Source organism: Gymnodraco acuticeps, unplaced genomic scaffold, assembly GCF_902827175.1.
Source record: "Gymnodraco acuticeps unplaced genomic scaffold, fGymAcu1.1, whole genome shotgun sequence".
NCBI classification, from domain to species: Eukaryota; Metazoa; Chordata; class Actinopteri; order Perciformes; family Bathydraconidae; genus Gymnodraco; species Gymnodraco acuticeps.
The window spans coordinates 1066251-1354608 of NW_022989867.1; the positions used below are offsets into that span (position 1 = coordinate 1066251).

A 288358-nucleotide genomic window follows, 5' to 3' on the forward strand; every position below is an offset into this window, starting at 1 on the left:
TGGCAGCAGTCAGGGAGGGTCATTAGGCTAATGTGGGACACCTGTGATGGTCTCCACAGAAGATATCAATACCAGTCAATGCTCACTGTCTGTCCTGCCTCCAGGTTCCATATGTTGCTTGCTTTTAAAACGTACACACACCTTTTACTCACCCATACATTACACTCACCACTCTTCACATGTCACATGATTTTTATAAACTACATATTTACCAATTTACCTTACTTTTCTCATCTCTTTGACACATTCTATGAGCTGGTATTTGACTTTTAAAAGCTTTGTAAGGCTTGGCCCTAAGTTTTCTTCTGACCCCTCTTTCTATTGCCCTATGTCTCATCCCACACCCTGAGATCCTCTGATGCATCACTCATGGTTCTACCAAAGGTCCAGATCCAAACACAAAAGGGAAACAGCCTTTGCTTTTAGGGCTTCTGGACTTTGAAAAACTGTTTTTCATGTAACAGAAAAACTGTTTCTGGTCTGGACTGTGTCACTTTTAAAATATTGAATATATTGAATATCTGTGGGTTTTTTGGGGGGGTGTTAAAGGGAAAGTACTAGAGAACAAGGTCGCTCTCTATGAACTATACAGTTCATGTGAATTAACGATACGCCTTGCTAACCAAGCTAGCTAGCTAGTTATAGCACTAGCTGTTGACTCTTTTGTTGGTTTGCTATGCTAACATAACCTACCCAACACCACACCACACCACACAGAATGACAGTGTTGGATCGGAAAAACCACAAACTGGTGGGTTTGATATTCTCGAAGGCTGAAACACAACGATCTGTCTGAGGAGGATTTTAAGGATTTAGCGCACAAATGTGCTTAGCATATGACATCTGGCTTTCATGTAACTAGATTGCTTTTGTGCTAAGTTGCAAATTTGAGCTGAAAGTAGTGGTAAAAACAAAGCTTGTGTCGAAAATAGTGTTCCAAGGCAAACATATTATACTCTGCTATTACAACTTTAATATTGTTTTCTAAGATTGCTCTATCATTCCTATCAATCGAATTGTATGTCACTGTGTTCTCATTTCTTTAGAAAGACAGCCGAGATATAAGAACATGGTGACAGTACTGAAAGGGTTATGTGCCGTGTAAGTGAAGTGCATTACACAGTTTTTTCTCTAAAAGGAAACTTTGGACTTGCACATCCTCTGTCAGGCTTTGAAGGCGGCACATTGACCGTGAGATTCTCACAATGAAACTTTTACAAACCACATGTATTCTTTAACGCAGGAAAAAACTAATTTATATCTGATAACATAAACCTGCATCAAGCTTAAGCCACTGCTGAAAAATGCTTGACAAGTCGATGAAAGGTTGTTGTTGTAGACATGGAATAGACACCTGCTGCTTTTAGATGGCTGCATATCATGAAATGCATTGAGTTATCCGGTACCAAAGTTGGCTGCACTTTGTCTTGGTGTTTGCCCGTTAATCCACATCTTAATAGTTTGCTCTCTGTCTGCGTATCTGCCTCTGCTCCATTTTCTCTTTTTCGGAGGTGGGAGAAGTACTCAGATCTTGTACTTGAGTAAAAGTAGAAGTACATAGTGTAGGAATACTCTGATAGTAGTCCAGCATTCAAAATGTTACTCAAGTAAAAGTACAAACGTATTAGCATCCAAATATACTTCAAGTACCAAAAGTAAAAGTAGTCATTGTGCAGATTGGCCCATTTCAGAATATTGTATGTTTTATAATGATTGATCATGAAAGTGTTCTCAAAGCTGGTAAAGGTGCAGCTAGTTTGAATGACTTTGTATACTGCAAGGCAAGGCAAGGCAAGTTTATTTATATAGCACCTTTCAACACAAGGCAATTCAAAGTGCTTTACAAAAAACGAAAGACATTAAGAAAATGGCATTTAAAATCAGTCATTAAAAATAAAAGATAATAAAATAAACATTAAAAGAAAAAATACATGGATAAAAGTTACAGTGCAGTTTAAGATGTAAATAGTTCAATTAAAAGCAGCGGCAAAAAGAAAAGTCTTTAGTCTGGATTTAAAAGTAGTCAGAGTTGCAGCGGATCTGCAGGTTTCTGGGAGTTTGTTCCAGATATTTGGAGCATCATAATAACTAAACGCTGCTTTACCATGTTTAGTTCTGACTCTGGGGACAGAAAGCTGACCTGTCCCTGAATACCTGAGAGATCTGGATGGTTCATAATTTAGCAGGAGATCAGAAATGTATTTTGGGCCTAAACCATTCAAAGCTTTATAAACCAGCAGCAGTATTTTTGAAATATATTCTTTGACACACAGGAAGCCAGTGTAAAGACTTCAGAACAGGAGTGATGTGATCCACTTTCTTAGTGTTAGTGAGGACTCGAGCAGCAGCGTTCTGAATTAGCTGCAGCTTTCTAATATATTTTTTAGTGAGACCTGTAAAGACACCATTGCAGTAGTCCAGTCTACTGAAGATAAAAGCATGGACAAGTTTTTCCAAATCCTGCTGTGACATTAGTCTTTTAATCCTAGATATATTCTTTAGGTGATAGTAGACTGATTTAGTAACTGTTTTAATGTGACTGTTGAAACTCAGGTCAGAGTCCATGACTACACCTAGAATTCTGGCTTTATCTGTTGTTTTGAACATTGCAGACTGAAGCTCAGCGCTAACTTTTATACGTTCTGCCTTGGCTCCAAAAACCATTACCTCAGTTTTATCTTTGTTTAATTGGAGAAAGTTCTGACACATCCAGTCATTGATTTGTTCAATGCACTTACTCAGTGTTTGAATTGGAGCATAGTCTCCTGGTGAAATTGTTATGTAAATGTGTGTGTCATCCGCATAGCTATGGTAACTTATTTTGTTGTTTTTCATTATCTGAGCCAGCATGTAGATGTTAAAGAGAAGAGGCCCCAAGATGGAGCCTTGAGGTACCCCACATGTCATATTTGTCAACTCAGATGTGTATTTACCTATAGAAACAACGTTTTTTCTGTCCTTTAAGTAGGATTCAAACCAATTTAGAACTGTTTCCGAAAGTCCCACCCAGTTTTCTAGTCGGTCGAGTAATATGTTGTGGTCAACAGTGTCAAACGCAGCACTGAGATCTAATAATACTAACACTGAAGTTCTGCCACTGTCTGTGTTTAAGTGGATGTCATTGAAGACCTTTACAAGAGCAGTCTCAGTGCTGTGGTTTGGACGAAAGCCTGACTGGAACACATCGAAACAACTATTTAAATGCAAGAAATTACTCAACTGTTGAAAAACAACTTTTTCAATGTTTTTACCTAGAAATGGCAGGTTTGATATGGGCCTGTAATTGTTCATTACTGAAGCATCTAGATTATTCTTTTTTAAGAGCGGTTTAATGACTGCAGTTTTCAGGGCCTGTGGAAAAATACCTGAGTGAAGAGATTTGTTTACTATATGAAGTAGATCTGAGGCCATGCAACGAAAAACATCTTTGAAAAAAAATCCTGTTGGAATAATATCAAGGCAGCAGGAGGAGGATTTCAGAAGTTGAATAATGTCCTCTAGGTTGTTATCATTAATCTGATGGAATTGTGTCATGGTGTTTGAATTGATATTAGGTGGACATAGGGACAACACATTTGCTGTACCTGATGCAGAGGCACTGACTGCTTGTCTGATTTTCTGAATTTTGTCAGTGCAGGGTAGCTTGTGAATTTACTCCAGGTGTAACTAAAGTCTGATTTAAGTGTGATTATATTTCACATCATTAATCCAGATCTGTAAAGTAACTAAAGGTATTAAATAAATGTAGTGGAGTAGAAGTACAAGATTTAGCTCTGAATTGTAGTGGGATAGAAGTACAACGTAGCATACATTGGCAATACTCAAGTAAAGTACAAGTATCTCAACATTGTCCTTAAGTACAGCACTTGAGTAAATGTACTTAGTTACTTCCCACCTTTGCTATTTTAAAGTTGTTAGAGCCTATAGCCACATAGATAGAATCTTTAGTTACTTTTGAGGGACGCTATTACCCTTAGTACAATCCATTTTGCCTCAACCCAAGGTTTATTAAAAAAACACAAATAAGAACAATCTTGAACCAGTATTGATAAAATACACTTTTAGAGGATTAACATTTCCTTTTTGTACACTGGGAAGAAGTGTCCCTCAGTCCTTAGACAATTACACCCATGGACATCAGGAGGACACGAACAACACTCCAAGTGAATGGTAATGTTGCTGTGTTAGCTGGATGCGTGAAAAGACAACAGTTTACTAACACAATCACACTAACAATATGTCAACATCACAATGTGTTAATTATCTCTTTACAGCTTATTCTGCAGACCCCTATAGGCCAACAAAATCCATTAGTGCATCTTTGGAATTTATCCTCTTGGCACCAAGAATATTAATAGTAGTTCAGCGTTCAGTTATTATGCTCCAAATATTTGGAACACACTCCCAGAAACCTGCAGGTCCGCTGCAACTCTCACTACTTTTAAATCCAGGCTGAAGACTTTTATTTTTGCCGCTGCTTTTAATTTGTTTGTGATCGTGATGTGATGTAATGGTTGTGTTTCGTTTTTGGTTAATGAACATTTGGGGCTAGTAACCCCAGGAAATCAGTGTCTGGGGACTCTGTCCTGGCTGATTTTCTCTGTGTATGCTGCTCGGGACGTATGTGCCATACAAGCGTACACAGCTCATGTTCGGAGAAACCTTAAAGAAAGGCATCAGTAAAATGGAACTTCTGTGTGAACTATTCATATCTTAAACTGCACTGTAACTTTTTATTAATGTACTTTTTATTAATGTACTTTTTATTAATGTATTTTTTATTATCTTTTCTTTTTAATAACTGTTTATAAATGCCTTTGTCTGAATGTCTTTCACTTTTGTAAAGCACCTTGAATTGCCTTGTGTACCTTTTAGGTGCTATATAAATTGCCTTACCTTGCCTTGCTTTTTTTTTCTTTTTTTTTTTAATATTGGGAGGGATGAAACCCTCTTTAATGGTCTCACATGCAGAGCACACAGCACACACAGTGAAATGTGTTCTCTGCAAAGTTTTAACCCATCCTAGTACCAGGAGTCTAGTACTAGGAGCAGTGGGCAGCTATTGTACAGCGCCCGGGGAGCAATGGGAGTGAGGGGGGAGTCCGGTACCTTGCTCAAGGGCACCACGGCAGGGCAGGAGGTGAACTGGGACCTCTCCAAGTAGCAGTCCACACTCCATTTTTAGGTCTGGTCGGGGACTTGAACCCCTTGTCACGGGAACGCGCATTTCTAAATGACACGTTTACCCCCAGTTTCCACCGGTTACGGCTGCGCCGCGGCGATCGTATGGATCGCGGCCACTCTAGTCAATGGGTGCTATTCCACCACACATGCCGCGTTACGGCTCAGAAGCGGCCCAGAAGCGGCTCGGCGCAGCGCTTCTCTAAAATTAGGATGAATCTTATTTTTGCCACGGCGCAGCCGTAACATAAGGTCGGGCAGGCAGCCCCCCCTTGCAGGAAGTGGAAAGGTGAGCATATATACTAATTTATAGACCCCCTCCTTCATCACAACACCTCCACTACGATACGCACAATGGACGACGAGGTTTTCATCATGGAAGTGGACTGTGTCTGTAGACTACAACACAACAAAATAGGAAATTTATAACAACAATAAACACAATTTAAACAGACACAAAAATAAAACATTTAACTAGTCTACTTACTTTCTTGTAGAAGTACAAATGTCCAGGATGCCCAAATCAATAACAAAACTGCGAGCCTGCACGCACGACGCTACGCTTCTGAAACGCTTCTGGGACGCGTCTGGTGGGTTATGGCGCTAGAGATTTTCGCAGCCGTGACGCGGCGCAGCGCGGCACAGACGAACCCAGTGGAAACTGGGGGTTACACCTTAAAACGATGTTTAAAACGAAAAGTAAATGTTCAGGATTTTTATTAATGGTAATTTTCAGACTGTGAGTTGTTTAGTGGTAGCTCATAGACTTGATTCTTCTGGTTTAACTTTTCACTCCGCATTTGATGTGTCGAAATTCATTCGTCACTTCCTTTTCAGTTTTTTATTTTTTTTATCTTTTTTTTTTATCATTATTGTTACGTCCTGTCTGTATAAACGTGCTTTAAAATGTATTGTTTAATTTTACATAGTTGTCATCTAATAATCAAAATATATGTTTACAAATGTTACATAGTCTTTGTCAGCATATTATTATATATACGCTATGCGTACAAAATAAAAGTGTCACATTCATGAAACTTGCTCCATTTATTGGTAACAGTCCTAGAACCATACCCTAAAAAATGCTTGAGGGTGGGATTAATAACCTCTTTTTGGGGGGGGGGGGGCATTTTATGACAGGCCTGGCCCTCACAATATGCCCCCCCCTTGCTATCTTACAAAATAAAAGTGTCACATTCATGGAACTTGCTCCATTTATTTTTATTGGTACCAGTCCTAGAACCATACCCTGAAAGATGCTTGACGGTGGGATTCATAGAAACATCTTTTGCGGGGGGGCATTTTATGACAGGCCTGGTTTATCATCCGAGTCAGAAATAAAACCAATATGGAGTGAGTGCTAGTCCTGCAATTGTCCAACACATTTACATACACACAGTAATTAATAATACATGTTGAATTAAATAAAGAAATAAAGTGATATCCATACTAAAATCGTGTACATTATCCAATTGGGGTTGTTTGCGTGGTGCAGACTCGTGAATGTAACAAAGTTAGTGACTCCACCACGCAATGCGGTGTTAAGGAGTCGTGGTGGAGTCACGCATTCTGGTGAGATCAGGTTGACATTATCACACATAAAATAAACATTTATTTTGAAGATTTATTAGATTTTTATAGGCAAAGTTTAATATAAGAAACCTTGCAGTCTCCCTGTAGCGGCCAAAATCATATAGAAATAAAACAGATAATTAACTTAAAATAATACAGCCGCTGAGGCACTAGTTAGCGGATCTTACGCAGGGCAATGATCATCCAAATCCAGACAAGAACCTCCATTTGTGCATTTTATTCCATTAACAAAGTACAATGAACAGGTTTCCTATATATCTCTTCCTTAAGCCTTTCCTATGGCTTTACTTTGTGTGGCTTGAAACACCCTGCTAAAAAAACGTTTGCCTACTAGTGCTCTGGCTCCCACCACCCACCTGGCTGTCTCCAATATATACAATTACACCAGGTGCTCTAATCACCCAGTGCCCAAACATGCCTTCAAAATAAAAGCATAGAAACTACTTTGACTTATGAGACTAACTAAGAATACATTTACAATAACACTATAAACAGCAAGAAAATAAATGTTAAACTATTAAATAATATTAAGAGATATAAAGCTCCCAGATCAAGAAAGAATGTAATGCAGGTAATTGCTCCTGTGGGGATTGTCCTGAATGTATGTAAGTCGCTTTGGATAAAAGCGTCTAACAAATGACATGTAATGTAATAATTATCTTATATATGCGCACATGTCTGTCTACTGGATTAATTTTGCGCATTACCAACACAAGCAACTTGCACACGCACACCCCACTCGTTCCCGCGTCCCACAGTCATTAGTGACGGCGCGAAAACCAATTTGCGGTACAGCCGACAGTTTCTCAGATTTGCTGTGACATTTGTCAGCGGTGGTACCACCACCAACGTGTACAAAGGCCTCCAGTGGATCAACCGTACTTGTGCCCTGGATGCACATAATGCCCCGAAGGAACCATCATTAACTGTCCACTGTCATTTCAACCAATGCAACTATTGTTTGGCTTGTCATAAAATGCCCCCACCCCAAAAGATGTTTCTATGAATCCCACCGTCAAGCATTTTTCAGGGTATGGTTCTAGGACTGTCACCAATAAATGGAGCAAGTTTCATGAATGTGACGCTTTTATTTTGTAAGATAGCATGGGGGGGCATATTGTGATGGCCAGGCCTGTCATAAAATGCCCCATCCCCCCCAAAAAGAGGTTTCTATTAATCCCACCCTCAAGCATTTTTCAGGGTATGGTTCAAGGACTGTTACCAATAAATGGAGCAAGTTTCATGAATGTGACACTTTTATTTTGTAAGATAGCAAGGGGGGGCATATTGTGAGGGCCAGGCCTGTCATAAAATGCCCCCCCCCCCAAAAAAGAGGTTTCTATTAATCCCACCCTCAATAATTTTTCAGGGTATGGTTCTAGGTCTGGTACCAATAAATGGAGCAAGTTTCATGAATGTGACACTTTTATTTTGTACGCATAGCGTATATATAATAATATGCTGACAAAGACTATGTAACATTTGTAAACATATATTTTGATTATTAGATGACAACTATGTAAAATTAAACAATACATTTTAAAGCACGTTTATACAGACAGGACGTAACAATAATGATAAAAAAAAGATTAAAAAAAACAAAAACTGAAAAGGAAGTGACGAATGAATTTCGACACCTCAAATACGGAGCGAAAAGTTAAACCAGAAGAATCAAGAAGACTATAGCTACCACTAAACAACTCACAGTCTGAAAATTACCATTAATAAAAACCCTGAACGTTTACTTTTCGTTTTAAACATCGTTTTAAGGTCTAAACGTGTCATTTAGAGGTGTAAACGTGTCATTTAGAAATGCGCGTTCCCGTGACAACGGGGGCATTTCATGAAGGGGAGGCATAATGTGACACAACACCTGAACGCAGTTCCAGCTCTTCACAAATTGCAGTACCCAAAAAAACTTTTGGATTAAGAGGTTGCTTTTTCTTTGCACAGCATGAAAGAAAGGCGAAATCAATGGGCTGTGATTTTTTTTTTTTAGCAGAGGTTGATTTCAATAATTTGTAGGGCCCTTGGCGGATGTTGTAACATTTGAAATGGCCCTTGAGAGGAAAAAGGTTCCCCACCCCTGATCTACATCAATGTGTGAGCATTTTATCAGAGGTGTGTGATAATGATGTACCTTGCTCAAGACTTCAGATAAAACACATGGAGCTTAATTGTTGTTCGTATTGTTCCTAGCAATTTGCATGGCTACGATATTTTTACAATGTATCACTGCTGTTTTATGAATGAATAGAATGACCATCTTGTCTTTTTTAATATCGAATATATATATATATTTTTTACCATTACAATCCACCAAAAGAATCTTGCTTAGTATAAAGGAGCTTTTCAATGCTCAGTCTCAGAGACGGAGAGCGAGGAAAAGGATCCCTGTACGACGATAAAAGTCTCACTGGCAGCAACATTCAGTGTCCAGCCTGCTGATACAATTATTCGCTTTTCTGTCTTTTTAATGCTAGCTTCTGTCTCAAAGAAATGGTCAAAAACAAGCTTCTCCAATTTCTACAGCGACGTCACCGGCCCTCTTGAGCGAAGTTGAGATTATTTCAACTCAAAATGTGCTGCACTTTAAAAAACAATGCAAATAAAAAAACACAATTGGCCCATGCAAATGAAGAAACATCTTCACCAAAACGTAATGAAACATGCGCAGCATGTACTAAAAGTGCTGAATAACCCCCCCCCCCCCCCCTGCAATAAGCTCAAAACAAAACGGGCAGGGGCCGCTAAAAAGTGACGCACACAGCTGGGACCGGAGGGGAACAAAGATTGCCAACTGTCACATACTGTAAAATGTACCTAAAATGTTCAAACGTTTTGTTGGCTTATTCTGATATCTGATCGCATGATTTCTTCCAAAAGTTAATTGAACTATTAGCAGCGTTTCGTTTAGGCAGCGCTTTTAGTAAATCCTGTGCATGTTTTGTCAATTTGGTGAAGATGTTTCTTCATTTGCATGTGTTTTGGCACATTTGTGTTATTATATTTGCATGGCTTCTCCTAATGGATATGTCTTAGGCCATGGTTATTTGCTTGCCCCTGTTGACCACCGTAGAAAACAACTGAAAAAAAATAAGCTGGCCTCCAGAAAAAGGCACTGTGTGGACACAGGCCCTCAGGGGCTCTGTCCAGCTGCTATGTTCATACACTGACAGGATGTATGGTGCTGGATGTGGGATGGCAGCAGACACAACTGAAAAGTGTGTGTAGGGGGAGGGGGTAAACGTACATTATTTTCTGTGGGGTCACTCACATACCAACAAAAGCGCGTGTGCGTCCCTCTGTGTGCGCGCGTCCGTGTCAGTTTTCCACTCCGTCCGGTAGGTGGGACTTAAAGCTCGGAGGATGGAGTCTAGCTCTGTCTCTCACATCCCTATCTCTCTCTATGTCTCTCCACCATCCCCCCAGCCAGAGAGAGAGAGAGAGAGAGAGAGAGAGAGAGAGAGAGAGAGGAGCAGAGAGAGAGAGAGAGAGAGAGAGAGAGAAGAGAGAGAGAGAGAAGAGAGAGAGCGGAGACGCGAGAGAAGAGAATAGGAGTGCGCGTAGAAAGAGAGAGAGAGAGAGAGAGAGAGAGAGAGAGAGAGAGAGATGGAGGGATGACATAAAGCGATGCAGAGAGAAGAGGAGAGGAGAAGAGGAAAAAAGGGAATGCGCTCAGATCTCTTCATGTCATGGACCTGGAATATATTCGGGATTTCTCCGTTTTCCTGCTCCGCGGTGAATTTTCTTAACGCGCAGGAGAGCCGTGACTGGCATCATCAAAACCTCTGACATACCCACACACACACACATTCACACACACACAGTCCCCCACACATGGATACGCACGGACTCAAAAGGAGATATGATTTTTATGTTATTTAACAATCAATTGAGCGAAATAGGATCAGAACACCGGTTACGCATTCACACACCCACGTACGCGCTATGATCAGGAGGATTTGAGGCATTTTTTCCTTTGCTGCAAAGTTGCGAAGAAATCTGGGTACTTGAATCGTGACAGCATGGATGGATTTGGCGCGTTGTTTGGCGCATTCGGCGTCCGTCGCCCTCCCAGGATATTGTGCAGCTGGAAGGTCTTTTTTCTGCTCAGCGTCTTTTTTCACAACTACCTGAGCTCCTTGCTGGACTGTCCGCCCACCTGCACCTGCTCGCCCACGGAGATCTTCTGCAATAAGTCCGACAACAGCAGGTTCTTCCCGCTACTGTCCTTCCAGGGCACCGGCAGCGGGGGGAACAGCACCGGGAGCATCGAGGACCTTTTCCAGAACATCACCTCCATGTAAGTGCCTCTGCTGCTGCTGCGTTAAAATGTCTGCAGATGATGTCCTACAGCTGTGTGTCGGCGGGTTTAATTAGCTGCTTGTGGACATTTACAGAATTTCTTTAAATCACTAGCATTCAGGAGTAGAAAAACTACCCATAATTATCTGTGGATTAGAGAAAATACCTAATGGGATTATGATCCATAGCATATGGGCCAGAATTAACATGATGTCAGTGATGAGGAAGGTCCCATATATGGGCAATAAGGAGAAAATACATGCTTTAAGATGTGCACATTTTTGTGGAATTGTGGTGGGAAATTCCTCCAAAAATAATTTAAATGTTCACTATATTCTATGCTCATTATTTGTGGAATGAACTGGTGTCAATCAGGGTCTCATTTAAAATCTCAAACTTTATCAGTGATACATTGAGCCATGAACATGAAAAAACATTTGCTAAATCAAGAACATTTTATAACAGGTCAAACTAGACCATTATGTTTGTAGTCTGCGATCAAACATGTAGGTTTAGAACAAAGTTTATTCAATTCAATTTATAATGAGAAAGTCACAGTAAACCCTTCTTCGTTCTTTAATTTTGTCTATATCCATATGTTTTTTGTACCTGTTTACAGTTCACATGGTCTATATTCTGTATGACCGGCTCAACAAGCCCTGTACATTGCCCTGAGCCATAATGCACCCACCGTTTACCCTTACTAAAAGTTTAAAATACCTTAACATTATCTTATTTTTGCATTTAACTTCAATGTAAAGTAAGGCTTCTTCAAACTGAGAAGCTTTATCATTAACGACAATTAAGTTAGTAATCTTCTCATTCCACATACATTTCATGTGAATTGTTTAAGTAGAATATAATGGTCAGAAATGGTTTCCCATGTCATGGTAGAACATTCAATGAGTTGATATTTATGCAAAGGTGGCAATAAGCTCGGCGACATCCTAAAGCCGGTCAAAGATCTGAAGTAGTGCGAGCGGGCTCAGAAGTTAGAGTAGTAGAAACCCACATTTTTGCTTTGCATTTCTATTCATGTGTTACTATGGAGAGCAATGGAGAATAGATTTAGTAATAATGACAAACAAAGGGGCATTAAGTTGAATGGTGCCACTGTGCTAAGAACTAAGGCTTGACACATGGTCTCTAACAAGAAACTGCGAGAAATCGTATTTTACTTTCCAAAGGATATTTCTCTCCTTCAAAATAATTGCAATTTATACAATATGAGTTTCTTTAAATACAATTACATTCTTAAGTAACCTGAAGAGGGTTAGCCTTCTACCTAAAACGAGTTACGGGAAGATGATTTGACAGGCCCACTTCTTAAGTAAAGCGCCCCAGAAAAACATATCCCTATATTGTTCCTTTAAACATCATTGTAACTCTTCCCCGTCCCTTGCCGCAGTGTCTCCCTAATACCTTTATTTTCTCCTTTGATGACAGAGAACATTTCAGCCTGAGAGGTAATAAGCCCAGATATCTCCAAATAGCTTTTTCATTGGATGATAAAAGCAGTCATGACTCAGCTGCTCATAAGCACATCTCTAAGTCTAAATGCCAGTTTTCTTTTCTGGGATGAACCGCTAACCAGTCATTGAAATAGCCGCGAAGATTCCTCGGTGGGCTCTGAATACAAACCCCCGCAGACCCAAGTCACTTTAGATATCCTTTTTACTTTGAGAGACCCAGCAGGCGGAACTTCTCACAAGAAATTGTCTTTTCTTCAGATGGGAATAGACCAGAAAGACAACAAAACTGTTAAATATCGGGGATTTTTAAGGATATTTTTAGTGGCGTTGAGATACATTTGTGTCAAGATATCTTTATGAACAATCCGGCGGTGTCTATAAAGGTTGATCGAGTCCATCTGACATGTCACATCTCCTCGTATGTGTGTGTGTGTGTGCGCCCTCCTGTGGGATATTCCTCATCCATCATGTGTCACCTGACTAGGAAGTGATCAGCGTTCAAGATCAGAAGTTGTGTCAGAACTGAATTCATTAAGTAACACTGAATAATACATTTGGCCTTCACTTGTGGTTGATATATCAGGCATTTCCATAAAGTCACTCAGTTACAAAACAAGGTAACCAATGAAATGCAGCAGTAAATACAACACAAGGCATCCAGACTTGGACAAAGTGCTTAACAACCAAACAAATGAGGTTTCCATTGAAAAACTGGAAATAAAATCGTCTCTGAGGCAGCTTTAGGGGAACTTTGACTGAATATACGGCCATATGAGGAGGGACTTATCATCAAGTTGTTATATCCGATTGAAGAAATCCGTTAAAAGACATATTACTTATAACACCAGTGTTAGAACGTCTGCTAAGTTACAATCATTTTGGACGTTTCTGTGGTTTTACTATCCTGTGCGCAGTTTTGCAAGAAGAGCTGGTGTTTAAAATCATAACTGCTAAATTGGTTCATCTCGTAAACCTAGAATTGGAGTGGTCACATTAATCTGGACATCAGAGCCATTTTGACATTAACATTATGAGTGGAAAAACCGTCACTTTTAACAGACGATCCCAAATCATAATGGCGTATTATCCCAAAATGTGCCGGTGTCACATCTGTTGAATGCAAGCTGAAATAAGGTTTAAGAAGTGTGACTTAGACGAATGAAGTGAACATCTCCGTCGTCTTTGCTGTCTTAAATCATTGCAGATGTTTTGTCCCCCCGCCACACCTCAGCAATGAAACACTTCAGCAGGACATCGGTACAAAGACTAGATCGTGATCTTTTACAGCGATCCATTACTCTTCGGGCATACATAACTTGTGAGACTCCCCACATAAGTCATTTAGTAGAGCTGATGGTCCATGATCGTGGGTTCAAATCCGGCCAGCAGTGCCTTTACGCAAGTCCTAATATTCTCTAGTTTCCAATACATTGAACTAATGTAACTACGACCCACAAAAAAACAAATAGAGCTTTGGGGCATATCTTTAGTATCAGACACAGCTTAATTTCACTGTAGGGACATTGAAAACCCTACCAAAAGGAATGATTGATTACCCATGACTTTCCAGGAGGTCATTAATAATTTAGTTCATACTAATCAGGAGTTAGTAGCAGTTAGACTGCTCATTTGTACCTTACCCTACTAACAATGTTGGAAATTGGAAGTCTGAAAGCAAGGTATACCTTTCCAGTGACATAAGCTAATGGGCAAAAATGGCTTTATTGCGTCATGGTAACGTCTGTGTGAAATGAGGGACTGTATCACTCCGGCTTCACCTCACCGAGTGTGCTTTGGTTGCGTGAAAGTAGAAAAGGAGGTTGAAAGGGTGTCGAGATTGAAGATGACATTTCTTTTTTCTGCACCTTGTAGTCATGTGTGTGCATGAATGTCTTTTTCTGCTCGGAGGGAAATTCCAACAACATTTCAGCCAGCTCTCAGAGTCTATAGTCCATCAGTATTCTCTTTCCAATTCTCTTAGTTAGTCTGCAAAACACACACTCGCACACACACTGTTTCTAAATGTCAGTTTTCCATCTCCCGCTGCATCCTGCATCTCAACAACACCCGCGGTCGGAGTGCTTTAGATGTCAGCTGTTGCTTCCTTGAAAAGCAGAACCCCCCCCTCTTCCCCTTTTTTCTGTCTGTGTGAATTCAAGCTTGTTGCTGTTCACAGTGAAATGAACCCGATCTTTATTCTCACACGCAGTGACTCATAAGAGAGGGAAACGCAGGGTCTGCAGAGTGCATGGGGATGTGCATTGCCTAAACTGACTGTATATCACATAGACCGTACTGTGGGACAGCGTTTCAGTAGAAACAGTCAACTTGCACGGGAAGATTTCAGTGTACCGGATTGGGAGAGCATTCGGCAAATATTACTCAGGACTTCTAGAGGTTTTTAGGGTCAAGTAAATACCTGCTAACGGAAATACTGCTAGTGTGTTTACTTGAACTTAGTGCTGACTGTTTACTCCTCTCATTATGGATGTTTGAGTTGGATTTTCACCTTCAAGTTTGCCATTGATTTACATGTATTTTACTACAGTTGTCAAAATCGATCTGTGTGCTGATGTAGAAACGGCATGGTCTTATTTTTATCTTGGTTTTATGGAGATCATTGATAGACATGCACCCCTGCGTACATTTAGAGTAAAGGGACGAGACAATCCTTGGTTTTCTGCTGAACTGTCTAGTCTCCTGCATGAGAGAAACAAGGCCTGGGCAAAGGCTAGGCAATCAGGCTCAGAGGTAGAGTGGCTGCGTTTTAGGCAGCTAAGGAATAGCTTCACTTCACATATCAAAAGTGCTAAGTCGAAGTACTATTTGTCAGTAACCACAGAACACCTAAATAATCCTAGGACATTTTGGAAAGCCATAAAATCGATATCCACCGGTGAGATCCGTAATGAGCTACCTCCTTGCCTTACCACAGCATCTGGCTCTATATCGGACAGGGCCACTATGTTAAATTGCTTTAATAAGCATTTTGTGTCCTGCGGTTCTCTTTTTGATTCTGTCACTAACTCTGCTTCTGTGAACACCCCAATCCGTGACTCTGAACAATGTGGTCTGGAAAACCCTTTCAGTTTTACCCCTTTTACTGTTGATGTTGTTCGTGAAGCTTTAACCAAGCTAGATCCTAAGAAACCGGCTGGCCCGGACAACGTAGAACCTTTCTTTTTAAAGATAGCTGCAGATTTTATTGCTCCACCTCTCACTACTCTTTTTAACCTCTCCCTCAGCACAAATGCAATTCCAAAAGTATGGAAGTCAGCGTATGTCCTGCCTTTGCAACTATTTTAAATAACTATAGGCCCATCTCTAAATGGTCAGTTCTGGCGAAGGTGCTCGAACGCCTAGTGAGTGAACAAGTAAAGGAGTTTTTATGTAAGAATGACATCCTGTCTAAACATCAGTCAGGTTTCAGAAAGCAACATAGCACCTTCACTGCGACAATGAAAGTGGTGAATGACATTACGAGTATCTTAGATAATAAGCAGAGTTGTGCAGCTCTATTTATTGACCTTTCCAAAGCGTTTGACACCGTCGATCATTGCATCTTAAAGCAGAGGCTACTCAGTATCGGCATATCCAGCCATGCAGTGGGTTGGTTTGTGAACTCTCTGAAAGGTCCCAATGTGTTCATTTTGATGGGCTGTCATCTGAGTGGTTAAACATTGCTAATGGTGTTCCTCAAGGTTCTGTTTTAGGTCCACTTTTATTCTCCATATATATCAACAGTTTAGGTGAAAATGTGGATGAAGCTACTTTACATTTTTATGCTGATGATACCGTGATGTACTGTGCAGGTCCCTCCATTAAGGAGGCTGGTGTTAAATTACAGGATGTTTTTAACATTATTCAGACTCAGCTCGCTGAACTTAAGCTTATTTTAAATGTTGATAAAACCAAGGTAATGCTCTTTTCTAAAGCTAAAAAGACTACAGACACTGCTTTGGATATTGTTACTATGCAAGGACAAGTACTTGAAGTGGTTACCTGTTATAAATACCTAGGTATCTGGCTTAATGATTGTCTTACTTTTAAACTTCAGGTCAATAATCTGCTTAAAAATCTGAGGGTTAGACTATGTTTCTTTTTCAGAAACAAGTCCTGTTTCTCGCTTGAGGCCAGGAAAAGGCTAGTCACTGTGACCTTTTGACCTGTGCTGGACTATGGTGATTTGATCTATATGAATGCACCTGCCCATTGCCTGGAAAAGTTAGATGCCGCCTATCACAGTGCCCTGAGATTTGTTACTAACTGTAAAGCACTTACTCATCACTGTACCCTGTATGCCAAGGCAGGTCTGCCTTCACTAACTGTACGGAGGCTCAGTCATTGGTACATGTTCATATATAAAGCCATGTTGGGTAAACTACCTTTTTATATCTGCTCTCTGATCTCTCGACGAATTGAAAGTACGTATTGCCTGAGATCTCATGATGTTGTTTTATTAAATGTGCCAAGTGCTAGGACTGTCTTAGGGAAGAAAGCTTTTAGTTGTGCAGCTCCACTAAATTGGAACAGTCTGCAAACATGTTTAAAACTGAGCACTTTGGTTCCCCTGCATCATTTTAAAACTCGGCTGGGTGACGTGCTGTTTGATACTGGGTTTTGGGACGGGTGGCGCAGTGGTCTGTGCATCCGATCATCAGATCAAGGGGGAGTGCTGGGGAACTCCAGTTCGAAACCCGCTCCTGCCGCCACTGCGTCAGGCCGTTGTGTCCTTGGGCAAGACACTTCACCCGGATTTGCTCCTGTGGGTATTGTCCACAGTACATGTATAATACAAATGTGTACTTGTAAAAGCGCCTCGATGACCTCGAGGCGTGAAGATGGACGGTGTGGTGCAGTGCGCTGTGCAAATGATCATCAGATCAAGGGGTGAAACCCGCCGCTGCTGCGTCTGTAAAGCCGGTGTGTCCTTGGGCAAGACACTTCACCTGAACTTGCTCCTGTGGGTATTGTCCACAGTATTTGACCATTGCATGTATGATATATGTGTAATGTGTGTATATGTAAAGCGCTTTGAGTCATTGAAAAAGCGCTATAATAAATGTAAGGAATTATTATTTATTATTATACTCATGGTACCTGTCTCTGTAAATAGAGTTTGTAAACTGTACCCTGTACATTATGTTGTTTGTCATCCTTATTGTTGTTCTGTTGTTTTTATGTTACATGTGTAACTAATGTCCTGCAGGTCACCCTTGAAAAATAGATATTTTGATCTCAAGGGGCTTCACCTGGTTAAATAAAGGCTACAAACAAAGAAACTAGTAAGGACTAGAAACTGTCTTTAAAAATGAAACCTGCTGAATTGTCATCAAACCCACTTCACTTTGATCCTAAATTACAATTGGTGCTAAAGGAATATGACGGATTAATGAAAACGTTAACAGATCAATCAAGTCTTGGCAATAACAACAAACATTTGCCAATTATAGTTTCTCCAATGGGAGGAAGGCTGTTTTTATATCTGTAGAGTACATATATTTTTGGACATGTATGGACTGCTTGTCTTTCATAACAACTACTTTAAAGGTGTCTGGCTCTCTGTCTTGTAAACTATGGCTATACAGTATTATTTCAATCAGGATAGACTTCATTTTTTGTTTAAACAACATTTATTGACATGTGCAGGATATGATAGAAATGTAAATAGTCTTTGGTGATAAGATCCCGATCCTGATATCATATATCTTAAGGGGGAAGTGAAGCCGTAAGTACAAAAGGAAACTGTGGGTCTAGACACTGGTGGTGAGAGATCCTGATTTGATGAGGTAGTGGGATGAAGAGGATGCTGAAGACATGGATTTGATGAGGAGTGGTCTTTGGATTCAATATGATGACTGCAGGTGGATGGGGAGGAGGTGGGCCACAGCATAAACGCCTGAAATCACAGCTGACTGCTGGAGAGAGGGGAACGATTTTGAAGTTTGACTGCAGCGCGATGATTGGCTGCTGGAGATCATGGAAACATGTAGTTGGTTAAAAGAAGACGCCCATAGTGTGCTGATTAGATGCAGCTGAATGGTGAATGAATGTCTTCAGCCTGTCTTCCTGACTGAACGTACGCTTTAGCTTCAGTCAGGCCAAGTTGTGGGGGGGGGGGCAGTAGCTCGGTCCACCGGGCTTGGTTTGTAACCGGATGGTCAACAGATGGTCCATGGTTTGAATTATGGTATAAACCAGGGGTGCCCAACCAGTCGATCGCGATCGACCGGTCGATCGCGGGGAGATTCCCAGTCGATCGCGAGAGGTGTCTAAAAATAGAACAACAACATTCTGTTTTATCGTTAATGTCCTATAACATAATCTTCCCGTGCCAGAATAATGCACTTGAACGCATCAAAGCTTCGTGATTGGCCGGCGTGACCCCATGTGTCGGGGCGTGGCTGGTGAGCAGTGGGCACTATTTCGCTGACGTTGTCCGTGTCAACAGGAGTGACAGTCCGCACACACACAAGACCGCAATTATGGCAGAAGCAAAAAAGCCCAAAATATATCATTTTCACTCCGAGTGGGAGGATGATTATTTTTGTATCTATTCCAATTCAAAGTCCATCTGTCTCATCTGCAATGCGAGCGTGGCTTTATCGAAGAAGGGTCATTTAGGAGCGGCATTTCAAAACAGTGCACAAACGCTACGAGACGGAATTCCCTCCTAATTCTGCTCTACGCTCCCAAAAGGGGAGGGGCCTGAAAGGACAGCTAAATGCACAGCAGTCCATTTTCACCAGGCCCAACAACAAGAGCAAGGCTGCTACCATAGCATCTTATCGGGTCAGTCACGTTCTTGAGAAACACATGAAGTCTTTCAAAGACGGCGAAGTTGTGAAAGAAGCTTTCCTGGAGGCTGCCGACGCGCTTTTGGGGGACAGTCAAAATAACAGCATTTCAACAGGTTTTTGATATAATAAAAACTCAAGTTAGATATCGTTATTAATCAACTGTAAGTTTTAGTTTGTTTGAAAGTATTCATTATAATTATTGTACAAAATGGTATAAGAATGCAAACATTAAGATCTGTTCTGTTTAAATTGATTATAGTCTATTATCAATTCAGGTTAAGAAACTAGTGTTGCTAGCATCCTATTTTAAAGGCATTTATTTTTATATTCTACTAAAATGCAACAAAAAAAGGATTTGATTCTATTAATTTTGTCTTTTTTATTGCACGTTGGCAGCAGATTCCTGTGTAGCTTCAGATCTGAGTTGTCTTGTTAGTAAGCCTCATTTATACTTTTGTAGCAACACTATTTTTATATCATGGCAAAGAAAGGGTTCAGAGTATTTTCTTTTTTCCTGTGTCACATGTGGCAGCACTGTTCAATGTTTCTTGAAAACATTACCCACTGTAGTATGTGACGTGTGAATAAACTCCAACTCTGTATCAACAACACTGTTGTGTAACTTCAGTTAAATACTTGTATGTGTGTAGATTAGAAAGAGGTAAGATAAAGGATCTGCAGTATGGAGTATTCATCGAACAAAGGTCAGTTTTATTCAAGTAGAAGTGTGTATTTACCTGGTAGTAGGCTGTCAGTAACTACGCCTCTCTATTTGGACTGGTAGATCTCGGCAGACTGGCAACTTTAAAAGTAGCTCTCGGTTAAAAAAAGGTTGGGCACCCCTGGTATAAACCAAAGAAACCACGGACTGGTAGTTAGAGAGTTGCCAGTTTACCTCCTAGGCAGGGTTGGGAGGGTTACTATTAAAATGTAATCCCTTACAATCACTAGTTACCTGTAAACTATTTAATCAGTAACCCTATGCAGGCAGAACGTCCACCAATAATATATTCATCTTTATTTTAAAATGTATGGTAACACTGTAACCCTGCCAGTTATACCCCATTTTTTTAGAAATTGAACAGTAATCTCATTACCTATTTGTTTTGTATCTAAGGGAATACAGTTACCTTTTTTTTGTATCCTGATAACGTGATCCCGTTACATGTAATCTGTTACACCCCAAGCCTGCTCCTAGGGAACTGCTGAAGTGTCCTTGAGCAAGGCCCTAAACCCCCAACTGATTCCTGGGTGATAAAACAAGCCAGCCCCTCCCTGACACCCCTCCATAAAATACACGTGTATGTGTTGGATGTGTATCCGTACTGTCCCCTTGTGGGATAATCAAAGTGTGTCTTCTTCCATTATAAGGACAAAGATAAAGTCCTTTGATGGAGAACAGTTAAAGGAATATTTGCAATTTTGAATTACTGGGTTTTGTTTGTTGGACGTTTTTCACCGTCCTTCTTAAGTTATTGAAGTGTACAAATGGAGTGTTTCTTCTTCTTTTTTCTGGAGCGAGGATCCACTCCCCCTGCCCTGCTCATGGCTCTCCCTCTGATTCTGTGTGAAGCCTTTCAGCTGGCAGCAGTCATCACATCACACCACATTAGGATCATACAGCACAGCAACCATTGGAAATAAAATGGGAAAAAACTAGAGCTGAAACTTCTACATTTCCGCCTGCAGGAAACCATCTGTTAGATTATCTTCAAAATATAATAGAAAGAGAAAGAAGAAAGAGATTCGTAATAGGATAGACACCGATTATTTAGAGAGAACAAAACCTCATTTCACTATTAATCCATTTTGCTGCAAGAATGTTTGTAGAAAAAAAGACTGCTGCAGTGATTCCTGTTTCCACCCACCTCTGTGTGGAGGAGAGTACACACTGAGTGCTTGTTTTTCACGCTAGTCACAGCGAATTTAGTGAAATGAGCAGAGAACCCAGAAAATGAGAGGCACTGCGTGATAAAGACGCTTTGTTTTTACTTAATGCTTCGAGAAGGAGAATTGGGAGAGCAGCGTGAAAGAGAGAAATGGAGAAAAAGAAAGGTGGTGGAACATAAGAGAAAAGAGATCAAATAAAAAAGGAGAAATGGAAACGCTAGGACTGTCAGCACCACAGACATGGACAGCTCCACACACACACACACACACACACACACACACACACACACACACACACACACACACACACACACACACACACACACACACACGTTTTTTCTTTTCACATTCTTAAACAATCTTTTCTTTTTTGTACTTCCATAAGGAATTGATATTTTGCAGTCAGAATGTTCAGTGTTACCCCTCTATAACCTTACGGCTTGATGAAAAAACAACTTAAGTTTGTTTCTTTATTATCCACACACAATATTTACGCCTCCCACAGCTATTTAATACAGCATTGAAGTCAATAAGATGTCTCTTCATGCTTCATTCCTTCCAGGTTTTTTTGGTCTTTTGCTTGGAGCCTGACGGATATATCGTTATGGCTGGTATAGAGTGTGCAGGAATGAGTCCTACAATGTGGAAATAAGTCAGCATTTCACAACGTTCAGTTCCCTTGTCTCAAAGTCAACGTTTTTTGGAACATGTTTTTGGTTGAATGCCTGTAATGTGTTCTGCTGTTAACACAAGCTTAAGAGATGTTCACGTTTTGTTCTTCGACATCATTTTGTTGTAAATACTCCAATCATAAAAGTCTGAAGTTTATATGCCTTCAAATTGTTGATGGCTATCAAGTAGCTAAATAAGACTACTAAACATCATGCTGAACATTATCCGCCTTTAGCTTAACGGTGTAACCGGGTCACTCAACCGCACAATTAGTCTTTAAACAGGAAGTTCAACTGTCCTAACAATGTTTTGTGAAAAAAGGTCTCTGTACCTGTAAACTTAATATCACTGGGATTTAGACTTTTGTGTTAAAAAAAAAACGTGACGCAAAGACATTTGAGGGCTATTTTTCACTATTATAATATATTTTTGAGATGTAATGATCAAAAACGTGCAGCGGGCCCATGCCATACCAGTTTAATCTAGCTGTGAAAATAAGTAACGTTCCCCTGCCCCTTAATGATACTTTTATCGTTGACTAATGTTGTGGTCATAAAAGTGGGCTCAAAAGGATGCTCATATTACCTTGTGTTAACATGTTATTTATTTGATGAGAAAACTATAAAACACTTGAGTGCAGATGCTGCCTTAAATCCCCCCCCCCCCCCCCCAATATAGTCAGCTTACGTGATAATGGGATCCTGGCAAAGCTTCATAAACATAATTCAGGAGGAGTGTGTTTATAACTCATGCATTTTTAAACAGCAGAATGCTATAAACTGTGACATTTAACAGTTGAGTGTTCCTTGTTGTGACCTAGCCAGTCACCTTGGCAACATTGTTAAAAAATCAACAACTTCACGCTCCTGTGCCCGATGTGCATGTTATGATAACATATTCAATAACATTAGCAGCCATTATGTAGGATGCAACATGTCAGCTACAGAGTGTGTGTGTGTGTGTGTGTGTGTGTGTGTGTGTGTGTGTGTGTGTGTGTGTGTGTGTGTGTGTGTGTGTGTGTGTGTGTGTGTGTGTGTGTGTGTGTGTGTGTGTGTGTGAGGCAAGGTTTAACAGTAAGGTCTGCACATTTGCAAGTCAGCAACATCTGAATGAAGATGTTGACAGTCATTGTGTTTGATAAAGTCAAAGTCTACCTAGTGTGAACACTTACTTTTATTTTATACAAATGTAAATTAATAGTGATTGAGCCACACAGTCTTCATCAAGCAAATGTTCAATGTTTAATAATCAGGGATATTTATGTCTTTGAAGGCTTTGAAGTTACGACAAATATGTCACATAATGATTCATCTGCCATATGTATTCAACCTTATTTCAGCATGGCACAATATTATTTGGGGTTTTCACTTGTAATACCTTTTTTAAATATTGTTGTATATACTTTATAATAAATCTTAGGAATATAAGATGTCATTGAGGGGACAAAGGTGGAACTTTATTTGCTGACCTGACATTAAAATCCATAATCCGTGATAAATAAAAATATAAATTAGGGCTTCACAAATCATCACAATTTTGTCAAAACCCCAATATGGACTAGTGAAATATTTAATATTATGCAGTAAATGGCCTACAGATGTTATTCTACAGACTAAAGATCCTCTTAAAAATCACATTATGATCATTTTAACCCTCTGGAGTCTAAGGGTATTTTCTCGATTTGTAGATGTTTTCTTAAACCACCTTTTAAATGTATTTCTTCTAACATGGCACCCATGTGTTACATATCAAAATGGTCAGGACAATCTCTAGTATTGCTTATATGCAAATTACTCACCTTAGAGCACTGTTTGATGAGATAAGTAGCTCAAAAGCTTAAAATTTGACATCCGATTTTCGGAAAATCTTCAAAACTTTTGTGAAAACACAAATTTACTCACGTGATCGAATTGTTTTGGTGTTTTAGATTTGGTTACCAAAGTCTTAGGATCACAAAAGCAGTGAAATATTTGAATTACACTGTATATAAATGTGTTATTCATGTCTAAAATGAAAAAAATTAAATTCGAATTTTGAGTAAAACAGGTGTTTATCACTCAACTTTCACCACAGCAGGGACTGAGATACATTAGGACTGAATAATGACTTCATAATACATAACAAGGTTCATGTGATGTGTACAAATACAAATTGAGCATTCAACCTTTTTTTTCAACCAACAATTTATTATAAATGTTTTTTTCAACCAACTATTTATATAAATATAAGAAACTGGAAAATCTAACTATTTACAATATTGAACATCAGAACTTTCAACCAACTATTCATTATAAATGTCAAGACAGTGTCAAGGTCTTTGTCTGTCTTCCAAGACAGTTGGTCTGGCTGCTGTGAAGATGGGGGTGATGGTGCATGGGCTGCTGTGTAGGTGGGGTGTACAAGTGCTATACGAGACCTCCACGAGACCTCCTTGCTGGCTCGGTTGAAGGTGATGGCTGTGGTGGAGCCTTTGTGCTGAGGTGTATCTTGACCTGGTGGCAGCCGCAGATGGAGGTGGAGGCAGCTGTAGTGATGCTGGTCCTTGGTGGTGATGGCTCTGGTGAAGGCCCTTGAGCCACGGTAGATCTTGACCTGGGGGCAGGCATAGATGGATGTTCTGGCTGCTGGATAAACGCCGCCTGTGGGCCGCTAGGCCCAGGCAGCTGTGATACATCTCTGTAAAACAAATTAAAACGTAGGACAATAATTACAACTAATGTAATTGAAATAAAGTTCAAGTAAAATGTTGCTCAAGCACAAATAACAATGCACACATAAAAATAAAGTTTGGGAGGTTGGAGAAGGAGTGACACACACACACACACACACACACACACACACACACACACACACACACACACACACACACACACACACAGACACACACACACACACACACACACACACACACACACACACACACACACACACACACACACATTTCCAGTTACTTTACATTCAGTATAAAATCACAGACACACATAGGCTACATCTGATTACAATGTCTCATCTGTACAGGACGGTATGATAAAATAATCGATGGCAAAAACATGTCACTGTAAATGTCTCCGTTGTGGGACGAATACATGATTAATTTAATCCTCTACACATGTAATCTCACGTTTACACACCAAAATAACGTTAACACAGAGTAAACGTTTGCTAATGGAGAGTCTATTTTGTCCAATAAAAAGTTCATGACTATCGATAAAAAATATATATCAATAAACCTATTGTTCATTTTCGCGGTATTCCCCACACATTGCCAGTACACTATTACTGTAATATTTACACTTACCCATGCCCAAATGGATCCATTGTTGTTGTCTTTGTATTCTTCTTCTTCAGAAGAGTCGAAGACTTCAGGTTCTGAGGCTCTATCTTCACTGCTGCTAGCGAAATAAATCTCTAGCGAAGTCGGCAACTGTAAAGTTTTTTTTTAGCCATTTTCTCATGCATTTTCTCTGTCTCTGTCTCTCTCCTCAAAGACGTAAACTGATGGGAGACACGTGGTTTATGTTTTGTTTACTTGATGGGTAGGTCCTTAGTGATTTCTCAATGTCCATTGGTCATTTCAGACCATGATGGCTGCCGGCCGAGATTTCCTTGACGGACACACGAATCCACCAATCCCACACAGTGTAAAGTCAAGCTGCTTTGAGCGGCCATATTGGCTGCTGTGCCCTGGTTACAGTCTCACAGGAGATACCGCTGGAAAGCTACTCTTCCAGCGATTCCGCGGATATCTGAATCATATTTCTACTCCTTATAATCGAAAATATATGATTAATTACGTAAAATTATGCGCAGCGACTCCAGAGGTTTGTTTTATATATTTTTCCTCATTCCCTCTAATATCACAAATACGTATATGACAATGGCAATATCAGTAAAAAAAAGTCCCAATTAGATATTATTTTCTAAATCGTGCAGCCCTACAAACGTGCTTCTAATGTGAAATGTGTCATTGTTTGTGTGTCAAACATTTAAAAACGTGCACACAATTATCAGACTGTATGAGGCTATCAAATAACCAAAATGATATCTAACAGTTTTCTGTTGCAGTGCACAATATGTACCTTCATCACCTGTTGAACAGGCACTAACACCAACATGAACGCTGGCCTGTTTTTCACCTGTGTGTATCTAACAGAGCTGTTTATGAGACGCATTATGACAGAACGTCAATGCATGAGGATCGATGCAGCGCTCACATCAATATTAAAATGCTGTCAATTATGAAAATGAAAAAGAGTCAATATTTCCTTCAGTAATGCACTAATGCTGTCTGACAATGTCAATCATTTCCGGGATTATGGATCACAAACAGGTCATGAGGATGTGACATGTCAGTGTTCACCAGGCCAAGGTGGACTTTTACTGGAATATCTCTGGTTTGATGTCTAGTTTAAAACAACAACTATAACAACCTCTTTGTGGTTTTTCGCCCCGTGGGACTTCATTCTAGCAATGTTACCAGATTGTGGGCCAAACACTGGACTGTGTGTGTAGGTCCAGCGTTCCATTCAAATAATCGGCAGTTACACTGAGTTATTGTGCAGAAGGTGATGATTTGTGGTTTATTGTGTGTGTGTGTGTGTGTGTGTCTGTTTGTAGGTTGCACTGATGTATGAATCCTTGCGGTTCATGGCAATGAGTCATTTCCCATTGCAGCCCACACATAAAAAGCTCAAAACACACACACACACACACACACACACACACACACACCGTGCGTCTCTATCGCTGCAGTGCAGAGACATTGATTACAGTGTCCCAGTCGGTATCAGCTCAGTGTTAATAATGGAGGATAGTGACACGGATGTAATGTAAAGTCAACCATAAAGCTTACATTAGCCGCTGCATGGGTCAATTATTTGTGTTTTGTTCCACATGGTTAATATATAAAGATGTTAGGTGAGGGGAAGTGAAGGACAGCGCCCCCTGCTGGCTGAGTGTATTCCATCCTTTGTGTTGTTGGAAGTTAATTCGCCATCATAATGGATGTGGATAGAACTGTGACCACATGTTGTGTCTCATCAAGCTGTGCTCCTGGGAAATAATCAAACACACAATGAGTGTTCATCCAATTTGCGTCAACCTCAAATTACAATGTGAACAGATCAGACAACATGGCAAGGTCTTAATAGAATATATTTGTCAGGATTCTTATGATATGTCATGTTTTTAGTTTTGTATGTTCTTGGTTTGGGTTTATTTTGCTGTTCGGTTCTCCCTGTCATGTTTTCCTCCTTGTTTATTGTCTGGTCCCTCTCTCTGTGTTTTTCCTCCTGTCGTTAGTTTCCCTGGTTTGTCTGATTGTGTTCACCTGTGGCCCTTGTGTTTCTCCTCCCCTGCCCGGCTGTTTCTCGTATTGTGATTACCCCTCCCTGTATTTAGTCTGGTCTCGTCCTGTGTTCAGTGTTGGTTTGTCTTTTGTTTGTGATTGAGTTCACCGGTGAGAGTTCTGTTTTGTCAGTTATTTTTATTTTATCCTTGAAATAAAGGCATTTTTCAGCGTTATCTGCATTTGGGTCCTGCTTGCTTCACTCACCGTAACAGTACGAACCAACCAAGGATGGGCCCAGCAGATCCATTTGAGCAGGAATTATTGGATTTTTCCTTTGCTCTGATCGATGGAGGGGAGCGTCCGGAGTTCAGCAGCGAGAGGCTGCTCTGGCTGAGGCGCACCAGAGGGCTATGGAGAAACCAGGTTTAGTTCAATTCTTACCTGGCTCGATTTTGGACTTCCTCTCGGTGTGTGATTCCCGGCCTGCTAGCCCCAGGCATGCTAGCTCCCTGCCTCCCAATTCCCAACCTGACACCATACGCCTCGGTGTGTTCCGTCTGGAGTCAACCCTTGCTTCTGCCCCAGTTCCTGCTCCTATCCAAGAGCTGTCTTCTGGAACTCGTCTGGCTTTTGGAGGTCCACGGAGCCTCCAAAAGCCTCCTAAGAGAAGGAGTCGCAGGTCCAGGCTAGCAGCCCTAGCCACAGAAGCCATGCTTTGGGCTCCAGTACAGGACCCAGCAGCCATGGTTCCGGCCCCAGTTCTGGCCCCAGCAGCCATGGTTCCGGCTCCAGTACAGGCCCCACCAGCCATGGTTCCAGCCCCAGTTCTGGCCCCAGCAGCCATGGTTTCGACTCCAGCCCCTCGTCTCCGGCCGACGCCAGCCCCCCGTGCCCTGTCGGCATTCCGGCCGACTCCAGCCCCCCGTGTTCTGTTGGCAAACCGACCGTCTCAAGTCTCCTCTCAAGTTCCTTCTCAAGTCCCCTCTCAAGCCACATCTCCAGCTCCCTCTCGAGTCCCCTCTCAAGTTCCCTCTCGAATCCCCTCTCAAGTTCCCTCTCGAGTCCCCTCTCAAGTTCCCTCTCGAGTCTCCTCTCAAGTCCCCCCTCGAGTCCCCTCTGAAGTCACCTCTCGAGTTCCCTCTCGAGTTCCCTCTCGAGTCCACTCTCGAGTTCCCTCTCGAGTCCACTCTCGAGTTCCCTCTCGAGTCCACTCTCGAGTCCCCTCTCGAGTCCACTCTCGAGTCACCTCTCGAGTTCCCTCTCGAGTCCACTCTCGAGTCCACTCTCGAGTCCACTCTCGAGTCCACTCAAGTCACCTCTCGAGTCCACTCTCAAGCCTCCTCTCGAGTCCACTCTCGAGTTCCCTCTCGAGTCCACTCTCAAGTCACCTCTCGAGTTCCCTCTCGAGTCCACTCTCGAGTCCACTCAAGTCACCTCTCGAGTCCACTCTCAAGCCTCCTTTCAAGTCACCTCTCGAGTTCCCTCTCGAGTCACCTCTCGAGTCTCCTCTCGAGTGTTCTCTCGAGTCCCCTCTCGAGTCCCCTCTCAAGTTACCCCTCCAGCTCCCTCTCGAGTCCCCTCTCGAGTTCCCTCTCGAGTCACCTATCGAGTCACCTCTTGAGTTCCATCTCTAGTCCCTTCTCAAGTCCCTCCTCTAGTCACTTCTCTAGTCCCCTCTCTGGTCCCTTCCCGAGTCCCTTCTCTAGTCCCTTCTCAATTCCCTTCTCTAGTCCCTACTCAATTCCCTTCTCAAGTCCCTCCTCTAGTCACTTCTCTAGTCCCATCTCAAGTTCCCTCTCGAGTCCCCTCTCCAGTTTATTCTCAAGTCCCCTCTCGAGTCACCTCTCAAGGTCCCTCCTCGAGTCCCCTCTCTAGTTCCCCCTTGGTTCCCCTCTCGAGTCTCCTCTCGAGTCCCCTCTCTAGTTCCCCCTTGGTTCCCCTCTCGAGTCTCCTCTTGAGTCCCCTCTCTAGTTCCCCCTTGGTTCCCCTCTCGAGTCTCCTCTCAAGTCCCCTCTCGAGTCATGTCTCAAGTCCCTACCCAATGTCCTGGTCCGTTGGAGGTTCTGCTGGGGGTCCTGCCAACTCCATGTCCTGTCCCGTTGGAGGCCCCGCCGACTACTCCTCTGCCGGGGGTCTTGCCAACCCTATGTCCTGTGTCGTTGGAGGCCCCGCCGACTACTCCTCTGCCGGGGGTCCTGCCAATCCTATGTCCGTGCCGTTGGAGGTTCCACTGGAGGTCCTGCCAACCCTATGTCCTTTGCCGTTGGAGGTTCCGCTGGGGGTCCTGCCAACTCTATGTTCTGTCCCGTTGGAGGTCCCGCCGACTACTATCCTGCCGGGGGTCCTGCCAACCCTGTGTCCTGTCCCGTTGGGGGTCCCGCCGACGACTCTTCTGCCGGGGGTCCTGCCAACCCTATGTCCTGTGCCGTTGGAGGTTCCGCTGGGTTTCCTGCCAGCTCCATGTCCTGTCCCGTTGGGGGTCCCGCCAACTACTCTCCTGCCGGGGGTCCTGCCAACCCTGTGTCCTGTCCCGTTGGGGGTCCCGCCGACGAATCTTCTGCCGGGGGTCCTGCCAACCCTATGTCCTGTGCCGTTGGAGGTTCCACTGGGGTTCCTACCAGCTCCATGTCCTGTCCCGTTGGGGGTCCCGCCGACTACTCTCCTGCCGGGGGTCCTGCCAACCCTGTGTCCTGTCCCGTTGGGGGTCCCGCCGACGACTCTTCTGCCGGGGGTCCTGCCAATCCTAAGTCTTGTTCCGTTGGAGGTCCCGCTGTCACCTGTCTCGCCGGGGGTCCTGCCAACTCCTGGTCCTCTTCGGTGGGGGATCCTGCCGAAGCCTGTCCCTCCGCTTCCTGTCCGGCCGACACCGGGTCTTGCCCGGCCTTCGGAGCTGTCCCGTCAGCGCTTTCCTGCCCGGCCTCCAGAGCTGTCTGGTCTTCGCCCTTGAGCCTGGCCCCCTGACAGCCTGGCCCCCTGAGAGCAGCGGTCTTCGCCCTCGAGCCCGGCCCCCTGACTCTTCCTGCCGCCGCCTTCGCCCTCATGCTCGGCCTCCTGAGTTCGCCCGCTGTGGCCTTCGCCCCACCATGGACTCTGCCTTTCCCCCGGGCCATCCGCCCCCGAGACCCCCACCTTGGACTCTGCCTTGGACTATTAGTATGAAACACTTATATTCCTATTTTTCCCTGTTTTTTAAATGCTTTTTTCACACATGTTTTTATTATTTAGAAATGAAGCTGAGGTGAATTATTGCATAGCTGTGTTTGAATTGTACAGCTTATTCTTACAGTTTTCTTCAGTTTGAATGGAGGAGTGTGTTTGTTTCCGGGAGTAGGGTTAGGTTTGTTGAACAGATCTATAAGGTCAGCTCGTTGCAATATTATTCAACATTGTAATGTGTGAGCGAGCAGAGGTCAGGAGCAGCAGCTCCTGCTGGCTAACTATCAGCAGTAGTGAGCTGAACTCTGATCTGAGACGTCTGTAAACGAGATGGTTCCTCTCCACTGCAGTGCTGAAATGTGTCCAATAGGCTCACTTACAAATCAAGGGTTATACAGGTATACTGGAACATAGTATTGGCATAGTGTGTTTGTGTGGAGGAGGGTCTGTGGTATTCAGAGATAAGCCACTGTGTTGTTACTGGGAAAACTGCTCCATCCTTAAAAAATACACGTTGGAGCTCAGAAGGTCAAGTCTGGGCCAGAAAGTTAATTTTGGACATCCTAACCAACATGTTTATCTTCAGTACAGTTGAGTAGCAATTCTAGCCATTAGGTTCAAAATAATGAACTCAAGACAATCAGAGTTTGATGCTATAGATTTGTATTCTCTAAAAACGAAAACCTTACTCGGCTACGGAAACCAAAGTAAAGATAAAAACTGTGCTTGTTCTTTTTGTAGTTTGAATGTCTCGGCCCCCACTGTTTTATCTCCACCTTCCTCTATTTTATTCTGACAGCTTTTACTATATAATGGTATCCCACCTGGGGGGATCTCACCCTCTTGGCTTTTTTGCTGAATCATGTGCTTTAGAACACGGTTGCTTTCCTTTGCATACACTGGTCGACTCTCAGCACCCAGCATCCTGCAGCAGCTGCCCTCTGTATAACCCCCCCGCAAACTCACACACATTGCATTACTCAATTGCACGATTGTATAACTTAACATTAAACTTGTTCTACTGAACACATTGAATATTTTGTTATTAATGTATACAAATATAAATCGTGTCAATCACAATTATAATCTCTGGTTAATCACAATTAATAAAGTTTCTATAATAATGGTGAGCGTTAACGCGTTATTAATTATACGCTTCTTAAAATTGTTGTAGAGATGCCTTAGTGTTGTGCGTTACTGAGGACCTGTAGTGGACCAAAACATATTAACTTATCCGGTTTGAATTTCTATCGACACCTCGGCTTTGTAACAGCATATTTAGTTTGTTGGCCCCCCACTTTGATACAGACTGCAATATCTTAAGAACTTTACTGAAGTGCTAACACATTTAAACAGACAATTATGGATCTGTAAGGCTCCGTCCTATTGACCCTCTCCCTTTTCATCTAAACTACAATCCCATCATCCTCAGCTATACTTTGTTTTTAGTAAGCAAATGTTAGCATGCTAACACACAAAAATAAGATGGTGAAACATTACCTTAAACTGTACAGCTGCTGTATGTTAGCATTGTCGTTGTTAGCATTCGGACGCTAGCATTTGGCTCATACACTCCCCTAAAAACTAAACATGTTAATATACAATCAAATGTATACAAGAGAATAACTTAAGGACAAGAATAAACACAATGTTATGATTCCGTTTTCAAAGTTCTCATAGGTGTTACTGTAATCTGCACAATATCTAAAGTGTATTTGATGGCAATTTAAGTCCCAGGCTTTTCCATCAGTGCAGGTGTAGAAATATAAAACAGAATCTAAAATGAAACACTTCACTGGGTTACAAATCAAACTTCCTTCATAGCAGGACATCCCAGTTTTTGGATAAAAGAGAAATAGAAAATGACAACTTTAGAATTCAACCATACAGTAGGTAATGTATTACTCATTATACTAGAAAATAATTCACTTCAAGCCCAACTCTGTATAAACTGCAATGTGTCCCGACAGATATTTGTGAAGCTGTCGCACTTTGTGCTCGGCTATAAAAACCTCAGAGAAAGGAAGTCCTCCAGCAGCACTTCCTGTCTGCAGCAAAGCCTGATGTCCATCTCAGTGCAGGGTTGGGAATGAGAGCTCATTCGACTCAGAGCCTGCATCATGTTTGCTACGACACGCCGCTGTAACGCATCACCATCCGCAGCCCCGAGAAATGGGTCGTTTAACTCTCGTGGAATTATTTTATTCAAAGTCACACCTACCTGTAGCAGTCCACTGCAGAATGAGAGGAAATTGAGCCTGGCCTCATGCATACAAACATAATTTCTTCAAGAGAGAAAGGAAGAGTAAGAGTGTATGTAGAGTGAGGCCTCTCCTCCCCTTCACTTCAAATCCCATCAGATGTTTGCTCTTCAACTTTACTTACTGCTTTTATCCTTGAGCAGAACATTGTTCTCGAACACACACAGGCTGCAGTTGATCGATGATTGGACACAAGCTGTTGTCAGAGCAACACGTTCGGAGCCCACAGCTGCATCACAGAGACACTTCAAGGTGAACAATATTCATGATTTCATTTACTTTTCATTGAAAGACATGTTGGAATTTAATATAAGTTGGGAACACGTGAGTTATTGAGGAATAATTATTAATAGATGATGACAATGGTTCGAATGATAGAACTAAAGGGAGACATAACCTCCAATAAACAATCAACTACAAGCAGTTTATTTTAGCTAGTAATAGATACATTTGAGTATTAGCGAATGTCTGTCATCACACCAATAGACCGAGAAAACATATGTTTATTGCAAACCAACTAACTAGCCTACAATTGGAACAAAACATCTCTCGTCTGTTTAATCAATTACAGATATGATGTAAATCAGATTGTTTATCAAACTCAGATGACTGGAAAGTAGTCATACAAATGTATCTCTATAGCTTTAGTGCATTTAATCAGTTGAATTTTGTGTGAATATTCCAAAATGCTGACGGCAAATTGTCATGAGATGATGACATAGTGTGTGTGTGTGTGTGTGTGTGTGTGTGTGTGTGTGTGTGTGTGTGTGTGTGTGTGTGTGTGTGTGTGTGTGTGTGTGTGTGTTAGTTGCAGTCTAATAACAGTGAACAGAGAAGGCAATTTGTTCAGCTCGAGCCCCTGTTGTGTTGATAAGCCGGTCACACAAACCTCTGTCTGCCACCTCTCCTTCTCTCTCTGGCTCCCAGCCTACCTTAGCTTCCAGTGTGTTCAGATGTAAGCGAACCTGGCTGTAAAACAGCTGAGCCAGCCTGGGCTCACCAGCAGCCTGAAGCAGGCCTGCAGCTTATAAATACATCCATCATTAATGCTCACTGAATCTGGAGAACATCCATTTTTTTTGCTATGCTACATTTCAGATGGTATTAAAACATGATTTCAATACTGGCTGATAACTGAGTAGTGTGTCATTAAATCTCAAAAGGTTTCGCCTTACACATGCTGTTGTCATGACAACATGGTCTTGTGATTGCCTACAGGTCCAATAATACATTCAAACTGCCACTTAACATAACAACCTGAAAGGCTCTTTCTAGAGGTTATTTTATAACCCTAGTTCTAGGATAAAACAATGCCATTTTGCCATTGTGCTTCAACTTCAGCCAAAGCTTTCCAATGTGGTTCCTCTATGACGTTCCATACTGACATGGGGGGCTCTGTTTAAAAAATTGTTTTCGACTTTGCTTGTGCCCCACAAAGCAATAAGCAATGGGTTGTAAAATGTTCTTTTTTAACTTGTAGTTAAATGCGTTATTTGGTCTCATTAGGGATGTATTCACTTTGCTCTGAGCTCTAGCGTGTCCCAATTGGTTGGTTCATCCTGGAGTTTCTCATCTGGGCCAGGACTTGGTTTGTTTGAACACATTCAATTATTCATCTTGAGGAAATTCATACAAACTCCTCAAAACATTCCCAAATAAAATACAAAAGTCCAGCTCAGAATTGTTAAAAAACGTGTAATTTCCTCTCCATTACAGGGGAAATACAAGAGCAATGGTTATCCATTGACATCAGTGTCTTAAATGGGTAAGTCTATCATTTCAGGTTTGAGGACAGCTAATGCTTTGAAAACATACTTTTGAAAAACACCTAAAGACTGAGATTCTGCATTCATGTGCAATATATGCAATTCCAACGTTGTTTAGAAACGCTGGCATGCAGATTTAGTCAAATACAATTTTTGTTGAATATGCATAAATAAAACATTTATACGTATGCAAAAAATGACACATTTCTGTCGAAAGCTGTATTGGTTTAGCATAAGGTGGGTATTTATTTAATGGTAAGATGTGTAAGTATCCAAAGAATCCATTTTCATGCGGAACTTTAACCAGGCAGAAGTGTAGTGCATATTCAACAGTGGATATTATTATTCACCATAAATGCTTTGAAGGTACTTGTTGCCACAACAATGATTGCAAACCGGAAGAAGAAAGAAAAAGCTTTCTGCAACTGGTTCGCCATTCTTCATTATACATTTATAACAATTCACAGCATGAAGTCTCTTCTCTTTGTAAGTCATAAACTGTAACATGATGTTTCAACAATAAATCTTCTTCGTGGCTATAAGCAGGTTAGATATGAACTAGTCTCTGTATACGAGTGGAATTATGTCTCGGGACAAGATATACAGCCCAGGAATTTGAGCTGCTGAGAGAAATAACACACCGAGCCACATTAACAATTCAAAAGCATGTCCTCCATCGTTAACTGAACGTCATGTCAGGTGTCTTTTTTTGGACTCCTTGGAACATTTATCACCCAGTGAGAGTGACGGATGATCATGATGAAGTATAGCCCCCACAATGCCCTCATCACATATTCTGTGTTTTCAGCCTTAGTCCTATTCTTATATTACCTCTGCTTTCACAGACTTGGTTTGTAATAGACAACTAGAGAATTAACACTATTACACAGGATCACCATTTGAGCCCATGTGTTCTGTTTTGTGATTAAATGTTGTTCATATTATGGGAATTTACATGTCCCAGTGTCCTATTTTGTGGTTGCCATCATTACACAGGTAGTTGGTGAGAGTGATGGTACGCACATAAAAAAGACTTTTCAGTCTTAGCAGTTTAGTTGGAGGGTTATTTAAGTAGTTTTACAATTACAGGTTTCCAATTCTGTCATGGTTGTAGCTCTGTAGCTCTGTGTTTGGGTCTAGAAGCGTCTGGGTCTGTTGTCATCTCTTGGTCTGTAACCTACTTGATCTGTTTGCGTCTGTTAGTGCTTGTTGGTATGTTAGCATCTAGCTCTGTTAGCGCCTGTTGGTCTGTTAGCGTCTGGGTCTGTTTGCGTCTCCATATGTTGGTCGTCTTTTAGCTTGTGATGGTCTGTTATAGTGTCTCGGTCTTTTAGCCTCACCGTCTGTTGGCGTCTTTTAGCTCTTGTTGGTCTGTTAACATCTGGGACTGTTAGCATCTGTAAGTGTCTATTAGTTATCTGTTAGTATCTGGGTCTGTTAGTATCTGTAACCCCTAGTTTCCACTGGGTCCGTCTGCGGCGCGTTACGGGCGCGTTGCGGCTGTGCCGCGGCGTCCGCAAGGATCGCGGCCACTCTAGTCAATGGGTGCTATTCCACCAGACGTGCCGCATTACGGCTCAGAAGCGTCCCAGAAGCGTCTCGCCGCTGGGCTCCGCTCTAAATAGGATTGAAGTCTATTTTTCGATGCGACGCAGCCATAAGGTAATGTCGGGCAGGAAGTGGAACGGTGACAGCATCCGGCCCACCCCCCAAAACCGGTTCCTTCTCCTCCCCCCATCCCTCCTCTGTAGTCTTTCCAGTAGGAGAATAAAGGCCAGCGTTCTCCTTCGGTTTACAGGCACTGTGTGTAAATTACTGGACTATTACAATTATTATTAATTATGTCTGTAGTCTACAACACAACAAAATAGGAAATAACAACAATAAACACGATTTAAACAGACACAAAAATAAACCACAAATGTCCAGGAAATATGCCCAAATCAACAAGAACAGCGAGCCGGCATGCACGACGCTCCGCTTCCGTAATGCTTCTGAAACGCTCGTGAAACGCGCCCGGTAGGGTATGACGCCGGAGGAGGCCGGACCAAAACCGCGGCGCAGCCGTAACGCGCCGCAGACGGACCCAGTGGAAACTAGGGGTAAGCGTCTGTTGGTCTGTTAGTATCTGGGTCTGTTAGCATCTGTTATCATTTACTTGTGTATTAGCGTCAGGGTCTGTTAGCATCTGTTAACATCAATTGGTGTGTGCCCACCCTTTCTTGTTATGTACATCACCGACCCTAAGTCTCAAATAATATTACAAGATATATCTATAGAAAAATAAAATAACATGCCAACAATACAGACAAAAGTACAATTCAAACCTTTCATAAGACGTCATATCCAGTGTTCCAGCATCTTCATTTTATTTCCAGTTAATGCAGAAAAAAAAAAGAATATCACAGATACCATAAACCATGCGTACTGTATGTATCAAGGTTGGAAGAAACATTGAATAAGATAAGTAGTATTACTTTTTCTATGAAAGTTTAGTGTTTGTGTTCATATAATCTGCAATAATAAGGCAAAATAACAGTTCAATTAAAGAGGTAAATTCTGGAAATAAATATAATTTAATTCCTAGGAACACTGGTTTGGAAATAGGGTAGAGAACATACTCTTTTGTTTAGAGCTAATATGTTTGTTTCTAAGATTTTGTTCTTTAGTCCGTCCTTCCCAGCCTTCTGCTTCTTTTGTTCTTGATTTGTTATTTCGCAGCGGAATCCCTGAGGGACTGTCATTTTTTATTTCAGTTTTTATCCCCCACTTCCCTCCACCAGCTTTTGCAAGATAAATGAGTTGCACTTAAAAGTCCTTTCCTTGTGATTAAGGTTTTGGGAGCCTATACTTATGCAGCAAGTAAAATTCATCACTGGAATAGCAGCACTGTAACCAGTTAATTTATAATTATACTAATGGAAATAATCCTTTAAAATGTACAAACTTACTGGAAAAGAACAGAAATGGATGGAGGAAGAGACACTTAAAGCTAAGAAAGAATGCTGGGAGATGTACAGATGTGAGTTAGGGTGAGGCGGGGGTGAGGAGGTGGGAGGGTGAGAGAGATAAAGGTGACAGGGAGGGGAAGCGAGGTAAGTGAGCCCTTAAATTGGATTGTAACTTTAAATGACTGATTTTAAATGTTTCAAAAGCCCCCAAATGGAGTTGAAATATGCTGCTATTACACTGAAGACTGCAGTAATTATGATTTTAGAGCCACAGTGATTATAGTGCCTCGCACCCCCGAGCAAATCTGGTGGAGGGCCATGGACATTTGATAGTTTATGAACTTGGAAAGGTATCATATCAGTGTTTTCCTGACCATTAACCTATTGAATACTGCTCAGAAATACAGTGACATTTGTAATGCATTTAAAAATGACCAAGCTGAAGGTTCAATGGGTTTCAACCCTCCAGACCCTCACATTGGGTGATATCATCTTTAAATGATATACAGGCATGGGGTTCTTGCTTTATGACACTGGCCAGAATCAACAATATATTCAGTAAAATACGGATGTGTGCTCCTTTTATACTGACTCCTGTGGTTATTATGTTTGAACTGAAAATCCACTCGTTCACATGTAAGGGATCATGCAACAGATGGTCATTATAGCAAAAGGAACCCTGGCAGGGTGATCAGGAACTCAACATGAAGCAGAGGGGTCTTGAATCACCCTGAATGGGTACTGGTTAGCAGCCACTGCACCACAACCTCTCCTCCCTCGACCATGACCGTGGAGGAGTCGGGGCCTCAGTTTATAGGCTGATAGAGCACACTTAGACACGCTTACCTCGTGAAGAGTGTGCATGGAAAAAGGTGAGGAAGGCTCCCCCTGCCTGCCCTTAAGGAGACGGGGGGAGTCCTCCAGCCCTGTATGGGGCTCACTGCGCACCATGTTTCCCGGGTCCCTAAGGAGCATGGGAAACCATAAGTGCATTATGTCCGGGGGGGGGGGGGGGGGGTCAGATACCTACTGACCCACAGCCCGCCTCCCCCCCTCACCAGTCCTGTGTTGCCCCAGCAAGCACAGACGATGAGAAGGAGCCAGACATGTCCAAGAGATGGCCCCAGACACTCGAAACACAGGCGGTGGGGATCGGCACCTGCGATTAGGCCGCTGCACGTAGAGCAAGGTCGGTGCTCAGGGACTGGTGAGTTTTCTATTCGCTCAATTTTCTTCTCTCTCTTTCGCTCTCTCAGTTGTTTATCCTGCTCGCTGAAGAGAAAAAGATGACAGGCGGGAGGCGAGGCTGCCTTATATACTGTGGGCCTGCGTGCGCACTCAGGTAGGCCAGCCCCCGGGGGCCGGCTACGTTTATAGATTTCTCAGTAGGTGAACGCTCGCATAGGGAGGTCTAGGGCAGTACCCATAGAGTCCAGAGGGCTCTGCCTTTGAGATATAACTGTTTCCCTTTTAGTAACTCATATTAAACAGTCAATCTTAAAATCTACTAAATATAGATGTATACAGAAAATGCTTAGCACCTTCATGCTCTGCAGAGGTTGAACCTCTTTAACACCTTAAATATATGAGGGCCCACCCTGTGGAGAAGCTCTAAGAATAGCTAAATCCTCAGCATGTTGTTTGTTCCACATCATTCGGTGTGTGTGAGGCAACGTGTTAGGAATTATTAGACTCATAATACATTTACAGATTCCTCACAAAGACTAAGCTCCAGATGGCCAATGAGCGTAATTAAAATCACAAGAGTATCAGAAGCTCTGTCAGCCAATAAATATGGAAGTGTTATTGTGTAAGACTGCAGGAATATTCTCTATATATTATAGTCTCATCAATGATGAAGCCTGTGCTTCTCACACTTGATTGTTAAATATTAGGGATGTAACGATATATAGAATATCGAATATCGCGGTAAATAAATGTCTCAATACCGTCGTGAGACTGACAAAATCTATCGCGACTTAACACATTTTAATTAAACTTTTTTTTTAAAAAACCTTTATTCAACCAGATGATCCCATTGAGATCATCAATCTCTTTTTCAAGGGAGACCTGTCCAACATGGCAGCAAGTAGGTTACAACATGAACATAAAACAACAGATAACACAAAAGGACATGGTATTTACAGGCCTACATGTACATACCTAGAGACATTGACAAGTACCAACAGTATATTTATATCTCGCCCTGTCAATAAGCCTCACCTTCTTGACAAAAACTGTATTGTTTTTTGAAGTGGTGGAGAGACAATGCACAGTTTGACCCACTGCTGTCACCCATGGCCAAAGCATATCTCTCTGTCCCAGCAACATCAGTACCAAGCAAGAGAGTTGTTTCCACAGCAGGGGATATTGTAAACGCCCAAACATCCCAGCTTCTACCTGGAAATGTGGACATGCTCATATTCCTAAAAGATAACCTTGATGATGCTGAGTGAGTGAGTGAGTGAGTTAGAGTTGAGTTACTTGAAAAACTAAAGTGAAACTTGATTTATTCTATTGCAGGGTCTGATTATTATATTGTTGACACTTTAAAATACTACTATCCTACTAAAATGCTGTACAAATCCGATTTATTATTTAATAAAGAAAAAAAAATTCAAGTAAAAAAAATAAAAAAATAAAAATTGTTTTTCTTTATTTTTCAATATCGCGATAAATATCGTATCGTGGACTTTTTAATCGCGATATTATCGTACCGTGAGTTTTTGGTATCGTTACATCCCTTAAATATATAGAGGATTATATCGTGTAATACAAGTTGATCCCTTGATGTGTGTGGTCTGATAATGTTAGGTGGTAGGAAGGTGTTAGCTTGGAAATCCCTAAAATCAACCTTATGTTTATATGCAGAACCTAGGAGTGAGGAACAAAAGGGGTGGCTGTGGCGCAGGGAGTAGATGATACTCCAATTGAAAGTTCAATGGTCCGTTCCCCAGCCTCTGCAGTCAACTTGTCGATTTGTCCTTGGGCACTTACCCAAAATTGCTTCCAAAGGCATGTCCACCGCTGTGTGTATCCCTGAGCTGGTGGATGGGTGAATGCTGACTTATTTATGTATATACAGGTGTGTAATGCACACGTTGTGTTTTTATCTGCAAAACAAAGAATGCCCATGCCCACATACATTGTCCTGCTGCTCACAAGAATGCCAAATGTAGATTAATCCGTTGCTAAAAATAGTCCCAAACAAATGCACTCTTTTCTCCTGTTTTAGTAACGTTTGAAAGCAACAATGACCAGCCGTTTTATGAAATAAGTGTGCCTTTATTAAATCAAAGGGAACCATATATTTGTGAGTTTTTTAAGACTTGTGTTTTCAGTGGGAACCAATGGGCTTGGAGCTGAAAGCCACATGGTAGAGCGGTCAGAAAGGGTTGAGAGACGGACGAACATGATGCTGGTTTTGGTTTGATGAGATTTGTTGTTTAGAGTATAACACCAGCCCTATTTGGTGAGCAAACAAGTTGTAGGGTTAGGGTTCACAATAGATTGGTGAATATCAAGCCCTAAAACCTGGAAATTAATTAGCATTCATCCACTTCTGGTTCCCTTGTCTGCAAGTCAACGGTTTTCTGAATGCTTTTTTAGTTAGAGGTCGGAAATTATTCTGTGGCTAACACAAACTGAAGAGATTTTCACTTTTGTTCTCCAACATAAAAATATGTCAGTAAATACCCCAATGTCTGAAACTCCTATGTGTATTATAACGGTGTATATGCTAACAAGCGGCTTAAAGTCATCATGCAGAACATTACCCATTTAAGCAGACATTGCCTTCAAGTTATGGGATTTTTTTCCGATGCTTACTTCTACATCAGCCTTCAAAAATACGTCATCACAGCACCACTCGATATGAAAGGCCAAAGGTTCAGCTCACCTGCAGGGTGCTAATCCCTTTGAAAATATGTTTAACTGAAAGTTAAAGAACTGAAACAAGTCTTTATCATGAAGCTGCCTGAAAGAGTTAGAACAAAGCCAATAATTAAAGAGTATTCTGATTCATTATAGCATTAAAGCAGAGTCACTGACACCTCTTGGTCTGCCGTGTTTCACTACTATACTGGTAAAAGTCTGACAATAAAAACGATGACGCTTTGATATACTTCAGTTTATATGGCGTTTAGTCTCAGTGAAGGGCTCTTGGGTGTCTACACCCAGTGTCAGCTCCCCAAGTGTACATCTATATTTCCTGTTGCAATGCAGGGGTTTGGTTACTGCTGCTTTTTTAATCACATGATGATTACATTCAGGAATTCCCTGATTTCCTCCAGCTGAAATGGGTAGAGGCTAGCTGAGCTCTGGACAGCTCCCCTGAGTGTGTCCTGCTGCTGAATACAAAGTAACTGTGGAGGACGGCTAAAGGCAGTGCTTACGTGGGTGCGTAGTGGTTGTCATGGTTACCTAGGTTTTAGCCCTTGCATTTGTCCAGCTCTACTCCACACTGAAGAAACCTGGATCATTTCAAATAAAAGTATGGATTGAGCACCTGCATGACCTTTACATTGACCTTTAAGCCAGAACACACCCCCTTTAATGCAACAATATACCATGTTCTGGGTTCTTTGTCTTTTTCTCTCTCTTAGTTCTTGCACTAATTCTACAGTAGGATTTGAACGGACTGACATTCGGTTTAAAAAGTGCCAGCAGTTTTCGATGTCTTCTTTTAGACAGAAAGCCGTTTAGCCACACAGAAAAAGACCCAGAGAGAGAAGAGATCAAATCACAGCGCTGCACTGCTGAGTGTCTGTCCTCATTCTCTCCCTCTCAGTGTTACACACACTTTTCCCGAGCTCGCTTTTATGTGGAAATGCCCTGCAGAACCATCTCACCTCCATGCTGCTAAAGGAACATATCCTGTGTGTGTGTGTGTGTGTGTGTGTGTGTGTGTGTGTGTGTGTGTGTGTGTGTGTGTGTGTGTGTGTGTGTGTGTGTGTGTGTGTGTGTGTGTGTGTGTGTGTGTGTGTGTGTGTGTGTGTGTGTGTGTGTGTGACTGAAGCATGAGAGAATTGCAGTTGTTCTTTGAGAAAATATGAAAGTCACATTTTGCCTCCAACCCATTCTTCTCCTCCCAAGTCATCCGCTTTTTATAATTCAAAGCTTTTCATTATTATTTGAGATTATTGCTTCAAGCAATCAAACTCCCTGTTGTTTTAAATATGTTCCCATTTTTCCCGAAATCTTTTGAACATTTAATGTTTTTAATCACCAATAACTTGCAGAGTCCATCCCAGTGTGGTTGGGTTGTGTACATGTGTGTGTGTTTACTCCTATTCCTATTTATAGGTGTGCACTATTTATGAATGAAAAAACATATTCAGTTGTTCTCTGCACAGGTTTGAAGAGGGTAAGGGCTTTGAACGATGAAAGCAGGGCTGGATGAATTGCCACTCACTGCTGTAGGACTGTATAATGTCGAGGAAAGAAGGAAAGAGGGAGGATAGAGAAAGGCCAGATTAATATAGGAAGGCACCGTAATCAGGGGCGTAATTATGTTCTTCTTTCCCGGAGACCTTTGTCCATCATGAAGTTTGTATATTGTGGAATAGATCTCTTTGTTGTATAATAGAACACATATAGAGAAACACATCTTAGATTCAGCTTGAGTTGAAGAATATCAATGAGTCTCAACAGAAAAAATGTAAAGCAGAATATAATCACTTATGTTCACTTCTATAGATCTGCAGCCTGCTTGAAGCACATTCACCAGAGTCTGAACATGAAAACATACAGCGAAGTCTTCATCTTTGTGGCAATGCATCGTCTTTCTGTTCTGAAATACTTTTACTCAATCAAAGCCAATAGTCCTCTTATCTTCATGAATATCTTGCTATCTCATCAATGATGGCCTCTTTACGAGCTGTGGGAGACCTGGGCAGTGAGGGGAGGTCATTGGTGGTGCCTCTGCAGCAGACTGGTCGTGGATGTAGAGTAATGACCCCGATAAAGGCCATCAGCCCCAACTCTTCAGTCTTACAACAATGTTTTTCTGTTGTTCTCAGCACCTCTAAATATGTGACAACGGTTCTCAGCAGGAAAAAACAAAGTCTTCTTCAAGCAGGGATTGAGTCCTTACCCCAAGTGAAGGAGTTCAAGTATCTCAGGGTGTTGTTCTAGTTTTAGGGGACAAAAGAGCTTGAGATGGACTGGAGAATTGGAGCAGCGGGAGCCGTATCGCAGTTTAGACATCTTGTAGGTGTCAGAAGAGACATTTTGTAGCTTGTATTTGAGTAATGTTCCACTCTATTTCTTGCTGTCTACAGTACTTAAAAATGCTAATTTAGGCAAAGAGTAGATACATATATAGCTGAATTGTGCTATGTGTCCTTCTGTTGCACTGCTCTCCTTAGAAACATAACTGTAACGTCCTCGCGGAGCCGTTTTACCGCTGGTAAGTGGACCTCAGAATGAATGTAGCCTCTTAATCAGATTCAACTGAAAGTGAATTCATCATCTTAAAATGGTTGGTTCTGTAACACAAAGCCTGTGGGGGCCTCCAGGGGCGCATCAGAGTATCTGAAAGAACAAAATGAGCAGATTAACACATTGCTCTAACAACAGTTCTAAGATAACACATTTCACCCGAGGCTAGCTGCAATGTAAATAACTAGCTCGCTAATTGAGGCTTGCATCAGGTCAACAGATCTGACTGAGGCAATGCTGTAAAAGCATCCTCTTATTTTCTCTACATGTGGCCATGAAGCAATGGAGCAATGGGAAATCACGTACTGTCAACTTTTACACAAACAAAAACACACACACACACACACACACACACACACACACACATATCAAAGACAGTTTAATACTCAAATGCGCCTGCGTCTGTTTCGATGTCAGCACACCATCCACAACCTCCCTCACACACACACACACACACACACACACACACACACACACACACACACACACACACACACACACACACACACACACACACACACACACACACACACACACACACACACACACACACACACACACACACACACACACACATGTTTCAACCCTCACACCTTACACACTCAAACACACACACACCATTTAAAGACAGGCGAAATCACAAGCAATTCTTTAAGCCATCTCTCTTCTTATCTCGTTTCTTCCATCTTTGATCCTTTCACTCTTTCTCCGGCTGCTGTAAATAGTGTATGATAGCTGGAGATGATGGTAGCAGCTTGTTGGCCCCAGGAGACCTTTCTTTATTTTAATGACAGGTTGCCTTTCAGAAGGCATGAATACATTAGTGGAGAGAGGAGGAGGCACTAGAGAGACACAGAAAGAAAAGGAAGGAGGAAGGAATCCTGAAGGACATACACAGAACCTGCAGGTGAGCCTGAGTAATCCTGTGTAACAGAAAAGCTTCAGGTGCTGGTTCTCTTTAAAAATGCTGGTATGCAGCTCAAATCCACCTGCCATCTCCTCTCGGTTCTATTTTTCGCTCAGCCAGCATCATTGCTCCCCCTCTCCTCACCTCCATCTCTGTGGCTCTCACACTTTGGAGGCAGAGAGCGTAGGAGGCTGCTGTAATGTTGCAGATCCTTCTGTGTCCTGGCAGGCAAACATTGAGGGTTTGTGTGTGGGGGGGGGAAGAGAGGTCTGACTCTTCACAAATTGCCAAGATGTGGAAGGGAAAGGGGGGGGGGGTTGTCAGTGTTGGCATCAAAAACATATTTAAATTGTAACTTATTCTATATAATACTGGGGATTTATTAAGAGTTTTACAGTGAAACGAAAACGTTCTTGAGTCCATAAAGTGAAAAAGCAGTTCCTAAAAAAGCAGCTTCTTGTGTTTTAACAAATACTAATAGACACTCATATCAGCCATGTTTTCAGACTCTCTAAACTCGTAGGGAAGGGTATCGAGAACCGGTACTAAATTGTTACCGGTACCTGATTGGTCATAACCGAAACACCAATAACAGACGCTGTTATCAATATATATATATATTTTGTGACCAACTCACGGAGGGACTTTTTTTTAAGCTGAACTAAAGTTACTCACTCCTTCATGGGCTTGAGTTCAGACCAATCTCTTCAGGTCACACACATATGATATGTTCTGAGTAGAAGAAGGCTGTGGCTCAGTGGATAGTGTGCTGGACTTCAAATCAGGGGATAGCTAGTTTGAGTCCCACTGCAGTCTGCATGTTGTTGTGTCCCTGGGCAAGACACTTCACCTCAAATTGCTCTTGTGGGGATTGTCCACAGTATTGCATGTAAGTAAGTTGCTTTGGATAAAAGCATCTAACAAATGTAATGTAATGTAAAAGAAGCCAAGACATTTCAAGAGAAAAGGTTTCTGCACATTTTGATTTCTCTTATATATTGAATATTGAGCCTAATAAAGGTACAGAGAAAAGGTCATCCTCTAGACGCAGTGAATATCCACAGTCAATTCCAAGAGAATACTGGTTGGTACTTAAGACTTTGATACACAAAGGACCAACAGCCCCACCATTGTAGCTTGGTAAAACAAATCTATTTGTTATTGATTCATTGATTCTCAAGCAAGTTTTTCTTCACTCGCGTGGCATTGTAGTCCTCGCTGTTATTTAAAACCAGTAGTGGTGTTTCCAAAGACAGCATGTTGTCAGTTCAAAGTCTCTTCTCAGTACGCGTTTGATTTGCTCCAGCTCTAGTGTGAGCTGCATTTAAAAAAGGCTGCAGTGTGTTCAGTCCATTCTGTAATCTATGCAAAAAAGGCAACTTTGTGTGTGTGTGTGTGTGTGTGTGTGTGTGTGTGTGTGTGTGTGTGTGTGTGTGTGTGTGTGTGTGTGTGTGTGTGTGTGTGTGTGCTCACAGTGGCACCAGTGACTGCTGTGTTTAGACAGTGAAATGGATAATGGATTTCCCTTTCAATAAGTCAATCAGCAGGCCCTCGGGGGGGGGCAGATGCTGCTAACAGCTAAAAATGAACTCAGCCAATCAATATGCAACGCCCACTGGAATGACAGTTTGAGTCTATCCCATCATGCACCAGTCTGTGGGTTAAGGCAAGTCTTTGGACACTGTTCGTCTTTTGTGTGATGAATAAAATAAAGCCACATTTGTTGGCAGTGCTGTACGTAATTATGGCCATGCCAATAAAGCTATTTCAATTTGATAGAGTAAATATGCAGAGGTGTTTAACTGAATCAATTCCAGGAAGCCAGATGGACAAACAGAACCTCTAACTGATCTTTGCATGCATACCTTTGTAAGGACACACACACACACACACACACACACACACACACACACACACACACACACACACACACACACACACACACACACACACACACACACACACACACACACACACACACACACACACACACACACACACACACACACACTCAGAGAGTCAGAGCCAGGAGGGGGTCTCTGGGGTAAACAGATGTTCAGTGTGATGTGATTTGCGTGTTTTGATTTGTTGCCATCTGCTGCTGGGTGTAAAATGGGCCACGATGCTGCTTCTGCTGCTGGACTCCCACACGGCCATGTTACAAACTTTCACGGCCAACAAACCAAAGCAGTGAGTGAAATCAGACCAGTATACATGAGCACTGTGACTATGGAGGAACCACATTAGGCGCATTCACACCGCAGTACTTTTCCCACAAAGGTTCATGAGAACTTAGTTCATGAGAACTCTTTAGTTCTGATGAACTAAAGAGCAGATCGTGTTCACACTGGAAAAAGTCCCTGGGGGTGGATTAGGCAAATGAAGCCGCTGACGTCACTTCTTCTTCTTCTGCTTTGGGTTTACTGGCAGGCCGCAAACCACTTCACGGCGTATACTGCCGCCCAAAGTCCCCGGCCGGAAGTCCCCGGAGTTGGGGACTTGCTTCAGTAGAAGCTGCTGGGAGTCCCAGCAGCTTCTACTGAAGCCTTCCGAGTAAATCGCCAGAACGCCGACACCTCCTCATCTCCACCGCTCCCATGTTTTATTTTGTGTTGCCATAAATTAGTCTCTCTGCGTTTCTGCGCTGGGCTAATGCTAATAATGCTAACGCGAGGATAATAAAATGGCGGCTTCACAAAACTTTTTGGGAGTTTTACGGGGCGTGGTTTGCAATCCGCCCAGCCAATCAGAAATATAGCTCTTTTCTCACAAGAGAGCCGCAAAAAGGTTCTCATGAACTAATTTTAGTACCGGCTCTTTTTGGTGTGAACGCGACAAAAGAGTTCTCATGAACTAAGTTCTCATGAACCTTTGTGGGAAAAGTACTGCGGTGTGAATGCGCCTATTGGGTTTGATTAATCAGTTAGAATGGTTTGTATTAAACCTGTGTGTATATTACAAAGCTTCTGCCAGTACGTACCTGTGTCCACTGAGCACCTTTTCTTTGGTCAAAAAAGCACTGGCAGGGCATTGGAGAGAGTCTCCTACTCGCGTTTTATCAGAGAAAACGTCCCAGCGGGGTTTTTTTTTTTTCTATGACAACAATAACACAACACCTTTATAAGTCAGAAGAGCTTTGCTCCATTTGCCCTTTTGAGGTACTGTAGAGTTCTGTGTGCAGGTGAACTGGCTGATCTATCCCATTTCAACAATGTTAGTAATGACAATCTCAATTCTGATTGGCCTTCGCAAGGCAGCGTGATTTCACGACATACACACACTTCACATTCACATAATTTGCATCACCTTGCCTGAATGTGCATCTTTGCCTTTATATAGAAACGCACCACCAAAAAAATCAGCTTTGCATCGGATGTGAGCCCACCTGTGAAATATGACCATGAAAAACTCACAAACGCAGTAAATCATTTTTCAATCATTTTTTAATTAGATTAAAATCAAGTTATTTGGAAGATTACAATACAAGTTCAAAAAAACATTCTCTGGTCTCTCCGTGGTGTGGGTATTTGCCACGTATCTTTGTTTTTCAGGAGAGACTCACTGTCTTAGTGTGTTTCCCCCTAATCTTCCCTTCCCCTCCTCCCTTGTGTATTTAGTCTTTGCTGCTCTGTTTCTCTTCTCTGTCGTTCAAGGTATTCCACTTTGTTATTTCTTAACGTTTTGATGCCTTTTGCTTTACCCCAACTCAATCAGTAGGGTGGTTTTTGTTACTTTGCTCTATCTTTTTTTTTAAGTCTATCACTTATCCTTCTTGCCCTTAGCATGTTTTTGAATTCCCTTTTCTGATGATACAATGGTAACACTGTGATAATCACAATTGTCTGATGTTTAATCGATTTAGCCATAATGAATAACATAATTCACTGTAACATTACTAATATGTCTTGTCTGTCGTTTTTCCAGACACATTGAGAACTGGACTGGCCTGCAGACGCTGAGGGATGTGGACATGGAGCTCTACACCGGCTTACAGAGGCTGTGAGTTTAAAATGTTCTTCTGTATCTCTGAATATTTCCCAAATGCTTCTACAGGGTGAAATGTCACATGAAATAATAGTTCTCGTTAATAAACCAATCGAGACATTATGAAACATTTCCCATCTAGTTTGTCCATTGGTGTGATTGTCTCCTCTCATTTTATAATAACAGTACTGTCCACTTTGCCTTCAATCAGGCCAGGTTGGTTCAAATAAGCAGGAACATCACCACTCAGCAGGGTTGTTACAATCAGGGGAGCTGATGGTGTCAGTTACTCAGGCGCTGTATCTCAATTTGGACACATCCCTTAGTACAAAGAGTGTTGTACACTATAAACACATTCGCTGTGTGTGAATTGAGACCATGTAGTCTTGTTTTAAACGCAGACAATGGCTGTGCCCTCACAAAAAAGGATGTTGGCTAGCTAGCTTTATTATAGCAACGTCATCGTTCATGGTAGCAAATTGTTACAGATCGCTCAATTAACCCATACAATTAATGTTGGCTTCTTGTCAATACCAGCATACATTTGTAGAATACTAAGGAAAACCACAGTCTTTTATTTATATAGTGCTGTGTTGCACTATACAAATAAGTAGTACTGAAGCAACCACAATCACAGCTCGTCCCACAACTTCCAATTCATAGCCAGGATGGCGATCATTCAGCAAAAGAAGTATGCAGTGTTTAACACTCCACTTGTGGCAGTTTTTAGTGCAACAGTTGCTCATACTGCACGACATTTTTCCATATGTTGCATTGGGAAGCACTTATGCACTAAACATTGCAAATGTTAGTACAGGAGTACACAACTGAGAGACAGCTAAAGTCAGGTGTTTGGCACTGCTTCCAGATTAGTATAATCCCAGAAGTCGAGTGTTTTCTAACAAAAGTTTTCCAAAAGTAGCACTTAAGAGTGAGTGCACATGCACACTGTTAAGAGCTTCTTAACATTGGCTGCCTGTTGCTCTGAAGAGGATGCACTTCAAAGTAACTTAGTGAATTCAACACATCCTGTGCACTTGCTTCAAGCACAAAACTGTAAACGTTTCAATGTAGTTGGAGTTTAATGTTGGTGTCATGTCTACCAGAAAAGATGAATACATTAAGTGGTAGGTAAAGATCCTTTACTTTGATCATTTTTTAAGTTGAAAGAAAGTGTTTTTTTTTTACCCAAATTTGGAAAAAAACATTATAAACCAATAATCTAATAACTAGGCCTATACAAGAGAGAAAATAACTCTTATAAGAAAATAGAAAAGAAGGGGTAATTGAGATTGACAGAATACAAAAGAAACACTGACAAAACGCATACCCCTCTTTTACATGGAAGCATGTGGTTTATCCCAATTTGGCCCGATCGGCTGCTTGCAGTATTTATCCCTCATCAGCCCTCAGCCACGCCTTTTGCTGAACCAGGAAGTAACCTCCCCCAATGACCACGGTAACTCAAAGACAAAGAAAGTCGTTAATAAAAACAAATACTTGCGTTAGCTGTGCTAAAATGTGTGAAAATGAATTAAATAATGTCAAGTTACAAGCAAATATAAAGTTTACCATTTGAATCAAATGTGTGTTGTTAATTACGGTTGTGATTTAGTGCAATTAAAATGAGGTAAACTAGTGGAGGTGAGGGGGAAGTGTAATTGCTTTATGTGGCTGTGGCCCTCACAAAAACAATAGAGACAACAAGTAAAATCATTATGGAACCTTAAAGTTCATCAGGCAATTCAATGATCAAAACCATAATGTGAGTCCAAAGCCATGCTAACAGCTCTGTGAGGCTGCACATAGACCAAGTGGTGCTTTAAAGGTCCCATGTCATGCTTTTCTGGTTATTACCCATTCCCTTGTGTGTTATGAAGGTTTTTCTGCATGTAAACGGTCTGCAGAGTCACAAACCCTCAAAGTACACCCTGTAGCGAGTAAAACTCTAACACAGAAAATACCTGTCTGTGCTGCCCCAGAACGCCTCGTTGGAGATTTCTCTTTTTCTTCCTGGTACTAAGTGAGGTGCCCATACCCAAATGGACCAATCCGTGGTGCCGTTACGTTAAGTCCGTGGAGCCGTTACGTTAAGTCCGTGGATTGGTCCAAATTGACCAATCCGCGGACTTCCTCACACACACACACTCAATCTCAGTGAGACTCCCAGCCAGGCTGCGGGTGTGTGTGTGTGTGTTCCGGCTGGGTTTCGCTGTGTCTCGCTGTCTCGCAGACGGCCACTGGGTTCACAGGGAGGGGGGGGGGGGGGCAGGAGCTCCAACAAGCCGTTTAGGACAGAGAGTGAATACAGATACTTTACAGAGATGCTGTATGAGAAACCAATGCGAGTTTGGAAAATTGCACAATATAAATCTATTTTAGTAGACCTCAACAATGGAATTATGATCAGTAGAAATGGCCAAGACATGGGACCTTTAAGCTAAATGCTTCTGCTTAAGCTATGATGGCTACATGCTCAAATTGACAATGCTAACATTGGTGATATTTAGCAGGTATAGTGCTTTCAATATCTTATGTTAGCATATACATGCTAAAATGTGCTTAATTTAACTTGACACAAAGCACAGCGGAGGCTGAATGTCTTAGGGTTAGAATATTTTTTGAATATTCTCCATATTCTTTTCTTTAAGCAGTCTTTTACAAGTAGCACAATAACATGAAAAATGATTGGAGAAGTAAAGAATATGTACTTTTTGAAAGGTTTTTGAAAGTGTTCCAATGACAGCTTAAAAGGCAAATAATAGAGGAACAGAAAGTGGAAGAAACAGAAGATGTATGTTGGGTTGATTCTGAGAGGAGTGATGTAGCTGTGGAACAGCTACAAACCTCCAGCTGGCTCTCCCACTTACAACAGGCTTATTACTCTGCAGCTTTACTTTCATATCCGAAAGAGCTATTGTGGGAGATACACAGTGCACCAGTTGGCAACTGTCTGTCAGGCACATTTAAGTCTTCTTTCTTGACACATTTAAAATGTAGCTTAGTTATTTGAACGCTTTGTGTTGGATCCTGATCAGCCTGTCAGGTTTCTTCCACTACAAGGACTCGCTGCACAATATCCAGCCTAGCCTGCTACTTACTAATTAAATCAATAATTTGATACAACATATTGATTTTAACATGGTTTTACAGATTAAAAAAAGGTATGAATTAAGTCTATTTACTGGGAGCAACTGATGGAAGTGCCATGGAACGCTCCGTAAGATGGCGCACCAGAACAACTTGTGTTTTGAGCGAGGAGGGAGGAAATGACAAATAAGCAGCTTGGCATCAACCCCCTGTCTGTCTTCTGCTGTACTCTTTAGTGTTTACTCCCTGCCTCTCTTCTGCTACTGTTCCTGTTAGTGTTTACTTCCTGTCTGTCTTTTCCTGCTGTTCCCTTTAGTGTTTACTTCCTGTCTGTCTTCTTCTGCTGTTCCCTTTAGTGTTTACTTCCTGCCTGTCTTCTGCTACTGTTCCTGTTAGTGTTTACTTCCTGTCTGTCTTTTCCTGCTGTTCCCTTTAGTGTTTACTTCCTGTCTGTCTTCTTCTGCTGTTCCCTTTAGTGTTTACTTCCTGCCTGTCTTCTGCTACTGTTCCTGTTATTGTTTACTTCCTGTCTGTCTTCTTCTGCTGTTCCCTTTAGTGTTTACTTCCCGTCTGTCTTCTGCTGCTGCTGTCCCCTTTAGTGTTTACTTCCCGTCTGTCTTCTGCTGCTGCTGTTCCCTTTAGTGTTTACTTCCCGTCTGTCTTCTGCTGCTGCTGTCCCCTTTAGTGTTTACTTCCACATAGTCCCTTAATCTGAGCATTCCTTAGCAACAGTCTGCTCTGAAAAAAGGAGAGGCCGCTGAATGTCCAAATTGACCATTCAGAATCGATTATTTTTCTAAGACATGTAAACAATGGGTACAATGGTGTGATGCAGTTGTAAACCCAGTTAAATCTTGTGGTATGACCTTTTTCTCTCTTTCTTTAACCAGCCCTCCCTTTGTCCTCACCAGCTCATTATTATTGAACAGCTCGCTAGAGGAGAAAATGTCCACCTATCCTTCAGCTACATCCCGCTGTGATTAGATTGGAAAGCAGAAAATAAATTGAATTAGAGATGATAGTGTAAAGATTTAGGCCCCGTCCACACGGAGACGAAACGGATTTCGAACCGAAGTTGATTACAAAAAAGTCGATTTCTTCCGTCCACACGAAACCGCTCGAAACCGCTGGAGACGCTGTAGTACATATTCCGGGCCTGTAAGTGGTGCTGTACTTCCACCACAAAATAAACCAAAAGCAGCGAATAAGAGCGATGACGATTATTATTAGGGCCCGAGCACGAGAGCACTAAGACCCAACGGCGTCCTAGCACGAAGTGCGAGGAACCTATTGTTATCCTAGGAATTATTATTCTTCCAGTTCTTAGAACCCTGTTTTGAGGGCTTTAGGACGCTTCAAAAGTTTTATAATTTTGCACGGATGCCAGGACCGATGAAGAATTTGATATTCTGGAGTCAATGGGTTCAAATTGTTCAACATGATCGCTAACGCCACCTATATGTAAATCATTTTGGAAACATTTACCTAGTCGCACCGTAAGTTAATTTGACCTGAAATGTTGCACACTTATCCGGGTGGACCTGCTCTACATTTGGTCCTATTGAACCTCTAAACTCCCTTTAATTAGCATAATGTTCCAAACAGTGAAATATTCACTTAAATTTAATTTTTTTGTTTTTCGACACCAAACTTAGTATACAGCATTGGTGGAGGGTCAGAGACATTACCCTAGGAAATGAGCATGTTCAGTCGATAAATATGGCCGCCATTAATCAAAACGTATATGCAAAAAGGCGGGGCTTAGAAATAAATGCTCATAACTCATCAACAATGTATCCAAATATCACAGATTTTGGTGGATAGGTTCAGTTTGTCTTGGGGAATAGGCACACCAAAGCATTTTCATTTTGGACTATAGGGGGCGCCAAAAACACCACAAATGTATAACTCAAGAACGGATGGACGAAATAAATTGTACTCTGGGGTGAGTATGAACTGAGATTTAAAGTGTCGCAACGAATGACGAATGTGGGCGTGGCCTATACTTAATTTTTTTATTGCGATGCGCTAAAATGAGCTTCGGACGCAAAACTAGGGACACACGTCACAGCCCACGACCTTTTCGAGAATGTGAAAAAAACGAATCGTAATTTTTTGTTAAAACAGCTCAGTAGTGCCCCCTATTGTGTGGTAGTCAAATATAGTTTCTCCAAACTTCACGAATCTTGGCACAGATATACCTGATGGAATTGCGGACATATTTCACATTGCCTTCCATAGCCCCGCCCCCCAGGAAGTCAGCCATTTTGAATAATGTGCATTTTTCATGCATTTTAAGCACATTTTTGCAAACACCTCCTAGGGAAATTATCGGAAAAATTCCAATCAAGGACAAGTTCAGCCCATATCCAATGTGATGTTCAATTGCGAAGGAATAGTCGATCGCTCAACCCTGTGATCCGCCATTGTTGTTGTTATTGTTGGCGAAACGCATCAGCAATGACGCAGGGGTGAGCCGGAGAGGTGGGGCTATGGCGTCATCGATTCAGGAAATGATCGTATAGGGCGTACACACGAAGCCGCAAGCGTTTCGTCTCCAGACTTACCCACTTTGGGAGCCGTTTTCAAAGTGTATCGGTTTCGGGCTCCGAAGTCGCGGCTCCGTTTCGGCTTCGTGTGGACGAACCGTCTATACGATAAAGAACTTTAGCGGATACAACTGAAATCGCCTCCGTGTGGACGGGGCCTTAAACTGCAGAGTTGAAGGCAAATAAATTGTGAGATGGAATAGATGGTACTCAGAGAGAGTCCCAAAGTGTTTTAACAACTGATATGTCTTCAGAAACTTTCTTCTATAATGTAGTATTGCATTTTCAAAGAGTTTGGGGACTCAATTATGATAAATACAATTATGGACTTAACAACGCAACTAACCATATTGAACAGGTTTTTTAAATATTTCCTTTTAAAATGTAATTGAAATGATAAACAGACTGTATTCTGTTCAATTAACTGTTTTGTCTTTTTGACTCTTTTGACTAAATCAAAGTGAGCAGCATAATGTCCCTGCAGATTGTGTCTTATTCAAGTTTCTATTTTTGTGTGTTAATAGAACGATTACAAGGAGCAATCTGTATTCGATCCAGGCTCGTGTCTTCTCCAAGAACCCCCACCTGCGTTACATGTGAGTACAGTAAAGGAAAAAAAAACACACACACACACACACACACACACACACACACACACACACACACACACACACACACACACACACACACACACACACACACACACACACACACACACACACACACACACACACACACACACACACACACACACACACACACACAACCCCATCATTTTAGACCTTGCTAAATACTATATTGGTCTGAATATTAGATTATATTTTGGAAATGGGGTCATACTATATTTCAAGACTATGCAGGACAGAGAATAGAGAGGACTGGTATATCTACCTTCTAGTGAGTGTTGCATTAATGGTTGTTAGCAGCCTTCATGTAGCTAGGCTAGCATGTTTCTAACGACCCATGCTGTTGTGAAGAAAATGATTAAAAAATCATCTTTTAATGATATTACTGAAAAAAGTCAAGAACCAAGTCGACTCTCAATAGAACCAATACTTATTAGTTTCACAATGGAAATGGCACTACTGTGAGGCTTGGGGTCATCTTGTGATATGCATGGTGTTATATTACCCAACATGGTTATAACATTTTGTAGGATGTTAGAAAGTCAATATTGGCAAAATGAAGTCAGACTGCAGCTTTAGTCCTAAATCTATTAAAATAACTAATATATTTCTTCATATGAAGATAAAAGGACTTTTTGGTGGCGGTGAGGCTGGGAGTTGGTGATTAACCACCTTGGAAATGAACGATTTTCACATTGAGAGGAAATGGGTTTAGTTGAGCTGTGTGTAGAGGAGAGGATCCTTCCAATGGGCTACAAGAAAAGCTTTCTGCCAAAAGTTTCACTTATTTTCAGTAGTGTTAGGTGTGTTAAGAGCTTAAGAGTCCCAAACTTTCATCTGCTACTAGAGACAGTGTTATACTGCATTTAATTCACATTGTCCCATGTGAACAGGGTTTTCAAGCTCAGCTGGGCTTTTTTAAACGTTCAGAGTTCCAGATTTGTGTGAATGAAGCATGTTGTGTTTTCGCTGCTGATTGTAACCAACAGTCGATAGATGAGCACACACTCTAGTTTCGTAACATGGATCTACAGTTTAACTCCCTTACTTCTTGATAATTGACCACCATTGACTCATATGTGTTTTTATGGTTAATCATAGTATCAAAGTATACAATAAATTAAATGCATGTATACATTTTATATAAATAACTTGTATTGCTTAAGAACACATTTATAGCACGTGACACAAGCCAACATAAACACAAACGCGTAACTTGCAGCTTTATAAACTCACTTGAAATTAAATAATCATCGTTAAAAAACATGTGGGTTGCTTATTACAAAGTGTGAGGAATCCTCAATAGTGTATCTTGGCTTCTGCAACACTAATTTCCATCTTAAACTTCGTCAATTATTTTTAACATGTGAAATGATACACACAGATTTGTTCCGCCTCTATTAATGCTACGCTACTAATGGGAAATAGACATGAACATTTAAGGTAGTTAATGTTAACAAGACATTTACAGCTGTCTTAACACACACATATGTACTGTATAACGACCAACTCAATATGCTATCACATCTCAAGCCACAGAGCTGTTGTGGGTTTACCTCTGCAAAGCTCACATTAAACTGTCACAGATAGTCTTCAACCATGTGAACAGAGCATCACTGTAGGACGCTTTGTACCATTTCCTTTGTGTTTCCATGCGCTCCAGATTAATGTTCCTCTCCACTTACCTACACTGCAGGCAGAGGTAACATTTGTCACGGCTGCCCTTGCGTATTACTAAGTAAGCCGTGTTCAAGGTGAGGTGGCCCATAAAGCAGGACTTAATCAGCTGCTCCAGCGTAGCAGCTTTAATGGAGCACTGCAGCCAGCAGGAACTTGGACTGGAGCTGCCTTCATATGACCAGTGGAAACATGGCTCTCTATGGGGGTTATTCCCTATCTTTATTCAAGAGCGTGGTCTTTAAATTTGAGAGCATAATTGATTGATTTCACGTTCAGATTATGTATTTCTTTCACTCAAACCTGTCCTCGCACTCAAATAGCACCTGCTTGCGCTTAGATTTGCTCTGCTTCTGCTCAAACTGTACGCTTGCACTCAGATATACAGTATTGCTGCTTGCACAGATTTCCAGTGTTCCAGTTTAAAACCTTCTCCTCGCACTCAGGCTGTTTCTGTGCTTTCGTCAAATGTCTGATCTCAGATTTCTGATGTGCGCTTGGATTTTTTGTGCAACAACCCTGTAAAAATCCCTCAACCAATAGGAGGCCAGGTGTCCTTACGGGTGCATTCGCTTTACTTATAGAGAACCGCAGTGACGCGTCCTAAAACCCGGAAGTAAGTTAGCATTTTTACCACGTCCGGTTCCTTCGATAAAAAGCAATGCAATTTCTCCATAGGATTTTGGAAAATAGCTCCAAATAAGGTCTGTGTTTGACACAAATTGAAGAGACAGATCACGTTTTGTTCTACGACATTAAATACATCAGCAGTGTCCCACTGGTGATTTCTGAAGAGTTGACGTGTCTGAAAAACAATGGTTGTTACCAAGTGGCTGAATAGGACTACAGAAGTTGTCCAGGCCGTTTTACGTCATTACACCGAACACGTAAAACACTCCCGCTAAGTTTGTTTGCCCTGTTCTGCTTGAAAGCAAGTTCCTGCCTCCTGCAAACTGTTCAAACAAACACTTCAACTTGTACCATTTACAATCTGTATGTTTGAATATGGATCTTAAGTTGGCGTGACGTTGAAGCAGCGACCCTGCTGTAGTTCCTTTATAGCATAACGTTAGCATTTTGCTTCTTGCGACTAGATTTATGATTCGAAAATTATTAAAGTAGGGATAGACATGTGGATATTATCCGGCTGAACAAAACGTGATCCGTCTCTTAAATGTGTGTCAACCACAGACCTTATTTCCAGCTATTTTCCAAAATCCTATGGAGAAATTGCATTGCGTTTTTGACAAAGGAACCGGAAGGAGTTTACATCCGGGTTTTAGGATGCGTCACTGCGGTTCTCTATTAGAGCGTCCCGTAAGGGCGGTTACTCTTTGGTTTATAAGTTCCCGCTCTCCACAGCTTTATTACATATACTTCACTTGTTTCATTTCCAACTTTTGGGGGGGAAAAAGCACAGTTAATATATATTTATATACCAGCACCTTACTATAATAGCTACGTTAATAGTAGCCGTAGCACACCGATACGAGGCCGTGTGCTGGAGCAGAAAAACAGTCTGGAGGATCGCTGTTCAACATGTAGCAAAGTCAAGGACCACAAGTAAGTATTTTATTTTAATGGTTAAATGTTAACGTTACTTCCTTCAAATGAATTTGGTAGTCATATTTGCGGCACATCTATGATAATAATTGGCTTTCAAGTGTTTTACGTTACGTGAACACTGTTGCTAGGCAACTGACAACAAAATGTGTTTCTTTTTTTCTTATTTCATTGTTTAGGGATAGGGAAATATACAGTTTTCTTCATGTAATTTTTAATGTAAGATCCAGTGGCGTTTTTATATGTACAAAAGTGGTGGGGCACGAAAAACTTAGATGTGTATATATAAGCTTCTGGTGCTTCTTTAAACACGTAAACAAATAGCTGGCTATCCATGGTTCCGATAGGATAGAGAGGGGGGGGGGGTGTCGCTCTATGCAAGTCAATGGGACTCCCTCTTAGTTAAAAATCGATGCTATGGCCCCCCACTGCGTTGATAGTGACGCCAAGGGATCCTGACATTTAGGACAAGTTTGAGATTATATAAAGCTTGCATCAGCTTGTGTCAAGCTTTCAACCTTTCTGCCAGTGTACCCTACCCAAGATGTACTAAGAAATCTACTGTTAAGGCCCCACAGCTGCTGATATGCAGAAGTGGAAAAAGTATTCCCTACAGGTTATGGATTGGATTGATCCAAGATGCCCTAGTAGTCTCTGGAAGTTACTGCTATTTCCTACTGCTAAGGTATAAAGTGTTTAACTGGTTGTACGGTGTCACTTTAATAGTTTCAGTAATACGTATATATATATATATTAGGGCTGTCAAGTTAACGCGTTAATAACGCGTTAACGCAAAAAAAAATTAACGCCACTAATTATTTTAACGCGATTAACCTATGTGTATTTTTTTTCCTCGGCCGCCCCGTAGTTTCAGAGCGCATCGAGTTTAAAATACCATCTACAAGCTGATGCTGACAGCCCCGCTCCTGCCGCCCGCTTGTGGCAGACCACACTTCCACGCTCACCGGCAGGCACCGACTGGCTGTTGGGAGGACCGGGAGGGTGTGTGTATGTGTGGCCCGAGCGAGCCAGAGAGAGACCTTGCGTGCATTGTTGTTGTTAGCATCTGGTGCTAGCTAGCTGCGCTAACGGATCTAAGGAGCTATTTAAATGAAAACAGAGGAGCGACATTTCGCCACAACTGCACCGAGCACTTGACTTTATGCAGGCAGCCAGACAGTGGGACATTGTACGAAAAGTCAGCACACTCAGCACGGATAGTGCGCAACATGATTGCAGCGTCCAGGCAGCTCCCGTTCGAGCATATGCCTTGAGTTGCACATAGCTCCAACGCACACACACACACACACACACACACACACACACACACACACACACACACACACACACACACACACACACACACACACACACACACACACACACACACACACACACACACACACACACACACACACAATTTGTATTGTATGAGAGAGGTTCCAGGTTGAATTGAGGCGAATATTTGTAATGTTCAGAGGTTGTTGTGTTTAATATTCATGAGAATATTTGTCATTGTTCAAATGATAATAAACATTAGCATAAAGCATATTTGTCCACTCATATGTTGATAAGAGTATTAAAAACTTGAAAAATATTCCTCTAAGGTACATTTAGAACAGATAAAAAATGTGCGATTAATTTGCGATTAATCGCGATTAACTATGGACAATCTTGCGATTAATCGCGATTAAATATTTTAATCGACAGACAGCCATAATATATATATATATATATAAGTATATATAAGTCTGTGTTTGGAGTATATTGCTGTCTCAACATAGTTTTCTGAAGACCTAGAGTAAACGAGGACATTTGCATGATCTTTATTGAGCCATTGGCAACTCCCAGAAGTAATTCTCACTTTCCGAGAGGATGTTGAAAACAACCCTGAACAAGAAAACAGAATAGAGAATTTCGTGTACACATAATGCAAGCAATAAAATGAGAGAGTAAACAGACAGTTTATCTCAGAACTGTCATCATGAAGATAAATAGTGTTGAGTTTGTTATATTGGAGTTGCGGGACAAGACAATTGCATGGAGAAAAAATAACAGCTTTCAATATGAGGCAGTCTTCCAAAATTAAACAGTTCAGATTCAACGTGCGAGTTAAAGACATTTGCCCATAAAACCTGATTCAGATGCCGAATGTATAAACACAGTATTCAAGGTAATGGGTGACAACTATGTTAGACAAAACATCAAAAACTGAAGACATGCCTACGGGAGTTTGGGGTCCCGCCTGCAACGCCTTCATTGGATTCCTTAGTTTACTACCATGACATAGTGACATCACTATGTAACACCCATACAGCGCTCCAACACAATGTGAAAGGCTAAGGGGCGGGACATCTCTAAGCAGTTGACCAATCACAACAGAGCCGGCCAGCTAACCAATCAGAGCAGACTGGGCTCTGGTTTCAGACTGAGGGTGAAAAGAGGTGCTGCAGCACAGGCAGTATGAGGAAAATAAAGAGCTTTTTGAACATTAAAGCATGGAGACATGTCACAGTAGAGACACTAAATACAAATATGAACCTGACAATGAGCAGAATATGTCCTCTATAACATTGAAGAGAATGCTGTGTGGTAGAAAATCAAAGTCCAAGCAATAACAGTAATGCTTTGTCACTTCTCATTAGAGCAGCTGTCATACATGCAGCCTGCAGACAAACAGACATGATTAATCATTTAACACCCTGTTACATCTAATAACCTCCACTACAATGCATGTGCTGTATAAGATGCATCACTCTGTGCTTTCCATAGAGAGATGGTTGTAAAATAGCTTTTTATGACTGCAACCAATATTAATGCCTCTAATAACCAACTGAATACAAATAATTGTCATTCCTTTATTAAATGGTAAGAACACCCAGAAATAATAATAATAATAATACATCAGACTTGTATAGCACTTTTCAGGAAACTCAAAGACGCAAAAACAAACAAAGAAAAATACAAAAAGAGATAAACAAAACAGAAAATAGGGGGGGGGGGGGGTGGTCAGTGGTTGAATGTAGTGTTGAAGTTTTGAAGTTTTCCTAAGCCCTCTCTCCCATCACACACAGAATGCAGATTAATATCCCTGCAGACACAAACAAGCTAAAAAACTAGCTAAAAAACGTATAATGTGTTTGTTGGAAAGAATAATGTTAGAGCAATTTATGGCTCACCAACCTTAAATGTTAACACAGAGAGAGATCAATAAAACACAAACACAGACATGGTTGAGATTCATTATTATTCAGTTGTGCAACAACAAATAACAATGGGGAAACATTTATCTTGCTTCTCAGCAACCAATCGCAGAAATGCCCCCCAACAAAGTAGAAGTTTCACACAGCCTATATAGCAACTGTAATGACCACACACTCATTTTCCCTAATCATCTTTAACTAGCACACGAACATCATGTTCTCCAAATGTACGCACAAACATCAGAGCAACATGTATGTTCAAGATGTCGAAAGGTTTACTTAACATGGGTACATCTGCTGATAATTGCGGAAAAGGCAATGGAGCCTCTGACCTATGTTACCTTAATAAATAAGCCAGAAATACGCTGTAATAAGGTATCTGCCATAACAATAACATGTATTAATTTAATGTGCAAATAAAGATCCATCTCATTAATTATGCAAAACAAATGCAATGTAAAGGTTTTCTTTAAGTGGTCTTCAAGGAGCACTTCCTCTCAGTTAGAGGTTAAACCTTTATTAAAGCAGAATGCTAAACTGTCGTCATCGTGAATGCAAAACACTACATTTCTTTAGCACATAGCGGATGCATTTGCTCTACTTCATCTTGACATCCTGTTTCTTCTGGCATAGCGACCGTCTCCAAGGAACAGTGTCCAATCAGGGCTTGAGCCGGCTCTACATGGGGGCGGCCATCTTAGTACTTCCGAGACTTCCTGAACAGCAGGAAGTGGGCAGATGGTGTTTGTTTCTCTCTGTGTGTAGGGGTATGTGGATTTGTGTGTTTCTGCTTGTTGCTTAGAAACTTGGATGTTCCCAAGCCTCTACAGCCCTCTTCAAACAGACCATTGCTTATTGAATTAATTAAAATGTTGTGATGGATATAAAAGATGGCCAAACAAATGTTCCCCTTTTCAAAATGTTGAAATTTTAATATGTTTTTGTGTTTCAATACACATTCTAAGTAGGGATGCTCCGATCGCCAATTTTGGGGCCGGTCGCCGGAATCAGTATCGGCCAATACCAATCGCCGATCCGATCGAGTGGGCGGGGCCTATGGGGATCTTCCATTTAAAGTGATAACTTTACAACTCAGTTAATGGAGCTCATTCACTGATCCAGTAATGAGTGACCCGACAGTGAAGCATAAATATATGTATAACTAGTTTAGCTTGTTCCAGAGGTAGATAAAATAGCTAAGTGTGTTAGGTCTAACTCTTAGTGTGTGTTTTGCTCCGCTCACCGGTCCATCACAGCGGGTGGAGCTGCAGGATTTCTGCTTCACACACGTTGCCGATATTTTACTGTCATTTTCGGACACCTTAAAATACTGCCAGACTGGTGAAGCCATTTTGGCGAGCCTGTTTTGCCGTGCACAGAGAAAAGTGTCATGTATTTTACGTCATCATTTTACGTCATGCGATCGGCTCTCGCGATCGGCATTTTTAGAGAGCAGCGATCGATCGGCAGAGAGTGAGTATCGGCCGATATCGATCGGCGGCCGATCGATCGGAGCATCCCTAATTCTAAGACAGCCAATTTGCTTAAAGGGGCCCTATTTTGCTCATTTTCAGGTACCGTATTTAACTGGACTATAAGTCGCACCTGAGTATAAGTCGCTCTTATAAAAAAACGTGTTGTTAAGAGAAAAAAACACATAAGTCGCTTCGCTTCGGTGCATTTATCTGTTTTCGCTGTTAAATACTTCCGCCAACTCCGGTGGAAGTGACACAGGGGTTTCGATGAAGCAGCATATCCTGCTCCGGGCTGTCCTCAGACTCTCCATCAGAATCAGCTCCGATTAGACCTTTCTGAATCCAGACAGGATGGTGTCGGTCGTCACTGAAGCCCATGCTGTGTCGATTCATCCCACAACATCCTGGAAAGTTACATGACGCATCCTCCCCGTTCTTATTATACATCCATGATCCTCCCGGTTGCCTTGACTTTTTTCTTCTCCGGTGGTACAGCAGTTTTCAGTTGTCACGATTGTATACAGTGCCATATCTATTGGCCAGATTTTGAACACAGTCAGACAAAATTCAATATATGAATCGCTTTGGAGTATAAGTCGCAGGACCAGCCAGAAAAAACGGGATTTATAGTCTGGAAAATACGGTACATATTTGTATTTTTCCCTCTACTGTGACATGTTTCAATGCTTTAAGGTTCTACAAGGTCTTTATCTCTTTGCTGCAGCCAAGTCTGCTCTGACTGGGTAACTGGCCCGCTCTGTAGCGATTGGTCAACGGCTTAAAGAGGAGTCGGAAATGTCCTGCCCCTTAGCCTATTAGGTACAATGTGTTAAAGTGCTTGCCAACAGAAGCAACAGTGTTAGATAATGATGCAACTTTTTTCAGAAGTAAAGTCAAAGAGTAAAATAGAGGTGTTTCAGGCAGGGGGAGAGAAACTCCCTCTGGAGGTAACACAGGGATTTTAGCCTTTGTAGACCCACATGCATTGAAACCTATATAACATACTACATGAAAGGGAAAACCCCCCAAAGCATAATAGGGACTCTTTAAACATACAGTGCAGTATTTTTTTACTTTCTACTTACACACACAGTTTAGTCTATTTTTATTTTTATATTAAAAATATCCATACAGCACCTAGGGAATAATGTTTGGTTCTGAACAGGGGCAACTTGGCAGTTCCCAAGAGGCAAACTAGCACCCCTTAAAATACCAGTCCACTTTCCTCACTTGGTCTTTGTCAGGACTTGAACCGGCAACCCTTGGGTATCCAAGCTAAGTCCATACAGACTGAGCCATAATCAACATGTTGAATATTTTCATATTAACGATAGAATGCTAATCAAAGGAGTTGTTCATAGTAACAACATTATCACCAACTCTGCGATTTTATTCTTTTGGTTTTCCTACGGACAAATGTACCCTTTTTGTTCAGACTTGTCTTGTACGGTAGCAGTAGTTATTTCCAGTGAAAAAGCTCTAAAACCAAACCCCACTGTACACTCCCTGTTCATCAACCACAGCACAAACACAATAAGTAAGCTAGTAAAATAAAATAGTGAAGCATTTACTGTAAGCCAAATGCTTCCTAAATCCCAGCTTCTGGGATTCTCAAACACATAAACCTGCTTAGGTGAACTTTGGGAACATTTGTCTTTGTTTAGGCCATGGTTCACGCAGTATGTGTGGGGGAAACTTCTGAAGCAATTGGAGTCAGGACACAGAGAGACATGAGGAGAGCTGGAGCTTTGATGGCAAACACTGACGGTTTATTTGGAGCTTCGGCCGGAGAATTCACAAGACATGTTACGGGCCACGAGTTGACCACACGGTTGAGATGCCACAATCAATTCTGAAGAATTCTACCCCAGACCCGCGTATTTAGCTAGTTCTGCGAGAATAATCAACATTGAGCATAACAAGATAAAATAATAACACCTCTATCAGCTGACGCCAACAGGCAGGAACAGGGAGACAAAACACTGAGAGCACAGCAGCCAAGGTTGCAGGTGCCTGTGCTCAGTCAGGACAGTATGAACTGATAAACTGGGTCAAAGTTATGGGCCTTGGAAAATATTTCCCCAACAGTATGTTTCGTAACATACAGTAGTCGCTGGAACTTATTAATGTTTGCGGCTCCTCAGTTGTCAATAGTTATAATATATATATTAGTAACAATATTTGCCCGGATCTTTTTAGTGGTGGAACGTAGCAAAGTACACTTATCATTTGTACTCTAAGATGCAATTTGTTGTCTTTTGTGATTGTTCTTTGTAAAGTTATTAAATAAGCTTTGGTTTTTATCTAAGTGAACAAATAAGTATACATATGGAAACAAAAAATGTTGTCATTTAAAGTTTCTATGTAGGCCTTTTTCATAGTCACAATTTAATTTTTTACAAAAGAAGAGCTTTGTCGATAACAACACCCCTTTGAGTTTGATGGTGAGGACAACACATGACAAGTGTTCATTTGATTGACAAGTGGAACAATCCCAGACTGCAATGCGTCACACAGACAGAATGACTGACAGTTTTAATTACCGTGGCAACACCTGTCATTTCACAGCCCAGTCAGCGGCTCTGAAAATAGCCTATGCTAATCAAATGTGTGTGTGTACTGTACTAAGTGAGTTTCATCTGTAACACTCATTACAGATAATTGATGAAGATGATGAGGATGATCGTGGGAAGATATACATAGAAATATAGGGGAATTAAAGAAAAGAGTAGTGGTTCATACATTATGTATGTATTATTCATACACTGTATAGTTAGTTTAATAGGTTTATTTTTCCGCTACTTCCCCCACCCCCTTAACCTGTCTGCCTTTTTTCCCCTACTCCCCCCCCCCCCCCTACCCGACTTGTAAAGCGACCTTGGGTTTCCTGAAAGGCGCTATAAAAATATTATTTATTATTATTATTATTATTATTATGCCATGTGTTACACAAAGTATCGCTAGCTAGCTAGGTAGCGTATCTACAACCGTAAGGTCGGTAGTTCAATCCTGGCCCATGCGATCAAAGTTTCCTGGGTCAAGATTCTGAACCCCAAATTCTCCCGATGGCATGGTCAACGGTGTGAATGTGTGTGAATCTTGATCTCTCCTAATGAGGAAGTGGCACCTTGTAGGACAGCCTTGGCCTATGTATGGGCAGCTATGGCTAAGAGTTGGTGGTTCAATCCCAAGCCTCCGCATTCAACATGTCGTTGGTGACCTTGGGCAAGATACTGATCCCCAAATTGCTCTGGAAGGCATGGTCAAGAGTATTGCAGTGTATGTAGGTTGCTTTGAAAATGCAAATGAAATGTAATGTGTGTGAACGCAGACTTTATTCAGAAACGGGTTTATTACCAGGTAGGTTGACACATACGAGGAATTTGATTTGGTGTTGTGGAGCATACATAAAAGTAAAACAAAAATGTAAAACATAGATAGAGAACTATTTTAAGAAAACTATAATAACATTACAAATTAAAGAAACTAGATAGAAACTAGATAGAAACCATCATTCAGCACTGTGAGGCTTTAAAATCACCATAAAGTGAGTCCCCTACTTTGGGGCAGGAATTAAATATCTCAGCCCCTAACCGATGCATTGCCATGACGTTGTACCGACGCTCATTGTCCCCTGAGATTGGACCAAAATTATTTTTAACGATCTCTTGACCCTTCCTGTTCAATTCCTCACATATTGTCAAAAGTAGTTTAAAGGTCCCATGTCATGCTTTTCCGGTTATTACCCGTCCCCTTGTGTGTTATGTAGCTTTTTCGTCATGTAAACGGTCTGCAGAGTCACAAACCCTCAAAGTACACCCTGTAGCGAGAAAAACTCTAACACAGAAAAGACCTGTCTATGCTGCCCCAGAACGCCTCGTTGGACATTTCTCTTTTTCCATTTTTTCCTTCCGGGGCATGTTGACGTAACGACCAATTGGTCCAAATGGACCAATCCGCGGGACTCCGCACACACACACACACTCACTCAGCCTTATCTTTTCTCAGCCGCGGTGCTGCGCGGAGCTCCGTACCAGAGGTCGCATTAACCGAATATTTTTTTTAACAATGACGGAAAAATTTGAAAGCAATCCGTCATTTTGACGGATTAGAACAAACTCGGAACAGCGCCAAAGTTTCCCCGCAGCGAAGCACCGGTGTTATGCATGCCTGCCAAAAAGGAAATTATACCGTTTCCAAACCCCACTTTGCCGTACAAATCATTGAACTGTCTGTGAGTTTTGGCTTTACGCTGTGCGCACTCCTGCGAGGTGCAGTGCATAACACGCCGCTAACAGTTCACGAGCGTGCGCCCCGCCCCCCGTTGACAGTTCACGACTGTGCTTTCCCCCAAGGGGATTGCCTTACTTTCTACATTCTGGTTTGTTCTGCATCGGTTGTCATCTAAATTGTAATTTTTAAGTAATTTTCAGAGTTATTGAGAACATCCAGGCTGTGTTTGTGTTTGTTGGCACATTCAAAATGGTAGATAGCAGACATCCTTTCCAACATGGCAGGTTAAAAGGCTGAGCGAGAAGCAGAGGAGTTCATATGAAAATATTTTCAAATGAAAATATTTAAGGTGCATGATTGCACTACAGTTTGAGCTCAGTGCCCGGTGCTCTTCAGGCATGGAGGGGTAATCAGAGACAAAACAGAGATAGAAATAGAAATGTGTCTTTCTAGCTGTCTCTTCCCTTCCCTCCTGTCCTGAGAGGAATACTGATGAGGGCCATAATCTCAGCAGCCATGAATAATAAACATTGTTACATCACCAGCTAAGAGAAGGGGGGGGGGGCACAGATGGAACAGGTTCACTACAGGAAGAGTCACTGTCACTACCGACACTACTGCTACTATCACTGCTACAAATACTTCTACTACCACTTCTCAGTATTAAGACGTTTAGCGAAGTTCTTGCTTGACTTTTTTACAATTCTCTACTGAAATCTTTCATACTAGCTACGTACTAACTCGTTACGTAATATAAATATGTAATCAGATTACTGGTACATTTATGGGGATTATTGGAATTATAATATTACTTACAATACATTAACAAATTCAAATATTATAGGTAGACGTACTGCCTGTATTTTTGGATTTTCATTTAGGCAACTTTAATTCTTCTTTATTTTACATATATATATTTTTAATGTATTAGTTGGTTGTCTTACATACTGTAATACACTTAACTAAAAAAACATTGTATTCATATTTATTTTCTCTTATATTTAATCAAACTTCATTTGATATTGAGGTATTCCAAAATTGACCAAAAGTAATCAGGTTACTGTTATATTTTGACACTAAGATTAGATTTTATATTTTGACAAATACCTATCCGTAACGGAATACATTTTGGAAGTAACCCTCCCTGGTTATAATTCATATTCAATGTTTAGTTGTGTCCTTAACCTACAGTAATGGCAGAAGATGCTGCAGGATCTTTAAAAATAAGTTGCGGTTACAGTGTCTATCGATAAGGATCTTTTTGAATGATTGTCGTTCAAGGAGTTGGCCCTTGGTTCCTATACAATCACAAGCATGTATGACAGTTGGGTTTGGGTAAAACCTGATAACAAGTTACTTTGAGTTGATCTTTGTTGTTTTTCTTTCCCAATTTCATAATCTGTGTTATGTATCATTCTAAATATTCTTCAAAAAAGACATTTGACTCCCTTATAATTAAAATCCAATCAGATTTTCCAGGATCATTTATAATCTACATGAGAATATTTATACCATCATACAGTTTGAATACAGCTGAGTATGGACAGCCTGTGGCTCCAGCAGATGTTTAAAACCTGCTGTACTCTGCTTACAGCTAACAGTACATGTGCTGCTGTTAATAATAATGGAACCAGATAATGTTCAGTTACCTGTGTGTTGCATAATAATAGAGTCACACACCATTAATGCTATTCCCATTGAGTAGTGAGTCTACAGGCACATGAAACCTGGGGCATGCACAGAGGTAATGAAAATATGAGATTAAAGGAGAAAAGAGATGAAAAGACGAGATGAAAGAAACAATGGAGAGGCTCTGCTGTGGATCCAAAGAGCTTTTTGAAGGATTTGGTGGGATTCACTCAAGAAACATATACATTGAAGTCCTGCTAGCTGTAATGCTATACTGAAAGCTTCTACTGGGCGCACTACAATGATTTCTCGCTTCCTGGTCTTCTTATTCTACTTCTTCTTCTTGGCTAAGTTTCAATTACCCGAACAGTACTTCGACAGGTGCCAATTCGCTACCTCAGAACTTGTGCAAGGCCCAATACTGCTCACTGCTCCTTATACTAGGATGGGTTCAAGGCAGAGACTAAATGTCGCTGGTGAATCTTCCATTTTACACATCCTCACCTTTCATCTAGCAAAAATAATCAGGTATTCTACATCAATCTACCATGATACTGCATATTTCCAGGAACATTTATATGGATCAGAATCAGAAACAAGTTTATTACCAGGTAGGTTGACACATACTAGGAATTTGACTTGGTGTTGTGGTGCATACATAAAAGTAAAAGTAAAATTAAAAACACAGATTTTCATGCTGTGAGATGGGATACTAAGAAACATTTAAGGTCAAATGATTGATGATAACCTGCATGGAAAGATTACAGACAAGACAAAGATGAGGCTCGAGACCATGGGCACTTATCCACAGTGTCCCCCACATAATGAATTCACTGATCAGCGGTCCGAAACACATCCAGTCTCTCTGTGATGCATGACGTGGCCTCCTGAGAAAGGGATCAACATATCTGATTATGTCTTGAACAGATAACCATGATGGTGGTTACAAGTTGATACTGCTTGTTGTCTTATTGACCAGCATGATCTGAGCAACTTTCAGGCCCAACATTGCCTTTCAGAGACAACTTTACTAAATCTAGCTCCAGAACAGGCGAACAAAGCACAAAAGGGAATGGCTGGACAACCCTACAGCTTCAGTGATATTACAAACTGATGGATAATTGAATTAATGAAGGCGTGTGGCGCTTGGTGTTCGGATCAGGTTCAAACCCCACTGCAGTCAGCATGTCGTTGTGTCCCTGGGCAAGACACTTCACCCCAAATTGCTCCTTTTGGGATTGTCCACAGTATTGAGTATGTCATGTAATGTTAATATAGTCCCTACACTCAATCATCAATCAATGTTTATTTATATAGCCCAATATCACAAATGTTACATTTGTCTCAGTGGACTTCACAGTTTGTACAGAATATCCATCCATCCATCTTCTCTCGCTTATCCGTAGTCGGGTCGCGGGGGTAGCAGTTCCAGCAGAGAGCCCCAAACTTTATTTTCCCTGGCGACATCAACCAGCTCTGACTGGGGGATCCCAAGGCGCTCCCAGGCCAGCGAAGAGATATAATCCCTCCACCTGGTCCTAGGTCTACCCCTTGGTCTCTTCCCAGCTGGACGTGCCTGGAACACCTCCCTAGGGAGGCGCCCAGGTGGCATCCTAACTAGGTGCCCGAACCACCTCAACTGGCTCCTTTCGACGCGAAGGAGGAGCGGCTCAACTCCGAGTCCCTCCCGGATGACCAAACTTCTCACCTTATCCCTAAGGGAGACACCAGCCACCCTGCGGAGAAAACCCATCTCGGCCGCTTGTATCCGCGATCTCGTTATTTCGGTCATGACCCTTCCTTCATGACCATAGGTGAGGGTAGGACCATGACCATTTTCGTTCCTACCCTCACCTATGGTCATGAAGGATGGGTCATGACCGAAAGAACGAGATCGCGGATACAAGCGGCCGAGATGGGTTTTCTCCGCAGGGTGTACAGAATATCAGTATGACAATACGACATCCTCTGTCCTTAGACCCTCACATCGTACAAGGAAAAACTTCCAGAGAAAACCCACAGTTTAAAGGGGAACATGGGAGAAACCTCAGGGAGAGCAACAGAGGAGGGATCCCTCTCCCAGGACGGACAGACGTGCAATAGATGCCGTGTGTAAATCGAAAAGATAATACATTTACAACATAGGTAGACCAAATGTTAGGAAATGCATGTGTCTATAATAAGAAGATGAATCCACGAGGATGTCAGCAATCTTGTGGGAGCCATCAGGGAAGTATTATGGTGAGTCTGGCAGGACCGCAGAGACAGGTTCAGGCCCGACTCGAAGTCCAGGACTCAGATCCAGTACTCAGGATAGAGGATCCAGGACACACGACCACAGCAACAGGATTAGCCTCGACTCAGGATCCCGGCGTATATATGGACACAAAAAAGAGATTTGGGGGAAACTGGGTTAATCGGAACATGAGAGTACACAGGTACAAACAGCCAGAGTAAGGTGCCCCTCCTCAACAGTCCAAGCCTATAGCAGCTAAACTAACGTGTCTAGTCTACATACATGCACTCCCTTAGGATAGGTTGAGGGAAAAGGGTAGCAAGTAAGAAGTAGGAAACAGAGGTGGAGAGGCACACAGGGAGAAAGGTCCCCACTGGAACCTGAATTGGTTAGAGGTAAGGAGTAGGTCTGTGGCTACGTTCCACACTCCCGGGCCGGGCTAGGCCTTCTCTGCAACCTGTTACCCTATATTAGAACCTCGAGAGGTCATAGAGGGGAAAGGTTTGGATAAAGTTATAAATATAAGATCTAAGTTTTTAGGATTTAAGTGAAAGAGTAAGAACTAAAATGTATAGGTGAAGAGGCACAACATATCTACTTCAATGCACTCTTATTAGATTATTTTATTTTATCACTATAAGCTTTATCAAACAGGAAGGTCTTAAGCGTACTCTTAAAAACGGATAGGCTGTCTGCCGCCCGAACACAAACTGGAAGCTGATTCCACAAATGTGGAGCTTGATAAGAAAAGGCTCTGGCTCCCATTGTACTTTTAGAGACTCTAGGAACAACCAACAACCTTGGATCTTGGAACGCAATGCCTTAGTAGGACAGTAGGGTATAATGAGTTCTTTAAGGTAAGATGGCGCCTGCCCATTAAGGGCTTTGTAGGCGAGAAGAATAATTTTTATTTATATCCTGTGTTCGTAAGGCAGCGAGAACAGGAGTAATGTGGTCCCTTTTCCTAACTCTGGTTAGTACACGAGCTGCAGCATTTTGAATCAGCTGAAGCGACTTGACTGACTTCTTGGTACACCCTGATAATAAGAAGTTACAATAATCCAGCCTTGAAGTAACAAATGCATGGACTAGTTTCTCTGCATCGTTTTGAGGCAAGATATGCCTGATTTTTGCAATGTTACATAGATGGAAGTAGGCGGTCCTTGAAATTGATTTTATGTGGGCGTTAAAGGATAAATCCTGATCAAATATAACACCAAGATTCCTTACAGTCTCACTGGAGGCCAAATTAATGCCATCCATAGTTAGTATATCTTTAGATACACAAATTCACAACACAAACCAGGGCACTTGTCCTGAAAAATCTCAAAAGGTGTCACAGACAGAACTACAGAGAGGTTTGGAGACCAAGGACAGACAGCTGGAGACGTTGTAAACAGGCATGGTGTGATGGATGGGCCTGTCAGCATAGAGGCATCTTAGGACAAAGATATGTACAGCACACACTGTTACACAAAACAAACCAGATACATCATTAAATTAAATGGTCCTGAACTAATTTGAGGAGGAATTTGAGGGAGAAAATCACTATAAAACAAAACATGAAATTACAAAATAGCTGACTTCCTGTTGGGTTTACTGTCAACTCTACGAGGCTTTTTGTCGTCTCTCCGTGCTATATTTGCCTTCCAAATTTCAAACATCTACTTGAATGTTAAAGGCGGAGGCTTTTACTTGAGTTTTTGGATATCGCGAGAATCCCAAAAATCTTGTTAAGCTAGCAGATAAAGAAATACAATAATAATTCTACCAGTTTCAACAGGTTCTCTGCTGTGTTTTTTTTAATGTAAAAGCACTTTTAGGGGTTGCTACGATCGGAAATGTCCAATATAAATGCAGTCCACTAGAAGGTGGGGTAGGTAAGTTTCAGAAACCGGCTCGAGTGCACTAAAATTTGAAAGTACACAGCCGAAAAGAATCCGCCCCTTCCTTCAGACTTCCTTACAGAGCACCTCCTCCAACACACATGAACGCGCACATGACGTCAGCAGACTGGTGAAAGTGGCCGCCTGTTGCTGGCGAGTCATTGAAGTACTGCTGCAATGCACGCCCAATGAGGGCACGCCCAATGAGGGCACGAGATACATTTGTGCATGCACGAGATGGAAGGCTGACAGACAGGGCGGCAATCCAATCCGTTTAGCCGATTGGTTGTACTTTTTACAGCACCACGGCTTCCACAGATTACATTTTTTTATGGATTTTTGGTCAAAGCACTTAAGATATTCATTGCTATCGGGATGTTAAGAGCATTCCATGGAATATAACAAAAAGTGTATCTCGAGCCGGTTTCTCAAACTTACCTACCCCACCTTTAACATTAATCATTGAAACGGGAGATCCATTTTATTTATTTATGCCAACATTTGCAACCAACCAGAGCACACTCCTTTACAGACACAGCCACTTCAATACCAAGAGTGCAGAACACAGGATGGATGTGTTGTGTGTAAAAAACACGGTTATTAGTTCCCTAAGATCTCAGATTTTCACTTCAACATCTTCCCACTCATAACCTTCCTCTCTGAGTACTTTCAAGCTTCGTAGAACGAAAGTGCACTCACACACCAGCACCAATAGTGCAGAGTGGAATACAAACAGAATTATAAATCTGACTTTTATGAGGTAAGGCAGTGGTTCTCAAACTTTTTTCAATAATGTACCCCCTTTGAAAAGAAAATTCAGCCAAGTACCCCCCGATCAGCACAAAAACAATTTGTTAAGGAAAAAATGCCTATTTAAAGAGGTACAGTACAGTGCTGCACCATCAGTGTCTGATTTATTAAAACAACAACATTGTAACTGAGAAACACTTAAATGCTACATTTCAAATGTTTACAATCCATCACTAAATTCATGGCAAACCAATTTTAACATCATGCAATAACACTATGACGACATTGAACTGATCTTTTTAATAAGTTGTACTTACAATGTAGTGAGAAACATGGGCTTGTGCTTCACTGAGGATCTTTGTCATTCTGACAGGGAGGCCACTGCAGTTATTACACTTCGTGTTTTGAAATATGTTTAACTCTGTTCATATAAAACCCACACTGCTCAAACTTCCTTACTTTTCCTAAAATTGGTATATGTATTTATTTTGGGGCGTGGGGAATGAAAAGAAAAAAAGATGAGCATTTTATGAGCATGGGATTTTGACCCCTCATATAAACATAATGCATAATGCTGCGCTATACTTTGCGGCCACACACCGTTGCCAAGCAACGCTTATTGTTTTGGTGTCCTTTGATAAGCAAGCAGTTTTATAATTAACTAGAACTAGCTAGATCTGATAGATTTGGACATAAACGGGAGTGAAGTATAACGGGACGCGAGACAGAGATCAGATCAGCTGCTGCTGACGGAGAACACGCAGCTCTGCATGATCACAGCTCGTCCGCTGTGACGGACCGTTGAGTGGAGCAAAATTAAATACACTAAGAGTTAAACCTAACACACTTAGCTTGTTTATCTACTCTGGAACTAGCTAAACTAGTTATAAATATATGTATTCTTTACTGTCGGGTCACTTATTACAGGTTCAGCGAGCTGCACGAGACTGACGGGCTGTCAGGAGAGGGAGAGGAAAAGAGAGCACCCCGTTTATTTTCCCCATTTTATTATCCAGAGTTTCTGTAAACCTTTGAATAAAGTGGTTACTATTAGTAGTTTGTTTAAATGCATTACTTATGTTTTTTTTTTCATTAACATAAAAATAAATCTCACGTACCCCCTGCAGTACTGTAACGTACCCCTAGGGGTCCGCGTACCCCCATTTGGGAACCACTGAGGTAAGGGATACACAGGGTACAGTGAGCTTTTGATAAATAAATGGTTGAATCTCTTCTGCTAAGAAAACATCCTGTCTGTCTTCTTCTGATGATTTCTCTGACGTCTATCGCTCTGTCTTTTAAAAAAATGTAAAATGCCTGCCAGTCTAAAGGCAACGTCGCAACAGTGTGTGTGTGTGTGTGTGTGTGTGTGTGTGTGTGTGTGTGTGTGTGTGTGTGTGTGTGTGTGTGTGTGTGTGTGTGTGTGTGTGTGTGTGTGTGTGTGTGTGTGTTTGAGATAGTGAGTGATGGCTTCTTGAGCTGCTCTCATTAAGTTACAATGAAAGTCATCTCTTTGGCCTTGCACTAATAGCCTGACTGTCACCATGGTCTGACACAGGTTGACTCGATGGAGGGACAAGTGAAGTGAAGCATCTATTAATACTTTGTGTGATGAGTCTCTGTTGTGCAGTCCACTAATACCACTATTACACCGTTGTTACACTAGAGAATAATACAATAAAAATAAATATAGATACTTAGCTGCAGTACAGGTTAATGACGGATACACATTTTTATTAGGCTTATTCTCTGCAATATAGGTCACATTCTGCATTAACCCTTAGATGCACGAGTGACTGGACCCTACTCTCTTCCATAAGTGGGTCAAAAAGGACCCATATTAGAATAATATGTGTTTTTATGCCATTTTTGTCATTTTGGTTAAGAACAATCACTTGTATAATATTTAGTATTATATTTTGGCCCACTTATGGAAGCTTGGGGTAGTAATACAAAAACTACAATTTCTTAAAATTTAAAATTTGAATGGCATGATATCCAAAACATGTTTTTGGAGGAATAGCTGGAATATGAAATGATAAAAAAAATGTAATTACAAAGATACTCTAAGAAAACCACCTCACCGGGTCAACAAAGACCCACTTATGCATCTAAGGGTTAAAGAGCCCTATTATGCTAATTGTCAGATGTATATCAGTATGTAGTGTCTCTCCTGGGACATGTCTCCATGCTTTAATGTTCAAAAAACTCTTTATTTTTTATCATACTGCTCTGATTGGTTAGCTGGCCGGCTCTGTTGTGATTGATCAACCGCTTAGAGATCTCCCACGTACAATGTGTTGGAGTGCTAGCCAATAGAAGTGCAGATGTTACATGGTGTTGTTACTATGTCCAGGAATTAAACAAAGGAGTCCCATGGAGGCTTTTTAAGACCATTCACAAAAACCTTTATAACACACTACATGTAGGGAAGAGCCCAAAAAGCATAATAGGGCCTCTTTAAATCTATTTCTTGTGAGGTCCAAAACTTAGCACCTCTTTGATGCAGCTCTGAAACTATCACCTTCAAAATCAAGTCCAATAAAATCGTCTCTGAATAAATCCAACCTATACGCTGCCTCATGATATTATATACACTATTATTATCATAATGTGTGTGTGTTCACTTTAACCTTCACAGGCTGTAGGATTCCAACACACACATGACATGCATACACACAACACTCACCTGTGCACACTCACACATACACCAATCTATCTTAACAAGATAAACACATACACATACACAGCCCCTGACCTTCTCATGGTCATGACTCATTTTCCTCATTGCTCATTCTAAATATGTAATAACACACACACACTTTTGTCACCCATGTGTTTGGTGTGTGTGTGTGTAGTGTTTAAATATTAGGCTGTCCTTTTGTACCTCATTGTCGTGAGGTTGACTTTTCCAAAGGACATATTAGTGTGTGTGTGTGTGTGTGTGTGTGTGTGTGTGTGTGTGTGTGTGTGTGTGTGTGTGTGTGTGTGTGTGTGTGTGTGTGTGTGTGTGTGTGTGTGTTGTTTAGTGTATAATCTATTTAAATGGTCTTCAGGACCATGACTGAGTACATGTAAAGCGGGGTGCAGAGGGGGTTACAGCATAACTTTGAGCTGCACCAGTCTCACAATGTACAGATCCTGTGTGTGTGTGTGTGTGTGTGTGTGTGTGTGTGTGTGTGTGTGTGTGTGTGTGTGTGTGTGTGTGTGTGTGTGTGTGTGTGTGTGTGTGTGTGTGTCATTTACAGTTGGCTTGATAGTTGCCATCTAGATGGCAACTGTAGATGATAATACAGTCTCCAGTTTCTCCTCACACATAGTTGATGTCGTTCACTCAATCCTTTCTCACTGTTCCATGTTGTTCCTTTAGGGACATTAAAAATGACATTTCACATCAAGCAAAATACTCAATGCAACACTGGGCTTTGATCTGAATTACACAGACCATATCAATTATATTTACATACAAACATTATGCAGGATATGTAAACCTTATTGTGATATTCTTATCACTTGCATTTATTTTCAGTCAGTTAAGTTTTTATGTGTGTGTGTGTGTGTGTGTGTTGTTCCCATGCGTGTGTGTCTTTACTAATATGCATGTAGACTTAATTTACGAGCATGAGTCCAAACCTCTGGGACTGAACAACTCCGAACACATGATTAATTCTTCACAGCTGATATCGAAACATGTTTGCTCTTAACCCTCAGGGAGTGTGTGTGTGTGTGTGTGTGTGTGTGTGTGTGTGTGTGTGTGTGTGTGTGTTTCTTTTGCTCATAACTCAGTGTTTAATCCTGTTGTGAACATGCATACTGGCACTTAACTCCACAATTGACATTTGCATGGAGATAACCCACTCTGCATGATGTGTTTCTCTGACCTGCACAATGTGCACATGTTGATCATGATCATAAATACCAAAACTGCTGTTACTGATGATACCATGGGATACTATGTTTTTATGGTCCCTGTAAGGACATTTGCTCTGGACTCATTACCATAAAAATGATACATTCTACATAGTAATGGATAATAGACACTAACATATCACCATATGGTTTACGTACATACACGGCTTGCACATACACAACAAGCGAACACACCTGCTGACAATGGCAACATGTTGCAAGACCCTTATGGCCAACATCTCCATCCATGTAGCTTCTCAACACTCACAAATAACATTACAAGTCAGTGTTGAAAGTTTATAGAGGACATATGCTCATTTTCAGGTTCATATTTGTATGTAGTGTCTCTCCTGTGACATGTCTCCATGTTTTAATGTTCAAAAAGCGCTTTATTTTTCTCATACTGCCTGTGCTGCAGCACCTCTATGGGAGAGGGAAAACCCCAACAAGTATACAAGGGCCTCTTTAATACACATATACATGAATGAGTGTTTTAGCAGTTCAGCCAGTTAGTAAGAGCTAAAACTCTGTGGGTTGGACTTGTCACAGTTGTGTGGAAACTAATCTATTTTATGGTATTGTCAATATCTGAGTTATTAGGTTAAATAATTGCTGACTAACTTCTGTAGTCAAACATTTACTTTTAGTATGTACATTCTAAGGTTTCCCAGGTGAAGCTGATTACGAGAGGGTTAGACGAGTGATCTGTGATTTACACTGTCTAGTCCATATCTTTGGATGCTCTAACACGGCATGGTAAAGTAATAGCATAAACTTCTGCACAACTCCGCAGACACTAAATCCTTGTTGAACTTTAGAGCAGAGATTTCAACATGGTGTAACATGAGTTGTGTGCGTTACAGCTGAGCTTATAGCACCAAAGAGCCCAAGGGCCCTTAGAGCCATCAAAGAGCCAGTACATCCCTGAGATGGGCCTGAGAGTCCTTGTTTCACTGATTTGAAAATACAGTCGTGTGGCAGAACATGGAGAAGACCCACTAAGTGAACAAATGGCAAAACCTCTCCTTACTCCAGATCACTGGGGGGGGGTTTCATTGCTTGCACATTGTGGCAAAAAAGCAACCTGCATGTTCCACAACAATGTACTGGACCAAGCTGCACTTTTTGGGGGTATTTTTTGTCTGTTTGTTTGCAACACTGAAGGCAGGAATGACGAAAGCAGTTTATTTGTTGCTATTTGACCTCCACTTTCTTAGACACAGGCAATGGCAATAGGCAGTCCAATTAAAAGTGGCCGCGAGGGGCTAAATAGGGGAAGATAAACACTTTGACACGCTCAAAAAATTGCTCGACAGTTTTCGTTTGACCAAAAATACTATATATCCAGGTGCCAATAACTTAAGTGTGATGACGATGCCACTGATGGTTAACCTGTTAACCCCGGGGGCGGGGGCTCCTGCAACATCTTGCAAGAAACAGCGTCCGAGGGCTTCTTAACAAACTATGAATGTGTCATACCCACTTAATGGGAAGAAACTCAGCTACCTGACGATATGAACCATTTTTACCGAAACAAAACACAAGTCTAACGCCGAGCCTCTGAATTAGCACTAAGCAAAAGAGTGCTAACGCACTTAGCACGGTAGAAATATGTGAATATGGGAAAACAAAGACAGGAAGTTCAACAAAGTGGAAACATTCTACACAAAAACCAAGATCAGGACAACACTACACATTTAAAATGTTATATATGTGAAAGAATAAGCCAAACCAAACAAGTTATTCTTCATCTCCTGCCAGGTGAGCTGCTTATTTAGCTTTAGCTCGTTAGCAACATGCAACATTAGCATTGGCTAAATTACATTACATTACATTACATTACATTACATTACATTACATTTAGCTGACGCTTTTGTCCAAAGCGACTTACAATAAGTACATTCGACCAGGAAGACACAACCTTGAAGAAAACAGAATCATATAAGTACATCAGGTTTCATAGAGCCAAACATTTCAAGTGCTACTCAACTGGCTTTAGGTAAGCCAGTCCTTTATTAGTATATAAGTGCTTCGTTAATAGTTCTAACGCTCGAAGTGGAGTCGAAAGAGATGAGTTTTCAGTCTGCGCCGGAAGGTGTGCAAGCTATCTGCCGTCCTGATGTCAATGGGGAGCTCATTCCACCATCTTGGAGCCAGGACAGCCTGAGAGAACTCTGACTCTTATCTCAAAACACTCGTAAACATGTTGTGAAGTTTGTAGAATATACTAGGACTTGACTTATTATAAAGGACAGAATTATACTGATGATAGAAATACTCAGAATGAACGTCCGATGATGATCAATCATCATGATAAATGATAAATGATTCCCCAGGACACAGAGAGATGTGTCCCTATGATGTACTTATTTTGTGAGACAATTTGGTGCACAATGGTGCGTGTGTGTGTGTGCGTGTGTGTGTGCGTGTGTGTCTGTGTGTATTAAATGGACATCTTATGAAGGTGACTGTGGAAAGAAACCTTACCTCCCTCTTGGTGTCCTCCCGTGAGTCTCTTTCTCACCATCAGTCCCACCTCCTTCCGCTAATTTTTTACTTTTTTCTATTTCTGGCCGTCCCCATCTCCCTCTGGTCCAACTCCACTGTCTGACCTCTCTCTCTCAATAACAACTTAATTGAGTGTCACCAAACAAAAGCCGGGAACATCTAGCATCTTCTCCTCTGAATCAAGCAGCAACCTCCAGGGCCGGGCAATGAAGGGCCAATAACTGCAGTTCATCTAATGGTCACTTGAGACTGGCTCCAAAGGGGAGTCAATCTCTAAAGTGCAGCGATGACATATTCTTGTAGGCTGTCCTAGGAGTCGGTTCCTCAACAAAAATGCATTGGGATTTTTGAATTGGATTTTGTAAATGGCCTTAAGTTACACATTTTTAGCAGCATTGCTACTTTTAGTGACAGGAAGATGCTTTCTTATGTTGCTAGCGTTTAGCCCAATTGCAACTAACATTTTAACATTCGCCGGAGTTTGACGGTTGCTTGAAGATGAAACATATGTGTGACGTCAAGAAGAGTTAATCTCTCTTTTACATTACATGTCACTTGTTAGACGCTTTTATCCAAAGCGACTAACATACTCAATACTGTGGGCAATCCCCACAGGAGCAATTTGGGGTGAAGTGTCTCAGGGACACAACGACATGCTGACTGCAGTGGGGTTTGAACCTGTGCCCCCCTGAGCCCAACACCAAGGCTCTATCCACTGCGCCACACGCCTCCTTATACAGTCAGTGGTGTCTGTGAGTGTGTTGCTGCTTGTTTTCATGACTATCAGATGCTGCTTAAACTTAAACGACTCTATTTGAACAACACCTGTGGAATTAGAAATTCTAATAAAAAAAATTCTAATAAAAACTAACTGACTGAAAATAAATGCAAGTGATAAGAATATCACAATAAGGTTATCGAATGAAAACGTATTACAATGTTTCCATTATGTTGATTGCATTTTGAAAGATTTACCTATCCTGCATAATGTTTGTATGTAAATATAATTGATATGGTCTGTGTAATTCAGATCAAAGCCCTGTAAACGACACACACACACACACACACACACACACACACACACACACACACACACACACACACACACACACACACACACACACACACACACACACACACACACACACACACACACACACACACACACACACACACACACACACACACAACACACACACACACACAAACACACACAGATATATTTGATTAGATAATAATGATTTGGATTCAAGTGGGTGTTTCGTCTCTCCACTCACACCACCCTCAACACCTCTTTATAGTTAGCCTTATGTTGCCATGGCGATGGACACCTGTGTCCCTGTTGTGTGTTCCTGCACGTCAGAAGAGGTGACAAGGGGTATGAGTCATAACTCGACTGTGTGAAGTTTACACGATTCTGTGTGTGCAGGCATGCGTGTGTACTGAATCATCTCGAATCGTCTCCCTAAATCCTGATGACGGTGATATGTTGGTGATGTCACTCAAAATGGAAACCCTCATGAATTCAAATGAAACTTCCCCAGAGATGTATTGACATAAGGCTGATAGTAGTGCAGTGGGTGGTCTGATACTTAAGCCCCAAGTAATCTGTGCGAATGTATGTAAAGCGCTTTAAGGGGTCATAAAGACTGGACAAGCGCTACTGTATATACATGCAGTTAATTTACCATTTATATATGAATGTAGCCCAAATGCAGCCCATTTAAGCCCAACAACATTGAGCTTTTGCAATCATTTTTGAAGTGAAGTTTCTCTCAACGTGTCTCTTTCTCATTCCCTCCCTCAGAAACCTGTCCAAGAATCCCAAGCTGACCACACTCTCCTGGCAGATCTTTGAACACCTGCAGCTCTTCGAACTGTAAGTCGACCAGTGTTCTTTACTTGCCTCACACTGTTAAATGTTGAAACAACCTAACATCAAGAGTCCGTTGTGATGTCACATCTAATCACAAGAGGTCTACTGTATATAAGGCCTATATAAGCACCTATATATATCTTTTAGGATGATAAGGTTTTCTTCAGGGCGGAATCTGAATCGTACAGCACGACCGTGTCATTGTAATATAAATGCTAGTTTCAGATGGATGCAGTTGTCATTTTCATGTCCAGATTATGGGTGTTTAACTAGCCAATATGAAGTTGGTAATGCACTGTCCACTTAATGCAATATGAATGCAAGAATCCATGCAACCTTCTAAATAGGGGCCAAAAGAGTGGACATTTTGTCATAGTAATTATCTCAGTGTTAAAATTGTCTTTTTTTTTATCACACAGATTTTTTATCCAAGATTTACTTTGGGCAAAGCTGTCTATTTTAGGATTTCTCTGACCACATTGACACCTTGCTGCTGCCAATGTAACCAACATATGTTCTTGCCATTTGTGTAGAGGGCCTTGCTCAAAGGCTCCTCAGAGATTGTTAGTTAGAAGGGGCAAGGTCTTCTCTCCACTTTACCCTCCAGATATATCCTCAGTCTGGGGAGTTCCCGTCACTACCTGGCTCTGCCCTGGTTTTACAGCAGAAATACACAAAGGAACCCAACATGCTGAGTCATCATGTCCTAAATATAATTAGACATTACATAACCGCTGTGCTCTCATGATCATGGTAACACTGCTCGTCTTCATATCAAAGAGTGAAATCTAAAAGAGGAGGGTCTTTACCTGTCTCGAGGGGCAGAGACCTCCTCAGTGAGGTTACACGCTCCACCTCATCTCCATTTCAAAGCTTTTTCCTCCTGTGATGATAATGTCCTTGTTTCAAAGTCTTTGACTCTAATGCTGCTGTTGCTGCTTGAAACTGTAGCTACAGGGAACAACACAAATACAATCTGTACTGGGAGTATAGTCACATTTAAAAGTATCACATGGCTGCTGTCCATGGAGCTGAATCCTCCATTTGTAGGGAGATCTGTCTGGACTACTGGAAATTGAAGCAACATGCTTTTTCTTTTTGAATATTATGACAGCGGCTTTATAATAAATACTTCCCCATGTTTTATTTTCTCTGCATGATTCCTGAAATGAACTGCTGCTCCTTCACACGCTCTGTGAAGAGAGCAGCAAAATGTACAAGGCTGAAATATGTTTAGAAATCAGGGACATGAAAAGCAGAGGAATGAGAGGGAGAGTGTGAAAGTCTCACCTCTAGCTGGAGGATAAAAAGATGTGCTGGATAATGGCATGACAGAAAGTCTAGGACTTTTTCAGGAGAGTATGCAGTGACTAGAATGAATTGGATCGGTAAGAGGTGATCTGAGAAAAGCTCCATTGAAGTTACTGCTTCATTATGGCTGTATGTCAGCGGCCATGTTTGTTGTGAACAAGGGAAACTGTCCTGAAAGTCAACCCTTCATTAGTCCTGTAAGATGTGATGTCACCTCACGCCCTATCTAGTCCACCCAAACAAAATGTCTACCAGTTGAATGGACAACAAGATATTTCTCCAAAAATGAAATGTGTAAGAAGGCAAAGTAACCAACAATTACTTTGTTCTGTAGAAATGGTTGATGATTTGATGACTTTATCAAATATTTCCTAAATAGTCTTCAAGTATGCAATCTATGGGAACACACAGTATATTTGCCGATCAGGCTTATAATTCACTTATACACAGAGTTACTCAGGAACTTTTTATACTGTAATACACTGACTTCCATTCAGCCACTTTCTCCCATATGGCATTTTCTTGTTATAACAACATACAGGCACAAGCAAGTCCTGTGAGACAACAATATACTAATACAAATAATAATACATTTCAGTTACATAGGGATTCTCTAAATACTCAACCTAATTTTGCTAAAACATTTCATACAGCAAAAAGATGCAGTATGACAAACTACAATATAAAGGATTATGGACTGGTTTTAGCAGTAAAAGCTAGTTTGTAAGGGTTGTTTTTTAGGGCCTGTATGAAGGATGGTAGGGTGGCTGACTGTCTGATGTGGTTGGGAAGAGGAGGGTGCAGCAACAGAGAAGGTCTTCGCATGTTCGAGGCAGCGGGTGTTACAGGGGAAGGGGGTCCTTTCTTTAGGGCTTTGTAGGTGGTGCAGTATGTTGAAGTCTATCCTCTATTTACTGGGAGGAAGTCGAGGTTGTGATGGACCAGAATGATGGGGTCTCGGTGTCGGGTGGAGGTGAGTTGGCGGGTGGCAGAATTCTGTTTATTGGTGATTTTGTGTTTTGGGCAGCTGGAAAGTAGAGGGCCGTTTGGAGTCGGGCAGTGTTCTTGAGGTGGAAAACAGCAGTTAGGTGATGTGGATGGAATGCGGTAGAGGAGAGGGTGAGGTCAAGGAACATTGTTGCAGGGCTGGATGTGGGGGGTGACGTTTGAGCTGTCAATATTTAGTGAGAATTACTTGGCAGAGCAGGTGAGGACGTTTGGGAGGGATATTTTAGTATTTATGATTTTTTGCAGTTGAGTTGTAAGAACCCTGTTGCATTCATCTACGACAGGTTTGAGTGGGTGGGATAGAGTTATTTGCTGTTGTAATAAAAAAGTTAATGAGGAATAATTTGGTAAGATGTGTGAAAAAGCTGAGATTAGCTGAGGTAATATAGGCCTCTTAGGCCTGTCATGATCGGTACTTAATTATCTGTCTATATTTACTGGTTCCCATTCCACTGATTTAAACAGTGATATTTCAGGAATTAAAGTTTATGTTGCAACTCCAACTGTGGATACTGTGAAAGAACGCACTGTATATATATCTTTATATATAAAGATATGTGTGTGTTACAACATGTTCTGCCAACTTGAGCCTGTGAACAAGCCTCCAGCGATGCTCTCTGGGATATTTAAAGCAGCGCTGCTTGGATGCTAATAGTGTGATATTTCAAGCTAAGAGCTGGTGCAGGCTGCTGGGGCTATTTGCAGCGCTGAGTGTGGGAGACTCACTCACACACACACGCACACACACACACACACACACACACACACTTAAACACACAGGTCAACACTTGCTTACTTGCACTTGTGATTGTGGTTCTGGATGTGTGTAAGCCTGTATGATTCATGTTTTGTGAATAACAGTTATTAGAGGCATTAAGGCATGTGGAACTGCTCTTCAAATCTACAGTAGATATAAATTAAATAATTGTTTTTGTTGCAATCACATATTTTCAAACCCTTCTCCCCCGCTTTAATCCAACTGCCAAACTCAATTTAGTCAAACCTTTTTAAATGTCATACAAAACAACTTTCCATCAGAAAGGAAATAAATGAAGCAAAGAGAGCATCCTTTAGTAAGTACAGATAAGCCACTTTCTTCAGACTTGTAGACGTACAGTGTGAGGAGCGCAGTGTTAATCTGCAGGAGCAGCTGGATCAGTACTTATTTAAAACACACACACACATACACACATATACACACACACACTTTAAGGTTAGTTTTCACGTTACAATGAAGTTCTGTTTAGAGCAAGGGTTAAGATTAGGCACTTAGTTTTGTTGGATAAGTTTAGTGGAGCGTGAAGCAACAGAATGACTTGAAAATTAATGAAATTCAAAATAAAAAAATCCATTATTTACAGCAAAAATGTCAGTCCAGATGAATGGTGAACACTATAAAAAAGAGAGAACTAACATATTGAATATAGACACAAGCACACGTCAGTAAAAAAACAACAAATAAAACTATGTAAACATCCATGCTAAAGTGTCTCTTTTTCAAGGGAGACCTGCAGCAAGTAGGTTACACATGAAACATAAAACAACATAAAACAATTAAGGACATCACACATCATATTTACAGGGCTACATTGACATACCTATCAACATTTAGAGGTACCAACAGTATCAAAGAGCATTGCACTTATCCGAGCTTTCAAAACATGCAGTGTAACCAAATTGCTCAGTTTAAATTCTTTTTGCAGACTTATCCAAGCAAGAGGAGCTATATCGTACAAGCTTTCGTCCCTAAGTCAGTCCTTGCACTTGGCACATGTAACAAGACCACATCATGTGATCTCAGGCAATAGATACTTGCAACTCTCTGTGATATTAGGGAGATGTAAGGTGGTAGTTTACTCAACATGGCTTTATATATGAAAATGTACCAATGACTGAGCCTCCGTACAGTAAGTGAAGGCAAACCTGCCTTGGCATACAGGGTACAGTGATGAGTAAGTGCTTTACAATTAGTAACAAATCTCAGTGCGCTGTGATAGGCGGCATCTAACTTGTTCAGGCAATGGGCAGGTGCATTCATATAGATCAGATCACCATAGTCCAGCACAGGTCAAAAGGTCACAGAGACTAGCCTTTTCCTGGCTTCAAAAGAGAAACAGGACTTGTTTCTGAAAAAGAAACCTAGTCTAACCCTCAGCTTTTTAAGAAGGTTATTGACATGAAGTTTAAAAGAGAGACAATCATCAAGCCAGATACCTAGGTATTTATAACTGGTAACCACTTCAAGTACTTGTCCTTGCATAGTAACAATATCCAAAGCAGTGTCTGTAGTCTTTTTAGCTTTAGAAAAGAGCATTACCTTGGTTTTTATCAACATTTAAAATAAGCTTAAGTTCAGCGAGCTGAGTCTGAATAATGTTAAAAACAGTCTGTAATTTAACACCAGCCTCCTTAATGGAGGGACCTGCACAGTACATCACGGTATCATCAGCATAAAAATGTAAAGTTGCTCCATCCACATTTTCACCTAAACTGTTGATATATATGGAGAATAAAAGTGGACCTAAAACAGAACCTTGTGGAACACCATTAGTGATGTTTAACCACTCAGAAGACAGCCCATCAAAGTGAACACATTGGGACCTTTCAGAGAGGTAGTTCACAAACCACCCTACTGCATGGCTGGACATGCCAATACTGAGTAGCCTCTGCTTCAGGATTTGATGATCGACGGTATCAAACGCTTTGGAATGATCAATAAACAGAGCTGCACAACTCTGCTTATTATCTAAAATACTCGCCACATCATTCACCACTTTCATTGTGGCAGTGAAGGTGCTATGTTGTTTTCTGAAGCCTGACTGATGTTTACATAGGATGTCATTTATACATAAAAACACCTTTACCTGTTCACTCACTAAGCGTTCAGGAACCTTAGCCAGAACTGACAATTTAGAGATGGGCCTATAATTATTTAATAAAGTGGCCTCCCCTCCTTTTAGCAAAGGCAGGACATACGCTGACTTCCATATTTTTGGAATTGTGTTGAGGGAGAGGTTAAAAAGAGTAGTGAGAGGTGGAGCAATACAATCTGCAGCTATCTTTAAGAAAAAAGGTTCTACATTGTCCGGGCCAGCCAGTTTCTTAGGATCTAACTTAGATAAGGCTTCATGAACAACATCAACAGTAAAAGGAGAAAAACTAAAAGGGTTTTCCAGACCACATTGTTCAGAGTCACATACTGTAGTGTTCACAGAAGCAGAGTTAGTGACAGAATCAAAAAGAGAACCACAGGACACAAAATGCTCATTAAAACAATTTAACATAGTAGCCCTGTCCGATATAGTGCCAGATGCTGTGGTAATGCACGGAGGTAGCTCATTACGGATCTCACCGGTGGATAACGATTTAATGGTTTTCCAAAATTGTCTAGGATTATTTAGGTTTTTTAACTGACAAATAGTACTTAGACTTAGCACTTTTTATTTGCGATGTGAAGCTATTCCTTAGCTGCCTAAAACTAAGCCATTCTACCTCTGAGCCTGATTTCCTAGCCTTTGCCCAGGCCTTGTTTCTCTCATGTAGGAGACTAGATAATTCAGCAGAAAACCAAGGATTGTCTCGTCCCTTCACTCTAAATGTACGCAGGGGTGCATGTCTATCAATAATTTCCATAAAACCAAGATAAAAATAAGACCGTGCAGTTTCATCACACAGATCGATATTTCCCCAATCAAACCCAAATAGATCATGTACAAAACCCTGCTCCGCAAAATGTTTAGTGTCTCTCTTTATGATAATGCGAGGTTTACCCTTTTGGACCTTAGTGTCCCTAATTGTGGCTACAACACAGTGGTCACTCAGATCGTTTGCAAATACTCCTACAGATGAGTATTTATGGGGAACATTAGTTAGAATGAGATCAAGAAAGGAGGATTTACTAGGGGACTTAATATTAGTCCAAACATCCATGCTAAAAACTATATGTAGCAGCATTTTCAAAGCTCAGTGAACATATATACCTATATATTTAATGTTGTTATTGCAGTGATTATTGGGCCATGCTGAGGGAACAAGCAGCCAGTGTAATGCAACATTAAACAGAGTGTTTAGTGATCATAGCAGGGTTAAAGGATTGTTATAGTCTGTATTGTGTGGTGGTCTACCAGGTGGATCAAAGTTTGAAAGGGAGCACCTTCCTGTAATACCCAATTGTATTATTAGAGATCCTGAAACTAGATGTACAATTATATGTGTTTGTTTGAAAACCTAGTAGAAATAAGGAGAGGTTGAAACTCTCAGAGATGGATGTTCATGCTGAATGTCCATATGTGCCTCCATATAAGGGATGTAGAATGAGCCTCTGACAGAAATGGCCAAAGTTTCTGGGGTTCCGGTAGAGCCAGCTGATAACAAGAACAAGACTTCTTTTACATGTTCTGCTAACAGTGAACAGTATGATTAGCATATTGAGCCACGAGAATGGAGTTGAGAGACGATGACCACGACCGGATTGTTTAATAAGTAGCTAGTTTACAAGCTCTTACAAAGCTTAATCATCATCATACGATCGCCTCAAAGATTTCGGCAAATATGGTTTAAAAAACTCCCACTTCTGGTTGGGTTCCACTTGTAAAAGAGGTTTCTGGATGTGACTTAAGTTATTAGTTAAATAAGGGTCACTTATTTATTTGCATGACATTCAAGCTTTTTCAAGCGTGCTCGAACGTGATTGTAATACATGAAAACTACAAACATAAACTATTTGTATATATCTTTATTGAACAAGGACCATGCAATAAAATACATCAATCTCAAAAAGACAAGAGATGCTTTGTGCCAGATTATAGCTGAAAGCTAATTTCCATCTGCAGGCCCTGGGCAGGTACACACATAATAATCAACAAACGTTCAAACATTTCCTAGTGCCTATCACACTAACAATTAAAACATAACATACATATGTATACAATAAATACTAGTACATTGGTCAAAACATCATTTTACAATTTAAAAACCAAACGCTTCAACAATCTGGCTGTGACGGTTCAATTATTTGTGCCAATGTCCAGAGACAAATTACTCAAAATGACCCCATTTTCACATCGGAAGAGCAGACTCAGCTTCTTCTTTCATGTGCACATTCCTTCCACACCGGTGCATGCTATCGTATCCAAATCATGAAATGTCAAAATATTTTGCCGGGCACATCCAACCTTACGGTCAAGCTGAGCTCGTTGCATGTTGTGTATCATCTCCTGCTGCTGAGTGCGTGTACACACACACACACACACACACACACACACACACACACACACACACACACACACACACACACACACACACACACACACACACACACACACACACACACACACACACACACACACACACACACACACACACACACACACACACACACACACACACACACACACACACCTTGTGAGGATTTGTCAGGATGAAGCCTCCTGACAAATCCTCACAAAAAAAGTCAGGTAGTGATACTTTGCTGCACACACCACAGGCTCTCTGTGAGCGACCTCAGAATAGGTCTGTACTCCAGCATGTGACTGCAGGGGGAGCATGTTCGGCTGTGTCTTCTTCAATTGGATCACATTGTTTTTTTCGCTCCATAGATTTCTTTGAGATTAAACATAGCTCTGTGAGTCAGCTGCTCCCTTTCAGATTCAACCTCACAGTGATTGTCATTACGATAATAACATGCTAACAAGGGTTTTGTTTTAGGAGAGATGAGAATGTCTGACATCTGTCAAACTTAATGTATGTGCAGCCTATGGTGGATTATATTTGGTATTTATTAGAAATCTGTTGTCTTAACCAAACTACTGCCAATGTGCAAAATATGTGCTCATTACCCCACTTTAATATAATACAAGATTGCCTTTGAACTACAAATAGGTTTATGTTAGAGGTTTATAAGATAAGATAAGATGTACTTTATTGATCCCAATTTGGGAAATGTGTGCATTGCAGCAGTGTAAAAGACAAGGCATTGCACATGAGATAAATTAAAAGAGTAAAAATAAGCCATTCTAAAATGTAAACATCTCATAATAGAGATAAAACAGGATTCAAAAAGTAAAATATATACATGTTGAAATGCCAATTTACAGTAAACAAAATATAAAGCAGCATATTATATGCAAATGTGTTATTGTAATTAATTACAAGTATTTTGTTTTCAATAATTGAGTGTTAATCAAAGGCCATTTAAAAATGCTTACATTTCTTTCTTTTACACAAAAAAAAATATTTCTAGCAATTTTCACCCTGAAATATTTGCCAAAGAAATGTTAAATATATGTTAACAGTTGACCAGGCTCCTGTGTCATGGCACTAATGAGAGACAACGTTTTACATTTTGAATAACAATTTATTTATTTATAAAAATGTAATGAATAAACAGCAGAACGGAACATGAACAAATCACAAGTGTGTGTCAGTGGAACCAGCAGGGTGTGTGCAGGACCCACAGGAAACAGGAAATGCTAGAGGAGAGCAGCAGGGCCCTTTCACATACCTCCAAATGAACTTAACCTGCTAATGTTGAGGCACATTTCACATTGGTGCTACAGCAGCCAGAGGATAACCTTTGATTGGCAAAGATAGCCAGTGGAACCTTTTTAATCACACATTATTTTATTTATTTTTGCCTTATTGTTACTGAGGATGTACCAGTAACTTACGTTTTTGTAATGCCAGGGTTGCTCATGACATTGTCTGTATGTAGGGTCAACATTAATCCATTTGAATGTTGTTAATAGCGGTAATTATTTCAGAATTGAATATGAGAACATGTTGGAAAATTGACTTCAGTCTTTGAATTTGTCCCCCAATGGCCCATTTGCAGGGCCTAGGAGTATACTCATACTTGGTCCATGTGGGTATTTAAACTAGTGACCTGCCACTCCCAAGCCAAGACCATGTGGTCAAATCAAATAGGTTCTGTTTACTTGTAAATCCAAGCAAATTATACTATCTAATATAACTTGCATGGCGTATTCTTAGGCAAAGCTTAACAGCGAGCCTACTTTCAAAAGTCCTCCAATAAACACACAAGGCTTGACTTTTCTTGTATTTACTGAAGCTTCTTTTGATTTCTCTTGTTTTATAAAACTGTGACAACACAGAATCAGTTTACGGATATGATTACACATTTATATACAGCAGTCAAACACATATAAATGAGGAATTCCTATTTAAACAATTAAACAGCACTGCACTTTATAAAAAAAGAAACACAGCTGTACTAAATGACATTTCATGAACGGAGCTAGCTGTATTAGCAGCTGAATGTACAACTCTCTTAGCAACATATTTAGCATCAGGACCTTTTTCTATGTCTCTCTCTGCTTCACTCTCTTCACCCTCATCTTGCCTATCTTCCCCACACTTTAATGAAAGTGAGAGGTTATCTGTGCTATATGAATGAGAGTGAGGTTATCTCCCTTACAAAGTACTACAACTCATTTACATCCCTCCCCCCTGGCCAGGTAAATGAGGGAGTTAATTAAGTTGCTGTCAGGGGAGCAAAGATTGCATTTGCTGCACAGCAACAGATAAACTGGGATCTACCTGGGGGGACAACATGATTTTAAGGCCTAAAGAATGAACTAATGAAAGAAGTTTAATTAAGTCGTGCTCACAGAGAGCCACGTGAAGAAAAGTGTCCTGTTGGATGATTCACAGAGCAACACATTGTATTAATATGTTGCTGGGGATGTGAATAGTCATGTTTAATTACCCAGCCGATGTTCTCCGCCTCCATACCATCAATCATTTTCCACATCATTAGTAATCACTCAATTACACTGTGCTAGTTTACATGAAAAATTAAAAACAAAGAATTTATTATTTTGTTCCCCTCATTGCGTTACGATCATTACCTATTGATTGGGTGTCACATGTTTGCCAAGATATACAAATACTTTTATTTGTTTGCTGATTGTGGATTTGGCTATCCTACGTTCAACATTTCGACATGTTATATCATTTTAATTTCTCCCAAAAAAGGATAATAGATGCAAACAAAGAAACTGTAGATACAAAATGGTTGCCTTGACATAGTAATGCATCCACACTCAAAAGGCATGCAAGCAAGCAATTGTAAGAACCAGCCTGTCCTCCTACAAAAAACGACCATATAGGCCGATTGTTCATGCCCTTATTACGACCCAGAGACACGTTTTAAAGTGTATGTTGTTTCTTACACGACCACTAGAGGTGCTCTGGAGGGACGTTTATTCACAAATAACCCTCTCTGGAAAATCCTAAATTGTGGAATAGTTTGGCCATTAAAATGCTTTTTGATTCGATTTCTGGCGAGAAGTGTATATTGTACAGTGTTTCCGCTATATACAAATGGTGAAATATGCGCGCCGCTGCTAGGGGGCACCAGCCAGGTAATTATTTTTTTACTTTTAATTTTTGTATTAAAATAATAATAAGTGGCGACCCTTTTTCATGTTTTATTGTTTGTTATGTGGATTTGTAGTATTTGTGTTACTGTATGTTCAATAAAGGTGTATTTTTTCTAAATCTTGAGACATTGCCACTGGCAGGGCCGATTTCTGGCATAGGCGACACAGGCGGTCACCTCGGGCGCCAGATCTGGGAGGCGCTGCTCTGGTAGCTCTGGGAGGGAAAAAACATTTTTGACCGTTGGTGCTCATCCTAATTTTCGGCCTTGATGTAACAATATTCATAATTAAGTAAATGTAACACCCTTTTCACCCCGGTTACACTTTTCATTTGCCCTGTACGATGGGCGCTGTAAGTGATGAAAGTGGGGGATGTTGGCTTATCAGGCGCCCGCAGCTCACAGCCAAAGTGCGAGCATGGGAGCGAGCGAGCGAGAGAGAAAGAAAGAGAGAGGGCGTTCCGGTACCGGCGCTGTTGTTATTAGAATCTGGTGCTATCTGCGCTAACGGATATAAGAAGTAGATGTTTCTACAACCAGGGTGGAGGGAGAGCTCTCTCCTGTCAGACTGAGAGGCTCAGAGAGGTAAAGGACTCTCTGAGTGTTTAGATAGTTCACTTTAGTCTCAGTTATCTCAGTGGGTCTCAAACGTTTTGACCACAAATTATGTAAACACATATTTCCAAGGCACTCCTTTATAATTATTAGGATAAATAAAAACAGTTTTGAAATCATTCCAATGTATACTATAAGACAGTAAACCAAAAATATCGTTGGAGAGATACAAAAATATGCATAAATAAATGTTAACTAGGTAAAATAAGAATGAACAACAAAAATAAAATAAGTTACATTTATTTGTTATTGGCTATGGTATAGGTTATTGGTTATGTTCATAGACTTATTTGATTATTAAAATGTAAACCGATCTTTTTCATATGAGTGTTTTAGAGTTGTACCCCCTAGATCAGGTCTCTAGTAATTGTGTGCTCAAAGTGCACCAGATTGAAGCATTTTACTTTAAAATGTTCAAAAAAATCTTTGCACTTTGCACGCACACACACTAAAAACTTCCACGCGCTCACATTATGCTGGGCCCACGTGCCTTAGCACCACTGCTATGACTCCATCCTAGGGGAAACACTGTTGTACTCTTAGAATCCACGTCCAGTCGATGTGTAGGATCTATAGTTTAATAGATATTACGAAGATGATTTGAGGTCTCGCCAGGATAACGTGTATGCAGCTTCCATGTAAAGTTAGCGTGGGTGAAAACTGTTTTTCCGGTCTCAAAGTTTTCCTAATAAAACCGGATATATTCCCCTCACTGTCAAATGATTACACAGTGATATCTGCATTACTCATCCACTAAAAAACATCAGTTTATCATTGTTAATTATACAATATTGATTGGTTTAAATTGTGTACAATGCTTTTGTGTTTTTAACCTTCGATTCAGAGAAACAAATAGTTTTTTCGGAGTTTAGACACTACAGTTTCCGAAGACACTACCCAGAATCCCCAGCTATCGTTTGGGACTACAACATCCGCCTTGCTTTTCAAACCCTGTGATTAGTCATCAAGCCCTGTGATTGGATGTTGGAGTGGCAGTGCGACAAGGTTACGCTGAGCGTCCAACAGCTCTATGAAATGGAATGGAACCACGGCAGACTTTCCAAAACTGGAATTGGACGGGCCCCCCCCCCCCCCCAGAACTACACATGCTGGCTATTGTGTGTTCTATGGCACGTCTCTTTATAAGACGTTTTCGTATTTCCCACAATTAGAAGTTGCCAGTATTAAACTGTGTACACCCTGGAGGTTTAGGGGATACGAAACACAGTGGTGTTATCAAATTTAAAACATATAATTAATAAATGGGTGAATTAATTACATTACATTACATTGCATTTAGCTGACGCTTTTATCCAAAGCGACTTACAATAAGTGCGTTCGACCAACAAAATACAAACTTGAAGAAAACAGAATCATATAAGTACATCAGGTTTCATAGAGCAAAAACATTTCAAGTGCTACTCAACTGGCTTTAGGTAAGCCAGTCCTTTATTAGTATATAAGTGCTTTGTTAATAGGTCTATTGCTCGAAGTGGAGTCGAAAGAGATGAGTTTTCAGTCTGCGCCGGAAGGTGTGTAAGCTTTCTGCTGTCCTGATGTCAATGGGGAGCTCATTCCACCATTTTGGAGCCAGGATAGCAAACCCACGTGTTTTTGCTGATGGGAACTTGGGTCCCCTTCGCAGCGAGGGTGCAGCGAGCCGTTTGGTTGATGCAGAGCAGAGTGCACGTGCTGGGGTGTACGGTTTAACCATGTCCTGAATGTAGGAAGGGCCAGATCCATTCGCAGCATGGTACGCAAGTACCATTGTCTTGAAGTGGATTCTAGCAGTTACCGGAAGCCAGTGGAGGGAGCGGAGGAGCGGCGTGGTATGGGAGAATTTAGGAAGGTTGAAGACCAGACGAGCCGCTGCATTCTGGATGAGCTGCAGAGGTCGGATGGCACATGCAGGTAGACCAGCCAGGAGGGAGTTGCAGTAGTCTAGGCGTGAGATGACGAGAGCCTGGACCAGAACCTGCGTCGCTTTCTGGGTCAGCTGGGGACGTATCTTCCTGATGTTGTAAAGCGTGTATCTGCAGCAGCGGGTTGTAGCAGCTATGTTTGCAGTGAAGGACAGGTTGTTATCTAGGATCACACCCAGATTCCTTGCAGTCTGAGTCGGGGAAACAACAGAGGTGCCGATGTTGATTGTTAGGTCAAGAGTGGGACAATCTTTTCCCAGAAGGAAAAGCAGTTCAGTCTTGTCAAGGTTGAGCTTGAGGTGATGAGCAGACATCCACTGAGAGATGTCAGCTAGACAAGCAGAGATGCGTGCGACGACCTGGGTCTCTGAGCGGGGAAAGGACAGAATTAATTGGATGTCGTCAGCATAGCAGTGGTATGAAAAACCATGCGGGCTAATGACATCCGAGCGAGTTTGTGTACAAGGAGAAGAGGAGGGGACCAAGAACAGAGCCCTGAGGGACCCCCGTAGTTAATTGACAAGGGTCGGACTCCGACCCTCTCCAAGTAACCCTGTAGGTGCGGTCTTTGAGGTATGAGGTGATGAGGGAAAGTGCAGAGCCTGAAACTCCAAGTTCTTGGAGAGTGCGCAGGAGGATCTGATGATTCACTGTGTCGAATGCAGCAGACAGGTCCAATAGGATGATGACAGAGGAGAGGGAGGCTGCTTTAGCAGTGTGCAGTTCCTCAGTGACAGCAAGGAGGGCAGTTTCTGTGGAATGACCTGCCTTGAAACCAGACTGGTGCGGATCCAGAAGGTTGTTCTGATGGAGATAACAGGAGAGTTGTTTAAAGACAGCGCGTTCAAGTGTTTTAGACAGGAACGGGAGGAGAGAGACAGGCCTGTAGTTTATAACATCGGACGGGTTGAGAGTGGGTTTCTTTAGGAGAGGGTTTACTCTTGCTTCCTTGAGACTATTTGGAAAGTGACCAGAAGTTAGAGAAGTGTTGATGAAATGGGAGAGAAACGGTAGAATATCAGGAGCGATAGTCTGATGGAGGTTTGAGGGTCCAGAGGACAGGTGGTAGGGCGGGCAGAGGTAATGAGGGTAAGAACCTCACTTGGAGAGAGAGGGGAAAAGGAGGTAAGTGTGTTGGTGGAAGGAGGGTCTGGTGACCCAGTGGTGAGTAAAGGTGAGTCAGAAAAAGAAGAGCGAATATCATCAACCTTTTTTTCAAAGTGGTTAACAAAGTCGCTTGACAGAAGGGAGGAGGGGGAAGGGGCTTTGGGAGGGTCCAAGAGGGTGGAGAAGATGGAAAATAGTTTTTTGGTATTGGAATAGGAAGATTGGATCTTATCTTGAAAGAAAGTGCTTTTTGCCTGAGAGATCGAAGCAGAGAAAGAGGAGAGGAGATTGCCAGCTTTATGAGTTGGTGGGGACGGAGACAGTGAGAAAGCAAAGGCGGTTAACAGAGATGTTAGTTCGTCTATCTTCCCTGTCTGGAGGTTGAAGTCTCCGAGAAGTACAGCGGGAGGGCCAGTTTCAGGGATGTGTGAGAGGAGATTATCTAATTCCTCCAAGAAGTCCCCCAAGGCGCCTGGTGGACGGTAGAGAACAACAATGGTTAATTGTATAGGATGGGTTACTGTGACGGCATGGAATTCAAAGGTGGAAGGAGTGAAGTTAGGTAGCTTGAAGAGGGAAAAGCTCCATTTGGGAGAGAGCAGGAGACCAGTGCCACCTCCTCTGCCAGTGGGTCTGGGTGTATGGGAGAAGGAATATGCAGTGGAGAGAGCTGCTGGGGTGGATGTGTTGGATGGAGTAATCCACGTCTCAGTGAGAGCAAGGAAATCCAGAGACTGCAGGGAAGTGTAGCCAGAGATGAAGTCAGCCTTAGGAACAGCTGACTGGCAGTTCCACAGGCCGCCTGAAACTAGATGTTGGATGTCAGTGGAGCATGTGGGATAGACGAGAGCAGGCCGGTTATATCGATTACGAGATACACGGGGCCAGTGATAATTGCGAGAAGACACATGAACAGGAATGGAGAAAATACACATGATTATAGCACGAGGGGCTAAACAACCAAATAAAATAAAACACCAGCGATACTTAGTTCAATCAAAGTAGGATTTGCATCCTCTTTGCCTCCCTCGTGACTCCAGCAGGACTCTATTGTCTTTGTCAGTCTTAGAGACTCCAGCAGGACTCTATTGTCTTTGTCAGTCTTCGTTTGTCTGACGCTGAAGCTGACGCTCCAGGAAAGTACTACCTAAAAATGGACACCTGATTGCTGAGTTCTCACAGATGTGGGGCCACGCCCCTTTAATTAGTTAACTCTCTGCAGCTGGTGGCCCTCAAAAGGAAATCTAGACTGGCTCCCTCCTGAGTTGCTATTGTGTCTTTTCAGTGGCCCAATGGTTTTACAATTACATTAAACCCTAAGTTATAAAGTTATGAGTTTAACCCTTAATACAGTTACACCTACTCAATAAAGCTCTTAGTATTCTACAAATGTTTAAATCAAAGTGAACCCTTAGTTCAGTTTTAAGGTTTCAGTCAAATTACTTGTCCCAAGTTTCTGCCTGACAGATACTGTTGCGGTTTTGAGATTTAAAATCACAATTTCAGTCAGATCAACTACAGAGCATTTATACAGAGTACACACACTGAAACTGAGAAGTCTAAAGACAGAATGTTACTCACACAATTCTAGAAGTCACCAGTTGTTATCCTGTCAAAATCGAGTTGCACACACATTAATATACCCACATGCCAGCTAAGGTCAGAAGAGCTTTATTTAACAGCTGGTCTTATGTCTGTGACCCCTCCTGTTGTTCATTGATAAGCCTGAAACATGCACTTGTCAAGGTTCAGAGACACATTTTGCAAATATGGCAGTAGCCATCGATCATCTTAAGATAAGATATACTTTATTGATCCCAAGTTGGGAAATGTTGTTGTTACAGCAGCATACTACTTTGTTCTACTCCACTACAATTCAGAGGTTAACCTGGTATTTTTACTCCACTACATTTATTTTAGTTACTTTGCAGATTCTGATTAATGATGTGAAATATAAACAACCCTTAAATCAGACTTTAGTTACACCTGAGTCAAATTCAGGGAAGGTGATTGTCAAGTGCCAAAATAAACTATGCAATATATTGGACGTTAAGTACTTTGTCAGACTTCATATTTATCTGTGGATAACCCCAAAGTTTTTTTCTTATTCAAAAGAAGACCTTAACTTAAAGTATTCTTTAATGTTTAAATAAAGCCTTATTAGTTTTTCTGTTTTGCACATCCTCCTATTAATATCTTTGGACGTCCTGCACTAAACTGTTTTATTGTAGAGATCACTACAGTATCTTCTTGATATTTTCTATTCTATATTTCTATCATGGCTTCTACTTTCCCCCGATTTTGTATGTAGGCTACTCTTAATATTTAAATGTTTTCATCAAATACAACTAATTCAATAACGTGCTTTAACCACTAGGCGGTGCGGGTTAAAAAACCAGTGGTGTACTTAATAAAACATAATAATATCAAACATACTATGACTATTCACTTTATTGTGAAATTAAAACAGAACGGTAAAGGAAAATACAGTTTCAGTCTCTCGATTTGAAGCGTATGCATTGTACCATGAACCTGTATAGACCTGTAACAGTCAACTGCATGAGGAGTTGGAAAGGTAGTTCAGTAAACAATATCTTTAAAAACTACAAAAAAAATCCCTTTCTATCAGCTGTGCACCGTTATGGTGTAAATATAACCTATCTACCAATTGGATCAAATATAAAAGTCAGCCGAATTAGTGTTGATACTACAAGGAGACGTATTGTGTGAAAAGAAATGGAAGATGTTGTTTAATTGCTAATATATTAGCACTACATCGAGATTAAGATTAAACTAACTTCTTATGGGAACACCCGCATATACCTATGGAGTTAGCCAGATGTGTGTAAATTACTATTCATGGTCATTTGAAAACAAATGCCGGTGTCGGACAGACACAAACACACCGAACGTACAGAGCTGAACTGAGTAGAGCACATACACACACACACACACACATCATGCGCCTTGCTGACTGGACATCTCCTTCATAAAACGAATAAAAGGGGGAGTAATCGGGCAGTTCAATGTGTGTAGAGATGTGTGTAGAGGTGTGTGTGGTTAACACGTAGCAGCCTGCAGTCACTCTTAAGCTGTTCTGATAAAGGTAAACACAGCGAAGGCGGTGCGTAAAAAGGCACATCTTTACCCGCTGGTGCTGCACTTCTCAGAGGCGGAGTATACGTCCCGCTGCCTCCTGATGCTGCCTGCAGCTATTTCATGAAGTGAAGGAGGTTTTCCTTCTATAAAACAGCTGCGGGCAGCAGATACTGTGAGAGTCCCGGACATGAATTCATAGATCAAGGCAGACTGGTTTACTCTCCTGTTTTGCCAATCCGGTGCTTAAACATATAGCTCTACACCCCTGGCCGACATGTCCTTAAAATGAAGTCAGAGTTTGAAATATATCTCAAATAATGTATGCACTGCCATTTCCCCACATTAACATAACAGTCTGCAATTAAACGGTTGTCTCCTGTATGCTCCTCTACTTGGCGCACCGGTAACTTTCTCGTGCGCACGAGAGGCTGAGACGAGGCTGAGCTGCCGAATCCCTCGGAAAACATCATAAAAGCCATTTTCAACGGTTTTCTGGTGAAAGATTAACTAGGCTACTAGATGAAATAATATGACTGGTATAAGTGCGAAAATTCTAAAAAATTATGATAAAATATTTGTATATATTTATAATTCTGCAAATATTACGATAAACTCACAGCTATTTCGCGGCCCGGCAGTAACACCTGGGGGTTGGGAACCCCTGTTTTAGCCTATCGAAACCTCTGAAAAAGAAAGGTGTCTCTCAGAATCGAAAGAGAAAAACCTATGGGAAAAACACAAAAGTATTGTACACAATTTAAACCAATAAATGTTGTGTAATTAACAAGGATAAACTAATGTTTTTTAGTTGATGAGTACTGCAGATATCACTGTTAAATCATTTGATCATTGGTTTAATTATGAAAACGTCGAGACCGGAAATATTGTTTTCAATCCGTAACTTTACATGGAGGCTGCCGCATACCTCAAATCATCTTCGTAATATCTATCAAACTATAGATCCTACATATCGACTGGACGTGGATTCTAAAAGTCAGTGGCGAGCCGTCAGGGCCCTCTAGGCCCTCTGTGAGGGCCTAAGATATTCTAAAAAATATTTGAAAACATAAAAAAAAAAATTAAAAAAAATATTTTAGTTGTTACATTTTTCATTAGTTTTACCAAAATAACTTGATTTAATTGTGTTTAAAATAACATTTCCAAATAAATAAATCCTTCGAATCTGCCTGTTCAGTTTCTGTTAGAATGTGAAGGGTTAAATGCCGTCTCTGCGAGTTACTGTGAAGACGGGAGAGCTCGTTGGTCCCTCTGTACATTCACAGAGGGCCAGCTATAGTAACTCAACGAGAGAGTAATGTCAAATGACAGTACAATTGACCAATCACATCTTCCCTCTAAATGGGCGGGCTTTATTTTCGCGGACTTTATGACAAGTTCCGCCCGCTGTGAGGTCTATGCAAGTGGTGCAGTGACGCGTCCTAAAACCCGGAAGTAAGCTGCGCTCGGATTCCCTCGACAGAAAGCAGTGGGATTTCTCCATAGGGTTTTGGAAAATAGTTTGAAATAAGGTCTGTGGAAAACGAACCTGTTAGATAAATGCACGTTTTGTTCAGCCGGATAATATCCACATGTCTACCCTACTTTTATTATTTTCGAATCATAAATCTAATCGATAGATTTATGATCGATAGATTTATGATTAGCATAAGTTCGTTCATGATGGCTCACTTCAGTGATAGTGATGACGAAATTATTAACCGAGTCATTTTCAAGATTGAGTTACAATGATAAACTGGAGTGGCAAAGGATCAGCTGCATGACCCGCCATCAAGTGCTTCATCCAAAAGGACAGGAGGATGGACTTTGTGTTTCAGTGATTTGATCATCAAACAGGCCCGGACTGGCCATCGGGAGCACCGGGAGGTTTCCCGATGGCCTGGCCTGCTAAGTGGCCTGCTGGCCTGAGGATTTATTTTATGTATGTATTGTGAACGCAACGCTGCGCAAATGTGGGTTTGACTCTGCCTCACAGAGGGTGACTGGCTGTACATGATGTGGCCTGCCGACATGGCCACTTTCATACAGACCATACACTAATGCCCTCGATTGGTCTCTGTGTGTCATTCAAGCTCGGGAGGGTGTGTCAGACCCGGCGCCAGAACAAATCTAAAGGGAGGGCATATGATTTTCATGGGAGGGCACACAAAACTGTCACGTGCTGCGGGCCTGCGGCACAATATATATATCAAACAGCATCGCGCAAAGACGCACACTTATCGCAAATACATACACGAATAAAGGGCAACATAGAAACCACTTTGAAACATTGTGTGCGTGGCAGCACAAACACTGGTAAACCACGAGCAAGGCACACTGGTTAAGGATGGCAGCTTCCTCATCGTTGCACTCGGAGAGAAATAGACGGCATTGTGCATGTCGTGAGAGGTGTATGTTGCTGTGTGGGGAATGCTTTCCATTATTTTGGCCAACTCTGCATCTTTGTACTGCAGCGTATACTGTCCCCGTGCTCTTCTCCTGTTCGGGGTTCCCAACAAAACCCTGGACAGGCTCCAGTATGTCCAAAACTGTGCTGCTAGGGTACTCACGCACACAAAACCGTGGCAGCACATCACTCCCACCCTCATCCATACACTGGTTGCCGGTCAAGTCCCGCATATCCTACAAAATCCTCCTCCTTACCTACAAATCCCTCCATGCCCATGCCCCCCAGTACCTATCGGACATCCTTCACCCACATGCCCCACCCCGGAACCTGCGGTCCTCAGACTCTGGCCTGCTTACCACCCCCCGCACCAAACTGCGAACCTATGGGGATAGAGCCTTCAGTGTGGCAGCCCCCACCCTCTGGAACGCTCTCCCTGCGGAGATACGCAACATCCCCACACTTGAAGCCTTCAAAAGGGCCCTCAAGTCCCATCTGTTTGCCAAGGCTTTCGGCCCCTAAATCGATCTGTTGTTCTGTTTGTCTGTCTTTTGTTTTGTTATGTTTGTCTTTGCACTATTACTTGTGAAGCGACCTTGGGTCCCCTGAAAGGCGCTATAGAAATCGAAGCTATTATTATTATTATTATTATTATACTCAAACAGCGACAGGAAGAGCCCACTGCCTGAGTCGGACATGCTGTGGAGTCAATCGTGGTCACCTCTGAGAGGGAGTTGGTTGACAGCTAAAAAAGCTATATCAACGACAACTGACACGTAATAACGGTTCCGTGCCAGCTGATCTGCACCAAAGTACTAATTTCCTTATTTGTTTCCTTGCGTATCTGTCTCTCTCTCCACAAACTCTCACATGAAATGTGTTCTTTTGATGCGGCATGCCTTAGCAGTCCTTTATCAGTCTGGAATGCGTGTTTCCAGTGGCAAAAACCTTTGACAGTAAAAGCCGCATCAGATGAAGACGTATTTACTTTAAACTGTCTACAGGGGAAGCAAAAGGCTGCGTCTGCTTTTAACGAATATTCAAGCCATGGTCTGTTGTTGTACCATGCATTGGCAAAAGTGCGCTTCTTTCCTGAAAACAATCTCCCTGGATAAGGATCCATTTTCACCTGCTGGGTTTATTAACCCCAAGATCATCTGGGGCTGTTGTTCTTTGAGCGGTTGCTGGCCCAATACTGTTGATGTGCTGCGAGGTAGCGTCTGTAGTGGAGGCTCCGTCACGGAGGAAGGAGGAGGAGGAGGAGGGAGGGAGGAGGAGGAGGAGGAGGAGGAGGAGGAGGCGGAGGAGGAGGAGGAGGCAGGAGGAGGAGGAGGAGGAGGAGGAGGAGGAGGAGGAGAGGAGGAGGAGGAGGGAGGATGATGCTGGCAGGTGTGGTACAGGGTGTGGCAACGCAGGTGGTGATGGTAGGGGCACAAGGAGCTGTGCCTCGGAGGACAGCGTTGGTGGCGGCCGCCTTGATGTGTCAAGGATTGGGCTCGCTAACTCAGCCCCGGGGTTTGCCGAGGTCAAGCTTGTGACATTAAGGCGTGCTGCTGCAACGGCAGGCGCAGGGTCGCCAGCAGTACCATCGGCTGCAGTTCTTTCATCGCTATTTCGTTTTAATAAATCCTTAGACCTTTTAAGCCAATTTCTGAAGTCCATTTTGTAATTCAAACAGAAATGGGAGTCTACAGAATGCACAATAAACAATAAACAAATCCAGAATAGGCGGCAGAGTGTGACGCTGTGATTGGTCTAAATGTGGACGAATCACAAATCACAACAGACACATGAATTTATTTGACGTAGCCTGCGATTTTTTTTTAGTTACTATCTGACATCACATACATCGTAGCATAACAGTTCACCTTTTATTTATAATTTTTCCAAAAAAATATTATTTTTTTTTTAAAGTTTTAAATAATAAAAAACGTGTTTATTGGGGGAGGGCAGGAATATCAAATGGGAGGGCCTGGCCCTCCCACGGCGCCGGGCATGGGGTGTGTGTAGGCTATTGTTGTTGTTGTTAGCATATGGTGCTAGCTAGCTGCGCTAACGGATACAAGGAGCTGTTTCAACAACAAGGTGGAGGAGAGTCCTCTCCTGTCAGACTGAGAGACTGATAACTACAGCTCAGGTGAGGTAAAGGACTCTGCTGAGTGTTTAGATAGTTAACTTAGTTCTCAGTGGGTCTCACGGTTTGGTCACCATTCATGTAAACACATATTTCCATTTGAGGGGGGAGTGATTAGTCAAATATAGATGAATAATAATAAAAAAACGTTAACTAGGTGAAAAAATGTAAGATAAACTTTTAAACTTGTTGAGAGCTAAAACTAGTCTTTGCTGCTGCCTCACAGAGAAGCAGGGGGAGAGGAGGGAGACAGGAGAGGCTGGTTCAGGAGGCCAGACACACTCACAACTATAAATGAACCAAAAACAAATAAATAAACAAGTTTCAATGTTTTTTCATATTGGATATGGTATGTTATTGGTTATGGCCATGTTCTTATGATTTTATGATTATTTAAATGTATACAGTTCTGTTTCATATAGGTGTAGTCTCTCTCTTTATTTCCCCCTCAAAATGCACCAGATTGATGCATTTAAGTCCAACATTTAAAAATAAATCTTACCGGGGGAAAATGCCCCCGGACCCCCCTATAGGATTTGAGGTCCACCCCCACTTAAAATATGTTCACATGAATAGGTTCCTAAATAGATTTGCACATTTTTTAAAATAGTAACCCATCTCCATATTTTTATTTTTTGGTAGTAGATTTAGAGGGCTATCACTATGGGCAGCAACGCTGTAAATATTGACAAATAAATCCAGCAAAATGCCACAAAAAACTGGTAGTGGCCTGGCTGGGTGTATAATTCCCGGCCTGACTTATTGTCCCAGTCCGGCCCTGTCATCAAAGGTAGGCCTAACTCATTTTCAATGTGGGCCGCCGTGCCGACTTAATTCATTTGTAATTGTTACTTGGCTGTGGGTGCCCTGTCCAGTGTTGCCAACTCCATAGTAAGGAAAGTAGCTATTGGCTGTCTGAAAAGTCGCCAGAAGTCGATAAATGACGTAATCGCCAATTTACATATCATGTAATGGCGGCTGTAGGAGAGAGCATGGTAGAGGGGAATACAAAAAACGTTCCTAACCCTTCAAGGATCATTAGTTTTAAATAATGGCAGCTTGCTTTGAGTGGCACTGTCATAAGGCTTTGCCTTTTGAGTATGTTTTTGGGTTTTAACATGCTTCTTGATGTCAGACAGTTTGGCATAGAAATCCCCCTTACAATAAAGGCAGTATGCCCGTGTGTCATCTCCAATAAATGGCTTCAACCATCCTTTATACTCAGGGTTTGATTCCCACTCCTTTCTGTATTTTTGAGAATACAATTTAGACTGTGCCATGATGTTTAGCTTGTCACAGAGAGGCACACACACAGTGGACGAGGTGATTGAGTGACTGAGGCTGTGTGAGGCAAAGCAAAGCAAAGGCAGTTATTTATTATAGTGTGAAAGTGAGTGAAGAAACATTTACATTTTACATTTAAATCCCGCTCAAAACCAGGACGGCTTGGCAGTTGGCGCATGCGCAATTCATTTGCAGTCTTGACGCGGGGGAGTGTGGTTGTCTCCTCTCTGCTCTGACTGCAGCAGCAGCTCTGCTGCGGCCAGGCAACTGTCAGTCTGAGCGCCTGTGAGTACTATGGGAGGGAGGCGGGGCTCACGGCAGCACCCGCGGCTCGTTAACTGCAGAACAATGTGAGTCTCCAAACACCAGAAAAGTCCCTAATAACACCATTATAAATCGTTAGATTAGTCGTTAGTCGCTTTTGACACAAATAAGTAGCCGGAGGGTTTGGAAAGCCGCCAAATTTAACGAGAAAATCGCCAAGTTGGCAACACTGGCCCTGTCATGATAGGTGTTTAAATAAATTGTGTGGTTTTGTGTGGTCATTGATGCGTTTTGCACCCCGGGCCGCTGTTGTGATATTCCGCTGAAGTATACGATGTGACGTAATAACTCTTCTTTTTTTTCGAGGGAAGGGGGGGGGGGTCAGAGGGCCTAGGTATAAAAGTCACGGCTCGCCACTGCTAAAAGTACAATATACACTTCTCGCTAGAAATCTAATCAAAAAGCGTTTTAATGGCCAAACTATCCTACAATTTAGGATTTTACAGAGAGGGTTATTTGTGAATAAACGACCATCTGTAACGTTTGCATTCAACGGGAGCACTAGTAGGCCATAAGGTGAACCCTGTTATCGTTTCATCCCGCTCCACAGAAGTGGAACTACACAATTTTTAGTTCATAAAAAAGAACGAGTCATGCTTATCCACCAAAAAAAAGTTCGTCGCTAAAATTCCTGTCAATTCTTCTAGGCACGTAATTATTGGCTGAACTAGTCCCTTCAAAGCGTAATAATATCTTGGTCAAAAGTAGTGCCACGGTCCGTCACGTAATCGTGCTACACCAATTGGGTAGCTGCATATACCGGTATCAACAAACAGATTTGGAAAAAATGGCGACCGCCATGGTTTCATCGAGTAGCGGGGACGAGGAAAACGCACCAGAAAGTCTCAAAAAGTCAAAATTATCAACACACAAACATTGTTACATGCATATTACGTCTGTGAAGCACGAAAAGGTTGATTATTTTACCAATACAAGATGGAATACGTACAGGACAAGCTTACAACGGTGGCATTGATTTTGAAGTTACAAATACAATATTATCATATTACAATAATAATAATAATAATATAATATATATATATATATATATATATATTATATATCTATAATAATAATCTATATATATCTATAATAATAATCTATATCTATAATAATAATCTATATATATCTATAATAATAACCTATAATAATAATAATAATAATAATAATGCAATTCATCAAATTATTATATGATGAATGAGTAAATAAATGAATCAATGGTCATTGGTATAAGTACTGCATTTTATTGATCTAAATTACTTATTGCATTTAACGTGTACAGGGTAACAATAACAACAGACAGACAGACAAAAAGTCTTCAGTCTAATGGAATAATCCACGAGCTCAGCCAATGAACCTAGCGATGCGAACATGGTAGTCCAGGAATGTTGTTGTAGCTGGAGTTGGCTGATAAACGCTGCTGTTGATTCGATGGTCAACTCTGTTCCCAGATAGTAAAACTTCTCACAAATACCGCATATATAACGCAAATACCTCGGACTTAGTGATATATTAAGACATATGACAAAACATGACATAAAACAAGCATACAACACTGTTTAGAATCCATTTGGTCTGGTTTAGCGTAACCATGTAGGCGGCCATCTTTCACTTCTGTTGACAATATGCAGCTACCCAATTGGTGTAGCACGATCACGTGACAAACCGTGGCACTACTTTTGACCAAGATATTATTACGCTTTGAAGGGACTAGTTCAGCCAATAATTACGTGCCTAGAATAATTGACAGGAATTTTAGCGACGAACTTTTCTTTGGTGGATAAGCATGACTCGTTCTTTTTTATGAACTAAAGATTATGTAGTTCCACTTCTGTGGAGCGGGATTTCTTTTCTAAAGGACTTTTCGAGGTTCACCTTGCGGCCTATAGAGGGTGAACACTTTAAAACGTAATTAGAGGATGTATTAATCGCTTGAACAAACTACATATTTTGGTCGTAATAAGGGCCTGAACAATCGGCCAATTTGGTCGTATGAGTTGGAGGACTTGTTGGTAAGAACACAAAACATAAGAATGAGTGTAACTAGCAGAAACAAGCCTAATCCTGTCAATATGTGCTGACTGCACAATCCAGGCAAACTGTAATATGTTGTGAGGCTGCACCTTTCAAATGGTAAAAAAATGAAGATCAAACTAAAACATGACATTTAGGAGATGTAGCTCCCTCTACCATGAACATAGAATGAGGCCAAGCTGTACCTGACCAAAACTCCCACATCTAAATGTTAATTTTGTATCATACTTACACGTTTTGTTCAGCAGGCTAATCTCAACGTATCCGATGCGTAGAGTATATGCAATTGGCAAAAGCTGTAAGGCTAAAAACTTACTAAATAGAGTGATGCAGTAATGAGTCCCAAATACTGGAAAGTACTTTTTAGTACTTCCTGTTCAAAGTCAATGTTTTTTGGAAAGTGTTTGTGGTTAGAATCCTGAAATAAGGTCTGGGAGTTAGCACAAACTTTACCCTTTATTGACGTATTTTATGTCGTAGAACAAACTTCAAGATGAGGGAACTAGAAATTGTAAAATACTAACTCTTTTTGGGATTTAGGACTCTGCACCACTCTGTTCATCTCAACTTATAATATCAACTCCTGCAAAAAAAAACAATGAAAAAGCTTTATTTAACCAGTGTTTGTTGAAAAAGTTAGTTCACCAATGAAAAAGAAAGTAATACCGTAGCTCCCTGCTATGTTTACCGTCAGTAAAAGGTCAGTAGGTCATAAAGAATCGTTCTCCGACTGGCTGTCCTGCTGTGAAATCACACTCATCGATAGCGTTTCAGTCTTTATGCACACGTCCTGTGGAGACAGGAGCCTCACTGTGCTGTCCCCTGCACTCACACTCAGGTGAAAACATATGGTGATGCTGGCTGGATTTTACTTCCTATTTATTTCAATGAAGAATGTTTGATATTGTTTACTTTCATGAGAAATGGACCCCCTTGGTACAGAGTTTGCAAAGCTCTCCAATGTCTCCACTGACCGATCATTCACAAGCGAGGACAACGCAACAACACTATGTTGGTTTTAGACTGAAGTCAAGAAAGTGAGAGACTCAGGAAGCCCTCAGACGGTACCTAGAACAAAAAAGATTGCACAAGATTAAATAGGTTGACATAATGGGAGACCTAAATAATGGATTTAGGGAAGGATATAGTGATTAACGGTCAAAGGGATGTCCGGAGGGAGAAATGAGCATCAAAGAGATGTAGGGTGGAAGGGATGAAGGGATGTAAGGAAGAAGGGATATAGAGATGGGGGAAGCATTGAAGGAATGTAGGAAGAAATGGATGAAGGGATGTAGGGATTATGTGACGGATGAAGGAAGGAAGGGATTATGCATGGAATGGATGGAATGGATAGTGGGGAAGGGATGAGGCTCAAAGTAATGCCAGGAGAAGGGGCGAAGGGATGTATGGATGAAGGGAGAGAGGGATGGCCCTCCCATTTGACAGTCTTGCCCTCCCCCAATAAACACGATTTTTATTATTTATAAAAATAAAAATAAATGTTTTTTAATTGTTGTTGTTATAAATAAACTGTGAACTTTTATGCTACGATGTATGTGATGTCAGATAGTAACTAAAAAAAAAAAATCGCAGGCTACGTCAAATAAATTAATGTGTCTGTTGTGATTTGTGATTCGTCCACATTTAGACCAATCACAGCGTTACACTCTGCCGCCTATTCTGGATTTGTTTATTGTGCATTCAGTAGACTCCCATTTCTGTTTGAATTACAAAATGGACATCAGAAATTGGCTCAAAAGTTCTAAGGATTTATTCAAACGAAATAGCGATGAAAGAACTGCAGTCGATGGTACTGCTGGCGACCCTGCACCTGCCGTTGCAGCAGCACGCCTTAATGTCACAAGCTTGACCTCGGCAAACCCCGGGGCTGAGTTAGCGAGCCCAATCCTTGACTCATCAAGGCAGCCGCTACCAACGCTTTCCTCCGAGGCACAGCTCCTTGTGCCCCTACCATCACCACCTGCGTTGCCACCTGTACCACAGCATCCTCCTCCTGCTCCGTGCCGGTGCCTCCACTACAGACGCTACCTTGCAGCACATCGACAGGTACTATTGGGCCAGCAACCGCTCAAAGACCAACAGCCCCAGATGATCTTGGGGTTAATAAACCCAACAGGTGAAACTGGATCGTTTTCCAGGGAGATTGTTTTCAGGAAAGAAGCGCATGGTACAACAACAGACCATGGCTTGAATATTCGTTAAAAGCAGACGCAGCCTTTTGTTTCCCCTGTAGACAGTTTAAAGTCAATACATCTTCATCTGATGCGGCTTTTACTGTCAAAGGTTTTTGCGACTGGAAACACGCATTACAGACTGATAAAGGACTGCTAAGGCATGCCGCATCAAAAGAACACATTTCATGTGAGAGTTTGTGGAGAGAGAGACAGATACGCAAGGAAACAAATAAGGAAATTAGTACTTTGGTGCAGATCAGCTGGCACGGAACCGTTATTACGTGTCAGCTGTCGTTGATATAGCTTTTTTAGCTGTCAACCAACTCCCTCTCAGAGGTGACCACGATTCACTCCACAGCATGTCCGATCAGGCAGTGGGCTCTTCCTATCGCTGTTTGAGTATACGCTGCAGTACAAAGATGCAGAGTTGGCCAAAATAATGGAAAGCATTCCCCACACAGCAACATACACCTCTCACGACATGCACAATGCCATAATAGAGCTAACAGCAGTTCATCGTCTCCGTCTATTTCTCTCCGAGTGCAACGATGAGGAAGCTGCCATCCTTAACCAGTGTGCCTTGCTCGTGGTTTACCAGTGTTTGTGCTGCCACGCACACAATGTTTCAAAAGTGGTTTCTATGTTGCCCTTTATTTGTGTATGTATTTGCGATAAGTGTGCGTCTTTGCGCGATGCTGTTGGCCTTGCTGTTTGATATATATATTGTGCCGCAGGCCCGCAGCACGTGACGGTGTTGTGCCCTCCCATGAAAATGATATGCCCTTCCTTTAGATTTGTTCTGGGTCTGCTGCTAGTAATCGACAGGCGCTAACCGCTAAGCTACCCTGGATCCTACTTACACAATTACACGGCAATACCTCACGACACACAGAAGCACTATTTTTAACACGCTGCTAAACAGTAGAGCTTTAACACAGAACACAGACGGCACTAATCGTCAAGCAAACGAGTAAATGCACCAAGAGGCTAGAGGCGTCTGTCCCACATCACAGAGCCTCCAGTGATAATTGTCCCCAGGCTTTGTAGTCATCTCCAGCAGCTGTGCGCCGGCTGTGCGCTGCGATTGGAGTGCGTCGGGCCCGGCGCGCTCCAATCACAATCTTCGGGGGCGGACCAGAGGATGGGCAGCCAATGATGTCAGGGCTACCGCACAGCTCATTTACATGTCACACACACAGCTGAAAACACTCACAGGCAGATTACTGAGCAGATAGAAGGCGGAGACCGTAACAGTAATAGATGCGGAACATAAGTTTAATCAAAGTAAAGATATTTGTGCAGGTTCATCACAGTTCATCCTCCTTCAGCAGATAACACCTACGCCTCTCTCATTTACTAACCCCACTGTTCTTTGGTGTGGAATAATAAAATCATATGGGTTCCGCAGACATGCTAATGAGATCTAATGAATACAAGCCAGCAGACCGGCACAAATCAGACTAAACACTGATTCTGAGTCTGCAGTCGCTTTTGGTCTTGGCTGAGATCCAACTTTCCAACGTGGGTGTGTGTGTGTCTGTGTCTATACTTGTGGGGACCTAGATCTGTTTACACAGTCACGTGTGGGGACTCGCCTCCCTTATGGGGACAAATTGGAGGTCCCCATGAGGGGAATCATTAATTTTAGGGTGAAGACTTGGTTAGGTTTAGGGTTAGGGTAAGGTTAAGGGTAAGGGTTAGGGTTAGGCATGTGTTGGTTATGGTTAAGGTTAGGATAAGTCTCCAGGAAATGCATGTAAGTCAATGTAATGTCCCCTGAAGTGCTGTATACATGGTGTGTGTGTGTGTGTGTGTGTGTGTGTGTGTGTGTGTGTGTGTGTGTTTGTGTGTGCGCGTGTGTGTGTGTGTGTGTGTGTGTGTGTGTGTGTGTGTGTGTGTGTGTGTGTGTGTGTGTGTGTGTGTGTGTGTGTGTGTGTGTGTGTGTGTGTGTGTGTGTATATCCCAATCACGCAGTTATATCCTGTGTGATGCGTGTAGGAAGATATTTTATTTTTGGAAAGGGGGGCCGGTGGGTTAGGACTGTGTATGGCCGTGAACTACATGTGTATATTATTTATCGAAATTATTATTTGCAGTAATCTTTAGCGGCTCATCTTAACTTTTAGCTGATTTGAAGGGAGACATCAAATACGTTTTTTTTATCCTTTAAATATAACTATATTTTTGGAATAAAACTACTACAAATCATCCTCAGGAATTTTTAAATGAAAATAATTGTACAATCCACTGTGTTTTCTCTGGGCTGTAGGAAGGGGAGGGGCCTATTTTCTGAAAAACTATATATGGGGGAACTATTTTACTGCTTTATTGTGAAATTCAAGTTTTGAGGATACCCTTAAGTTTGTTATTTGACTCCATCTCACTTGGTTTTCCAGTCCTTAGGCATTTTTCTGCAGCCAAATCCAATTTGTTATATTTATCAAACCTGAAGCTGAGGCTGTAATAATGCACCTATTGATCTCAAGGTTGTGGGTGTGTGTGTGCATGTGTGTGTGTGTGTGTGTGTGTGTGTGTGTGTGTGTGTGTGTGTGTGTGTGTGTGTGTGTGTGTGTGTGTGTGTGTGTGTGTGTGTGTGTGTGTGTGTGTGTGTGTGTGTGTGTGTGTGTGTGTGTGTGTGTGTGTGTGTGTGTGTGTGTGCATTCAGCTCAAGGTCCAGATCAACAATTGTTCATTACTCTTGCCCCTTCCCCTTAGCCAACACACCAACCGCAAACACTAGATATGTGTATTTCTCTTTGTTATTAAGGGATAAGTTATTTCCAGCAGTGTGTGCGGTAAACTAAGCATACACATCAAAGTATTTAGCTGACAATGTAACTTGAAGCTAGCTAGCTTTAAGGTAGTTTACAATCAAGCTGCCTGTTCTGAATACGAGCACCCGGACCGTTATTGGACACAGGGCTGTAGGGATGAATGGATGGAGAGAGGAAAATATGTAGGGAGGGAGGGATGAAGAAAGGGAAGGATTAAACATTGAAATGATTAGCTTAAAGCTAGTTAGCTTACAATCAAGCTAGCTAGTTGAGAACATTGGGAACACTTACAATAACTAAATGATCAGAAGACCAATTGATTGAAGGTAAAGGAAATGTCCATGGGTGTATTCTGTACCTTTTTTGATTATTTAAATGATGTACAGTATTCTTTCAGTTATATTGAACACTGATAAAAACATATTTTGTGTTGCATCATTGGTGTGTTTAACTGCATCTGTGTAGATGGTGATGAAATTGTGTTTCACCTACAGCAGGGTTGCCAACTTTGGGTACCTGGCTGGAGTGAGATTTTGATATCATGGGTTTAATTACACATCTGCTCACGAAATGACTGCTATCGTGTCAGTAGCGGGACCTTAGCATATAGGATATACAATATATACAAATACACAATATTGGACACAGACTATAAAGGGCACACAGTTTCATTCACTAATCAAAGTCAAACACATATTTGTTTCCACTGTTTTATTGTGTGCCTGTCGCGATAAGCAATTAATTGACTTATCGGCTCCGGAGTATTTGTGTTGGGTAATCTATGGTAAGGCTAACCCATACAGTGGTGGGGCTCAAGTCAGTATTTGCAATGTAATTACATACACGCTATATCGCCCCCTTGACAGTGAAACGCCACGCGTGAGGTGTAGATTATTTCCCTGTCTCAATCCAAATTGAACTGTATGAAATAAAAAGGCACATTTGTCTTGTAGTAAATACAAAGGGCGACCTGGAGCCAATCCTGCAATTTCCCCACAGGTGAAAGAGTTGACATGCTGAAAACCCAACCCCTGCAGGGGGGTCCGGAGGGGATTCTCCCCCAGGAGATTTTTTAAAATACTAACATAAAATACACATTCTGGTACTCTCTTGAGAAGAAAAATAAATAAATCTATTACTACACGACATATTTAAATGAAGCTGAACCTGCTGAACCTTCTCTCCTCACAAAGAGAAGAGGCTGTGTGAATTACTTTACATTGTGGATAAGGGTGGATAGCCCCCATTGTTCTGTGTGTCAAAATGGAAGACAGCCCACACACCTATCAATCAACAATCCGTGGGGTCTTATTTCATTACGTGTTGATTTCTATCAACACGTAATGTTGTATCGATGTATATAGAGATGTACTACAAAACTACAAACTCCCAAATGACTGAACCCCCTTACCTCATTGGAAATAATTAAATAGGCTATCTTAACTGGTGGTGTGTGCAGGCTTTGACTGTAATTTGTTTCTGGGTCTGTGAGGCTGCGGTTTGATTTCTGTATTTTGTGCAAAGATGAAGCAGCAGAAGGTAAAGGTGCTCTTGACCATGGTAACTGCACAGCATGTGGCTTCATCTCAATAATAATCCTATATTTCTCTGTTTGACCGCTGTAGCCACAAAAGCCATGAAAACTCAATCAAACATACATGTAACAGCGGGCAGGAGATCAACCTACTGTACAGAGATCCATACTATTTCACTTCAAATTCATTTAAATTAAACTGTAGTTTCATAATGTTGCATAATGAGTGAGGATGTCCCATTTAATGCACATTTTATAACATTTAATTTAACTGATGCTTTTTTCCAAAGGGATGTACAATAACAACATCGCTTTCAAGAAGCCAAACCATTTTAAGTACAGCTCCATTGGTTTGAAATAAGCTAAACCTAAGTAGAGAGTTTCCTTTAATTAATTATTTATTGTATTGGTGCAGTTGAAACAGGTGTGTTTTTATCCTGTGCTGAAATATCTGTATACTTTCAGCTGTCCTGACATCAATAGGGAGCTCGTCCCACTGGTTTGGAGCCATGATAGCATACAAGTGTGTTTTTGTTCAGGGGGCCCAACTCAATGATACTTTCTTCCATGTGCTGATGTCTGTGGACTTTAGACAAGAGAAAGAATGTGAGAGTATAATGAGAGGTGCTGGAGGCAGAAGAGAAAGGATGGAGCAGGTGTTGCCTTCCAAAACTAAACGAGGCTGATCAAGCTGGTGTCAGCGTCCCTACATTGGCATCATTACCTATCATAAAGTTGACCATCTGGAAAAAACTTTTGTATTTAGAAACCAAATCACTCAATGCTTTAAACTGAAAAATACAGCTATTGCATTGTTAAGTCCTTCAAAACACAAATGCATGTTCAAAAATAAATCAATACATGAAATGCGAACATGAATGAAAAACAAGAGAACTAGAAGAAAAACATCCATCCTCCAAAAGATATTAAAAATAGAACAGAATACATCTGAAGACAGATCTCAGGTCAGAATGGTGTTTGTTCCAGAGAACTGCAGAGCTTAACACAAAATCAATAAAGGCCCTGTCACACTGTCCCGAAATGTTTGTTGTGCAATAAAACAACCCGATGGACACACGATAAAGGAAATGTTCAAATTCGGCTGTGATCGTAGCAACATCGGGCCATTCGTGAGGGCATCTTAAGCCATCGTATGACCGCCGGTGGAGTTTCTCAGGCTCCGGCAGCAACTTCGTGAGCGGCAACTTCGTAAGGCATCGTGAGGGCATCTTGTCAAATCGTGTCATCTTCGTGTTATCATCGGTGCATTCACCCTCACTCTGATCGGGGCGAATGCCCGATGGCACCGATGATAACAAGATGCCCTCACGATGGCCTTACGAAGGGCACAATTGACACACGAATTCAACACGAAAATGAACCTTCGCAAGGTCCTTCGGCAATTTTTTGGCATGCCAAAGATTTTGCCACCGCTCACGAAGTTGCTGCCGGAGCCTGAGAAACTCCACCGGCGGTCATACGATGGCTTAAGATGCCCTCACGAATGGCCCGATGTTGCTACGATCACAGCCGAATTTGAACATTTCCTTTATCGTGTGTCCATCGGGTTGTTTTATTGCACAACAAAATCATGTAAATATATTATGTAAATAACCCAATTTGTGTTCTGTGAAACTAAAAAGGATATAATATATTATTTTGAAGGACAGTTGACAGGAAGTTGTTGTTGTTATGGAAACAACATTACGGAGAAAACGTAATATTTTCTACATATAACGACGGATAAAGTAAAGAACAAAGTCTGAAGATATCAGTACAGTATCATAGTACTGTAACATAATTGTTTTTGGTACTTTCATTGCAGTTGTATGTCTTAAATGTAATGTAAATGTTGCCTTCGTGTGTGGTTCGGGGCCATCTTCGTGCGAAATTCACAATTCCATATTCGTGTGTCCATCGGGTGTCAATTTCGGGACAGTGTGACAGGGCCTTAACAGCAGTCAGAATCCAGAATAATGATACCTTTGGGTTTTGCTGTGCTTTAATGGAGGATGTAGGTGCCTGGGTGAGTCATCAAAGTGTCTGACTTTGATGGTGGAGTTTGTTTTTGCCATGCCTTTTACCAACAGTAACCTTTGTGTCCATGGTTAAAAGAAACCAATGTTTGCCTGACCTTAAAGAGAACCTGCTCTAAGTCTGGATATCCTGCTTCGCTTCCAAATAGGTGTGACAAGATGTGTCCCCCACACCCTGTGTCCCTCACACCCTGTGTCCCCCACACCCTGTGTCCCCCACACCCTGTGTCCCCCACACCCTGTGTCCCCCACACCATGTGTCCCCCACACCCTGTGTCCCCCACACCCTGTGTCCCCCACACCATGTGTCCCCCACACCCTGTGTCCCCCACACCCTGTGTCCCGCACACCCTGTGTCCCCCACATCCTGTGTCCCCCACACCCTGTGTCCCCCACACCCTGTGTCCCCCACACCATGTGTCCCCCACATCCTGTGTCCCCCACACCCTGTGCGACTCTGCTATAAAGAGAAACAAAACAGGTTCCACACAAAGACAGGAAATAAACACAGGCAAGACATAGAAGAAGAAAACTGAAAACAGAACCACAAAACATGAGATCATGACAAATAGGGATGGGTATCGAGAACCAGTTCTAAATTGGTATCTTTACCTGATTGGTCAGTAACAAAAAACCACAAGCTGTTATCGATCCTGTTATTCTTTGATGGCACCCAGATGATTGTTGAGCTCAAACTGGATCCATCTTCATCTTTTTCACATGATTTTTCTAGCATTTGGACTGACTATGGGGACAATGTATTATCTTTTGAATTTACACACGACACCTGTTCCACATCTGTCCGTCCTGGGAGAGGGATCCTCCTCTGTTGCTCTCCCTGAGGTTCCTCCCATTTTTTTCCCATTAGCTGTGGGGTTTCTTTGGAATTTTTTACCTTGTCCGATGTGAGGTTCAAAGGACAGAGGGTGTCATACTCGTATTCTGTACAAACTGTAAAGCCCACTGGGCTATATATATATATACATTGACTTTTAGACAAGTTTACTGTAAAAGAGGTACAATTAAGTAGCAAATGACTCTATATAAAGCTAAACTCTCAAATGTCCCTCCAGAGGGAGTTTCTCTCCCACTCGCTCCCCCACCCTGACTGAAATGCCTCCATTGGACTACTTTGTTTACTTCTGTAACATAGTAACAACATCACTATAGAAGACTTGCACCACTATTTACGCCCCAACACATTGTACATGATAAGCTAAGGGCCGGGACATCTCTAAGCGGTTGACCAATCACAACAGAGCCGGCGAGCTAACCAATCAGAGCAGACTGAGATCTGGTTTCAGACAGAGGGTGAAAAGAGGTGCTGCAGCATGGGCAGTATGTAATGTATATATACGATGAATATTAGCATAATAGGGCCTCTGAAACTCTATTACACTTATGGAAGGCAGTTACGGTTAGTGGTGAGACCAAAAAACAACTATTCTGAAAATACAAATTCAAGTAGTGTTTCACTGTTCCTAATTTGAATGGGATTGTCGTTTAACTGTATAATAAGCATTTTCTCCTCTCAGAAGCGAAACACCATCTGAAATGCAAGCTGAATTATGACAAATTATAAATAATTTAACATTTTTATAAAGAAAATACCACTTGTGTAACATAATCACCAATCTGTGAAGCTTCCAGTAATCCCACGATTGTGTTTGTGTGTACGTGTGATTGTTTAATGAAGTGCTGTGATTTGTAATTGTTTGGGTTGCTTTGTTACTCTGCTGAGCATTTTAAAGAGCAATATGTCACATATTCTAACACCGCCAATTATTTCTGTCTTTTCCTCTCCAGGCATTTAGAGGAGGTGGTGTTTACTTGCGGCTGTGAGATTCGCTGGCTGCAGCTATGGCAACAGAGAGGGGAGGCGGGGCTGAGCAGCCAACAGTTAGAATGTGATGACGGCTTGAAGATAAAAGTGCTGCAGGTTATGAACATTAGCAGCTGTGGTAAGTGTGAAAACTAGCAAAGACATACGAAGCCTTGACCTTAATGATTGGCAATTGTAATAGCTAAAAATTGTTTTAATAGGATTATTGTGTTCTCTTTTTTTTTATAAATCTTACGACAACAATAAACAGAAAACAAAGCTAACAATGTATCAGGACGTCTACCTCTCAGCTCCAAGCCCATTTGTCCCTAATGAAACCTTACATCTCCTGAAGCTCACATATACATCCTGCATGTTCTGTCTACATTTGTGGACTTTTTTTCCATCCCATTGTCTCTCTTTGCTTTCAGACCTGCCAGAAATCAGCGTCAGCCACAGCAACCTCACCGTTAAAGAGGGGGATCGAGTAACGGCTATCTGTAACGGCTCTGGATCCCCGCTACCTGAGGTGGACTGGCCTGTCAACGGCCTGCACTCCATCAATGCACAGGAGGTAGGAAGGAACCAAACACGGCTGGACTTGTGATAGCAGCAAGTTAGCTCTCAGTAATAAATGTGTCTGTCTGTTGGTATAAATCATTGATAAGATTTGTGGCAGAAAGAAACGTAGTAGAAGTGTTGAAGTCAACATTTTTAAATTAGATTAAGCTACTTAGATGACATTGTGAGGGGTCTGACAGAGGTGTAGTTCTGACGGAGAGCACCAGAACGTCGCTCCGGCACTTCAAAAATTGCAGTACCCATAAGGAGCCGTACACATGCCGCAGTTTCTGCGTGGCTGTGTCTTTAGTTGAAAGCCCAGTGGCGATCTGTTCATCTGTCACACTGTTGTCACACAGTCAATAACTTTGTTGTTATTAGCATCTGGTTAGCTAGCTATGCTAACGAATATAAGAAGCTTTTTCTACAACCAGTGAGGTAAAGGCACGTCTTTATATGATCATTATAGTTATAAAAAAATAAGAGAATAAAGGAAACAGGTATAAAATACTATATGACGGTAAAAAAAAGTTGTTAAAAAGAACAAGAATACATTTTAAAAGGGGAGTGATTTGTAAAATATCCATAAAGAAAAAGAAAATCTGTTTATTTATAAAGCACATTTAAAAGTGATTTTTGGTCGAGCCAAAGTGCTGTACATGTAATAGAAACACATTACTACAATCACAATAAAAGACAATAAATTACAACAGATATATAAAAAACATATGGAAATGTCAGGAGTCATTCTCCGCTCTGACTAGAAGGCCAGGGAGAAGAAGTGTGTCTTTAGTGATGATTTAAAAACCCCTAGTGTCTCGGCTGACCTCACATGGAGGAGCAGAGTGTTCCAGAGCCTAGGGCCAGCTGCTGCGAAAGCTCGGTGCCCTCAGGTTTTGAGCCTGGTCTTGAGCACTATCAGCAGCAGCTGGTCAGCAGAACTTAAAGCTCTGGCTGGGGTGTAGCGCTGGAGGAGTATATATATATATATATATATATATATATATATATATATATATATATATACTATATAGGCCATTTAGGGCTTTAAAAACAAATAAAAGGATTTTAAAATCAATTCGGAACTGAATTGGAAGCCAGTCAGTGAGGCCAGAATTGGGGTGATGTGGTCACGCTCAATTCTGTTTCATATGGGTGTTGAGAGAGATGTATCCATAGATCTCTTCATGTTGCTCTCAAAGTGCACCAGATTGATGCTTTTAACTTCAACATTTAAAAAAAAATCTTCCCGGGGGTGCATGCCCCCGGACCCCCCTACAGGAGGTTAGGTCCATCCCCTACTTAAATCATGTTCATATGGATAGGAAACTAAATACATTTGCACACATCTTGTGTCCATATCTTTCTGTTTTGGTGGTCATGCCACAACCGTGCACGTGAATGCATGCGCGAGTCATGGTGAGATATCTGGATTAAGAGGTTGCTTTTTCTTTGCACAGAATAAAAGAAAGGCGAAATGAGTGGGCTGTGATTTTAGATTTTTTAAGCAGAGGTTGAGTTCAATCATTTGTACGGCCCTCGGAGGATGTTGTAAAAATTGAAATGGCCCTTGAGAGGAAAAAGGTTCCCCACCCCTAATTTATCCCCTTGATTTAAAGAGCACATATTATGCTCACTTTCAGCTTCATATTAGTATTTTATGCCTCTACTGTGAAATGTCTCCATGCTTTAATGTTCAAAAAGCTCTTTATTTTTTATCATACTGCCTGTGCTGCAGCACCTCTTTTCACCCTCTGTCTGAAACCAGAGCCCAGTCTGCTCTGATTGGTTAGCTGGCCGCCTCAGTTTTGATTGGTCAACTGGTTAGAGTTGAATTGAAAAGAAAATGAGATTGGGGAATCTTTAAATAATGGCTATAAAAGTGTTTGTACTGGGTAGATTATTTAGCTAAATAACAATATGATGAATTACAGATATCTGATTCACAATGAAAGTCAATGAAATAAAAAGCAATTTTGGCTCAAATGACGTAATGGACTAGAATGGAAGTTGTAGTATCACCGTTTGGCCACTACGAAAATGTTACTTCAACTGGCACACTTCCTCTTGGCTTGGTTTAGTCTTTAAGCCACAGCCTGCAAACAGCCTGCCACTTGTTACAAACCCAGCTGTGAGTCATCCAGCTCAGAAGACAGCATGTGAAAAAGTATATATCGTAATTGCTTCCTTCCATTGCCTTCAGAAGCTAACTGCTTTTCCACTCAGGTCAGGCAGGACGGATGATTCAGACCACAACATATTCATCTTGTTACATCCATGTATCTCAACGTGCATCTGGACACAGTTTGATTGCCTATTAATCAGGATGTGTAGAACCAGAGAACCAGTCAATATGGATGAGAAGTTGACTTTGTGTTTAGGCTGTAAGGCTCTAGAAGCAGCTTGTGTTTCTTCAGGGCTGTACCATAGAGTTTATTATCCGTCAGAAAGAACATTTGGCTGTGTCTGGAATAAAATATGAGCTTAAGCCTACCAAATGGATCAAAAATAATATGACATAAACTTAACACAAAAAGTAAGGAAATGTGTGTTTGGTAGATTATTTCTTTTTTGTAACAATGCCTTTTTCTTACCTTTCAAATGGTGCCACATTTGTGAGGAACAAGCATTTGTGGGATGAGCAGCAGAGCTGAGTATGTGGGTTGCGCCCATGAAAAATGTGACATATCTCCTCTGTCAAACAGCAGCCACTCTCCGGTGTCGTAGGGCTGCCAGGAGGCCTCAACATGTGGAGGAACATTATGTTCAGCGATGACTCCAGATTCGGCCTACGGCACATGGATTGTAGGGTCACCGTGTGGAGAAGACGCGAAAAACGCTTTGCTGATTGCTGCACCGATAGAGTAGGAGTGGAGAGGATGGGATGGCCTGCCTGCAGTCCTGACCTCAACCCCATTGAACCCCATTTTGGGATCAGCTTGGCCCTGCTGTCCGTGTCAGTGACCAACACAACCACGTTGGCTGACTTGGGACATATCCCATCCCACAGCAGAGTGTAAGCATGATGGTGACAGCATGAGGAGGAGAGGCTGTTGTGGCTGTGTTTGGTTCTTCCACACGCTACTGAGGCTGCTTGTTAAATTAATACATTTCTTAAATTGTTGCCAATATGTCTTGATTCGTCAGATTTCAATCATCCAATCCACTTTCTTTTTGGTGTCTATATACGCTGGGATCCGGAGTCATGGATGATCCTGCGGTCCTGTGTCCTGGATCGCGAGCCCTGGATCTTGAGTCGTGGCTGTGGTCCTGGATCATAGGTCCTGGATGGATATCCTCGTGGATTCATCTTCCTATTATACACACATGCATTTCCAAACATTTGGACTACCTATGTTGCAAATGTATTATCTTTTTTCAATTTACACACGGCATCTATTGCACGTCTGTCCGTCCTGGGAGAGGGATCCCTCCTCTGTTGCTCTCCCTGAGGTTTCTCCCATTTTTCCCTTTAAACTGTGGGTTTTCTCTGGAAGTTTTTCCTTGTACGATGTGAGGGTCTAAGGACAGAGGGTGTTGTATTGTCATACTGATATTCTGTACACACTGTGAAGACCACTGAGACAAATGTAACATTTGTGATATTGGGCTATATAAATAAACATTGATTGATTGATTGATTGACCAAACAACATCAAACAAGAGTCAGCAGCAAAAAAAAGCCGTTTGGCATCGGCAGAGGTGATTTGTCACATTTGACAGGGGCGCACCCCACATACTCAGCTCTGCTGCTCATCCCACAAATGCTTGTTCCTCACAAATGCACAAAAAGCATTGTTACGACAAAGAAAAAACCTACCAAACACAAATGTCCTTACTTTTTGTGTTAAGTTTATAAATGATGACTAAATGTCAGCCTACTTGTAATTCAGACGCAGAGACTTTATGCAATTCTGTCCGCTACAGTATCGTCTGCTAGAGTAGAAGAACTACGTTTTTTTTAAAAAGATACTAAAAATGCTCTAAAAGCTGAATCCAGAGTTTTTTTTCTCTCTCCATTTATTTAACTGAGTTGAGAACAGCGGTTTGGAGGCAGGGCTTAGGGAAAGTTGTGTTCCATGTGTTCTGGGGAATTGATAAGTCAATGGGAAAATACTTTTTGAACCCAGTGGCATTATTACTCTGGGCTTTCTTACAACTTGCTTGCCCCCAGGCTGCACTCCTGCCGGACATGTAAGAACTTGACTTGCTTATTCCCCCTCTCTTGTTTTATCCTGCTTTCCCTTCAGGCTAAAGTCTACGACAACAACACCATTCACTCCATCAACATCACTTTGGTCAATGTGAGCAGAGACGACAACAACTTCCTGCTAACCTGCACCGCCACCAACATAGTGGGCATGACCAACGCTTCTGTCCAGCTCACTGTGCACTGTAAGTACACACACCACACACACACACACACACACACACACACACACACACACACACACACACACACACACACACACACACACACACACACACATCCACATAGTAAACATGCTTCTATTGGCTGACTGGTATATATTTCATATAATAGTCACTCTAGGACAGTACTTATTAGTGTAAACATAACACGCGTTAGAGGCTCATCCATCATCATTACAGCACATCTGACCTTCAGGGTGTGTGCGTTTGTGTGTGTTTACACCCATGTGACCTACACAAGGAGCTGTTTGCATGAATGTGTCTCATAAATTATCTTGTCACATGGCTATTAAAAAGGCCACAGCAGCATCACACCTACAGTACATCATGAGCTGGTGAACACACAGTAACGTCTCATTAGAGCAAATGATAAGCTGCTTATTCATTCAACCTTTGAATGCCTTTTTGAAACACATTCACATTATATTATATTATATGGGACTTTCTTAAATTCTTAGTCATTGTATCTCTTAATTAAAATATAATATATACATTTTATTTTTCTCAGATGGGGCAATAATGTAGCACATATTTTATCAAGCCAGATGTCACTAGGTCTTCACATGGGAGTTCTTGACTTCAACACTAATTAAAATGCATTGAATATGTATATACAAGGGCCCTATCTGCCAATTTAACATTATTGCTTTAACTTTTTATAAAGCTTATTAATTTCCTGAAACAGTCAATTATCAAACAAACAAGAGGAAATTGTGAATTTGTTTGGGGACTATTTTCAGCGGCGGAGTTATCCACATTTATTATTCTAGTGAGTATTTGTGGCAGTATATTGTGTTCTGGATGGAGTCAGTATATGTGTGTGTTCATGGTGATGGAGCTTAATGTTAGGCGTGAGGGGATCTGCTGTTCCCTCTGCAGTAATTCATTTCTTCATTGCTTTTTTAATCAACCCAGTCTCTTCAGTCTGTGTTGATCACTGATTAAGCTCAGCTGACAAAATAGCATCAGCCAAGAGCTTTCCTGGTTACCCTGGTAACAGCATTCCCATTGACGTCAGCCAGCCAGTCACGCTCTTGTAAATTATAACCGAAGAAAAAGAACAGTGTGAGCAATAATCACAAATCAATGATGAGACTCTAAACAAAAGTCTGGGAATTAAAAAGTTGAGGCTTGAATTCCCTTGTGTGTTATGTAGCTTTTTCTGCATGTAAACGGTCTGCAGAGTCACAAACCCTCAAAGTACACCCTGTAGCGAGTAAAACTCTAACACAGAAAATACCTGTCTATGCTGCCCCAGAATGCCTCGTTGGACATTTACCTTTTTCCATTTTTTTCTTCTTGGGTATAGTGACGTATTTGGGTATAGTGACGTATTTGGGTATAGTGACGTTACGTTAAGAGCTCACACACACACACACACACACTCGATCTTTTCTCAGCTGCAGCTCCGGGGATTTCTCAGCCTGAGACGGCGGGACGCGGCGAGGCTGTGAGTTTGTGTGTGAGCACACACACAAACTCACAGCCAGGCTGCGGGTGTATGCTCGGGCTGGTTTCGGGCTGAGTTTCGCTGTGTCTCGCTGTCTCACAGATGGCCACTGGGCTCACAGGGGGGGGGGGGGGGGGGCAGGAGCTCCAACAAGCCTTTAGGACAGAGAGTGAATACACATACTATACAGAGATGCTGGATGAGAAACCAATGTGAGTTTGGAGAATTGCACAATATAAATCTATTCTAGTAGACCTCAACAATGGAATTATGATCAGTAGAAATGGCCATGACATGGAACCTTTAAGTTGCTCTGCACTGGAACTTGATTTTTACAGAGAAGCAATATGAGCTGAAATTCTGGCAAAATGAAATGGCAGGACAGATGACTCAGACCGCTACATATTCATCGTGTTCCATCCATCGCTGTGCATCTGGCTACAGTTTGATTGCCTATTAATCAGGATGTGTAGAAACATGATGCTGATATCAATCTTTTCATCTACCACAATAAACTACATTTGAATAGAAATTGTTGATCTATTCCTTAAACTTAAGTTACGTGACTGAATGAAGTATTTAAAAAACAGTTGGACACTGTTTATACAGTAGGGGAATAAACTCATGCTTCAAATGCTAAAGACAGCAGTGAGTTCATAGAGGAAGAAAAGAGAGCAACTAGATATCTTAGGAATACAACACAAGACCCTACATGTATATATTATTGTTACTGCCTGCCAGATTGCTCTTGCTAAATCTACCTTAATAACTTTTCTGTTTTACTTCATGTAGCTGTGCACAATTAGAGCATTCTAGCTAAATGCACCAATGTTTGTTGTGGTGTTGCATTTTGGGTAGTTCAGGTTTTGACAAGGAAGAAGTTGCTAAATGTTTAAAGGGTTCTGTTGTCCTACTGTCCATTTTAAGTCTAACAATGATCTCACAATGTGCAATGATAAGTCAGTGAAGTGCTATTTTACATGACTAGCTAAACCTCAACTGCTCTCCTTTGGCAAGTAGTTTTGAAACCAATGAGGTCAATATTTAAATGTAAAGAAAGAAGTTAATGTCATTCCAGTAAATATTTATGAATGACTTCTGAGCTATACTATTTAAAACATCGTTTAGCTAGCTAACTAGCGTATATTTTCTCAAAATCCTAATGGTACTTTCACATTTATTTTCATAGGCATACTGTTACAGTCTCATCATACTCCTCTTTTACATTATCATCCTCACGGATAAGCAAAGCACCGAGAGACAACAAGACAATAAGCCTTCTAAGCAGCCACGCAGATCAGCAGGAAGTTCAGTTTTAATCAACAATGCTATCATTCTCTATAGGACTGAGCTAAAGGTCCCTCCAAAGACAGGACAAGTGTAGATAGTGTAATTCTTTAAAATGTACAGGTTTGGAGGTTGTAAACTGTGAAACTTAGCTTTAACTTTCTTTGTCTCTATCATAGTAAACCGAATGTCTTGGGATGAATGACTGTTGGTTGGACAGAAACAAGCTATTTTATTATGGTATATGGGATGGTAATTTTTCTGATGTTTTGTAAAGCAAACAACGAATGAATTGATTGAGTTAAATATCAGCATATTATGAATCATTTCAATGTATATCTCCTTCTGTAACCAATCCTGCTTTTAGTACAGAATAAATCATATGCGGGAGACTAGAAAGAATATCCATAGTGGGAGATATTTATGGAATTATAGCAGTAATTGTTCTTCCCTGTGAAAGTGTTTGCATGTGCCAAAAGCACAACACAATTCACAATGTAATGAATTGGCAAGTCACTTGGTTTTCTCTATATAATAACAGTGTACACATGTTTATCACATATTGTCTCCCGGTCTGCCATCTGCTAATGACTTAATTCCTGTAGTGTGCTACATCTTCCAGCTTATTGTTTATCTAAATTCATAAAGTGGGTTACATTTTTCATTCCAGCCAAAAAAGAAGGTCAGCTGTGTACTTTCACTACAGGCTATCACATACTGGATTTAGTCATCCCTCCATGTAATGTTGTTGTTTTTTGTATTGAAACTATCAATTATTGGTACGGTACGATATACTTTATTGTCCCCGTATGGACATTTGTTCTGGACTCCGTCCTGCAGTTCCGCATACATGTACATATACAAACATAAACATGGACGCTGTCTTTAGCTATGCTTCTGTGCTAGATTAAAGATTCAAAGGCTTTAATGAATGCACTTTAGCTACAGTGTAGAAATGGCAATGAAAGTCCCGAGCTGCTCCAACAATGTAACATAGTTATATAAGACATAACACAATAAAACAAAGTAACAAATCAAATACAAATCGTGCTACATCCTCACCACCACAGTGCTGTTTTCCTGACATCCAGCACACAGAAATAGCTGCTGAAGGTGAATTCATCTATTATTTATCGGGCTTGCAGCCAATGTTGTTCAGCTGATCCATTCACCAGAGAGCAGCGATCTGTTCTGTATGGGAGTCTCTTCAGCAAAGGCAGACTCTTTCCGACTAGAAATAATGGATTATAATTATAATATGCTTCCTGGAATATGTTCCAAACTAACTGTAACCAATTTCTTAAAAACTTGACCATGTCCCAACAGTTAGCTTCAAGTATTGAACTTTACCCTTACACCAAATCCAACATTGGGACATATTTTCCACATGAAATATAAAAACATTCCCCAAGCATCTTGACATTCATGTTCTACAGTTGATGCAACCTTTCCATACGTAAAACTAAACAGTCTATATTCAATTTCAAACCAACATACATTGTTGCATTCAAATGTGCTTGCACATTATACTGACTAATGCATATAAAGCCTCTGTGAAGGAATATAAACACATTTTAATAAAGACATGCAAATTGAGTGCTAATTCATAAATGCACAAAGGAGCAAATATAAATCAGTGAATATGTATTTTACATTACCAGCATATTCTTTAACATGGCCTAGTTCCATTTATTTGTTTATACAGACAACAAATATTAATCACGTTTGTGTAAAATGCAAAAGGATTAGACATTTTTTTTAAATGAATTTAAATAGAAAAAGAAAAAAGTTTACAATAAATAATACAAAAATAAATAAGGCAACATGTATAATGGCACATTGAACAGAAATATGTAAAAAAAAAAAAAGTATTATTACTTGAATTAATTAAAATGTTGTGTCTAGTCGGTCGTGCTGAGCTTGTGATCATTCTTTGTGTGTTTGTCGCTTTAGAAGACATTTTTAATATTACACTGTCTATTAGATCTTTTATCTTAAAAAATGCTTTAAGAAAATAAATATTCTTGGTTGGTTCCATGTATAACTTTAGCATTGTGGGGTTTAATGACCACTGCAGCCTCTAGATCCTATTAGCATGGACAGTTATTAATACCCAGAGCTCCCTTTACTCTGTCAGGCATACACTTCACAAACTGTGTGTCTGTGCGCATTCTTGAAAGGATACATTTCATTTGTGATGAAACGACTAATAACAGTGAGATCGTCTTTCTCTGCTGCTGGTTTGAATTTCTCAGTCGGCTGTGGAAAGACGATCACACTGTTGCAGCAAACAGCAAATTGTGTTTGCGTTTAGAAAGCGTTTTGTCAGGCAACAGAGAGAAACATGAGAACAGCCACACACACTCCACCACTCTGAATCGATTGGGACAGATTGTGATGAGACCAGCATATTAAAAGGATAATCACGGTCTCTCCTCCCATCTCTTCTTCTCTCACGTGCTGCCACAACAGATTGGTGCAGGAATGAGTCCTAAAACCTGGAAATGACATAGCATTTTACCACTTGTACTTCCCTTGCCTCAAAGTCAATGTTTTTTAACATGTTTGTGTCTGAAACAAGGTTTGTGGTTAACGCAAGCTAAATAACTTTTCACCTTTTTTAATAACATAAATACATAATTAAATACCCCCTTTGTGAATGTTTAAAGCTACATTATGTGTCATAAAAACGGTGGTTGCTACCAAGTGACTGAATAAACTCCTAAACGTCATCACACTGAACATTAGCTGCCTTTAGCTTAGCGATGGTGATGCCCACCGATGTAATGATTTGAGTTTGACTATAGCCTAATTTTTGCTTTTTACTCCTGCGATTTGCATTTATAAGTGGAGATTATCATGCTGAACAATACGCGTTAAGTGTCATAAACGTGTGTTGGCCACAGAGCTTATTTTCTGCAGTATACCAAAATCCAACTGAGAGCCCTTGTGATGCTAACTTCTGTTAGTCTTCAATAATACTTCATCAATGCACCACTCTTTACCTCCAGTGTAATGACAGACAATATACAGTAGGCTTCACTTAAGTGACGGGATGTGTGACAATGTAATACAGTACAATTATTTAAAGGTCACCTATTAATCAAAATCCACTTTTTCATGTATGTTATACATACATATGTGTCCCCTCTGTGTAAAGAGAAAAAACACCCCCTCCCTTTTTTTCCTGATCCATTTATATAAAAGCCTTGGTATTTTAGCCAAACACTTCAAAGACATGTTTTGTATATAACTGAGAACTATAATGTATTGATGAAAACAAGTATAATAGGGCCCCTTTAATATAAGTTAAAGGGGCCCTATTATGCTCATTGTCAGGTTCATACAGTAGTTGTATTTTGTGCCTCTACTGTGACATGTTCCATGCTTTTATGTTAAACTCTCATTCTGCATGTGCTGCAGCACCTTCTCTCACCCTCTGTTTGAAAAATGTTGGAGAGAAACTCGGGATGTTAGCATTTGCAGACCATTTACATGCACAAAAACCTATATAACGCACACACGCTCACACGAACACATACACACAAACACACACATATACTCACACACACACACACACACACATACTCACACACACACATACACACACACACACACACACACACACACACACACACACACACACACCAGGGTTTCCGTTAGCCGGTAATTACCGGTTTTTAGCTGGTAAAATTTATTAAAAACCGGTAAATTCAAAACCTGCCGGTCAAAATGTCTGGTAATAATTAGGGATGCTCCGATAGATCAGGAGAGCTGGATCTGATCGATATGGACATAAACGCGAGTGAAGTGTAACCGGACGTGAGAGAGAGATCAGATCAGCTGCTGAGTCAGACCGAGACACGCAGCTCTGCATAATCACCTGAAGCCCCGCCTCTGTTTAGCGTGCTGCAGGAGCTGCATGAGAAACTGACGGGCTGTCAGGAGTGAGAGGGAGGATTCGTTTAACACCTGTTATTATTCAAAGTTGATGTAAACTTTTGAATAATGTACGTTATCTACTACAAGTAGTTAGTCTGAATGTAATAATTATGTTGTTTGTGGAATAATTTATTGAAAAATGAAGCTGCATTTTTCGATCTGTTACGATTATAAACTGAAGCAATATAAAAATGAGCCCCGTGAACTGAGTTTTAAACATCAGCATATCTGCTCATAGTCCGGTAATTAACTGCTAACGGAAACTCTGCAACACAACTCTTATTATTATTATTGAAATATGACCGGTAAGTTTCAAATTTGTCCGGTAAAATAAATTCTGCCCGGACATTTGACCGGCGAGAAAAAATCCTAACGGAAACCCTGACACACACACACACACACACACACACACACACACACACACACACACACACACACACACACACACACACACACACACACACAGGAAAGGGAAAACCCCCAAAAAACATAATAAGGCCTCTTTAAATTTGAAGTGCTCATCTGCCATGTCTTCTCTCTGCTTTCTTAGATCCTCCAACCATTTTGAAGCTTTTGGAGCCAGAACGGCGCCATGACACGTGCATCGAGTTCACGGTTCGAGGCTGGCCCCACCCCACCTTACAATGGTTCTACAAAGATAAGGTGCGCCTGATCAATTTATTGTGCAAATAAGATTTTCTAAAATATTTATTAACTCATGGTTGCTTTATTTTTTGCTTACCTGTGTGGAATACAAATTGGGTGGGGGGCGGTGCAGTCTGCCAAGGACTGACAGAAGCACTGATCTGAGATTATATTTGTCTCTCAATTAATAGATACATGTCTTTGCACAAGGCTACATAACGTGATGATTATTTGCTCCCAGGAAATATCCCACACTGAGTATGTGCGTCCTGATATGGATACGTATCAAGACTACATAGAAGGCTGCCTAACCTTTAACGTGCCAACGCACCACAACAACGGCAACTACACACTGGTGGCCACCAACGAGCTGGGTGAGGCTGTCAGCACCATCTACGGGCACTTCATGGACAAGCCGATCGTTGATAGTAAGTTGGGTCTGTCTGTGTCATATCTACTATTATTAAAGTATAAACTATAGAAACACCAGAGATAATATCAACTGAATCCCTGTAATTGAAAGAATCTAAATAAAATGTTATAAGACATCTATGTTACATGTTCTAGTACTATAAAAGGTACCAACCTTCTACTTAGACTCTTTCATATTTCACTCTGTTAGAACAAGGTGCCATGAAGCATTTCCCTCATATGTCAAAATAAAATAAAAATGTGTTCCCACATCTCTACCCCACTTCGTTTTGACCCAATTTAAGGCAGCCAGCTGGTTCCACAAACACACAACTGATAGATGGAAGTCTATCTTTGTGCAGCAGAGATGTGTCATGTGATTTGGAAACAAATGTAGCCTACACATAATGTGTAGCCTTTAAGTGGCTCTCCTCCTGTTGGGGAAGCAGACCTGGAACTACTTTTGCCAGTAGGTGATACTAAATGCAAATTCCACGAAACTGCCAAGGCTTCAGCTGGTAGTACTTTCCATTGTGATTGGTCCATCAGATCTGTCAGAAGACCACAACAGACAGAGTAGCTGGCTTCTGGCAGGACTGATTACAAAACACATGTGAATAGAGCAGGGGGAAATTCAAAAATAAATAATTAATACAATTTGTGAAAGAAACACAAGGGAGAAAACACAGGGAGAAAACTAAGGTTAAATATTGTAACCCTATGTCTATACTGGACACTGGTAATACTCTTCTCAAATCACACGCACATGTTAGCCCACTGAAATAATTGACATAAGCGTGTCCGGCAAATCTGAATATGTTGGGCCACACGGTCTATACGTTACTATGTTTTATCCTACACCCTATCCAGTGAGCTGCATAGGACAGACAGGGCCCCTGGTAGAGGGCTCTGCCTGTGCTTATAGAACTAGGGTTACAATACGTAACCTTTGTTTTAGGCTATGTACGCTCTGCAAAAACATCGACCTACCATACTGATACTGACCGGTTTAAGGTTGCTTCCCATGGAGCACAAAGAAATGTAGGAGTATCATGCCCAAAAGGGGATTCCTGGTAAAACTTAACCAGTGGGAAATTGCCGATCACTGAAGAGAAAAAGGATAACAGTCAGCAACTTCGCTGTCTTATACAGTAAACCATGTGGTCAGCATGTATCTGGGTAAGCTCGTTTTGATTGGCCAGCTACGTGTATGAAATGTATTACAGTGGGCGAATATGTGTGTTTAATTGGAAAATAATATGACCTTTTAAGTCGAGTAGAGGGCGGAGCCTGTGTGAGTCAGATCATGAAGTCGAGTGACACAGTGGAAGGGTCTAAGCAAGAAGACCTACCAAAAGACCTACATAACAATCCTGGCTTGAGTTGTCGCTTTAGAAGACTGGAACATTTTCTTAGTCTTTTGACACAAAACTTGCCTTGCAAGTTGTAATGCGAAGCTCTGTAAATGGCATGGAGAGAAAACCACTCTGGTATGGCGCTGGACTAATTCCCTAAACTTTTAGAGAAAGATTATTCCATTTACAGGGCTAACATTTTTTAATGTAGTCATTGATACTGTGATTGGTCAATATGGATTTTAAAACCTAAAACCCACACTTCAGTAACGTAGTAACTTTGGCATGGAACCACTAATACTGACAGATTGTTCAAGTCTAATAACTAGAAGGACAATAAATACCATGCCAAGCAACGGTAAACATTCTAGCCCTTAAGTGTTACATTAGCTTGCATGCTACCGTTGACAGATATTAAAAATGAGAGTCAAAAGATTAACTCAAGTTTTGGCATCAGAATAGACAACACTACTCTGTTCTCATCCAGGCTCTCTGGGACCCTCTGCCACGATAACCCTCATAATAGCCGGCAGTGTTTGATGCACCATTATTTTAAAATCTTGTATGCGTATGCGTGTGATGCAACCAAATAAAAAAGTCTGTGAAGATTTCAAAACTCCTGTAGTCTGAGCCTATGTTAACTGCAGCAACACTGCATTATTTGATGAAATAAAGCTCATATTTAGTCTTAGTGAGAATGCAGAGGAGCTACATTTAGACAAGGTGATGTTCTTGTTAACAGTGTTATTTCTGGTGTTATGCTCTTTTCTCACCTGGCACCCGTGCTCTGTTTCTTATCTAACATTTCTCTTCTCTTAATCTTTCCCCTGCACCATCAAACATGTATGTTCTATGGTGTATTACAGCCTCTTATATATCTTGTTCATTTTTCTTTCTCCTCCCATAGGTTCAGAGACAGATTATATTTATGGTAAGTGCCTTTAACAAGAATCTCATTGACATAAGACTTTATGGTTAGGACCCTCTGGTTGTCAAGAGGGAGTAAGCTCTTCCTCCACATATGTAAAAGCCCTAAACGTTCACGCTGACTCTTACAGTATATGATTAGCCTGTGTGCAGATTGCTTTGAATAGCTTTACATGTAATATAAACATTATATCACAGAACATAATGACGTGATAACATCCCCACAGACTGACAGTTCTTGTCATACATTTTAACACTAGAACCGCCAACGGGTACATTTTACCCGCAGCTGTTTTTTGATTGTATGTAACTTGTTTTCAATAACATATTAAAGTCTCCCAGTCCGTGACTTTTCCTGAAAGTGTGTTATGTATCACCCTCTGTTGTTAACAATTGTCAATATGAAGTCAGATTGAAAAAATCGCCCAAAAAATTGCCATTTATACCTATATCCGCCAGCGGGTAATATTTACCTCATAGAAAATGCAGCATAAACATGACGTGTTGCTATAGCAACGCCTTTTGTCTACTGCGGTTCCTTATAGATAGATAGATAGATATATTGATAGATGGAGAGAGAGATAGACAGATAGATAGTTATAGATAGTGTAACATCTTGGAGAATACAAGATCTTGGATGACTGAGCTCACGTTGAGGACGTAATGCATGTGTGCAGGTTACGTGACTTGAATAAAGATGGACACTCGGAATGAGAGAAGTAGTCCGCGTCATCTGTTTATGTAGACAATTAGTCCATAGAACAGAACATTACAGATATATTGATAGATAGTTATAGATAGAGAGATTTGTACCTAAACAAAAGACAAGTTTAACACCAAGCGTTTAAATCAGCACTCTTAGCGATATTTTATACTTCATGCTATCTGCACAAACTATATCATATGAAAAGCTGAGAGTCCACAGATTCTATTGGTATAGGTTTCATCCCTGTGCGATCAAAACTCACTGTTCTGTATGATAAATAAAAGAACATTGTACCTTGAAAATCAATAGCGGGTACATTTTACCCGTTGGCGGTTTTAGGTATACAGCGACCTCTGGCGGTTCTAGTGTTAAAGTGGGCTATGTTTCTCTATACCAATGAACTGGCGACTGTGTAATGATATACTATGTGAATAGATCAGAGCAAACAGGAGAGTGACAGAAACACGTTCATCAACAAATCAAACTGTGCTAAGGGGTTTCAGGCTTCAGCAATATGCAGTGTATGTGGTGAAGACAATCTTGGAAATATAAAGATTTGTTGAGTGTGTTTCAGAGAGATGCTTAGTTCTCATTTCAGAACGCCCACTTAAGTGTTGTTGAATATGACTGGATTTTCACAAGCAAGGACCGCGCCACAACAATACTGTATGTTAGTCAAAGATTTAAAGAGATATTGAATGTAAGGGGAAGGGATGAAGAAGGATGAGGGATGCTGTCTGTCAGGCTGGTCTGGAGGACAGACTGAAGTCCAACAGAGAGAGACTCAGGGTGGGGGTTCAGTCTCAGGCGTGTTTCTGCCAGATCTGAATACCAGACCCCAGACAGTAACTAGAATGGGACAAAAAGTATGCACCAGATGAAAGAAGAATAGATTAGGGGAGACAGGAAGAGAGGATGAAGGAATGTAGGGAAGGGGTTATGTGGTGACATAGGGTTCAAGGGATGTATGGGCGGAGGGTTGAAAGGTGGAAGGGATGTAGTGATGGGAATGAGGGTCGAAGGGATATAACTATGGAGGCACAAAGGAATGTAAGGATGAATGGACACAAGGTGTAGGGAGGAAGGGATGACAGGTAGGGATGGGAAGATGAAGGGATTAAGGGATGTTGTTGAGGAAGACATAGGAAGGTAAATGATAAGGAGAGATGTGCCTCGCGGGGACGTAGGGAGGAAGAGATGAGCATTAAAGGGATGTATTTATGAATGGCCGTGGTGAAATTGGAGAAAAACAAGGCCAGATTTGGTGGTTGGGGCGTGTGGTTGGGCGTGTGGTTTGGCGTGTGGTTGGGCGTGTGGTTTGGCGTGTGGTTGGGCGTGTGGTTGGGCGTGTGGTTGGGCGTGTGGTTTGGCGTGTGGTTGGGCGTGTGGTTTGGGCGTGTGGTTGGGCGTGTGGTTGGGCGTGTGGTTTGGCGTGTGGTTTGGCGTGTGGTTGGGCGTGTGGTTTGGCGTGTGGTTGGGGCGTGTGGTTGGGCGTTTGGTTGGGCGTGTGGTTTGGGCGTGTGGTTGGGCGTGTGGTTTGGCGTGTGGTTTGGCGTGTGGTTGGGTGTGTGGTTTGGCGTGTGGTTTGGCATGTGGTTTGGCGTGTCCCTGCTCCTGAAAGTCAGATGTACTTCATATGTTGTAGGATGCAAATAATGTTAGGTCTCCACAGCCTCTGCATGCATATGAGGATACAACATACATAACCCTAACCCGTAGAACTTTTTTAGATGAACATATTTTAAGTACTTTACTGTGCAGCATTGTACTGTTAAAAGTACTTGTGCAAAACTTGAGTATTTGCTTTTTTTAATCTTTTTTTTATTGAGTCAGGCACAATGAGTTTACATTTATACAGTCAATATTTTTCTTTATTTTTCCCCTTTACCCCCCTCCCGGTCCTAGCTAGTAAATTAAATAACTAACTAAATACAATAGATACATGTATAGGTAAAAGTAAAGTAATGTAGAAGATAATATTAAAAGAAAATGTATAGATAAGGGAATAAAGAATAGTAACAGTAATACTTGTACCCATATACTCACATATGTATACCCACATATACACATACACATACGTGTGTGTACATACCCACACACATGTACACATGCACATACATACACGTACCTACATACATACATGTATACAAAGAGAGAACAGATAAATAAATACAAATTAATATAACAAAAACAAACAGATAAAAAGAGACACAAGGAAGAAAAAAAAGAAAGAAAAAAAAAAGTAGAGTATTTGCTTTTTTAATGCTACACTATACTTACGTTACATTTTGTTCTTGATAACCCACAGTTAACTGGCAGCTGTGGTTGCTTTGCAGATTCGCATTTCACATTCATGCATGGTTAATCATTATAGACCAGGGGTACTCAAATACAAATCTTAAAGGTCCAAAATAAATGTTTCAATAAGACAAAGGTCCGTTTATTACGGTCATTCAAACTTTTAAACAATTGCAACAAGATTCTTAACACGAGGTTGCAAAAACAAAAATAATCTGTATGCAGCAGTTTTCATTCAGCATTCCCATTATTGCTTTATAAATGTCTTGCCCCCTTGTGTGTCCACTGAGGTTCGTCAGGCCCAACACATCTTCAACAAACTCCCCCTTTGCCTCATCATAAAAACTCACAAACACCAGCAACTGAGCATTGTCAGTGGTGTCAGTGGACTCACCCACAGCTAAGGAAATGCACTGTGCATTTTCTATTCCATCACAAAGCTGATGAATCAAATCACCAGCCTGTATTTATGTTCTTCTGGTTGCTGTGGAATCTGAGAGGGGGATTTGCTTGATTTGACCTGTTATTTCCTCTTTTTGTTTGCCTTCAACATGGTCTCCATCACTTCAGTCATGCATTCTTTTATACTGCAGTTATTATCCAGTGGAAAGTCCTTACCTACTGGCCTAGTTCAATCAAAGTGGTTACTTTTGTTTGGCTGGGCAGTGTAGTTTTACACACCGTCTTATTTGACTTTCTCAGGACTTAAAACTGTTTTTTGGGGGCAGACCCCCTCAAAGAAAAAAATATATTTACACACGTAAGGTCATCATCTTAATAGTTGTGTATGCTCATCCGTGAGCAGAGCATCAAGTTGACATGTCTATTACAGCTGAATGCGGCGATTACCATTTTATTCAGCAAAACGCCTCACAAACGTATTAAGATCAACAGCTTTAGTGTGTTTTGATTCAATGCTGAGTACAGCCAAACTGACAGTCTCTTCTCTGTCATTGTAGACCGCAAATACCTCATTCCTTCAGTGCTTGGGTCCGAATGCTTCTCGTTTTGCGCCGTCCCGTTCAAATTAAATCGCCGCCAATCATATGTCCACGCTCGCACCAGGACCGGGGGAGGGGTTACATGACGTGCATCTTGTGCTGCATTCACTTGCACTCGGACATTAGAGACTTTCTCTCATAAATGTCCGATGAGCCACAACTTTTCTTTCAAAACAAAGCTGCCAACTGGGGTGGCAGCTGGGGTGGTAAGGCCTATTTTTAGGGTGTCAGTTGCCACCCCGGTAAGTGAAACTAGGCTACTAGCTACAGTACAGATGGAACTAGATGAGCTGTTAACTCTCGCTCTGAATTTTTTTTTTTAAACTCTCGCTCTGACTTAGACAGGTTGAAAGAGACACACACATTTTTCCCACCCGCATTCCGCGAAGACCCGCCCTACTGTGCCTCTATTTCGCAGATTGTTTGGGGAGAAAAAACGCTGACGGGATGCTGAATGTGATTGGACCAATGCGTTGACAGACACACACAGACAGTGGAACAGGACATGCAGAGCGCTGTTTGCAGTCTATGGACATAGCGGATCATTTTGACTCGTTGCGTTGTGGCGATGTCTCGCAGATAACACAGATAATACATATGAAAAGTATAATTTGCTCAGAGTCCAGAGACAGTTGTGGTTCGGTCCGGATCCGGACCGGAGTCCGGACTTTGAGGATGCCTGTTATAGACTACCCAACTATAGGTCAAATTATAACACTAATTCATACTTCTTAAAAAATAATGTGTAATCACAACAATACAACAATGTCCTACATGTATTCATTAGCCACTTTCAGTAGCCACTTTCTTACAAAGATCAGATTTATTGCAGGACTTCTGACCTAGACTGGGGTTATAGACAATATTGTCTCTGTCCTCTGTCCAATAACTGGCCTATAAAAACATCATGGCACGGCCTCTTTGTCTGCAGCTTTTTGTTCGCTGTTGGTTTGTGTAGCTCATTATTTTATTGTTGTATGTGTGATGACTTCATGCCGTTTCCCTGCACAAGCAGCAGGACAGTAAAGTCTGTGTGTTCTTGTGTTTTTTCCCGCTAGTTACCCCGACTAATGAAACTCACAAACCTGACGAAGATACTTTCAGGGTAAGTGTGATATTCAACATGTTTGGCTGAGGCTTCATCGACTGGCTTGCAGGTAGTGAAACAAAGCCCATATTGAACTGAATGTAATTTTTCTGACCAATAGTGTCATTTTAATTGCTAATGTTTCATGTAAATGACCTTCATGCTATTTAGCCAACATCAAAGATTGTTCTTTTCTTCTTGGAAAATACTTGGTTATAATAATGCAGCTGGTGTTGTTGATATCCTGTCAGTGTTGTCTTTAATCAGTCAAAGCAAAGTCACATTGCAGTCCGTTTTAATATTATAGGGTCACAGTCACTGCTTGAAAAAAAAGCTTTTATTGTGTATCCTCTACGGCGCATCATTTAATTAATACCGAGTGCAGACGTTTCTTCCATAGTATGTCAATCCTTGTTAAGCTATAAATTGTTCTCAATTCAATCAAAATCAATAAGTAGCAGTTGTCATTTTGGCCAGCAAAATTAAAGGTTACAAACAAAACCTCCTTAAAGCATTTGAAAATTAAACTCATATTTAAAAGAAATACATATAAAATGTAAACAGTAGATACATTATGATACATTTTCAAAAGCAGCAACCGTCTGTCTGTGTCTTACCTCACAATGACCATTATATCAAACTACCAGTGTGCAAAGAAAGAGAAAAATAGATTTAAGAAGTTACAGTGTAAAGAGCCGACTGTGCTTTTTAATCCTTCCCCTCATTCACGTGGCCATTAGTTCTATCTGCTGAAAGCCTCTGGTGGCTGGTAATCCTGAGAGTTGGTTAGAAATGTAATTGAGTTAATCTTTTTCCTGTAATTGACTGTAAAAAGACAACTGTTGAGACTGTGGCTTTGAGGGAACGTAGTGAGAAAGTCTAGGTGCATCTTTTCTCTACATATTTTAGTGTTTGAATCTGGGTTGAAAAATGGAATATATGTATGGGAGCGTCCTTCTCAGCCTTGTCTCACATACTCAAATGTACCACAGTCTTTTAACCACATGAAATGGTGGTGGCACCTAGTGTACGGTGGCCGACAGGTGCAAACTCGCTACAACAGTTAAAAACGTTTCCATTAGGAGACACGTGCTGCAAAACAAACATCTTCACCAACTTGACCAAACATGCGCAGAGTTTACTAAAGACGCTGGGTGAAGGAAACGCTGTGAATACAAAATGCTGCAAGAAGCTCAAAACACAACAGAACCAGGGGACACTTAAAGGTGACGCACACGGCTGAGACCAGAGCGGTGATGTGGGTTGAACACAAATAGTATATATTACACATGTTTTTGATGTATATATTGTTGGGATATGGCTTGAGCAATGAACTGCAAATAAAACATATTGTTAAACACATTTATATGGGGGAGAGATAACATGTACATTGGGAGGGCCATGCACTACCTGGCCCTCCAACAGCGCCTGGGTGGTACATTATCTGTTAAAATGACGTTATGGCAATTATGCCAGGTGCAATAAAAACTGTACTTCTGGTTCTAAGCCTGAACAAGTGGCTTTTGTCATCTGTCACTGTGACAGGAAGTGGACTTTCAAACTGAAATATGAGACATTCTCTTTGTTTCAATCAGAAAGAGAGGAACAGCAAAAAACCTGGATGTATTTGAACAACTTTCTTGGGGAATATGTGAGCGTTTATAAGAAAAGAGATTCAACCTCTCGGGACTAAATTGTTAAATTTGTCAATTTGGGCATTTTGGGAAATTGAGGCCTCACCATAGGGAACGAGACCTGCTGCGGTCCCTGCTGTGCATAAATTGTCTTTTGTCTCTTCCTGTGGATCTGCGATGATTGTCCTAACACTGTTCCCCTCCCCCTTCTGTAGGTGTCCGTAGCAGTGGGCCTGGCAGCGTTTGCCTGCGTGGTTCTGGTTCTCCTCTTTCTCTTCATCAACCAATATGGACGCCGCTCCAAGTTTGGCCTGAAAGGTAAGAAGACAATCTGTTTCTCTCAATCCTTTTGTGAATTCAGTCTCCAGTCAACAGGCTGTTTCTGAGTTGTGCTTCTCTAATAAACAGTTTTCATTCATCTTCCCTTCTACTTTGCTGGGCTTCTGTTCTTAGTTTGACGTCATTAAGCTACTGAATGTATTTACTAATGGAAGCTTCCTACTCAACAAAGAACAGCTCACAGCTTTATTTGTAGGGATGTTACTGCGTGAATGAAAAGTACTGAGTAGGACATGATAAATATACATGTGCAAATAAATGTACATGCTAGTTGCATTCTTTATTGAGGGTTTTCATGTAGGCCTATTAGTGACTGACCTCTGAATACTGTCTAAAGTGGAAGTAGATTATAGGAGAAATATTATTCATCTGAACACATGCTACAACTAGACTTAAACTCTTTGATCTCTTTGTTTAATAATGTCATGTGTCTGTTGGTATCTTTGACATGTTCACTTGGACAGGACACACACACACACTCCATGTCTTAAGGGCACACACACAGAAACACCATATCAACCATCTGTTGATTACATCCATCTGTTCATTTAGTGCCGCCTTAGAGCCAACCCATTAATGCCTGTAGGGTGAGTGTGCACTTCCAGACACACACACACACACACACACACACACACACACACACACACACACACACACACACACGGAGACTGAGACACTCAAAATGGATGCTTTTTGATTAAGACGGAGCCAAGCAAAAAACTGATGAGTCCATTAAGTCTCCATAAACCCTCCTCTTCATACACTCTGTTCCTCTGTTTGAGGAGGAAATTACATCTGCTTTTTCTCCTCAAAAGGAATATTGTCGTCTTTATCACACGGTAATCTTCTTTTATATCCAATAGTCTTCTAATGTCCAGGAGATGTCCATCTGTCTGTCTGCCAGCGTCTGTCTCGCTCTTCTTTCTGTATTTTATGAATCGTCACGATAGCAGCACAACAACTTTGGAATAAGCTAAACCTGTTCTGCATTAACAAAAATACAGTGCAATATATTCATTTAACTTCTTTGGATTTCAATGGATTTCAATGGACTGTGTTTTGGCTTATATGAATTGATATTCTGTCTATTTTTTATATTTTGATTTGAAAGTTAGGGTTTGGGTTAAGGATTAAGGGTAAGAGTCAGTATGCCCAATGCTTTCAATGGACACATTTTTTTTATCATGATTAATCGCAAGTTTAAAATACTAAGATTTACCTTACACTTGTGGTTTTGTAATAAACAAATGCATGACAAACTGATAAGAGAAACAAACAGGGTTTTATATTATAACTGTATTATTACATGATTTCAGAATTATTGTCAGGAAGTCCAACAATTTTCAGAACTTAGCTAAGGCATCTACAAAGCCGCTGTCACAGAGAACCGCTGTATTCACCGTCCGTATAATGTGCACTACACAGGACATACAGTATGCTTGTAGTATACTTGCTTCCGCTATCATACTGCGAGCACCATCCGTCCCTACAGTGGGACCCAGTTTGCTATCTCCCACTCCTGTGCAACTTCAAGAAACTGGTTTGAAAAATATCTTTCCTCCCTTTACACCACACGTAAAGCGAAAGTGCAGTTGTGCCTTTACACCGAGATAGTGATGGTTCTTACTGATGTGAAGTGGTCTCCAGTGAATGCCAATTCCTCTGCTTTCTTTGCCTTTTCACTGTCATGCAATTCATGGTGAACATCTCATAAACGCTGGCATATAGGAGATCAAATGTGGTAATGTGATTCATTTGTGTACATTTTCTTTAATGCATTAGGGTTTCCAGATTTATCCCGAGCGTTAACACATTAATGTTGACAGCCCTGGGTTATACATGTTTTCATATTAGCCTACATGTCTGATCGGTATCTGGAGTTTTTGTCACATGTGAAATGTCTAAAACCCATGCTATTTTACTACACATGGAAGTGCTGTGTTCACATGGGATGTATGTATTGATACTGAGACATCCAGCACTGTTCCCATCTGTTTGCCTGCATTGTTGGACTCTGTGCCATTTCAGATTATGGAAAACTCAAATCACAGACAATCTCCTGCATTACGTTCAGCTTGTTGCCTTGACAACTTTAAGCTTCTGCTCTCAGAGGTCTGGCCAGCCCAGTCAAAGGCTCGGAGGTTTTGAACCATCTTTATTATATTTCATTCATGGTTGTGTGCTCATTGCTCTGCCATCCATTACAACTTGTATTGAACATTGAGTGTATTTTTGCAAAAATAAATGTCTATATAGAGGAGACAATATTTATCTCAGATACCACGTTAGCAGTTTAATGTTGTAGTGGTCCATCATAGATTGTGAGAAATGATGTGAAAATAGTCATTGGTAAATAATAAGGTATTCAATAAATGATACTGATCAGCAAGAGAGAGAGATGGCCCCTTTTATCGGAGCTGATGTTTCAGAATCTTGAACATTTACAGATTTAAAATGTCCAAATAATTTGTAGATTGTAAGGCAAGGCAAGGCAAGTTTATTTATATAGCACTTTTCAACACAAGGCAATTCAAAGTGCTTTACAAAAAATGAAAGAGATTAAGAAAATGGCATTTAAAATCAGTCAATTAAACATTAAAAGAAAAAAAGTACATGGATAAAAGTTACAGTGCAGTCTAAGATATGAATAGTTCAATTAAAAGCAGCGACAAAAAGAAAAGTCTTCAGCCTGGATTTAAAAGTAGTCAGAGTTGTAGCGGACCTGCAGGTTTCTGGGAGTTTGTTCCAGATATTTGGAGCATAATAACTGAACGCTGCTTTACCATGTTTAGTTCTGACTCTGGGGACAGAAAGCTGACCAGTCCCTGAAGACCTGAGAGATCTGGATGGTTCATAATTTAGCAGGAGGTCAGAAATGTATTTTGGGCCTAAACCATTCAGTGCTTTATAAACCAGCAGCAGTATTTTTGAAATCTATTCTTTGACACACAGGAAGCCAGTGTAAAGACTTCAGAACTGGAGTGATGTGATCCACTTTCTTAGTGTTAGTGAGGACTCGAGCAGCAGCGTTCTGAATCAGCTGCAGCTTTCTAATAGATTTTTTAGTGAGACCTGTGAAGACACCATTGCAGTAGTCGAGTCTACTGAAGATAAAAGCATGGACAAGTTTTTCCAAATCCTGCTGTGACATTAGTCTTTTAATCCTAGATATGTTCTTTAGGTGATAGTAGGCTGATTTAGTAACTGTTTTAATGTGACTGTTGAAACTCAGGTCAGAGTCCATGACTACACCTAGATTTCTGGCTTTATCTGTTGTTTTGAACATTGCACACTGAAGCTCAGTGCTAACTTTTATACGTTCTGACTTGGCTCCAAAAACCATTACCTCAGTTTTATCTTTGTTTAATTGGAGAAAGTTCTGACACATCCAGTCATTGATTTGTTCAATGCACTTACTCAGTGTTTGAATTGGAGCATAGTCTCCTGGTGAAATTGTTACGTAAATTTGTGTGTCATCTGCATAGCTATAGTCTAGGGGATTGCAGAAAAATCGTGCAAATGATGATACAAGCATCACATTTGGCACACTTGTTCTCCAAGTGGTACTAATCAAATCTGCGTGATTGGCCAATTGAAAATCCAAGATGGCGGCCATTTTCCAAGATGGCCGCCAGATTAGCCGCCCAAAAACCGTAATAATTCGGCACAGAAAGGGTTAATCAAATTTTAAAGGTCATAAATGGATGCGATAATTTAAGACCTTTAATTTGATACCTAATTTATGGGTCTACGACCACAGGAAATACTTTAACCCATTGGGAACCATTGTCGACTTTTGTCACCATGAGTACTATTTGCACTTTGGGTCTCAAAGGGTTTTAATAAAGCACACTGACACATTTTTCAAGATGGCCACCAGATTGCCTGTTTTTTATTACGTAAGCTTTACCCCGGCTAGCAAATGTTCAAAGTTATTTATACCATGCCACTGGTCCTCCAGCTGCTACTGTTCACATATGCAGCTGCAGAGTGATGTGCAGGGGAGCTCTGACTGAAAGCATTTGCATCTTCCTGTGCAACCTTTCTTACAGGAACACTTCGTCAGTTCCCGACAGCTCGCTGCAATAGGGGGTAGTGTTGTCCAACATATCTGCCATGTCTCTCCTTTCTGTGTCCATCCCCATTCAACGGGACTGCTCGTATCTGGATTGGAGATGGTTGCCTGGCCCCAGATGATCCCAGCCTGATAAGCCGCACGCTTTGCATGTTCTCTGAGCGCTGCCTGTGTTGGTGGAATTGAGTTGTACGGCCTCTGCTTGCGGGCAAAGAGATCTAGTCTTGCTTCATCCACACCAGTGGTTGCGCTTGATCTGTCGTACATGAGGACAACGAATCTCTCCAGCTTCTGCAGGTCAAGATCACAAATCAATGTTGGATGCTGGCTGAGATTAGTGAATGTTTCAGAAACATCATCGAATACGTTCCAAGTCTGCCATGCAGATTTCTTCCCTTTCCCACGGAAGGCAGACACGACATCACATCCAGTGAACGCATGAAAGTATGGGATCCCTCTAGCTTTCTCAAGCCCTATTGCAGAAACTACCTCATGGACTGGAATCCATCGCATCTTGGCTCCTTGGCCAAAGGCAATCCACATTTTCTCAAGACTTAGTTCCTGTAAGGATGGCAGTACAGATATTGCTATGACTAGCACGTCCGTGTCATTAGCCTTAATGATAATAGACTTGCTCCCATCAGTCGTTGCATCCCTGGCGTGCACAAATATTCGACTGTCAGCTTCTTCATGAGAACATGGGGACACAGCATCCAGCAACTTCCCTGTGTTGCTAATGGCTTCTTCTCCTTTTGTGACAATTACTGTGCTTGTCGTCTCTGCTTCACACATCTTTTCCGCAAGGAAGTGAAACAGCTCAGTCTTGTTGCTGGCGTCACGAAGGAAGCTTTGCCAGTTACCTGGTGTCTTACTCGTCCCTGTCACTCTTCTTCTGATTCCTTGCCCTCTTTTCGACCTTGTCTCGGATTTCAGACTTGACTTCTTGTACACATCAAAGACTACGTCCACCCGCTTGTACCTGGCACCATAGGATTCAACCTTTGGGATTATGTCTTCTTTAGCATAGTCATCAAATGTCTTTGAAGTACGTGGAGGTAAGGCATTGATAAGTGCTGAGCCATCAATGATGATTGCATCTCCATTTGGTTCTGTGTCTGGGATGTTCACTTGCGCTTCAAGAATTTCAACCAGCTGTGACTTCTGACACGTATGAAGCTTGCCGCTATCACTGAGAGATGCAGGGTGCGACTGATTTTCGTGCTTGAAGAATTCTTGCAAGTTACACTGCCTGTTCTGGCACGAGATGAACAGTCGCGAGAATAACTGACAGTCGTCTTTCAGGACTTTCTCCTTAGAAATGTCCTTAGCCTGCTCTTGTTTGAAGAAAGAAGCAAGGTTTTTCTTGATCGGATTATAAAAAGCACTTTCACCTTCATCCTCTAGCCCCTCCATGAATGATTGGAACTGCTCTTTGCCCCGTCGGTGATGTGTTGCTACCATTTCAGCTAGAGTTGGGTCTGCAATGTTCTTCGTGTCTAGCACCAGCAGGTCGGCTGATTCTTCTTGGAATGGGTTGCCCATCTCCTGCATCACTGCAGAGAGTGATTTCACCTTTGCAAAGAAATATTTCTGGGCACTCCTTGTCTGCTCGTGGTGTCTGCTGCTATATGTGGCATTTTTCATACCAGACATGGCCTCGTATCCAGCTACTAGACGACTAACTTCGGGTCCAGCGACCATCCACCTACGAAGTGCTGACGCGTCTTCTGTCAACCCAATTGCTCCTCCGTCACCTTTGATCACTGCATTATTTTGCTCGTGTGCTTGGTCGATCGCCAGGCCAGAGTATTCTCTTCTTGACTTGTGGATGGCAAAGTTCCCTTTGTGAAACTCTCTGGCCACATCTGGATGTTGTTGCTCAAGTGACATCATATCTCGGAGGTGAATTGGGATCCACCGCGCATAGTTGACATTGTTATTTGCAAAGAAGTAAGGCACTAGTTCTGAAAGTGCTTCACGGTACAAGTTGAAGTCTCCTTCTCTGAATGAGCGGATCAGGGTGAATATGGTGAGCTCCATGTTCAGCACCAGACTCCAGAACTGGAACTGCGGACTCTCTTTCCTCCGTTGTTCACACCAATCCTCAAAGGTTATATCTGATATGCAAGACTCTTCAGAGCGGTAATCATGGTATGCCTTCTTCATCAGTTTGTACAAGCTGCATGTAGTGATCTGGTGTGCTTGTCTTGTCCTGGTGACACTGGATGCAGACAGGTAAGACTCTGCTGTACCAGATGAGGCCACCTCTGCTTCCACAATGGCACTGGTCCAGCCACTCTCCCGTAGTAATGTTCCTATCGATCTCAGTGCAGCCATTTCTATATGAAGTCCACCGAACATGATCACAAACTTGTCCTCTCCATATTCGGGCCACTTCCATTGTATTTGTTTTGCCAGAGCATATAACGGTTGATCAGCAGCAATGACAGGTGTCTGCCCTGGGTTCAGAAAAGCCACTGTATCACGGACCTTCGCCATGGCATGCTTGATCGTTGCAACAGAGTGAGCCTGATCTCGCCACAGAGGCATCATCGCTGAAATACTCACTTCAAATGGATGGCTCCTTTTCTGCGTTGCATGGTGGGCTGACCATGTGATGCTTACTGCATCAGCCACATCCTCAGTGAGGAAGACTTCCTCCAACCAAGAATATTCTTCCTTCAAGTGTAACCAGATCGACTCGGGTGCTGGTAAAGATTGGTTTGCTACTGGAGGAGGATTGGGTTTTTTCGTGATGTATGCTGGTCGAATATTGGTGTATGCTTCTGGAAGCTCTGGTACTTTCTTAACCTTCATTTCTGACTCTAGTTTGAGCGGCTCACGTTCATCGCCAGCATTTTCAGTGCTTGGATGTTGGAAAATGGACACACTTGTACCATGGAATGATGTTTGAGCTGTGGTCGCAGTCGGATTATGATCTATGTTGTCCACTGCTGCAGTTGTGAACAACTGCTTTCTCAAGACTGGGGGACAGATTACTCCATCTTGCACATACTGTGCAACAACTGCTTCTCCTAACTGTGCTGAGATTTCTAGGACTCTGTCGTATGATATGCTGAGCCCATTCTCATGGAGCATTTCAATGATTTGTCTCTTCCTCGTCTTGGCAAACACATACAGGCCCATGTAGACTGCAAAAGGTGGCTCACGGTCCTTAGAATGCCTGTGGACATCCGTTCCTTCCTTATATTTCGCAAAGCAGTTGTACTGTAGGAGTTGCGATATAGAAAGGTCAGATTTCGATGCTCCATGCACGAGTTGGGACTTGATGTCAGCACCATGTTCGATCATACATACAAATTGCAGCAGTGATGGTGGTACAGCCTGTTCTAGGTCTGTGTCGTTAAAGGTGCTGCTGAAATTTGACTTTTGATGTAGCATATCTCGTCTTATTATCCCAGCAGCTTTTGCTTGGTGGATCGCTTCACCGTACTTGGATGCTTGTGAGAGGATTGAGCCTACATCATTTTCAAAAGCCAGCATAACATCTCGTCCTTGGTGATGAGCTTGCAGCTTGGGAATGGGAAAAAGCAGCTGGTCCTTGAGTCGAGTAGGATGAACATCAGGCGATTCAACACCAAGCTGCTCCAGCCTCTGCTTGTAAAGCATGGTCAAATTAGCAAGCTTCAATATGAGTGGATCACTACTATCACTGGCATTTTTCATCTCACTAATGTAGGTGACTAGTTCGGAGAAAGCAATTGGATATGCTTCCTTCCAGTGCTCCTGTGCTTTCTCTTGCTCCTGCACCTTTATGTAGGCTCGTTCTCGGTTATACAATGCCACCAAACAAGCAGGGTGATATTTCAGTTCTTGTGCTATGACATCTCCTACACTTAGTTTGGCAAGGAGTGTTTTTGCACATTCGTTTATTCTGTTATTCACTTGCATTGTCATTGCTTCTCTAAGCTCCCCTCCTTTTTCGCAAAAGAAACATTCTTGTGTTTTAGCTTCTTGGACCTTTCGTGGGATCTTACTTCTACCGCCCTCATCACTAGTACCTGTAGGGGTTGATCTTTTTTCAGCTCTGTGTAACTTTGTGTTGTTAAATAGAAGCCTACAACTCTCATGATATTTTGCCTTCTTTTGTCTTAAGGTTTCATTTATCCCACCACCTTTGTCAAGTCTTGCAGGGTCTAGCTTGATTGGTAGTGCATTGAGTGAGTGAAACAGAGGAATATTCGTTGCCAAGTTCATATATCCATCATCGCCTCTTCTGGCAGGATTGCCCTGGGGGGACTTTAGATCTTCTTTCTTAACCTCCTGACATAGGCAACACTTGGTCCAGTCAGTGTTCCACGATTTTACAGTAGCACTTGTGTCCATGGTCAGTATGACGTTCAGGGTCGAGGGTTTATCCTTTTACCACCCTGTACGTGTATAATAGACACTTTCCTGTATGATAGTGTAAAAAGTAATTGAATGAATTAGCTAATTTCCGATAGCATAGTTAGCTTAGCTTAGCTTACACATTGAAATAACACACAATTAACCACAATTTTGAAACACATCACTTGGCACACACAAGTCAGTTTGTAAGTACTCACAGTCACAGATATCTACTCCGGACTAAACCAAAACGATGTGTGGCTGATAGAACTGGCTGCCACCATGTGCTCTCTGCATTTTGTGTCTACTCAAAACACACATGTCGCGCAAAATGGTGCCTTAAAGGTGCAGTACCGAATTTCGCCACCAGGGCGTTTCAATATACTATAATATACTTAAGTAACTACAGTTGAGTAGCTACAGTGACATTCAAGTAACTGTGGAACTGTTAGTTATATATTTTTCTGCAATCCCCTAGAGACTAATACTCATGGTGACAAAAGTCGACAATGGTTCCCAATGGGTTAAAGTATTTCCTGTGGTCGTAGACCCATACAATAGGTATCAAATTAAAGGTCTTAAATTATCGCATCCATTTATGACCTTTAAAATTTGATTAAACCTTTATGTGCCGATTTATTACGGTTTTCGGGCGGCCATCTTGGAAAATGGCCGCCATCTTGGATTTTCAATTGGCCAATCAGGCAGATTTGATTAGTACCACTTGGAGAACAAGTGTGCCAAATTTGATGCTTGTATCATCATTTGCACGATTCTTCTGAAACATTGCTGTTATCTGCCCCACTAGTCTCCTGGTGAAATTGTTACGTAAATTTGTGTGTCATCTGCATAGCTATGGTAACTTATTTTGTTGTTCTTCATTATCTGAGCCAGTGGTAGCATGTAGATGTTAAAGAGAAGAGGCCCCAAGATGGAGCCTTGAGGAACCCCACATGTCATATTTGTCAACTCAGATGTGTATTTACCTATAGAAACAAAGTTGTTTCTGTCCTTTAAGTAGGATTCAAACCAATTCAGAACTGTTTCCGAAAGTCCCACCCAGTTTTCCAGTCGGTCTAGTAATATGCTGTGGTCAACAGTGTCAAACGCAGCACTGAGATCTAATAATACTAACACTGAAGTTCTGCCACTGTCTGTGTTTAAGTGGATGTCATTAAAGACCTTTACAAGAGCAGTCTCAGTGCTGTGGTTTGGACGAAAGCCTGACTGGAACACATCAAAACAGTTATTTAAATGCAAGAAATTACTCAACTGTTGAAAAACAACTTTTTCAATGATTTTACCTAGAAATGGCAGGTTTGATATGGGCCTGTAATTGTTCATTACTGAAGCATCTAGATTATTCTTTTTTAAGAGCGGTTTAATGACTGCAGTTTTCAGGGCCTGTGGAAAAATACCTGAGTGAAGAGATTTGTTTACTATATGAAGTAGATCTGAGGCCATGCAAGGCAAAACATCTTTGAAAAATCCTGTTGGAATAATATCAAGGCAGCAGGAGGAGGATTTCAAAAGTTGTATAATGTCCTCTAGGTTTTTATCATTAATCTGATGGAATTGTGTCATGATGTCTGAATTGATGTTAAGTGGAGATAGGGACAACACATTTGCTGTTCCTGATGCAGAGGCACTGACTGCTTGTCTGATTTTCTGAATTTAGTCAGTGAAAAAGGAGGCAAAATCATTGCACGCCCTGGTGGATAGAAATTCAGAGGCTACTGACACTGGGGGGTTAGTTAGTCTGTCGACGGTAGCAAACAAGGCACGTGCGTTGTTTTTGTTTTTGGTAATGATGTCAGAGAAGAACGATTGTCGTGCGTTTTTCAATTCCAAATTATAAAGGCCAAGTCTCTCTTTATAGATTTCAAAGTGAACCTGGAGATTTGTTTTTCGCCACCTGCGTTCAGCTTTTCGACATTCTCTTTTTTCTGTTTTCACGGTCATGGCCTTTCTCCATGGAGATATTTTCTTGCCAGACACTTCCTTTAACCTAGTTGGAGCAATGGCATCTATAACATTTTTAATTTTTGAATTAAAATGATCTACTAGCTCATTTACTGAGATGTTGGCAGGGGCAAGTGTGGAAGAGAAATTCTGAGTAAACATTTCCCTAGTATTTTCAGTTAAATATCGCTTTGTAGATTCTCAAAACCAATTTGATTCCATTTAAAAATATATTTTTTAAATCCCTTCAACGTTCGCTCCTTTATTACAATTTGAATACTGTTGAACAGAAAAAGATTCCTTCTTTAATAAATATGTTATGTTGCTATGAAAACATCTCGATGAATACATCGAGATGTTTTCATACAAGATGTTTTCATCTCCTACAAGACTACATTGAACACAGCATGACGAGCGGATGTACTTCCACATTTTTACAAAGCCAGGCTAGCTGTTTTCCCCTGCTTCGAGTCTTTATGCTAGCTAGGCTCACCTTGGCCCTGAATCCAGCTCCAACACACGGACATGAGATTGGTTTCCATCTGACCATCTCTCTAAGAATGAAAGGAATTGTGCATATTTCTCAAACGGTTGAAATGTCCATTAAAGCTGCATTCACATGACAAGCAGTAGAACGGCTCTGCGCTGGTGTTTCTGATGTTTTCCTATTGGGGGGGGGGGGCATGCAGCTCGACTAGGCGCAAACGCTTGAAATTCTCGCCAAGCGTTGCGCTCAAAGTTTAAATTATTTCAACTTTGACCTTGATTGCCGCTGGCCCTATCAATGCGCAACCAATCAGATGACAGCTGTGTTAAGCGGCAAAAGCTAGCAGGGGAGGTAACCATAGAAACATTACTTATCTTATCTATTTTTCCAAAAAGGCTCCACGCCCAACTTCGCAGTGAGCAAAAGAGCATATTGCATGTCATGTGAATGCAGCATAAGAGTGAAAAAAAACTGCACATTTCTCAAACTCAATATTCCTTAAACCATATCACTAAACCAACTGCCCACAGTAACCTCAGACTTTACTCTCTGCTTCACCAGACTATCAATTCACCGTGGATTTTGTTAAATCCAATTCAAGTCATAATAGCCCATGCTAGAATGGCTCTTCTTACAAGCATAGCAAAGCTTTAATGTGAATTAGTGATATGAACCCAGGTATACTGCAGCACGTGTTTCTGCTGTCAGCCTGGATGTAATTACTGTGACACTGCAGTGAGCTCCATTAGCTTTCCAGAATGATGCTAATGGAGGCAATGTTCCTAAATAGGTAGTAGATTTTAGCCACAATATTTTTTATTTAGCAATTGGACATTTGCATTGCATCTCCAGAGAAAGCACACAGAAAAACACAGACAGGAAAAAGAAAGGTTTCCTGTTCTTATTGTTGGGTTCCTTTCTGAGAAAATATAATACATTTCGATATTTTTCATTCAGCATTGAGATGAATACAGTGCCAAGCTAATAAAGCACCTACTCAACTAAATAGAAAGGAGTGGACAGAAGTGAATTGAATTGGTAGAAAAGGAAGGGACATTCAGGAATTCACAAAAATATATTTGGGGTTGTTCAGGGTTTGCGGGATATCACTTCAGAGTTTACCTGCAGCTCTTCTTATGGCGTCATGGGAATAACATCATCCGTCTTTTTTTACATTATAATAACAATACTTTTGCTCAAGTGATATTTCCTTTCAGAGTTGTTTTGGTTCTCATTGCAAGGCCGTGAAAGGTTGACACTGCTTTACCTTTTTTTCCGATGGCACCTGTGTTGGCCTTGGGCTAAAAACACACTAGCTCAGGATATAGCCAAAGGCAAGTTGTGGAATAAACATAGAAATACACTGAGGAGTCCAACATTAAAACATTCAGAAGCTCTAAACTCATGGAAGTGTGCACCTTTTGCTTACAGACCATGGTTAGCCATGGTTAATGGTCTGTAGTGGGGATGTCACAAGAACCGATACTAAAGTGCCAAGTCCATTTCAAAGTGCTCAAAACTCAAGGTCCTTTTTTACAGTTACACAGAGGACCAAACCTATTGCTTCCTAAAAAGCTACATTTTGAACAACAAATGTGTGTCAAAATTGACAGGAGAACTTGTTACTGTTAGCTGTTTGCAGCCAGTGGAACGAAGTTCCATAGAGTACATTAGACCAGGGGTTTTCAAAGTGTGGGAAGGTGAGCCTCCCCTCAGAGAACATAAGAACAGCCGCGCCCCCCCCTCCCAATTATTATTGCTATTATTATTATTATTATTATTATTATTGTTGCTATAATGCAGGGGCATTCAATTGCATTTCAAAGAGGTCCAAAGAGAAAATATCATTAAATTCTCTGTTTTCGCTGTCCACCTTTCTCTTTTTTGAAATTACTCCGACTGTTTCTTGGCTGAGTGGCGTCACCTCCTTAAAACATTAAACAATAACTTTTTTAAACCTTAATTTTATCTTTATGTTTTAAACATATTTTTTAAACATTTTTAACAATTTCAACATCGTGGATAAATCCTTATATGCTCCCGGCAACACACTGAACGTCAACTTTGCCTCCTTTTTACACTCACCCCTACTTTAGTGGGAACGTTGAGTCTGAGTCTTTGATGCGCACAGGCGGATGATGCGGGGATGCAATGTAGACAGGAATAAACGCAGATCATCCTCTGGCTGCAGCCTTGACCGGTACTTGCTTTTGATCAAAGTAAGTATTATTAAAATTAAAATAAAGGCCGGTGCCGGCTGTCAGCGAACCGAGCCGGCTGTCGACGACCGGCCAACGAACGGCCGTTCTGTGATTCTGCAGAACACACAGATGGCCAATCCGCCTCTGCCGGACCGGTCCATGAAAATCCTAGCTTCAAATAATCGTGGTCATACTTCCTCCATTTTCTGCCAGACGCTGTCTCCTCTCTCACTTTAGGTAACTTCACTAAAAATCGATCCATGTTGCCGCTCGCATAAAGTTAGCTGAAGTTAACTAGCTAGATTTCACTGTTTCTCGTAATTTTTTTCTCACGGTGCGCCTCCCCTGAAGCTCGCTGGTGCCCCCCGGGGAGAAGCGCCTCACACTGTGAAAACCGCTGCAGTAGACTATATTGAGGAGACCATCATTAAAACATTGAGAAGCTCTAAACTCATTGACCTGTTCATCCTATCCTTACAGACCATGGTTAATGGTCTGTAGTAGGGATGTGAAGAGAACCGATACCAAAGTGCCAAGTCCATTTCAAATTCTACAAACTTTACGGTGCAGTTAAGCAGGGGAACAACCCTATTTCTTCCTAAAAACGCTACATTAGGATTCACAAATATGTTTCAAAATTGACTGGAGGAGAACATGTTAGCTGTTAGCAGCCAGTGAGTGGAGGTTGTATTGTGTACATTAGTCCACATTGAGGATTACATAATTAAAAACATTAAAAAGCTCTAAATGGAACTGTGCATCCTATCCTTATGGTCTGTATTAGGGATGTCAACATCAGTGGCGAGCCGTGACTTTTATACCTAGGCCCTCTGACCCCCCCTTCCCTCGAAAAAAAAAAAACGTCACAGCGTATACTTCAGCGGAATATGCATCAATGACAGCGACCCTCTACCACACAAAACAACACCATTTATATAAACACCTATCATGACAGGGCACCCACAGCCAAGTAACAATTAAAAATGAATTAAGTCGGCACGGCGGCCCATATTGAAAATGATTAGGCCTACCTTTGATGATCAAATGACTTAAACACAAAGTCCATCCTCCTGTCCTTTTGGATGAAGCACTTGATTCAGCGGGTTCATGCAGCTGATCCTTTGCCACTCCAGTTTATCATTGTAACTCAATCTTGAAAATGACTCAGTTAATAATTTCACAACGATGTCATCACTATCACTGACGTGAGCCATCATGAACAAACGTATGCTAATTAGCTACTTCCGCCTAGCTTGACCCGTTGTTATTATAACACATGCATAAACTTCACAGCGGGCGGAACTTGTCATAAAGTCTGCGATAATAAGGCCACCCATTTAGAGGGAAGATATGATTGGTCAATTGTACTGTCAGTTGACATAGAGAATCGCAGTGACGCATCTTAAAACCCGGATGTAAACTCCTTCCGGTTCCTTCGTCAAAAACGCAATGCAATTTCTCCATAGGATTTTGGAAAATAGCTGGAAATAAGGTCTGTGGTTGACACACATTTAAGAGACGGATCACGTTTTGTTCAGCCGGATAATATCCACATGTCTATCCTACTTTTATAAATTTCTATTCATAAATCTAGTCGCAAGAAGCAAAATGCTAACGTTATGCTATAAAGGAACTACAGCAGGGTCGCTGCTTCAACGTCACGCCAACTTAAGATCCATATTCAAACATACAGATTCAAAATGGTACAAGTTGAAGTGTTTGTGTGAACAGTTTGCAGGAGGCAGGAACTTGCTTTCAAGCAGAACAGGGCAAACAAACTTAGCGGGAGTGTTTTACATGTTCGGTGTAATGACGTAAAACGGCCTGGACAACTTCTGTAGTCCTATTCAGCCACTTGGGTTACCAAGACCATCGTTTTTCAGACATGTAAACTCTTCATAAATCACAAGTGGGGTCACTGCTGATGGATTTAATGTCGTAGAACAAAACGTGATCCGTCTCTTAAATGTGTCTCAACCACAGACCTTATTTCCAGCTATTTTCCAAAATCCTATGGAGAAATTGCATTGCTTCTTATCAAAGGAACCGGATGTGGTAAAAATGCTAACTTACTTCCGGGTTTTAGGACACGTCACTGCGGTTCTCTATTACTCTCTCGTTGAGCTACTATAGCAGGCCCTCTGTGAATTCATAGCAGGACCACCTGTTACTGTCTTCACAGTAACTCGCAGAGACGGCTAAAGGAGCTTCTTTCATTTAACCCTTCACATGCCAACAGAAACTGAATAGGCAGATTCGAAGGATTTATTTCTTTGGAAATGTTATTTTAAATACAATTAAATCAAGTTATTTTGGTAAAACTAATGAAAAATATAACAAAACAATATTGAAATATATATATTTTTTTTATGTTTTACATTTTTTTTTTTTATATATCTTAGGCCCATGTAAAAAGTCCATGTACAAATTCTTAAAACTGGACGCTAATTGTTTTTCTACAGCACTGCAAATACGGTTGTGCCAGGTTCCATAGAGTACCAGGTGCTTTAAAGCTTTTTTCAATAATAATGAATATTGGGTGAATGTAAATGTTATCCTCATGTTTTCAATGTAGTGTTAAGTGTTAAGAAACTTAATCCAGCAATATAAAATAGATACTAAAGAAGGATTTATGACCTGGTAAACTTCCTAACAGAAACCAGTGTGCAAATGGTAAAAATGTGTGTTTATTGCAGTACATGGAATTCATAGTGTTGTTTATACAAGGAATCTAATTAGCATTATTGGGATTGACTACAACATCTCTGGTATTGTGATATGACCAATTAAAGTGTAGAAAGAGAATGTGGTGAAACAGAAAAGAGAAACTAGAGTTGGAAGCATTCTGCACTTTGTTATTTCTGACTGTGTGTGTCCCAGATCATAGCACCATCTGCTCTGGTGTTTTATTTAAAACCAAAGAGCCTCCTCAGGGCCTGCTTTACTTATTCACACACAAACCCTGACTAACACAGGCTCAGGCAGCAGCTCTCCAGCCAATCACGCACAGGTTTGCATAGATTTATAACTTTATTTTATAACTCTTTTTGTTTACGAAGTAATTTTATCTCTTTTTAACTTCATTTATAGATTTTCATTCGTGACTACCATAATTCAATATGAGAGGATCTCCAAAGCGGAAGGAAAATCAGGCCCAGGGTCATAAATATAAATCGGACTTACCCACTTTCTCACCACTACTTCCTGTGCACTTGCTTGGACCATCTTAGAACTGGGCCTTCATTCTGATCTCAACTACACACATGTATTATATGAAGCAGGGAGCCAACAGTGGGGTCGTTAAGTGGGGGGCCGATGGACCACGTCCATTTTCCATCTCAGTTTATATTTAATTGTATCATTGTATTACGTTACTTTATTTTGGTGGGCAGTTGTGGCATTGAGATTAAAAGCAAAAGCTCCATACCAGTGTAATTATGGTGGGGGGTGTGAGTTGAAAGTAGTGCTTGACTAGTGTTGCACGGTGTACCGATACTTGAAAGGCACCGCGATACCCTGCCGTTAAAAACATTACGATTCCTCCGTTTCATTAGTATCGGTACTTTAAGAATAACGGGGAAAAGTACTCGGTGAGAAAGCGCCGTTTTAATAAGAGCCGCGTGTGTTCAGCGCTCTGCTTCCACTCCCTGCACTGCAGCCGTGCCTGCAGTCCCTCCCCTCTCATGCATGCTCTAAATCCCTCCCCTCTCTCGTGCACGCGGCCACGCTCTAGCTGCCAGAGCATGTGAGAAAGCGAGAAGCATGGCCCCAAGTGGGAGTGCAACTGCCGCTGCGCCTCGGCTTGTTGACAAAAAAGACGCCAGAAGCGAAAAACAAAAAAGTTGTTTATAGATGATGCTTAATTGTATTTAATACAAATTCTAGTCATTTATTTCATTTATTGTTCTCATTGTTTAAAAGTTTGTGTTATGGTTATGGTTAGTGCTGCGTACCTGGACTCACATTCAGGTTCAGGTCCGGACTCAAGTCCAGAGGTTCAGGTTCAGGTCCGGACTTATAAGTCCGGACCTGAACCCATGGCTTGTGTCAAGTTGTGTGAGTAACTAAAGTGAACTTATTGTGAGCTAATTATCAATTGAAAATTAACTCATAATCAAGTCAAATTCAAACTCATCAGGTTTATTGTGCTCCCTTCCAACTTGTGTCTACATTTCTCTACAAAGTACAAATGTAAAAAAAACACTTTTTGCCACTTAGTCTACAAATGACTTATGACAGCAACTACAGTGAACTACTACAAAGTTCAAACATTTATTTCATTTACCAAACTAAAGTAACCAAACAGTCCCTGAGCTGACTGAGCCTAAATCCCTAAAACGTTGCTGAAAGGTAGAGTGTAGAGTAGACTATACGCATTACACTGTTACACACCTACTATACAGTATAGACTACACTGTAGTGACTGTACAGTCAGAGTGTACTGTACTGTCTGTTCACCATGTATTTTCTACAACTCTACATGTGTACATTATACAGTACATACTACATACATAGTGATGTACATACATACTGTTAGAAATTAAAATCAATGTTGATATGGCGTAATTTTGAATTAAATACACTATTTAATTTAAATCAGTTTTATTCTGAAAAAAACGGAAGTTCACACTATTAATGTAATACTTTTATTCTGAAAATTATTCACTTCCGGTTAGCATTAGCATGTGGCGAAATGCTACGTTTTCAAATGGTGAATCGAAGGTGAAATGACATGTGATGTTGTACACTGAGCACACTGGGATTAGCACTCATTTATTAACGCTGAATAACGTTTATCAGGGAATGTTTAAATAACCACAGACACCAGAATACGTAAGTGCTAGTTTTTTTGCGAGTCCAAGTACCGGTTCCCGACGTTCCGGTTTTAACCAGACTTGAACCGAAACTTTTTACAAGTCCAGTACCGGTTCGGCGTACCGGTACGCAGCACTAGTTATGGTTCTGGTGTGAAATAAAGCACACAAATTACATTTAAGACTGTTTCCCTTTTTTTAAGAAAAGTATCGAAAAAGAATCGGAACCGCAATTCTTGACTTGGTATCGGCAGGGGCGGCGGGTACTGTAGGCTAGGGAAGGCTAAGCCTTCCCAAATATTTTTGTCACATCCTGGTCAAACAAAAATATAATGTATAATGTTTGTGTCTTTGACATTAGCGCTGCTATGCAGCCACCTGTGCCCTGTACTACGAAGCCAGTTCAACAGACCCTGAATATGTTTGAGTTATCTTAACTAACCCTAACAAACGAGATCTCGCTAAGCGGTCCTACGACGCTGGTTATCAACTCGGTAAGCCAGGGTTTCTCTCTCCAGCTGAGAGTGCGTTCACGTGAAAGGGGCGGGGTTAGCAGCATTTGACCAATCACAAACAGGGACAAGTGTAGCCTACTGACAGCGCAGCGTCATACTTCATTAATGAAAAGTAAACTAATATTAGACAAATATGAGCTTTAAACATCCATGACTTAAACATATAATCCAGGATACAAGCCACAGAGTTGCACCTGCAAGGTGAATATAGAACAACTGGTTAAAAAATAAATAAACTAGAGTGTTTGAAAGTGTACAACAGTTTTATGATATCACTGCCCCATCTAAGACACGAGTGGATCTGACTTTAACTACATTTGAGTTGAGTGTTTCGTCAACCTAATGTGTTGCTTAAAATAACACTTCTGCATAACAGTATGTGACACTGTGAGTGTTGCACAGCCAGATACGGCTTGAGAAGCTGACTCAGATAAGGAAATATATGATATATTATGATATTATATGATCGATGATCTGATTGATGATGTAATATGAATGATAAGTGTGACACGTCGGCGTCTTCTCTGCATACGGCAGTTTAAACTGTATTTATTTTATCCTGTAATATGACTTGATAGATTTAAACCCCGCACACTGAGCTCTGATTGGTCAGCAGGCGGTGCTTTCACTGAGTTGATCACTTTTCTATAGACGCCGGAGGCGGGCAGCGTCAGGTAAACAAAGTTTTTTAGCCTTCCCAAACATGAGCCTCACGCACCGCCTATGGGTATCGGTATCGAAACCAAAATGTTGGTATCGTGACAACACTGCTTGACTCTCCTTCATAATATATGATATGCATAACATAAAAGCAACCAATCCAGGCACTTTCCCTCTACTTCATGGTAAGGTACCTTTTTTTGGGAAAATATCTGCTGTTATTTGACTGGCGGTAAATGCAAATTTGGAGGTCTTCACCAATTGGATAAAAACAATTAAGAAAACCGTGCATCTTCTATCTACATGGAGCCCAAACATGATGGTCTGTCGGCTAAGCAATTATACAATATGATTGGAGATCTATGATTGGCGTCGATGTATGGAGAAATGAAATAGGAGATGAATGTCCACCTTGTTAACCAGTTAACATTTGTACTTGTCCACTGTTAGATTTTTAATCTAACGGTGGACAAGTACAAATGTTAACTGATGATTCACGATGGTTGACATTAACTTCATTGGCATCATATCCTTTGATTAAGGTTTCCCATAGAGCAGGGGTCTGCAACCTTTTTGATCAAAAGAGCCATTTTGCCCCCTTTTCCACCAATTTTTTTTGTCTGGAGCCGCAAAACATATTTGATAGCTTGATAGCTTATACAGTTGTATACATCATAGACAAAAACTACAGTTGTTTTGCATTTATTATGTATTACATTATAGAAAACTGTATACCTCTAATAATAAACAAAGAACTCTTATAAGGAGAATTAAAAAAATACACAGGCCTACTTTAAAATAAATTAAACACAGCACTTGGGGAGTCCTCTGCACATTTGAAGAAAATTAATATAATTTAAATGGGCCCACTTTGAAATAAATAAAACCTATAGCTGCACCCTAAAAAGAGTTTACTGATTGAATGATGACTGAAGATCGTCCGCTGTCTTCCTCCTCCGTGTGTTCCTCCCATAGGTAAAGGCTGCAGCACCTTTGACAACTTCTCTCTACATATCAAACATACCGGTAAGCCAGCATCGTTTGCTGTGAAAGCAGATAACTCTGTCCACGCAGAATTAAATCCTCTGTGTTCCTCAGATACTTTTATTTTCTTTGATGTATCCATAGTTCGCTCAACGAGGCGGGGGTCAGGTTATTCGCCTGCAAGAAAATGCGCTGGCGCGGGACCGTAGCAGGATGTGACGCATATTTTTAGTTCAGGGGTTCCCAACCTTTATTGTGCCAAGGACCCGCAGATCCATAAAAAAAAAATCGCGGACCGGTTGTCAATTTTAACTGATTTTAATATTTACTCACCACCAGCAGGTAGCAACAGAGGCTAATTGTATGTAACAGCCTGAACAAATACTAGAACAATATGCATCCAAAACATATTAACAACGTTTAAAAAAGAACCGGTGTCGTTTTTTGGTTTTTCGGAAAACCAAAAAACCGACGTTATTCAGTTTTTAAACCAAAACGGGAAAACAAATAAATCAACGTTTTGGTTTTGTTTGTATGATTTACGGATAATCCAGTGAATGCTGGGAAAACGAGGAGAAGGCGTATTATGAAGGAGATGTCCGGTCGCCTGTGTGTGTGTGTGTGTGTGTGTGTGTGTGTGTGTGTGTGTGTGTGTGTGTGTGTGTGTGTGTGTGTGTGTGTGTGTGTGTGTGTGTGTGTGTGTGTGTGTGACACAGGCATTTGTTTTCAGAAGATATTATGATAGTGTCCTTAGTTCCGGTGCACTCCGACAGCATGTAGCACTATACATCGAGATTAAGATTAAACTAACTTCTTATGGGAACACCCGCATATACCTATGGAGTTAGCCAGATGTGTGTAAATTACTGTTCATGGTCATTTGAAAACAAATGCCGGTGTCGGACAGACACAAACACACCGAACGTACAGAGCTGAGCTGAGCAGAGCACATACACACACACATCATGCGCCTTGCTGGCTGGACATCTCCTTCATAAAACTAATAAAAGGGGGAGTAATCGGGCAGTTCGATGTGTGTAGAGATGTGTGTAGAGGTGTGTGTGGCTAACACGTAGCAGCCTGCCCTGCAGTCACTCTTAAGCTGTTCTGATGAAGGTAAACACAGTGAAGGCGGTGCGTGAAAAGGCACAGCTCTCGGCGCGCTGGTGCTGCACTTCTCAGAGGCGGAGTTACACGTCCCGCTGCCTCCTGATGCTGCAGCCATTTCATGAAGTGAAGGAGGTTTTCCTTCTATAAAACAGCTGTGGCAGCAGATACCGTGAGAGTCCCGGACATGAATTCATAGATCAAGGCAGGTTTACTCTCCTGTTTTGCCAATCCGGTGCTTAAACAAATAGCATACACCCCTGGCCGACATGTCCTTAAAATTAAGTTCGAAATATATCTCAAATAATGTATGCATTGCATTTCCCCACATAACAGTCTGCAATGAAACGGTTGTCTTCTGTGCGCTCCTCTTCCTACTTGGCGCACCGGTAACTTTCTCGTGCTGAGCCGCCGAATCCCTCGGAACATCATAAAAGCCATTTTCAACTCTTTGCTGGTGAAAGATTAACTAGGCTATTGTATGAAATAATATGACTGGTATAGGTGCGAAAATGAAACACTTTTTGAAAAATATATTATGATAAAATATTTTTATATATTTATAATTCTGCAAATATTACGATAAACTCACAGCTATTTCGCGGGCCGGGGCCGGGGGTTGGGAACCCCTGTTTGAGGTGACCTTATTAAAAACGTTTATTTATGTTTGTTATGTGTCACAGTATCACCTCAAAATACAAGATACGAAACATTTTCAACCGTGCAACAAAATATAAATAGTCCTACAAATATTTGATTTCCTTCTTATTTTTGTCTAAGCTCAAGGGAGCCAGAGCAGAGGGCTTAAAGAGCCGCATGCGGCTCGAGAGCCGCGGGTTGCCGACCCCTGTACTAGACGTATTGACTGAACACTGTTAGTCCTGGATAGCCCTCCTTTTGCTGTAACTTTTCTAAGTGGAAGTAAAGAAAATCGTAAATCTTGATTTTTTTGTACCCTTTCATGCATGAATTATGAAAGCCTCACTCAGGATTTTTTTATTGCTCTTGTGGCATAAAAAACAAGATTTTAACTTTATTTTTATCTATTTTTTTCAAATTTAGAAAAAACATGTTTTATATGTCCACTCAGGTGGACAGTACTGTATGCGTTAAAGTCTAAACTGAAAACTTGTACATTTGGAAAAAATGATAAATAAAGATGTGCAAACTTAAAATTACATTATAATAACTTAAGCATATATATTTAAGGCCCAAAAAGATATTGCAAATGAAGTATTTTCAAGAAGAACAGTAGCAGTATGAATTTTAGTTGAAATATAGCCAGTGATGCATGACGTCCACTTTAGTGGACAGGTGAATAATCATGATTTCCTGCAACATAAAATAAAATCAATACTTTGACAATTTATGAATTATATGATTCCTTAGTTGTTACTTGATGTCACCAAATGTTTTATACCTGCAGGGGACGCTTTCCATGAAAGGATTGGTAGGATATCGGCTGGTGACTTGGTCCATCTGGCTTTATGTCGTTCATCTTGGTTTAGAGACATTTATCATGCACTTGCACTGACTTTCCACTGAGTAGCAGTGTATGGGATGATGCAATAGGGTCCTATGTAGTGGCTGATGGTGCAACTATGCAAAATAAACCCATGCATATACAAGAAAACACCTTTTGAAAAGCTGTCCACTGTAGTGACCTCTATGCGTGAAAGGGTTAACATGCAATAAACGACCCACCAGGTTTAAGACATGATGAAACTACGTTTTTTCACTTGGCGCCTATTCTTTGTTTTTACTGGAAAGGTGGGAAAAAACTGTACAGGTGTGTAGTTGAGATCAAAAGTAAAGCATGCTGCGAGGTATTTTGGAAGTGTTTGGTTTGGAGTACTCTTTTAAAAGTGGAATTACTGAGAATATCAAAAAGAGTCTTTGAGCACTTTGCACTCATTGATTATGTTGTATTATTATTATCGTAATTATTACGATATAGGGTATTTGCACAATTTACGCTTAAGTACGCTACAGTCAAACTGATTGTAATAATAATAAAGAAATATATATTACTTATTATTATTATTATAATGTAAATTGGGTAAACTTGTTGTATTCAATTGCATATTTAGTTTCATATATCTATAAATGTTTGTGGCTGTAGCAGTTCTGCTTCTACAATTGTATTTTATGAAGTGAAATCAAGAGAGAAAATAAAAAGAAATAAGGAGAGCACTTTCCTCTTCATGAGTTTTTTTTTTTGCCTAAATCCTACCGGCCCACATTTGTAAGTGTTCCGGCCACTCCCTGGGCTGGGCTGGGCCGTTTTGATAGGCTACCTATGTTCTATCTATCAGATAGTTTCACTTTCACACATCAGGGGCCTCATTTATAAAGGGATATACGCTCAAAAAATTGCGTACGCCAGTTTCTACGCAATGTTTGCGATTTATAAAATACTAACTTGACGGGAAAATGTGCGGTCCTCCACGCAAACTCTAACCCATGCGTACGCACTAAGCACAACAACGGGAGAGACGAGAAACTGCGACACCGTTGGCAGAAGGAAGAATGGAGAGAAATATGTGGAAATAATACCATAAACAAAATGTTACCTCTCATTTATCATATGAAGAATTAATTTTCAAACATTGATTAAAGCCAATCTTAAAATGATTTAACAAACGCCTGTTTGCGACTCCTCAGTGCACACAAAAACATAACTTGGAGAAATAAATAAATACGGAAATGTTATTTAAAACCACTTGGAATATGTTGTGTTAATGTTATGAAATGTTTTCTCATAAATGATGCGGTAAGCAGGAGGACAGAATTACGTCTAAACTGACGCCGTTTTGCATTTCTATAGGTTGTAGATAAGAGCATGGTTTTATATACTATCACGTTTAATCGTGTTTTATGCCGTTTGCCAAGACTTGATAGGTCGCTCGTAAAACACAGGAGGTATGGAAGCTAAGAACACCATATGTGGTAAATTGTACAGCTAATATAACACAACACATTAGTTGTATTTCCTTTAACTGGTGGATTATGGATATATAGCTGAACGAAAGCTGGGACACAAACCACCAAATACAAAAAAATAATTCAGATCCAGTCGTCATGACTCCACTCCGGAGGGATTCCCCGACCATTTCTTACAGTCTCTCATCAAGGGGGTGTCTCCTGTCCCCGGCATGAAGACACTGCCTGAGGAAGGCTATGTGTATTTTTTTTGTCATGAACCTTTTTCAGACCACTTATTTATTTATGTTGGTGACGATCCGACCTCCATGCTGCTACTCTGGTTCAAACGGCATCCACCAAACAATATGATTTATCTCGACCTCCCCAAAATAACCAAAATCTGACACGGTGTGAGATGTCTTTTTTAGCTGTTCTGTCGTCATTTCCTGCGATCTTCTTCATAAAGTCAGTCAAAATGAATGAATGAATGGGCGTTTCTTTGACTATTTATAGGCAAATACATGTATGGGCGTTACGTGAAGCCCGCAAAAGCTGCACCGCATTTCGAGTCGATTGTGATTTATAAAGGGAAACCGGCGTAGGAAGTGCCGTACGCACTTTCCTCGCCGGTACTCAATGTTTTGTGAATCGGAAAATGTCGGAACATTTCTGTACCTATTTTTTGGATTTCTACTACGTAAGTAACCTTTCCACGTGAATCCTACGCACGGCGTTATAAATGAGGCCCCAGGCCCGTAGCAGCTGTCACTGCGCAGTGAACGATCAGGAGTGAGTGACTGAGAGACCTAGCTGGCAGTTGCTTACAGATGGATAAACAAGCTCCAAAGCGTAAAGGCGTTTTTGTATAGTTTGTGTATACAGTATACTATATTGTAGCGAGCCCTGGGTTCTGAGGGAGGGGCTTGCATAGGGGAGGGGGGGGGGTGGTTGGCAGGGAAACGGGGTTCAGGGGGAGTGGCTGTACCCGAATAGAAAAGGGGGAAGTGACGTCTGACTCAGAGGTCGCACGGCTGTGGAGAATAATGTGTTGCCCACTTTCTGTTACTGAGTTTAGGCTAGTTAGCTAGCAGGTGTATTGTTTTGGGTGCAGTCACTTTTGCCTCCACTTGCTGTTCAAATAAATGTTGAAAGAAAAATTAAATCTGTTCATATGGGTGTTGAGAGATGTATCCATAGATTTAGTCCATAATTTTGCTCTCAAAGTGCACCATATTGATGCATTTAACTTCAACATTTAAAAAAGCATGCCCCCGGACCCCCCTAGAGGAGGTTAGGTCCACCACCTGCCCACACCCCCTGTTAAATTGTCTCACCCACATTGAGGATGCTTCCTACGCCCATGTTTTATTCCATGTGTCAAGTCAGGCAAATTGGGTCCAAATGTTATTGCATTAATGATCTGTTAACATTAAAATCACTAAATATAACTATTTTGCTCTAGGCCAGTGGTTCCCAAACTTTTTGTGCCCAAGGCACACCAAAGGACAAGTACAAATCTCAAGGCACACCTATTGTGCAAAATAGCCCTTATAACACGTGTTATCACTCATATCATGTAAAATATCTGTAAATGTGCATAATTATTTACTAATGCCAAATAGAATGTGACAAAGACAACTATATTACTCGTGAAATATTTATTAACGAAATATTTCAGAAATGTATTTAAAACTTTATCAAATTAGGCTTCATCAAAGCAGCAACACACTCATTTAAACCAGACAGGTCACAAAATTAAAAATAAGGCAAAGGAAACTCAGCAGAAATTCAGCACAGAGAACTGTCAATGCAAGGAAGCTGCATTGTCCATGGTCCTGAACTACAAATGATAAATATAACATTTCAGCAATCAGCATTGAAACATGTGCTATTGTAAATATTTTGCCGACTTACAAATTAGTGAGATACATGTGCCTGTCGGGGCGCGCAGAATTTTGTAATCCTTGGTGGCACTGAGGAGAGGGCCACTCGCAAGTCCTGTTCAACAGAGAGCCGTGACCTCCTGTTGTTCTTCATGTAAATCAGAGTAGAGAACGCCAACTCTAGAGATGGGGTCGTTACTAAAAAAATGTAATATATTACTTTACAAAAATAAAGTAATATATTACACTACTTCGTTACTATCTACATAAAGTAACTCGTTACTTTACTCGCCGAGCACGTACGAACTGCGCATGCGTGAGTGGCAATAACTTTCCTTACCAGCAGGCGGCGGTAGTGTGTATTTGTTATTCAAAACAGGCAACAACCGGAAGACAGAGAAGAAGAACAGACTACGTGATATAAACAAACAACAAATAGCGTGTGCGGTAGCTTCACCTTAGCATGTGTTCTTTGCAGGTGTTTGTTGAGGTTTGACGTGGTGTTTCCAGCAGTGGATAACAGCTTCTGGCCTGGACACAGTTTGCACCTCACCGTCACATTGCTGTCTATTCTTCGGACGAACTCAAAATAATGGGCATACCTCCACCCCTCGAAAGTTATCGCTGACTCAGCCATGTTTATGCAGCACTGCACGTGGAGATGTGTAGATTACGTACATATAAACCTACAAAGTACTGATATAGTAAATTAAAAAATAATTATTTTTGTGTAGTTGTATATTGCAATAATAATGTATGGTTGTCACAAAATCCCACGGCACACCCGGACTTATCTCACGGCACACCAGTGTGCCGCGGCACACCGTTTGGGAACCACTGCTCTAGGCAACTCAAGGGCTCAGGTAATGTGATTACTATATGAATAATGGTCCAAAATAACATAAAATGCATAGGATTTTTTGCTAAGAACACAACTTTCGTCGCCGGCCAGCCGATACATGCCGTGCATTAAGTGGGCCTGTCTGTCAATTAATCCCCGGGCCACTTTTTCCCCCCAGTCCGCCCCTGGTCGCAGCAGATGAATGAAGGTGTTTATCCTGTAAGCATTCCCTTCAGGAAGACCGCATGCTTACTGTTCATTACCATTTAAATGAGACCATTAAACATATACATAATTACACTTTGAGCTTATTTTCTCCTGTAATGTAGATTACACACACATGTCAGCACACACACACACACACACACCTCCCCAGATAGAGTGCTCATTGGTTATTGCTCTCAGCAGTGAAAGCCTATGGGAAAAGCAACTGGCTCATTACAATTAGAATAAAGAGTTATCGTCTTTCCTCATGACTGGCTCATGAGAGCATTAGCGGAGTACAGAGAGACGGAATATGGAGTCATTTTGTGTGTTTCCTGGCACATACCAGAGCCTTATAGAAAGCCCACAGGGATCCTGTTCTTTTGATACAGGCCCCTGGCTGATGACTTGTGTAAATGAAAGCAGCACACGCTCGATGTGACAGAGCATTTTCTTGGCTTGGATCTACTAGTGCAAACCTCTGGGAACAACGCCCTGCTTCTAAACAAATTACACTGTTTTGTTCCATGATGGGCTGTGGGATGGCTGGTATGCATGCATGCCACTGAACAATTTACTTTGTTAAAGGACTTCGGTAATTGTACCCCGTTTACATCATCCCCAGACACTTTTACGCTACAGAAAGCATTTCCATTTTTGTTATGTAATCATTGCCCCTTATTGGGGCCATTTGATTGATTGTGGAAACACTTATAATAAATATAATGTATGATTTTCTTTAAGATAAGGCAAGGCTAGTTTATTATAGCATATTTGAACAAGGCGGTTCAAAGTGCTTTACAAATAACATTGAAAGCATAAAGACCTAGTGCATAAGGAACACTGTTTTGAAGTAATCCTATATATATAAACCTTCTTACCTACACTCCATAAGGCAGATATCACCAACACACACACATACACCTCCTGTCTCCAGCACACACACATAAACTCCTTGACCCAGATATCAGCAACACACACACATACGCCTCCGCTTATCAGCACACACACACACATACACTTCCCCTCACTAACACACACACATGTTCTTTTTCAAGGTTCTTTCTGGGGCCAATAATCCCAAGCACCAATATATCTGTGTACAATGTTTGATACCAATATATCTGTGTACAATGTTTGATTGTTTAGGAAATAATAGTTTGTGTGAAACCTTCCCTGGGAAATTAAAGGAGTTGGGTCCGGTGGAAGATAAGAAGTGGCTCTCCACCCCAAAATATGTCCATATATACTGTTGTGTAGTCATGCAAAATGCCCCCTGTTTCTGACTGGCTGGTCCCGATATCTGTATCGCACGGCAGTAGAGCGGGGAGCTCAGAGTGCTCTGTTTCAGGGCACTCTGTATTTCGTATTGTGTTTTTTACTATATTAAAATCAGATTATTGTTATAACTTTTATGCCGGTGTTTTGAACTCCTTTTATTAAATCTGACCAGGCTCATCTAAAGGACGGCGCGGAGCAGAGGTGGGCTTTAAGCCACCACTATTGTGTTTGCTCCTACAACACTTAATAACATTTCAATACATTTAAAAACATGCATTAAGAAGCCAAGATAATTCAAATTATTATACAGGTAGAAAATACAAGAATTCAAGTTACTGTTCAGTTTTAAGGATTTAGTAGGTAATTGATTTAATAAAATGCAAAATAAAAAGTATTCAGCCTTGATTTAAAGGGGACCTATCATGCAAATTGCAATTTTGTACGTCTTTTATACATGAATATGTGTCCCCGGTGTGTCAGGGAACTCACCAAGTGTCAGAAAACACAACCCTCTCTCTTTTCCTCCATACCCAAATCTCTAAAAGCAGGGCTGCAACGGATCTGACACAGACTGATACAGATTTGAAATATCTCTGACGTCAGGAACGAGGAGCTCCGCCTATATGGCCAACTCTCCACCTATCAGGAGGAAACAGCCACGACTATTGCCGCTCGAAAGCGCTGGAGACGCTGTAGTACATATGCCAGGCCTGTAGGTGGTGCTGTAGTCTGCCACAAAAGCAGTGAAGAAGACTCCTCAGATTCAGCCCTTGCAAAAACAGGGCTAAAAGAGAGCAAACAGAGCGAAATGAGGCATGGCTCAAATGCATGATCTGTTTGGTATTTTGAAAAAAAAACTTTGCAGACATGTTTTATATAGGTATATACAATATACAATACAATATATTATTCAAATATAGCATGATAGGTCCACTTTAAAAGAAGTGAAAGTAAAACATTTCCAGAAATATGGATCGTAATAACTGAATGCTGCTTCTTCGTTTGGTTTGGACCCTTGGTGTTAGGGAGGACATGAGCACCAGAATCAGCTGCAACTGTCTAAAAGATATTACTGGCCGAACTGTACAGAACAACAAATTGGTTACTATGCCCTTCTTAGAGCCTTACCAGTAGCTGTCTTTTATTATACAGATTTCCTGAGGGTGGCGCTAGAGCAGTGACTTTTGACTATAAAATAAATCTGAGATGATTGTCAGGACAGGTTACAAGAAGAAACAACATTCACTCACAACACTTACATTTGTTCTTCTTTTTACAATGCCAAGACGGTTCAAAACAGCAATGGTTCTTCCTCTGGGGAGCAGGAATGTGCCTTGCATATTGTATGACCATTCAGAGTAGATTTTGATTTGTCTTGGGTAAAAAATAAAGATTTACAAGTAGTTTTAATCCTAACCCTAAAGCCTGTATTCCACCAGCGATCGCGGCCACTCTAGTCAATGTGTGTGTGTCTACCAGACGTGCCGCGCCACGGCTCAGAAGCGTCCCAGAAGCGCCCCAGAAGCATCTCGGCGCTGGGCTCCGCTAAAAATATGCGGCTGGTCTATTTTTGATGGAGACGCGAGGCGTTGCGTAGCGTCGGGCAGGAAATGGAACGGCTAGGGTAGGCTAGGGCTAGGGCCAGTTTTGGCGCAGTGGTTAGAGCGTTGGTCATCAGATCAAGGGGAACTCCAGTTCAAATCCCGCCTCGGCCGCCACTGCGTCAGGCCGTTGTGTCCTTGGGCAAGACACTTTACCCGCATTTGCTCCTGTGGGTAATGTCTACATGTCTAATATGTGTAATGTGTACTTGTAAAGCGCTTTGAGCACCTGTAAAAGCGCTCTAATAAAAATGTAATGCATTATTATTATTATTATTATCCGGTCAATCCCCAAAATCAACTAATTTTGCAGGCCCTATCCCTCCGTAGTCTTTCAAGTAGGAGGAGTTTACAGGAGTGTGTACATTATATATATATAGAACAATAATGATGATGAATGCAATTTTTTACCACTAAAATACAGCAACACATCTTTGATTCATGTCATTTATAACTGGACTACTACAATTATTATTAACTGTTTCTGTACAAAGTAGCCTTACTTTCTTGTAGAAGTATACAAATGTTCAAGAAATATGCCCAAATCAACAAAAACTGCGAGCCGGCACGCAAGACGCTGACGCTGTAGGACAGTGACCATCAACTGGCGGGGGTGACTGTGGCGTTAGTGCGTTCGCCCCCCACTAATTTTCTTTTTTATACAACGTCTCGTGAGTAATGTGCAGTACCAACAGAGTCCAACAGAGAGGCAGCAGCTGCGGGACAGTAGACTGCGTACTGTTTAGCCTTCCCTGCCTTGAAGAAGAAGTGTTCCTTCGTTGTGAACAGTCTGCTTTATGCGCTCCGCAGCAGTAGCCCCGCTGCGACAGAGTCCAACAGGGAGGCAGGAGCTGCGGGACAGTAGGCTAGAAGTGATCCTTCGTTAGCGTGAAGAGTCTGCTAAGCTTTATGCGCTCCGCAGCACCTGAGCGTGCTCCAACTAGCACTGTCTTTTTTATTTATTTCACTAAACACACCTAGACATTTTCAGTACACACAAAAGCTTTTTCCTTCCACTATACACAGCCCATGCATGTTACATGCAAATGCTTTAGATGCTCTATTATTAATGTGCAGCTGCTTTCTATGGCAGCTCACTCCTTTAGACTGACAGCAGAATGGCAGCAGCGGGAGTTCGATGCAAACAGGAGTGCTTTAAGGAGGGAAAATCTGTCTGAAATCTACAGAACATGCCTCCAGACACTTCTTTTCATAAATGTACTGTAGGAACATATCTGTGTTTGCGTTTATTGGAGTGGGAATCAGTTTACAGCATTACTCAGTTTTTTTCTAGTAGAACATTTGTTAATAAACTGTGTAGGAAGTGAAAATGATGGACATGCGATTAATCTCACCTGTATGTGAGTGTTCTGAATATGAAAACTGCTGCATTGTGGTTATTGTATTCATTTTTCTTTGCTCTCCAGTGAATACAGCTGTCACAATACCAGTAATCGACTGTAATAGTTGATACTACTGCCAGTAAAATGCCATTACTCTAAATACCAATTCAATACTAGAATTAAAATAAAATACAAACAATACATTATATGTACTTCAGCATACACTCCGATGTATTACTGTTTCCATAATGTTTTTTGTTAGTGAGTTTACCGGGTCATAATTGCATCACTATCTGTTTCTATCAATTCTATTCTATCTGTTTTTCAATAAAAATATGAATTCAGGATTCTTGCCTAAAATTGAGTTTTACACTACATTGAACACCTCATAATGAAGCAGCTGACGCTACTAGCTACCCTCCTCTATATTTACACACATATCTGTTGTTCACAATATAGCATTATTTGTAAAAAATAAGGTGTGTCCCCTGAAAGCTTTGATAATGAATGTACTGTAACACTTCCCAACACATTTTCTATTGTGCATGGGATGCTATTACTCTCGAGCCCTACGGTGATGGAGAAAAACAAGTATTGTCAGGTTTTCTGAATTTGGAAACAAACCTTTTCTGTATAAATGTTGGTAAAAAGACTATCTTGATTTTTGATATGACGATCCAACTGTATTGGAGTGTTAATCATATAAGTCATTAAGCAAGGCAGTTCTCTTTACTACTGTATGTGCAATGAATCAGCTGAATATGAAATATGGACCTTCAGATCTATATTTCACACTGTCGTCTCATGATTATAGAACTCTTACCCGTGCAGTGCCTGAAAATTAAAACTTTCAGACATTCACTGCACTTCCTCTCATTAATGGCCTTGGCTGAGAGGGAGAGAGGGGTGGGGGGGGGGTCGAAGAGAGTGGATTGAATGGGAAATGCAAGGCCGTCCGATATCTGTCAGGGTGGATTTTAGGAACAGGAGGTCTGCTGTCGAGGTGTCCTTGAACAGAGCCCTGCGGCACTGTGGGCCAGCTGTACTCTCTGAATGTAAACCTGGCAGGTGAAGCTAAATATAGATATCGAGCGATAGTAAGTAGAGAGAAACTGTTTTCCCCTTCTTTATTCAATGTGGAATTATTTATCGAGCATTCATCAACATTTGTACGGAGAGCAAACAAGTGGGGATAAAAATGCTAAGGAGAAAGAAAAGAGAGACAACAAAATGACGGTTCAGTTGCAGCGTTAAAGCCTCATCAGCATTTGTTCATAAATCATGCTGATTATCATTGTCAGAAAAGACTTCATAAATACAGCCTTCAGGATATGCAGCTACCTTTATGGTCTGTTCACACTGGACAAGAGTTGGGCGCAAGGGTTTAACCATGTCATTATTTGTGTTTGCTTTTGTCAGTCAAACTGACCGCCAAAGAGAGCCCATCTTCACGTAGATACACAAACAATATTTGTCAGCAGTGGCTGAAATAACCACTCTTACGGCATTCTGCATGTTGTAAAAGTCCTGACAAACCTTTTCTTGTCTGGGTTCCTAACACACCAGAGATATGAACCACATATGTCATATTTTGACACTATCCACATCTTTGCATTTAGGCTACTTTAAATGTAACCCTGGTGCACAAAATAAATAGCCCTAAAAGTTCTATGGTAGTTTGAAGTCAACTTGCACAGATTGCAGTGTTTAACATTTATCATGTGCAGACTGAGTCTTTCAACACTATCTGTTGCTGTAAGTTGATATATGTAAATGTTTTAAACATTTAAAGGTTTGCTTAATGACACACACCACTAGTAAATTCAGAAGATGGTAACTACTGTCAGAAATGTGTTTAAATATGTATATTTGTATTGTCACTGGATTATATCATGATTTTTAAGTAGTACTTTGCAGTTACCACTTTCTTGGCAAGTGTTGGTAACATATGAAAGGACACACAAAGTTAAGATTTGTTTTTGGACATTTGAATTACAGTGTCTGTAATAACTAAATGGGAAGTGAACACACAGACAAATCAAAGAGCCTGACTGTGGCTAAAACAAGACTTTATTAGTCTCTGTCCCCTTAGACCAGGGGTCGGCAACAGGCGGACCGCGGTCCTGATACGGACCCAGACGCCGACCTATACGGACCCGGAGCTATAATCAATACATCAATAGGGGATTTTTCGGCACTTCTCGCTTTATTAACGCTGATGTGGGTGACTTGTGTAATTCGTGGAGAACCGAAGAGTTTTCGTTTTGGGGGTGGGGAGTCCGTCCGTCAGTCCGACTGACGGACAACTTCTCACTTCAAAAAAGAAAAAGAAATCTAGACCGCAAAAAAAATCAAGGCAGCAAGCGAGTACCTGTTTTTCCTGGCCATGGACAGGTTCCTTGAACACAACACGAGCGTAACGTGTCTTCACGTGGTATAATATATGTCTCGTCTGAAAGGAGTGCTGACATAGAGCACCGGAACGCCGCTCCAACCCTTCAAATATTGCAGTACCCATAAGGAGCCGTACACATGCCGCAGTGTTTGCGTGGCTGTGTCTTTAGTTGTAAGCACAGTGGCGATCTGTTGTTATTAGCATCTGGTTAGCTAGCTATGCTAACGAATTTAAAGAGCTTTTCTACAACCAGGTGGAAGAGAGCTCTCTCCTGAGAGGCTCAAATAACCTCAGCTCAGTGAGGTAAAGGCACACCTTGATATGATCATTAAGGCAAGGCAAGTTTATTTATATAGCACCTTTCAGCACCAGGCAATTCAAGGTGCTTTACAAAAATGAAAGACATTCAGACAAAGGCATTTAAAAACAGTAAAAGATAATAAAAGAAACATTAAAAGAAAAATGAAAGACATTAAGAAAATGGCATTTAAAATCAGTCATTAAAAATAAAAGCTAATAAAATAAACATTAAAAGATAGAAGTTACAGTGCAGTCTAAGATATGAATAGTTCAATTATTTCGGTTCTTGATTTTTAATTTATTCACAGAACCTCCCTTTGGAAATCCCAACATTTCCGTCCCGATTGTTAATTTAGACTGATTGTTTTCACCATGTTATGCTCGCATGACATCCACAATCGGACCCTCAGGAGGGTGTACTAGCCCCCTACTCTGCTTTGCGTTCCATAACAAAGTCTTTAAGTGTTACCTGAACACCCCGTGTTACCAAAACACTATTTTTCACCCGTCGGCGATGTGATACTTGTTCCTCAGTACAAATCACCCAAAAACTGATCGTAAACCCTGGCTACGATGGATATCCCAAATATCCTACTTTCGAGCAGTCCCTCTCATAAATGTCATGGAGAAATTAATTACGTTTAAATTTAAAACATTAAAAGAAAAAATACATGGATAAAAGTTACAGTGCAGTCTAAGATATGAATAGTTCAATTAAAAGCAGCGACAAAAAGAAAAGTCTTCAGCCTGGATTTAAAAGTAGTCAGAGTTGCAACGGACCTGCAGGTTTCTGGGAGTTTGTTCCAGATATTAATTATAGTTATTAATGAGACTAAATGAAAAACAGGTATAAAATACTATATGACAGTAACAAAAAAGTTGTTAAAAACAACAAGAATAGAGTTTAAAAGGGGAATGATTTGTAAAATATCCAAAAAGAAAAATCTGCTTACAGTTCTGTTTCATATGGGTGTTGAAAGATGTATCCATAGATCTCTTCATGTTGCTCTCAAAGTGCACCAGATTGATGCTTTTAACTTCAATATTTAAAAAAATACTTAAATCACTTAAATCATGTTCACATGGATAGGATACTAAATACATTTGCACACATCTTGTGTCCATATCTTTCTGTTTTGGTGGTCACGCCACACCGTGTACATGCATGCATACGTGAGTCATGGTGAGATATCTGGATTGGTTGCTTTTTCTTTGCATAGCATGGAAGAAAGGCGAAATGAATGGGCTGTGATTTTAGTTTTTTTAAGCAGAGGTTGAGTTCAATAATGTGTAGCCTACGACCCTCGGAGGATGTTGTAAAAATTGAAAGGAAAAAGGTTCCCCACCGCTGCTAATAATAAAAACCCTTGATTTATAACTTAACATCTCTGTCTCCTATTGATCTGAGTATATGATAAAGAACAGTTAATTGAAGCATTATAGCACAGGCCTTTGTCAGATGGTATATTACGCTGTTTTTTTTCTGCTTCGAATAGTTCTCTCTTTTTTCACCATACCTGTGTTTGCATCACTGTAACCAATGAGCACCTGCATGTGTGTATGAGAATGGCCCTGACACCATGTCAGCCCAGATTTAAACTCCTGGCAGGACAAGCTCCAGCTCAATTCTCACACTGAATTTTAAAAAAGTGAGTGAGGGACTGCAATATAAGAGGGAAAGAAAGAGAAACGGTTCAATTGTTATGATGTGTAAAGACTGATATGTTCTATCATTGGCTTAAACTGTTAAGTCATGATGTGAAACAGTTAACAAAGAAAAAGGGAAACTCAAGCTGCTGCTACACTTTATTTTATTTATCTAAAATTAAGCTTTTAAGATACACATATTTTCAAAAGCTATTTTATTTATTTTCTCCTATTTTATTTTTAAATGCAGCCCGAGAGGAACATTACACATATCCACAGTATTTACTGTATATCTGTATAGTTCAATGTTCATTGACTATAAATATTGTTGTTTTTGAATTGTACTTTCTTTATTTGATTGGCAGTCAGTTGTTGATTACATGCAGACGTTGATAAAGCTACAGGCTACTTCAATATATATCACACTAATTCATAAAGCAAGTTCGACATTTTGATGTTCCGGACCTTTGCATGGGGACATTTTCTCTAACTGGACCTTGTTGAATTTTAGTTGAATACCCCTGCCTTAGACCCTGGGTATGTACTGGACATGTACTATGGATTAACTGGTCTTGAATTGAGATGCTAGGTATTTTTGTAATATCAACTTGTCTTAAAAAACTTTTTTTATGATTTCCTATCCGTCATGATTGGCTGTAAAAGTTTCAAACAATACAACAGCAGCAACAAATATAATTTGATCGTTGGTTGGTTGCTTCATTCCCTTCAATTCTAAGGCTTCATTGGCATGATCGTTTCAAAAACTATTTTACCAAAGCCTCAAAGTAAAAACCAATAAAATATTTAAAAGATGGAAAAGTACAAATTGCACAAGTGGGATAAAATGTGGCATATAAATAAAAACATTTTTATTGCACATAAATAATTGAGTAAAAAACGGGCCTGCCAATCCTTATAAAAATGTTACCGACCTGTACGGTCATTAATGGTCATTTAGGGAAATTACATTCAATTTGCTATTCCTTTACAGATGAATGAATTCATTTATTTTTTTAGATGGCAGATTAACATCACTTTTACATTCATCAAAGCAGTCAATGATCTCTCAGGCATTCACTCATGTCTCTACTCATCCATAATCCATCCTGTAATACACAACATTCTATCATGTCATATATAATAATGTCTAGGAGGAAGAGGTGGGCAGAGAAATGTTTTGTTGCAGAATATCACTTTGCCATTATTCATCCTACTGATGCATTTATTTCATTAAGTCCTTATCAACATAACAAATGTTCCTGTCCTCTACAAACATTACATTTTCTCTGCTAATAATAACAAGACATAAAAGATCCAACTATAATTGTATATTTTATTATGGATTGAACATGAACAAAAGTGCTTGTATTGGCAGATGATCCTGTGCCACTGTGAAATAATGAGGCCTAATTGAAACAAATACTGCTTATCGATCTGGTTCTTTAACAGTATTTGTATAAGTTATTTGTTTAGGGGGAAAACTAAACAAATTAGAAACATAATTCACATTTATTAATGTTATGTATAATGTGGATTATGGGCTGCTAGCACAGTAGTAAGTAGATTTACTCAAGTACTGTACTTATATTGAGGTACTTAAGTATTTCCACTTTTGCGTCTTTGTAATTCTGCTCCTCTACAGTTCAGAGGTAAATGATGTATTTAATACAGAGAGAGAGAGAGAGAGAGCGAGAGAGAGCGAGAGAGAGCGAGAGAGAGAGAGAGAGAGAGAGAGAGAGAGAGAGAGAGAGAGAGAGAGAGAGAGAGAGAGAGAGAGAGAGAGAGAGAGAGAGAGAGAGATGCCTCATCATACTTTGTTGATTTTGGCATTATAGCTGAAATACTTGTCGTGGGCTCGTCCACTTTTCTGTTAACTGCCGGTTGTGTTAAAAATGTGTCAATTTTATTGATTTTACGAGCAAACAATGTTTGTTTACAACTTCTTCCCAAGCTTCACGCGTCCCCCTGCAATAGGACTGCACCCCCCCTAGGGGGCTTGCCCCCCAGGTTGGGAATCACTGGGTTACGGCCCGTCCACACGGCGGCGTTCAACGCTTCTGCCCGTTCACTTTGAATGGGGTGACGTCACACTTCGCCGAACTACATTGTGGGAGCATCGCTTCGCTTTGCTCGCTGCAAAAGTTGAGCAATGTTCAACTTTTGAAGCTTCGACGGAAGCGTCAGCCAATCGAATCATATGCCAGTACAAGCTCTAGCCCAGTGCTTCTCAAACTTGTTTCAGTAATGTACCCCCTTTGAAACATTTTCTCAGCCAAGTACCCCCTGACCGATCCCGAAAATGTTTGAACGAAAAAGCCTATATAAATAATTACAATATAGTGATGTTCCCTCAGTGTTTGATTTATTAACTCCTTCGTGCATGCATTACAACAAACTAAGGATATTTTCATTTTATGCATGAAAAAAAATAACATAACACTTTTATAAAACAGATTTTTCCAAGGAGTTTTTCAATTTAAGTAATATGTTATTGTGAAAAACTATAAAATACAATACACACATTTGACATGTTTATATGAGGACCCCCTTGGTGGTTCTAGGAATTTTTTATATAAAATTGTGTTTTCTATTTAACTTATTTTACTCAGATAATTCTTTTAATTAACCTTTTTTTTTAATATATAAATCTCACGTACCCCATGCAGTACCCCAACGTACCCCCAGGGGTCCGCGTACCCCCATTTGAGAATCACTGCTCAAGCCAATCAAACCGCGTGCTTGTGTGTCCGGGGCGGAAGATTCATGTGATTGGTTGTTGGTCGAGTGTTGGTCGAGTTTCAGACACGCCCGCCGGCAAGCTTCAACGCACGCCGCCGTTTGGACGCTGCGTTAGGCTAATATCATCCATGTGAGATAAGAGACACTTCACAATATACAGTACTTTTTGCAGGTGCTATGTGGCCAAACATTGTCAATAAAAAATACAAAATATGTATATTTTTGTGGAAATATGCGATAATGGACATACATGACTATTTTCATGTGGCTGTGTGCGTTAGGAAACAGTAGGAACTGGACTGGTGGAAGGCCAGCAGTGTAGAAACCCAGGGTTCAACATCTGTTAGGGAAATAAAGTGGAAAACTATTAGTCACGTGTAGAGAAGACTTGGAGAAGTGATGCTCCACCGTAGCCACCATTGCTGTTATGGATATTCATGCAGGAGTCTAATCAACATTAACTGTGAAGTCATGACGTAGCTCCTTTTAGAAAAGTTAACTCTTTCTTAAGTGGTTTGCAAGTTGCAGAACTAAAACAAACTAATTTCAGTGAAAAATGGGTATAGATCAGTCTAGCGTTAGAGATTAGTGAGACGTCACGTTTGCCTCGCTTCACTGACTTCAGTTTATTTTAACTGACTTTACTTTTACTTCACTTGTACAGCTAAATATATTTAGATATAGTTGTATTTATTCATAATTGATGTATGTTGCTTTATCCTTTCTTTTTCAACATTTACAACCACTTTCTGAATTCCTCTGGTGAAGACAAAATGTTTCATCACTATTTAACATTCCCTCCATGAATACAATGACATCCCAAAGATTGTTTGAATTAAAACAGCATTTGCAATATATTTTCACCATTGTTCTGTAATACTTTTAATGTGTCTTATGCTCCCCCGACCATTTAAATAGCGTCCATCTCCAATCTCATACATGATCAAAAAACTATTTAAAATATAATGGTCATGATGAAATATTTGATTACTACTTTACTTTCTGTTTTTTATTCTGACATTGATCGCCATGATTGGTTGTCCTGTGGTTCACTCAACCACTCAAGATTATTTCCCAGATTTTGTGTTAATGTATGTTGCTAAAGATTCTCAGACAATGTGATTTGTAACAATGTTTAAGTGTGTTTTCTGATCTGACCATCAGCAGGATGATGTCATGTCTCTGTTTCTCACACACTCGTAAAAATCCCTGTTGTGATCGGACAGTGCTAAAGTCAAAGTAAGTCAAAATAATAGTTTTTGTTCAGGTCATGAAACCATTCTGATTTAGGTCATGTGCCGCAGTTCTGGCTAAATGCCAGCTATTTGCATCCATTTTAAATGTTAAATGGTACACAGCAGGTACACCTACTGTTTTCATGAGCGGGTGAATCAGAGAAAAAGTTTGTATTGATTTCACCTCTGATTTGGGGGTCAGATTGAGCTCAAAGGTGGGTCAGAGGTTAAAGAGGGGACGTTTGTTCTGTGTAAATCCTCTTTTGAAGGGGAGATTATGAGTATTGCTTCTTCCAGGATACTGCACATGACACATTTGAAGCTTTCACATGTCTCGATGGACTTCAAGTAAGATTATAGTAGAGCCTTGTTAATAAACATGAACAGAAGCCTGCATCATCTCACATTTCCTCTCATTCTGTCCAAGGTTTAGGGTTATGGTGCATTCACACCGAGGATTTAGCGTGGCATTATGTGTGTTTACATGCATCACTCAAACTAGAGGCAGGTCTTATCTCCATGTAGATATCAATCACAACTACACAATCAACATATGTTACTGTTATTGAATTGTGGTTGTTTTAAATTGACACCGAAATATCAACACACTACTGGCATGGAACTTTTAAAATGTGTGTTTTCTGAATGGAGATCGGAATGATGAGGCTATGCTAAGCTAGCACATTGTAGCTACTCCATCCACACTCAAAATAACATAATTTAGACATAAATGAAGTAGTGACTCTATTTACCTTGCAAACTTGTTCTACAGTTCTGAACAAATATTAGCAACTGTAACTGTAACTGAAATCTAACGGCTGATGTTTTGTTTTCGAATTCAACGTCAGTACGTAAGTGCCAACAATCAGAGATTTTCACCACTGATTGACTTTTCTCGAGGCAGCAGAATGCAAATGTCTAGTTCGAGTTAAAAAAAATGTAACTCTTGCAAATGAAGCAAGTGTCTATCCATGTCATCGCATTGACAAGTAATGTGAGGAAATTAGAGTCTTCAATCCTCAACACTCCACACATATCTCATGTGTTTAGCTTCTTGCTGATGTTTAGGTCACATGATTCATGTACACCATCATTTATTCACTAAGTCTGCCTTTTTCTACAGCAAGGTTTCCACCTCAGCAAAAAACCCCAGAGAGAAACACACTGACTGGTAGAAAAAATAACACACACACCAACAGAACCTTAGTGCTGTAAGTGAGGAGGCAACTGCATCGGCCGGCACCCCCCAGACACTGTAATTGTTTGGTGTTTGTTGTTTTCTCTTGTCTGTCTACATGGCAGTGCTATGCTGTCAGCCTCTGTGACATCCTCCTCCTTCCTCCTTCCTCCAACACCCCTCCACCCTCAAAGCCCCCAGTGGCAAACCAATTACGAAAAGGGAGAAGGAGAATGAGAGAGGAGGGATGGGCGAGGGGAAAGTGGGTTTTCAGATGAGAAAAGCTCTGCCTGCCTCTATCATTTAACATCACCGAGATAGAGCGACACTCGGAGAAGACAGGAGGCATAGGGAGACATGAGGGGAGAGTCAGGTAGCTATACCAGTGGAGGGGTTTAGAGAGAGAGGGGAGGCGAAAAGGCTAAAGGAGTCTGCTGGGAGATCAGGCCTCCGAGCTGCAGGGACACTAGGAGGTGTTAAAGGTGAAGTAATTATACACCATCATTTAGCAACACTGTACAGAGCCTCACACCGGATAAACGACGTGCTATCAATTTACAGCCGTCCCCTGTGTATGTGTGTTTATTCCTGTACTGCTATCAATTAAGTTTTTAGACCTTCAGCGTAAGGACATGTTCTTGAAAAAAAGTCACTCCAGTTGTTCATAACTTGGAGATGCTTCAGTGCCCGTTTACTTCAGGAAAGACAACAAACAAATCATGTATTTTCTCCACCACAGACATGGTGTCCGCGGGGTCTTACAAAGTATTAAAAGTTGATCAATCAATTTAGCGAAAATTAAGGCTATTAAAGGAATGGTATGCTCATGACACTCATTTTTAAATAATTATCATCCGATAAAACAGACCAGTCTCTGCCAGTCTTATTTTTTTTTTTTTAATCCGATGACATTATCAGTGATTTTAAACTGATTAATTACCGAAATAACATCAACACTGTGGGCGGCGCCATTTTACCGGACGTGACGTAAACCATGCGTTTGGTTTCGAGGACACGGTGATGTTCATGTTATTTACTGTAGTTACTCTCTTCAAATATGCCTCATTGTATCGCGAAACATTGCCACAATTCTGATAGGAACAATCCACGGAATGCTCGGTTCCATCTGTTGCCAAAAGGTAAGCGTAGGAAGTACGTTCGGAGGCAGTGGCTAGCGAGATGTGGCCGGCCCGAACCGAAAGATCCACAGGCGCATGTATGCAGCGAACATTTCAAGTTTCCGGACGACTACTCTGAGAGTATGATAAAAAATAACATGGGATTTATTGAACAACCATTACTTAATGGAGATGCAGTACCATCGGTCTTTCTGGTGTCATCACCGACCAGAACACCAGTTCGGCCAGTTGAGAAATCGCCCTCTGCAAGTGTGAAGCGACGGAGGACCAGAAGTAGTGCTCGGAGTAAGAATAAGGTATGTTATAGCGCATTTCCATTGCAGCGGGTAGCCCCGTTTAAACGTCCTTTATCGTCCAGGCCAGGCCAGGCCAGTTTTTGGTGGCCTTTCCATATAGCGTAGTACCGGCTAGTGGGTATTTCCCCCCAGTTTTTCCGGCCCCATAAAATCGTGGTTCTAGGGCCAGGGACAACGAGGCTGAGTATGCTAAACTAGAGAGGGAATCGCTAGCAAGGGTGGTACTACATGCATACATATCTAGTAATCAAAATCATTGTATCTACTAAGTAGTACTAAGTAGGCTCGAACCTGTATGGCTGAATTCCCCCATCCAATCTCTTCATATTGCTCAAAACTTCTTCCTCGGCTGACGAGTCCAAACTCAAATACTCCATGTTTTCGTGTGTTTACAAAGTGAACGCATGGATGACGTCACGACCATCACGTGACTACTGAAAATGGGCAAAATGGCAGCGGCCTGACGGAATATACAGGTTTTGATAAAAAAGAGCTATAAAATCAATATTTACCGGGGAATATCGCTGATTTCTTCAGGGTATGGTTTAAACATAATGTTTCACTAAATACTGAAGTTTTGATTAATTATCTAATGAGTGGAGCATTCCTTTAAAAAGTATTAAACGGCATTTTCCAAGGTATTAAGAAGGTCCACAGCAACGACAACATGAAACACCCTTTAATTTACTGAAACAACATGTCGGGAAACCCCCTCAAGGTGGCCCCATGCATAGCGTGCCATAAAATGCTGCTTCTTATTTTAAATTTCGTTGCCTTGCTCCGCTCTGTGGGGGGGGGGGGGTTATCTGCTGGTGGACTACCTGAGAGATATACAGCAGGAGAACACGCCGTCCACCGCGGAGAATAAACAGAAGGGCAACCATGACAACCATGCTCCGGGGTCTTCTTTGCTGCTTTTGGTGTATTTTGTGGCGGCAGCAGCGCCACTTACAGGCCTGGCATATGTACTACAGCGTTTCCAGCATTTCCAGCGGTCTAGTGTGAACGGACACGTTAATGAATCGAATGCGTGTGAATACGTTTTACTGTATGCGTCCTCGTGGGGCCGGGGTCTAAGCCAAACTATATCCGGTCACAGAGATCTGCTATTTTAAAGTAAGGTCAACACATAGCGACCCTAAATATAGTCTATATATGAAGAACGAGAAAACTCTTAACATATATATCGTTTTTTGTAAACATATGACAAATGTGTGAGGGTGATGACGTCAGAGCATCGTCCTATGTGCCGGGCTTAGCCCCGGACAGCCCCAGCCCGATTTAACCCCTGAGTAGTTGTGAGGGAGCTCCTATATGGCATTACCCCGCTGAAGCTCACCAAAGTTTAATATATTTCATACAGTGGCGGTTCTAGACCAATTTGACTGGGGGGGCCACTGGGGGGCCAGTTATTTTCTGAGGGGGGCACAATAAATGCAGGACGAAAAAGAGAACTAGACAGTATGAAGTAATTGCGCATAAGAAAACAATGCAATACAGTTATTGGTATTTGTTTCAGTACACTTATTTATTTCAGATATATCTTATAGTTATTACTGTTAGCTTCAGCTTAAGTTATAGTACAATGTTTGCACTACATCTCTACATCTTACATCTCTACTTTACATAAGGGTGTCTGCACAATCACATTACAGCAACAAAATCCTGCGGTTTTTGGCAAACCGAGTACCAGAAAATATACATTAAAAATTGTTAGGGGGGCCACAGGGGGGTCAGAGGTCAGTGTTAGGGGGGGCACTGGCCTCCCCTGGCCCCCCCTAGAACCACCCCTGATTTCATAGTTCAAAGTTTTGTCAATTGTTTTGTTTATTGGTCAAATACTGGTTTCTAATGGTTTCTGAGGAGTTTTACTGGAATGAAAGAGCACAGAGTACAGAAGCAACAAAGCAGCATACTGCATTAAACCTGACCTTCACAGAGAGGTTGACGTTCATGTGGAGAGGAGGCTTCAGTAGTCTGTCTGCACTCTGTTTAGTTGTGCTATCTTACAATCAATATAGTAAATGTGAGGTAGAGTGTGTCGCCAATGTAACCGGTTAGAACTCGAAGTTGCGATGAGGTCTTAAAATGTATGGAAAGGGTCTTAATAAAGGTCTTAAAAGGTATTAAATTTGACTTCAGGATTCCTGCATATACCCTGACAGAGGTATTTAGACACATTTTTATTTAGTTTTCTGTGACAGTGTTCTACATTATTGCAATACTACATGATAGAAGTGTTTGTCAACTGCTTTAGAGTCAAAATGGCTCCTCCAATTGAAAATGTACTCAAAGATTGAAGGTCAACCCTTTGAGAAACTCTATGAATAAGTCTACCATAATAACATAATTACCATTTTCTCTGACCCTAACCATGACCGTTGAATATGAATCGTTACCATCAAATCATACAGGGTCCAAAAAGTTGGACTGACGCCGTCTGTTGCATTGATATCAATCCCGAATCAATGTAGGTTAAAGGGTCTTTAACATATTGTGGTTTATTTTATATTTAATATCTGTTATATTTTGTTTAATAATGCGCCGGTGAAAGATTGCCACATTGTCTTTTGGCTCCTCTCCAACTTTGCCCTTTTTCGTATTTTGTTTGTGTTTATTAACTTGTTGCCGTTTGCTTTTAACATGGTTCACAACATGCAAGCCGACCGCACCAACTCTGCTATACAATATAGCAGAGAGGAACTTCTACCCATCAGAAACTTTGTGGACAATAGTCCACCGACAGACAATGGAGATTCACCATGGCTGCCTCCTGCCGTCCTACCTGAGAGACGCAGGAGGAAGACAAAGCGGGGGTCCCGTGCCGGGCTGCTGGTCAGACTGAGGAAACGAGAAAACCGATCCCCTCTTCCGAGTATTCTTCTGGCTAATGTTCAATCCATTGAAAATATACTAGATGAACTCAGAAGTCAGATTACTTTTCAACAGAACATTAAGAACTGTAACGTGTTCATTTTCACTGAGACTTGGCTCAACCCCGCTATCCCGGACTCCGCCATTGTTCCTGACGGATTCACTATTTTTCACCAAGACAGGACAGTTAACTCGGGGAAAAGTAAAGGTGGCGGTGTGTGTGTGTGTAATGACTAATAACAACTGGTGCACAGATGTGAGGATTATTTCTTCGGACTGTTCCGCTCATCTAGAGCACCTTATGCACACATGCCGGGCTTTTCACCTGCCGAGAGAATTCACATCTGTTGTGATTACAGCAGTGTATATTCCGCCGCTCGCCAACAACAACATGGCACTCGATCAGCTGTTTGGGATTATCGACAAGATCGAGACTTCATGGCCAGAGGCGGTGTTCGTTGATGCCGGGGATTTTAACACCGCTAACATGAAGAAGGTCCTGCCGAAGTACTACCAACACATCAGCTGCCCGACGCGTGGGGGAAACATACTGGACCATGTTTATTCCCCTTTTCGACATTAATATAAGGCTCGCCCTCCCTTCGGCAAATCAGACCACATCTCACTGCTACTGCTGCCTGCTTACAGGCAGAAACTTAAACGGGACAGACCAATAACAAGGACAGTACAGCGATGGGGTGAGGAGTCAGATTCAGCTCTGCAGGATTGCTTTGCATCTACGGATTGGAGTGTGTTTGAGGACAACAACATCAACACACACACGGATATGGTCATCTGCTACATTGGGAAATGCATCGATGACGTGGTACCGGAGGTTTCTGTACGAACATTGCCAAATCAAAAGCCCTGGATAAACAGCAAGGTGCGTGGCAAACTGAAAGCGTGCACTATCGTGCACAGACCTGGTATTAACTCCGGAGAGCAATCAGCAATGCAAAGAGACAGTACAAAGAGAAGGTGGAATCTGACTTAAAAGGCTGTAACACCCGGAACATGTGGGCGGGACAATGACAGACTACAAAGGAGCAGTGGGGGGTGCTGCGGGAGTGTCTGCGTGCGCATCTCTCCCAGATGAGCTGAACAGTTTTTTTGCTCACTTCGACAGCAGCCAGGCTGTGGAGGCAGAGAAGGATCAGGAGCCCTGCCCTTTTGTTTTAAACAGGGCAGATGTGTGTAGATCCTTTAAAAGGGTTAACCCACACAAGGCTCCTGGACCTGATGGCATCCCTGGCCGTGTTCTCAGGGTGTGTGCAGTTCAGCTGGCAGAGGTGTTCACAGACATCTTCAACAGGTCCCTGCTGCAGTCTGTAGTCCCCACATGTTTGAAACACTCCACCATCGTTCCTGTCTCCAAAAAGACAAAAATCACCAGCCTCAACGACTACCGCCCAGTAGCACTCACCTCCATCATTATGAAGTGCTTTGAGCGGCTAGTCAAAACCTTCATCACCTCCTCCCTCCCTGACTCTCTGGACCCCCTGCAGTTTGCCTACAGAGCAAACAGGTCCACAGACGACGCCATAGCCCTCACCATCCACACTGCCCTCTCACACCTGGACCAGAGGAACACAAATGTGAGAATGCTGTTCATTGATTACAGTTCAGCCTTCAATACCATTGTGCCCTCCAAGCTGGTCATCAAGCTCAGAGACCTCAGGCTCAACAGCGCCCTCTGTGACTGGATCCTGAACTTCCTGACGGGCAGACCCCAGGCAGTGCGGGTGGGAAACATCACATCCTCCACCCTGATCCTCAACACCGGAGCCCCTCAAGGCAACATGCTCAGCCCTCTCCTCTACTCCCTGTTCACTCACGACTGCATGGCCCCACACAGCTCCAACACCATCGTGAAGTTTGCTGACGACACGACCGACGAGACGGCGTACAGAGAGGAGGTCGGAAACCTGACATCTTGGTGCCAGGATAACAACCTCCATCTCGACGTCAGCAAAACAAAGGAGCTGATTGTGGATTACAGGAAGCAGCAGAGAGGGACACGCCCCCATCGCATCAATGGGACTACGGTGGAGAGAGTCAGCAGCTTCAGGTTCCTTGGGGTCCACATCACTGAGGACCTGACATGGACTCTTCACACCACCACCATCACCAAAAAGCTCGACAGCGGCTCTTCTTCCTCCGCAGGATGAGGAGGTTCAACATGGACTCCAGGATACTCTGCAACTTCTACAGGTGCACCATAGAGAGTATCCTGACCTTCTACAGGTGGACCATAGAGAGGATCCTGACCTTCTACAGGTGTACCATAGAGAGGATCCTGACCTTCTACAGGTGCACCATAGAGAGGATCCTGACCTTCTACAGGTGCACCATAGAGAGGATCCTGACCTTCTACAGATGCACCATAGAGAGGATCCTGACCTTCTACAGGTGCACCATAGAGAGGATCCTGACCTTCTACAGGTGCACCATAGAGAGGATCCTGACCTTCTACAGGTGCACCATAGAGAGGATCCTGACCTTCTACAGGTGCACCATAGAGAGCATCCTGACCTTCTACAGGTGCACCATAGAGACCTTCGGCAGCTGCACCACCCTCAACCGTAAGACTCTACAGAGGGTTGTGAAAACTGCACAGAACATCACCAGGACGGAGCTGCCATCCATGGAGGATCTTTACTCCCAGCGGCTCAGGAAGAAATCCCTCCGGATTATAAAAGACCCCCATCAACCTCTTCTGTCTGCTGCCGTCTGGCAGGCGTTACCGCAGCATCAGGACTAAAACCACCAGATTCAGAGACAGTTTCATCCCACAGGCAATAAGACTGTTAAACAACTGAACTGCTGAAACAACATCCACAACATTCATCTGCTACTTAGAAATTATTTATCTAATATATCATTCCAATAACTTGCATATCAACTCTTATTTCACTATTTCACTTTTTTGGATTTACTATTTAATATTTACTTGCACTATATCTTTCTGTTTATCTGTGTTATTGTGTTGTACTGTTGGAGAAGCCTGTGACCTAAGATTTTCATCGGCATAACTACACTGTAGCTATGTTCGTATGACAAAATAAAGAACCTTGAACCTTCATTTGATTCTTGTCTTAATATTTTCCTTGTCGACGTCGTAAATGGAGCTGTTGTGATGCAACAATCCTTTCAGAGTTCATCATAGTATCGCAATGAATCAAAGAAAGTAGCAAAGAAAGGTGTGTCGCGTGTTCAGAACCGTCGACTCAGTTTCTACTTGTGGATCTTGCAGTGAGCATTGTTTGGCTTGTTTTGTGGACATCAAAGTATACAAAGAGTAAAGCTTAACAGAAAAGCATAGTGGGAAGAGTCAATGGAAATTCGTGGGAGGTATTTTCCTTTCTGCTACAATAATGCAAACATTTTGGGGTTTTCAGGTTGGATCAGAGTCAGGTGGTGGATTATTTACCATGTTAGACAATGACTATAGGAGGGGTTGGTTAAGAACAGTCAGGAGGAGTTGGATTAGCAAATGGCATGATCTTGGTTTTTGTGTTTCCCGTTTATTTTGAAAAGTTTTCAATTCTTATGCCTTGTCTGGTTTCTGTCACGGTGTGTGAAGCAGGTAGGACCCAAATGCAGAATAAAGTGACAATTCCTTTATTTCAAGGCTAGGTGATAACAACGACAAAACAGAACACTCACCGACAAACTAGTCATGACAAAAGACGAACCGACAAAGACAGACAGAAAAACCAGAACTTAAATACACACGAGACTAATCACAGAAACAAGACACAGGTGAGGAGGGAGGAGAAAACACAGGGACACCAGGTGAACACAATCGGGTAAATTAGACACACCAGGGAAACTAACGACCGGGAACCACAGACAGATTTAAACAAGACACAACGCAGACAGAAACAGGCAAGACAGGAAGTGAAGACCTTTCAACATAAAACATGAAACAAGACAAGAGAAAATACCACAAAGACAGATCGTGACAGTTTCACTTCCTGTCTTTATGAATTCAGATTATAAATACTGTGATAAAGCTGTAAAAGTAAGGTGATGATTGACAAACGGAGCAATTTAACAGCAAAAGCATTACAACAGGCGGTGTGTGTTGTGTGGTTTCCCTTGGAAAATACACACACACTCGAGCACACTCACACCACATTTTCTCCGCACTTTCCCTCATAAACATCCTCGTCCCCAATGCTACTATCTTAAAATGAATTAGCCTAATCCATACGATGAATTAATCTCCGCAAACAATAAGCTGCTGCAAAGACATCCAGGATATCATTGAACAGTTAAGAATCTCCTCTAATGGTGTATGTAACTCAGAATTTGATTTGGTTTTTTGCCATCCTTCATTTGTTTGTCCCAACTGCTCTTTCACCCTACATTTGTCTGTCAAACTTTGCAGTAGTATGCTAATGTGTCCTCATAAGTCTAATTTCCCAGAATGTACTGTGAACTGTTACCAAACCGGGTTCTCACTTTGTAAAGCCTGATCAGGTGATCTATTGAGGTAATAAATCATGTGTGACTCCTCTGTGAACCAGTGAGAAGCAGGTATCCATACTACAGGCCTATTAGATTAATGTGAGTAATAATGTGTGATTGAAAGACTGGCGCCAATTGGGCAGGAAAATGGAGGGGGTGGTCGTGTCGTAAACTACAGCATAAATTACTGTGACCTCAGGACATTTTCTTTATTCTACAAGTGGATTCCCTGGTAGTTCCAATAAGACATTAGGGGCTCTGTGTTCCAGTCAAATTGCAAGTAATTGGGAACAGAGTCCCAATTTTAATGCTCAGTGCATCACTGGAGCATGGCTGCACTCACTGAGAGGATAGGATTGGGCAATTCCCATTCAAACACACAAGCAATTGCATCAATTTGAAGATTTGCAGTTTCAGCAGCATTGCGTTGAGTTATTGGGAATAAATCCTACACAATTGTATTATTAAGACCACTAAGAAAGGAACAAACAAACGTTGGAAAATATGGGTGGTTAAAGGAACAGTTCAAAGTCTGTAATCTGTTTACAGAAGCAGATGTCTTACATTCACTCAATGTTGGGTGCCAGGCGGTTGTCTGAACCCTGGATGTGACTTTAATAAGAGATTGATTTCTTATATAGTTTGTGCAGGACTGAGTCTTAGTTAGCATTTTAAGCTCTGGTTCTAGTCTTGAATCAATGGTTTTTATAATGCGTTTTTGGTTAAACAAAAAAAGCCCCCTTGGTTCCGTTGTAACACTTTTCACTGCTCAGACACTACATGTGGAAGACATTTTGAATTGTTGTTAACCTCATACAGTAGATAGTTCTTTATAACATCAACAATTCCAACATGCATCCTTTTTCGAGTAGTGATGTGTGAGCCTCTGACTGTAAACTAGAAGTTAACAGCTCCATGTCTGCTGGCTGTCACAGCATCAGTCTGCTCTCTGCTCCACTAACATCAACCTCTGATCTTTGTGCTCCACAAGAACTGTCTACCTCACACTTTCTGACACCTTTTCTCTTTCTACCCTTCTCCCCACGTCTCCCCTTCACACACTCTGCCTCCTTGTTTATCCGCAATCAGATGACTGTTCAGCTCACATGTCAGCTTGTCTGGCACATGGCCTACATATTAGCACAGATATGTGTGTGCAGGAACTGACAAAGGTCAGAGTCAGATCCCTGTAGCAGCCAACATGTCCATCACTACTCACAAGTTCTTCCCAAGTGTCCTTCAGCTTACATCCACACCTCCTCACTGAGATTCACTATGGAGGAGCTGCTACAAACCTCAGCTAGAAGTGCATAAAAAAACACAAATAGCCAGAATAGACAGCATATATATTATTATTATTTGTATTCAATGCAATTTGGCGGACACTTTAATCCAAAGCTATTCAAATACAGTACATTTCAATACCGAAGACATAGCTAAACTAGTGAGATTCTGGATTCATAACAGGACCAGACAGACTCATGAGTGAACAGTAAGCGCACACACATGCATCAAACTGGTATTGCTATTAGACATGCCATTGGCAGCAATTTGGGTTAAGTACCGAGCCCAAGGACACTTGGACACGTTTACTGCATGGACTGGGGATCAAACCTCTGAGCCACTGATTGCGGAACGACCATTTACCTCCCAGCCACAGCCATTTGTCTAACCCTTAACAGACACTTGTACACATGTAATGCACCTACAGTAAAAACACTCCTAAAGCTCGCTAATAAACATGCTGCATGCCCTCTTTTGCACACGCACACACACACACACACACACACACACACACACACACACACACACACACACACACACACACCACACACACACACACACACACACACACACACACACACACACACACACACACACACACACACACACACACAAATATTGTGAGTATGTCGAAACTACTTCTTGACAAAATATAACCAATAACCGTAGTTTGCAAAATGTTCAACAAGTTTAATGACTGACATTTAATCTAGGAAATGTAGCTGCTTTTCCGACCACAAAGTAGGGTCATGGAGGCTTGATCATGTCTAATAGTTGCTATGAGCTCTTTGTGTCGCTAACTGCATAATAAACAGAGTAAAGAATAAGCTAAAGAGGACTGCTCATTATCAGGTTCATATCAGTATTTTGTGTATCTAGCTACTGTGACATGTTTCCATGTTCAAAAAGCTCTTAATTTTTCTCATACTGCCTCAGGCAAGTTGGGGGGGGGGGGGGGTAGTGTTTGGGAGAGAAACCCCCTCTTGATGGAACACAGGGATTTTAGTCTTTACAGACCATTTACATGCACCAAAACCTATAGAACACACAACATGAAAGGGAAAACCCCAAAAAGCATAATAGGGCCCCTTTAAGTCCATGCTGGACACTCATGAGAGAATCACTGGAGCTAACTGTTGCAAATGTTGCTTTGTTATGTTTGTAGCAGGTCTAAGAGGGACATATCTCTGCATTTAAATGTAGTAACTGCCATAAAGTCTTTAATTTATCACTGGCTATAAACCTGATGGGAATGCTTTTCATGTGTTGAACTCCTAATGCACAGGCAGTAGTCATGCCACCATCTTTCCTTTCATTCCCCATTGCATCCTCTATATCATGCTCTCATAGGCTCTTTTATTTATTTCATTCCTCTCTCATCATGTCCTCCTGTACCCTTCTGTTCCATCAACCCCCCCCCCCCCCCCCCCCCACCAGCTCACAGCCCAAATGCCTCCTTGTTTTCTGTCAGCTGTGAAGGGTGACTGTCAGCCCTATTAACAGCAGCAAGATGTGTTTGGTTCCAGCTGAGAATACTGAGCGGTCCACATCAGTAGTCCTGTGCTGTGTGTCCCTGGGGACCGGGCCTATGCACACGGTGTACTAAGGCCACCATGATAGAACTGTAATGATTCAATTACTGCAACAAATTATGACTGTTCTGTACCTATGATACGCTTAAACTCTGCAATTATTTTCAGTTGTATTGCTATCTAAGCACGATGACAATAAGTGGACTGGCTGAATGATGACATAGATGCCACCCTATTGAATTACCACCTGAATGATTGTGTGCATTTAAAAAAGCATTCCTGGCTGTGTGGAAATCAGCTGACCAGCTAATGGTTTGCTAGATTAAATGAATTGTTCAAGAATTATGTATATTTAGCTAGATAACAAAACATTGAATATGTTCTGTATCTTTTTTACATGCTTTCTAGGACCAGTAGCAGTAATAAGTGGTGAGGAAGACTCTGCCAGCCCCCTTCATCACGTGAACCATGGGATTATCAGTCACTGTACTCTGGATGGGGGGCCGGACGCCGTGGTGATTGGGATGACCAGGATCCCCGTCATAGAGAACCCTCAGTACTTCAGACATGGACACAACTGCAACAAACCCGCCACCTGTAAGTACTCACATACACACTGTGCGGGGTTGTAATGTGAAGCATGGCTATGGCTTGCTCTCAGGGGGTCATGTCAAATAAATGGGCAGATTTGTTCAAAGGAGTAGATGCCTACGACCAGTGGCGTCGCCTGGCCTGGGCATTCGGGGCTTTAGCCCCGGACAATTCTCCCTCAATAATATAATCAGGGGTGCACATAACTGGTACGCAGGTACGCATGCGCGGCAAACAGCTGAATTGCATAACGTCACTTGTGTCACTACGCGGCTTTGCGTTCCTCAAAACAAAACCCATATTTCGTCTACACGTGTTTCTTGTCTACACTCAATGGAGTAAACTACTAGACATGTAAAAAAAAAACATAGACATTAAGCAGCTACGTTGCCGTTTCGCTCCCTGCAAAAAATCTTTGGACTTTCTATGACTGATTGAACTGGGTGCTGGGCGAGCCGTGCAGGACATAACCGACGGACCTGTGAAGCTTTACAGGAGGCAGAGGCAGTTAGATCACGCAGACTGCGTGGGGCCTCACCTCGCGGAGGGGACCCCATCTCGCGGAGGCAGCCTCAACTGAGCCGCAAATGCGGCGCAACTATGCGCTTATGCGGCGCAATTAGTGTAGGCGCCACACAGTTTTGTTGTTAATTTTACTCTCAAAGTGCACCAGATTGATGCTTTTAACTTCAATATTAAAAAGAAAAGTCATCCTGGGGGAGCCCCCTGAACCCCCTAGAGAATGTTAGGTCCACTCCCCACTTATAGAAATAGCACTTTACCCCTGCTTACACCTATATGCCGTGAGCTGATTATCGAGCCTTCATTGTAACAGTCGTGGGTGTATTGTGTATTTGCGTGGGGAGTGTTGCAGTAGAAAGTTCCACTGTAGCGCCCGGTACCTTAATGGGAAACCCTACATGTTTGAGCACCCTCTATGAAACGTCAAGCTACCCCACAGCACCCCCAAAATAAAATCTCTGGCGCCGCCACTGAGGGCTAAGCCCCGAATGTTTCCAGGTCCAGAAAACGCCCCTGCCTACGACACATTTGATGTCATAATACCTCTAGAGGTTTGGTTTCCTCATAAAATAGCCAGGATGTTACGGTGAGTGAAGCAGGCAGGACCCAAATGCAGAAAAAAAACTGAAAATACCTTTATTTCAAGGATATGGCACACGGAAAATCAGAACACTCCCCGGTGAACACAGTCACAGACAAACGACGAACCAACACTGAACACAGGGAGAGACAAGACTAAATACAGGGAGGGGTAATCACAAGACGAGAAACAGCCGGGCAGGGAAGGAGAAACACAAGGGCCACAGGTGAACACAATCAAACAATTAGACACACCAGGGAAACTAACGACAGGAGGAAAAACACAGGGAGAGGGACCAGACAATATACACGGAGGAAAACATGACAGGGAGAACAGCAAAACACCCAATACAAAACGTGACATAACACAATAATCGTAACACAGGAGTTTCTATCTTAATAGACTTTGAGCAAAGACATTTTTGAAAAATAAAATTCAATTCAAAAACATCTAGGGGGACTGCGTTGGAACTGTGATCATGTTGCTGTTAAACTTAAAAAGTCAGATGGAACTGCAAACAAGACTTTTATACTCTTCTCCAGAGTGACACGGCTAATAGTATGCCGACCGCTCCAGTGGTACACTGCTCGTGCTTTTACCTGATAAGTGTCCTTACCGCTTTTCAAAACATAGTGACGCCCATGGACTTTGAATTTGGTGTAGATAATCTGGATACATGCTGACACTGATATGGAATACTAGGTTAATCCCCCCTCATACTGTACTGTATACACTGTCCCTTTGTCCAACAGAAAGCAAATGTCCCTTTCTCGATGTTGCCTCTGTTCCACTGGCCTCTGCATGGCTTGGTTTTTTCTCAGAGGTTTTTATTAATATATTGTTAGCAACCTGTCATTGAAACAAGTGTGAAATTGTGTTGTTAGCAATCCAACACATTATGTCCCAATAGTTGTGGTCATTATGTAGAAGCCTCACATGGTGGCCAAGGTTAGTAACCCTATTACACAACCTTTGTAACATCTCTATCCTGAGGTCTCTATTACTCCTGTCCCCCCCCCCCCGTTCCTTTTATTCCAGTAGTCTCTCCCCCCTCTTTGTGTCTATTGAACACAGATAGTATTCTGCCACAGCAGTGGAGCAAATCACTTCTTGACTTTACAGCCACATACATCTTCACAAATCCCCTGGGAGACCACACACACACACACACACACACACACACACACACACACACACACACACACACACACACACACACACACACACACACACACACACACACACACACACACACACACTACTGATGTTGTTGCCAATGACGATGCTAATCCATCACTAGAGTCACCTTGTGTGATTATTACCAGCTATATATTTCTACTGGTGCTGTGTGTGTGTTTGAGTGTGTGTTTCTCCCTGTCATGAGTCTGTAATGATAAAGCCATCATCACCTGTGTGAGCTCATGCTCAACTCAGTAGTACACACACACAGTTGCCTGCTTACTTAATATTTCTTACATGGACTTCTGATCTTGTGTTTTGAGGGAATCACTTTTATATGCTGTTGTATTTTTCATTTTTTAGAGGAAATATGCTCATTGTCAGGTTCATATTTGTATTTAGCTCCTCTCCTGTGACATGTCTCCATGCTTTAATGTTCAAAAAGCTCTTTATTTCTCTCATACTGCCTGTGCTGCAGCACCTCTTTTCACCCTCTGTCTGAAACCAGAGCCCAGCCTGCTCTGATTGGTTAGCTGACCGGCTCTGTTGTGATTTGTCAACCAATTAGAGGTGTGTTGGAAATGTCCCGCCGCTTAGCCTATCACGTACAATGTGTTGGAGCACTACCCAATAAAAGCGTGAGTGTAACATAGTGTTAGTCATTATGTTACTGAAGTAAACAAAGGAGTCCAAAAAAATAACTATCTGTCTTACTGCTGCTGTAAAACGTTTTTTAAAGGATCTGCAGTAGACTTATGTCTATTTTTGTAATGCCACAAAATACTAATAAATAATAATAATAACTTGAATGTATATAGCGCCTTTCATTAACCCAAGGTCGCTTAACAAGAAACATATAAGGACAAGACATAAAGACATAAAACGGGGGGCAGAAATGGAAGTGTTACATTGCAAGGGGGAGGAAACGTGAGTTATTGTTGGAAGGCTTTGTTGAACAGATCGGTTTTCAGGGTAGATTTGAAGATGTTGAGAGAAGGGGCGTTACGGATTTCAGCAGGGAGGGAGTTCCAGAGGGTGGGGGCAGCGACACTGAAGGCACGGCCCCCGAAGGTGCGGAGGCATGAATGGGGAATGGAGATAAAGCCATTTTAGATGTAGTTAAATCCACACAATATAAGAAAAAATGTACACATTTAATCTGACAAAGCCTTACATACACATCAAACTATCAGGCCATTAAATGCAGTATAAAGCTGTTCTATTACACAAGGTTTCTTCTTTTGTCATGTAACTTCCATTCATGTGTTTATAATGCATTAGCAACCACTTGAAGTAAAGATTTGTCAAGTGATGAAAGGTGTTTTGCTCTGCTGCCTCACAGCCTCTGTAGCATGTCTGCTGCTGGAGGATGCCGGTCCCAGAGCTCGTTACAGACCCGCTAATTGCAACCCAGTAGCGGAACGGGCACCTTATACAGCTAACCCTTGTGTGTGTGTGTGTGTGTGTGTGTGTGTGTGTGTGTGTGTGTGTGTGTGTGTGTGTGTGTGTGTGTGTGTGTGTGTGTGTGTGTGTGTGTGTGTTGTACATGCCTGACTTGTTTGTATGTGGTTGTGTGTGTATTATGTTTGTTTGTTTGTATGTGGTTGTGTGTGTATTATCTATGTTTGTGTGTGCGCAGCCCCCACTGTGATAAAGCCATTGGGCCATGCACAAAGCACTGCCTGCTTCAATGCAGTCCAAATTATACACGCTAAAGCTGGGTACACTTTATACAGAGTGTTGAAAGTTAAAGGGTCACAGCACTGAAGCTTTAGGAGAGAGCTGCTCGCAGTTTGAGCCTCAGTTCACTTTCATAGGGGCCTGAGGACTGACATAACAACCACCACATACTTTCAATAGGAATTAAACTCGTCAATCCTACTTCCTGTACAACAGAAAAACAAAAGACAGGAAGAACCGGTTATAGAAGTTGAGTGGATTTGTTGCTTCAAAAAAGCAACATTTTGGAAATACAAACATTCGTAAAACGCATTGTTTACAGGGATTGGAGGTCAAAACAATAACATAACCACCACTGGAATATTAATGCTACAATATGCATAAAGATAAATCTACATGTATGTTATTAGCATTATAATATTAGTGTAGCCTCATCTTTACTGTGCAGAACCGTGCCGCATTCAAATATTGATTTCTAAATGAAAGTGTAACATTATGAATGATGATTCAAACTATTTGGAACAGCCATAGTTCAAACATTTCTGATTACTCTAAGGCAGGGGTGGCCAACCCGCGGCTCTCGAGCCGCATGCGGCTCTTTGCCTAGTTTCATGCGGCTCTTCAGTTCATATCGAATTTTATATGTGTGAGTTTTGGGGAGAGACACTGACTCCTGACTAGTGTTGCACGGTGTACCGATACTTGAAAGGTACCGCGATACCCTGCCGTTAAAAACGTTACGATTCCTCCGTTTCATTAGTATCGGTACTTTAAGAATGACGGGGAAAAGTACTCCGGTGAGAAAGCGCCGTTTTAATAAGAGCCGTGTGTGTTCAGCGCTCTGCTTCCACTCCCTGCACTGCAGCCGTGCCTGCTGTCCCGCCCCTCTCAAGCACGCTCTAAGTCCCTCCCCTCTCAAGCACGCTTTAAGTGCCTCCCCTCTCTCATGCACGCGCTAGCTGCCAGAGCATGTGAGAAAACGAGAAGCATGGCTGCCAGTGGGAGTGCAACTGCCGCTGCGCCTCGGCTTGTTGACAAAAAAGACGTCAGAAGCGAAATTTGGAAGTATTTGAGCTATATCTCTGACAGTGAGGGCAAGCCTACGGACACCACGAGGCCGGTCTGTGAGACATTTATTAATTTTATTTAATACGAATTCTTGTCATTTATTTTATTTATTGTTCTCATTGTTTAAACGTTTGTGTTATGGTTATGGTTCTGGTGTGAAATAAAGCACAATAATTACATTTAAGACCGTTTCCCTTTTTTTAAGAAAATATCGAAAAATAATCGGAATCGCAATTCTTGACTTGGTATCGAAACCAAAATGTTGGTATCGTGACAACACTAGCTACTCCTGACAGTTAAACCTGATATTTAGTAGGTCTGTTAAGTATTGAATGCTGATCATTCTGACGTAATTTGGCCGGTCAAAGTTGTTTGGGCTCGGATAAAATCGCTCCGTTACTTTCGTCCCGTGTTATGTATGTTGTGTATGTGTGGTGTCAGTGTGAGAGGATGACAGCGCGTATAATTTTGATGTGGCCCAAGAGCCAATCACAATAATACCTGCGATGCAGTGAACCAATCACCTTTGAGGGGGGGGGAAACCTATCGTTGATTAAACATTATCCAGTGTTTCCCCTGCCATTGTCTTGGAGGGGCGCTGCGCCCCGCCAACGGAGCCCCGCCAACGGAGCCCCGCGCCCCCCTGAAATTCAAGGTGTTTAAAAAATATATATATATACTTTTTTTTTTTAAATATATATATAGCACCAAATTGCAAATAATCTATAACTACTGTCACTTTTCACATTGAACATGTGCTCTTTTATTAAATAAACTAAACGCTTTCATTTTAAGTTGTGAGTTTAGTGTTTTTGACCCTAAGAAACACTGATGCATTAATCAATAACAATAATCCACAGCTCTTCTCTCTGCTCCAGAGGATTTAAAAAAAAAATATCCCAATGCCACAAAAATGCATCAGTGACGTGGTTGAAATCTTGTCTCCAGAAAACAAAAAACTGAAACAAGCGGTATCAGTGACTGTGTGTTTGATGTGGCTCTTTGCAGTAACATAGAAAAAATGTGGCTCTTAACCTCTGACTGGTTGGCCACCCCTGCTCTAAGGTGTTAAAAAGTCTGACTCTCAAAATGTATTGACATTTTTTTAATATAATGATGTTTCAGACAAACACGTATAAACACACGCTCCTCTATTAATAGTGCATTCTAGCATCATAAATTACTTCCATAACTCATTTTCATAAAGGTTAACAGTTGTACTATGACGTTTTGTGTATAGTCTTTGGCAGCAAGAACTCCTTGTGACATCATATATTTAAGGGGTTTAGTGAAGCTACAAAACAGCAGTTTGATACTATTACAAAATAGTTGGTTAAAGAGTGGACACCAATAATCAGCTGATAAGAAGCAGCAAGAGGAGAGAGAGATAAAGAATTGTGTTGAGTTAATGATGCATAAAGACTGTCTTTATGAATGAATTAATGCTGGGCTTCATATCTGTCTGCGTCCATAGTCTTTTAACCTCTTTGTCAACACTTTGTATTTGTCAGTTTCCTCTTTCAAAGTGACAATGACGCCAAGCACAATGCGTGGGTTGCCAGAAGCAATTATTGTTTTCATCGTTTTGAAAATGGAAAATGTATGCTGTTTTCATTTCTGGAAATGTCTCTCCATTAATGTGGCTGTTAACTCTCTATGTCTTAAACAGATGCAGTTAACTTGATAGCTAACTAAATAGAACAACCTTCTCATTCTTAATGCTCAGATTGGCTGTTTACATCTGTAACTTTGTGAAAATAGCCATCAATGAGCTCACTAACTATGTATAGCATTTCATTTAGCTGATGGTGTTATCCAAAGCATCTTATAATAAGTGCATTCAACAAGTAAAACAACAATTGTAAGTCAAACCATTGTAATCGCTACTGCATTGGCTTCGATTAAGCCAAACATTTGAATCGTACAGATTTCTTTTTTCTTTGGCCAAGGTGAAGTAGAGACAAGTGGGCTTCAGTTCGCAGTGGAACATGTGTAGACTTTCTGCTGTCCTGGTATATACTCCATTTGGAGCCAGGGTGGCACACAGGCGTGTTTAACGATGTCCTGGATGTAGGAAAGGCCTGATACATTACCAGCACGGTAGTCCAGAACAAATTGGAAATGATGGCAGTGATTCAGAGGTGTTGATTCAGAAACGTTCTGAAAAAAGGGCCGAGTCTGGAACAGGTTTGGGAACCTACAAACGTTTGCCATGTACCCACCAAAACCTATCATGGTGTTGGTTGTGATGTTGAATACTTGTGTGGTCTAATTAACATTTCAGTCCCTAAGGGCCACATAGAAAACAACATAGCTTTGTTTGGATGTGTCAATGCCTGAAGCTATATTGTACTTTGAGATAAGTTCAATTCATAACAATCATGTCTCTTTGGGTTTTAAGGAACAGTTAGCTTCTAACACAGGCTCTCTGGAGACACGTGGTTTTAAACCCAAGATTAAAGTTTTAGACATGCAGCAAAGTAACACTGAGGATAAATATTTCAACATTATGCATTCACAGCCCCACTTTTTTCACCAGCAATTATTCATGCAGAGTTCTGAGGGCTGTGAAGCCTGAAGGCCAGGGGTGACAGCAGCTCCCAGGGCAAAGCATTCATTTCAGAAGTCATGTTGGAGAGGACAGTAATTAACTCTCTCTGCTGTCCTTTCTCTGGCCTCCATCCATCATAAGTAGGCATGTTAAGAGATCTTACTCCCAATGCCACAAGGACTACATGATTCATATATTTACAATGTGTACAAAAAGTGTGGAATGTACCATATGGGCTGTCCCTTTAGAGCCCGTACTCATCAAACATGCTGCTGTTGGTGGCCTGCAGGGACCTGGGCTAAAAACTGTGTGCTGTATCCAGAGACCCAAATTAATTAATGCATTTTTGATGTTATCATATGGGGGCATGTAACACAAATGTGTCACCTAACACAGTCCTAACCTCATTCTGAAATATTAACAGTGTTTCTTATTAGTTTGGGCTATCTAGACTGAAGACTAGTTATCTAATCATAATCAGACACCAATATAAACAACGTTTTAAATATTGACTACTGTTTGAAAAGTGTTGTTCATCTAAAAGGTGTGACGTGCAGTATAATTCCTTTAATTGCAAATACAGGCATACAATCAGTTATGAACAGTAACCATTCCTTAGGCTTGATTTCTATATTTGTCAGTCTTTCTACAATTCCCCCTATTGGTTGCCTGTATACTTGAACAGAGTCATTCCAAAAATAACCGCCAAACATAGAGCCGTCACTTGCAGAACAATGCTACGGCGTTAGGAACAGTATAGACAGTCAAGACTGCTTTCCAGTGAAACACTGAATTGTCCTTGGCAATAATTGCTTATTTAGATTTAATCAAATGTGTGCTTTGCCAGAATGCTGCAAATGTGCATCTCAGTATAAAAGGCTCAATTGTACCTTCTCAGGGATTCTTTTGATTTAAAAAGTTAGTACAAACATGTTTATATACATGTAACTTATGATAGCAATTTAAGTCCTTAAAGGTTCTACATGCTTCCAAACAATGATCAAATATTTGATGTTGCTGAAACTAAAACCACCCAGATGTCACCCCGTTATCCTAAACTAGGATCAGCCAGGTCAGAGGCGGGACCTTAGTTTGAAGCTCTTTGTTGAGTTAGCCCGACTTTGGTTTATAGGTGCAATTTAATCATAAATGTTCATATTAAATACAGGGTTCAAACACAGAATTGTAATAAACTGTAATGCAATACATTAAGTATTGGACACAAAAATGGTAGATTAATGTTATTCTGCCTGCACTTGCTTTAAACTGACCGGTCAGAGCCCCCCTTGAGCTAACACACTCAATAATATATGGACATCCAACCGTTTATTAGGCATGACAAGAACAAGAAAATGAATGAAACAGGACTTAAGAGCTTTGGTGTGTAAGCCAACATGAAAGAGTAAAAGATGGGGGTTCCCTTGATACCGATAAATGCCATTGGCTACAAAGTCCTGATAGTGTAGCCTCTTACAGAGAGTGGGATGACCCAAAGTAGGGGGCAGGAGGGGGGGGTGGTAAACTTTATTTGTATAGCCCAATATGAGGGTGTCAATGCACTGATCCACCAGTCGGAAGGTCAGTGTATCAATCCCAGCAGTCAACATATTGAAGTGTCCTTGGGCAATATTCTAAACCCAAAATTGCTCCCGTAGTCATGTCTATGGTATTGAACTGTATGGAATTGGATAAAAGCACTGCTAAATACATTGTAATGTAACGTAAAATGAATCACCCTCAGTTACATTGATCACAATACCCACTGAACCCCCCCCCCCCCCTAACCTATAGCTGAATGCTAATGGATGCCACACCACACAGTCAACATCATACCAACGAAAACAACAACAAAGGCTCTGGGGAAAGAGCAACAGAAGCCATTCAATCAGACATGAAGGTCAGCCACCCTCCGACAACCTTCCTCAACCCTGACACCTGTCACCTCTATGTGACAGGGCAGTCAAACACTTTTGAAAAGGCTTTTCAACAAGGCAACAAAGCTACAATCAGCCAGAGAACATCAGTCAATGCTGCAGACATGTGCTTTTGTCTTCATGAGGCTGGCATGTGTGTTTGTGCAACTCTGTCCCCAGCAAACAGACTTCATCCATGAACCTGACAGGAAACTCAATTGTCCGGCAGATTGTCGGGTTGGTCTAGTAAACATCCCCATCCCAAGATCATGTTAACCTTTTCTTTGAGGTTTTGGACTAAAAAAAACAACTTGTTGATAATTGCTTGTGTCATCTGATGAGTTGTTGAAGATTGATTCATTTCATTGCAAGTAAACACCAGTGTTCAAGAACTCCCACTTCTCTTACCTTTGGATTTTTCCTCTTACCCATCTGTCTATAAGAAGTCGAGTTTGTGCATCAGCCTCACTGTCGAGCTTTGATCCTGTTCCTCCTGTAGTCCACCATGACCATGTCAAAGTCAACTTTATTGTCAATCTTTCAGTTGACAGTGTAGATTGCTAGTCTATGCAATTAGATTATTTACATAATTAATGTCCCAACAATTGCTGTTCAAAGCGTCTTGCCTTGTTCCTTAGTGGACAAGTTTCATCCAAAAATATGTACCTAAAGGGAAAAAAGAACACTAACACTGTCAGAGTGTGATAACTTTCCACATGTGCGAACCATACAAAACAAATCTTGTAAATTGGCAATAATGAAAAGATGGACACTTTTAAACAGGGAGAAACTTTAATGACATAAGTAGTGTAAGAGGAGGTTTATGTGACATAACCCTAATCCTAGTGGTATTAAAGACCTTTAGTGTGTCGTTTATTAAAGTAGAGCAATCTGGTGCATGTAATAGGGCTGTGCATCTTCACTGGTCTCACAATTCGATTACGATTATCCTGTCACCGATTCGATTCGATATCCCGATGCATCACGATTCATACCAATGCGTTGCATCCTCAATTTTCTATATTACTGCACATGGCTTCTTTTTTATCAATGAATACATGCAGTAAATACATATGAACTCCCTTTTTATTATTTAGAAAGTGCTTCAGAAATCAATAACATAAATGTCTTGACATTAATTTATAAACCAAAATAAATCAATTGCATAGCTCTAGCATCCCTATACAGTATCTGTGTGTGAAATTGTTCCATCGTCGAAAACAAAAAACCATACTTCTGCAGTCTAGCTGCAGCTTCTAGCAACGGCCTTCTGTTAAAGAAGGACACTGAATGTCCTGAATGTGGCATCACTAACATGACTTGAGTCTGAACACAGCAGACAACAGGAGTATTTACAACAGCATATAACAACTAAAATAGTGCATGTGGGTGCACACTTACATCCTCTGTCTTACTGTTGCATAAATCCCATGATTGTAGGGGATTAAATTAGCTTCATCATATCTCAATCAGTGATTAAGTGAATAATAAAGTTTCTATCAGGTCACTATCAGCCTGTCACTCATTATTTTCAGGGAGGGGGCGGGGTTTGGAGCAGCAGAGAGGAGACGGTGATCGCGGAAGCTTTCCTCCTGCCTTCACAAACTTTACACACGTATATATCGTCTGAAAATAGCAAGAGGACATTCATACTCTACAATCCAAGACTTAACTAAATCTACCAAAAACCTGACATGATTGTAACGCGAGTATTTCTTTAAAACATAAATCCCTGTGTGTCTGAGCCGCAGCGACACGGAGTGATCCAGAGCGGGTCCTTCTGCTGTTGGTTCTGGACTGGTGTTCTTGTGTTGGTGGATAAAGCAGACTGCTCCGTGTTTTGTGTTGCTGTGCCGCTGTAACGTCTGTTCCCTGATCTCTGCGTCACCGACCGATTTGATATTAAAGTGACAGGAAAAAACACGTTATTGTAAAGCCGCGGCCGTAAAATCAGGAAGCAACGTTAATACGCTATAATCGATTATGTTCTGTCACTGCATCGATGCAGAATCGTCCACGTCCGCATCGCGATGCATCGTAGAAACGATTAATTTCAACACCCCTAGCATGTAAGGTTGTTAACACACTGCTCAGCTTGGTTAACCACCTTTTAGCATGAGCTTATTAAACATCCACGTTAGAGAGTGGATGTACAGTACCATTTAAAAATAATTGTTTAAATGCATGTCATCCAGTCCCTCTTCCTCTGTCCCTCTCAGATGTGCAGCATATTAAACAGAGGGACATCATTCTGAAGAGGGAGCTCGGAGAAGGAGCCTTCGGCAAGGTCTTCCTGGCTGAGTGTTACAACCTGAGCCCCACCAAGGACAAGATGCTGGTCGCTGTAAAGGTAAGAGAAGGAGTTTTGTGAAGTTAAAGGCTCCATTATTACACTCTTATTCTGCTCTGATATTTTTTTTCATTAACCGTCTCTCCTGGTTCTGTAAAGTAAATCAGTTAGTTTTAAGTGTTGTCTTGAAGATGTGTCATTCAGTTTGAACAGACTTATACAAAGCAAAGTAAATTCAATTTAAAACTAAATTCAACAAACAGCGCCCATCAGTTATGTATCACCTACTGACACAAAATACATTCAGGTTTCAGCTGACAAATAATATTTCCAAAGATGATCTGCATCGTGTTCAAAGAAAGAAAGTGTCACAACCAGCCACTCTTGCAATTCTACCAGTAAATACAGCATTATGTAATTAAATGGTAAACATATTTTATTTTCAGTATTTAATAAACATACCGCTATACTGGTGTTCAAATGAAGCCACCATTAGTCTTTTGATTAGTTAATTGAACAGTCTGTAATGATTTCCTACCATAAACTATAACTAGCTAGGTAGCTAACAGTGGGCACAACAGCAGTGTGTAAGTTAACAATACCAGGTTGAACAGTGTACAACATGCACTGTATTAAGGAAAGTGTTTGAATATAATGGTGATATAGCCCCGCATTTTTTATTAAATAGTCCCGGTTCTCAAGAGATATATATATATATACAACATAAGTAATATCTATGTAAAAAATAGCTGTTTATTCATCCGTCATACAGACCATACATTAAAGCCGTACTTTTGGGTCCTCTCTGTGTGTCATTCAAGCTTGGTGTGTGTGTCACAAACACATTTTGTAAGTTCACCGGTAATGAGATTGTTGTTAGCATCTGGTGGAGCTAGCTATGCTAACACAGATATCATTTTCAACAAGAGTTCTCTCCTGTTGAGTCAGAGTCAGTCAGGAAGTGAGAGAACTCTGCCTCAGATAACGCTATTGCTCAGGTTATTGATGTAAAATACTCTTTGAGTAGCTAGTTAAAGTTAGCTCAGTTGTTTTCAAACGTTTTCGCATTGCTGTTCAATTTTGGAGTATACAAGTGCAATTCAATCTGAAATATGTGAAGTGTTCTGCACAAGTGAAAACTATAGGAAAGTAAATCTGACGCTAACGCTATGAGAAACGCTGATATGGGTTATACGGCATGGATTGGATTACTATTATGACATATGTTGAAGACATGGAATCCGCTGTTAGTTACAGAGGCAGTTATTAATAGAAACATGGCCGCCACATTGACCTGCAGCAGAAAGGTGTTCATTTTACTGAGGATTTAGAGGGATTACAGCTGGCCAACCAGCTCTATCCAACACACACACACACACACACACACACACACACACACACACACACACACACACACACACACACACACACACACACACACACACACACACACACACACACACACACACACACCATTTGTATAAGGTGTGTGTTTTCATTCCTGTAATAGTCCTTTTCTAGCACAGCCTTTTTTTTGTTGGACGATACAAAGACTCAGAAATAATAGCATTAACGAGTTACGGTTATTTTAAGACCACTTTATTCCACTTATATAATGACAACATAATAGCATCAAAAAAGTAAGTACATACTTTCCAAGAGCTATGAATACAAATATGTTATTGAGACATAAGAGTTGGATTGTCAAAAAAAATATTATAATATCTTAAAATGACATCTATATATATTTAATATAACCATAATTATACATTATTCTCCTTAGCCTATCACCAACAATTATGTCAGAGCGATAGCCAACAGCAACGGTGGTTATAGTGATTTTAGCCTTTGCAGACCCTTTACATGCATAAAAACCTATATAACATACTACAGGAAATGTGTTTAATGTGGGATCTAAAGGACATATCTTGTTTACATTCAAATGTCCTCATGACCGTTGCCTGTTTACACATCAGAATATGTTATTTTAAATATTTATTTGTCTGCCTCATTCTTTTGCCCAAGCCTCTTTTATATTTCACTGTTTTCTCTCAACTCAAATGTTGCCATTAGAGGGAAGCAACATTGTAATGAAGGTTGGTTCAATACAGAGGCACTTTGTTAGCATTACCAATGTTAAATGACACTATAACAGACAGCAGCTCAGTGTATGACCTCCCAGAGTTAACAAGAGCTGAGATGAAGGAAAACAAGAGCAGACAGGGGAAAAAAGAAGATAAGTGAAGGAGGTGAACAACAAGGTAACCATGGCAGCAGTACTGCTATTAAAGCTATCAACAGTAATCTTAGTGCCATTCACTGAAGAAGAATATGGTGCCTGCTCTCCTCAGTCAGATTGTTTGACTCAGTCAGAAAGTTAAGCACACTGTGTTGCTAGAGGAAGGACTGAGATGTGTTTGTCTGTTAATAAAGTTAGGTCAAAGTGTGATGGGGCTGAATGGAGAAATAAAAAAGGTGATGAAGAAAAACCAAGCAGATTGTCGAAGTGAGCATGGCATGATGACATGTAAAGTCAATGCAAAGACTCGGGGAACACAAATTCACGCTGATGACGCACATTTCAAATCACTTGCAAAGTTCAGCTTTTTCAACACCAATCAGCGTTCCTCATATTTGCACAGAAATTGGAAAAACATTGTTGTGTATAAACCACAGATTGTCTATGGCATGGCAAATACAGTTGCTACTTTATTTATATGACATTATTTTGAGTATGGACGGAGCAGCTACAACGGTAGCTTAGCCAAGAGTGATCTATCCCATCTCTATTCAGAAAACAAAAATGTTACGTTTTTCTCAAAAATGAATCAAGCCTTGGTCACCATATAAATACATTAAGAGTGGGAATAACATCTTAAGTGTAAATCATGGCTCCCCTAGGTATCTTTCTCTCTTTTTGGCCATTCCTGGTTGTAATATTGGCCTTTTAATTAAAAAGTGGCATAAAGACATAAAACAGAAACATCAAAACAACATTATCGTGTGTTTTCGCTCTCTTTGAAAATTCTTTGATATATCACTTTCAACTCTCCTTTCTAAAGGTTGCTTTTCTCTTCCCTTCATTTTGCTCCATTTGACTGTCACTAAATTGCAGGTTTTACTGCTACAATTTTGTACAAGTTGTATCATGCTTCACTGCAGATGTTGATGTAAAAGTGAGCGATTTGTAATATAACTGAAGGAGGGATAAAGAAAGGAAGGGATCCACTGTAACATGCCCTCTCTTTTCCCCCAGACTCTGAAGGACCCCACTCTTGCAGCCAGGAAGGATTTCCAGCGTGAGGCCGAGCTGCTGACCAACCTCCAGCACGAGCACATCGTGAAGTTCTACGGAGTGTGTGTGGACGGAGACCCTCTCATCATGGTGTTTGAGTACATGAAGCACGGAGATCTCAACAAGTTCCTCAGGTGAGTTCAGACAGGCGACAGGTGGTGGAGGAGGTATGCTGAGAAGTAACACTATGACAGAGAATGCTTGCTAAGAGTAAAACTATCCTAAAGGATTAGTATTCCTTTTATCTGGGCACAAAGGTTCCATCTCTAATGTTGAAACCTAGATTTGTCCAAAAATGATGTGAGCATTAGGTAAGGGGATAATGTGCAGCCGCTTATAACACAGCTACCCAATAAATAAACCAACAATTTCATTCAAAATATTGAATACAAAATATTTTATTGATTTTAAAATGAATGATTGCATTCATTCCGCAAAATAATTTGTTCCACTGGGTACCAGAGGCTAGAATGGCAACGACAGCATTGTAACTTAAAATTACAGCAGCACTGATGGAGGTTTTCTGTAAATGTCCAAGTCTGTTCACATTTTGTTTCCCATTAACAAGTCCTCAAACACTGCAGAGCCCATACCGTGGCCGTTTCTCAATGTCGAGTAAACCTGCTGCAGAGCCACTATTTCAAGTATTCTACGTCATCGAGTGGCGCCGAAGGACTGTTTAAATGCATGTTAAATGCCCAGCATTCGGCGCCACTCGATGACGTAGTATACTTGAAATAGTGGCTCTGCAGCAGGTATACTCGACATTGAGAAACGGCCCGTGTTCCTTTTGGTGTTTACTTCCTGTCTGTCTTCTTCTGCTGTTCCTTTTAGTGTTTGCTTATATACTTCCTGTTTCTCATGCTGAATTTTCTGACGTTGTTTAACCTCTTTCCTTCTCCTGCGCTGTTTTACTTTTCTTCACTGGGGACAGTTCAGCCATCATGAATCCAAAGTTTCAAGCTCTTGACAAATATCAAAGTGAATATTTAAAACATATTCCATGTTATTTACTGATGGATGAAAATTAATGTTCGTTGTCGACAGCATGAATGTTCAAGTATTCAACTAAGCTGTGTAATGTGTCATTTTTATTATTACTCATTAAAAGACCTCATGAAACACATTGGTATTAAAGGCTTTAAGGACACTCCCAGTGGTTTTAAACCATCCTTGAAAAAGAGATATTTTGATCTCAAGGGGCTTTCACCTGGTTAAATAAAGGCTACAAACTTAAACTTACAAATTTAAGCAAGCTGCACTAAAAGCTTCAAATGCATGTTTCCTTCCTTCCAGGGGCCGTTGGTATGAAAATAAATTAGCAAAATCACTAAATGTTAGTTTGAAAATACTCGAAGTACTGCTGCAATTTCCTAATCCTTCATGGTCCTGCATTTGCATGCTGGAGTGAAAATCTAATTACACCTTATTTGTAACGGTGTATCATAACTAAAGATTCTTAATCTACAAAGTAATTAGTAACTACAGATCAATCTAGTGGAGTGAAAAGTACATTGTTGTATCAACCTTAATACAGTGCATAAATGTTGACCCGGCTCATGAGACATGACAAAAAAAGGGAGATAAACGGGATATACTCCAAAAAGTGCCAATTTATTAAAGAAAATAAATGATTGCTCAAAAGTATGGAGTGTTTAAATCAGTATTGGATGATAAGTGGAGGGGTGTTGGTACAAGGTGAGGTAACTAAACTAACAGCATGGCCAGAGCCAAGCTAAAAAACAAATAAAGTGCCTTGTTGTCTTAACACTTAAAGGAAGTTTGGGGAAGCATGCCACAAGCTCTTTAAGCATCTGTGTGTTAGAGCACACGTCTGACTAACCTGTCCTGACATTCTGACCGGGCCTCTGTTTGCTTGATTGTGACAATTTAGAACTTTGTTACTTCTAAACAGTGACCAAACTTTCCCTCATTCAACAAATAAGTCTAAAAGGTGTGCAGAGGTCAACACGAGGCACAGCTTGTAGACACAGAGTGATGGATGGGCCTGTCTCAGTGAATCACTGCAGGTTGATGCTTTCTTTCTAAACCTTGTCACCAGACTACAACCTTGATAAGTACTTCTTACGTTACGTTCCTTCTCTAAAGGAAAAGCCCCTGCAGACTACTGCCAGGCTGTTTATGAAAAATGATTTGGGGGTCTGCCTGTCATGAAGTTCTAAATACAAATGACTGATTCTGATCCACCATCAAATATTGTTCCCAGAGTGAGTTTGCCTTCCTGTGAGGGCAAGTGTGAGTGATGAATAAGCCAGTTGACAGTCTGGAAACCTTTCCACCCAGAGCATTATGTAACATGCTGTTAGCTTTAGGTACAAATAATCTGCTTTAGCTATCACATGGGGATTGATGGCTGAGACAAAGGAAATAGACTGATACTAATGTCTTGTTTTAGTGCAAATCAGTAGGAGTTCAGAGAACGGGAGGCATCCTTGGGTTCAAAGTAATTGTTTCCTTCAACAGTTTAGTCCATTGCTATAATTCCACACAACACAAATAATGGATAGCAAATATTCACCCCAGTCTACACCACAAACGCATCCTAATGAGAATGAAACACTTAAAATACTGGAAATAAACATTGCCTGTGTTGCCACAATTGATTGGGCAATCCTCCAGTACCAGTAATTAGTGATGTCATTATGTAAACAAAGGAGTCCAATGGAGGACTTTCTGGAAAGGGGGACTGTGTGGGAGAAATAGAAGGAACAAATAATAATTCTAATCAAGTGTACATATCCTTGCATATATAATATACAATAAAGTATATAAGATATTGTTGAGAGGTTGAGTGTTTAATTCAGGAGTTTTTGTTGATATTCTGGAGCTGTGCATCTGTCAGAGATGTCCTACAAGATTGAAACATCAGTGGACCGTTATTGAAAGCATGACTTTATTGCTATGTTATAAATAATAAATAACTCTGTAATCAAGTGCCCCAATAGTGAATGCACTGGGTAAATACAGCTTCTTTACAATACATGAGCTGTTCATTTGGGAGTCATTAGATGAGAATTTATTTTGGTCCTGGGGTTCTAACCTTAGTTATTTATTAACAGAAAAAGGTCCGACTCTGCAGCCTTACCTGCTCATTGCCTGCAAGCTGCTCTGGATGAGAGCACAGGCTAAATGCCCGAGTTGTAAATTGCGGTTGGTAAGCTAATGAGCTGCATTATGTCCGCTGCGATTAGATGCTATTTGCTCCCAGGACGCTTTGCCCTGCAGAATAGAACATTGGTACTTAGTCCGCAGCCTGGAAGCAAAGTCTACCTGCTCCACTGTCTCTGTCCCTCGGATGCTAATTTCAGCTCAGTCATTTTGTTTCCATTACATACTGCTAAATTAGCCAGCAACCGTTGCCCTCCAAAACCGCCATGCTCTCTCAGACACACACACATACACACACACACACACACACACACACACACATACACACACACACACACACACACACACACACACACACACACACACACACACACACACACACACACACACACACACACACACACACACACACACACACAGGTCTTCTGAGCTCACTGCCTGTCCTTCCTCAGTCACTGTACCAAGCCAACATGGAAGTGCGGCGGACATTGAAGCTAATTTCTGTAGAGGTACTACAACTTATGTTGACTTTCTTACGGAAAGAGACGTCTGTGAACCAGCATGTATTTTGGTTTAGCTAAATCAACTACCCAGTACCAACACTTGAATATCCTTTATTTAAATCAATAGGATCTTCTAGCTGTACAAAAGAAACCTCACAATATGGCCATTTTGGCTTCATGCACCACTGAGCAACTTTCATTGGAATAAATGAGCCCACCTCCAACACTGTATCCAGTTCTCTTTATACATGCACTGTAACCCATTGCTCCATCCAAAAATGACATACTATTTGAACCTAATGGTCACCACTGTGCCACATCACTGACGCTCAAACAAAGTGCCACTGGCTAGAAGATATTTAGACGGTTCATTCTAGATGAATCATCATAAAGTAGACTGTGAGTGAGTCTCTTACTCACACTCAGTTACAAATCATGGAATGAGGGAAGTTTTTTTGGCAACTCTGTCCTCTATTGCGAAGATGTCCCTCTATCAGGACCATATCTATGGCCAGATCCAAGAGCCTGGTTAAAGGGTGCTTTGTGAATCTGGCAGAGCTAGTGTTATAGCTGCTGGATTTGACCCCCCCTCTGTAACTTTGGCCAGGATGGTCATCATTTCACCAAAATCACGCTGGTGTGTCTTATCCCCCTGTTGTTTAAGCAAACAAAAGCAATTTACTTTGAGCCTATCAGGTGACAAAATAAAGGGAGTGCTTCTAAATCTGGCAGAGCTGGCATTGTTGCTGCCGGATTTGGCCCCCCCTCTGTAACTTCGGTCAGAATGGTAAAAATCTAACAAGAATCACACTGGTGTGAGTTATTTCCCTCTTGTTTACGCAAACAAGAGCAATTGACTCTTGAGCCTATAAGTGAAATATTTACACCATGCTTATATTATTTGACTACTTACAGCCTGCACCGTACCCACTATACTTCCACATGCATTTTGACATTGTATGAACATAGACTGAACCAGTCCAACAAATAATCCAATGAAATCACACCGTATACTGTATGAAATATCATAGGGTCGTTTTTGAAGTCGACAGCCATCTTGGTGCTGATGCCACCCATCTTTTACTAATGCACAATATTTAGAGTAGGGAAATTAGCTTTAGAGACCAAAACACTTTTTGGGCTGCACAATTCAAACATGTGAAGTTCTGTTGTAAAGTTGGAGATGAAAGTTAAATAAGTAACTTTTATCTTTGGTTATTAAAGAAAAGTGACCAACCAAGGTACTAAAAGAGACATATTAAAGTGTGATTTATTTTTTTAAAACAACAGCGATTGTGAACTGAAATATGAATCGGTAAGCATTCACAAAAAATTGCAAAAATAAAAATGCAATATATTATGAAAAGGGTTTGTCTTTGGGTTCGAACCATTCCAGTGCGGAAGTCTCTGACTTGTTTTTTCAATGAGCCAAAATTATTTTCACTAATATTTAAACAATGGCTGCTAAAAGGAAGGAAATCAAATTGGTTGTGTGTTTTTGAAAGTTGTCAGCAGTCATTTGCAATATACCCAATCTAGAGGTAATGGGCAGCCATATCACCGTTTAAAAACAAAACTGTTAAGCTACCTTAGACTGCCTGATTATGTCTCATACCTTCTCTGATCCAAAGTATTTCCTACGCTCACTCTCTACCTTCTCCCTCAGAGCCCACGGACCGGACGCCTTGATCCTGGTGGACGGACAGCCTCTGCAGACCAATGGGGAGCTGGGTCTGTCGCAGATGCTTCACATAGCCAGTGAGATTGCAGCTGGGATGATCTACTTGGCGTCTCAACACTTTGTGCACCGTGATCTGGCAACAAGGAACTGCTTGGTGGGGAATGGCCTTCTGGTCAAAATAGGAGACTTTGGCATGTCCAGAGATATCTACAGCACAGATTATTACAGGGTAAGAAGAATATCTTTGTTTTCATGCAAAACACTCAAATTAAACACTACGCTTAACCAGGACTCGAGATGTTTTGAAATCATGTTTGCAGTGCCAAATGAATGTGCCAGTATCAAACTGCGGGCGAAGACAGCAAACAGTTTGGTGCTAGGGTCATTTGTGTTACCATCATCAAAAATGTCTTCCTAGTAAAAAACAAAAACAAATTTCATTTGTAATGTGTTTGATATTGAGTGTCCCAGGTTTCAAAAGTAGTCTGTTGACAGTGGGGTTTTTTTGCTCACAAAATGCTAAATCGCCATCACACTATGGCCGATTCCAAGATAGAATAGAATCAAATGCAATCGAATTCCTTTATGGTCATTGCAACAAATAAAACAAATTGAAATAGCAACATGACACTGCATTTACACATCAAACGAGAATAGAAAACGATACATCTAAAAGATACTATATTTGGTGTGTCATGACAGACGGTGAGATTTTGAATTCTTGGTTGAATCAGCCAATAAATAGAGATATAAATCAAAAATGAATCTTAAATGTGTCTTTAACTGAATGTATTGTAGTGCTGATAGTATGTGTAAACAGTGCTGTTCAGTGTTTGACAGTATCCAGTTCACATATGGCTCTAGGGCAAAAGCTGTTTTGTATGTCTATTGGTTCGTCATTTAAAGGACCTGAGGGCAGAAGATCAAACCGATGGCGTCCAGTATGGGATGGGTCTTTTATTATTTTGCCTGCTGAGGCAGGGTAGCTGAATAGGTCCTCCAGAGAGGGCAGTGAGCCGCCGATAATCTTCGATGGCCCTCTGCATTCTAATTTATTGCTATTCACATGGACTGTTTATGGTGGCCACGGCATAGTAGGTAGACGATTGGTGGTTCATTCCCCGGCTCCTCTAGTTGGCCTTTTGTGTTCTTAGGAAAGATTTTGACCAAAGTGCTCATGAATGTATGTTAATGACCTTTAGATGATCAGTAAGTTGGCATCTTGTATTGAAGCCTTGCCATAAGTGTAGGGATGTGTGTGTGAAATAATAAATGTTCACATGTGAAGCTATTTGAGTTGTCAGTGAGTAGAAAGGCGCTAGAAAGTCTGTCACATCACTAGTGTCACATCCATTCAAGATGCAGTCACAAAGTTCCACAGATATAGTCCGGTCAAAATAAAGATCAAGGTCATAAATGGTTGCGGTCCAAGCAAGGCAGGGGGTAATAAAACATTCTTCTGTCTGTGTAGAAGAGGTTTGTCTTCATAGAAAACGGCAACAGCAGCTCATAGGGATTTTCAAAAGACTCTTTCAGCGCTGTAATTGGCTGGGTGGGAAATAATTTGTTTTTGGCATTAAATGTCAAAGCCTCCGTTGAGTCCCATCCTCCTAAGTAGCTTCAGTGGACGGGTTTCTTTGTAATGGCTCCAACATCTCAGCAGGGCAGCTGGTAGACAGCAGCAGGAAAGGCTGACTGACTTTTAATTTGATTCAAGCTCTGGTATCAGCAGTGAACTGGTTCCCTTGTTTATATTGCTCATGTGCATTCTCCTTGAGAAATGTCACTGACATAACTTGTTTTTTGCTGTTTTTATTGACAGTCTAATTCCGTTCATGTCTTAGAAAGTAGAATCCCACATTCTGAACAGGCACACGGAGACTCCCACTGGAGCTGATTAACATGCAGCCCCTGTCTCCAATCCAGGCTCAGGCAGCCAAACTGATGGAAGATATCATTTTCCTTCGGATTTTCTCCTCCATGTACAGACGGAACTCTGTGTGCAGCTCATACTGAGCAGATTGATCATCCAGGACTTCAGGGTCAAACAGAGTGCTAACCTTTGTCCTGCAAGCCTGTGGCTGTTCCCAATCGGGGCATCAAACCGTAAAAATGTCAAAAAACTAAAGATGCAATCTCTACCCTTGTAGCAGCTCAGTTTTGAACTTTGGACTTGGTTTTACTGCTTGACCTAAATGGCAAATGGATTGCATTTATATAGGGATTTTCCAGCATTTACGACCCCTCTAAGCGCTTTTACACACACAAGTCACCATTCACACACCTTTGGCCATGCCATTGCAGGTCATTTGGAGTATATTTAACATAACGAGAGGTGGACTGCAATAACTGGAGATGGAACCACTGACCTTGCAAATGGTAGACAACCACCACCTTTTTTGTTATTTCTGAATAATAGTAAAACAAATTTAAAAAAAAGATTCAGTTAATTGTGGTATTAAACTTTTAAAACCTGGAAGCAGTGAATGTACTTGTGGATAATATGAATGAGTGAAACAATAATGCTGCATTCGCACAATACACAATTTGCTCTTTGCTCACCAAGACGTTTTGGCACAAAGCATTGCGCTGAAAACAGACAGTTTAGTTTGGTTATATCTCTCACAGGCTCCGCCCTCTACTGGACTCTATGGGTACTACCCTCTATGCAAGCATTCACCTACTGAGACTTCTATAGACGTAGCCGGCCCCGGGGCGGGCCTACCTGAATAAGCGCGCATCTCACCGTATAAAAGGAGGCCTCGCCTCCTGACTATCATCCCTTTATCTTCAGCGAGCGGGCAACATCTGAAGCAGAGATAAGACGTTTGAAAGAAGAAGAAAGAGTTGTCATACCTCCAGGAGATAAGGTCCTTCGTGCCCTGGCTTAAATAGCGGGCGCCGATCCCCACCACCTCTACTTCGCGTGTTTGGGGGACCAGGATATGGCCGAGGCGGTGCCATTCACGTTCACCATTCCTTCCGGGTCCGGCGTCCATGGAAGTCCACCGCCCAGGGCTGTACTCTCCCTGACTGATGATCATGGCGGCGGGTGTGTGCGCTACTCATGCTAGAGATGCCTCACCAGGTCAGAGCGATTATTGGGCCGCAAGGCCGAATAAGTAGCTTGGTCCACGGGCCTTGCCCCAGGCCCGGTTCCCCCGGGGACCGGTGCCTTTACATGATATAGGGTCGACCCTACTTCATCACAGGCCGCCGCCACTGCCCACCGTGTGATGTCCCTGGGATATCACGCCGCATGGCATTTTTCCAAAGAGGACTGTGTTGATCTCCTGGGAGCCCCCGTGTTTACGGAAGGGCTCTATGGATCGATCTCCTTGCTCACGGGATTAGGAGTAATCGCAGCGTGGCTGATTCGAGGGCGGGCTGCAGTGCGTTCAAAGACCTCAGTAGAGAGAAGAGTCACTGCAGCGCGCACTCCTCCTCCACAGGCTTTCCTGCAGACGAGGGAGCGCAGCGCGACGGTGAGAGGAAGGGAGAGGTGCCGGCACGGAGATCCCGTGCCCTCCACCACTTTGAACCACCCCGTGGAACCGGCGAGCCGGCACTCACAGGGACGGGCTGCCCGTCTTTACGGATCTGACTGGCGGGGGGAGAAAATCTCTCCGCCCGGGACGAGAGGGCGAATCCCGCCTCCTCCCTGTATAATGCACAGATCACTACGTTTTCTAATAAGAATGAGGTTGATCTGTATCAAGTGAATGGAAACTCAGCTGTGTGCTAACAAAGTGGATGGACAGGACGCTGAAACGGGGCTATTCACTCAAGTTTTGCAGCGTCCCACTGTACCACATGTCTATACACTGTACCACTGTATCACATGGACCACTGTCTTGTGGGTGTCCCACACCCACCTCCTTTTATGGGCATGCAAGAGGTAAATCTGTCCTCCCGGGAGGAGATGTGTTCCTCTCAGTAGATTCAGGCTCTGGTGCAGAAACAGGCTGTGTCTGTTGTGCACCCTCAGCACAGAGAAAAGGGTCTTTATTCCATGTACTTCCTGGTTCTCAGGAACACAGGGGAATTCATACATATTCTAGATCTCCGCGGCCTGAATCGCCACATTTCCTGCAGGAAATTCCGCATGTTAACTATGAAACAGTTACTGGGGCTTGTGCAGCCAGGCGATTGGTTCACCACCATCGACCTGAAAGATGCGTACTTTCATGTAGAAATTGCTCCAGAGCACAGAAAGTGTCTGCGGTTTGCCTTCCAGGGGATAGCCTACGAGTACAACAGGCTATCTCTATCCCCATGCACATTCAGCAAATGTGTGGCCACAGCGCTTCAACCGCTGCGCGCCCACGGCATGAGAGTTTTCTTTTACTAGACGACCTCATAGTCATGGCTGGGTCCCGGGAACAGGCAATGTTTTGCACAGCACAATTGATCACACACCTAACCAAATTAGGCTTTGCGATCAATTGAAAAAAGAGCACCCCCATACCTCACTAACAGGTGCTGTAGTTGGGAGTGGTGCTCGATGCAGGCGTGCTACGGGCCACCCTGTCAGAGAGCAGAAGTGCGTCCCTTCTCCGGGCGGTTCACAGGCTGCGACAGGGGGCGACAGTGACAGCTTTAACTGTCATGCAGACTTTGAGTCTCATGACGGCTGCTCACATTGTGGCCCCGCTGGGGTTACTGCGTATGCGCCGCCTACAGAGGTGGTTCTCCAGCCTGCGTTTGGATCCCAAGAGGCACAAACGGCGGCTGGTGACCAACCCCCCCTCAGTGGAGGGCAACCTCCGGTTTTGGGGGTCCCCGGATCACCTCCGGAGGGGGTCTCCACTAGGACGGATGACCTCCTACATCACAGTGTTCACGGACGCATCCAGAACAGGATGGGGAGGGACCTGCCTGAAGAGGGCTATAGGTGGGCGCTGGGCTCTTACAGAGTCTCGACATAGCAACCTCCTAGAGCTACGGGCGGTAGTGTTAGTCCTCCAGCATTTCATGCCCCTAATTCAAGGGAGACATGTAATGGTCAGGAGCGACAACAGCACCACAGTGGCTTATATCAACAGGCAGGGCGGAGTCCACTCCGCCACGCCCATAACCACAGCGGAGAGGCTGTGGTTATGGGCTTCAGAGGTGGTGTTATCTCTGAGAGCCCTCCATATCCCGGGACTGGAGAACAGGGGGGCCGACCTCATGTTGAGGGGCGGCCCCCTGCCAGGCGAATGGACGCTTCACCCGGAGGTGGTGAAGCAGATCTGGGCCCAGTTCGGGAGAGCGGAAGCGGATCTGTTCGCCAGCCGGCGCAACAACCACTGTGCCCTGTGGTTCTCCATGGCCCTGAGCGACGACCCGCCCTTGAGGGTGGACGCGTTTGCACACGAGCCATGGCCAAGGAAGCTGCTATACGCCTTTCCACCGCTGCGTCTCATTCTCCCTCTCCTGGGGAGAGTGAGGCGAGAACGTCTGTCAGTCATCCTAGTGGCTCCGGAACGCGTTGGGGCGCCGTGGTACTCAAAGATCACACAGATGAAGGTGGGCCAGCCCTGGGCGGTTCCCCAGTTCTGGGGGGCAGGTATGTCTCAAGAGGCAGGTGCAATCGGGGCGTTACCCACTCTCGGCAAACCTCTCCAGGCTTGGCTCCTGAGAGGGACAGGCTGAGACAGGGTGGATTGTCTGACATTGTTATTCAGTCCATCCAGGCAGCTAGAGCTGGATCCACCACAGCCTGTTACAGGCCAAAGTGGCTAGGATTCCAGCGATGGTGTGAGGAGCGGAGAATAGAGCCCCTATCTTGTGAGTTAGGCTCTATTTTATCCTTCTTACAGTTACTGGTGGACAGAGGGCTTGCACATTCAACAGTGAAAGTGTATGCAGCAGCCATCTCGTCCTGCCATGAGGGTCAGCCTTTAGTCAACCACTGATGTCGCGGTTTTTACAGGGGGTCAGGAGGCTGCGCCCAGTAGTGCACGCCTCCACCCCGCAGTGGGACCTGCCCCTAGTGCTCGAGGCTCTGGTCTCAGAACCATTTGAGCCTCTGGAGCTCTCCTCCCTAAAAGCACTGTTGTGGAAGACAGCTTTGCTTCTTGCATTAACGTCAGCCAAAAAAGTGTCCGAGTTAACCGCCCTGTCGGTGCACCCGAGCTGTTTACTGATTCGGGGTGACCGGAATGGCGCAACACTCAGACCGAACCCCTCCTTTGTGCCCAAGAGCCTAAGGAGTGCGTTCAGGTCGAGGGATATTCAGTTAGGGGGTTTTAGTCTTCCCCCCATGGTGGGAACAGGGAAGCTAAACTGCACCTCCTCTGCCCGGTGCGTGTGCTAGCATGTTATGTGGAGTGCACGGCTGCCCTTAGATGCACCGAACAGCTGTTCGTGTGCTTCGGGGCGGGGTGATCGGGAAAGCTCTGTCCAAGAAACGCCTGGCATGCTGGCTCTTCGAGTGCATTGCACCTGCCTATGGACAGGCAGGGAGAGCCTGCCCCACGGGGATTTGTGCGCACTCCACACGGGCTAGAGCTGTGTCAACAGCCTTATTCAACGGTGTCAGTGTGGAGGATATATGCACAGCGGCATCTAGGTCAACGCCAGGCCCCTTCATAAAGTGTTATCTCTTGGACATGTCTGGTTCTTTCTCCTCGTCTGTGCTTGCTGGGGCAACACAGGACTGGTGAGGAAGGTTGGGGCTGTGGGTCAGTAGGCATCTGACCCCCTCCCCGGACGTAATGCGCCTTCGCTTTACGTGGGCAAGGTGCGCACTGGCCCATTACGGGGCGGAGGGGCCCTCCACACTTTAGTCCACACACATTCTGCACGGGGTCAGTGTTTGAGTGTGGGGCACGGGCACTTGCACTCTCCCTTTGATCCTTAGGGACTCGGAGGGGTGGGTGCACAGTGAGCCCATACAGGGCTGGGGATTCTCCCCATCTGCCTATGGGCGGAGGGGGGGGGGGCCCCAGCACTGTTTTTTGAGCACACTTCTGCGAGGTAAGCGCAACAGAGTGTGCTCTGTCAGCCGTAGCCCAGACTTCTCCACGGTCACAACCGGGTTAAAGGAGAATGTGGGGCAGCAGCTGCTGACCAGAAAAGCCGGTCAGGGGCAGTAGGGTGGAATGATGTTGTTGACAGTGCGCCTATACATCAGGGCTCCACCCACTGTACCCATAGAGTCCAGTAGAGGGCGGAGCCTGTGAGAGATATAACGTTGGGTTACGTATTGTAACCCTTGTTATATTAGCACAGGCGGAGCCCTCTACTCATCTACTCAGGGAAATGTCTGTCCTATATCGCTCGCTGAAGAGAGGTGTAGGACGATAGTCAGGAGGCGAGGCCTCATTTTATACGGTGAGATGCGCGCGCATTCAGGTAGGCCCGCCCCGGGACCGGCTACATCTATAGAAGTCTCAGTAGGTGAATGCTTGCATAGAGGGTAGTACCCATAGAGTCCAGTAGAGGGCTCCGCTTGTGCTAATATAACAAGGGTTACAATACGTAACCCAACGTTTATTTACATACTGTACATACAGGTGTCATCTGATTGGCTGTGCAACAAGAGATCAGCGGTAATGAGGTTAAAGTTGAAATAATATGAACTTTGAGTGAGTAAACCTACTTGGCAATAAACCCGACTCAGATTCCGCCCAAGGACAAGAGATATATTATATTTATATTAGGGCTGTCAGTCGATTAAAAATATTTAATCGCGATTAATCACATGATTGTCCATAGTTAATCGCAAATTAATCGCACATTTTTTATCTGTTCTAAATGTACCTTAGAGGAATATTTTTCAAGTTTTGAATACTGTTATCAACATATGAGTGGACAAATATGCTTTATGCTAATGTTTATTATCATTTGAACAATGACAAATATGCTCATGAATATTAAACACAACAACCTATGAACATTACAAATATTCGCCTCAATTCAACCTGGGAACCTCTCTCATACAATAATACAATACAAATGGTGTGTGTGTGTGTGTGTGTGTGTGTGTGTGTGTGTGTGTGTGTGTGTGTGTGTGTGTGTGTGTGTGTGTGTGTGTGTGTGTGTGTGTGTGTGTGTGTCTGTGTGTGTGTGTTGTGTGTGTGTGTGTGTGTGTGTGTGTGTGTGTGTGTGTGTGTGTGTGTGGGTGGTGTGTGTGTGTGTGTGTGTGGTGTGTGTGTGTGTGTGTGTGTGTGTGTGTGTGTGTGTGTGTGTGTGTGTGTGTGTGTGTGTGTGTGTGTGTGTGTGTGTGTGTGTGTGTGTGTGTGTGTGGTGTGTGTGTGTGTGTGTGTGTGTGTGTGTGTGTGTGTGTGTGTGTGTGTGTGTGTGTGTGTGTGTGTGTGTGTGTGTGTGTGTGTGTGTGTGTTGGATCGTTGCCGCTATGTGCAACTCAAGGCATAGGCCAATGCTCGAACGGGAGCTGCCTGGACACTGCAATCATGTTGCGCACTATTCGTGCTGAGTGTGCTGACTTTTCGTACAATGTCCCATGTCTGGCTTCCTGCATAAAGTCAAGTGCTCGGCGCAGTTGTGGCGAAATGTCGCTCCTCTGTTTTCATTTAAACAGCTCCATATCCGTTAGCGCAGCTAGCTAGCACCAGATGCTAACAACAACAATGCACGTAAGGTCTCTCTCTCGCTCGCTCGGGCCACACCCTCCCGGTCCTCCCAATAGCCAGTCGGTGCCTGCCGGTGAGCGTGGAAGTGTGGTCTGCCACAAGCGGGCGGCAGGAGCGGGGCTGTCAGCATCAGCTTGTAGATGGTATTTTAAACTCGATGCGCTCTGAAACTACGGGGCGGCCGAGGAAAAAAAATACACATGCGTTAATTGCGTTAAAATAATTAGTGGCGTTAATTTTTTTTTGCATTAACGCGTTAACTTGACAGCCCTAATTTATATAAAAAATATATCATATTTCATGTCATACACGTGTATTGAAGTATGATGCTAATTGTACACAATAGCCAAAAGTCACAAAGCAAATTGACGAGGAGACATCGTTTAGACACATTAACAGCCTGTTAAAAGCTAAATGGGTAATGTCTCAAAGGACTACAGGATCTAAACTGGGGCCATACGCCAGCTATATTCTCCTTCCTTCCACAATTTAACTGTATCTTACAAGATAGAAAATGTAATGATTTCCCATTCACTGAGTTACACATGGTAATAATCACCAACTTGAGATTCAAATAAAGTTGTATCAGTGCTTATGGAATATTGACAAAAATCACGATGGAAGAATGGGTGAAGGATGGCAGCCAAGAGGAAGAGGTGAATCAGGCTGTCAGTGGGGGGAGGAGGGGGGCGGTGTACAGGAAGGACGATTAGTCAGCGACACACTGGAGGTCATCCATTATGTGATTGATTAGGAAGCACATATTTGACTAAATTAGTCAAGCTGCTCTCTGATTTCACAGCAGTCGGGGAGCGGGCGAGAGCAGATGAATAATGATTCATCCACTGTCTGATCTACACACGGTTGGATAAGACTTTCCTCTCATATCCTCACCATCGTCATGTGTGATTAAAGGAAACGTCCTTAAAATCACAGAATCCACAGGAAGTGACTCAGTAGGCTGTATTGGGTATTTTATCGACCATTATTATCAATATTGAGGAGTCAGTTTTAAATTTGCAAACTCATTATGAAATGTCACAGGTTGCATCTGCTATCGATTTGCAGCCACTAGCTAGTGTTTTTCAAAGAACTTGTAACTTAAATGTGTTTGTTTAACACTAGAACCGCCAGGAGTCACTGTATACCTAAAACCGCCAACAGGTCAAATGTATCCGCTATTAGAATGCATTGATTTTCAAGGTACAATGTTCTTTTATTTATCATACTAGAACACACCGCTCCTCCGCTCCCTTCACTGGCTTCCGGTAACTGCTAGAATCCACTTCAAGACACTGGTACTTGCTTACCGTGCTGCGAATGGATCTGGCCCTTCCTACATCCAGGACATGGTTAAACCGTACACCCCAGCGCGTGCACTACACTCTGCATCAGCCAAACGACTCGTTGCGCCCTCGCTGCGAGGGGGACCCAAGTTCCCATCGGCGAAAACACGTGGGTTTGCTATCCTGGCTCCAAGATGGTGGAATGAGCTCCCCATTGACATCAGGACGGCAGATAGCTTGCACATCTTCCGGCGCAAACTGAAAACTCATCTCTTTCGACTCCACTTCGAGCGTTAGAACGATTAACGAAGCACTTTTATACTAATAAAGGACTGGATTACCTAAAGCCAGTTGAGTAGCACTTGAAATGTTTGGCTCTATGAAACCTGATATACTTATATGATTCTGTTTTCTTCAAGGTTGTGTCTTCCTGGTCGAATGTACTTATTGTAAGTCGCTTTGGATAAAAGCGTCAGCTAAATGCAATGTAATGTAATGTAATGTAACACAGGGTTAACAGTGAGTTTTGATCGCACAGTGATGAAACTTATACCAATAGAATCTGTGGACTCTCAGCTTTCATATGATATATTCGTGCAGATAGCATGAAGTATAACATATCACCAACGTGAGTTATGTGCAAAGTGTCTCTCTATCTCTCTATCTATCTATATATCCATCTATCTATATCTCACTCTATCTATATATCTATATATCACTGCAGTTCTAAAGTCGCCAGCCATTTCAAATACAAAAGATTGAGAACTGAAGATAACATAATTGCATTTAAGAATTACTTACTAAATCAGAATTGTAGGGTAGTATATGAGAGAGACAATATTGACAAGGCCTATGATGAATTTCTAAAACATTTTTAAATCACTTTATGACAAAAAGTGTCCTGTGAAACAATGCAGAGAGAGACACAAACAAACTCACAGTGCATGGATCACTAATGGCCTCAACAATGCCTGCAAAAAGAAAAATACACTCTATAGACAATTCATAAAATGTAGAACTTCAGAAGCAGAAAATAAAGATATAAGAATAAATTAACCCATATTCTGAGGATATGTAAAAAGGAATACTATAATAAAATATTAGAGAATAATAAGAATAATATGAAAGGTTTATGGAAAGTATTAAATAGTGTCATTAGAAATGGAGCAAAACATTCGGTTACCCTGAGTTTTTTGTGGACAAAAATAATGTTATTAATAATACAGAAGATGTGGTTAATGGTTTTAATGAATTATTTGTAAATGTGGGGCCAGATCTGGCAGAAAAAATTAAAACCGTAGAAACAACTAAAGGGGAAGATACGGACCTCTGGAATGAAAACAATAGCTAGAAACAATAGAAGAAAAATAAATCATATACTGTGCGAAAATGTAAAAGCAAATCCTCGACCGATTGGAATAATATTGATATGATTATAGTAAATAGCAAAAGTTATACCATTATATAAAACTGGGGATAAACACCATTACACAAATTACAGACCTGTTTCATTGCTCTCTCAGTTTTCCAAGATCCTTGAAAAGCTTTTTACAAAAAGACTTTTTCATGGAAACACATCAGCTTTTGGACGACAGTCAATATGGATTCAGGAAAGATAGATCAACATCTATGGCACTAATGGAATTAAGTGAGGAAATAGCAAACTGCATGGACAATAAAAAAACAAGCAGTGGGAATATTTATAGACTTACAAAAAGCATTTGAGACCATCACAATATTTTACTGACAAAACTGGAACGGTATGGCATCAGAGGGGTGGGATTAAACTGGGTGAGAGATTATTTAAGCAACAGACAACAATTTGTTGAATTTGGTGAACATAAATCAGAATACATGAACATAACTTGTGGAGTACCTCAGGGGTCCGTGTTGGGTCCAAAGCTGTTCATAATATACATCAACAACATTTGCAGAGTATCAAATATATTGAAATTTATTTTATTTGCAGATGATACTAATATTTTTTGTTCCGGTGACAATTTGAAAGAGCTAATGGAAGTGATAACAGCAGAAATGATTGAAGTAAAACATTGGTTTGACACAAACAAATTATCATTAAATATAAGCAAAACAAAGATTATGTTATTTGGAAAACATAAAACAAATCCACAGATACAATTAATACTAGATAACATACACATAGAAAGAGTATATGAAATTATGAGTATATGAAAAAAAAAGTAAGAATAACTTGCATAATGATTTAAAGGACAATCATTGATCAAGTACACTGTAAGCCCCAATAAGTAAACTTAACTCAAAAAAATGAGAGCAACTGATTGCCTCAAGTATTTTAAGTTAATCAACTCAAAACTTACAATTTTTAAGAACTTAAATAATTGGATTAAATGCTACATGTACCTATTGATTACAGTAAAATTAAAATGGCTTATTAAGTCAACTCAAATATGTTCAGGTACTGTGACTTAAACATTTGAATTCACCTCTACTAATGGATTAAGTTACCAGAACTTAAAGACATAAGTACTCAAAGTCTTTTTTTTTGGGTTAACAGAACTCAATCTTTATTATTTCAACCAAACCAAACACATTGACTTAGTCAACTCAAAATCACATAACTTAAAACTTAAAAACATTGACACAACTGATTGCCTCAATTGAATCGAGTGCGACTAACTTGAACAGCTTTACTACATTTCTTATTTTCTAGCCCTCCTATTTAACATGCTGTCCTGTTAACATTTACAAGACAGTAAAATAAGTAGTCATAAAAAAAAATGCAAAGGCAATTGTACTTTTGGCACATTTTGGTTAAAACCTGAATAGAGCAACAACTTTGATAAAATCACAATGACAGTCTGAACCCTTTAACTGTAAAACTCTAAAATGTAAATGAATTACATTAACAAGTATCAAATCTTCATCTGGATGAGTTAAAGTGCAACAACAACAAACAAACAAACGCATAAACACACATTCACATGATTATGCCGGTTAATCAGAAATATTTGGTATTATTAAAGTACAAACAGTCATCCCTCAAAATCAAAGATACTTTGATGTGAACAATGGTAAACAGTACACATTTGACATTAATACAACATGTACAAGTAAAAGAGAACATTGAGCAGCTTGACCACCTGGCTGAAAACCTGCAGCAACTGGTACAGCAACTTTCTTAAGACATTTTTATTTCAGAAGGAAATCACTTTGAAGTAGAGGCAAAATGCCTTAAAATGCCCCACCTGTTTTTCAGATGGATTTCTACAGATGCATCAGCAAGTCATTCTTGAGGGTCTGCAACTTGGGCGACAATTTACCATCTTCCAGACCAAGTAAAACCTTCTGAGTGAACTCGAAAGTGTTTGTCAGTCCTTTGGGATAGCTGAGGTGTAGTGCATAAATTAGTCCAAACATTACCAGGAATGCATCTGCAAGTCTGGCGAGGCTGACCACAATATCATTTTCGATGACAACAGAGATGGTCACAGGCTGATATTGCACTTGACTTGTGCCATTGTCACTGGTGACAGTAAGGAGGGCCACTGCAACACCTCCAAGCTCTGATTCGGACTCTTCCTAAATGAATGAAAGAGAGATAATAATCACAAATTGGATGTTGGTCATGCATTACATTACATTACATGTTACTTGTTATATGTCAGATTCCTCCGCGTACCGCTAGCGGGAGCTGGCGTACCACCAGTGGTACACATACCACAGGTTGAGAACCACTGTCTTAAGAGACTGTTTTAATTTCTAAAACAAATGGCCGGAACCAGATACTAAAGCTGCATTACATTACATTACATGACATGTTACTTGTTAGACGCTTTTTATCCAAAGCGACTTACATACTCCATACTGTGGGCAATCCCCACAGGAGCAATCTGGGGTGAAGTGTCTCAGGGACACAACGACATGCTGACTGCAGTGGGGTTTGAACCTGTGATCCGAACACCAATGCTCTATCGACTGCGCCACACGCGCCTCGCAGGAACATTTTAAAAAATCGTGATTTTCTGTGTGGCAATATCTTTTGACTGCAACTCTTGGAGATATGTTTTCTAAGTTGTTCATATTTTAGTTAGAACTATGTTTTAGAGAGTTGTTTTGTCAACAGACTACACATTTAAAGGTGAAAAACAGGTGTTCTACACCAAAGAATCAGACGAGCTACCAGTGAAACCAAGTGCCAGGAGATAAAACATATCTAATAAAAGTTTTACTTAACTTCAGTATCGCTTCAAACAAAAAAAACGATTCAGTTCATTTGTATTTGGGTGAAGGAAAACAGACCAAAACCTCTGCAAATCACACAAACTATATGGATGGATAGACAGAAACAGGATAAGTGCAAACAAATATTTGTATTTTAATGAACTATTCACTTAACATAGAGTGGTACTGTTAATGAATTAAGGAGACTCACTGTGCAGGTTCGGAAAAATCCAGAGGTGTCCTCTTGCAGATACACAGGAAGGGCATGGATAACGGTGGTACGCCTGGTGTTGATGTCGTGTAATTCCTATAACGATAAAAATACAAGCGTACAAACTGTTGACTGTGAAGTTTACTGAACAAACCTGTCAATCCAATCAGAACATATATCCACAGATAACCTGTTCACATCTTTAATGCAATCAGACAAATAGCAAAAACAAAGTGGGCTAATTGTAAAATTCAAAAGATATTTTTTTAATCTGTTTAACGTTAGATGTTCAACCTTTGAATTGTAAAATAATCTCTTTACCTGTTCATCGTGGATTTTTAAAATTTCAGCCAAAGCCTCAGCTGTCTTCCCAGATTTGGACGCCTTCTGTCTAAATATGGCCATCAGTCGAGGAAGATGGCGGTCAAAAGCAGCGTAGAACGTGTTGGGCAGATTCTGGTTTGTAATCCGTTGGAACTCTGCATACACCTATTTAAAAAACAGAGCAGAAGGACAATACAGCAATGTCAATTAGTCAGTTCCAAATAAATCAAACTAGGTTAAAGTGGTATCGTCCTTACAAATGTAATAGATCCTCCAAGTTTGACCAGTCAGTTCCTTCCCTGTGGCAAGAACGAGAACTTCACCTGGACTGTTCTTTTCCTTGCATTACATTACACCACAGGGAAGGAGCTGGAACTTTGAAGATCTATGACACTCCTATATACAGCAAATAGCCACTATAAGAGTCACAGAATGTGCCATTATCAATAAAGAAGAAAACAGGAAAAGAGAGCTAATCCATATTACCTCAGACTCCATTTTGAGAGCAGGCCAGAGGTCCATGAGCTCGTTCACTGCCGGGCATGTCCTCACTATGGTCTGTCGCCGCAGTGCAAATGTGGTGTGCATAATCTTTTTAATGAGGGGTAGGTCCATCTCAGTCTTCTTGACTTCCTCAACAATTGTCTGCCTCAAGTGCTCAAGACTTGAGGGATCCTCTCCTTGGGGAAGGTTGAACAAATCCTATATTTAAAATGTAATGTAAGCTACTGCCTAATAACTTCTTAAACATCCATTGAGTTAATGTTAGTATGGTAAATTAATTCATGGACAACAAATGGACAAGCGTTCACTACCAAGCCTGTTAATAATCTAACATTGTTATATTCACTTTAACATTACCTTTCTCTGCTCTGCCCTGTGTGTGTGTGTGTGTGCGTGTGTGTGTGTGTGTGTGTGTGTGTGTGTGTGTGTGTGTGTGTGTGTGTGTGTGTGTGTGTGTGTGTGTGTGTGTGTGTGTGTGTGTGTGTGTGTGTGTGTGTGTGTGTGTGTGTGTGTGTGTGTGTGTGGCCTCGCACTTGTTGAACCCGTATACAGAGGTTGAAACCTGGGTGAAGGAGAGTGTTAAACGTTAGCAGCGGCTCTCGTAATTCAGCAGCGAGGAAGGGAACACAAACACACACAACCCTCCGCGCCTCGTGGTTTACAGTGTGGTTTATCTCCTTCAGACTAAAGCTGAACAAATCCTATATTTAAAATGTAATGTAAGCTACTGCTTAATACATTCTTAAACATCCATTGGGGAAATGTTAGTATGGTAAATGATGAATTAATGGACAACAAATGGACAAGTGTTCACTACCGAGCTTGTTTATAACTGACAACGTTATATTCAATTTAACATTACCTGTCTCTGCTCTGCTCCGTCCCGTGTGTGTGGCCTCACGCTCGTTGAAACCGTATAAAGAGGTTGAAACCTGGGTGAAGGAGAGTGTTAAACTTTAGCAGCGGGTCTCTTAATTCAGCAGCAGCGAGGAGAGCACGGAGGGAGCACACACAATCCTCCGCACCTCGTGGTTTACAGTGGATGAAAATGTTAGCTTGCTAACTGTTAGCAAACTAGCTAGCTAGTGACCGTGTTAAATAGTGACTTTCAGTCCAATGCCTTCGGGGTTGCTCGTAGTAAATTAAGTAAATGGTTGGGTATATTATGACACACATTTGAGTATAAATTGATTAAACTAACATTGAAGGCTTTTATTAGGAAACCTACCTGTTATGTTAGTGTTTCAACGGCTGCCGTCACTACGAGCACCCACAACCACAATGCATTTGGCTGAACTTTTTGAATACATAATTAGCTTAGGGGCAATGACATTTTTCATCATATATACAACAAGTGACAGCCCTATTTTGGCACCAAGTTTCCACAACTACATATCTTACAAGTTAACATTATACAGTAACTGTGCAAATAATTCAGGCATTTCTGTGAATCTGCTGACTCAACCTATGGCTAATGCTAGCTAACATGCATGTATCTGGCTAACATCAACACTCTCTTTCACATGTTTAATATTTAAAAAAGTGAAGAAATATGAATATTGCACTTACAGTGAGACCAATGATGCTGATTACCACCGGAAAGTGTGGAAATTAAGTGTGAAGATCCACCTTATTGCAGGTATTAGCTGCATGCGCTGCATCCCACTTTCGTTCGACAGTTAGTGACGTCAGACACACAATAAGCATTAGAAATTAGTACAGTTCAATGTATATGTTTAAGTGATGCTTACTTAATCGGCCAAATAGTTCAAGTTAATCAAAGATTATCAGTTTACTTAACTCAAAAACGAAGAACAGTCACAGGAACTGAATATATTGAAGTTAGTAGAACTTTTTTTTTTTTTTAAGTTTACACTAATTAATCTATTTAATTATTTTGAACGTTCGGGTTTACAGTGTAAGGGGTGGGAATTAATAAGCATTTGCTTCCTCCTGCTCCCTTTCGGACACATATGATTTATTATTATTATTAATATGAAGACTTTTTTTTGTTGAATATATAAATATTATCATGAATGTGGATAAATACTGTATTTTAACAATACGGTATTCTGTTTTTCACATTTTTTATTTGTTATTTTTGTAATCTGTTCGAAATAAAGATTGAAATGAAAATCTCTCTATCTATAAGGAACCGCAGTAGACAATAACACATAACACAAACATATAAAATACAGAGAAACATAACTAAGAAAACAAAAGACAAAAAAGCAGTCACTACATTGTGCACATTAGGACAGTAAGAAAGGTGCACTACTTATTATTACTGCAAGAGCAGCTGGTGGTAAGGACTTCAGACAACTTCAATTTAAAACATACTATTGAAATACATGCAATACAATGGTTCTGGTGCATTTTAACTGGTAATATAACAGTCTCAATGTTATACTGTTGCCTCTGTTACGCCTTTAACCTAAAATAAGAAACGTTAAAAGGTCCCATGTCATGGCCATTTCTACTGATCATAATTTCATTGTTGAGGTCTACTAGAATAGATGTATATTCTGCAATGTTCCAAACTCACATTAGTTTCTCATACAGCATCTCTGTATAGTATGTGTATTCACTCTCTGTCCTACACGGCTTGTTGGAGTTCCTGCCCTCCCCCCCCTCCCTATGAGCCCAGTGTGCTCTGATTGGTCAGCTCGCCCACTCTGTTCTGATGAGTCCACCACCGTTACAGCGGAACATCAGTGATTATGTGTTACAATGGCGTTAGCAAACAGAAAATGACACCAGCAATGACAAACAGATGAGAATGCTGCGTGGGGTCTGGGTGCCGTGTTGGCGGGACGTTGCGGGGCTCGCTGCTGCGAGGAGCGGACAGTGTGAGCTGGATTACTGGTGTCGTTTCCTGGTTTCCTGGTTGCTGCGGGGGATCTGCGAGTGAGCGAGATACAGCGAAGCCCAGCCTGAACCCAGCCCGAGCACATACACACACCTGCAGCCTGGCTGTGAGTCTGCGTGTGTGCTCAGAAAGAGCCTAGGCCAAGCCCCGCCGCGTCTCGCCGTCTAAGGCTGAGTTCAGGCTGAGAAATCCGCCGATCTGCAGCTGTGAAAAGATTGTGTGTGTATGTGAGGAAGTCAGCGGATTGGTCCATTTGGAACAATCCGGAGACATTACGTCACTATACCCAATACGTCACTGTACTTACTACACTATAAGAAGAAAACAATGGAAAAAGACAAATGTCCAACGAGGCGTTCTGGGGCAGCATATACAGGTCTTTTCTGTGTTAGAGTTTTACTCCCTACAGGGTGTACTTTGAGGGTTTGTGACTCTGCAGACCGTTAACATGCATAAAAAGCTACATAACACACAAGGGGACGGTTAATAACTGGAAAAGCATGACATTGGCCCTTTAAAGTTCCGTTCTGGGGGTCATGTTGGTTTGGAGTTGGTGCAAAATGCAAACCAAGATATGTATCCCTTCCTTTACCCATTTTTTAGTAGATCAATGTCACGGTCACACACTGGTCAAAGATAATCATTTATAAATCATACTACTGTATTTTTTCTTATATACCTTGGACCAAGAGATTTGAAGATTTGAAACTGTGTGACGTGAAGTCCAATTTAGATTATAAATCCCATGGTCTGTCCCATAAACTCAATGTGAAAGAATAATTTGGTATGAGCGAGTTCCTGCATGGGAATGTGAGGAATGTGAATGTGTCAATTATCAAAAATGTCAATGCTGGGAAAAGGCGTGTACAATATTCATAGACATTTCCAGATTCATCTTTGAAACCTTTTTCTCTTATATGTGTTGATATGTGTTCAGGTGGGAGGGCACACCATGCTGCCGATCCGCTGGATGCCTCCAGAGAGCATCATGTACAGGAAGTTTACCACGGAGAGTGACGTGTGGAGCTTCGGGGTGATCCTGTGGGAGATCTTCACATATGGCAAACAGCCATGGTTCCAGCTCGCCAATAATGAGGTATACTATTATCCATTCAAATTAAACCGTCGGTTATCTCCCAAGTACTAAAGGTGTTTTAAGAACCATACTGGGAGATTCTACTCATACCTCACATTTCTTTAATTACTCACTACCTGAAGAACAAGGCTGTTTTTTGTTTGTAAGGAAACATGTTGAGTGGTGAGTGAGTGTAGGGAGAGTCCTGTCCTTTTAGTGAGAAGGCCCATTTTGTAGGACCAGACAGGAAGCCAGCTCAGCAGCTGCTGTTGGTATTGAGTGAGTTTGTATTGATGAACAGGCCTTAATCCCTGCTGATTCACTTAATCTGTTTGTGCTCTTGGGAAATATAAAGAGAATTGTGACGTTTGAGTAATGCAGAAATCAGAAAGAGATCATTTCGATAAACAGTCACACAAACACCATATTGTACAACCACATTAGGCGCATTCACACCGCAGTACTGTTCCCACAAAGGTTCATCAGAACTTAGTTCATGAGAACTCTTTAGTTCTCATGAACTAAGTACATCGCGTCCACACCAGAATAAGTCCCTGGGGGAGGATTAGACAAATGAAGCCGCTGACGTCACTTCGTCTTCTTCTGCTTCTGCTGGCAGGCCGCAAACCACTTCACGGCGTATACTGCCACCCGAAGTCCCCGGCCGGAAGTCCTCGGAGTTGGGCCTTCCGAGTAAATCGCCAGAACGCCGACACCTCCTCATCTCCACCGCTCCCATGTTTTCTTTTGTGTTGCCATAAGTTAGTCTCTCTGCGTTTCTGCGCTGGGCTAATGCTAATAATGCTAATGCAAGGATAATAAAATGGCGGCGTTGGAGTTTTACGGGGCGTGGTTTGCATTCCGCCCAGCCAATCAGACATAGGAACCTTTTTCTCCCACGAAAGTCCCTGCTCTCTAGCAGGGACGGAAAAGGGGGTAAAAAAGGTTCTGATTAACACATTTTTGTTCCGGCTCTTTTTGGTGCGAACGCAACATTTCGGAACTATATCGGAACTAAAGTGGGAAAAGTACTGCGGTGTGAACGCGGCTACTGGTTTGAGGAGTCCTCTGCCGACTTCATTGGCCCTGTTCTGATATCCATGCACCTCGTGGCTTCTCAAATCAGTATCTATGTGTCAGTTATATAACAAACAGAAAAAAAAAATCACTATTTCAGTTTAGGCCTTTATAGATAGCAGTAAATCATGTATTTCTTGTCTAAAAGTCTGTTTTCCAACCATGAGGGGAGATCATAATGTATTTCAATTTGTAATACAGAAGAAACACAAAACAATATAGGTTGTATTTCTATTCTTACTCTCACTACCTGGTCAAATTCCTTGAGGGTAGACAATGTCATGTGGAAAGTGACAGTGAGGCACTTTAAATTATTGCAAAGGAAAACAAAGAGGAAATGAAGCATTTGCAAAAAGTGCTGAGCATAAGGAAAAAATTAATAGACCCTCTTACTGTAGACTGCAGGGAGCAACAGATATGTCTGAGCTAGTCTCACGGAATATTAAAGGTCCAAGCAGCAATACTGTGAGTTCACAGCATTCAACGTAATTTTTCGTCATTGAGATAATGATAACAATTATTTGTAATTTAAAAAATTGATGCATTTCAGTGCAACAGCAACAACAATATATTTTTAGAGCTGTTAAGCAACCTTTGATTATGGTTAATTTTAGAAATGTTTCACTTGCACTGACTGATAAACAGCACTTATCGTTTTTCCCAAGCTACAGTAGACGTGATATAATTTCAGCGCTGTTACTATGGGGATGGAAACGTTCTGTTTACACGTCAATGACGCAGTAACGCAGAGCTACAGTAACGCAGGAGTGGGCTTGGTTAAATCTTAATTGAGTTGGTAAAACGATAGATCCGTACCGTCCCAGTCCAAGGGTATTTTGGTAGCAGCTGAAGATGCTCTAGTCTACAGGTTTCCTCGCTTTGATCACAGTGGGCACTGTGGTTTCTGCATCATGCCTTCGAGACAATTTTATTATCTGTTACCGGTGTATAAAATTGCCTATGAAGATTGATCTTTTAATGTCTGACTATACCTTGGACATCTAAAATTATCTTTATTTGTTCCTATGTCTTTTCATGCATCTATCTCAATGTTATGGCTGTTTTTGAATACTTCCCACTAGTGATGTGTCGCGAACGAACGCTCCAAGAGCCGGCTCTTTTAAGTGAACGACGGGAACCGGCTCGTTTTGATTTTTTTTTGTTAAGTAATACAAGACAGAATGATATCATGATCTCTGCACTACGGGTGCTCCGTGCATGCATGCAGTGACATGTAATATCCAAGGATTAGAGACTGTTGGATGCTGCTGTTTTGAGCATTGCAATATATTTATTTTCTCTATGTTATTTATTTATGATTATCTTTAGGCTCAGCAAAGATTTGATGTCAGCTGTTGCTGTCTTTTCTTCTTTAGTTAATACTGAAATAGAGCCCTGCTGTTTTGTTAGGGCTTTTTCTTTAAATACCATTTTAAAATGTCGATACAGTAGCCCCTTTTTTTAAATGTCTCTGCTTCAGTTTTTATTGGTGTTGCGTGGTTCTACAAGCAAGTGCATTCATTGGGTGGTATCAGAGAGTTACAAGGGTCTGTAAATACAATGAAAACATTTGGCCACAGTAAATCATTTATATTAAACATGTAATTTTTACTTTTGAATACTAAAGTACAAAGGATGTATTGAACAATTTAAGTGATATATGTGTACACATATAAATAATTTGTCAAAACAGGGCTAAATTTGATTAGAAAAGATATATGTGGTAAAATGCCGTTTGGGAGCCGAAAGAGCCGGCTCTTCTTGGTGAGCCGAGAATGATCCAAATGATCCGGCTCACTAAAAAGAGCCGGAATTCCCATCACCACACCGAGCATCTTTGACTGTATTGTAGGTCTGAGGACTTGTAGTAAGTAGTACGTTTTAGGAGTAAGAAGATCTAGGCAACCCCAAAATAGTTTTAGGATAGTTCCCCGAGGTCTGGTTTGAAGCCTATGGTTTCAATACAGATTTTTAACTGAATTTACCTCCAAAATATTTTCTCTTTTGGTAAAAAATGTTTAAGCTCCTAATAGGACAAAAACACACTATCCTTAAACGGGTGAATCTTCTCTCAAGCCAGGATTCCAACAGGCATGCTGTCTTTCCTATTATATTAGATGGATAATTCCAAATGTAGATGCTCCTATTTCCTCTATTGAGATATCCTGAGTATCTTATGTTATTTATGTTTATTTATTTATGTTATGTTTATTTACACTTCTCTGAAATGTTGCAATATTGGATTCCTCTTCTCACCAACCCGACTACTACCACAAGTCTCTCGTCTTGGCTCAAACTTGTGAATTCACAGTGACCATCTTAACAGACAAAAATATTGTGTTTTTATTAGGGCCGGGACTCGATTAAAAAAATTAATCGAATTAATTAGAGGCTTTGTAATTAATGAATCGAAATTAATCGCATTTTTAATCACATATAAATATTTGACCTGAGAACAGTGAGAAGCAATTTTTTTCACATAGATTTTAGTATACCATTAGGCGCATTCACACCGCAGTACTTTTCCCACAAAGGTTCATGAGAACTTAGTTCATGAGAACTCTTTGAACCTGGGGGTGGATTAGGCAAATGAAGCCGCTGACGTCACTTCTTCTTCTTCTGCTTTGGGTTTACTGGCAGGCCGCAAACCACTTCGGCGTATACTGCCGCCCAAAGTCCCCGGCCGGAAGTCCCCGGAGTTGGGGACTGGCTTCAGTAGAAGCTGCTGGGACTCCCAGCAGCCTTCCGAGTAAATCGCTAGAACGCCGACACCTCCTCATCTCCACCGCTCCCATGTTTTATTTTGTGTTGCCATAAGTTAGTCTCTCTGCGTTTCTGCGCTGGGCTAATGCTAATAATGCTAATGCGAGGATAATAAAATGGCGGCTTCACAAAACTTTTTGGGAGTTTAACGGGGCGTGGTTTGCAATCCGCCCAGCCAATCAGAAATATAGCTCTTTTCTCACAAGAGAGCCGTACGAAAGTCCCTGCTCTCTAGCAGCTCTCTGCTCTCTATAGGGACTTTCGTGGGGGTAAAAAGGTTCTCATGAACTAATTTTAGTACCGGCTCTTTTTGGTGTGAACGCGATAAAAGAGGCTAACGTCCACGCTAGCTTCCACGCTAGCTGCTATATGTTTTGCATTGAGGTGATACTTGAGGCTTGATGTGCTGCGGTGATATGCAAATTCCTTTTTGCATAATTTGCACACAACCGTGCTCTTATCGACGCTTCCATCCGTCCGTTTTTTAAAACAACATTTCCCACTGTTGTTCACTGTGGTTTGTTGTTGTCTGAAGTCATGAACGTTAGTTGGTGCTCCAGTATAATCGGTACGCCTGAAACTCATCCAGTGAGAAACGTTCCGCGGTGCAAAAATAAGTGCGATTAAAATGTGTTAATTTTTGTGTGATTAATTAATCTTAATTAACGCGTTAAAGTCCCGGCCCTAGTTTTTATACAACACTGGATGTCAGTATTTCAGAATATGCTAGACTTATCTACCTGCATCAAAAAGTTTTAACACTTAAATAAAAAGCAGTCGCTGGTAAGCGTTTGACATGTTCAGTGTGAGCTACAATCGCTGCCTGTCAAATGACCCGTAACCGTGACAGATTGTGTGTGTTACTCTTTATATGTGATGTATTATTTTATAACCAGCACTTTTGTGAATAAGAACATACGTTATGTCTTGTTTAAGTGTGGAATTTTCACCACATTTAACACTGTTTTCTCTGTCCTCCCAGGTGATCGAGTGCATAACTCAGGGGAGGGTACTGGAGCGCCCCAGGGTCTGTCCCAAGGAAATCTACGACATGATGTTGGGTTGCTGGCAAAGAGAGCCCCAACAGCGCCACAATATTAAAGACATTCAGAAAATGCTGTTTACTATGATGAAATCCACACCGGTCTATCTGGACATACTGGGATAGGAATCGATTATGAGGGGAAAGGAGCTGTATGTATTCCAATTTGGACTAGACATTTACTGCAATAGAAATGAGTACACTTGATCGGAAAGAAAACAAATGTCTTGGAGCGGAAGCCTGGACTGGACTCACAGCAGTATGTGATGGAAACGTGATTTGGGATTTAGGAACTGACTGTTCCTAACATCCAACTGCCTGACAGATAAGGATTGGAAAGGACAAACTAAAGTGAAGTACTTTGCGTTGAACTAGATTGGAATGAACCGGATTACATTGCATTGCATCAAATTATAATCAAATGAAATGTCTTTGACCTTGCCTAAATTGGTCGGGGCTTGTTTGGTCCAGTCTTGCTCCATTTCGGACAAACTCATGTTCAAAGAATGGACTATGAAGATTGGATTGCATCACACCGGACTGAACTGGAATAACCTGATTGTACTGGTCTGGTAGAGTTTGATTTATTATCCTTTTTAGGTACCATTATTTCCTGTCCTTTACATCTTCATTTCAGCCCGTCTAAATCAGTGCAGCTTCTGTTCTACCTTGATGAAGCCTGGTAGAATCTGGCTGAAACTTGGAATATTTGAAAAAAACTAGACCTAGATTGTATTGAGCTTTCCCTAAACACTTTTTAGTGTCCCTTAGTACGTCAGATAAGGGTTGGTTTGGCTCAACTAGCTTGGTTTCAACAACCCTACATTAGAGCAATCTTGATTGGTAATTCTTATTTGGCTTGTCCTTTTGCCTGGTCCTCAAACAGGAAATCATCTTCAACTTCTTCTGTGTAGTATAGAAGAAGTTCAGAGGGAGAACATGTATACAGTAATCTAAAGAAATGTTTTAGCGATTTTGAAATAAGATACTTGTGTGTTCTAGGACATCGTTCCCAGGCTCGTCTATTTGCCTTGAAAATTGTACATGCCTTGGTCTAGCCATTGTTGCTGGCCAGATCAGACCTAATGTCCTTCATGGAGAACTGGAACGTTTTTTTATGGTAAACATTCCCGAAGATCTTCATGATTCTCCACAGACGGATCTGCTAAAAATGTCTGCTAGGTAAATCTGTTAGGACCTACTTTTGGGTGAGGTTCAACACTGTTCATTGGAACATTGAAAAAGTGGGTTAACAAGAACGGACAGAACGCATAAGTCAAACAGCAGCTACTGTGTTTTTAAGTGGCAGTCCATTTCAGCATGCTTCAATGTTTCATCTCCAAAGCCTTCATAGATACACCTTCTAGTACTGGACTTCTGTTATCCCACTGAGCGGTTCACTTCTGGACCAGCCTGACCGGACCTTCCAATCCTGAGCCTGGAGGTGTGGCCTGAGTGACCGTCTGTCGCCATAGAGATGGACCTAAGTGCCTCCTACTTCTTTCTAAACACTTGGAACTTAAAAATATTAGTCTTTAAAAAAAAGAGCACTTTTACATTTTGTTTACCTGCTTAAAAATTGTTCACTAGCTGTAAACCTTCCTCGTTTTTCTTACAAACTTTCAGCAGTCGATGTATTGCAAAACTAAAAAATTCAAAAACAGAATAAAATTATGAAAATATGAAGAAAACATTTAACCCATGGGGAATAAGCAAACATGAACAAAAGCAAACTTTTTGTACCAGCTTTACAAGAATGTTGGAGGTGAAGTTACGTTTTCTGTTTTTAAAATAATTCATATTCTATATATTTTTTTTATTTTTTTTTTATCTCAAATCAAAGAGTGGACCTCTGCCATGCTCCAAAGCCATTGGAATATTCTGCCACCGGGTAGGAAAGAACTGATCACCACTGAAAGACAAACACTTGGCTGGGATTAAGCTTTCCAGGATTACTCAAAAGAAGCCTTTTTGTGTAGTGTTACATACCTGGATCCACTCTGACGTCAGTGAGCTGTTTGGCAACAGGAAGCCAAAACTGAACGGTAACAACGGAGCTACCAGTCAACGAACAAAATCTTTTTTAACAGAATGTATATATTGTGAATCTCTGTCTTAAGATATGTTAACTTATTTACTTTCTCCAGTTCGATTATTTTAAGCTTCTCGATGTGTTGTTTTATGGTTCAGTGAAAGCCAATAGTTATTTTGATAATCTTTCCTTCTAGTTGTAATTACTGGTATTATTTACTTTATGTAGTCATGCAATGTCTTTTCAGCATTTTAATAAGATAAACAACATTTAAATCATCTCTGTTCATTGTATTTGTTTTCTCATGTATTTATCAGGGCAGTAGATGAGGAAAGATGTGCAGTTATGGGCCATTGTTTTATTATCCTGCTCAGAGTGCAAGTATTGTTCTAGGTTAATGTTTTTAAAGGAACAGTGAACAGTGTTTTGCCTATTTAGGATATGGAACCATGGAAAAAAAACTACTAGTCAAGCTCCCCCACAATTTTCTACCAGAACTCAATATTTGGCTTATATTTCGGCCACTTTGGGATCCCTTTTCCATTATATTACACTGTACATTTGTTATGTTATACTGAATGTTTGATCTAATACAGTTTGGCTACCTGGTTTGCAATTAATTATGATCAGAAAAGCACTCTGAGAGGCTTTAATAAAAACGGTGGTGTTTGCCGTTTTGCCAGATACTTCTAATATACTGTATACTGTATATAGTTAGCCTCACTCACTCAACTGAGCATGCAGATATCTGTCTACGTCCTAACATGCTCATTACATTTTTCCATGCAGGTGATTAGGAAACATTATGATTTAATATACACCCATTTGCGACCTATGCCATTGGTCCAATCTCAGCAGGAATGACCAATCAGGGCAGGAGGTCATTAGCTAAACATTCTATACAGGTTTGATATTCTGTCAAAGGGCATTTGATCATAGCCCATAACAATTAGTAAAAACTGTTTCTCAATGACACCTACCAGCAATCAAAAGCCAATGCTCTGTCTATTAGCTTGACACACAAAACCCATACTTAACTGTGGATGAGTCGGAATAACAGCAACATGACTGCTCAATGTGTGTCCTACACTAAGCCATACCTGTATTAAGGTGTCACCTGTGTAAAGGTAAAGAACGCGTCCAAAGGCCACAGCGGGAAAATAACTAAGAAAGGTTTGATGGTCTGATACTGTAGCTGTCGGATATCTATAAGTAAGCCACTGTCATACTATTCTGTGAACTGTTGTTTGATAATCATGTAACCAATGTCGTTGTCTCAGAAATAGTTTCTCAAAGGGACCTTTGTGTTAAAATAATTGAACTTTGGATACACTTGGCATTATCTTGGTAACTGAGAGTGCCCCGGAAGCTCACCAGGAAGTGCGGAAATCTGTGCATTTCATATAAATGTACCAAGATTGAGCAGATGCATACACCTGTGCTGTCTGGGAAGATGTTTTGGTTAAGTCTGATTCCAATGCATATATGTGCCGACTTGCGTTGTAAGTATTAAATTACACATTTATGTAAAACATTACAACCACAATGTCAGGACGAAATAGAGCCAAAGTTATCTTACAGATTGTTTGAAACATCAGTGAAAACTTTTCCGGCATATCTTTTTAAACCCTTTCAATAACTACTGTATGATACCATTTCTTGTGTTATTTAAAGTGGTTATTTTTGGGTTGAACTGTTACCATGTCTATTTCTCACAAGCATGAATATTATGAAGATGGAACTTAAGGAGCGACAGGAAACTTCCGCTTCAGTAGCTCTTCGTCCTATGTGCAGCAGCTAACAGATTCCTTGTCTTCACACAACTGAAAATGTCTGTTGGAAAATAAGACAATTTAAAATTGGTTGTGGATTGGCGGCATTCATTGTATTTAGTGCTTACTGTGATATTATTTCTCTAGATGTCCTCCAGGAAGTAAGGCTTTACCAGGTTTACTAGTTGCCATGGGGGGAGCAGCTTTATTAGAACGTGCTTGGTTTACAAGTGAACCACTTTCTATATGAGCAGAAAAGGTCTTTGGACTGTGTGTCGTACGGAGGTCTTTGCATAATGGGAGTTCAGTGTAAATGGTAAATGGACTGTACTTATATAGCGCTTTATCCAGTCTTTAAGACCCCTCAAAGCGCTTTACATACTACATGTAGTTCACCCATTCACACCCATTCATACAGAGCAGTGTATGTTACTCTAGGAACTAACATGCATACACATTCACACACCGTTGGCCATGCCATCGGGAGCAACTCAGGGTTAAGTATCTTGGCCAAGGATACATTGACATGTTGACTGCATGGGATCAAACCCACAACCTTCTGGTTGAAAGACGACCGCACTCCCTCGCAGCCACAGTCGTCCCACAGTGTGTGCTCATTACCCTAGGGTCGCTTGTAACCAAATACACCCAGCAATTGTTATACTGTATTTGACTTTGCCATCAAAAAACGCTCGCAAACAACGCAACAATTTGCTTTACTTTATCAGCAAAACTGATTTTGAAAAAATCCTACAGTGGCAACCATGACACCATTTGTATTTTCTTTGTCAAATGAATTTGTTATGTCAGTACTGCTGGTGAAAGAATACTCTGGTAGTGCTAAATTAGAAATCAGTAGTAATATATACAGCGTTTCTCCTTTGGCATAGCAAAACCTGAAAAAGCTCTGGGTTGGAAAACATAACTTGCTAGATGCTAGAACTAGGGTTAACTTTTTTACTATGTTTAAAGTAGATTAAATGAAAAATGCCTTTTAAACACTTTTACATCACAATCCCCTGTCATATTGTGCATACTTTTTGTATCTTTATATCCAAGGCCAATCATCCTTTTTGTTGTATAAAACTAAATGACTTAATGCTCACGTAATCTAGTGCCAACCAATGATATTGTGTCATCAATCCATTAATTAATCTGACCAATTTGGGGTGTGTGTGGAGCCAGTTCTCTGTAGCTTTTAACCATGCAACATTCTAGGTGTTCCATCTTTTTAGCAGTCCACCATTTAGATTCAACACCCAAGGCCAATGTAAGAAGTAGCCTGCCTCTCGTAGTGAATTGAAAAAGTCATGGTGTTGAGAGAGGGGTGGTAGATGGACAGGTAGCACACCCGATTTTCTGGGGTTTGTGGTTGTTTCGAACCCCGAATTGTTTGGTGTGTTACAGGTGTGTTAAGGTGTAACTTTCAGCACATAAAAGTTGCAATGAACAGATAATCAATTCAAAAACCCTGCCACTGAAAGTTACAAAATGTTGGTATTGAAAGGAATTCAGGTCCGATCAATATCAACATTCTTTCTGGAGGTAGGGATAATCTGCGGTCAAATTCTTCCTTTGACCAAAAAGGATGGGCAGAAATATTGTATATGGAAATCTAGGAATTGCCAGTACGTTTGAAGGGTGTAGTCTTTGTGAGACCCGATGGTCTTGTTGTGGGAGGTTTAGCCTACTAGCCTTCACGACTCTTGAGGAATAAAATGAGGTAGTCTGGCCAAGAGCGTCTAGTTATACCCAATTCAGTTTCTGAGTTCTCCTGTTTACATAGACCCGAGGCCCTTCTGGACCCCTTTTAAAATCCCTATTAGCATGCTGCTCTAGTACATGTGAGCTTCCTGGAGGACAAAACCGGTATTTAAAACACCTCAAACTCTCAAATATACCGACTCATCACGCTGCTATTGTGTCCTGTACGATCACAGCTTTAAGCTTCCATTGAGAGTCTCAGTTATATAATTCATTACTTCTAATGGCATTGGCGTAAGACAAATAATTATTTTTAATTAATTTGTATCAGAAGCATTTTTCATTTCCTCAGTTTTTCCATGCTATTATTCATTCTGACATGCTCATGTAGTCTTCCCCTTTCCTAAAGCGTTTTCCTGCATCATGTTTCCAATATAAAGTATAAGCCATCATTACTCAATAATAATTCAGTGTCTTCTCTTATGCTCTCTCTCTCTGGGGAACGTGTTGTGTACGTGTATCTGTCTCCATGCTATCATTTATAACTATGTATTAATAATTTGACAACTTGTACAATGTCTTTTTAAAAAGCTGAGATGTGGTGAACTTCTAAGGTGGCTTCATGTATGATTGACTCATTAAACATTTCTTCATCTTTGATCATCTTTGTCGTTCCTTCAACGACGCCTTGTTCAACAAAAGTAAGAGATTGTCTTACTTATTCTTACTTAAAGGTCCCCTTTCCCTCCTTATCCAAGTATGTGAAGCCGCTTAAAAAATGGGTGGGTTAGGTTTTGGTTTCATACTTGACGTTAAATTCATCTTTGACGTCATGTGTGGGTTGTACGGCATTAGCAACAAACCAACCACGGTATTGCTATTTTTAGGCATAATTATGGGTCTCAGATATATACAAATATATTAAAAACATGTCTATGATATGTTTTGCTCAAAATACCAAACAAATCATGCATTTTAGACATCTCTCATATCCCTCTATTTCAGCCCTGTTAGAGAACTGCAGGTTCAGGGTCCTTAGCTTAAAAAAAAGCAAAGAGGAGCTTGTGTCTGCTCAGAATTCTACGAGATACTCAGCTAAATGCTGCCGTGATTAAATGCCATATCATGTTCAAAACCACATCAAGGATTATTTCTGAAACAGTATGGAGCTCAACTGCTTCTATTGCAGGTTTACCACGAGGTGAGTTCCTTTTTTTCTTTCCTGCTTTTTTAAACATACTCTCTCCAGTACAGGTTAGCTCTGAGTGTTAGCAATGCTTTCTAATGTAAATAAAGACCATATTATGTCCAAAACACGTTGCGCATTGTTTCTGATAGCAACTTTCTGATAGTGCCGTGGGTCCACATCAGTGTTGTAGTCAAGTCACCAATTCACGAGTCCAAGTCACTTTCGAGTCCCCACTTTTCGAGTCCGAGTCACCTAGGGAGAGTCGGAGTCGAGTCCAAGTCCGATTCACCCAAGGAGTGTCCGAGTCGAGTCCGAGTCACCTGTGTTCGAGTCCAAGTCTGAGTCACCCAAGAAGAGTCCAAGTCAAGTCTGAGTCACAAGTCTTCATGTATTAATCTTAGTGGATATATTTGTTGAAATGTAGCTGTAGCTCCTCTACATTGCCTTTATGGATAAGGTTATCGTTTTGCACTTTTATTTTGATTAATAAGATCGGGACTCTTATTTTGAAGGAACTTTTACCGGAAGTTAATGAGCAACGAAGCAGTTCCCATTTTGGACTCTCTAGAGGTTTCTCAATACTCAAATTTCCCCTCCTCGACTCCCCTCCTCGAGACTTGGTGCCGCCCATAGGAGATGCGAGCGAAGGACTGAGGAGGGGACCCGAGGAGAGAGGAGTGGAAGCAGCAGGTGGTTAGAGAAATGAGAACTCCTCTCCTCTGAGCGGTCATTTTAAAGAGACGTCCATTAATGATGACAGGAGGCACAGCAGCCCTCTGTCTGATGGACAGATGTGTTCATGATGACTTATATATTTACTTTTAATTCATTCACAGTGCGGTATAATGCGACAATAACAGGCTACAGATGCGGACATATACACACACATATATTTATATAAATACAATTTCAGAATCAAACAAGTATGAGAGCACTCTCATAATAACGTAACACAATCAGAGACTGGATATACCCCCCCCCCCCCCCCCCCCCCCCCTCTCTGTGGTCGCTGAAATGTGGAATTGAAATTACGGGCCAAAAGTTGTACAAGTATTAAAAGTAAGCATAGGACACCAAACCAACTGAGACCCGTCTGTCCGCCGCATCTACGCACTGTACAACACACACCTACACACTGTACCACACATACACCTACACACTGTACCACACATACACCTACACACTGTACCACACATACACCTACACACTGTACCACACACACCTACTGCTCCTAAACCATAATCAGGTATTTTATTATGTGAAGCACTAAATGGTCTTATAGAAAAATATGGACTCTTTGTTTAGATATCTAGGCCTACTAAACTAAAGCAAATAAAGAGAGTAGGCCTGTTATACTGAGTGATATATATTATACACACTGCTCTGCTTTCTGCATGGACCTCACAGCTGTTCTCACTGTAAACATCGCATTGCGATGAAAGCAGTTACTAATATAATATCCAGGGGATGCATGCAGAGCTGTCATTGGCTGAGATAAGTCCGGCCGTGCGTCACGCCTCCACCGTTCCCGGAAATGCATCCGTGGAGGAACCATCAGTGTATCCTCGGTTAGAGCTCCTCCAGAGAGCCTCCTCGATGCTCGATGTTCGGTCATCGGTGTGCATTTAGAGAAATGAGATGTCCTTCAACATGGCGCGCTGAAATTCATTTCCGGGTCACTACCGGAGGACCGAGGAGTCGAGGAGGGGAAATTTGTGTATTGAGAAACCTCTTCTGTCTTTGCCAGTCGCAAGAGAATTTGCGCTTCTGCTATATGGAAAAAGGAAATCGGACTGATGTGCACAAACTTGGATGTACTGAGATTCATAATTGCATCAACAACAGATGCAGCCTCGGAAAATCTGCCGCCAACAGAGGATGCATTTCAACAACATGTAAAGAGCAATGTTTCAGACAGCGATATGGTGTCACAGCCTGAACCCAAACCCTTGTTATGGAGTCCTGTTGGCAAGGGGTGGACTGTCAGAGATGGGGCCATTAAACCAGTGCCTTTTACAAAACCCCCAGCACCTACAGAAGTGAGAGACATTACTCACTTGTATTGCAAAGTGTGGAGAGAGTGGAAAGTGCCAGTGCCTCTCTGTTGGCCTTCCCTGTACAGAGTTCTGCACCTGCTGTGCAGAATGTCAAAATGTGTCCCCTAACGTTTCTGAGGAACCTGACATTTAACATTATATTCTAGTATCTAGTATTGTAAAGCACTTACTCATCACTGTACCCTGTATGCCAAGGCAGGTTTGCCATCACTTACTGTAAAGAGGCTCAGTCATTGGTACACGTTTATTTATAAATCTTTGTTGGGTAAACTCCTGTATTATATCTGCTCTCTGATAACACAGAGAGTTGCAAGCAGCTATTGTCTGAGATCGCATGATGTAGTATTGTTAGATGTGCCAAGAGCAAGGACTGTCTTAGGTAAGACAGCTTTTATGTGCGCAGCTCCACTTGCTTGGAACAATCTTCAGCAAGAATTGAAACTGAGCAATCTCATTCCTCTGCATGTTTTTAAAGCTAGGCTAAATGAAATGCTCGTTGATACTATGGCCACTTGTAAATGTCTATAACTATGTAAATGTATCCTGTAAATATAATGTATGATGTCCTTTATTGTTTTATGTTTCATGTGGAACCTATATGCTGCAGGTCTCCCTTGAAAAAGAGATCTATGATCTCAATGGGACCAATCTGATTAAATAAAGGTTTGAAATGAATTTAAATGAAATCTACTTGACCTCTCACAGAATTATTGGATGAATTGTATAATGTACTTTGAATTAAGGTTCCAGTTCCAATAAAACCTGTACTATTTACACCTATGTTTTAGAGGCTTATAATTTAGAACTAATACACTTTATTGTATTGGGTTATTCTTATTCTGACTATTTGGTGATCTAGTTCAGCCACCTGGTATTTCCCTCTCCAAATATAATGACCATCAGAGTGAGCATTCTTAACTTATAGGCTATTATCCCCCATTCGGAATTTGACTGTATCAGATAATGAACACTTACTTGGTGTTTATATAATCCTCACCAATTGGAAGTTAAAGTTACACGTTGGAAAGTGTTAATATTGTAACTCTTTAATAGTGTGTTAACACTGACAGTGTTGTTTTATAACAATTTGTAACACTAAATTGTGTTATTGCTTTACACTGGGAGTGTTGATTTATATAATTTAGAAAGTTGTTCAATTACACAGGAAAGTGTATTTTCTAACACTAAAATGTGTTATTCCCCTGCACTATGAGTGTTCATTTCGAACCTTCAGTGTTTTATATCTGAAATGGTATTATTTTACAATATTAATGTATGCACTGTACACACAAATTGTTACTGTAATTGTAAGAAAAACACAATCTCTATAGGTTAAATATATTTGTTGACTTCCACAAGACTTAATAAATATAATAAATAATTAGAAACCCTCAATGTTGTTGTTTTTTATTCAACACTTTACATTACAGTATCTGCACTAAACATGCGTCGTAAACATGTTACAGATAATGTATCTCTCCGCTCTCCTCTCTATCCAGCACAGCATAATGCACTTTTTTTTTCAAAAGAAACAACTTTGTCAGGACATGTGACAAACAGAGAGGATTAGTTTATGTACACAACTATACAGTATATGCACATTTAAAAATAAAACAATGGCACAACATATTCGCTCTCATCTCCACCATAAGCACTTTGTAAGTCAAACGGCATATTACAAGGCTTTCTGCTTTGATTACATATTTTTCATCACTTTCAAATACTTTGTAGGCATGACAATGTTCACTAAAATGGTCCACCACAAGCTTTTTCACAAGGAAGTAGATGGCACCATCAACTAAAAGGACCGTGTTTATTTTGCAAAAAACAGGCATTCCATCGTCAACCTCAATGCAAATGACTAGTCTTGTCCTGTACTCTGTCCCACTGATTGTTACCCAGTTAAAAGAGAAAATGTCTTTTGGTACAGCAGCATGCAGAGCTTGAGAAAACCTCTCACTATCCTCATCCAAATTAAATGGTTTCAGTGGTCCATATGCAATACTGTTTAAAGGTGATGTTTCCCAATGATATCCTATGGACATTTGATGTTTTTTGGCATGTGATTTGGTGATGTTTTTGAAGTTCTTTAGAGTGTTTTTGAAGACTTTGTGTTTTGCTTCAAATCTCATGCTCCACATACTGTATGTATCAGGGGTCCTATTTTTCTAATACAAGCTGGATAGTGTACCATAAAGTGATGTTTTGGAATTAGGTTTATATGTGGATACAACTGTTTGAACAAGTCATGATGTTCCATTACCAGATGTTTCAAAAGCACAGTCATGCCTAATGTAACAGAAGGAGAACATATAATAACAATAATACATTTTATTTCTATAGCGCTTTTCTTGAACCCAAAGACGCTTTACATTTGGGAGGGAGGGTAGACAAACAAAACAAAGACAATGCCAAAAAGAAACAAAACAAAACAGAAAATCAGTCAGGAGGAAGTTGATTGAGAGGAGGGGGGGCTTATGGATACAGAGTTGAAGAGGTGGGTTTTGAGGCGGGACTGGAACAGGGTGAGGGACTCAGACTCACAGAGGTATTGGGGGAGGGAGTTCCAGAGCTTCGGGGCTGCCACAGAGAAGGCTCTGTCCCCGAAGCTCCGGAGTTTGGCCTTGGGGATGGAAAGCAAACCGGCTGAGGTGGATCTGAGGGACCGGGGTGGTTGGTAGAGGATGAGGAGGTCAGTGAGGTAGGGGGTGGCCAGATGGTGGAGGGCTTTGAAACGATGTGTAAACGACATTGATAGGTTTAAATTGTGTACAATGATTTTGTGTTTTCCCCCTTCAATTCTGAGAAACAACTTGTTTTCTCTGAAATGTGGAGCGCCAAAGAGACTACACTACCCACAATCCCCAGCTATTGTTGTGACGACGCCTGTTCGCTTTGCGACAAACCTCGTGATAAGTCAACAAGCTCTGTGATTGGATGAAACATAAATTCATACAAAAAAATCCAACCCTGTCTCCTAAAAATTACGTTCCCACAGAACTAAACTGCATTCTCAATTACCTTTAGCTAGAAACGTATTTTCTCCCACGTTACGTTTGTTATGAACGTATCTTAAATACGTTTATTTTCTAAATATCTTTGCCATTTATTGTCTTGCTTATAATAATGATAATAGTCATTTATAAATATCATTTTACAGCACACATTTGAAATCGAGAATCGGGCTCGATATATGGTTGAATTAAAATCCGTAGGCAAGGCTGTAATTTCTCCAGCTGTTACTCTCATGAGCGAGGCAGAAAATAATAGTTTTAACATGACAAAAAGCTGCTGTGTCGTTTATTGCACCTCAAACATTAAAACAAATCCAGAGTTACGTGTTTCTGTACTTCCTCTAAGATGAAAGGACAGTAACAGAAGAGCTCTATGGCTTCAGACTTGATCGCCGTTCAAATTACAGCGTTGGTTTCCCCAAAAGTGGGCGGAGCTGTAAAGTGACATAGATTTTACTCTCATCTATCATTCAAAACAATTCTATTTATTCTAACGTAAATTACATGCCAGTGTTTTATCTTTTTATTTAGCGATTTGTTTTTGCATGTTTAACTGGGAATGTTTTCATGTTGAACCGGAAGTACGTCACTTCACTTTGTCTTCTTCGTCCCTTTTACGTTCCAGACAATGCATGGCTCAGCGTAACAGACTGAACAGCGAACCCAGGTGTGTCTACATTAGAATTAGATCTTCATTACTGAAGGAAAAATACTTTACCTAGTGTTTGTTAACTCGGTTTTTAATGCAGTTGGCTTTTCTTAATGGTTACAATATTGCTATGAGTTATATCTGAAGCAAATTATGTTTCTGAAGATGTGTAGTCAATTCCACCATTCAATGTAGCATGAACCTGAAGTTCATTTAGTTGGAATGCTGTTAACAGCATTCCCACGCATGCAGCAGACTTCAGATAGCAGTGTGCTAACAGTCCAGCCTTGAAGACATCTTCTGGACAGTTTTGAGATTTCTCCAAATGTCGTTGCCATGGCAACACAATGCTCGCCTTGAAACACGGTTTTCTCATAGCTTCAGTGAAAATACTCCAAACAGCCCAGAACTTCACAGGTTTGATAATGATGCAGCCATCAATGCATCTAAGCGTAGTATGGGGTGTCATGAAATGTCGTTGCCATGGCGACAGACCACTCGCCATGAAACACGATGAGGCTGTAAGTCCAATGGACACTGTCCAATCGTCCCCCAATCTTCACTTGTATATCACCGGTCCATGCCTCAACAGCTCTACGCCAACTCTGAGATCTCACCATATGCCGTTTCCATGGAAACGCATCCCTCGCCATAAAACATGATGTCGCTATAACTCCTATGAAAATGTTCAAAAAGTGGGACACTTTTGAGATTTCTTCAAATGCTCGCCATGAAACACGGCTTTCTCATAACTTCAGTGAAAATACTCCAAACGTCCCAAAACTTCACAGGTTTGTTAACGATGCAGCCATCAACGCATCTAAGCGTATTATGGGGTGTCATCAAATGCCGTTGCCATGGTGACAGATCATTCGCCATCAAGTTAGTTCAGAAGTTTGCAGTTCAAATATTCTGCTGCTTTTCCAAGCCTTTTTACTTTCTTCTCTCATCACACATTCAAGCCCCCTGTGTTCATGTATCATTTCAATCTAAATTATTCACTTTCTTCTTACACATTTCATTTGAATCTAAATTCTTCACTTTCTTCTTACACATTTCATTTTAATCTAAATGATTCACTTTCTTCTTACACATTACATTTCAGCATAGCAGTTTAGCGTCAGCTTTTCAGCATAAAGCATTCCCACTAGCAATTTCTTCAGGAATTGCATTCTCTAGTTTAAAATGTTCCTTTTTCATTCCAATAATCAGAATGAGTGAATATATAATATGGTGTTTTTGAGTTGATGAGTAGTGGAGATATCACGGTCAAATCAATCGACAGAAAGGAGAATACTTACTTCCGGGTGTACAATTCTCCGTTATCCAATGGGAATGGACGCTCACATTGCCTTTAACAGCCACCAGTGGCGGCCGGCCCATAGGGGCGCTAGGGGTGGTTTCCAGGCCGGTGGCATCTGGGGAGCCAGATGAGAGTGGTTTGCAGTTTCCAAGTGTGTTTCCAGTTTGTGCGGTGACACGGGCACAGAGCCGTAAAATGTCTGCTGACCCACAGGTTTCGGAGTGTAGAAAAAGTAATGTGGTACATGTGGTCTCACTGCCTGATCTCCCTTCGTCGGTGTCAAAGGAGGACTGGGTCAGGAGTCAGAGGGACGATTCATCTCTTTCTGCTCTGTGGACTGAAGTGTTGCCGGCAGAGAAGGTCAGAGACATAGCCCAGGGTTACTTTGTTCAGGGGGACTTGCTGGTGCGTAAGTGGGTGCCCTGTGTTGGTGATGCTGTGGGGGAGGCAATTTTTCAGGTGGTGGTGCCGAGTAGCTTTCGTGATGTGATATTGCAAACTGCGCATGATAGTGGGGGACATTTGGGGATAAAAAAAACCTATGACCGTGTCCTACGCTATTTTTTCTGGCCTCGGTTAAAGCGCGATGTTGCAAGTTATATTAAAGCATGCCACATATGTCAGTTCACTGGTAAACCAAGTCAGGTGGTGAAGCCTGCACCCCTCAGTCCCATTCCAGCCCTTGGTCAACCTTTTGAGCATTTGATCATAGATTGTGTGGGGCCGTTGCCTCGTGTGATTCAAAGCGACCAGGGTACCAACTTTACTTCCCATATGTTCAAACAGATTCTACAGCAGCTGGGGGTCAGGCATAACCGTGCGTCGGCTTACCATGCCCAAAGCCAGGGGGCGCTAGAGCGGTTTCATCAAACATTGAAGTCCATGCTGCGTGCTTATTGTATGGAAATGGGGAAGGACTGGGAGGAGGGACTTCCATGGCTCATGTTGGCGTCCAGGGAAGTCGTTCAGGAAAGTACAGGGTTCAGCCCTAATGATTTGGTCTTTGGGCATAAGGTGCGTGGGGTGTTATCTGTTCTCCAGGATGGTTTGGTTGAGGGTGAGCCACCTAAAAATTTAGTGGACTATATACAGGGCTTTCGTCATCGCCTGTATGTAGCGGTGGAAATGGCAAGGAAAAATGTAGCTGGTGCTCAGGCTAATATGAAGAGACTCTATGACCGTAAAGCCAAGTATCGTGAATTCAGCCCAGGGGATCAGGTGTTGGCTTTGATGCCACTGCAGGTTTCACCATTCAAAGCCAAGTTTGCCGGCCCGTACACTGTTGAGAGTAAAGTGTCAGATCAAAATTACCTGATTGCTACTCCAAATCGGAGGAAGTTGTCTCAACTGTGTCACGTCAACCTCCTGAAACCGTACTATGTTCGTGATACCGTTGGGGATAGCTTCATGGTTAAAAAGTTGGGTGTGGGCCCCATAATGATGGTTGATTCTGTGCTTTCAGATCGAGGGTTGGCTGAGGAGTGTGATGTTAAGGCACCAGATGAACCTGTTATGTCTGGTAGGCTGAGGAATTCGGAGTCGTTATGCCAATTGGATCGCTTATTGAGTCACTTACCGGCAGCACAGAGAGATGAATTGGCGGCTTTAATCGGGAAGTTTGTGGTACTGTTCGGCGATACGCCATCGCGCACAACTCTCGTGGAGCATGATATCGACGTGGGGGACAGTCCTCCAATTAAGCAGCGATTTTACCATTGTCCTGCAGATAAGCGTAGGGTGCTGGAGGCTGAGGTCCAGTACATGAAGGACAACGTTGTGGCGGATGCTCTCTCTCGTGCCCCGGTGGGGTAGGGAGTTTCTCTGGCTCTGGATATTTGGTGTTGTTTCGGGGATCCCTTTGGGGCCTCCGTCTTAAGGGGGGGGCTGTGATGCCCCTGTGGGTTCATCAGTGGAGAGGGTGTGGCTGTCCTGTCTTGGCTGCATTGATTGCAGTGATTGCATTAACTCAGGGCACCTGGGTCTGGTGCTCTGCAGCTATTTTAAAGCCTCTCTGCTCCTGTCTGCTCTCTCGCGCTCTGTTTTCCTGCAGGCACCCGGCTCTGATGAGTATAAATGTGTTGAATTGACCAGTGTTGTGAAAATAAACACCTTTACCTACCCGTTGACATGTTGTGTCTCCTTTTTGTTGTGGCCTTTTGAGCCAGGTCGCAACAAATGTTTGCGACCACATGGACCTGGCTCAAAAGGCCACAACAAAAAGGAGACACAACATGTCAACGGGTAGGTAAAGGTGTTTATTTGCACAACACTGGTCAATTCAACACATTGGTTATACTCATCAGAGCCGGGTGCCTGCAGGAAAACAGAGCGAGAGAGCAGACAGGAGCAGAGAGGCTTTAAGATAGCTGCAGAGCACCAGACCCAGGTGCCCTGAGTTACTGCAATCGGTGCAATCACTGGAGCCAATGCAGCACAGACAGAACAGCCACACCCTATCTACTGATGCACCCACAGGGGCATCACAGCCCCCCCCTTAAGACGGGGCCCCAAAGGGGTCCACGACAACCCAACATCCTTCTTCTTAACTCCAGCTTTTTACTTTCCATCTTAGGACTGGAGGACGCTCCTCCTCCGCCTCTGTCTTCGAGCTCTTGCCTTGCGATTTCGTACTGCTTCTTCGATTCCACTGCCCACTGCCTTTATGTCCCACTCCTCCACATGTTTGATTGTCATTCAAAATTTTAAAAAAATAAATAAATTAAAGAACAAGGTAAATATTATATAGTTGGTATCAGTAAAATGTATAATCTACAATAAAATCTCGTTTAAAATTGTTTTACGATGTCTAAAGTTACTGATAAGTCACATGTTTCCTGGCTGGCCGCAGCATGTATCATTACCCTCTCTCGTCCGGGCGGTAGAAAGGAGCCCTCAGCCAGAGCAGCAGCAGCCAACAAGCTGACTGTTGCTATCTGTAAACTATGCCACCGAAACATAATTTCAGCCAATCAGCGTCGTCAGATCTGATGCTCAAAGGGCGCCCTGTCAGCGCCCTGGCCTGTGTGTCTGTGAGTTGTTTGGACTCGTATCCAAGGTAGCTACAGTAGTTGTCTGCAGGTGGAGACTCCGGTGCTAGTGGATCGCCGGAGCTATAGATTAACATTTACATGCTTATTGTAGTTGTAAGGGCAATGCCTGTAGCACCATGGAGCATATGTGTGGGCTGGACCTGTATTTTACAGGAAAGGAGTGAGCAGAGGGTGGAGTTGTCGATTCTTGTTCAGTTTTCATCTTCCTCACCCTCACTTTGAGTTGCGTGCGCTGTTAAAGAGACGCGCTACCATGGAAAACAAACAATGATGTAGCTGTATTAAAGTCCGAGTGGAAACAGTCGTAAGTAAATCTGATTTTGTCAGAAATCGGGAGAAATGCGGGAGTGTCCCGCGAAAATCGGGAGGGTTGGCAAGTATGACACACACACAATGTTCGTATTTAGTCTCCTGATTTTAAATGGGAATTAAATCATTTGAGTCTTCCCAAAGCACCAGTGTTCTGCAGTTTGTGTGGGTCTACTGTACTGTTGCACAGGAAGATACATAGCTAACCACACTGAAGATTATGGATTATCTCATATTTTTAAACCTCAATTTGTCCCCCCCCCTCCCCTCTAACATCACCAGAAGTCATAATTTAAGGGGTAATTTCTCAAAAAATTATTCCGGGGGAGGATCCCCCTGGACCGCCCTAGTATGGTTTTGTCACCATTTCCATAGCCCCACCAAAAATATTTTCTACCAGCCGCCACTGACAGCCACCGACATAAACGGATGCGGTGCTTGCATGAGCGTCTAATACCGCCGCCGATGGGAATACATTGCAATCAGTTGAAAGCTCTTTGCGTCCGTTTATGAAGCTGAAGGAGCCTCGGCGCGTCCAAACTGCACGCCACGGGACCCTGACCAAGCGTCGCTCCTGGACGTTTAGGGAGTGAGAGTGTGTTGGCCAGAGAAGCACAGCACTTTAAAGTCTGAAAAGTAGCCTAATGAAGTCTGCACATTGATTAACTGATCTAAAGGGGTGTAGTCTGCAATATAAATGTAAGGAACCTCTATATACCTACATCGTTAATTTAACAGTACGTTAAAGAATATCTTAATAATAACTGTCTATACATCCTGAACATTGAACAGTAAATGTATTTAGCTCCCTGCATCTGCTGTGCTATTAAAAGGGGATCAAACAGACATACCAATGAGAAAGAAAAATGTATATCTTAAAAAAATGCTTACCTGGTTTTGGCTGTCTTCTGGTGGATTTACATTCGGCAAGGAAAAAACCTAGCCAACATAAATGTTGGCGCCAGAGCTAGGGGAAGTAAAAGATCCAACCAGAGACGATCATATAGAAACATCCAATCACAGAACTTGTTGAATATGTGTGCTGTAGTCCCATCCAAGCCATGTGGCACCTGTTGGAACACATACGTTTTTTCACTTGCATCATAGATACTTTAGGCGAGAAAGAGTCCCCTTCCGCTGGAACGTCTGCGGACAGTTTTGCCAGTACCTGTCCAAAAAGGTACCCGAAACAGAAACTGAGCAGTTTGGATAAACGTAAGCCAAATAAAACAGATGAGCAAGATGGTAAGTTGTTCACATCTAACCAGCTAATTAAGCTACTCGGTAGCTAGCTACTGTTACCTTGTTAGCTAGCTACGTACATTTATCAGCTTGCTACATACCTAATCAATTATTAGGTTGTAAACTGGCTAAATTGAGGTAATAATAGGGGGTGTCCTGTATATGATTTATTTTGGTGGCTACCCTACTGTAAGTGAGATTACATGTCATGGAGGTAATTAACATTTTGTGCCCAAATACCCCCGGTACAGGGGCCAGACGCAGAGTCTTGGGGCTTGTTAACACTTAACAACGTATTAATATGGCATAGGCTACCCACTTAACGGGAAGAAACTCAGCTAACAGATGATAATAACCATTTTTACCTAAACGAAACACAATTCCAACTCCAAGCTTCTAAATCAGCACTTAACGAAAACATGCTAACGCTACATTAGCACAAAACTGGCGATAGCGATCTTTTCTACTTCATGCACAAACGACATATCATGAAAGCTGAGATTCCACAGATTCCATTGGTATAAGTCTCATCACTGTACGACCAAAATTCACTGAACTAACAGCCAGGAAATAGCGACACACAACTTCACTTTTACAGAGGTGTGGTTTTCACTATAAATAATGTGGTTTTTTTAGGCGGAGATTATTTTACTGTGTTCAATCTGTGTTACTCTGACACAGCAGCATCTATATTAATTCAGACACTTCTACAGCTAACTCACATGTGTATCATTGATTTGATAGAAGATTATTCATATACTCCTTTTTAGTTTTGAAGATATACTCATTCATTCTGGGCATGTCATTTTCAAGCCTGAGGCCTGAAAAATAGGCCCAGTGCTTGAGAGAATGAAGAGTAGTAGTTCTTCACAGTTGTTTTTTTATCAGCTAAGTTAATTCATTATGTATTTCCGTTGCTAGCTAACTAGTAATGTGTGATTGAGATGCTTCAAAATACAACCTCTACCTATAAACTGTATAACTGGCTTTAGCTGTCAGGTAGCAGGACTTTAGCTATTTGGCTAGCTATATGACCGCTGGCCAGTTAATTATTTCACACATGAGGCTAACTAACTGGTTGTGCGTCTTGTAAACAATGTCTGTTTTTTTAGGCTCTGCCTCTGATCTAGCCCCTACTGCAACAGTGCTTCTCAACAAGGAGAAACAAGAAGTGAAACTTCTGAAAGAGAGGTTGGAGTGGCAGATGAAGAGAACGGAGGAGCTGGAAAAAGAGAGACTTTCTCCGTGCACAGTTGGCATCCTTCATAGGTACAAAGCTAGCTTAAAGTCAGCAAAGCACTTTTATGGCATTATCATTGCAATACCATGTACTGGGGGGGATTTACAATATAATAGGTATAGTCAGTAGGGGTGTAACGGTATATGTACCCGTACCGAAATTATTTGGTTGACTGGTTAATTAAGTCAGTAATTTGAGGAACTGGCGAAATGGCGAATGCAGATAAAGTTGAGCTCGAAAATCCTCCAGCATCATTGAAGTCTCCGGTTTGGGAACATTTTGGTTTCGCAGTTACGTACAAGGATGACGGACAAAGACAGATGGACCGAACCAAAGCTGTTTGTCGGCATTTTTCAACTAAAATTGGTTACGCGGCTGGCAATACATCAAACGTGCACACTCATTTGAAAAGGCATCACCCGAACGTGAATATCACCGGTACCAAAAGAAAAAAGACCGAAGTGCAAACCCAACTCCCACTAGCATTTAAGCCTCCACCACTCGCAACAAGTTCAGACCGAGCCAAAGCTATTACAAACGCCAAATATCCCTATGTTGCCATGTTAGCAAAGCGCTACCTGGCTGTATCTGCTACCTCTGTCCCTAGCGAGAGGGTGTTCTCCACAGCAGGAGACATTGTTAGTGCCAGCAGATCTGCCCTTTCGGCAAGCAATGTGGACAAGTTCATCTTTCTTTAAAAAAAACATGAAAATACAATGACAAGCAAGTCATAATGTCAAACTGGCTGCTTACTGTACACTGTAAAACAAAAAAACTGTAAAAAAACTGTAGACATCTGGCAGCTGGTGCTTCCAAAAACTTACCGTCAAATTACAGTTAAATACCCTAATTACAATAATGGGAAAAAAACGTAAATTCACAGTAAATATAATTAATTTCCTTTACAGAGAAACACTGTTATTTTACAGGTATCTTCCCTTGTTTATTACGGACATAATTTAGAGTTAAGCATGTAAAAACTGTTATTTTACAGTTTTATCCTAAATTATTACGGTCAAACACCTTCAATAAAGTGACAGAACTTAAAGTTCAGCAGTGAAATACTGTTATTTTACAGTTTTATCCTAAATTATTACGGTCAAACACCTTCAATAAAGTGACAGAACTTAAAGTTCAGCAGTGAAACACTGTTATTTTACAGGTTTATCTGCTCTTTTTACAGTCAATAACCTTTAATAAAAGTACAACACTCATATTTTAACGTGCAAACACTGTAATTTTACAGATTTATCCTCTCTTTTTACAGTCAATAACCTTTAATAAAAGTACAACACTAAAACTTCTACGGGCAAAAAACCCGTAAAAAAAACGGTCAAATGACTGGCAGAAGCGGCTGCCAAACAAAAACCATAACATTAAAGTAAAAATACTTTAACTGAAATAAAGTGCAAAAGCAATTAATATACAGGAATTGTCCTTAAAGATTTTAGAGGAAACCTTTCTCTCTTTTCAAAATCCATTGTCTTAAAATGTTACATTCAAATACCTTAAATAAAGTTCTGATGAGAAAAACAGTTCTTTAAATTTTTTTTTATTAGATTTGTATGATCAAACACTAAAATAAATACAGAACCTAAAGTTCTACATGTAGAATACTGTTATTTTACAGCTTTTTGACATCACAAAATGACATCACAAAATGTTCTGTAGGAAACAATTACTCTAAAAACTTAAAATATAAAAATATTTGTAGAATTATAGTACAACTAATGAATACAGCATTTCATATTTAAACATCATACTTATAAACAGTAGAAACAAAAAGTAAGTAAAAAATGTTTAAGAGTACTTTAAAACATTCTCAACTGAAAATAACAGAAATTGCAAAATGGCGACATATGTTCACATTGTCAATTTGAAGGAGCAATGTGCAGGATTTAGTAAGTCTAACATTGGGGATGTAGGTTCCAACCAATGGATAGCTTGTTCACTCACCCTCCTATCCCAAGTTGTAGGAGAATGTATATTGGCTGCAAAAAACTTGAGGCCCAATCATGTTTCCTCTGTCCATTCTGCGCGACTGTAGACGTGGCAGTGCAACCTAGAGGACAAACAGATCAGAATCAGAAACAGGTTTATTGCCAGGTAGGTTCACAGAACTTCACACGTATGAGGAATTTCACTAGGTGTCGTGGTGCATACAAATAAAAAAATAAAATAAAAAAAGTACACAGATAGCGAACTATATTAAGAACACTGTAATAAAAATATAGTAAGATAGCAATAAAATAAAGCAGTAATTTACATCGAAATAGAATGCGATAAATTATTAAATATAAAATATGTGCAGTAAGCAATATTTAAACATTGCATTATTTACCAGCCTGTGATCTCCATTATGTAATGCATAGAGTCTGCGTTGTGGCTGAGGTAAAGTGTCAGTAGGGGGGGGGGCGGGCCTTGTTGAGGTGGCGAGAGGTTTTGGTCCTGATGGAGAGAAGTTCTGGTCCTGATGGAGAGAGGTTTTGGTCCTGATGGAGAGAGGTTTTGGTCCTGATGGAGAGAGGTTTTGGTCCTGATGGAGAGAGGCGTTGGTCCTGATGGAGAGAGGTTCTGGTCCTGATAGAGAGGTGTTGGTCCTGATGGAGAGAGGTTCTGGTCCTGATGGAGAGGTGTTGGTCCTGATGGAGAGAGGTTCTGGTCCTGATGGAGAGAGGTTCTGGTCCTGATGGAGAGGTGTTGGTCCTGATGGAGAGAGGTTCTGGTCCTGATGGAGAGAGGTTCTGGTCCTGATGGAGAGGTGTTGGTCCTGATGGAGAGAGGTTCTGGTCATGATGGAGAGAGGTTCTGGTCCTGATGGAGAGAGGTTCTGGTCCTGATGGAGAGAGGTTTTGGTCCTGATGGAGAGAGGTTCTGGTCCTGATGGAGAGAGGTTTTGGTCTGGTCCTGATGGAGAGAGGTTTTGGTCCTGATGGAGAGAGGTTCTGGTCCTGATGGAGAGAGGTTTTGGTCCTGATGGAGAGAGGTTCTGGTCCTGATGGAGCGCGGAGGGCAGGGCGGTGAACAGTTTGTGTCCAGGGTGGGAGGGGTCGGCCACTATCTTCCCGCCTCAGGGTCCTGGAGGCGTGCAGGTCGTGGAGGGATGTAGGGGTGCAACAACTAATCGACTTAATCGATTAAAATCGATGACCAAATTAGTTGCCAACTAATTCAGTCGTCGATTCGTTGGTGACGTCATCACGTGTGTTTTACGCGCCGTTAAGCTCCAACGTTATTGGTCTTTTTATCGGTACTGGAGACATTTAAAAAAGACGTGTCATATGGGTTATTGCTACATAAGCATTACATCGCAGTCTTAAAGGTGGGGTAGGTAAGTTTGAGAAACCGGCTCGAGATACACTTTTTGTTATATTCCATGGAATGCTCTTAACATCCCGATAGCAATGAATATCTTAAGTGCTTTGACAAAAAATCCATAAAAAAATGTCATCTGTTGAAGCCGTAATACTGTAAAAAGCACAACCAATCCGTTTAGCCGGCCCGGCTAAACGGATTGGTTGTGCTTTTTACAGTATTGCCGCCCTGTCTGTCAGCCTTCCATCTTGTGCACGCACAAATGTATCTCGTGCCCTCATTGGGCGTGCCGTAATTGGGCGTGCATTGCGCGTTCATGTGTGTTGGAGGAGGTGCTCTGTAAGGAAGTCTGAAGGAAGGGGCGGATTCTTTTCGGCTGTGTACTTTCAAATTTTAGTGCACTCGAGCCGGTTTCTGAAACTTACCTACCCCACCTTTAATTTCTCCAACTCGTTTCTAATATGCAAAAAGACAAACAAATGCGTCTATGATGTATTTTCGATCTTTCCAATCCAGACGCGATCTCTCTCCCCGTCTGTGGCCGAGGGGGCGGGGCAGTTTACACACACGCGGCTGCTACATGCAGCAACACACGGCGGGGATGGCGGAGAGAACGCGCTCCGAGGTGAGGTCAAACTTTACCCGTCTCAATGCTCGTTACCAATAGTGCAATAAGAGTTTAGCATGTCAGGGCGGTAACACGAGCAATTTGTCTAAACATTTAGCAAAAGTGCTCCACATCCAGACGGAGGAATGCACCGGGTTCGACTGTCTTTCTAGCAGCTCTGTAGCCCCATCCACGAGTAACTTTTCCACGTCAGGTGTTATGTATGCTAGCAGCAACACACGGAGCTAACTCAATTATACAAACATGGGTTATTAATGATTAGAGGTAAACTGAGTTATTTATTTTGTTAAAGTTTCAGCTATTCTGTTTATAGTTTTGTTATCAGATTATTTAATACCATTTGTTAAAACATTGTTGTTTCTTTTGATGTGAAATATTATTGATATTAAGTATTCATCTTTATTGTCTTCATTGTTAGTTTCCACATGCCTAAAACAACCTCAAGCTAAATCTAAAAGTTGATGGCTAAATAAGAGCGTTTGAGAAATTGTGCAAGGCATAATAGTCCGAATAGTCGATTAATCGTTTCATTAATCGATAGATTAATCGATTATCAAATTAGTTGTTTGTTGCAGCCCTAGAGGGATGGCAGATTACAGCCGATCACCTTCTCTGCAGAGCGGATGACACGCTGCAGCCTGCCCTTATCCTTAGCTGTGGCTGCAGCGTACCAGATGGTGATGGAGTATCCTCGGCTGTGCTTTTTTGGTGAGGGAGCAGATGTTCTGCTCCCGTTTGAGGCCCTGGGTGATGATGGTGCCCAGGAAGCGGAAAGACTCCACAGCAGTTACTGGGGAGTCACACAGAGTGATGGGGGCGGGTGGGGCTGGGTTCTTCCTAAAGTCCACAACCATCTCCACTGCCTTGAGAGCGTTGAGCTCCAGGTGGTTTTCCCACACCAGGTCACCAGATGGTCCATCTCCCACCTGTAGGCAGACTCGTCCCCACCAGAGATGAGTCCGATGAGGGTGATGTTGAACTTCAGTAGCTTGACAGACTGGTGACTGGAGGTGCAGCTGTTGGTGTACAGGGAGAAGAGCAGAGGGGAGAAGAGCAGAGGGGAGAAGAGCAGAGGGGAAATAACGCAGCCTTGAGGGGAACCGATGCTGATGGTCCGGGAGTCAGAGAGGTGTTTCCCCAGCCTCACGTGCTGCTTCCTGTCAGACAGGAAGTCTGTGATCCACCTGCAGGTGGAGTCGGGCACGTGCAGCTGGGAGAGCTTGTCCTGCAGCAGAGCCGGGATGATGGTGTTGAAGGCGGAACTGAAGACCACAAACAGGATCCTGGCATAGGTTCCTGCTGTGTCCAGGTGCTGGAGGAGGAAGTGAAGTGATAACTATTAGTAAACCATAATGATGGATGTTATTATCAGCAGCTGCCAATAGATCCCCTACATCTTGTATGATGGACCTTTGAAGCAGGGTTACACAAAACACACACACACAAAATTGTAAAACAGTTATTGAGAGCATCCCAAGGGCATTGATCCTATGCTAAACCTTCCAGAACACCAACTTTCTAATACCTTAGAAACGACAACTAGCCGTTGGCACGAATGTAATGCTTCAGCTTCCTACAACTTTAATGCTGTGTGGACGTGGCTCTATGAAGAGTTGTTCATATTTTTCTCATTATTTCATAAGTTTAGAAGGGGTAACAACAGTTACCTTTTGTTAATTTTACCTCGAGCCAAACTTGTGCGACTTGTTTCTGAAATCCCTTTCTCTTAAAGTGAATACATAAAATAAAAAAATCAGAGCAAAAAAGTTAGATGCTAATGGTAGCCAACAGAGTGTATGCAGCTTCCGGTTTTGGCCACGCGTCACTCTAACTCCTTATTTGTTAATGTGTTGGTGTGTGTGTAGAACTTCCCCTCGATTCCATTGGCTCTAGCGGTTATAAAGAGATTTCATTCATCAAAATCGACCAAGGGGGGCCAGAGATATGGAAAATCCACCCAAATGACCCCAGAAGTGGGTTATTTTGGCTAAATCTCTCTAAAAAGGTCACATTTCACTTGTTTTGCATCAATCTTGATACAGGGTACTTAGGATTCCTAAAGCTTTTAGTCTACTAACCCATCATCCAAGGGTAGTTTTCACTATACCTAAGTAAAATAATTTTTGGACGGACACTATAATTTACAGTTTTTAACTATGTTCAATCTGAATTTTCTTTAAAATAAAAAACATCTATATTGATTCTGACTTTTCTACATCCAACTCACAGGTTTATCATTACTTTGAGAACAAAGATTATTAATTTAACCCTTTTTAGGAGGGAAGATGTGGTCATTTGTTCTGGGAATGTCATTTTTGAGCCTGAGACCTGAAAAACAGGCTCACGGCCCGTCTACACTACAGGCATCGAAAAAGCTTGAAGCTGGGCGTGTCTGAGGCTTGGCGATTTCTCGCGCCCAAGGCGACCAACAACCAATCAGGAATCTCCCGCCCGCCCCCAGCATACAAAGCAAAAAAAAGCCTGGTTCTTCTACACTATTGTCAAAATGGATGCCGGTTTTGTAGCAACGGTAGCGTTGGTTTATGCAATGTCTCGCAGGAGGCCACGTATAGTGCGTCGCTGTTGGGTACATACAATACTCAGAAAACGTCTGCAACGGGGGGAATACCACGTTCTTGTCCAAGAGCTCCGCCTGGATGGTGTACTGTTTCAGCAAAGACGCGTTCGACGAGTTGCTCGGAAAAGTCGGTCCACTGATTGCAAAGGCAGACACCCGTATGCGTTTGTCAATCGGACCCGCCGAGCGACTCGCCATCTGCCTACGGTACGTTTTGTGTATTTCTACTTCTTTAATATGACTCTGTATATAAAGAGAGAGAATGCATGCAATGGATGAATGAAGTCTGTGATTTAGTTCAGATGAATGACATTAATTAAGATAGCTAGGTAAACGCAGTATTGCTCCCCTGTGTGTGTGTGTGTGTGTGTGTGTGTGTGTGTGTGTGTGTGTGTCTGTGGTGTGTGTGTGTCTGTGATGTGTGTGGCTGTGGTGTGTGTGTGTCTGTGGTGTGTGCCTGTGGTGTGTGTGTGTCTGTGTGATGTGTGTGTCAGTGGTATGTTGGTGTGTCTGTGGTGTGTGTGTCTGTGTGATGTGTGTGTCTGTGATGTGTGTGTCTGTGGTGTGTGTGTCTGTGGTATGTTGGTGTGTCTGTGGTGTGTGTGATGTGTGTGTCTGTGGTGTGTGTGTCTGCCTGTGGTGTATGTCTGTGTGTGTGATGTGTGTGTGCCTGTGGTGTGTGTGTGTGTGTCTGTGGTGTGTGTGTCTGCGTGGCGTATAACTTTTTTTTTTTTAAATCTTGTATATTACTTTTTTCTCAGGTACCTGGCAACCGGTGAGTCGTACAGGACCATAGCATTCAGCTATCGGGTCGGGCATGCAACAGTGGCTGTCATCGTCAAGGAGGTTGCGGGTGCCATCTGGACCGCGCTGGTCGAGGAGACCATGCCGGTACCACAGACGGAGGACTGGAGAGCCATCGCTGCTGGGTTCCAGGAGCGCTGGAACTTTCCAAATTGCGTTGGTGCCATTGATGGGAAGCACGTGGTGATCCAGGCTCCGGCAAATTCTGGGTCCCTGTACTTCAACTACAAGTCCACCCACTCCTTGGTACTACTGGCTGTAGTGGATGCCCAGTACCTCTTCAGGGTATTGGATGTCGGAGGTTTTGGAAGGAGCAGCGACGGTGGGAGCCTGCGGAATTCTGCATTTGGAGAGAGCCTCAGAGATGGCAGTCTGCAGCTACCACCTGACGCCGTCATCCCAGGAGCAGAGCGGCTGGGCCTTCTTCCCCATGTGTTTGTTGGAGATGAGGCTTTTCCGCTGCTGGACAACCTGCTGCGTCCGTTCCCTGGACGTCAGCTCACGCGTGAAAGGAGGCTGTTCAACTACCGCCTCAGCCGGGCCAGGTTGGTGGTTGAATGTGCGTTTGGCATCCTCTCATCTCAGTGGAGAATGTTCCGGCGTGTCATCACCACCAGCCCGGAGGTAACAGAGTTGTGTGTGAAGGCCACCTGTGTGTTGCACAACTTCCTCCGCAGGAAGACAATAGGAAGGTCATCACGCACACCTGTCGTCACAGAGTCGAGTGATGAAGCTCCAACCCTGCGCGATGCACCTATGATGGGCTCAAACAACGCCACACGCCGATCCATCCAACTGCGGGAGACCTTCTGCTCCTATTTGAATGAGGAGGGTGTAGTGTCATGGCAGCATAAAGTGGTGTAGGGTCACCATGGCTCCTCCAAACCAAAAGCTCTTTTAAGAGCTACCCATTTTCTTTAAAGAGCAAATATTCCAAATGAGCCATTTTAAAATCAAACATTCCTAATAAACATGTTTCTTGAATTGATATTATGATATGACTAACAACCTTTTTCTTTCAGCCCGGTTTTTACTGATAAACCACTCATAATTTCAATAGGTTTTCACATGACCAATTACAGAAGAAAGCACATTATATATACTGACATACATGAAGCTTCTGGTATGTTGCAACTGACAAACCACATGAACAAGTGAAGACACAGTATAGCCATAACATACTTGAAATAATGTTTTATTTGAGTGAAGTGTGTGTGATGAGTGTACAAAAATGTAATGTGGATCAGTATGTGTGAAAAAATTATTAAATTATAAATTGTCCCGCTGGTCCACGTCAAAAATTAGCTGGTGTACCCCGAGGCGGACTCTTGCCCTCTGTGCCCTTGTCATCTGCTTCATGGTGGGCAAGAGGCTCTTGAAAAATTGCAAGTCCTCGTCCTCCTCCACCACTGGTGGGGTTGGCTGGGCAATTGCTTGGTAATTGCTGACAGCAGACTTCGTTCAAACGGGGACATCCCCCTCCCCCGTGTTTTGCCCCGGACCTCAGCATTCTCCTCCTGGCTGACTGCTGCTGGCTGACTGGTGGACTGGCTGGCTGACTGGCTGGTGGACTGGCTGGCTGACTCACTGTCTACCTGGCTCTCTTCCTCTGCCACCAGGGTGGATGGAGGCAGGGTCTGCCGGGGGACATTGCTGGACGTCTCACGGTCTATGATGAATGGGGTTAAAAACCCCATCACTGCCAAGAAACGCCAGGGCTTGTACCCCCCTGCAGACCCTGCCCCGCTTCTTTTGGCCGCCTTCTCCATATTCTTTTCCTTGCGGAACCTGTCCCTCAGACTCTTCCATCTCTTCTTGCAGACATTATCTAATAAAATGAAATGAAATAATAAAGTTAATAAATAATAAAGTGAATTTCTTCCATCCATCCATCCATCTTCTCCCGCTTATCCGTGGTCGGGTCGCGGGGGTAGCAGTTCCAGCAGAGAGCCCCAAACTTTCTTTTCCCTGGCGACATCAACCAGCTCTGACTGGGGGATCCCAAGGCGCTCCCAGGCCAGCGAAGAGATATAATCCCTCCACCTGGTCCTAGGTCTACCCCTTGGTCTCTTCCCAGCTGGACGTGCCTGGAACACCTCCCTAGGGAGGCACCCAGGTGGCATCCTAACTAGGTGCCCGAACCACCTCAACTGGCTCCTTTCGACGCGAAGGAATTTCTTGAATTTATTAAATTATTCCTCCATTAATGAATGCTATTTTTATGCTACATTCCATGCTGGCTAAATATACTGTCTATGCTTGATAGCTGTGAATCAAATCAAGTTTTATTTATATAGCACATTTATAAACGATTTTTGGTGGAGCCAAAGTGCTGTACATATAATAAAATTAGCCTACAGTAGAGACACTTTACAGCAAATACAACAGCACAGATTGTTCAGAATATCAGTATGAGAAAAACGACACCCTCTGCATGTATTATATGTTATATATTATGCTTATACTTATTATATTATATATAATATTTTTTTATTATTATATTAATATATATTATATGTTATGCTACATTACTAACTGTCTAAATATACTGTCTATGCTTGATAGCTGTGCATGTATTATATGTTATGTTATATATTATGCTTATACTTATTATAATGTTTTTTTATTATTATATTAATATATATTATATGTTATTATGCTACATTACTAGCTGTCCATTCAATGCTAAAACGAAGTAAACTGGATATAAACTCCCCAGAAAATCTACCAGTTTCACCAACTGTCTCTGCCACCTCCCGCCATGCCTGGTTCCTCCGGTTTAGGTCCCGGTAGGTGAACAGAGTACAGTCATACAAGACTGTATGACTGATGATTAATTTGTCCTCCATTTTATGACATATGGAAAATAGTCAAGACCTGCGGGATCAGCATACACGCGGTTTGATTGGCTAGCGCTTGTACTGGCGGGAATTGCAAAAACGGGATTTGATTGGCTGACGCCAGCTTCGAGCAAGCATCGAGCCTCAAAAGTTGAACATTGTTGAACTTTAGACGCCGATAGACGCTCGCGATGCTTGCAACGCCTTGCCATGCTACCCACAATGCAGTTCGGCGTAGTTTGAAAATATCCTACGTCACCCCATTCAAATGAATGGGCGAAGCGTTGAAAGCATTTTTTGACGCCTGTAGTCTAGACGGGCCGTCAGGGTGGAACAGGTTAAGAAAAATAACAGCCTACATCACAGCTCACCATAGTTTTCATGTATTCTGTTACAGTGTTAGCTGCTCATTCCTTACAACAGAAGCCTCAGATTGCTTATAATAAGGGGAAATGTGAAGGGTATATTTCAAGCTTACTATGTAAATAAGTTATTGGGATTTTTTCTTTCAACTAAGATTTGTTAGAAAATGTTTTTGGCTATGATTGACTGAATATATTTGAAAGTTGGGCTTAATAACACATGTATAATGTGTAATATATTTTTTAACATATATATTTCAGAAGTACAATATAATAAAAACACACATTTCATGTGTGGGCCATATGCCATTATACTTTTAGAATCTGCTGAGGGCCAATTCAAAATGGACAATCGGCCCCCGGGCCGTAGTTTGGACACCCCTGATCTACTGATACAGATGTAGCACTCTAGAACAGACTCAAGCCAACAGCTTCCTGCCAAAGACCCAACGGATCCCAGCGGCTGGGAATGTTAAGCCCTCCCACTATTTTCAAAGAGGGCATTGCCAGATTTTCAATTTCAGGATTGAACCATTAGATGGCGCTTCATTCACAAATACAGAAAGACAAGTTTCATGGACTTTCAGTACTTCAGTTGTGTTTTGAAGAGCATTTGAACACATATTTGTTATGGTTTTCACAGGCTACTACAGTATAACGAAAAAACATCAATATGTTAGATCAAATAAAGTATATCTAACGTATATCTAATCTTGTAATTCAAGAATATAGTCTTTATATATTAAATAATCATAATTATAATGTAAATGTTTACACTTCTTTATTTGTTATGCTCATACTTTTACCTTTACAATAGTTTGCTTTAATATGCAGTATATTTTTTGTAGGGCTGTCAGTCGATTAAAATATTTAATCGCGATTAATCGCATGATTGTCCATAGTTAATCGCGATTAATCGCAAATTAATCGCACATTTTTTTATCTGTTCTAAATGTACCTTAGAGGAATATTTTTCAAGTTTTTAATACTCTTATCAACATATGAGTGGACAAATATGCTTTATGCTAATGTGTATTATCATTTGAACAATGACAAATATGCTTTATATGTGTGTTTATTATAATTTGAACAATGACAAATATTCTCATGAATATTAAACACAACAACCTCTGAACATTACAAATATTCGCCTCAATTCAACCTGGAACCTCTCTCATACAATACAGTGTGTGTGTGTGTGTGTGTGTGTGTGTGTGTGTGTGTGTGTGTGTGTGTGTGTGTGTGTGTGTGTGTGTGGGTGTGTGTGTGTGTGTGTGTGTGTGTGTGTGTGTGTGTGTGTGTGTGTGTGTGTGTGTGTGTGTGTGTGTGTGTGAGATCGTTGGAGCTAAAAAGGTTCCTATTTCTGATTGGCTGGGCGGAATGCAAACCACGCCCTGTAAAACTCCCAAAAAGTTTTGTGAAGCCGCCATTTTATTATCCTCGCATTAGCATTATTAGCATTAGCATTAGCCCAGCACAGAAACGCAGAGAGACTAACTTATGCAACCCTGTCTCCTAAAAATTACGTTCCCACAGAACTAAACTGCATTCTGAATTACGTTTAGCTAGAAACGTATTTACTCCAACGTTACGTTCGTTATGAACGTATCTCAAATACGTTTATTTTCTACATATCTTCTAGAAACATATTTTCTCCACGTTACGTTCCTTATGAACGTATCTTAAATACGTTTATTTTCTACATATCTTTGCCATTTATTATCAATTATAATAATAGTCATTTATAAATATCATTTTAGAGCACACCGTTGAAATCGACAATCGGGCTCGATATATGGTTAAATTAAAATCCGTAGGCGAGGCTATCATTTCGCCAGCTGTTACTCTCATGAGCGAGGCAGAAAATAATAGTTTTAACATGACAAAAAGCTGCTGTGTCGTTTATTGCACCTCAAACATTAAAACAAATCCAGAGTTACGTGTTTCTGTACTTCCTCTAAGATGAAAGGACAGTAACAGAAGATCTCTGTGGCTTCAGGCTTGATCGCTGTTCAAATGACAGCGTTGGTTTCCCCAAAAGTGGGCGGGGCTGTAAAGTGAAGTAGATTTGACTCTCATCTATTATTCAAAACCATTCTATTTATTCTAACATAAATTACATGCCAGTGTTTTTATCTTTTTATTTATTTGTTTTTATTTTAAATCGTATAATGTCGGACTTTTTTTGTCGTCTTTGAGGAAAATAAATGGGGTTTAGAGCCTCAAAATACTGAAATCTGTATTTTTTTTTATCTTTTCCTTCTAATTTGTTATTCTTTTCTAAATAACACACTGTTATTTACTCAACAATAACACACAATTATCCTTATTTTTATTTATTCGTTTGATTCTATAATCTTGGGCTTTTTAGCATGCTTTTTAGCCGTAAATAAAGTCACCAGAAACAGACGGGACATTTCGAGATTTAGGATGGCCGAAGACACTACACTACCCATAATCCCCAGCTATCGTTTGGGACTACAGTCCCGTTGACAAACCCCGTAATGTTGGAGTGGCAGTGCGCCAAGGTTACGCTGAGCATCAAGCTCTTTGAAATGGAACGAAATCACGGCATACTATTCAAAACTGGACTCGAACGCCCCCCGAGAACTACACATGCATTGTGTTTCGCAACATGTTCTCTATGGCACGTCTCTACTGGGAATTGTAGTTTTAAAAGACGTTTTTCCCAAATTTAGAAGTTGACAGTATTAAACAGCCCTGGAGGTTTAGGCGATAGGAAACACATTGGTGACACATTTAAAACATGTAATTACTAAATGGGTGAAAATCGCTTGTATCCATAATGGGCAGCATTAATATATACCCACACGACAGCTCATTGTTACTTTGTAATTCTACTCCACTACAAATCAGAGGTTAACCTGGTATTTTTACTCCACTACATTTAGTTTAGTTACTTTGCAGATTCTGATTAATGATGTGAAATATAAACAACCCTTAAAGCAGACTTTAGTTACACCTGAGTAAAATTCAGGGAAGGTGATTGTCAAGTGCCAACAATCAGGAGAGATATTTGATAGTTGGTGCTTGAGAAGACGAAACATTTATCTGCAGATCTTTATAAAGTATTCATTACTCGTTATTCTCTACTAATAGTTAATTAAAAACTGTATAATGGCTATTTTGCACATCCCTTTCAAGATTTCAAGATTTTCTAAGGTGTATTGGTCTTATACACAACTTGGGTCGCAGGTTCCTCAACAGCGCATTACAAGACATCTATCAATATGTGTGTACCTCCACCATTAAACTGTCATATTCTGCACATTTCTTATACTATCTACATACATAAGAGTATAATTAATGTGTATAATATCAGTTAAAATAAGTGCTTCAACATAGTTAACATTGCAGGAAAGCAATATTTTAGACGTTAAGTACTTTGTCAGGCTTAATATTCATCGGTAGATGGATACCCCCAAAGCTTTTTTCTTGTTTAAAAGAAGACCTTAACCTAAAGTATTCTTTAATGTGTTAATACAGGTTCATTCGTTTTTCTGTTTTGCACATCCTCCTATTAATATCTTTGTACATCCGGCACTAAACTGTTTTATTGTAGAGATCACTTAGTATCTTCTTGACTTTTTATATTCTATATTTCTATCATTGACCTTCTACTTTCCCCCTATGAAAGTATGTACTCTTAATATTGTTTTAATCAAAAAACATTATTCAACAAAAATAATTTAATAACATGCTTTAACCACTAGGCGGTGCACACAAGGTACACACAGCATACTAATAATAACTTTGTATTATTAGTGTAGAACACTTATGTATGTATAACATCTGAAGATGTGTAGTTTTATTCATGTTTTTACATAATTTTACAGGATATTGCTATACTATTTCTCTTGTTTTACTTCTACACATTAATATCTGATTTGTAAAACATCACAGAAAGGCATATCCGTCATTTAATGGTAAGCTATTGAAATTGTGAATCCATAGATGTGTCTCCCATCACCCAAAACCCCTGACTATTCTCTCAACTCAGTATTTACATTCTGATATTCAAAGAAAATCAGTAATATCTTTAAAAACTACAAGTCCTTTTCTATCAGCTCTGCACCGTTATGGTGTAAATATAACCTCAATTGGATCAAATATAAAAGTCAGCCGAATTACTATTGATACTGCAAGGAGACGTATTTTGTGAAAAGAAATTGAAGATGTTGTTTAATTGTTGATATATTTATGATCCACGTCAAGTATTCAGTGTTGGCGGCAGTTCCTCATGTTTGTCGAGAAGTCTTCTCATCAGGGCTCTATAAATAAAGAACTACGGCAGATGTGTAATATTTAATGCAGCCGAACCGTGTATTACAATGCCGTTATGTGATGACTTTCAAAGAGAAAAGCAAGAACACTCTGAATTAGGTATTATTTTATTTTTCGTTGTCGGATATCATATCTTATTAACACCATATCCCTGCGTGCATTGCGGCTAAAACATCCAATCAACGAGCTTCAAGCTGAGGATCTTGGGTAATCAGTTTGGTGGGTTTGTGGTGTATATCGCTCGAAATGTCCCGTCTGTTTCCGGTGACTTTATTTACGGCTAAAAAGCCCAAGATTATATAATTAAATGAATAAATAAAAACAAGGATAATTGTGTGTTATTGTTGAGTAAATAACAGTGTGTTATTTAGAAAAGAATAACAAATTAGAAGGAAAATATTTAAAAAAATACAGATTTCAGTATTTTGAGGCTCTAAGCCCCATTTCTTTTCCTCACAGACGGAAAAAAAGTCCGACATTATACGATTTTAAATAAAAACAAATAAATAAAAAGATAAAACACTGGCATGTAATTTACGTTAGAATAAATAGAATGGTTTTGAAGTCACTTTACAGCCCCGCCCACTTTTGGGGAAACCAACGCTGTCATTTGAACGGCGATCAAGCCTGAAGCCACAGAGCTATTCTTTTACTGTCCTTTGTTCTTAGAGGAAGTACAGAAACACGTAACTCTGGATTTGTTTTAATGTTTGAGGTGCAATAAACGACACAGCAGCTTTTTGTCATGTTAAAACTATTATGTTCTGCCTCGCTCATGAGAGTAACAGCTGGCGAAATTACAGCCTCGCCTACTGATTTTAATTTAACCATATATCGAGCCTGATTCTCGATTTCAAATGTGTGCTCTAAAATGATATTTATAAATAACTATTTTCATTATTATAAGCAAGACAATAAATGGCAAAGATATGTAGAAAATAAACGTATTTAAGATACGTTCATAACAAACGTAACGTGGAAGAAAATATGCTGAGAAGATATGTAGAAAATAAACGTATTTAAGATACGTTCATAACAAACGTAACGTGGGAGAAAATACGTTTCTAGCTAAACGTAATTGAGAATGCAGTTTAGTTCTGTGGGAACGTAATTTTTAGGAGACAGGGTTGACTTATGGCAACACAAAATAAAACATGGGAGCGGTGGAGATGAGGAGGTGTCGGCGTTCTGGCGATTTACTCGGAAGGCTTCAGTAGAAGCTGCTGGGAGTCCCAGCAGCTTCTACTGAAGCCAGTCCCCAACTCCGGGGACTTCTGGCCGGGGACTTTGGGCGGCAGTATACGCCGTGAAGTGGTTTGCGGCCTGCCAGTAAACCCAAAGCAGAAGAAGTGACGTCAGCGGCTTCATTTGCCTAATCCACCCCCAGGGACTTATTCCGGTGTGAACGCGATCTGTACTTAGTTCATGAGAACTAAAGAGTTCTCATGAACCTTTGTGGGAAAAGTACTGCGGTGTGAATGCGCCTATTGATGGGTATGTTTTGGTGTACAGGAGACACAAAAAGCAAAAGGAAACTGAACGTGTTTTTACCGTTTTAATGGCTTATCAAGAGCAAAACTGAAACATAACATCTGAAACGATGAAACAACATAATACACTTTTTGGGGATGCAGCTTGGGATGTGAGGAGTGAGGGACACGGCTTAGAACAGGCGTGTCGCCTTCTGTCCTGCCAGTGTTGGCAGGACATGAATTAAAATGTCGAACTAGGACTTCATTTTAAGGACATTTCAGCCAGGGGTCTAGAGCTATATTTGTTCAAGCCTATTGTATGATAACTGTGTGATTACTATTTATTTTCAAATGCATAATATGCCACCCATTTACACCGCTCTTCCCGTCAAGAATTGGAATTTGAATATAATTTAGTTTTAGTTTCTGGATCTCACGGAGAACAGTGTCCCGCTTCATTGTAGGATTTCTGCCTTGTCTCCACTTTATAAATAAGTAATTAGATAGACTACCTTACCATTAGGCCACTGCGCTCATAAAGAATGATAAGAATAATGCCGGCGTGATCAGATCACATGACCTGTTCAAGCCGGTGCCGCATAAAAACAACAGTCCGGACAAGTACTGGCTTGAAACTATATGCCAGTCTTTGTTTCATGCAAAAAGACCCAGTAAACACGGAGATACGATGATATAAAGTGAATACAAATATATTTCAAAAGTATGAAAAAAGGAAGCACATATATTTTAATATCTTCGCCGTATTTTATAATTTTACGTGATTAGTGAGTTTATTTAAGGTAATTAGGTAGAAGCCCTTTTTGATCAGTAACAAATTTAGCAGTTGAACATAAAAGTCAACTGAGTGTGACTTGCAATGACAGTGTTGTGTTTTTATTTTATGAACCTTTTACATTAAAAATTGTTGTTGAATATATAAATATTATTATGGATAAATGCTAGGCTATTTATTATAAACGTTAGTCCTTAACATCTATCACTGTGTATATCACCATTCTTTAATTACATGTTTGATACGTTTCTATGAAATAAGAAATTAATAAAACTAAAATGTAATTATCATCATATATTATAATGTATTGTATTATTAAGTAATATCATACATTAACCCAATTATAGCAGGTGCCACATTGAATGGATGAACACATTTATGCATCAATAATTATTACAACGGAGTATTTCTAAATACAAGTTGTAAAAATACTTATGTATTTAATACTAACATAATAATTAATTTTACTTTCAGATAATACTTTTCAGGGTTAGGTCCGGTCTGACAGCGCTTAGCTCTCTGCTGCAGAGAGGAAGAGAAGATCACTGCTCTAAACAAAGTCAAAAATCGTACATCCAAACAGAATAAATATAATTAATTATTATTAATACGTTAAGTCTTCTTCATTGTTTTTCACTTTTATTAAATGTTTGATATTTCCGGCACAGACCCTTTCATACCGGCAATGCGTGATAGAAACAACAGGAACTACGACAGCATAAATATGCGAACAATGCAATTAGTTTTAAACAAAGAGTTCGCAACATACATAGGCATAGGGGGGTGGGGGCTGGTGAACGGTATAGTCAATGTTTGTAAACACTGTGAAATGTTGACTTTATTTGATAATTTCAGTTCAAAACTAACGTTCATATTTCTCTTTTTGAGAAGAGAAATATGAATATGTTAGTGGCTGACCCAGCCCCATGGTCTGTCACAGTAGTGCGGGAAAGAGAAGTGCACTGTTTTGCCTGGCTGGACCTGTATTGTACAGGAAAGGAGTGAGCAGAGGGTGGAGTTGTCGATTCTTGTTCTGTTTTCTGTGAACAATCCTCACCCTCTAATGGCGCATTTCCACTGCAGCGGGTAGCCCCGTTGAAGCGTCCTTAATCGTCCTCAAGTGGCCAGGCTAGTTTTTGGTGGCCTTTCCATATAGCGTAGCACCGGCTAGCGGGTACTTTTTCCCTCTTTTTCCGGCCCCATAAAATCGTGGTTCTATCAGGCCAGGGCCAGGGCTGAACTAGTGACGTCAACACTCTCGACTGCTGATTGGTCAGAGAGAATCGTCACAAGATCGTGTGCGAGATCATCCCTAGCGTCGCATATATATCTAGAAGCACGCTTGCAGCATTTTTATACACAGCATTTTTGTAAACGGAGGAGCTACAAAAATGGCAACGTCAAAGAAAAGCACACCGTGGTCAACCAAGGAGGTGACGACGTTCCTACATCTCATTGGGGATGATAAAATCCAGCGGGAGCTCGACGGGAGCCCCGCCTACACTGCGTTGCTACCCCAGGTCCTACTGTAATGGAAATGCGCCACGGCCTCGGACGGCCAGCGAGGCAGCCCGAGGCCTGAGCGAGGACGCTTAGGGACGCTTAAACGGGGCTACCCCGCTGCAGTGGAAATGTGCCATAAGACTTTCAGTTGCGCGCTACTAAAGAGACGCGCTACCATGGAAACCAAACAATGGTGTAGCTGTAAGATCAGGGGGGGGGGGAGATTGAGCAGTGCCTGATGGGCCATTAGGTGTGTAAAAACACACAGCTGAGAGCTGCCGTTTCATTCTGACTGTTTAAAAAACGGTAACAACGGACTATTTTTCTTAGCGGATGCATGTCAATTTAAATCAATACATACAACTATTTTTTAAATCAATAAAAATATTTTCTAAATCCATAAAAGCATTTCAATTAATATTGGGAGTCATGTCGTTACTTTTTTGAGAATGTGGCCATGTAATAAGCGGGATAATGTGCAGCGACTTGGTCATGGGGAAAATAACACCCTGATCTGCCTGACGAGGTTCCATTAAAATATAAATATTTTTTGTGTATTACTGAGTTTAGGCACGATAATAACGTTTTAATGAAGTTGACTACAGTATATTCATATTTGTCAGTGCTTCCATGTAAATTCGGCGAACATAAACATAAATGATCGTGGTGAAGATGATGATTAAATTAGAATTAAAAATTTAGAGCATTTCCTCCCGTTCGTTTTTGGATCCGGCGGGCTTCCTGATGTTTTTTGTACAGTAGTTGTGGACTAGCCAACATTATTTTGTTAAATAAAAACATGGTGATGTTTTGTAGCCTAAATGATTACATGTCTCTTATTTAGCACAGAGTATGATCCTATCCGTGGCATATGGATCTTAACAAAGATCCGCTATACAGTAGTAGCCTACCAGACATAAATCTACCGTACTGTATCAGAGTTTATTTCACATGATCTCCAGTGTGGAACCCCACTGCACCCCCTGGTGGATCAATGATCCATTGCAGCTGGCTTCATTATAATTACATTTATTTATCAAGGGGGCGGTCTCAAGTCACGCTGGAGGTTTTCCTTTGAGCGAGGGCAGACCCCGTCCCGGCCACGGCCCTCGCGTTTCAAACTGTCTGAAATTAAGTGCTACATCTGTATGGTAAAGAAAGCTTAGTGAATTGATTAGTTATGTTCCACTATTTAAAAATAAACTTCCATGTGGTCTATTGCCACTACTTGTTAGGGGGAGTGAAGCTGGCAGGACCCAAATGCAGATTGAACAGAAAAATACCTTTATTTCAAGGTTTAGGTGACAAAACAGAACACTACCCTGTGAACACAGTCACAGACAAACAACAACAGACAGAAAACCCAGAACTAAAATGCACACAGGACTAATCAAGGAAACAAGAGATAGGTGAGGAGGGAGGAGAAAACACAGGGGCACCAGGTGAACACAATCAGGAAAACAGGTAGGAGGGAACACACAGGCCCATTCCCAAACCGCCCCCTACACCCTACACCAGGGACGTGCACAGGTACGGGCTAATGTTGCCCGGGCAACGGCCCTTTTGCCATTTTTGCCTGACCTGCCCCTCTGGAGAGAGCAAGAGTTTTTTTTGTTTTCTATTGTGGCCGAATCAACATGATAAGCCCACAATTAGTATTATAGCGTCTCACTGTGGGAAACACACCTTGTCCGCGCTGTCATCTGCCCCCAGTCACGTGACTTTGTTTACAATCTGACAGCTGGAAGCAAAGGAAAGCCCTCCGAGTCCAACTTCATATGGCTATGGTGATCACACCAAACGCCTGCCCTGGCTCCTGCACGTTAGAGTATAGGGGACAATCCAGGGGACTTTACTTCCTCTTGACACCGTCGGTTACTTACAAAAAAAACACCTAAATATACTTGTTATTGTGCTTCTGTCTTTCTGTGTCTTTTACTCTGCTCCGTAAACTCCCTCGCTCGCTTTTCTTGATCGCCCTCTCACGGTGAACACTTCACTGTCACCAGGGTTCGAGTTATAAACTGAGCTCTATGGGGGTCTTTAAAACTAACGCATGCGCCTTATGCGCGCGTGCACGCACGCGCAGGCGCACACACAGTCACAGATTGCGCAATAATGTATTGCACACCTTGGAGGTGCAGACTCCAAGTCTCATTAAACATGCTGGAGCTCAGTTCTGCAACTTTCTTCGGAAGCACTTCTTTTAGTTTGAGCTCCGCTTTTTCAACAGCTCGTTTATGAGCAATATGTAAAAAATCGCGGTGTATGTAAAAAGATGTCCGCAAATGCTTCTGCACAGGGCTACTCACAGTCCCATTAGTCCAGGCATCAGTGGCGGTTCTAGACCAATTTGACTGGGGGGGCCACTGGGGGGCCAGTTATTTTCTGAGGGGGGCACAATAAATGCAGGACGAAAAAGAGAACTAGACAGTATGAAGTAATTGCGCATAAGAAAACAATGCAATACAGTTATTGGTATTTGTTTCAGTACACTTATTTATTTCAGATAGATCTTATAGTTATTACTGTTAGCTTCAGCTTAAGTTATAGTGCAATGTTTGCACTAACACCATATTTATATAAAAATAAAGACAATGAACAATTACATCTCTACTTTACATAAGGGTGTCTGCACAATTTCACATTACAGCAACAAAATCCTGCGGTTTTTGGCAAACCGAGTACCAGAAAATATACATTTAAAAAAAAAACTTTTGATTGTTAGGGGGCCCACAGGGGGGTCAGAGGTCAGTGTTAGGGGGGCACTGGCCCCCCCTAGAACCGCCCCTGCCAGGCATCCACCAAATGCGTTCCATATTTTGTCTCCGAAAGTAAGAGAGTCTTGGCTTCCTTACAGACGAGGCATCCAAGACCACCCTCCTTTGAAAACAGCCAGGGGTTTCTTTCTTTCCAGGATCTCCACTGATTGTGTCCCCAGTTAAGTGGTGGTCCTTCTGTAGCAGTACCTCCTGCCTCCTCATGCCGCTCCGATTCGGATCTTTCTACGTGTGTGCAGGTGGTCCCACATTCAACAGCATCAGGTCCGCTAGCAAAGACAGCATCCTCCGTAGCAGCAAGGTTAGTGCTAGCTGCCACGCTAGCAGGTGCATTTTGGATGTCAAAAGCTGTTTCTTTGTGAGAAAACCAAAACTAGCCAGGCTTGTAGACCCCGTCGGCGGCAGTGGCCTTTTTTTGGGCGGCATGGTAATCGTCTGCTAGCCTACGGTACTCGTAGTATGTGTGTATCTGGTCAATATATTTGAATGTCTGTTGATATACGGTTCATTCTTCGGGCGCGCGTCCCACAGCCTCACAGGCATAGATTGCGCAATATTTTATTGCGCACCTTAGAGGTGAAGTGCAGGCATATTGTCATTCAAGAGAGAATACGATGCGTAGTTCTTTTGGAAAACATTGTTTTGTTTGCCTATTTACCTCGTTAACGTAAATAATACTCATTACATTGAAAAATGCATTATTTGTGATAAAAATAATGGTTGTTGGTAATGTATATTAGCGACCCCCACAGATGTTTGATTTCACTGGGTCTGTGGGAGCTCAGGCCCCTCCTTATGGGAGCTCAGCTCCCATTGGCTCCCACGTAACTCGAACCCTGACTGTCCCGCTTTATTGTAGGATTTCTGCCATGTCTCCACTTTAGCTTGACCATCTCTGTTATTAAGTTATGGAATTCTAAATAAATAAGTAATTAGATACCTTACCGTTACTACGCTCATAAAGAATGATAAGAATAATGCGTATTGAACTGGTTTAATTAATTAGTGAGTTTAAAAAGGTAATTATAGAAGCCCTATGTTATCAGTAGCCTATGTCTGCACAGCAGTAACAACGGTAAAACTACATTAAAACAGAATTGTCCCCATTGTTTCTTTAATAGTTACTAACATTAGATATTTTAATGAGATATGGACCGCAACAAAAAATGTGCCTGAATAACGAATTTAGCAGTTGGACATAAAAGTCAACTGAGTGTCACTTGCAATGACAGTGTTGTGTTTTTATTTTATGAGTTTATGTTAGAATTTTAAAAAGGCCCTTTTTCCAGTTTAGAGCAATAGCCCCTCCAAATGTCTGTGCACGTCCCTGCCCTACACCCTACCCCTCCGTTTGCACGTTCACGCGGAGGGTCCGCCACATTAAGTGCTGTTCCAAACCAACGAGTGTGGAGCGGTGTTGAGGGGGAGTGGGCTATCAAGCCCTCAAACAGCGAGTCTGCATCGGTGCTGACTTGAGACCGGTCTCTACCTGACCGGTCTCAACGTTGTGTGTGTCCGTCAGGAAACACGCTGTTTACAAGTAGTTCCAGCAAATATCCACTGATAAACTGCGATGTTAACAACCTCATGATAACCTCATATGTTTTAACTTAGGATCATACCTGTGTTTAGTCTAGAAAAAGGTAAATGTGTGCATTTTATTATAAAGTTGTGTATATTTACAGACTGTTGCAAAAACTAAGAAGTTTAGGTTTAAAACTAAAAGAGCTTTACAAAAAAGTAACACAATGAAAGATGTTTGGAGTTTTATTTGAGTTATTAATTTAAACTTTTTGTCTAAGAGATGCTGATTTGAAACTATTATTACATACAGTTACGGCATTTCCTGTTTCTGCCGGAGAGAGGGGAGGCCGTCCCAAAGCTTGCTGCTGTATTTACTCCCTCCATCTGACAGGAGGGAGCCTCGTTGAGCTGCAAGTGTGGCTACAGATGGAGTTCACTCCGTCACGGAGGGGTAGGGTCGAGGGAGTGGTTTGGGATTGGGCCACAGACAGGAAACCAAAGACAGATCTAAACAAGGCAAAACACAACGCAGACAGAAAACCAAAGACAGATCTAGACAAGACAAAACACAACACAGACAGATCGTGACACTGTCTTCCTAACTCATCATTCATTTAGTTTATAATCTGTTCTTCTCAGTTGTTCATGTCCACATGTTAGTCATTATATTTTCTGATTCTAATATGCTGATATTCAATAATATTTGTTTGCCATCCCTGAATGGGTTATGAACTTTCTGTCATTAACTGATCCTAAGTGAAGACTTCGTAGTCAATTACATTTGGATGGTTCCTCTAATGTGTGTATATCTTCATGTCTTTATGTCATTCTTAGAAACTGATGCTAGGATCTTAAGCATTACACTGGTGCCCAGACGTCACACAGATACTCACAGACACTCCAAATCCATACTGGGTGATCCTGACTGTGTTGAGTTACCGAGTAGTCTATCATTCAGACACACAGACACACACACACACTATCTGCTCCCTTGGACCCTTAAGTTTAGAGTTGCAGGGTAGATGCCTGCCTATCGATAAACTGTGAGGAGTGAATTTATCAGCAGCACGAGGGAGGGGTCCTCAGGTTTACTTCATTAATAGTTAAAGGGACAGCAGACAATTGACTGACCACAAAGTACAGCCAGGTTTGGCAGACCATTCTCTCAGAGACACATTTACTACTCTCCAGATAAATATGCGATCAATATTATGGTGCTAAACTAGAAGTCTGTACAGAAAAATGAATGTCTTTACTTTTTTACGGCTCCCGATTTCTACTATTGAGGATGGCAGGATGTTAAAACAATTAGCCGATTGAAAAGTTTTTCTTTGCTAACTGATGAAATTTAGTTCAGCAAAAATAACTCAAAGGTCAGTCGTCCACTTATTTCCATAATCTCTGAGTCTTCTCCTCCTAAAATCCAAACATGAAGGCATAATTCCCTTTTACACAGACTTACAATAAGAACAGATGAAACTTGATTGATCCCTGGTGGAAAATGTACAAGGAATGTACAAGAAGAAACAAGTCAAGAAGGATATTTAGAAAGGGAGTTTATAGGATTGCGGTTTTCCTCAATTATACTTTTTCTTTCTCATCTCCACGTTACATATTCCTACCAGGTTTCGTACACGTCGGACATTTGCAAATAAGCAGGTGGTGTTCTAGGTGGCGCTCTTGAGTCATTTGACCATGTGTGTAAAAACGCTATTAAATGTACATTTCCACCATATTTGAGGCATGTTTAGGCCTTCAACACTGCGATTCATTTTCTGAATAATAATACAAAATAAATCAAATGTATTTAAAAATGTAATACAAATAACAATACTACTACTACTACTACTAATAATAATACAATTCCTGCAAATCCAATAGGGTCCTTTGACCTGATTTTGTCGATGGTCTGACCCTTAAAATAAATTAAAAAAGAAGCCAGTTGGTACATGCCATTTCTAATGTATTTGTTTTGACTTAATTGTTCTGCATTATATTTCATTCCAGCTATTGCATATCCTTTACTTTGAGGGCTGTTTTTTTGCCTCCACAAGTTTTCTGAGGGGTAAAATATTGTCAGCTATAAAGAAGCCCCCCCTCTGATAATGTACAGTATAGGCTGTAACTGACCCTCACTGTAGTAAGAAGTCTGGTTCCATGACCTGGCAACTTGAATGGAATAAAGACAGATTATGTTCATTTCAGTGTGAGAAAGGTAAGTGATAATCTCAGTTTATGTTGGAGAGACCAGGAGGGATAACACATTGTCTGTTCACTTTCATCTGGAATCTTTCACATTTTTCTAAATAAATTATCTGTCTTTGTTCCTCTCTTACCGCATCGTTAAATCCCTCTTCCACATTTATCTTCTCATCTTCCACTCACACTCCTCTCTAAGTGTGTGTGTGTGTGTGTGTGTGTGTGTGTGTGTGTGTGTGTGTGTGTGTGTGTGTGTGTGTGTGTGTGTGTGTGTGTGTGTGTGGTTTATCAGTGTTTTTAATCTCAACCTTTCTCTCACCACCATCAAATAGTCTTATGGGAGTCTCTTTGCATCAGTGACACACAATCTGGAATCAATTCGAACAGCAGACTGCCCCCCACTCAACACACACACACACACTTACACGCACAATTGCAGTCACAGACAAAGATAAACAGTTTTAGTCTCTATCATCACGCACACTTTATCTTTATGTACTTTGATGTTTTTTTTACAAATAGTTCACACCTGGAAGTATATTTTACTACTTTTCATAATGCAAAATGTTTTCCTGTTTACACATGTTAGAAACAATAAAAAACACAAGTGTCCAATACACTGTACACATGTGTAGTGAACCTATGATTGGACATGTTCTGTTAATGTAAATGGATTAAAAAAATTAGATATGTAAAAAGCAACCTGGTCTCACCAGAACGCGTGACTCCACCACGACTCCTTAACACCGCAGTGCGTGGTGGAGTCACAAACTTTGCTACATTTACATGTCTGCTCCACGCAAACAAAGCCAATGTAAAGTGAATGAGGCTCCTTTGTCGTGGTGCACACACGCATTTCTACAACGTCCAGCAGTGAGCTTTTATTCTATAAAACGTTTTTAAAATCTACTTTATAGCTTGTAGTAACTCACGGGAGGCTTCTTTTATTTGCATTCATAATAATTTTTTGTTCTCAAAAAACAGTGCATAGTGTGTAATACAACTGTGATTTTTATTAAATTAGTTAGTTTTTAAGGAAGGCCAGAGCTTCAGCTGTGTCAAATAGATTGTTCCCTTTAGTTAACGTTTTTTTAAAAGACAATTATATTCCTATTTGATCATGTCCCCTTTATTGTATTACGGAGAGAAATGTGAGCGTCCATTCCCATTGGATAACGCAGGATTTTACACACGGAAGTAAGTATTCTCTTTACTGTTGATTGATTTTACAGTGATATCTGCACTACTCATCAACTCAAACACCAGATTATCCTTGTTCATTACACAACATTGATTGGTTTAAATTGTGTGCAATGCTTTTGTAATTTTCCCCTTCGATTCGGAGAAACAAATATTTGTTCAGTTTAGGATGGCCGAAGACACTACACTACCCAGAATCCTCAGCTATTGTTCCACTTTGCCTCAAGCTCTGTGATTGGTTGACCTCCAACTGCATTCCATATGAAAAAAAACGTTTCGACACTACACTACCCAGAATCCTCAGCTATCGTTTGGGACTACACCATGTGATTGGATGTTGGAGTGGAAGTGTGCGAAGATTACGCCGAGCGTCAAACAGCATTTTGAAATGGAATGAAACCCATCGACGGCACACTATTCAAAACAGGAATCGAACGTGTCCAGCATTTTACAATAAAACAAAACTACAAATAAACAAGAATATAAATAAAATAGAAAATATAAATGTAGATATTATATATGCAAATATATATATTCAAATATATATGGAATATAGAATATAAAATATTGAACAGACTATATATGTGTAAAATGTACAGCGAGGTTAAAGGTCAAATGCAAAGCTTCCAAATATGCTACATTTTTATAGAAATGTTGTTTTTAAGACTGTCTGTATTTTTTATTTAATTTAAATCGAGATAATACACCCGAAAAAAAGCTTTTTATTGATACAAAACTCGGCCCAAAGCCGTCTGAATTTCTGACATGTCATTCCCAGCAGCCTCCGCGCGCGTGACGTCATTGTGGCCAAACAGTCTCTGGGCCAAATATCCCGACTCGGCAGTCTCGTGCGCTGTTCACATGTCAGCGGTGTTTTTCGCTCATGACTGGTGCAGAAAACTCTGAATTATATCCGCGAAATCACGCAAAACATGGGTTATTGTTGTGCTTTCGGATGTACGAACGGTGCGGGATCTGTGAGAATTTTTCATTCATTTCCCCAAGACAAAATCATCCGCCGAAACTGGATTATTTTAGTGAATCGTGTTGGCTGGCAGCCGACAAAATGGAGCAAGTTGTGCTCTGACCACTTCGCGTCTGATGCATACGATGTTGATCCTGCCATCGTCAAGTCTGTTGGTGGAGAAGCATTTAAAGTACATCGTAGGCTGAAACCCGGAGCCGTCCCCTCCATATTTGAGCACAAAAAACAACCGAAAGAACGAAAGAGCCGGGCAATGCAGAAACGCCAAAGAATTGAGGTAAACAAATTTTGATTTGATTTCAAAGCGCACGGAGCACAGAGCGGACAGCAGATAACGGAATTGCAGTTTTATTGCTTATAGATTATCAGAACATTTCAAAGGGGACACAGCCCCATTGGATATTAACCTATGGATTAACTACATCATCGTTTTTATCGTTTTAATGCCATTTTAGACCAGACAAAGAGGAAGGTAAGCCTAGCTCATGTTAGTACCTAGCGCCACTTGTTTTGATGTACGTTTTTGTTGATAACCTCGCGAGTTTGTATCTTTCAGTGTTGAGGTGGGCACTGTTAGATTCTGTGTCTTTACGATCATAAACAATGTGTTGGATGTGGAGCTAGGATAAGTAATAAGGGAGCAGCTGTGAGCGATAAGCCAGGTGGAAATATGTTTGGCCACTCTGACGTCACGCGACGCCATCTTGCGGAGACGAGTGGCTGAGAAATAAATCGTCGGACTTGGTGTTGGGGGTTGAACAAAATAAATATTGCGCATTGCCAGACGCATATTATCTCTGATTTTAATACTGCAATATCTTAGATAGTGTTGTAGCTATATGATTTCGATTTTACTGGCAATTATAAAAAAATCTTTGCATTTGATCTTTAAGAGAAACTATGGAGCAGAGAGTTCTCTTCCAGCCAGAGGTGATTTATTGTACAGAGTTATTGCAGTGGGCAGGAATGTGTTCCTGTATCGGTCCTTGTGACAGCGGAGCTGCAGCAGTCTGTTGGAGAAGGAGCTCCGTTGACTGTCCAGCTGCAGGTCGAGAGGATGGGTGTGGTTATCCATGATGGACAACAGCCTGTTCAGTGTCCTCCTCTCCACCACAGCTTCAAAGGGGTCCAGCTTGATGCCGATGACAGACCCAGCTTTCCTGATCAGTTTATTGATCCTGCTGGTGTCACCGGCTCTTATGCTGCCCCCCCAGCAGACTGACAAAGAAGACAAAGAAGAGTGCACTGGCCACAACAGACTGGTAGAAGATCTCCAGCATCTTGTTGCACACGTGGAAGGATCTCAGCTTCCTCCGAAAATAGCGTCTGCTCATCCCCTTCTTGTACACAGCATCAGTGTTGATCCTCCAGTTCAGCCCATTGTCTAAGTGCTCTCCCAGGTACTTGTAGTCCTCCACAGCAGCCACATCCTCTCCTAGAATGCGGCTGTTGTGCCAGATGGCAGCAGACAGAACAGTTTGTGGCTGGGGTGATGGGGGTCTTTTATAATCCTGAGGGCTTTCTTTAAGGTTAATCTGATATTTGTACTCCACTACATTTATTTGAGTTACTTTACAGATTTGGATTAATGATGTGAAATATAAACAACCCTTAAATCAGACTTTAGTTACACCTGAGTACAATTCAGGGAAGGTGATTGTCAAGTGCCAACAATCAGGTGAGATATTTGGTGCTTGAGAAGACTAAAAATGTATCTGCAGATCCCTATAAAGTATATTCATTACTCGTTATTCTCTACTAATAGTTAATTAAAGACTGTATAATGGCTATTTTGCACATCCCTTTCAAGATTTTCTAAGGTTTATTGACATCATATACACAACTACGGTGTAGTTATGCAATGAATGAAAAACTTGGGTCACAGGTTCCTCAACAGTGCATACAAACATATTCTGCACATTTCTTATTCTATCTACATACATATTATAAGAGTATAATTAATATGTATAATATCAGTTAAAATAAGTGCTTCAACACAGTTAACATTGCAGGAAAGTTGATTGTCAAGTTCCAAAACAAACCATGAATTATATTAGACGTTAAGTACTTTGTCAGGCTTAATATTTATCTGTAGATACCCCCAAAGCTTTTTTCTTATTTAAAAGAAGACCTTAACCTAAAGTATTCTTTAATGTTAAAATAAAGCCTTATTAGTTTGTCTGTTTTGCACATCCTCCTATCAGGCACTAAACTGTTTTATTGTAGAGATCACTTACAGTATCTTCTTGATATTTTCTATTCTATATGTATATCATTGACCTTCTACTTTCCCACTATTTTGTATGTACTCTTAATATTTAAATGTTTTCATCAAATATAACACATTCAAAAGTGCTTTACAAAAATGAAAGACATTAAGAAAAAGGCATTTTAAAACGGTCATTAAAAAGCAACACAATCTACTGCATTGCAATTACTCTAAACGTGTAATAACGTGCTTTAACCAGTAGGAGGTGCAGGTTAAAAAGCTGTCAAGTTGACAGTGTTAAAGGAATGCTCCACTCATTAGATAATTAATCAAAACTTCAGTATTTAGTGAAACATTGTGTTTAAACCATACCCTGAAGAAATCAGCGATATTCCCCAGTAAATAATGATTGTATAGCTCTTTTTTATCAAAACCTGTATATTCCGTCAGGCAGCTGCCATTTTCAGTTGTCACGTGATGGTCGTGACGTCATCCATGCGTTCACTTTGTAAACACACGAAAACATGGCGGAGTATCCGAGTATTGTCAGGGCCCCAGCAAACATTTTAGAACATTTACTGATTTAAGCTAGAGAATTAAAGCAGTCTGGACAGTCTGAGAAATGTCGTCGGACAATTACAAAGACTAGATAATTCCAAAAGATCCCCATCTACAAATTGTTTATTAATTAAAAGGCCAACTACAGGCAAACAATACAATTGTGTATATCATGTACTGCCCAAATAATATAAAATAAAGTTTTCTAAAAAGGCAAACAATACAACCCCAATTTAGGCCTACTTAGTAGATACATTGATTTTTATTACTAGATATGTATGCATGTAGTACCACCCTTGCTAGCGATTCCCACTCTAGTTTAGCATACTCAGCCTCGTTGGCCCTGGCCCTAGAACCACGATTTTATGGGGCCGGAAAAACTGCGGAAAAGTACCCGCTAGCCGGTACTACGCTATATGGAAAGGCCACCAAAAACTGGCCTGGACGCTAAAGGACGTTTAAACGGGGCTACCCGCTGCAATGGAAATGCGCCATAACATACCTTATTCTTACTCCGAGCACTACTTCTGGTCCTCCGTCGCTTCACACTTGCAGAGGGCGATTTCTCAACTGGCCGAACTGGTGTCCTGGTCGGTGATGACACCAGAAAGACCGATGGCACTGCATTTCCATTAAGTAATGGTTGTTTAATAAATCCCATTTTATGTTTTATCATACTCTCAGAGTAGTCGTCCGGAAACTTGAAATGTTCGCTGCATACATGCGCCTGTGGATCTTTCGGTTCGGGCCGAGCACATTTCGCTAGCCACTGCCTCCGAACGTACTTCCTACGCTTACCTTTTGGCAACAGATGGAACCGAGCATTCCGTGGATTGTTCCTATCCGAATTGTGGCAATGTTTCGCGATACAATGAGGCATATTTCTATAGAATTTAGAGTAACTAGAGTAAACAACACGAACATCAATTTGTCCTAGACACCAAACGCATAGTTTACGTCACTTCCGGTAAAATGGCGCCGCCCACAGGGTTGATGTTATTTCGGTGATTAATCCGTTTAAAATCACTGATAACGTCATCGGATTAAAAAAAAAAAAAAAGAAGACTGGCAGAGACTGGTCTGTTTTATCGGATGATAATTATTTAAAAATGCGTGTCATGAGCATTCCCTCCCTTTAACAAAATAAAATATACTGCTGTTTCTGGTTTAGTTTACGACGGATATATTTTGTTATTGTTTTGATATTTGTAACACAAAAGCGATGGAAAAAACCCACAGCAAAACAGAAAATATGGTCTTTGTTCTAAAAAGGTTCGATGAGAAAACTAGGAATTAAATAAGATGGCTAGAGTCACCAAAAATGTATCCGTAGGTGCTTTTATTGACAGTGTTGGAGTCTACCGGACCAGGTCCGTCCTCCGCGCAGATCGTTTGGATATGGCTAGAGCGGGGTCGCTGTCCGGATCTGCCGATGACCGTTCTTAGTTCTGAGGGAAAAGGAATTGTGTCCTAGACACTATTCTCTGTTAGCTGTACAAAACTAGACTTTGCACTCCAATGGATTGTTTCTTCAAATAAG

At 41.3% G+C, this 288358-nt stretch overlaps 2 protein-coding genes across 8 annotated transcripts; one reads left to right on the top strand and one right to left on the bottom strand.

Annotated features, from left to right (window-relative positions):
- Nucleotides 1-10381: 10381 nt before the first annotated feature.
- ntrk3a (neurotrophic tyrosine kinase, receptor, type 3a) lies at nucleotides 10382-243368 on the top strand. 4 transcript variants are annotated; one of them, XM_034196308.1, is made up of 18 exons: nucleotides 10382-11080; nucleotides 48613-48687; nucleotides 54836-54907; nucleotides 81814-81885; nucleotides 117871-118025; nucleotides 118318-118460; nucleotides 122698-122842; nucleotides 130108-130220; nucleotides 130444-130630; nucleotides 132876-132899; nucleotides 137959-138005; nucleotides 139837-139939; nucleotides 192693-192881; nucleotides 204564-204718; nucleotides 207915-208087; nucleotides 213252-213495; nucleotides 232171-232341; nucleotides 237143-243368. In XM_034196308.1, exons 1-18 carry the CDS (start codon nucleotides 10803-10805, stop codon nucleotides 237326-237328), a joined length of 2532 nt encoding a protein of 843 aa, XP_034052199.1. In that variant the 5' UTR covers nucleotides 10382-10802; the 3' UTR covers nucleotides 237329-243368. The 4 variants fall into 4 exon arrangements, with proteins under 4 accessions (XP_034052199.1, XP_034052208.1, XP_034052217.1 ...); XM_034196317.1 differs by having other exon boundaries at nucleotides 232183-232341; XM_034196326.1 differs by having other exon boundaries at nucleotides 204588-204718.
- LOC117532822 lies at nucleotides 225407-230019 on the bottom strand. 4 transcript variants are annotated; one of them, XM_034196359.1, is made up of 6 exons: nucleotides 229946-230019; nucleotides 229239-229308; nucleotides 228359-228552; nucleotides 227870-228037; nucleotides 227549-227644; nucleotides 225407-226695 (listed from the first exon to the last, which is right to left on the bottom strand). In XM_034196359.1, the coding sequence occupies exons 3-6, from the start codon at nucleotides 228485-228487 to the stop codon at nucleotides 226381-226383; spliced, it is 708 nt and encodes a 235-aa protein (XP_034052250.1). In that variant the 5' UTR covers nucleotides 228488-228552; nucleotides 229239-229308; nucleotides 229946-230019; the 3' UTR covers nucleotides 225407-226380. The 4 variants fall into 4 exon arrangements, with proteins under 4 accessions (XP_034052250.1, XP_034052238.1, XP_034052248.1 ...); XM_034196347.1 differs by lacking the exon at nucleotides 229946-230019 and adding an exon at nucleotides 229605-229692; XM_034196357.1 differs by lacking the exon at nucleotides 229946-230019 and having other exon boundaries at nucleotides 229239-229705.
- Nucleotides 243369-288358: the final 44990 nt, after the last annotated feature.

Coding starts and splice junctions, on each gene's coding strand:
- ntrk3a (XM_034196308.1), top strand. CDS start 10,803: ATGGATGGATTTGGCGCGTTGTTTGGCGCATTCGGCGTCCGTCGCCCT. Junction 122,843..130,107: donor TGTCCAGCTCACTGTGCACT/GTAAGTACACAC, acceptor CTGCTTTCTTAG/ATCCTCCAACCATTTTGAAG. Junction 139,940..192,692: donor CTCCAAGTTTGGCCTGAAAG/GTAAGAAGACAA, acceptor CATGCTTTCTAG/GACCAGTAGCAGTAATAAGT.
- LOC117532822 (XM_034196359.1), bottom strand. CDS start 228,487: ATGGACCTACCCCTCATTAAAAAGATTATGCACACCACATTTGCACTG. Junction 228,038..228,358: donor CTCTCAAAATGGAGTCTGAG/GTAATATGGATT, acceptor TTTTTTAAATAG/GTGTATGCAGAGTTCCAACG. Junction 227,645..227,869: donor TAAAAATCCACGATGAACAG/GTAAAGAGATTA, acceptor TTATCGTTATAG/GAATTACACGACATCAACAC.